General features: G+C 39.9%; 11 protein-coding genes across 21 annotated transcripts; 3 read left to right on the top strand and 8 right to left on the bottom strand.

Annotated features, from left to right (window-relative positions):
• The first annotated feature begins 16,062 nt into the window (after nt 1-16,062).
• LOC123744887 (uncharacterized) lies at nt 16,063-29,211 on the top strand. The gene is made up of 3 exons (XM_045725103.2): nt 16,063-16,349; nt 22,920-23,164; nt 25,587-29,211. The coding sequence occupies exons 1-3, from the start codon at nt 16,313-16,315 to the stop codon at nt 26,655-26,657; spliced, it is 1,353 nt and encodes a 450-aa protein (XP_045581059.2). The 5' UTR covers nt 16,063-16,312; the 3' UTR covers nt 26,658-29,211.
• Nucleotides 29,212-45,739: 16,528 nt separating this feature from the next.
• LOC123744886 (acid ceramidase) lies at nt 45,740-65,419 on the bottom strand. 2 transcript variants are annotated; one of them, XM_045725102.2, is made up of 10 exons: nt 65,275-65,419; nt 63,142-63,179; nt 61,336-61,420; nt 60,607-60,696; nt 58,290-58,483; nt 57,319-57,463; nt 56,858-56,952; nt 51,515-51,644; nt 50,147-50,380; nt 45,740-49,391 (listed from the first exon to the last, which is right to left on the bottom strand). In XM_045725102.2, exons 1-10 carry the CDS (start codon nt 65,338-65,340, stop codon nt 49,302-49,304), a joined length of 1,167 nt encoding a protein of 388 aa, XP_045581058.1. In that variant the 5' UTR covers nt 65,341-65,419; the 3' UTR covers nt 45,740-49,301. The 2 variants fall into 2 exon arrangements, with proteins under 2 accessions (XP_045581058.1, XP_069167788.1); XM_069311687.1 differs by lacking the exon at nt 65,275-65,419 and adding an exon at nt 64,760-64,859 and having other exon boundaries at nt 49,157-49,391.
• Nucleotides 65,420-72,508: 7,089 nt separating this feature from the next.
• On the bottom strand, nt 72,509-90,066 carry LOC123744885 (beta-galactosidase). 2 transcript variants are annotated; one of them, XM_045725101.2, is made up of 13 exons: nt 89,583-90,066; nt 86,130-86,302; nt 84,717-84,867; nt 84,490-84,553; nt 83,898-83,995; nt 83,353-83,533; nt 82,051-82,178; nt 81,525-81,618; nt 80,789-80,907; nt 78,908-79,108; nt 78,353-78,550; nt 73,970-74,212; nt 72,509-72,867 (listed from the first exon to the last, which is right to left on the bottom strand). In XM_045725101.2, exons 1-13 carry the CDS (start codon nt 89,661-89,663, stop codon nt 72,646-72,648), a joined length of 1,953 nt encoding a protein of 650 aa, XP_045581057.2. In that variant the 5' UTR covers nt 89,664-90,066; the 3' UTR covers nt 72,509-72,645. The 2 variants fall into 2 exon arrangements, with proteins under 2 accessions (XP_045581057.2, XP_045581056.2); XM_045725100.2 differs by having other exon boundaries at nt 86,130-86,305; nt 89,583-89,800.
• A 1,526-nt stretch (nt 90,067-91,592) lies between these two features.
• On the bottom strand, nt 91,593-113,121 carry LOC123744883 (uncharacterized). Of its 2 annotated transcripts, none has more exons than XM_045725096.2 (17): nt 112,994-113,121; nt 110,352-110,525; nt 109,845-109,996; nt 109,375-109,559; nt 109,087-109,215; nt 108,753-108,855; nt 107,933-108,027; nt 107,262-107,368; nt 106,650-106,752; nt 104,610-104,787; nt 103,800-103,897; nt 102,914-103,028; nt 101,736-101,854; nt 100,646-100,749; nt 99,251-99,476; nt 97,356-97,465; nt 91,593-97,224 (listed from the first exon to the last, which is right to left on the bottom strand). In XM_045725096.2, the coding sequence occupies exons 2-17, from the start codon at nt 110,516-110,518 to the stop codon at nt 97,179-97,181; spliced, it is 2,037 nt and encodes a 678-aa protein (XP_045581052.1). In that variant the 5' UTR covers nt 110,519-110,525; nt 112,994-113,121; the 3' UTR covers nt 91,593-97,178. The 2 variants fall into 2 exon arrangements, with proteins under 2 accessions (XP_045581052.1, XP_045581054.1); XM_045725098.2 differs by having other exon boundaries at nt 112,866-113,003.
• LOC123775254 (uncharacterized) lies at nt 113,031-114,302 on the bottom strand. Its single transcript, XM_045770237.1, has one exon. The coding sequence runs from the start codon at nt 114,300-114,302 to the stop codon at nt 113,031-113,033; it is 1,272 nt and encodes a 423-aa protein (XP_045626193.1).
• Nucleotides 114,303-115,525: 1,223 nt separating this feature from the next.
• Chpf (Chondroitin polymerizing factor) lies at nt 115,526-127,193 on the bottom strand. The gene is made up of 11 exons (XM_045725095.2): nt 126,274-127,193; nt 125,528-125,679; nt 124,897-125,052; nt 124,576-124,712; nt 122,423-122,528; nt 121,994-122,160; nt 121,689-121,820; nt 119,736-119,835; nt 118,951-119,181; nt 116,585-116,735; nt 115,526-116,324 (listed from the first exon to the last, which is right to left on the bottom strand). Exons 1-11 carry the CDS (start codon nt 126,962-126,964, stop codon nt 116,008-116,010), a joined length of 2,340 nt encoding a protein of 779 aa, XP_045581051.1. The 5' UTR covers nt 126,965-127,193; the 3' UTR covers nt 115,526-116,007.
• A 3,368-nt stretch (nt 127,194-130,561) lies between these two features.
• On the bottom strand, nt 130,562-146,531 carry LOC123744879 (uncharacterized). 2 transcript variants are annotated; one of them, XM_045725093.2, is made up of 8 exons: nt 144,483-146,531; nt 142,390-142,557; nt 140,870-140,977; nt 138,270-138,700; nt 137,201-137,441; nt 134,052-134,188; nt 133,420-133,534; nt 130,562-132,946 (listed from the first exon to the last, which is right to left on the bottom strand). In XM_045725093.2, the coding sequence occupies exons 2-8, from the start codon at nt 142,495-142,497 to the stop codon at nt 132,776-132,778; spliced, it is 1,311 nt and encodes a 436-aa protein (XP_045581049.1). In that variant the 5' UTR covers nt 142,498-142,557; nt 144,483-146,531; the 3' UTR covers nt 130,562-132,775. The 2 variants fall into 2 exon arrangements, with proteins under 2 accessions (XP_045581049.1, XP_045581047.1); XM_045725091.2 differs by having other exon boundaries at nt 144,278-146,531.
• Nucleotides 146,532-146,670: 139 nt separating this feature from the next.
• LOC123744881 (oligosaccharyltransferase complex subunit ostc-B) lies at nt 146,671-151,738 on the bottom strand. Its single transcript, XM_045725094.2, has 4 exons — nt 151,528-151,738; nt 149,639-149,712; nt 149,123-149,340; nt 146,671-146,981 (listed from the first exon to the last, which is right to left on the bottom strand). The coding sequence occupies exons 1-4, from the start codon at nt 151,667-151,669 to the stop codon at nt 146,963-146,965; spliced, it is 453 nt and encodes a 150-aa protein (XP_045581050.1). The 5' UTR covers nt 151,670-151,738; the 3' UTR covers nt 146,671-146,962.
• Nucleotides 151,739-152,742: 1,004 nt separating this feature from the next.
• CIA30 (complex I intermediate-associated protein 30) lies at nt 152,743-162,808 on the top strand. 4 transcript variants are annotated; one of them, XM_045725088.2, is made up of 7 exons: nt 152,743-152,841; nt 154,472-154,860; nt 155,455-155,575; nt 157,185-157,339; nt 158,131-158,193; nt 158,610-158,795; nt 161,050-162,808. In XM_045725088.2, exons 2-7 carry the CDS (start codon nt 154,492-154,494, stop codon nt 161,272-161,274), a joined length of 1,119 nt encoding a protein of 372 aa, XP_045581044.1. In that variant the 5' UTR covers nt 152,743-152,841; nt 154,472-154,491; the 3' UTR covers nt 161,275-162,808. The 4 variants fall into 4 exon arrangements, with proteins under 4 accessions (XP_045581044.1, XP_045581045.1, XP_069167790.1 ...); XM_045725089.2 differs by having other exon boundaries at nt 152,793-152,882; XM_069311689.1 differs by lacking the exon at nt 152,743-152,841 and adding an exon at nt 152,985-153,021.
• A 6,192-nt stretch (nt 162,809-169,000) lies between these two features.
• Nucleotides 169,001-175,341, top strand: LOC123744877 (putative histone H3.3-like type 3). Of its 3 annotated transcripts, none has more exons than XM_045725086.2 (4): nt 169,001-169,158; nt 170,612-170,729; nt 171,552-171,724; nt 174,141-175,341. In XM_045725086.2, the coding sequence occupies exons 1-4, from the start codon at nt 169,136-169,138 to the stop codon at nt 174,295-174,297; spliced, it is 471 nt and encodes a 156-aa protein (XP_045581042.1). In that variant the 5' UTR covers nt 169,001-169,135; the 3' UTR covers nt 174,298-175,341. The 3 variants fall into 3 exon arrangements, with proteins under 3 accessions (XP_045581042.1, XP_045581041.1, XP_045581040.1); XM_045725085.2 differs by lacking the exon at nt 169,001-169,158 and adding an exon at nt 169,212-169,276; XM_045725084.2 differs by lacking the exon at nt 169,001-169,158 and adding an exon at nt 169,286-169,449.
• Nucleotides 175,342-181,267: 5,926 nt separating this feature from the next.
• On the bottom strand, nt 181,268-203,951 carry LOC123744876 (E3 ubiquitin-protein ligase RNF170). Of its 2 annotated transcripts, none has more exons than XM_069311690.1 (7): nt 203,760-203,951; nt 197,700-197,824; nt 189,610-189,677; nt 188,411-188,518; nt 186,746-186,819; nt 185,950-186,081; nt 181,268-184,494 (listed from the first exon to the last, which is right to left on the bottom strand). In XM_069311690.1, exons 2-7 carry the CDS (start codon nt 197,792-197,794, stop codon nt 184,228-184,230), a joined length of 744 nt encoding a protein of 247 aa, XP_069167791.1. In that variant the 5' UTR covers nt 197,795-197,824; nt 203,760-203,951; the 3' UTR covers nt 181,268-184,227. The 2 variants fall into 2 exon arrangements, with proteins under 2 accessions (XP_069167791.1, XP_045581038.1); XM_045725082.2 differs by having other exon boundaries at nt 197,700-197,805; nt 203,760-203,948.
• Between the last annotated feature and the right edge of the window lie 23,549 nt (nt 203,952-227,500).

The raw sequence follows: 227,500 nt of genomic DNA on the forward strand, positions 1-227,500 counted from the left end.
TGGTTGTAAAGCCCTGGGATGGTTGGTTGAGTGGCTCGTGTTCCCCACACAACCTCTGGCCAGAAGATCAAACGCAACTTGGTTTAAAATTTCAAAAGGATCTCTCAAGTCTTGAAGAAAGTTCTCACTCCTCCTCTGATCTCTTTACAATTTCACTTTCCTCAATATATATTAAGAGAGAGGAACCGGAGCTGGTCTGGAAGCTCTTGCCTCTCCCAGACTTCGCCGCAAAGTAGATTATTTCAGAATCTTTTTCAGATTACTCCCTGCAATTTGTGTTTGTTCAGACTTTAAAGGAAAAGTCTCAGAATTAAACATGAACCCAAGTTGGGGTCTCAACACCTATTACATTCGCCTCAAAAGAAACTTCATAATATAATACACGAATTATGACGGGTAAATAAAATTGTTTATTTTTACACATAAATATATAAATATATTTATTAGCTTTGATCATAGTAAATAAGGACTTCAGGCGCCCCTGACCAGGCCAGGGATGCTCCCAAGACGAAGGGATCTTAATAGTACCTAAGTGGTATCCAACAGAGACTTTAATTCTTCTCTGGAGCACCGTTATGGTGTCTGGAGGTATCTCGCCCCTTCGTCCTTGTCATGTAGGATGCAATCCACAACAGCCTAGGTAATTACATATGTTTCATTTCCCTCAATAGAAAATCGAACACACACACACATAGTAGATATCAAATGTAGATATGATAGAGCCCAGTAGGCTCAGGAATCTGTACATCAGTTGTTTGACGATTGAGAGGCGGGACCAAGGAGCCAGAGCTCAACCCCCGCAAGCACAACTTGGTGAGTACACACACACGCTCTCTCATTCCCTAGAGTACCCTAACACCTTTCCAGATGCTTATATTTCAGTTTCACAAGGGGAAACTTAAGGGTTTAGCCCTGGAGGTACATAATGGCTATTCATTACAACAAAAACCTTCCGTAACGAGCGGTGGGATGGTTGGCGGGACCATAATGGGGTGAAGATGGCGCCGCCGGACGTGTTCTGGGCAAGGTTAACCTCCACACTCTTGCCCTTCCTCCCAGGGGGGCCTGCCTCAACCTTTTCTTATTACTGTCTTTAATGAAAATGAAGAGGCAGAGGTGGTGGTGGTGGTTGTGGTGGCGGAGATTGTGGTGGTGGAGGTTGTGGTGGTGGAGGTTGTGGTAGTTGAGGTGGCGGAGATTGTGGTGGTGGTGGTGGTGGTAGTTGTGGTGGCGGAGATTGTGGTGGTGGTGGTTGTGGTAACAACAGGGTGATAGTGGTGATAATTGTAGTAAATGAACAAAAAAATCCTCTATTCACAAAATAAAACTGGGCGACAATTAACGTTAATGACTGTGAGTGTTGGAAGCCAGACCTGCCCTTGAGCACACAGTCGCCCTCCACACCGTGGCTCCACTTACTGTAATGAACACGGTACGGTGTCATTAACCACACATTTACAAACTGCCTGAATTATTAAACTGCCTACGCTTCGGTAACAACCACAACGAGTTTAGTCATTCTTAATGGGGCATGATGACACGAGCGAGAATAGTGTTCTAACTATGCAATTGACCTCTATGTGCTCCTCACATACAGCACATATTGCTTAATGGTTTCTTCTACAAGTAGGCGTCGACTCTATATATCCTAATTAATAATAATAACCTTCACATACAGCACATATTGCTTAATGGTTTCTTCTACAAGGAGGCGTCAACTCTATATAACCTAATTAATAATAATAACTTATTATTATTAATAACATTATTATTATTATTATTATAAAATATATTGATGATAGACGTTAAATTAAAATTTGATTTTTTTTTAGATGCACAAGTGCGTATAACTTTTTTCCTGCTTGACAGGTGACAGCCCGGGCTGCCTGCTTGACAGTCAGGTGACAGCCCGAGCTGCCTGCTTGACAGTCAAGTGACAACCAAGGTTGCCTGCTTGACAGTCAAGTGGCAAGCGAGGCTGCCTTCTTGACAGTCAAGTGACAACCGAGGCTGCCTGCTTGACAGTCAAGTGGCAAGCGAGGCTGCCTGCTTGACAGTCAAGTGACAACCGAGGCTGCCTGCTTGACAGTCAAGTGGCAAGCGAGGCTGCCTGCTTGACAGTCAAGTGGCAAGCGAGGCTGCCTGCTTGACAGTCAAGTGGCAAGCGAGGCTGCCTGCTTGACAGTCAAGTGGCAAGCGAGGCTGCCTGCTTGACAGTCAAGTGACAACCGAGGCTGCCTGCTTGACAGTAAAGTGGCAAGCGAGGCTGCCTGCTTGACAGTCAAGTGGCAAGCGAGGCTGCCTGCTTGACAGTCAAGTGGCAAGCGAGGCTGCCTGCTTGACAGTCAAGTGGCAAGCGAGGCTGCCTGCTTGACAGTCAAGTGGCAACCGAGGCTGCCTGCTTGACAGTCAAGTGGCAACCGAGGCTGCCTGCTTGACAGTCAAGTGGCAACCGAGGCTGCCTGCTTGACAGTCAAGTGGCAACCGAGGCTGCCTGCTTGACAGTCAAGTGGCAACCGAGGCTGCCTGCTTGACAGTCAAGTGGCAAGCGAGGCTGCCTGCTTGACAGTCAAGTGGCAAGCGAGGCTGCCTGCTTGACAGTCAAGTGGCAAGCGAGGCTGCCTGCTTGACAGTCAAGTGGCAAGCGAGGCTGCCTGCTTGACAGTCAAGTGGCAAGCGAGGTTGCCTGCTTGACAGTCAAGTGGCAAGCGAGGTTGCCTGCTTGACAGTCAAGTGGCAAGCGAGGTTGCCACGTTGTTGTGTAACGACAAGCTTGTCTCAATGCGGGCAAATTTTTAATGCAAAATACACGAATATTGAAGGACTCAGAAATAGCGAACTCTCATCCCTGAACGCTGGGCCGGGAACCCGTCCCTGAACGCTGGGCCGGGAACCCGTCCCTGAACGCTGGGCCGGGAACCCGTCCCTGAACGCTGGGCCGGGCTTCAGTGAACCCGTCCCTGAACGCTGGGCCGGGCTTCAGTGAACCCGTCCCTGAACGCTGGGTCGGACCTCAGTGGAAATCGAAAGAGAGGTGCAAGGAGACATGTGGAATACTGATAGCAAACAGTGATACACCACCACTACCATAACCACCATCACCACTACCACCACCACCATCACTACCACCAGCTCCAACAGAGAAACAGAGGGATAAGGACAGTGAAGGAGTAACTGCTGTTGTCTAGAGCGGGTCACCAGTGTAACCCCTTGATTGATAACAGGCACAAAGTAAAATTTTCCCTTAGGACTGAAGAAATATACATATAAATTTTTATATATTAACAATATAATCAATATTATATAAAGCACAGATGGACCAATATTTCACTATTAAAGCAAAATCAAAATACTGTCTCTCCCAGAATATATATCTACTAATGACAACAGAATCTCAGACTTATCTCCCACAGCTGTTATCCCTCCTGGTCCTCTGAAGCTACTGACCTACATAAGCGACAGGACTAAAACTCGTAGCTTCTGCCCTGCGAGAAATTGCCAAAGTTACAAGTATTTATAAAACTTACATGGAGCAATATATTGTGACAAGAGTAATATTAAACTAACTTATTAATTGGTCAGAATAACATGTATAACAGAAATAAGGTAATTATTACTTCATGTAGTAATTAAAATAAAACAATAAAAGGAAATGTTGGCACGCCCCACCAGCAACTGACTCCCTTGAACAACTTGCCAACTAATGTTCAAACAATTATAATTCACCTACTGTTACCCACTTATGATCATTACAAATCATTACTATCCCAAGGGAAACTGAGCACACAAAGAAAAAAAACAATCATTCCCACGATACGTTGGGCCTAACTCCAACAAGCAACAATGTAATATATAAACATATAACTGCATAAATGTACATACATGAAATCATATATTACACAAAGCATATATAAATGTAAGCATATATAAATGTACAAATTAATTTATTGAATTACGTATCTTAGAGAGGTACGTAACATTTATGAAGTGTTAGAACGTTGTTGCAACTTGTTATATTGGTTGTTACAACGTGTTGTGTGTTAATACTTGGTGGAATGAAGTAGCTTCGTCGTGTAGCTTCTTGTAGAGTTCCTGTAGCTTTTTATAATGTTTGGTGGGTTCTGACTTTCGAACTCTGCCTAATCTGACCCCAAATTTGTGGATGGAGGTGGCTTCCACAACCTTCTTACATTTCTTCAATTCTTTTGTTTCTAAGCTTCTATGTGTGTCCTCTTGCCTCCCCTACGTTTTTTTTAATTTAGAGAGGCTACCCTTGTCCACGTTGTCTATTTCCTGTAGTATCTTGCATCTTGTGATCATATCCACCACAGTTTCTTCTATTCTCTAGAGGTTGTGAGATCTAATTCCATTTATCTATATTCTTTCCTCATAGCTTCACCCTCTTAACTCTGGCACCAGTCTTGTTGCAAAGCGGACCACAGACTCAAGTCAGGAGCCCGCGTAATATAATTGATTCTCATCTTCAAAGACCCTGAGAATGGTTCTTTGAAGATTAGCAGTGTTTGCCAAGCAGGAGAACCTGCGATTAGACTGCTGGCACACACTGCAACTGATAAGGTCTACACACTGCAACTGATAAGGTCTCAGTGAGAGTGTACTCACCTAGTGGTCCTGACCAAGTTGTGCTTGCGCGGGTCGAGCTTTGTCTCTTTGGTCCCGCCTCTCAACCGCCCAGCAATTGGTGTACAGGTTCCTGAGCCTACTGGGCTCTATCATATCTACATTTGAAACTGTGTATGGAGTCAGCCTCCACCACATCACTGCCTAATACATTCCATCTCTTAACAACTCTGACACTGAAAAAGTTCTTTCTAATGTCTCTGTGGCTCATTTGGGTACTCAGTTTCCACCTGTGTCCCCCTATTCACCTTGATGTGTGTGTGTGTGTGTGTGTGTGTGTGTGTGTGTGTGTGTGTGTGTGTGTGTGTGTGTGTGTGTGTGTGTGTGTGTGTGTGTGTATTCACCTAGTTGTGCTTGCGGGGGTTGGGCTCTGGCTCTTTCCGCCCGCCTCTCGACTGTCAATCAATCAATCAATTTGTTTTTCCACACACGCACACACACACACACACACACACACACACACACACACACACCCACACACACACACACACACACACACAGAAAGCAGCCCGTAACAGCTGTCTAACTCCCAGGTACCTATTTACTGCTAACATGAACAGGCTCATCAGGTGAAATAAATTGTGCCCATTTGTTCATGGCTCCATGAGCTGTGAGTGTGTGCTATGTGTCTTTGCGCATGTAAGCGTGTGTACTCACCTAATTGTGCTTGCGGGGGGTTGAGCTCAGGCTCTTTGGTCCCGCCTCTCAACCGTCAATCAACAGTTGATATACACTGTTGTGTATATGTATATGTGTTCGTGTGTGCATGCGCATTTCTCCCCTCCTCCTTTCCTCTCGGTGTTTCACCCCTCCCCTATCCTTTCCCTCATTCCCCTCCCCCTTCCTTCCCTCCCTCCCCTGCCCCCCTCGACCTACTGTCCGGCACTAATTGGCTTCCCTATCCTGGGAAGTTGGGGCCTGTTAGCCGGGGCATATTTAATCCTGCTTCTGCCTCTGCTGCTGCCGCTGCTGCTGTTGCTATTCCTGCTGCTGTTTTTGTTGATATTACCTGTTGCTGTTGCTATTGTTGCTGTTGTTACTGTTGGATATTACTGCTGCTGTTGTTGCATGTTCAAGTACGTTTATTGAGACAATAAAATACATCTCAAAGAGATAAAGTAGCTCAGGCTATTTCTACCCTCGTGAATTTTTTTTTTTATTTTTTTATTGTTTTTCTACGTGGGCGAGTGCTTGGGAATACCAGGTGTGTGCGGGTTCGAATCCTCCTCTTGGCTCCTACTGATTTTCACTAATATATATATATATATATATATATATATATATATATATATATATATATATATATATATATATATATACTATTAATTTGCATATATAGAGTGTATGTATTTAAGAGCAGACTTCGCTTTGGCTTTACAATATATCATCTTTCAAAATGCTTCCTAAATGTCACTCACTGAAGTTTAAATTAGGTCGTTATAGCCCTGTGAAGTCCATGATGGTTTGTGTAAGTTGTTACAATATAAGTTTCTGATAATAAGGGGTCTACTTATTCTTATGTTGTCCAACCACTTGCGTTGGACGGTACAGCGACGGTCTCGCTTCATGCAGGTCGACGTTCAATCCCCGACCGTCCAAGTGGTTGGGCACCATTCCCCCCCTCCCTCCGTCCCATCCCAAATCCTTATCCTGACCCCTTCCAAGTGTTATACAGTCATAATGGCTTGGTTCTTTCTCCTCATAGATCCCTTACTCTTATGTTATTTTGACTCTTATGAAGTTAATTAACAGTACTGTTTAAGTAAACTATCCCAATTATAAACGTACAAGCATTTATGAATAAAGTCCTTGATTTAAATTTAATTTTTTCGTAATTCAGAAAAACATTTGAAAAGGCAATTTTTAATCTTGTTTTTGTCCAATTCCCCAAAATGCTGAAATTTGAAAAAAAACAATCCTTAAAAAAATTTCAACTTGCTGATTTTTTTTTCAAATTTTACCAAACACGAAATTACTCAATGGTCTGGAAGTGATTGCTTTCCCCTGCATTGTTCTCTCTCTGGTGCAATTTATGCAAATTGCAAGCGCAGATGATCTGCAATAAGCTTGCGCAGATCATTTGCAATAAGCCTATGTATCTGTTTTACGCAATATTTTATACAACGAACGTCTGCCTCAGAGATAGTTACGCATCCTCAAAGCTAACAAGGTATTTCAGAGAACAATTCGCAATTTCGGTATATATTTTTTAATTTGGATTCATAATATTTTCTTGAGCAAACTTTATTTTTAATGTTAAATAAGTTAAAATATAAATGAGTTTCAAGAAATAACTTACTGTTAATTTCGTTGTTATTTTGTATATATTTCAAGGATCCTGCTGCAGGATCCAGTAAGTTCAGTAGAGCTTCGGTTTCAACTCCTTTCCCATGTCGTAGCTCAGTCGATTAAGGCAGCGTCTGGGATGCTCTCGGACGCAGGTTCGAATCTCGTCACGGCCCTTGTGGATTTGTTCATTTGATGCATCAAGCAATTGTGATTTCTGTGTGTAACGGGGAAATAGTGGAGCCAAACAAACAAAAGGCGAAAACATTGATGATCAACACAGCCGTAGTCATCGAGGATCAACACAGCTGGACTCATTGATGACCAGGACTACAACAGGCCTCGTGGCCCACTTGTGGAGGACACGGTCGGCTGGTGCCAGGTCTTAATACCTCGTAATCTTTCCACTTACCTCCCGGGAGCCGACAGTTGAGTGTGTGGCGCCTTGATGACACTCGCAATGCTCCCAGGAGATATAAATGATGAGGCTGTGTGTGTGTGTGTGTGTGTGTGTGTGTGTGTGTGTGTGTGTGTGTGTGTGTGTGTGTGTGTGTGTGTACTCACCTAATTGTGCTTGCGGGGGTTGAGCTCTGGCTCTTTGGTCCCGCCTCTCAACCGTCAATCAACTGGTGTACAGATTCCAGGTGTGTGTGTGTGTGTGTGTGTGTGTGTGTGTGTGTGTGTGTGTGTGTGTGTGTGTGTGTGTGTGTGTGTGTGTGTGTAGGTGTGTGTAGGTGTGTGTGTGTGTGTGTGTGTGTGTTTACTAGTTGTGTTTTTGCGGGGGTTGAGCTTTGCTCTTTCGGCCCGCCTCTCAACTGTCAATCAACTGTTTTACTAACTACTTTTTTTTCCCCCACACCACACACACACACACACCCCAGGAAGCAGCCCGTGACAGCTGACTAACTCCCAGGTACCTATTTACTGCTAGGTAACAGGGGCACTTAGGGTGAAAGAAACTTTGCCCATTTGTTTCTGCCTCGTGCGGGAATCGAACCCGCGCCACAGAATTACGAGTCCTGCGCGCTATCCACCAGGCTACGAGGCCCCCCTAGGTATGTGTGTGTGTGTGTGTGTGTGTGTGTGTGTGTGTGTGTGTGAGGGGGGGGGAGGGGACGTTAAAGAGCTTTTGGCTCTTTGGCCCCGCCTCTCATCCGTCAATCAACAGGTGTACAGGTTCCTGAGCCTACTGGGCTCTATCATATCTACACTTGAAACTGTGTATGGAGTCAGCCTCCACCACATCACTTCCTAATGAATTCTATTTATTAACTACTCTGATACTGAAAAAAATTCTTTCTAATGTCTCTGTGGCTCATTTGGGTACTCAGCTTCCACCTGTGTCCCCTTGTGCATGCACCACCCGTGTTAAATAATCCATCCTTGTCTACCCTGTCAATTCCTCTGAGAATTTTGTATGTGGTGATCATGTCTTCCTATCTGTGATAGACTGTGGTATGTAAAGTCTACATTTCTTCTCTTAGTTGCAAGTTTTGCAGCTTCGCCTGTAATGTCATTTCCTATTATTCCTACGTGACTTGGCACCCAGTTGATAAGTACCCGTTGGCCTTGACGTTCGAGTGTTTGCATTAATGATATGACACTTGTTATCAGATAGATGTTATCGCGTATGTGTTCTTGTTGCAAGGTTTCAATGGCAGTTCTCGAATCTGTATGTATGATAACATGTTGTCAGTGTTCAGCAAGAGCATGTTCCAAAGCCTTTTGAATGACTAGCATCTCTGTTTGTAAAGTCGAACACCCATTTGAGAGTCTCAATTTTCTTATTGAAGCAGTCACGTTACTGTGTTTACTCTCTCAGTACTAATGTAATTATTATTAGTAGTATTACTATTATCATTTAAGATCGTTCAGCTGGCATCTCAGATGAATCGGTCGTAAATGTAGTTAGCGGTGAACGATGGTTTGTGGTAGAGACTCCAGCACCATCCATCAGCCAGGCTGTTTAAATTACGGCCGATTAACGTGATGAAAACATCATGTGAGGTACGGCAGACGGCCATGTTAGTGGACTGGGGGGGGGAGGGAGGGAGGAGGGGAGAGAAGGAAACTGACAGAAGGAAGACAGAATGAAAGACAGAAGAATGAAACAGACAGAAGAGAGAATGAAACATAGAAGAAAAGAGGGGAGAGAGGGAGCGAGATGGTGCAAGGGAGAGACATAACAAAAACAAAGAGAATGAGAGGATACAATTACTTTATACAGCAATCCTTCATAGTCTTGACATCTCTACATGCTTACTTAAAAGCTTAATACTGTCAGAACCCTTGTTCACAGGTGTGTTTGTGGTGTGTATTTGCTATTTGTGCTCGCAGCAGCGAACTGTTAGCTCTTGGACCCCGCCTTTCTAACCTTCGGTTGTATAACGTACGACCTATTTTTTTTTTCTTTCTGATACTGTTATTTGCACCTATTAATAAGTTCCTCAGTCCTATGTTTTAATCACCCCTAATCACATAACAGTCCAGTGCAGAAAAACAGGAAGGTGAAAATAATACAATAAAAACTAAATCATTTATTTACAGAAAACTATAAACTAAGGGAACATGAATTTGGCTGTAATGGAAAAAACACAAGACCAATAAAGGAGAAAACACACAAGTTCAATAAAAAAAGACAAAATACAGGAGCAATAAAGCCTAGTCTTTAATTGCTCTGGCAATCCCAGCCATAACTATAGTACTAAAGTGCCCTAACCTTACCAACCTGAGGACCCATGAACAGAAAACGGCACATCACGTCAATTTCCGAGCAGCTACCATTTCTTGTACATTAGTTTTTGGCCTTAAGTATACGTTATTCTTCACTCACCATAGAAAACCTTCCACTGTGCCGTGGGAACTCGAGTCTACAGGGGGTACTTACCTATTATGAATCAAGATAATAATAATAATTAGTGATAATATCTAATAACCACTATATACATATTTCTTTCACACACACAATTCAGAATGAGAATATTGTGGACTCATTGTGGGGTCCAAGAGCTAGAGTTCAATCCTACAGTTGAGTCACAGTCTCCGTGGTGTAGTGGTAAGACACTCGCCTGGCGTTCCGCGAGCGCTATGTCATGGGTTCGTATCCTGGCCGGGGAGGATTTACTGGGCGCAATTCCTTAACTGTAGCCTCTGCTTAACGCAACAGTAAAATGTGTACTTGGATGAAAAAACGATTCTTCGCGGCGGGGATCGTATTCCAGGGACCTGCCCGAAACGCTACGCGTACTAGTGGCTGTACAATAATGTAACAACTCTTGTGTATATCTAAAAAAAAAAAAAAAAAAAAAAAAAAAAAAGTTCAATCACAACTAGGTGAGTACACACACACACCCAAAAAAAAAAAAAAAAAAAAAAAAAAAAAAAAAAGTTCAATCACAACTAGGTGAGCACACACACACACCCATGTGGTGGAGGCAGACTCCATACACAGTTTCAAATGTTGATTTTGATAGAGCCCAATAGGTTCAACCCAACCTTCTTTTTCCTGTCGTATTCTAGTAACCTTGTCATAGAAGTCGATCACGTTTGTCAGGCATGCATTTTTCCTTTGTGTGTGTATTCACCTAGTTGTGCTTGGGGCTTTCTTTCCTTGGAAAGGTTTCCTTGGGGCTTAAACTTCCTGGGGGCCTTTTTTATGAACGGGTTGCTGTTTATGATCACTTCTCGACACAAAGTGATTATATCGAGACACCAACCGCCCTCTTAGGCCGCCTGCATATTTATCTAAATATTTGTGATGGTCTCAAACCATATTACGGTTCCAATAATAGTCTACTGGTAAACAGGGGAAATGGATCAGTGTCCTAAACAAGGAATATTCTCAAGTCATAACTGCTTTATTATAACTTAAAATATAAAAAACTATATGGTAAACTCGTTTTCTGTATTAAGACCTAAGGCATACGTTTTCTTTATCAAATTCTTAGAAGATACGCAAACAGTTTTGAATTTCATATTTCACATGTTTGAGAATAATACACTGTTTTACTTAACCAAACGAAACCTAATAAAAACTTACCCTAACCTAGCCACAGAGAGGGAGTAGATCTACGCACTAAATGCGTAGTGGTTTTGAAATGATTACATCAAGGGGTACCTCCACCCTGAGGACAGGTTATATCTGCCATGGCCACAAAACTGGTTGTGTGTGTTGATCTCACTACTTGGGTCATGCTCTGCTCAAGTGGTGTGTAATCACAGAGTATCGAACTCTGTTACTGCTGCGTGCGTCGCATGGTCACATAGATTCAACGCCGGTGTCGGATTCAACGCAACTCTGTACTCTAAGATTTGTTCATTCGTCGATGTATAGCCCTCCAAACACGACGAAACTCCGACGTTGATGCAACGTTCTAACAAGTTTGTAACAACTTTCTAACACGTCATAAAAACTTTAAAACAAGATGTAACAACTTTGTAACAAGGTAACAATAGGGACCGTTATGTTGCGTGTTTGCAGATGTGGCGTGGCATAATGTCTTCTTCAGTAGAGGCGGACACGAGAGATGACGATCACGCTGGCACCCGGCACTGCCTGGCACCCGGCACTGCCTGGCACCCGCCACTGCCTGCCTCCAGGCAGTTAGCGAATCAGAATATGGAAACGAATTCATAGCTGTATGAACACGTTAGAATTTAAAGCAGCGAATTCGCACATTGGTATAAATGCTGAGCATTACGTCCGCTCTGTGTGCCACTCCATAAAAAATGCAACTGTTCTGCCTAATTACAGTAGAAATGTAGGAAGTCAAGCAACCCGCCTAAATTATAAAGACCTATGCATAAATAAATGGAAACCGTCAACATTAATGTACTTTTATTTTCTCTAATTCGTCGCATTTTTAACAGAATGGTCGAGTATGTAAAAATTACGACTCACTGGGTGAGAGGATACAGGCGCACGCGTGAGTAAAGGCTGAGGCTTCACATACTGACTCATCAATAAACCATTAGTTTAAGTCGGCTTATGAGGATTGACTGATACAACTCACAACTGATGACGTTCAAACTTTTCTCCAACACTGCCACTCATGAGTACTGCCTCGCTAAATGCTTCACCCACCAGCTGCAAATACAAATGTCAACTTAACCTAAATATCTAACCGACATCTAATTTTGCAGAAAATTGTAATAGATAAAAACATGCATTTACATTATAGAAAATGCCCAGTAATGTATATATTAACACGTTGTTCTGAACGGGGTGAGAATAGCTTGAGCTACCTCATCCCTTTGTGTGTATTTTACCTCAATAAACTTATTTCAATTTCAATTTCAATTTCAATCAATCAGTAGTCTCTGTTCCCAGTCCTGCCACACCGCCACCCGCCCTCAAGGATGTGGTTAAGGCCAGCACAAAAGTATTCGACAAAGTTCGTTTTCTATTTGTTAAAACCTAATATATTGTTATGCTAGAATGTGTTAGGCTCGGCTGGGTCTGGTTTGGGTTAGTTTCGTCGAGCTTGGGTTTGGTTTGGTTAGGTTAGGTTGGTTTTAATACCAGTTGGCGAACAGTCTTGTATATTATGTGACCTGTTATGAGAAGTATGAGGTACAGACTATAAGGACTGGGAATGAGGTACAGACTATAAGGACCGGGTATGAGGTACAGACTATAAGGACCGGGTATGAGGTACAGACTATAAGGACTGGGTATGAGGTACAGACTATAAGGACTGGGTATGAGGTACAGACTATAAGGACTGGGTATGAGGTACAGACTATAAGGACTGGGTATAAGGTACAGACTATAAGGACTGGGTATAAGGTACAGACTATAAGGACTGGGTATAAGGTACAGACTATAAGGACTGGGTATGAGGTACAGACTATAAGGACTGGGTATAAGGTACAGACTATAAGGACTGGGTATGAGGTACAGACTATAAGGACTGGGTATGAGGTACAGACTATAAGGACTGGGTATAAGGTACAGACTATAAGAACTGGGTATAAGGTACAGACTATAAGGACTGGGTATAAGGTACAGACTATAAGGACTGGGTATGAGGTACAGACTATAAGGACTGGGTATGAGGTACAGACTATAAGGACCGGGTATGAGGTACAGACTATAAGGACCGGGTATGAGGTACAGACTATAAGGACTGGGTATAAGGTACAGACTATAAGGACTGGGTATGAGGTACAGACTATAAGGACTGGGTATGAGGTACAGACTATAAGGACTGGGTATAAGGTACAGACTATAAGGACTGGGTATGAGGTACAGACTACAACATGTCAAAGATCAGTGATCATATTACACCCATTAAACAGTACAGATGAAAAGATAAAAACATTTTACTAAAATACATAAAGGTCGTTACAATAGTTAAAAATGCTTTTGTAACTCCACAAATGTCATGTCGCTAAAGTTAATTCAATAACTGATACAGTATTTATTTGACAGACAGTTACACCCACTTCTTGACCGTTGGTTCGCAGAGGACGTCAACTTTTTGTGACTAAAATTTCAATTACAAGTTCTCGTAAATGTTCCTTGTTCATCGTTCATGTAACAGTTGAACGTCTTGGCTGTGTGTTCTACACGGCTCTGTACCCCCTTAACTGTGAGGCGCCAACCGAGAAAACACTTAAGAGACCACGTGGGGGGTGTGGGGTGTTGCTACGTGTCTTGCGCACGTGCAGACGATTATTGCAAAGTGTCTGATTCACGTACTGATCTCATTTTTTTTTTTTGCGACGTGTCTCACTCGCCTGTATACTACTGTCGGTACATATCTTGCCTACACCTCCAATTACATTCTGTTTACGGGCTATTCATGCCCGTGCCACCTCTTGGGTGGCTTAATCTTTATCAATCAATCAATCCAATTACATGAAAGTCCTACAGCTCCAGTCGCAGCTGAGTCCTACACGTCCAGTCACAAGTGATTCATACACGTCCAGTCAATATATAATCTATTCTTTGACTCATTCACTCTGTACTCACCACTTAGATCACTGTTCACTCACTGCCGTACTCAGAGTACCACCTCCCTATCCTCTCGCCCAACCACTTGGACTGGACGGTAGAGCGACGGTCTCGCTTTATGTAGGTCAGCGTTCAATCCCCCGACTGTCCACCAAGTGGTTGGGCACCATTCCATTCCTCCATTCCATCCCAAATCCTTATTCTGACGCCTTCCAAGTGTTATATAGTCGTAATGCCTTCTCCTATAAGTTCTGCCTTCACCTAGGAGTTAGTGCCTTCTCCTGATAGTCACCTCATCTTTTACCCTTCCCCCCCCCTCCCTCATCCACCCTACCCCACTACCCCCCCACCCCCACCACCCACCACCCCCGACCTATGGCATGACTGACATTTATGTTTTATATTTCATGTTATTATTTTAATATAATCTTAATTCTTTTATATATGTATGTGAAGAGTAGAGAGTAGATGTATGTGAAGAGTAGAGAGAGTAGATGTATGTGAAGAGTAGAGAGTAGATGTGACGAAGAATGAACAGAGGGGGACCTACATCCTGCATTAATTACAGATATGTTTTCATACACGAGAGCGAGGCTACTGGCCTGTTCTCGGACTCAGCGCTACTTGGACATTGTAGGCTGCCTTTTTAACGTTAGCTACCATAACGTAAAAAAAAATGCAACGTGTTAGTGGAGAGGCCGGGTACTGCACCCAGAGTCACACCAGACCTGCAGGAGCCTCAGGATATCCTGTAGCCGCCTCGTACTGTGAAGACATTACCCAAGAATGACAGCATCCATCCTGAGCCAACGCACATAACGGTCACAACCAGGTTTCCCCCCCAGGCAAGTAACGCAGGGGTTACCCCAGGCAACGGTGACGCAGTGGGTCCCCCAGACAACGGTGACGCAAGGGCTTCGTCAGTGATGACACAAGATTGTCGCAGAGTTGACATGGGTCGATCAATCCGTGTACATGGGTTCATAAATCTGTATACTTTTGTTGATCAATCAGTGTGCACGTGTTGATCAATCCGCGTGCATGTGTTACTCAATCCATGTGCACGTGTTTGGGTAGGTCGTGCATGGCGCTGAGGTACAACCTGCTGACTCAGCCCGTGACCCGTCACTGTAAACACAAGTGCTCTCGCAAGCTCGCAGTATTCACTCCAGAGCCAATAGCCTCAAGTGCTGCCGCTCTCAGTAGAACTGGGTCTAGATTGTTTTTCTTGGTAATGGGCGTGTGGTACGTGTGTATTTGGGTGTATACAGTGTAGGGTGTCACTGGCAAGTGTGGCAGGGTGTATATAGTGTTGGGTATCACTAACAGGGAGGGCTGTGTCAGGGTGTTACTGATACTTGTATATTAGGATGTTTATAGTGCTGGGTGTTACGCTGACAGGTGTGTATAGGGTGTATATAGTTGAGGGGTGTTGCTGAGAGGTGTGTCAGGGTGTATATAGTTCTGGGTGTTACTAACAGGTGGAATTGTGTTCTTGAACAGTGTTCCGATGATAGGGTTATGCACCTAAGCTTCTTAATAAATCAAAATTGATGATGTTAATAATATTTTTACTCGTGGTGATTGTGTTAGCCACACTTCCTGGCCTACTGAAAACACACAGTAATATCCCTTCAAATAGTGCTAGAGTCATTGGTAATATAATAATTATAAAAGTCATTTAACTATTTCGTAAAACAGTGAATATTAACTGGATTTTTTTATATTTACTATACTTTAATGGTTATTGTTTTTTAATATGTAATTTCAGTTTATTTACATTGCTGATATTTCTCGTGGCTAAGTATGTCTAGAAACAATCGTTTCTTGTGTAATGTAAACAGGTTATCCCGTTCTCGAGAACATGTAAACAAAGATCCCATGAAGTCTTCCTGAAGGGGGAGGAGCTTCAGCTGACTCACCATAACGTCACGGAGGTATTGCCAGATGTTGCCAGTTCTCGAGATAATTAAACTTGTATTCATCTTTGAATATTAGCGTGCATGTATAACGAGTTACATTATAAAAGCAGTATATATAATTAAATGTAAATATAGTAAAATTATGTATATACAGATATTAAATAGATGTTGCTAGTGATGTAAGTAATGAACATTATCAGACATCCGTTCGTAGTAGTCAACCTACGTCACATCTGTCGTTTTCTTTCTCATTCACAATTCTACTCGCAGCCCAGTTGAGCTGAGAAGGGGCGAGTGGAAGGGTGTACCAGATATTTTCTTCAACCAATAACAAAAATTATTTTTTTAGTAAAATGAAAGTTGTGAACTCTCCACATAAGTGTGTAATGCCTTGCTGACCGTGCAGGCAGTTAACAGTGTATAATATAGTTAACATACGAGTCTTCGACAGAAAATATCCTGTACATCTCTGCCTGGGTTATCCGAGAACAAGAATTATTTCAACATGTCAGACGATGCAGAGTGGGTCGGAGTAGACTTTGGTAAGTAGAAAAGCGAGTTTATAACTTTCAGATAGATTTGGCTGTTGCTGATCAACTCAAGGGGGTGGGGGGGGGGGAATAGCATGCGATGTGTGATCTAAAGAAGGCACTAAGAGGGAAGGCGCCGCCATGTCTCGCCTGTGTTCTTTTTTGTGAGTGTTCTTGCGGTTGAATGGTCTTGGTTTAGTTGTGTGTGTGGGCGTTGGGTGGGTTGGGCCGGGGAGGGTTGAGGGGTTCGTGGGGGGGGAGGATGGGGTGACTCATGGCATCATTGTCATCAGAATATCTCCCTTGTCTAGGAAGGCCTACACGGTATATAGGCCTACAACAGCAATCGACTGGTATTACTATTCGTAAATACCAAGTAATTATGTTATAGAATATACCTACTGTATCAATTTACGAATTAGATAATCATGCATTGGCCTGAACGTAGGCTGTCATGATCTCACATTATTGAATGAGTTTCCGGTCACAAGATCCTCCAGGCCTGCCTGTAGAAGGTACCTGGCGCCTTGCAATATAGTCTATCCTCTCCCGGGTTCTTAAGAACATCCTCATAATGCATCCAAAGTTTGCAGGAGCAGGCTACTGATCGCCTGCCCCTGTATGACTAACCATCCTGTGTGAGATGAGGATTTTGTTGTTGTTGTATCACGTGACAGAAACCATGTAACCGTTCATGTAATCTATGGTAGCTGCGTAAATGGGGGTAAAGCTAAATATGTTAACAGAAAGGTTAACATTGCGTAGACCAGCTAAATGGACCTGATATATTCGCTTAGAGCTGATATATATTCGTCTGGAGCAGACATATCTGCCTGGAACTGATATATCAGTCTGGAGCTGATGTATCCGTTTGGACCAGATATATCCACTTGGATCCTATACATCGGCCTGGGCATGATACATCAGCCTGGACCTGATACACCAGCCTGGACCTGATCCATCAGCCTGGACCTGATACGTCCACCTAGACCCTAGTAGCGTGTAGTTTATGCACCCCATACCTATCCCAGTCTCCGTGGCCGTCCTGTTGGAGGTGGCATCCACCACTAATGATAGTACCTATAGCAACTCTTTGGTCAAACGTACAAAGATGACAAAAATACAAAAAGTTCACGTTTTGTATTTTTTTTTAATTAGCCCAAATAGAATATAAAGAAATGGAAAAGTAACTGAAGAGCCTAACCAAACCGGTCCACTGGATGAGTGTGACTGTAGCCCTTCCACCACCGCCCACTGGATGAGTGTGACTGTAGCCCTTCCACCACCGCCCACTGGATGAGTGTGACTGTAGCCCTTCCACCACCGCCCACTGGATGAGTGTGACTGTAGACCTTCCACCACCGCCCACTGGATGAGTGTGACTGTAGACCTTCCACCACCACCCACTGGATGAGTGTGACTGTAGACCTTCCACCACCACCCACTGGATGAGTGTGACTGTAGACCTTCCACCACCGCCCACTGGATGAGTGTGACTGTAGACCTTCCACCACCGCCCACTGGATGAGTGTGACTGTAGACCTTCCACCACCACCCACTGGATGAGTGTGACTGTAGACCTTCCACCACCGCCCACTGGATGAGTGTGACTGTAGCCCTTCCACCACCGCCCACTGGATGAGTGTGACTGTAGACCTTCCACCACCGCCCACTGGATGAGTGTGACTGTAGACCTTCCACCACCGCCCACTGGATGAGTGTGACTGTAGACCTTCCACCACCACCCACTGGATGAGTGTGACTGTAGACCTTCCACCACCGCCCACTGGATGAGTGTGACTGTAGACCTTCCACCACCGCCCACTGGATGAGTGTGACTGTAGACCTTCCACCACCACCCACTGGATGAGTGTGACTGTAGACCTTCCACCACCGCCCACTGGATGAGTGTGACTGTAGCCCTTCCACCACCGCCCACTGGATGAGTGTGACTGTAGACCTTCCACCACCGCCCACTGGATGAGTGTGACTGTAGACCTTCCACCACCGCCCACTGGATGAGTGTGACTGTAGACCTTCCACCACCGCCCACTGGATGAGTGTGACTGTAGACCTTCCACCACCGCCCACTGGATGAGTGTGACTGTAGACCTTCCACCACCACCCACTGGAAGGGCATGGTGGCTTTAACGAACTAATTAAACTAAACTAACTAAAACTGTAAATAGACTGTTGGTGCAATTAGTTCATCAGTGTTATAATTTGCTTTTCTAAACGATTATTGGAGTTCGTCCCAGAGTCCATTATGTGTCATCACGACCCTCCGACACCACCCATGGAGCGGTATGGGACATTTTGGGTATGGTACATTTATGGTATGGTACAATTTGGGTATGGGACCCAAAATGAATGAACTGTACGCATGATTTCCTTCATCTTGTATATCGACTACTGGTCGGCGTTCTTCATTCTCAATGGTTCTCGCCCAACTTCTTGGCAATTCCATACCAAAACGAATGTATATTGGAAAACCTCTACGCCTGTTGTATAAGATCTAGACCAGCATGAGTCTAATACAATAGATTATTTGTTTATAATATATACACAATTGTTATTATTTTTGTTTCGTGTATATTGTATGGGGTCAAATGGGGGGGGGGGGGGGGGTAACTTGTCTCAGTTGGATCAGGGTTGGACCTGGCCCAAGGCCAGGCTTGACTTGTGAGAGCTTGGTCCACCAGGCTGTTACTTTGAGTGGCCCGCAGGCCCATATACCCACCACAGCCCGGTTGGTCCGGCACTTTTTTTTAGAATCGAATCTAGTTTTCTCTTGAAGATGTCCACGGTTGTTCCGGCAATATTTCTTATAGTCGCTGGGAAGACGTTGAACAACCGCGAACCTCTGATGTTTATACAGTGTTCTCTGATTGTGCCTATGGCACCTCTGCTCTTCACTGGTTCTATTCTGCATTTTCTTCCATATCGTTCACTCCAGTACGTTGTTATTTTACTGTGTAGATTTGGGACTTGGCCCTCCAGTATCTTCCACGTGTATATTATTTGATATCTCTCGAATGTACTGACTCCCAACATATCTTTCCTCTATCATATCTACTACACATATTTCACACACACACACACACACACACACACACACAGTTGATTGACAGTTGAGAGGCGGGCCGAAAGAGCAAAGCTCATACCCAATTATGAACTACTTTGGCCGGAAATCGAACCCGGGCCCTAAGGACCGCGACCTCCGAGCAGTCAGCCGCGAGGCCCTCCGAGTGTGTGTACTCACCTAGTTGTGCTTGTGTGGGGGGGGGGTGAGCTTCGGCTCTTTGATTCCACTTCTCAACCATCAATCTTCTGGTGTACAGATTCCTGAACTTCTCGAACTTTATCATATCTACATTTGAGACTGTGTACGGAGTCAGCCTCCACCACATCACTTCCTACGTCACGTACGAGTGTGTGTGTGTGTGTGTGTGTGTGTGTGTGTGTGTGTGTGTGTGTGTGTGTGTGTGTGTGTGTGTGTGTGTGTGTGTACAGGCGTGCCTGCCTAGCCATGGTCTCCTCATGCTAGTCCTGCACACCACCTCACGCTATCCTTGGACGATCATCCCAAGGCTAGCTTGACCTCACCCCCGCTCCCCTCTACCCAACGAGTCGTGCTTGCAATGTTCATAAGACAGGGTTAGCCGCTTGACATTTTAATGGCGAGTTTTCTTAACGAGTGAACACGATAACAGCTGCAGTATGGCATTGTATTTTTTACAAATTTATTCATTAATGTCTTGTGTATCGCGTTTTCAACTTCCCTTTTTATTGTATCTTGTTCATTATCTTTCCAAAACTGTATAACAGTTGATTAATCATAATATTCACTTTAGTTATTTTGTTTCTACAGTCATCAATATTACTTTTTCCTTAATCACAGCCAATATCCCAGCTGAACCTGCTGTAACTAACTGATTACTTGCATAACACTGAGGTCCATTTCCTGTGCCCAACCGGTAACCCTCCCACCACCGCCCACAGGGTGGACACAGAGTACATTATAAACACGCTACCATCAAATCAGCCCAGTCCTTGACTCATATTGTTCTGGAGGGATGTCGCTCATGCGCCATCCCTCTAGAACTGTACCTGTACCACTTCTCTAGTGAGACAAAATATTCGTTAAATCTCCACGCATTATAATAATGTAGATTTGGTTGGTTTTGGGCTCAAAGTCTGCCTCTCCAAAGTGGAGAGTTAATAAAGCGACTATAATAGCTTCCTGACCAATCAGCAAGCATACTTTAGTTCTGAACATAATCTAGAACTAAAGTAAACTCTTAGTGTATATACACCGAGATACACCACTAGTTGTATGTTTTCCTGGAGTTAGATATACCTGGGTACAAACTACAAAGAAAACGGGAAGCGGACGCTAGCCTAGGCTAGTGACCATGAATCAGTCGTTGATGATTCTCCGAAGAGCTCGCTAGGCTAGTCTCCTCGACTTGTGATTCAGCCTTCACCTTCGTGACTCTCACACCACTCCCTTTCCAATTAAATTTCAGGATATGCAGTATGCACCGAATATCAATGGTTTGAATACAGTATAAAGATTATTGGGGTTGACAAACGGCTGCTTGTAGTATTTGTGTTAAAAGATGCAAAACAAAACTCGCATTGCATCATTCCCATTGCGACACCAAAGACATTAAAACAGGCCGACGTCCTTATGGTGTTTTCGAACCTAGTGTAATGTTGTGGACATAACTAGAATACTTTAAAAATAATAGCGGAACTACGATATGATCACACTAGGGTGTGGTGGAGGCTGACTCCATACACAGTTTCAAATGTAGACATGATAGAACCCAGTAGGCTCAGGAACCTGTACACCAGTTGAGAGGCGGGACCAAAGAGATAACGCTCAACCCCCGCAAGCACAATTAGGTGAGTACTAAAATGGTGTTCCTTAGAATGGAGACGAGAGATCAACCTGTTATCCCAAAATAATAGTTTATTTAGCAGCTATTAGTCGACCGTACAAAAATGGAGTGTTGCACCCAAAAAGTTCACATTTTGTTCTATTGATTTGTAAATGGCACGAGGAAGAAGGCAACAACCAAACCTAAAATGTGCTAGGTCTAGTATACCACATACATAAACTAAATTAGGTCTATGATAGCGTATATTAGGCCTAGGACAGTTCAATTTAGGCCTAAAACAGGTTGGGTTAGGTTGTAGTTAACATTTCTTGCCATGCCATTTGGTGTATTCCAGTAGTACAAACGTAAATTTTGGTGGTACAGCAGCCCAATTTTTTTTTACAAATTGTCGATATGAGTACGTTTGTAGAAGTGATTGCATAATATATACATGAAAAATACTTAAAGATCAGGTCCCAAACCTGTGGAATGAAATTTCTACATATCGGAAAGCTACTACATACTACAAAGAATCTACACAGGTACCAGATCAGCCTGATTGTGATGGCTATGTAACCTGTAGACCACGAAGACAACCTCATCGACAGTCACCAGGATATAAAAATAAAATCGAAAATCAACAACTTGCAAGGTGGTATATTCAGAAGTACAGTAAATGTCTTAAACACATAATAGGCTACGTATATTAAGCTCAGTTATAGCGCAATATATCCTGAGCCGGAGCAGGGAGCCAGACACGTTGGGAGGGGAGGACAACCATGTTAATGAACAACAGTCCATGAGTCATTACATGCACGAGGGGGACTGACCGAGTCCCCCCTGACTAACTGAGATGCAAGCAAGGCATTACTGCCTCAGTGTTATTCTGGCGCTGCCATGATTGGCTCAGATAATAGATTAATTAATTCAGTTAAGAATCTTCTGGGTTCAGATAAACAGATTAATTGGGGGGCGTATGTGGGAACTAAACTAGGCTATTAACTCTACATACAACGATGTTTCAAATATTGTCAATTGTTTGGAACAAATGAAGAAAAGCCAAGCATCATATAATAATATTTAATTTAATGATAGAAATAGTGTTTATATATTAACAACTAATATATAATATTAATCAGCAACTGATCTTCTATAACAAAAATTATAAGTCAATAATTATTATATATGGAATCTGTAGTAATTATAACAGTTGTCAGTAGCAAAAACATTAATATTAATAGTTGTGATAATAGCATAATTACTATTTACTGATAAGCTACTGTAAGTGTGGTTCCCTGAACGGACTCAATAGCTTTTAAGTGAACCATCGTCCAAGCGCTCTTGAGAAAATTAGCGGGAAACCATTGCCTTGTCATGGACTTAAACAAACTCGTCACGAGTACCTGGAATGATACGTGACTAAACAAAATATTCCTTGAGAGAACTTCCCTTGACCGGAAACCGAGCCTTCCCTTGGAGCTAGAGTTATCTAGCATTTCCCTGAATATTTCTCAAACCTCTTTACCATAGAACATTATATTATCCTTTCTCCTTTTACTGTATCCTTTTATTTACATTAATTGATTAAGTTGTTCACAACTTCTGCGGGTGCTTTTGTAAGATCTTATATAGTTTCATGGTCGGAAAGCTTAATACACGCCCTAAACTAACTCACTTTCCCCTCATGTCTCTACAGAGTTCGGGAGGCCCAACACGCCCACTACAGCCCGCCCAGCAATCAGACCCCGCCCACGGCCGCCTGCGCCGCCCTTGCCTGAACCCGCCACAGACCCGCCTCGCGAGCTTCCGGAAGTAACGGAAACTATCAACTCTGGGAGCAATAACGCCGCGGCGGTAGGCGGGTCTGTGGGCGGGGTTCTGGGCGTGGTGCTGGTGCTGCTGCTGGTGTATATGTTGGTGCTACGACGGAAGTTGAACAAGGTGAGGAAGAGCGGTGCAGCTGCCTGAGAGACAAGAGAGAGGGTTAGAGCAAAACAGAGAAATGTAGGAGTAGAAGAGGGTAAAGAGTTAAACTATGGAAGGAGACAGTACAGGAATTCAGACAAAGAAAGGTATAAAATTAAAGAAGACAGGTGATAAAGGAAAACGTTTAGGAGAGAAAGTGGGATTGGGACAGACATGATGATAAATAAATAAGAGGCTTAGCAGCAGCTAGGGTATACTGTTGACAGAAATCCAATACGAAGAATATATCGTGTATATCGTCACATGAAAACATCAACATGAATGTTGATGTTTTCAACCCTTGAGGTTCGTGTGCACGAGGAGTGAAGCACTTCCTTGTTGGTGATGTCTCACAGACGTGCTGCGTTGTACACAGTGGGTCTACAGGTCATACTGCCGCCTTGCTCATGGCATAAGACTTTTTGACTTGTTTGTGTGCTTGCTTAATGATTATACTTATGAAGAGCGGAGTCTAGCTCTTGGGCCCTGCCTCATAGCAGTTGTACCTGGTGTGTTTATATTGTTGTTTTAGATTCAGCTACACGGAACAAAATTTCCATGTAGCACGGGCTAATGGGGGAGTTCATACCTCCCGAAATTATTAATAGTGTCACGTGCTCTTGAGGCTGTGAATCTAATTAGCTTCACGACCTCTATTCGAAGCTTATTCATCTTGCTTACCGCTCGCTCTGTAAGGCAAATTATTACTTTTGTATATATATATATCTGAATCCTTTGTATTTCCAATGCCTGTCTGCTTCTCCTTTATATTTCTCATATGAACACAATTTTTTCCCCACCTTGTCTATTCTACGATTGCTTTTGTCATGTTTTGTGTTAGACACCGCTATATCCATTCATCCTGAGCATTGTGGGACGACTGGACAACGTCCATCCCACTCACCCTGAGCATTAGGACGACTGCCCCACAGTCCTATCCACTCACCCTGAGCAGGATACGACGACTGGACAGCATTTATTCACCGTTTATCCCTTTGTACACATCAGTTGATTGCTGAAGATTAAGCTACACAAGAGGTGGTACAGGCATGAGTAGCCCGTAAGTGCTAGATTTTTTTTGGAGTGAACTTACATGGATCCTGCAGCCTCTCCGAGACACAAACCAGGGTTTTACACAACTCCCCCATGCACTTGTTCATTTGTGGATTTGTTCATTTGATGCATTACGCTATTGTGATTTTTGTGTGTACTGGGAACCTGTTTATATAGCGACTAGGCTAACAGGTCGTGTTCTGGAGGAAAACAAGATGATAAGGTTAAACCTCCCACCTAGCTGTGGGAGGGCGAGGGCTCTTAGTCTGCAAACAGACAGAATACATCTACTCCCGTGCCCACTGATGGAAAAATATATCTTTGTTATGGTCATAATTCATGTGGCCCTCTCTTCTAGTGCTGTTAGACAGAGATCCCTGAGCAAGTAGTCATCGTTTAGTTTCTCAGCTGACACCAATATCGTAACAAATGGTATTTATTATACCATTTTGTTATAATGGTATAACGTAAAGAAGGTATTTATATCTTCTGAACCTTTTTCTTGTGCTTTATAAAAGTTTATTCAGTGCAGGTCCTCTCATTATGGCTACCTGTTTTACCAGGTAGTCCCTTACCCACTCTGATTCTCTCCCAGTTACTCCAGTCTCCTTTCTCCAACTTATGTTACAAGTCTTATATGTGGGACAACCGTCTAGGAAGAAGCGAGCTTCCCGCATTTGTGATACAGGTTTTAGATATATATCAGGTTCGCCATGCATGACTTGGCCTCATATAAAACTATGATGTCTCTGTTACATATGATATCCTATTAAGGTACTCTCACTATCCTCTTATCGATTGTTTTTGTTTGCAGTACACAGGGAATTCACAATCAGTGATGATAGTCTATAGTTTAGGGTGTTCTATATGTCCCTTGTCTTCATTATAAGCACAATGTAATCGTCCATATGTCCGGGATCTCCGCATTGAGCGACGGTCTCGCTTCTGCAGATCGGCGTTCAATCCCCGACCGCCCAAGTGGTTTGGCATCATTCCTTCCCCTCCCCCCCCCCCGGTCCCATCCCAAATCTTTATTCTGACCCCTTCCAAGTGCTATATAGTCTTAATGGTTGGCCCTTCCCCTAATAATTCCCTTCCCTTCCGCATTGTTTAATGTTGCATTATAGACTAGTTAGTGGGTTACACTATGCCTGCTGTCTCTTTCAGTAACCATGACAATATCTTATGGTCTGCCGTCGCCCATACAAAGTCTTCAATCTGGTTAGATCTTAAACAAACGTGTTACTTCGTTTATGCGGCATGCGTATGTGTATGCGTGCAAACGAGCGTGCGCATGTATAATTATAACCCATTGACTAACAACACCTTCCCCCTCTACCCCCAGGCCAAGCACTCGGGGAAGGAGTCCAAGTACCAGCTGCGAGTCGAGGACGTGGCGCACATCACCAACCTGGATGAGACCTCTAACACCTATGTCAACACCACTGACCTCCAGAAGCTCGTCGCCTCCGTCAGGGCCAAAGGCAAGTCCGCCGACAGGCTCCCGACGCCCCCGAGGCTCCTGCACCAGACACCTGCGCCCTACAGACCGCCTAACAAGCTAAACAATGGTGCCCTTCCCGGCGCACCGTCTGCTGCTAAGGTAGAAAACAACGGATTTCGGGGAGATGGAGACGTTGTGGTGATGAAAGCTCCTATGCCGATACCACACAGCTCCACCACCACACTACACACCACCACACCGGTGCAAGAACTATCAGAGTCTGATGCTATTTACTGCAATTTGCAGGACACACTGATTCCCGCCCGCCTCCCTCCCCCATCACGCGCCCTCACTTCCCCAGCACGTCCTAAGGTCGAGGCTCCCAGAATAGCGCCGCCGCCACCTCCAGCTAATCTGACGAACAGCTCCCCGTCAGCCGAGGACAAGGGCGACAAGGCAGGCACTGGGCCTGCGTCACCTACTGTCATCGCCAGACCTGCTCCTCCTCCGCCAACAGCACCCAAGACACAATTGGTTGACGTCACCCAAAGCCCTACCCAAGCCCCGTGGGCCGATGTCATCTCAAGCCCTCCCATAATCCAGAAACCCACACCACCACCAGTAGCTTTGAAACCCAGTAAAGGTCCACAAGCTGATGTTGTGGCTCCAACACTAACACCAACCAAGCCCACAACCGCCAAGCCCACACCTCCCACACTCCCCAAGCCTGGCGTTGTTAAAAAGGGCAAGGGCCTTCCGCCTCTGAAGATGGCTCTCCTACCCTCACGCGGTAGGGCATCACCTGACAACACTAGCACGCCAGACACCAGCATCATTGAACTGACACCAGACTCTACCCCTGCGGCTGACGAGAATGTGGGGGCGGTTTCTATTAGCGCCAAAATCGCCTTCTTGGAAGGAAAGATGAAGGCGTCTGGGACCCCCGCGAGAGGCCAGTTGCACAGGACGTGAGCATCGAGGGTCCTCCATACCATTCCTAGACAGAGATCTCCCTCGCATGTGCCAGTATTACGACATTTTGCCACACAGTGGATTAAAATGAAAAGCTGGACTTTCCCACTACAAAGGTGCCTACAAAGAACAAATCCAACGGAAAAGACGATGAGGTAATTTGAATTCACAGTATTAATTACGTGGTCAGTAAGGTTAAATGTGGTTGTCCTGGCTTCATAACAGGGGCGTACTGACTCACATGTTCAATTAGGGCCAAGGGTCAGTGACTTGCCGTCGCTACGAGGGCGCCCTGACTCACATGGTCACTGAGGTGCTCCTGTCTTGGCGTCACCAGGTGTAGCACCCCATCTCTCGACGCCCTGCACTGACCGACTTCCACCCTGACGCCAACAAACCTAAGAACGCTATAACAAACTCAGCACCTCCTGGCAGGTACGGCGGGGCGACAGTGCGTCAGTAGTACCATGCTTTTACGACACCAGCGCTGGTGTTCAATGGCCCCCCCCCCCTAGTGTTTTCTGTTGCTGGAGACACGAAGACAAACAGGACTCCGTGTGGTGGGAGCGGCGCTGCTGCTGCTCCAAGGGCGTGTTTAACTATAGACCATGTGCTACGAGTGGAGGAAATCCACTCATTAGCCCGTAGTATTATGCTAACTGTTGTATATAAATGTGTAAATGTGTCTATACTTGTACAGTTTTTCCACCGCTTTCAGTGTTATACCAGACTAAATGTGGGAATGAACCAGTGGGAATGAACTCCTAACAATCAAAACATATTCCCGTCGAGTCCCAGTTATGGAATGTGTCATTGTGTAAATATTAGTAGCAACTGTGATTCGTTTCTGTTTATTTATTGAAGACGCAAGTGTCGACGGCTGTGCATTGTACTGGTAAGACAATGTGTCTTTGCTCAGACTTGCGGACTCGCTTGAACAATGGGATGATTTAGCTATTAAACAAGCTCAAGGAGGTATTGCGTGCGGTATTGCCTACTGGTGCAGACATGAACGGCTGGTATTGCAAAACCTGCAAATACAAGGTCGTGACCGGAGTTATTAACGCTAGAGTTATGGACGGGCCAGGTGGGTCTCGGAGTCCAGTATTGGCCTTGGGGAAGCGACAAAAACCCACCAGCTGGACGACCTCTATTGGCTGCTCCCAGTGAGGCATTAAACAGGGTGCCAACTGTGCAGATTTATACACGGGTGCCAACTGTGCAGATTTATACACGGGTGCCAACTGTGCAGCGTTATACACGGATGCCAATGGTGTAGCATTATACATGGGTACCAACAGTGCATAACAGAGTATACATACGTGCCAACAGTGCATAACAGAGTATACATACGTGACAACAGTGCAGAACAGAGTATACATACGTGCCAACAGTGCAGAACAGAGTATACATACGTGACAACAGTGCATAACAGAGTATACATACGTGCCAACAGTGCAGAACAGAGTATACATACGTGCCAACAGTGCAGAACAGAGTATACATACGTGCCAACAGTGCAGAACAGAGTATACATACGTGCCAACAGTGCAGAACAGAGTATACATACATGCCAACAGTGCAGAACAGAGTATACATACGTGCCAACAGTGTGATACATTATACGGGTGTCAAAACCGCTACACATTGCAGGTGTGTCAACTCTACATAAGAGCACACGCATGCCAACTTAATATATTATGATGTTGCAAAACCTGCACATCTACGTACTACACAGGCTGCCAACACTACACCCAATCACACGGCTGCCAACACTACACCCAATCACACGGCTGCCAACACTACACCCAAACCGACGGTGGTGCCCCCTGGTTTCCGGTTAAAGAGTCCGGGGGAAAATGTCGTATGCCAAACAATTTTTCAGAAAATCATGCCCGGGTAAACCCAGCATCCGGACAACACTCAGTCATCAACAACAACATCCCCCCCTCCCCCCAACACAGTCATCACCCCTCCCCACGTGGTCATCACTACCCCCCCAACCAGTCAAGTAACGTTTCCTGTAAGGCCACTGTTCCCTGGATGTGGCTGCAACACGAAGGATGCTCCCGCGCTAAGCAAGTTAGGAATGCTGCCGAGCTAGAGCGTTATTGACTAAGGAAAATTCCATGGATTGTTTTTATATTTTTGTTAACAAGCTTAGGTACACACACACAGTGAGCTGCTGCTGCCCCTATTCTGTATGAGGGATTACGGAGTAATTGAAATTGAAATAAGTTTATTGAGGTAAAATACACACAAAGGGATGAGGTAGCTCAAGCTATTCTCACCCCGTTCAGTACATCGTGTTAATACATACATAGACACACATCACAAACAATAAACATATTGCCAAACATTCTGAGAGAACAAATTTTCATACATTCTGAGAGAAGAGAACAAATGTACTTATTACGGAGTAATAACGCAGCTGTGGGTTGGTCTAATATCCCGCCCGTGTCACAGGATGGTTACTCATACATGGAATCTGGGAAAAAAGATGAGATGCCACTCTAGTACCCTGCACTAGCAAACTCTGGGTACAGCACACAAATATCTAAAGTACTCTTGTGTATGAAGTAGTTACAGAGCTCCGGTAGTGTTGGCACCAGAGTATAATTAGTGTCTTCACCCGAAGACAATTTCACGTAACAAGGGGTAATCATTGCTGGCACGGACAAGTGTAAGACAATTAATCTTTGTAACAGGAGTTGTCTTAAGTATATTTTCTGATCATTGAAGACAGTGTAAAAAGGTATTAGCTGTATTGACTATACAGTTGTACCGAGTACACAGTTATGCATTACTGAAAGTTTGCATAATGTTGTAGCCTAAGTGAGAGTATTTTCCCTGCGTTACAAGAGTTACAGCTGTATTCTGGAACTTTTTTTCATTTATTACGGAGTTTGTCATCCGTTACGGAACCTCCCATCCATCCAGTCGGTGTTGCCAATCTGGGTTGTGACTGGGTCCGCTGGGATGACCTATCTGTACACACTTCACCCATGGGCTCCAGGATAAACCATTGCACAAAGCATTCTGGTTTAGTGTTCATAACAGGGCTGAGTCGGTGGTGAGAGAGTTGACTGGATGAATATGTTTAGCAAAATATGAGAAAACATTAATGGCGAAAGTTATTTGTGTATGTGTGTGTGTAAGCTTTTTTCCATGTGTGCCGTTGCATAAAAGTCAAATACATATCGTGATGCAATGGCATATATAGTGCATATTTTTCCCCAAGTTGCTGGGACATAATCGTGATGTATATACATGTGATAATTACCAAATATTCTTCCAGCTTCATGTTATTGGTAATATTAATTTTTTTTTTTACAATTCTGGTTGAAAATCTTCGTCTGTTACGTTTAAAGAAAGGTGTTGTTGTTATTTTTGTTATAGCCGTTAGGGAATTAATCTGTGATATATTGATATAAATGACTGCAATATTTGGGGGCAAATTTATCGATCCCTGTGTGGGATACGAACCTGGTGTTCATCGATCCCTCTGTGGGATACGAACCAGTGCTCCTCGGTCCGTGGGTGGGATGCGAACCTATAAGCGCCAAGTGTCTGTATATGTCCTTCATATAAATCCTTTGCATCACATTTAAAGATAGAATTTTTCTATTGTATACTTATATAAAAGAATTTTCTATTGTATACTTATATAATATAATAATGTAATTTGAACTATCGGATGATAGACATAAATTTTCGTATATAATTGGTAGTGTTTTCGTTTATATATATATATATATATATATATATATATATATATATATATATATATATATATATATATATATATATATATATATATATATATATATATTATATATATATATATATATATATATATATATATGCAATTGACGATCACAAAACACTGATCATTTTATGCGGAAAATCCACAGAGAAATATGAAATGAGGTGAACGTTTCGGCTTTGTTAAAGCCTTTGTCAACACCAGACTGACCAGATTGGTCAGTCTGGTGTTGACAAAGGCTTTAACAAAGCCGAACCGTTCACCTCATTTCATATTTCTCTGTGGATTTTCCGCATATATATATATATATATATATATATATATATATATATATATATATATATATATATATATATATATATATATATATATATATATATATATATATATATATATATATATATAATGAATCATAGAATAAAAGTATTTAGCTACAATTTATGAGACCTTTGTTAACAACAAATGTATACATAGAGGGATTTTATATAAATAAAATATTATAATAATATATTTTTCTTTGCCTTGCACTTTTAGAGGGTGGATGAGTGACCTACCCACTCATTCACAACACACAACAACAGGCTTACACAAGGAGTTATGATCCCACTGTTTAAAATTCACAAGATTGTTATATTTGGCTAAAAGGCTAAAATTTCTGGTAGCAGATCATTTTGAATGAAATATTTACAGATTGTTAGGAACACATTTTTGTGTTACAAAATGTGGATAAACTAATATAAATGATGTTAAGACCCATGGATAAACTAACGTGTGCCTTCAAGTTCAAGTATGTTTATTGAGACAAGAAAGAAATTCATGTCAAAGGGATAGAGTAGCTTAGGCTATTTCTACCCCCGTATGTGGCTTCTGGCCTGGTGCTTGAGAGAGTACTGGAGCACTGAAACAATCGTTGCTGTTGTTTGAGATTTAGCTACTCAGAACGAGATGTCCATGTAGTCCATGTCCATTTCAGTTACGGGCTATGGTGAGCCCGTAACTGAAATAGCCGGTTGAACACTATTACAACCGGCTTTAGTATTGTTCCGGGTGACCGTGGGGTAAGTCAGTGAGGAGGTGAAGGGCGTGGTGGCTGCCATGCCCGCTGGGCTCAACTCTAAACCTATGTCTACGACAGCTTAGTTGTTGTTGGTTAGTTGTATTGTTTTAAATGTTTAAACAATAGCCAGTGACTTATTACAAATGTTTAGTGTTAATAGTCTCATTATCTTTATGACTGTCAAACTATAGCTATGGTATTCGAGGCACTATAGATAAGTAGCAATAATTAAACTAGTAGCACCGTTACGTCACAATATTAACGGATTTGTAGAGTCCGTTAAAAATGCGACATATTAGGGACAGGACGGAGGGGTAACCCTGAGAAATAGACTTTCTGAAAGTAGTCACTGAGACTAACACCTCCAAGCCTAGCGACTCGCTCTGGTATACCGCAACACGTACGGTAGGAGTTGTTACTTGTCTTGAACTATTAATTGGTCAGTAAGCTTTTGTAGTATGGTGACCTTGATAACCCTCCAAGGTTGACGGCCTTTAAGACCAACACCACAACAAGTCTGCATTTGTGGTATGACAAACGCAATTTTTGTTTAGGGAACTCCGCATAAATTCTGTATTGCTGAGAACTTTTGGACTAGCACAGCTTTGTTACAAATTATATATATATAAAAATACATAAAGATGAGAGGGAAAAGAGCAATACGGTGTTTGAAGAGAACGGCTGAGCGTCGACTTCCTGAATCCGGCAGTGACGTGGTCATGGTCAGCCTGTGACGCCCCGGCCTCAGGCTAAGGGCGTCCAAGCTGTGTTTACTATTTGTGTCTGTAGAATCGAGCTATTAGTTCTTGGACCCCGCCTTTTATAATCGATCTATTTTTTCCTCTATCAGGTCTACTACATATATTTATCTAACACACGCACGCACACACACACACTCGCGTACACACACACACACACTCGCGCACACACACACATACATCTGTACACCAGTTGATTGACAGTTGAGAGGCGGGACCAAGGAGCCAAAGCTCAATCCCCGCAAGCACAAATAGGTGAGTACACACACACACACACACACACACACACACATCCTCAGGAAGCAGCCTGTGGTAAATATCTAACTCCCAGGTACCTATTTACTGCTAGGTGAACATGCACATCAGGTGAAAGTAACTGCCCATTTGGTCTGTTCTGGCCAACCAAATAGACGTATTCAATAATTTTAACGGACTATGTATTCAAAAGCTTCATTTTTTTTACTACAATTTTTTTTACTACAAAACCGCAAGGCAGCTGCCACGTACTTCTAGGACAAGTCACCGCCGCCAGAACCTAAACACCTAACCTAACCTACACTTAACGATACATAGAACTTAGATAATATTAATACATAAATGAGAACACAACTATTAATACACAGTCGTTGATGGACACTCTTTAAGTGTCACAACTTTAACGAGGTTTCCACAACCACCCATATAGGATGTGTATGGGGTGCACACATCCTGTTTATGACTTACTATATATACGGGCTCGCCATAGCCCGTGCTACTTGGAACTTTTTGTTTGGAGCACCGCTTCGGGCGTCTGACAGCTGGGTGGACAGCGCTTCGGATTCGTACTCCTGAGGTTGCGGGTTCGATCCCCGGTGGAGGCGGAGACAAATGGGCAAAATGTTTCTTTCACCTTGATGCCCCCTGTTACCTAGCATTAAATAGGTACCTGGGAGTTAGACAGCTGCTACGGGCTGCTTCCTAGGGGTGGAGGCCTGGTCGAGGACCGGGCCGCGGGGACACTAAGCCCCGAAATCATCTCAAGAGAACCTCAAGATAGCAGGAAAAGTACAAATTCAGAGGATAAGCTCGTCAAGAGCTGGAGCAGCAGGCAAAAATTGAATTATCACTTGCATGAGGCGGTGGTAGAGCCCACAGTGTCCTGGGCTATCTTATCTTGAGGTTATCTTGAGATGATTTCGGGGCTTAACGTCCCGGCGCCCCGGTCCTCGACCAGACCTCCTTTTCGTTACACATCCCCAGGAAGCAGCCCGTAACAGCTGTTTAACTCCCAGGTACCTATTTAATGCTAGGTGAACAGTGGCATCAGGGTGAAAGAAACTCTGCCCGTTTGTTTTCACCTCCACTGTGGATCGAACCCGGAACCTTAGGACTACGCATCCGAAGCGCTATCCACTCAGCTGTCAGGGCCACAGGCTCACGTGGGCTGACCACAGGCACAGCGAGGAGAGGCAATGTGCAAGAGCGAACATTGGAAGAACTTTGCAGAGTATCGGAAAAGAAAAGTACATTAAGGGAAGTTGTAGGGAAGTAAATATAGGAAGAGGCAAATCCCCGTCCTGATAAGAAAACTACAACGGGACACGATAGTGTGACGGACTATACTTTATTACATAAATGGCCTGGATTATATGTAATCCAGGCCATTTAAACTATATGAAAAGAGAGTGACGATGTTTCGGTCCGTTCTGAACTTATTTCGATCCATCAATTTCGTCCTTTCGATCCATCCTATAACTTGAGTCTTTCTGTTTTCACAATAATCTTTCCTGCCTTTACTCTCCACAGACGCCATATTGTTGCCCAACATGCAACATGCCCAACGTGAATCTTATTCCTGGCCTTGTTGCTGTTGACTTTTGCCTTTCTCAGCGCATAGTTAAATGCTCTAATGTTCTTAGCAAGCATGATCAGACTAGGCTATCTGCCCTTCCGTGTATTGCTGTCTGTTGCCTCTCTCTCTAATGTAGTTCTGTTTGATTACTCCTTTCCTTTACTCTTCTCTACCGACCAGTCGTAAGAGGATGGATATTAAGAATAGAAGAAATATTAAGAATATTAAGAAGAAATATACTAAATGAAATAGATGAAATTGCCTCAAATACTTAGCCAGGAGACATGTTTCCCGCAGCCTATGCTTCAGACATCAATGAGAGGATCAAACCGTTTTTTTTGTTTTTTGATAGTTTAATTTATTCATAATGAACCAAATTAAATTACACATATTTGTAAATGGTTGTACATATATAATTTGGGTAAGTTTACATAAAATTACAGTATAATAACAACATAGCTCGTACGCACAGGGGCATTAGAAAGAATTTTTTGAGTGTCAGAGTAGTTAACGGATGGAATACATTAGGCAGTGATGTGGTGGAGGCTGACTCCATACACAGTTTCAAATGTAGATATGATAGAGCCCAGTAGGCTCAGGAATCTGTACATCAGTTGATTGACGGTTGAGAGGTGGGACCAAAGAGCCAGAACTCAACCTCCGCAAGCACAACTAGGTGATTACTGCCCATACTGTGAGTGATAGTGGAAAAGATTAAGAGGCAAACAATGGTTATGGAACTGAATTCCAAAATTTGTTTAAAACAAAAACTAGTCTTGATAAATTAAGTTACATTGTTTAATGTAAAATATCGATTTTGTATAACATAATTGATTCCACAACAATCTCTAAGCTAAGCAATTTGCATTTGTGATGAGCTTGTTACATATAATTTTAATTTACTTATACTGTATGTTGATTTCCCTGCTTACCAGTTCTATGGTCATCCACTCCAAACGTGGAGGACTGGTTAGTTTAGTTCATTTATTATGCACCCCATACCCATCTTGTGGGCGGTAGTGGAAAGGGTTACAGAGGCACATAATGGGCTCTGGGACTGAACCCCACAATTCATTTAGCTAAGCAAGTTACAATCTGACTGGACTGGCAAGCTCTGGCACTCACTCAACCTGCTCAATTGGCAGTAATTTGTCCAGCCTGGGCTCGAGCTGACAGTGATGCCACCTATGTCCCAAATTATTATTACCTGTCCATTCTACATAGACAGTTACACACCTTTAACACTTTTGATTACCAAATATTATTGGATTTAAGGAAGTATTTATTGAAAATCTTCTTAATCTGCTGAAAACAGGGAAAAATATATATGTATATATAGAAAAGTGACAACAAGACGGTCAAGGTCCCGGATGGCCTAATATGAAGCGGCTGTCTGTCAGTTCTTTAACCCCCAAGGGTATTTATCACGTCTCATATTTCTCATGGCTGCTGCCAACGTGAATCATATCCACTACTTGATGCATTCTCCAAGAAAGTAGTAGAATGTGGCCTCATAATCTCTGTTGATAAAACAAGGGTTCTTATTCCCCATTCTCTTCATGCTAACTATACTATTAATGGAGTGCCCGTGGAGACTTGTGAGTCTTATAAATATCTTGGAGTCGAGGTTAATGATACAAATCTCATCAGCAACCTGCGTAAAAAACTTGTTGAGCGTCTTAAACCTCTCAGAACTCTTGTTGGCAAAGGATTTGGCATTAACATAAAATATGCTCGTAGTTTTTATATTGCCTTTATACGATCTGTTGTTGATTATTATGCCTTGCATCTTCTTAATTTTTCTCCTAAACAATTACAAGGCCTAGATGTAGTACAGAATGATGCCATGCGCATCATCCTGGGTTGTCCTAGAACTGTCAGAATTGTTAACATGAGAAAGGAACTAAACTTACCTTCCATTTACGAAAGAATAGTTCTACTTAGTACTATGTTTTGCGCCAAAACTTTGAAAAATAATGGTCCCCCCAGCTCTATTCAAATTAAATTGAGATCCATTCTAAACAATTCTGACTGTTCCCTCAATCCGCCGCAAAAAGCTCCCTACAGTGTGTGGCTCAGTTGTTGTGTCTATAATCTTCAGAAACTGAATGTATCTCTTAACCCTGATAAAACTGTTCACTATATTCCCCCTTGGAAAGATGTGGAGGTCTCTCTGCATTATACTCCCATCAGTGTAAAACAAATGTATAACACTGACATTTTGAGATGTATAACATTAGAAGCTATTGACAGTCATCTTCAAATTCTCAAACCGACTGAATCCTATGCCTTTACTGATGGCTCTGTGCAGTTAGGCACTGGTAGAACAGGTTGTGCATGTGCAGTGTATAAAGGGAATGAAATGATCATGACTAGTACACAGAGATTGAACAACTGGGCAAGCACGACACAGACCGAGCTATTGGGTATTTATCTAGCCACTGAATACCTTAAGCTCAATGGTGGTGGAGTTATTTTCTGTGACTCTAAAAGTGCTCTGCAGTCCTTAAATAACCCATCACAATGTATGTCGGAAGTAGCTTGTAATATTAAATGGAATGTAATTTTTGCCAATGATAATAATTCTTGTATAAAATTTGTGTGGATCCCATCCCATGTTGGAGTTGAAAAACATGACTTTGTAGATCAATTGGCCAATGAGGCTTGCAGGAAAGAAAACATTGATTATGATTTTGGACTATCTAATGCAGTTATTAGAAACATACAAATTAAAGAAATTAATTCAGATTTAGAAGAACTAAGAAATGCACAGAGACCTGAAAGCTGCAGTATTAAAAGTTATGACAAGTTCTGTAATAATAGGTATTTGTATGGTCAGCACAGTAACCGGACCAGGCAATGTGATGTAGTAATCGCGCGAATTCGCCTTGGCTATAGACACATCTGGCAGGTTAGTGAGGCTGAGCCACTACCAGAATATTCAGATTGTAAACTCTGTGATAAACCTTTAATGCATTCACTAGAACACTATATTGATGAATGTGAAACCGTAAAGGACTTTAGACCTCCTGGCCTATTGTACCACCAACTGTGTAACTATTTTATTGACTCAGGTGTTCTGGACGACATCCTAACAATTTACCCAAAATTTGCTTGTCCATTTTAAAGAATGAAGAACAATTTCTACTTATATTCTAAGCTGTATCACTTATGAACCCATCCCTGCACTTGTGTGGCAGTGCACAATAGAAAGTTGTTTTCACATATCCACACATTAAAACATTGATTGTAACCATGATATATATGTGCTTCAGCCTACAGTTTAGGCCTATTGTCTTATGTATGACCCTCTGTCCTGCGTGACAGTGAATACTAGCATTAACCTCAATTTAATAAGACTATCAAAATCCTCAGATTAGGCAAAATTGTAATTAATTTTGTCAATAAAGATGTTAATAATAATAATAACACGACGGACCAAAACGTCGTCGTCTCTTCACTTTCTAGTGTGTGGTCTGGTCAACATATTTTAGCCACGTTATTGTGACTCCTCGTCTGCTTGTGCATCCCCCATCCCCCACTGTGAGTTGGAATGTGTTGTGCACCCCATCCCCATCCTGTGAGTACTTACCTAGATCAGTAACTAAGATTCCGGAAGATGAGAGGAAATGTCAGCACTGTGGAGAAATACCCGACAGACCACTGGAGCATTATCTAACACAGTGCACAGTTACAAACCCATTAAGATTTCAACTTAGATTCAGCAGAACAGAAGCTGTTAAACACATATGGCAAAATCTTACTGAAGCGACCATACGAGTCATACTCATACTCCGCCCAAGTAAAACAGAAACAAGCAACACTTAGTAGGCCAGCCAGAGGCTTAGGGCCCGCGCAGGATTATCCCTGCAACAAAAAAAAAGTAACTAAGAGGAAGTGTAGTTTAGCTCGTTATGCCTCCTCTTGGTGTAGTGATAATGAAAATGTCACAGAGGTTCTGGAACTAAATCCCAATATTCGTTTAGCTAAGCAATTAAGTTACAACACTGATGAACTAATTAGAGTTTATTAAAATACACCTCACTAGTCTGTTGACAGCTTTAGTTAACTTATTAGAGCCCAACACCCATGACAGCCATGTACTCCGCACCTGCAGCAAGGTACAGGTTACAGAAACACATAATGGGCTACGGAGCCGAACAAACATGTGTTTAGCTGTAAGGAAGTTACATCATTAATAAACTAGTTAGTTTGTTAACTATACACTCACACAATGGCTTCTGACACTAAAACTGTAACATATGCTTTGAGTAATTTATCGGTTCTGTCATGCATTCGGAGGCCAATGCTGGATGGAATCTACAGGAAGTGATATCTAATTCCGTTATGTTATTATATCTGCCTTGATTCAGAGTTAAATATATTTTTTGGTTATGTCTTGAGTAGTTGAGTGCAGTTAGGGATCATATTATCACACTGTCAGTTTTAGATTCGTGTACATATTTGAGAGCAGGGACTATGACAAATAAATCGGTCAAAAAGAGTGAAGTATTTATACGGAACTCCCCACTCCACAAAGGGGCCGTCTCGCATTATCACAACTGCATTTCCGCTGGTTGTGGTGATGTAGACCTGAGAGAACCATCTGTGTAAATGGTTTGGGTGAGGGAGATCTGTGTGCATGTCTTATTCAGACCTTTTGTGTCCCTGTAATCCTATTTTTTTTTTGCACTACCGCTTACAGAATGAAAATGGGGTACACAATAAATTATATAGCTACCTCCGGCGGCAACAATCAAATTAATTGTCAACAAAGAAAGCATCAGTATTAAGGCTTTGATACTTTGCCTCACTTAAGTCGAAGCACATGAGTTGAACTTGAATCAATATATCTTTGGTGGTAAGGACGGTGTAGTAATTTGGAATAGGGATGATGTACAATGCAGATAAGTGCCGCTGTTTTATCTTGGTAGAGATAATGAACCTGATGCATTCTGAGTTCAGATTCAGTTTTAGTGACATCAGGTAAAGAAGGCTTGGAGGGCTTCTATACAAGGGGGGAGGGGAGGATTTATCTATGCATATTGATACCAATTAATATTGCAATATACGTAGTGCAACAGATCTCTATCAATGTCCGTAGATAACGAACAACAATGAATATTTTAGAAAGCACTGTAACAAAATTTGTAGCTTAAACTAATCACTCGAGAATTCCGTCCATGGATCAGCCATGGCCCAGTTTCGCCACGCTCTCAGCCCAGTGTGAATGACGTTCACATAGTAAATAGAATAACTAATTCTTGCGTATATCAACTCATGTTTTTGAAATGATAATATTTTTGTAACTATGTGATCGAAAGTAACAATATGTGGTAATGGAGCCCCAGTAAGCCACTTTTTGTACTTTTTGCTTAGGTCTTAGTAGTAACATAAAAACTAACGGTTTGTCCAAATTCAATAATACAGGTCAACTTTTTGGTGGTTCATCACAATATATTTTCACCATTTGGTCACCATTTGGTCCGGGAGACATCTCCCGTCACGCAGGGTGCAGTCGCGCCTCCACAGATCTCCAGTATCAGCTTTTGATACTGGTAATGGCTCAAAAGGGCCACCACTTACGGGCTATTCATGCCCGTGCCATCTCTTGGGTGGCTTAATCTTTATCAGTCTATCAATATATTTGTACTTTCAACCACATCATTACTTTAGGTACGTTCATTTTAAGAGGATGGGCTTGAATGTATAAATAATTCACCTGATGATATTAATACTTACCCATTTAAATTAATTGTCCTTACCTCATTACGAGGCAGCCTAGTTCAAGTTCAAGTATGTTTAATGAGACAAGTAAGAAATACATCTCAGAGGATAGAATAGCTTAGGCTACTTCTACCCCCCCCCCCCCCGGCAGCCTAGTCATGGGCTCTGATAATACAAATTTAAAACTCCCAAACGAGCATTCGCCAACACTCTCGTTGTAGGTAACTGGCGGTTTACTGGGTTATGGGTTGCACCAGATTGAGGCTTTATATTCAAACATTATGTTGTTTTTTTCAGGATTTGTAATACAATCCTCCAGCGAGGCTCGGTTCACACACTTTAATATCCTGTTTTGCTCATGCTTCAGAAACGTTATGGATTTGATTTTTCCTTTTTATGCGGTAAATACATAAATACAGCCATAACAGACAAAAACATCAACATCAGCATTAACATTAACAGGGCAAGAAACACATGAACAGAACTCAAGAACAGTATAACAAACAAAAGTCGTATAATACACAAAATGGAAACATAAACATAGGTAAACACCTAAACACAGTCATAAAAGAAAAACCACCAGAGCACTATAAACCAACAATAACAAGGCAAAAAACACAAGAACAGTATAACATCACTCAAAAACAAAAGCTGTACAGTACACAAAATGAAAACATTAACAAAGAATACTGGACCACAGGGAACCAGCAGACCACAAGAAAGAGCAAAAAAATAAATTACACATCATGCATATGCGAAAACTCAGCAATACAAATCAGGAACCACACACAGTTAATCATCATTTATCCGGATATAGACGACGAGGGTACTTCTTCCTGTAGGAATCCCACCGAGCCCACTCCTCCGCAGACGAGGAAACGTGACCACGCGATCGCCGCGGGCGATACGTATAGTAAGGTACATCCATCACAGCACCCTTAACCATGGGGGCGGATGTCACGGGAAGAGGCTGCACAGAGCTTGGCATGACAGGCGGTAGAACCACACGGGGCTGGAGCACAGGAGTCGGCCGTACAGAGGGCGGCAGCACCACGGGCAGAGTCGCAGTGGACAAAGTCGCAGAGAGCTATGACACAGGGGCCGGAGTAACAAAGGGTGGCTGAGCAGAGGGCAGCCGCGCAGCGGCCGACATCACTGAGGGTAGATGCACGAAGGGCACAGACATGAATGCCAGAGGCACGAGTATCGCCGGAACAGAATCTTTCTTAAAAATCATCCCCAAGTCCCCCCACCCCTATTTCCTCTCCCGCAACCTCGGCCGGTGCCACAACCTCCCAACCCGGGGAACCAGCAACCGGGAATGCAGAGGCAGCCGGAGAGGATACAGGACCAGGCGATAATCCCACCACAGGACCCATCACCGCCGCAACACGACCCACAGGCGCCCCCAACATCGTCGCCCACATCACCATCCACAGAAGACGAACTCCCGGAGATCCCAAAATCCCAGACGTCGGCGCAGGCCTCACCACGAGGCGGAGACAGACTGGAAGCTCGCTGCGTCCGCTTGGACACAGGACGCAGGTCGTCGGAACTATCACGTTGCAACCCCGCTAGGAGGCACCGCAGCAGAACCTTCGGTCGACCGTGCAACTCCACGCAACACACGATCACTCAACATCGCAGCCTCAACAACCCGGGGAACAGGACCACACACCGCAGAAGACACCGCGTGCATGTCGACACGAGCCGAAGACACAGCTTATCGAGACAGTTCAGTCCGGGGCGCTGCCTCGATGACTGGGGGCATTAGACCACACACCACAGGAAACATGACTGGAGATTTGACTGGAGACGAGGCGGGCAGGGGTGGATGAGGCAAGGGAGCTGGGGTCGCACTACCACCCCGACACCCACACCCACATTGAGGCTGGCATCAGAGACGGGGCACCAGACGACCGGGAAGCATCACGACAAGAACTCAACCACTCTCTTGGAACAGTGCAATTATAGTTCCCATTGCAAAACCTAAAGACCCAGGAAACCCAAGACCCATTTCATTAACAAGTTGTCTGGCCAAAACTGCAGAAAGAATGGCCCTTAATCGAATTGAATGGAAAGCCAATCCACTACACCAAAATATGTTTGCTTGCAGAAAAGGTATTGGAACCACAGGGAGCACCATGAACAGCCACATAGGTAGTCTCACTGCACCTGTCCAACACTTCCACCGGACCACCACCCTCAGGCAGAGTGAGGGTCCTCCCGTCATAGTCCACAAAGTCACGCTACACAGTCGTGGAGCTGAATTTCGCAACAGCTCGATGCCCGGACACAAGTTGAACCCCGCACACAGACGCCACATCAACCCGTAACACATTAATAATGACCACCTCAACTGCCGGGTAAGACGCTGGTCCAGTAAACTTCAGGTCAATGGTATCCCTCCGCATCATAGGGGGTAGGTGGGCCGCCATCCCTCCAGCCGGCACGGCCCCAAGGCCCCGCTTACCATGGATTTGATTGGTTGTGTAATGAATTTTATGGTGTGAGCTCTGCTTTCTTGAGCTCGGGGACATGGCTGCCAAAAGTAGTTTAATAAAAGCACCAAAATTACTACCTAAAAGTACTAAATTTGACAGAAAAGTACCAACTTTACAATTTAGCGTACAAATGCAATACACTTCTAATACCATTTAGATAGTAAAATATCATTAAATATATATTACTTACCTCATTTTAGAAGGTAGCAGCTTGTCCATTATCCTCCTTTTTTAACGTCAATGCTCCTGTTTGTGAAAAGTTAGTCTACAATTTCCAAGTTTGATGCACTAAATTCGTATTGTATGTTTTAGAGTGCCCTTGTCTATGTGTAAATACTTCCTTGTACTTCACATTTATAGTATTTACAAAATGCGTTATTTTGGCTTCTAACGACCCACTCACAAAATCGTTCATGAAGCAATATTTTGTCAGGCACTTTAATGTATTCACACTCGTCTTTTGCAACTTTTCTCTTCGTTGGAGTCACAACCGACCTGTTGTCACTGTCACCGGGAGGATGGGCTAGATTGCTTGGTAGTAAGTATGCCTGGCGGGGGCAGCAGTAGGTCTATCGGCTAGTAAAAGTCTTGCGCTTGCTCTTATGCGTATGTCACTTGCAATAGATATGAGTAAAGCAAATCAGTAGCAACCACGAGGAGGATTCGAACCCCGCACAGTTGGAACTAACTCCTCGTGCAGCCAGTCCTCCAAACAAAGATCCAAAAGTGATTCCATGCACCCGCCAAACCCCCTGTTTATGAATGAAAAGCGGTTTACACACGACTCACAATTGCTGACGTTCGAACATATCCGGAACAAGTGCTTCACTGACGAATTTTGTTCGAATCACAACGCTATAAATGCTTCACCCACGTACTACAAATACAAATAATCGCCAACAGAACCTAAACACCTAACCTAACCTAACCTATGCCTATATATGCACAATATGCTAATATATTATAATATTAATTTATACTTGAGAAAATTCCCGTTTTGAATGAACAGCATATTAAAATTTATGAATGCGTCTGTGGGGTCGACCGCTGGATGTAATGGACTTGAGTCGAGGACGGGTTGCCTCGTGGTCTATTGATTTCTCATGAGTGTTTGACTTCCAATATAAAGCTGATTTCGCTTTAATGGCTTTAGCATTTCAAGTCTTCCCCCATGAGCTAGTTTATATTACTGTCTCCACTCGATCATCCGGACTATATGGGAAGGACCCCCAGCCGGATTATCACATTTTTCGGATAATGGTACTTTTTCACCTATGAGTCCAAAAGTGACAATTTCCAATTACTTTTATACTACAAACAAGATAATTTGAATTGCCTTGCCACATATAATTATTAAATATTCAACTAGAAACCTCAACTTACCTTGTTGTTGTTCGTCTTCTTGATTGATGCCACACATCTTGAAGTTAAGAATTCTTAACAATTTACGTAACTTATACTAACACAACACTAAAATTAACACTTAAAATTACTGTACAGTTCATTAAGCAAAGTTAGTTTTGACTGCCAGCTGCTGAAGCCTCACTGGTTGAAGGCATTTGGGTTGCCTTTGAAGCCTCACTTGTTGAAGGCGCTTGGCTTGCCTGTGAAGCCTCACTTGTTGAATGCATTTGGCTTGCTTGTGACGCCTCACTTGTTGAAGGCGCTTGCTTGCTTGCGCATCACTTGTTAAAGGCGCTTGGCTTGCCTGTGGCGCCTCACTTGTTAAAGGCATTTGGCTGCCTGTGACGCCTCACTGGTTGAACAACACATAACTTGTCTTTAATTGCTAGGACAACCTTCTTCCTCTTAACACCTCCAGAATGATTGATGCTGCTACCAGACATAGTCTTGGCCAAAAATGTTCAAAGTTACTATGAAAATAAAAAAGTTATTTAAAAAAATATTTCACTAATGGCGCAGCACTGTGTATAACACGAGGGACGGACGCACATGGGTTGACCAGGGTTGGACAGGTCCACTTGGGGCAGCTATAGCACGTTACGTAGGCCGCCAGGAGGAAAAAACTCGCAATATTTTTTAAGGAAACTTCAGCCTGTGCACATTAATTTTAGGAAACTTATTTATTTGTTATTACATAATTACTAGTACTTATTTCATTTGTTTTTGGCTATGATTAAGTGTTCTAAAATTAATGGTAATTCCTGTACCTAGGTGGTCCCTTCCGACGCACCCCTCCCACCCTCCCGACACCACCCACCCACCCCACCCCTTCCTCCACCATACGACTAGAATAAATGTACAATACAAATAATTCACATCGATTTTTATTGATACCTTGATCCAACAGGCTGTTGCTAGGAGTGACTCGCAGGCCCACATATCTGCTATATCCCAGTTGGTCCGGCACTACTTGCAGGAAAGTGTCTTGTTTTCTCTAAAAGACTTCTACCTTTGTACCGGAAATATCTTTTATGATTGTCTGCCTAAACTGCATTTTACGCGGAAAATGCGGTGGTGATGGAGACGAGTTGGAACAGCGAGTCATAAGAAAAGTTGTGGTGGTAGCCCTGGAGTGACGTCACAAGTGGGAGGGATATACTGCCAAGACGTCACCAGTGAGTCAGGGGTTGTGACGTCACATCCCTTGATTAAATCAGTAAACTTTGCTTATGACACGCTGTTCTGTCTCCCCACCATTACTTGCTCATTGGGAGATGGTGGGTATCGTCTAGGACCCTCCCTCGCATAGCATAAGTAACTGTATTCTGATTACAATAATTGGTACTGCATAAATTATACAATCTTATTATTACTTCATGTATATAAAATTGTATTTTATATACATGAAGTAATAATAAGATTGTATAATTTATGCAGTACCAATTATGCAGGATATTGTATATCCTCCATCAAAATGTACTCACCCAGCCAAGTTCGGCTATGCAATAATTGCCGGGTCAAAACCAGTAACAAGCCTACGTGCTATTTTATTTCAGGATTGACAAGTTCTGCTCAACAGTCCTGATAAAATTTAAACTTCTTCTGCCCAATCATTTATACTCTGAAGTTGATTAGAAATTAAGATTTTACAATATCTTGCCTCTAAACATTATAAGCCTCTATAGATGTGTCTCTAAAGCAACCTAAGTTTAGTTTCAAGCTCCTCGAGTTGAAATCATTACCACCACATTGTGAGCCAGGGACATAATTTTTTTAGAAGATTCAACAGATCAGTTGAATTTGCTCTTAGTGGGCCAGCCAGAGGCTTAGGGCCTGCACAGGAATATCCCTGCAAAAAAAAAAAAAAAAAAAAAAAAAAACATAAATCATTAATATATTTAAATAATATTGCCTTACTTCCCTGTAATAGGGATTTTGTGAGCTGTTTAATATCTCTTGCACAATATTTTAAAAGCTAAATATTACTTGATTCCAAAGCTATACTGTATAAATTAGGAATAATAAAAATCTCATAAAAGCTAATAGATTTTATTTATTCATTTACAAAACTAACTAACACAATAGTCACTGTCAAATTTAAAGTAGCAATTAAGACCACATTACTGTATTTAACAGTCATAAGTGTGCAAAATAATTTCTGTATAAAAATCAAAGTGCTGTACTAAAAAGCAAATAATGAATCAAAACAATGAGGAATGTACGCCGTGTGATTACTCAATTCAAGACAGTGCAACAAATTATAAAGCAAGGAACATTGTCTTTAGATGCTTCTATCATTACACATAATTACTATCATATGAAACAATTCCACACAAGTCTGCAAGTATCATTTTACAAAACACTGCCCACATGGTAATCAGACTATTGTAAATTAAGCTTGAGCTTAAGGTACATTTCAGGCTAGTGATGAGAACCCTTTGTGTATATATATGAGCTATAGGTTCACATTTTATTCAGAACTGTGAACTATATGTACCAGTATGTCATGGATAGTTGAGGTATATAGCAAGCTATTCTGGGTCATAATTCTAATTACTATATTAGTTATCTACAATAACTATATTACAGCTACATAAACAAAATTACAATTGACTGAGCAATAGGAACAATACTGAAATGTATTTAAAAACAAAATTATAAGGAAGAGTAAAATGAAAACAATGCCTTCAAACCTCACATAGTCAAAAGTAAAATTTACTCAAAATTTTATTTACACGAACAATACTCTTAAATTCCTGCTTTAAATGGTAGTTAAACAAGATAACCCTCAACCTTTGAATTATGGAGAGCATCAGATGATGCATTGAATGCAAGCCCAACCACTTGGACTGGATAGCAGAGCGACGGTCTTGGCAGGTCAACGTTTAATCCTTGACTATCCAAGTGGTTGGGCTTGCAACCACTTGGTTGGTTGCTTGCCAATATTGAATTTCGACGACCACAGGATAGACAGGATTAAAGGACTCCAGAGTCATGAGGTCACTGCAAGAGTCCACTACAACAACAAAGGAAGAATTACAAGAAAGCAGTTGACAAAGAGCAAACAAAATTGCATAAAGTTCAGCTGAGAAGATGCTTATCTCTGGAGGCAGGCGACACATATAGGTGCAGTCAGGAAACACAATGGAGTACCTACACCGTCAGCAGACTTGGACCCATCTGTGAAGATGGAGATGGAGTGGGAGTGTGAAGAAAAGTGAGCAAGGAAAAGGCGTTTAAGAACTGTAGGAGGGGGTAAAAGCCTTAGTCATGCAGGTCAAGGTTCTACAAAACTTAAGAGGGACCCTCCATGGGGACAAAGACAGAATGACACAAAGAGAAACATTGGCAATACAAACTGAGAGAACCTTGCGAGCAAGACAACCATACAGAAAAGGGAAGATGGTGAAAGGGAACAGGGGGGCCCACAGGTGGGGTAATTGTTAAGGTACGACATAAGCGAGAGTGAGGGTGTTGTAGGAATCATGCAAAGTAGCAAAGACAGTAGTGATCATGGTGATCTTGTAGAGACGGGATGCCGGTCTCAACATACAAGCTCTGGGTAGGGATCGAATGAAAGGCACTAGAGCTAAGACGAAGCCCAGTATGGTGAAGAACATAAAAACGACGACTAAAACTGTGTAATGCCACAATAAACCGAGTACAGGACATTTATTCTTAAAATACAGTATATCATTATAATTATATTCATTATTATTCATGAAGGCTGTGGAACCCACAGGATTCATTATAATCCCAGGTTGTATAACCTGTACCATGTCGTTGTACAGGGGTAAGGTGCATGGCTGGGGGTGCCCTTATCAAAGGACTCGAATCAGTGCTCCATTACCGACTGATTTCAATGTGTGAAAACACAAATTAAATAAGTAAAATCCTCATACTGCATTTTCATTATAAAGATGTAAAAAAAGCAACCTGAAAAATCTTTCACCCCAATAAATTTGTTGGGTGTTACATCACCTCAAAACTTTACAATTTTCAGTCGATGCATTGTCGTACTCAGTGTGTGCATCATGCCATGGAGATGCACTCAGTTTACCATCAATACAAAAATCCTGTTAATGGAGATATTAACTTTTCTTCAGATTAATAATTACTTGCTAGTGCCAGCTTTTATACCAAACATAATATATTCTTTGAGCAATATTAAAACATTCATAGACATACAGTACTTATTCATAATCCTGCTGAAGCAGACCATATCAACTACTGTATTACTAATGCACTGTTAGTAGGTGGCATCTTCGCCTGAAGACTACTGAAATGCTCTGTTAAATAATAACTAACTCTTTTTAAATATTTTTAAGTTATTAATAAAAACAAAATTCTGCACACTATACACACAAATGCTGTATCACATTTCCTGGACTAGCATCTCCTAATTATACGACCTCACCGTCCAAGTGGTTGGGCACCATTCCTTCCCTCCGTCCCATCCCAAATCCTTATCCTGACCCCTTCCAACTGCTAAATAGTCGTAATAGCTTGGCACTTTTCCCTGATAAATACCTCCCTCCTGAATATTTGAAACATGACATATGCATATGAAATGTGACTAATATTATGTACTTCACAGTTAAAGATGTGTAGTGACTAGAGAAATTTTACTTAGCATTCTAATTCACTAATACAGTACAGTACATGCATTAACAAAATGTTTATTTGAATTGTTGACATTTTAGAGACAGTTCTGAACATATGTAACTCCTCCAAAATATTATCACAACTGGATTTCAATTTCTTAGAAACAAAAAAGTGAAGAACCGAGATAACTAGAAAATTGTAAATTTTTACATATGAAGTCTACTGTACAGGCATTTTTCTAATCAAATTTATCTCTTTAGTCATGCTTTCAAATTTCAAGCAGATAGGCTCAAGAGCTCTTTCAATATCTTCCGCAGATTAAGTCTATAATCACATTCATATACTGTACAAGTTTCCATTTCACATATCACAGCAAAGGAAATTAATGAACAGATTTCCAGAAATATCACAGATTTCTCAATAATATTCTTGCCTTTACTTATTTTAACAAATATTTGGTCAAACAGAATAGCTAAAAGTTAGACAAAGACAAAATATCCACTAATATAAATATTCTAAGGTTTCATTTCCAAAATATAGTGGAAATGAAGTTTCATTTGGGTCAATATCAAGCTTATAGATTACCACTTATTTCTTATATATAAATATATTACTGTATCTTTATATCTTTATATAAGAAAAATTAAAACTTCTTTAAGTTAAATGTGCTCTCCTTTACATTAAACTCAGAAGCAACACATTCTATCTTAAAATGAAGACACTATTCTGGTCTTAAAGGAAACATAATATTTGAAATAATTTTTTATCCTGGTTAAATTACATATAAAATATATGACAAAATTATTTCATATATTTCACCAAAAACTCTTTAATACTTATAGCACAGTACATTATCTTCAGTGCAAATTGCATCAATAATATCCAGGCTTTTAGATCCAATGTGTTGTATTCCACAAGTGCAAATACAAATCTTCACAAAATCTTGCAGAACTAGGCCAATACTGATTTTTTGCACATACGCAGGTGTAAAACTACCAAGGCCAACAGGGATCATCACATGTGCGAATCCAGGCGCCAATATAACCTTGCTTGACATCCATTATACTTGTGTAAGTTGTCAGCTGAAGCACACAAAAAATACATTAGTATACAATGGATTTATTACAAAAATGTAGTGCACTTGTATAAACAAAATATAAGTAATATTTTTTGTGGCACAAATACAAGATCAAAATCATAAAGGATACAAAAACAAAAGTTAACTAAAATTGTACAACTTACAAGAAAGAAACTGAAAGACAACTGTATTCTTTATAGGGAAGAAACTGAAGGTCAACACTATTCTTTTATAGGGAAGAAACTGAAGAACAACTGTATTCTTTATAGGGAAGAAACTGAAGGAAAATTGTTCATACAAAGAGTTCTTATTTATAAATACAGTACAGCACAAAATTCTAAAAATGGGGATAGCAAAAGTCAGGGAGTAAAATTAACAATTAAACAATCTAAAATTAATAACAGTATGATGTAAATAATAGAGCACAAATATAAACCGGGTGCCTTACCAATCAAGTTATAACCAAACAAGCCTGTACTTCCAGCTGAGCTATTAATGGTAGAAAACCTCTCATAACTGATTACAGGTAACCTCCATGACATGCACACTCATTACAGCATTACTCTCGATACACTATACTCATACAGCAAGTCTTCAAAACCTTAATGCAGACATGCATGCACTCTCAAGTGGACAATATTAATAAAGTTCTACAGTAATAGGTTTAAAACATAAAAATGCAAAGTAGTATTGGAAATACAATGTGTTAAAACCAAAAGCTCATAAAAGACAAATTTATCAAATATTCTGTGAACTTACTTTGTTTAATACTGGCTTGCTTGAAAGAACATTATAAAGCAACTTTGCTGAGGCATTTTTTTGCTCTCCTTTTCTCAAGCAATAAGTAGCCGGTGTCCTGCGGTCATCATAAAATGGTGGCGACGCCCAGTGGTCGTAATTTGTTTCAACAATAAACCATGAATCCAAGCCAAACACGTCGTCACCTAAGCTATCGACACGGTAGTTATCACGCCAACGAGTGATGATTGACCCCTGGAATTATTGAGGACTATTAGTTTGAATATAACAATGTAAAAGACAACAATTAAGAACAGCAGCAGCTACAAGCTCCACGAGCAACACACACACAGGATATTCTACAAATCTAAAGGTGAACTTTACACCTATGTAATTAATAATAAAATTACAAATAGACAAGACCATATATAAATATTGAATATGGAAAATAGAAAGATGATTAAAATAAAATCAGTGTTAAAGACAATTTTATTTTGCTAAAATATCTGCCAAAATTGGCAAATAAGATCATGTTTAGAGGATTATTCTTCTGCATGACAGCAAGTGAAATTTAATGGTGTTGGGCTAAGGTAAACTCTACATTATATCCTATACTCCCCCATTAAACAGTATCCTATACTTCGTGGCAAGACCATTTACAAACTTCCTTGTCATGGTACTTTTAAAGTTAATAACAGCCAGATAAGTGAACAGTGTTCTGGAAGGACCCTGGCCCTAACCCTGATTCAGGCCCCTAACACAGGCTCTGGTTCTCATTCCAACCCTGATTGTAGTACTGGCACTGGCATTTGCTAAGGAAACAATAGAGGCACCACACAAAAAACCTCCCTCTCCTATGGGGAGGAGAATAGCGCCAACGAGCAGAGGTGCTAGTCGCATGAAGAATTGCTTGTTTGGTCTCTTTCTAGGAGAGTTATTTTGATCTTTTGGGATGTAGCCTGCACAGGTTAACCAGATTTTCCTGGGGAGTCTGTCAGATTCTACCTTTCTGGGTCCTTCCCTGGTCGATGGCGATTATGACATTTTAAATGTAAAGTGATCATAGGCCATTGCTCTCTGCACCTCTCTGAGGGGACCAGGTTCTGGCTCATGATCCCTGGTAGGCTAAAGATCTCCTGTGACTGATGACCCCAAACTAATATACCATATACTGTATCAGTTCGGATAGCTTCAGGGAGCCGACGGGGCTTCCCACAGAAAAAAAAAGAGCGTTTCAATCCTCTTAATGCCATATTTATTATTTATTGAATTTTTATACATATTTATTTGTTTACTGTATGATTTACTTCAACAGGATATCACTTCCCATTATCATGAAGAAATTTTAATATGTGCACCTAAGTTCAACAAAATAAAATCCATACTTACTTCACCTGGCTTAGTTCCACCGAGGATAAAGTATACAGGAGCCAACAGTCTAGTCTTCGAAAGCATGAGTTTGGCTTCTTCATATGTTTTGGCTTCTTCCATGACTTCACGAGTAAGGAATGACACCCACCTAAAAACAGTGATGTAAGCATACTGATAACATTCAAAAGAATCCAACTATATAAAGCTAATTACTTTTAAGGTGAAGGAAAGACCCAATACATGTTTAAGTGTATTAAAACCAAATTTTTGGATGAAACATCCATCCTTTATCAAAGTGTTGTTAACAGTGCTCTTAACAAGATTCTAAGAGCTGGCATTTATATGCCTGGCAGAGCACCTCACGTGGCGTCCACCATTAGACATCGTTATGATTATGCTCCCCAGGGACTCACCAAGGGGTGCTGAAGCTTCAGAGGGATGCTTAATTATCCTGGTGCCAGATTCATGAAGCAGTTAAGCAAGTACTTACGAACGTGTACATCTTTCCTCGATCTTTGACGGCTTTGGTTACATTTATTAAACAGATTACAAGCATGAAACTTCCCAATCAACTGTCGTTATTGTCATAAACAGCCTCCTGGTGCTTCGGAGCTCATTAACTGTTTAATAATTATAAACAAAGCCGCCTAAGATTGAGGAAAGATGTACATATTCATAACTGCTTCATGAATCTGACCCTTGCTTTCTGGGAACTGTGGGTAGGATCAATTGAGAATTCATCCAAAGCTTCGGCATCCTTTGGCGAGTCCCTAGGAGCACGATCATAACGATGTCTAATGATGGATGCCATGTGACGCATTCTGCCAAGATGTACAAAAATATGTAATTATCAAAAGAAGGCACCAAGCTGGGGAGACTATGTAGAACAATCAAAGTTCCAGGATATTCAAAAGGCACTAAATATCATTAAGATGTTAATACAAGAGCAAACATGTATAAGGTGAACGATATCAAAGGCATTGGATTCACCAAGGATTTTATCAAGGGATAAATAACCACGAGGGACAGTCGGGAAGCATGACACATGAATGTCCTAAAAAATGAGGACATTTAATAAGGAAATGAACAACTGTAAGAGGGACAATGCAATTCAGACAATAAGGAGCAGGGTGGTGGTCCATTAAGTGCCTGGGAGTTAAACATGTATGGCCAATACGTAATTTCGCATGAGCCATTTCCCACTGCCGGTTATAGTGGGAGGAGGAAGGCCATGGGGGGACACGCTACCTTTAAGAGCATGCAGTTTGTTACCAGTAACAGAAGACCAACAACTCTGCCAACGGGCACAGATTGTTGAATGATTGGGTAGAAATAGGAATAAGGAATGCCTTTGCAAGAAATAGGACAAATGTGGATAGCCTCCTTAGCAGCAGTGTCCGCATGCTCATTTAAGGAAACACCAATAATGTTGGGAACCCAGCAAAACTCCACTGTCTTAAAGCTGTTGAAGGTATGAAACAGCTAATGTTGAATGCCAGACATATAAATGCAAGATTCTTGGATAAAACCTACTTGGACCTTTAAAAGCATGGAGGTTTTATCCAAGAATTTAGTTTTAATCACTTAAACATGTATCGGGTCTTTTCTTCACCTTCATTTAAGCACCACTGCACTGTAGTAAGTTTCTTGCTAATTACTGTACTAAATATAGAAGGTATTTAGCCATACAAAACATTTACAAAAATATCTTTCATTTATCTGCTTAGTGCAACACGAGGGCTATGTGAGAGGTGTCTGAGGATACATAACAGTATAGTGAAACTATAGTAAAAAAAAAAAAACACAAATCTATTGAATTTTAAGAATTTGATCCCAGTCAGTTTGTTTATGTGGCTTCAGAATGGTGGAGTTGATAAGAGTGTTATTGGCTTTATCACAGATAAAGTCATTGCTGGGTTATTAGCAGAGAAATAAATGATGAAAAGCAAAGTTTTAGGTGTAAAGTAGCAGCTGATAAGTTAACACTATCGGAATACTTTAGATGTTAAATTAACAATGCTGAAGCAGTCACTGAACAATTAAACTTTCATCAGGATACCAAAGAGCAAAGAAATAACTTGATAAACAAGTGCAAGAAGTTATGCAAGGTAAGGTAATTATCAAAAGAAGGCACCAAACCGGGAAGGCCTTGTAGCACCATCAAAGTGCGAAATAATCAGAGGGCGCTAAATATCACCAAGAAAGCCAATACGAGAACAAAAACGCATAAGGCGAACGATATCAAAAGTATCCGATTCACCTAGAATTCTATCGAGGGACAAGTGACTGCGAGGGACAGTCGGAAAGCAAGAGAAGTTATGCAAGAATTAAATGAAAATTCAAAATACAAGAGATTTTGTAGATGTTGCTTTAATGTTTATCCTAATTGTAAAGTGGTGTGTATAACTCAACCACCACCCCCTTAGTCTAGTCCAGAGCTCAGAAAGACAATAGCTTTTGAGCTTACAGCACGAGGCAAAGATTTTTGGACTGCTGGATACCTACTACACATTGGCTCATGAATTTGGGAAAAGCTGCACCATCTACAAGGCAATTAACACTTTCGCGCTCTCGGCGCTCAAAAAAAACAATACCCCAGATGCTTTTGGCACTTCGCGCGCCTACGCGGTAAGACCGAAAGAGTGTACACTCTTGACTGTCCTGACAACAATTGAAGGCGCACGTATTTAAGTTTGGTATCACTGTGTTCGCAATGAAATTGTCTATACGAGCATACCTATAAAATGCCGCCCAAGCATAAGGAGTATCAACACCAAATAAAAAACTATGCAGATCACTCGCCGAGAGCGCCAAACAGCAACAAAATGTTTCCACTCTCTTAATGGTTGCGAAGCCTACAGTTGTCCTACATCGCTAATTTTGGTGTCATTGGAATCGCAATAAAATTCTCTACACGGACATATGCATATGAATGTTTAATATAGGTAATTGCCCACCCGCAAGAGTGTGTGAAGTGGAGAGTAGTTAGCCGCGAGCGCACTGGCGAAAACACAGGGGGGGGAAATCATGCTTGGAAAGTTTATACGTTTCCTGACCCTACTTTTCTATGTACGTATTTCTTTTTTATACCAATGTGTTCGCAATAAAATTTTCTATAAGATGAACTGTATAACATTTGTACAAAGCATGTGTAAGAGAAGCGCCAAATATAGAACCACGTCGCTCAGTATGCGTTCGCGGCAGAAACGAACGCATTGTTTTCGTTCGTTTGATGTTTGTCATGTTTATACTTGTTGAAACATTTTATAATTTGTATGACAGTGATCACAGTAAAATTCCCTACACAGACATATACATAACACATACAAATATTTCCCACGTGTTGGATATATCAACGGCTAAAGGGAACCCACTGCCACACGCTCGCCACACCCCCAAACATACTTTGTGTATTTTTTTTTTTACTCATAGAAGTTTATGTGATATAATATTCATTCTGGTACCAAAAAAATCGCAAATAAATTCTCTACAAAACAAAAGTATCCCCATCCATTTCGGTTAAGAAATGGAATTTATAGAAATATTTTTTCGATTGACAAGAAAACTAGGCTGTTATGCGGAATCGTAAGAAAAAACAGCGACGAGTTATCTCTAATCTAAAGCGCGAAAGTGTTAACAACATTAAGGATGCATGGGGTGAAAGTGAAGACTACTACTGTGAATAGTATTTTGAAGAGATTGTGAAAGGAGTGTGTCCACAACTTCACAAGATTTGTGAAGATATCCTCTAAGGGCGGGAGTTGAGATTATGATGTTTGGCCAAAGAATGGGATGGAAAGGGTTCAGTGATTTTACAATAGGAGGATATCTTGGAGGTAATCAAGTCCCATCTTGAAGACTCAGAAGATTTTGTGTACTAGGACAGAGGACTAACACAAAGAGAAGCAAAGATAATGGAAGTTAATCGGAAGATCCTGTAGACACTGGATAACTTCAGAATAATGGACTAAGGGGGTCCAGGAAGTAATGACATAACCTCATTTATGAGTGAGGTCGAGTTTGTGAGCTGTTTAAAATTTAATTAGGTTTCCTACAAAGGCAGCAATATAAAGCAAAGCAGCCTACATAGAGAAATATATGATTCTCACTCCAACACCTACAGTCACCTCAACTCTCATGGTTGCCTCAACACCTGTGGTTGCTGCTCATCAGCTTGGACATCAAGTCACTCCAAAAATCCTGGTAGCTTCAAGTGATAGAACAGAATCATCCTTCACCTGTCACTGATCACCAAAGGAAGAGTCTAATCCTGATGATCCCAGAAGCAAGTTCAAGCACACTGCATCTACATAATTAACGTGTTAAATATTTTCTCATAGATACATCAATTTATTGATATTTCACTGTGCACTGATGGTGACGTAAGGTGGTGACCTTCACTACCTATGCCGAGCGTGAGTGGGCATCTCATGAAAAATTGTATTGCGGCTATCAGCTGGTTCCTCCCAAACCAGTTGCAATGCATACCTGTTAGTTTCGTGAATAAGATGTTACATGAATGGCTCATCAAAGCAAGTAATTATCAAAGGAAGGCACCAAGCCGGGAAGGCTTTGTAACACATGGCTTATCAAAATAAGCCATAAAATATTCACTTTCACTCATATCTTCACCTGTATATGGAAAAGTGAGTGCAACACCAAAATCAGCATCATCAAATTGTGGTTTGTGTGGTACAAAATCATAATACTCTGTTCATCTATGCTACATGTATCAGAAGCAGCATCACTGAACCCAGAAAATGATTCATCTATAGTACCACTTTATTAAAAAACTGGAGATGACACAGCTGGTCATGATAATGGTGAGGGCGATGGCCTGGGAGGATGCCTGGCAGTCACCCTCTTGATACAGTTAATACGTGCTGTATTACTAGTACTTGCATCTGACACATGTGTTATGTCTTTATCGTGCCTTGGTTCATCAATATCACTAAGTTTATCTTCTTCAAACAATAAGGTCTGAATTTCACCGTCAGAGAGTGATATTTCAACACTGTGTCCGACAGGGTATTGGGAACCAGAGGCGCATGAGCCACCCATGGTTGTTCACTCAGAACTGAGCCAACCCACAGCCCTGGGGCATGCTGGTTATTTTTTTCCAAGATGGCTGCCTCTCACTGGAGGTCTCGGGCGTAAATCTTGTTCCCAACCTACCGCGCACGCATTTTGAATCTTACGATATCATGACATCGTTTAAAAGTCGGGTGGCGCACAGCCATACCCTTTGTTTTCTCGGGTGATGCAGTGCAGTGGTTAATGAACCTGCATTATGAATTCAATAATTTACATAAACAAATTTATATTCTAGCAGTAGGTGTTAATAAAATCTAACATACTCACTTCTGCTTATAATCCTTAAACAGGATCCACTCCAGCAACCCAATGAAACCACCATTTAAAGAAAATCGTTCGTCCAAGCTGAAGGTAAAATGATCCTGAAACAGATGCATGTAAACAGTTATAGCCCACTTATCTACTCCAATTATATTTAATGATTAAAGAAATTATCTACCCTTACAAGCAGTTTAAGACAGTAAAGTTTTCCTACTACAGATTTAAGATGGGACATGTGTCCATGTACAGATATTTTAATTTCTCTCATTTATTTGGAAATATACTCTATACAGTACTTTAATGTAAACAAAAATATACTTGCAAAAATCTTAGAAGGCATATATATATATACATATATTTAACAAAAATTCCAGTCAATTTAACTGCAACATTTATGTTGCACTGTACAGTTGATGCAACAGGTTACATACTTTTTTTTTTGTTTTTACTAGCATAAAATGGCAAACCTTTTTGACACCAGTAATGACACCAATATATCCAACAAAGCTGATGGATTTATAAGCTATAGCTTTTTCCTTCTGCCACTCCAGCTGTACAACCAAATGCTTCAATAACTCGGCCACTTCCCATGTGTGTTCTTTAGGATCCCACCTGTAAAAAAAGACAATAACGTCATGAAATACAGTTGAAATTAAGCATTTGAGTTAATATGTAAAGTCACTTTTTGACCAGAATTATTTGGGTGCTCTCTAAAGTAAGTGTCCACCATGTCATAGGGGTCTTGTAGTGCAATGCTCACTAAAGTCAAGTTACAGCTGAAACACCAACGATTCAATTCCATCGGCTAGATAGAAGCACTTGAGCAGTGTTTCCATTACATGAAGCCTCTGTTCACCCAGCAGTCAATGGGTACCTGGATGTTCAGCAACTGTTGCAGGTTGCATCCTGGGTTGCAGGTTGCAACTAAAAAAATTATTTAGCGTGTTTTAAATTCAAGTTATGTTGGTTGTGGTACAAAAAATTGTGAATTTGGTCATTTCTAAACTTCTCCTTAAAAGAATTCTGCTGGCTTATCTTGTGAGGGGTCCTTCCCATATAGTCCTGATAAGTAATCTTAGAAAGTATTAAGAAACATTCCTTGTCAAGTTGGAATTGAGAAAATTGCACTGACCAAAGCTGCACTTTGCAATGTTCCTGTGAGTTGGATATTGCACAAAATAGTGACCGAATTATCTATGGTCAGAAAACCTATCAATATTACAACAAAAAATTGTTTTCAAGCACTATCACAAATGGAACATTCACATATGGCGATATGTAGATATGAAATTCCTTAAAAAAATAATGGGTTTTTGTTTTTGTATTTACTGTAAATACAATGCACATTTATACAGATAAACAGTTACAAACAAATGGGCAATGTTATGTATATAGCAATAGAGAAATACATGAATAAAAATCCAAAAGAAGACTTTACCCCATAAAGAGTCCAAAATCCAGGTTGCGACCATGGTAGATATTTCCTGATGTATCCTGAACAATGATAGAGGTACATAATGTAAAGATCTCATAAAAAATGTTGTACAGCGTAATTTCTGAGACAGGAAGGTCCACAGCTTTAGCAATGCCTATAACTTCCTCATTATAGGGATATGGAAGTGTAGTGGAAATCTGTAAAGGAACAAAAATAGGTAAAAATAGAATGACAAATATTTTTTGAGTCAACTCATTCTAATACTCCCTATGGATTTATCCACTGTGTTAAATGGATAGGACTGGAATATCAAGACAGGATTATATATTTCACCAGCTCAACAGTGAACTTTAAACCTATTCCTACAGGAAAACTGAAGGTGCAAGGACATTGGTTCCCAACCAGGATGCATTAGAAAACTGAGATGCAACAGACATCTGTCACATGTGCCATAGAAATATGAAGACATTTAATCCTTCAATTGCTAAGCAGATAGCTTAGCAATTGGTACAGATAAGGTAATTATGAAGAGAAAGCACCAAGCCCATCTTACTATACAGCACTTGGAAGGTATACGAGGACAAGGATCTGGGATAGGACAGAGGGAAGAAATGGAGCCCAACCACTTGAACCCATCAGGGATCAAACACAGGCATGCAAGAAGCACGAACATCACTGTACTGACTAGTTTAAGTGGTTGGGTAGGAATTGGAGCAGTGTGTTAAATATCAGCATTTAAATCAGTAAGCAAAAAAATATAAAGGAAAGAGAATAGTTCAGTTGAAACAAGCAGTCTTTGGTAGTTTTAGAAATATTAAACTTTTTCAGTAACTATAGCTAAAGTGATGAAATAAGTTCCTGAGGTATATACAAGTGAAATAGATCATACTGCAAAATATCACAAAACAGGAAATAACCAAGACTACAAACGAAGCTCACTTATTCAGGCATGCATAATGTACCGCTATTCCTGCATGAATTATATAACACACATACAACTGATATACGTGTAATATATAATTCCTTAGGGGTGTTGTAGTGCAGGGAGGCAGACCACCACCACCCCAAGGAAGCCAGTTTGTATACAACTTCACATTAGTAACTTTCATTTTTCAAGATATAAGAATAAATACTTAAATGGTGCCTTAAATGTTAAATATGACTAAGTTTATTAAAAGGAAATGCTGTACATGTTAAACGCATCTCCAAAAATGCAATTAATCTGAAAATTAAACCAAGGTTATTTCTCTCGTTACAAAGTGTGTATCTTTGGCTTATGATGGTTCCTAAATGAATTTGTTTAATTATTAAATAGTGGGGTAGCTTTTATTCTATAGAATATACAGTACCTGTACTATATAAACAATTTTGTCATCTGCCTCCTATAATTTATAACTATTTAATCATTATTCATTGACCATTTGTACTAAAATTATGGACAGGGAAGCATAATATGCTCATCACGATATTGAAAAATTAATGCTAAAATTTGTCAGAGAAAGTACATATATATATAGTATAAATATTATATTAAAATAGCTAAAAATTGTTGCAATCAGTCAATTCACACACACATTCACTCTTGGGAGTCTGCTCTCACACACATTCACTCTTGGCAGTCTGTTCTCGTACACATTCACTCTTGGCAGTCTGCTCTCGTACACATTCACTCTTGGCAGTCTGCTCTCGTACACATTCACTCTTGGCAGTCTGCTCTCGTACACATTCACTCTTGGCAGTCTGCTCTCGTACACATTCACTCTTGGCAGTCTGCTCTCGTACACATTCACTCTTGGCAGTCTGCTCTCGTACACATTCACTCTTGGCAGTCTGCTCTCGTACATATTCACTCTTGGCAGTCTGCTCTCGTACACATTCACTCTTGGCAGTCTGCTCTCGTACACATTCACTCTTGGCAGTCTGCTCTCGTACATATTCACTCTTGGCAGTCTGCTCTCGTACACATTCACTCTTGGCAGTCTGCTCTCGTACACATTCACTCTTGGCAGTCTGCTCTCGTACACATTCACTCTTGGTAGTCTGCTCTCGTACACATTCACTCTTGGCAGTCTGCTCTCGTACACATTCACTCTTGGCAGTCTGCTCTCGTACACATTCACTCTTGGCAGTCTGCTCTCTCACACATTAATAAAACTTTCAACTTGTCTGCCTGTTCTTTCTTTCTTTACCATTCAATGTCAGTATGTCTAATAAATAAAGCTTACTCTTAATTAAGCCCTACCTGTCAAAATCATGCTAACATTTTAATAGATAATTTGGGAATTCATCTTTAAAACTAAAAGATAAATGTATGCATTACCTTTTCCAGATTATTGTTGATGATATTAAAGACTTTCATCCCTAGAAGAGATATGGTCAAATTTTTAACATGGCCAATAAGAGCCAACATCTGAAAATATAATACAAATTAGAATAAATTTCTAGAGAGATAAAAAAAAAAAAAAAGAGCCATGTAATATCTCCTAGATTTGTCATTTGACACAACAAAAATGTAAGGCTGTAAACAAGATGCAGTTCATGATAAAGGACCAGTGACAAAAAAGTGAGCCAGCATTAGTCGAGTTTTTCCACAACTAACGAAACAAAAACAGGAGTACTGTAGTGTTACTACAAACATACAATTCATTTTGTGAACTTATCCTTAGGCCATAGAAAGCTATTTACATAATTTTACATACTGTATATGTGTATATGGTACTCTGTTTAAAAAAATGTACGAATAAAATATATTTTAGTAGATATTTAATAAACAAACTATATTTAGAATTATTACTAAAATAATCTTCTGCAAACTTTAAAGAATAAAATATCCTACTCTCATCATTTTATAGTTTTCTTAAGCAACATCTAAAACTATGATACGTTTTATCAACCTATGACAATGATATTTGAATTTGAATTTGAAATTTGATAGTAAAATACCTTATCCTGTCCTGAATATTAAAAAAAAATATCCATGTTTCAGTATCAAACAATTTAAGAATTCTACATAATGCAATAAAATGATTCACACACACAAACGTCTTACGGGTTCTTTTTTCTCTGCCAACAGCTTCGTCCATCTCTCTTGAGGAGGAAGGTCAAGATCAACGGTGTAAACAGGAGCAGCATCACTGGAAACAAAATATAGTACATTTAATTTATATCTTAAATCCTATCTTAAATCCGACATAGGTTATGTTTCCCCATTGTTGGGGGCAAAAAGCCTATTCGACTTATCGAGGTCCTTTCCCTTCCACCCACTCCATGGCAACCCACAACAGTTGTCTAACTCCCAAGTACAGTACCTCTTTACTGAAAGGTGATCAAGGGTTCTGGATGAAATCAAAAGTAATAAAACATATATGTCCTGCCACTGGAATGGAACCCAGGATGTTTCAGTTGCAAAGCAAGTGTGCTACAGGATAGAAAATCTCTCTCTCTTATTACAGTATTAGAAAGCATATATGTGCAAAAATATTAGCAGTATGTAGGAAAGAAGTTTCCATTAAAACGTGTCACATCACAGCACAATACAACAATATACAGTGCCACCCTTTCTTGTCACAACACAGTACAGTATTGTTCTGTATAATGATGCCACCCTATGAAAGTAATATTGTATGATCAAAAAATAAGCCAAACCAAATTAAACAGAGGCCAAGTTACAGCAGTACTGTACTGTAATATTTTCTGCAACTTTTGAGTTTATTGTGGAATTACTGATAGTTTAATTCTCGTGGTGTTATAATTATGTGGTCAAAACGAGATTATTCTCACCTATTTTGTTATACAAATAAATGATTTCATTCTCTAACCAAATCTAAAGGAAATGATACTTTTGGAGAAACCTCAAGTATGATATATATATATATTAGTTAAGAAGGTCACATTACCTGACTGCTTCATAACCACTGTATATATTTGTGTCGGTCTCAACCCTAATTTATTGTAGAGTACCAGAACTAGCTTGAAATACTTCAATATACTATATACAATCATGCACTGGAAACCCACATGTGAAAAAACCAAGCATAATATTGTATAGTATATATGCTGTACAGGATACAGTATAAATAGTTTCTTGTAACATATGGGTAGGAGGGCACACATTTACGACGGAGATTAGTTTAAAATTTTCCATTGCAAGTCAATCGAATGGTACTCGAAACACTTTTCCCACGGGTGCAAAGCTACAAATGTGAAATAGGTCTCTGAAGCATGGAAGAATTAACATACCTGAACCACTATTCAAATACAGTATTTGTAAAATATTATGTAGAATAAATACTGGCTTTATTTATCTCAAATTCTGGAGTTGCCTTGCTTGCAGGATTTAATTATTAGTGGAGGATAAGGAGGTAGAAGGTTACAATCCCTGCTTTCCCATGTCAGATATAACAACACTGCACTAATTGGTTATTAAGGTTGAATTCATTGTTATTGAATCCTTCATATGTTCTAAAATTCTAGCCTTGCAGGCGATGAGTCACAATAACGTGGCTGAATTATGTTGACCAGACCACACACTAGAAGGTGAAGGGACGACAACGTTTCGGTCCGTCCTGGACCATTCTCAAGTCGGTTCACTCTCAATCAACTTGAGAATGGTCCAGGACGGACCGAAACGTCGTCGTCCCTTCACCTTCTAGTGTGGGATCTGGTCAACAAATTCTAGCCTTGTCTAATACTGATGTCGATTGTTAGGTGGTTAAATGTCGATTGTTAGGTGGTTAAAGCCATAAACATGTGCAATCTTTATTAGGACCACCTATTACTTATCCTTGGCAGAACAGAACAGTTTCCTTGAGTATCTAATATAATATGCATGAAAGTTGAGAAATCTTACACTTACCTTTGATTGGGGGGGAAAGCATTGGTTTCACACACAAACTGCAAAACAAAATCATATTTATTATACTTTTTTTGCTTATGTACCAATTATATAATGTATTATTTAAAAAGAAAGGATCTAATATTTTAATATGAATCACAGCAATAGTTAATATAAAATGAAGACATTCACAAAGAATTATTACAATAGATGAATACATATGCCTATTTGGGATTAAACTGTATTGGATTTTATATGCTGTGCAATATGTATACTGTACACACAAAGCCTAATGTACATATAAAAAGTGAGTAAATCACAGATGTAATTAATGTGAAAAGTCCTTCTGAAGATGTGCCAATTTGCACAAAAGCACTTGAGTATAAAAGTTGTTTGATTTTCCTTATTGTTATGTTTTTACATATATGTATGTGTGATACATGTTTGTGGAGATATATATACCAAATTACAGTAATGATAAATATAATAGTTTCTGCCATATGAATCCATGGCAAGATGAAGCCTTGAATGAATATGTTGGTCAGTAAGACTGCATGGTGATCAACCAAAGTGTTGGCTCCAATAAGCAAACAAAACCTATGTGCAAACTACCATGTCCTAAGACTTGTCCGCGAGAAAGCACGATAATTTAGCGAGTATACATACATGCATATACAGTGGAACCTTGGTTTTTCCCGCTTTCAAATTGTTTGATTCTCGAGCTCAATTTCTTTGAAAAGTTTGACTTGGGGCTCACATTTGTTGACACACACATGGGCCAACCGAGCACGTGGCACACCACAGTTTACCAGTGTCTCCCACCTAGTAACAACAGTGCTTGAATTCTTTGTGAAGAATTTCATTGTTTTTGTGTTTTCTGGTTTCTGATCATAAACTTTCTTATTATATATCATGCCATGGGTTCCAAGAAAGTCAGTGGTAAAGTTCAACCCAAGAAAATAGTTGTGAGGATGATGATAGAGGAAAAATAAGAGATCATTCATAGTGAGACAATGTGATGTCTCACTACAGGCAAGTGTTAAAATGTAGGAAAAAACAAGTGTCTATAGACAGATTCTTAGTAAGTAACAAGCAAGCAGTGAGCCACAACCAGGCCCTAGTGGTATGTCTGCAAACGTAAGAGATAGAGTACCCCAGAAATGTCATCACTGCTGTTATAATGGGACTCCCCTTCCAAACACAACACCTCTCCTCACTGTCTTCCATATGCCAACAAGAGTCTTCAATAAAGATAAGGTACCTATGAGTATTATGCAGCACAAATAGGGACCTATAACAATTCCAATCTTATTTAAATATTAAACAATTTAATCCAGTGCCAAATTACTCCAATAATATTTGATTACTTCTTAACATATATCTAAGTACAGAGAAAAGAGAAACACTCTTACTAAACACCTATGGTGGTCTTACCCATGTTTACTCAATACGAAATGGACTTGCCCTTAGGGGGACCTATGATAAGCTGCCAGCTTCCTATCCTCGTCGGGGCCACTAGTGTTAGTGACCTACAGGTAAATTCAGGTAAATTTATCCAGCATCTGATGTGGACTCATTTGTTTACTCATGTTGAGTAAGCAAGCTTCACCCTTGCTTACTCAACATGAGGTGGACTCACCTTCCCTTGCCCATCATCCAAGGTGGAAATGTAGTTGCTTACTCCTCACTCAAGGTGGACTCGCCCTTGCTTACTCAATACCCAAAGTAAACTCGTCCTCTTTTGTCGAGCGAGAGTGAATTTCTTTACCTAAGGAATAAAAGGGGCCGAGTCCACCTCTCGTGCCTAGTAAGCAAGTACGAGTTACCTCACAATGCAACTAAGGTGAGTCATTCTCGCTTACTCATCACATGAGGCGATTCATACTCGCAAACTCAACCGGAGCCTTTGTCGTCCTCGACTAAGTTGTGTTCATAATTATTGTCAAACCATCAGTGTCATAATTACATAGTTCGTCTCCAGCACAATTATTTAAATTACAATAATTTGTACCCTCGTGCTGGAAGCATTTTGCACCATGACAACCCAACAAAGGCAAGTGCGCCTTATTGAAGCAGGTTCGCTGCTGGCTAGACCTTCATAATTACACTTGGATCTTAAACTTAAGAAATGAGAGACACTTTGTGGTCACTTACGAGCTCCTTGGTATCAAATAAGGCGTGCGTGGAGGCTGCACAAACCAGGATGATCAGGAGCTTCATGTTGCCCGCCCACCCAACTCTGTTTACTGTTATCAGCTGATCACCCGACCAGCCAGGGTTGCCAGATCCAAATTGCTGAAAGTAACGAGCTGACGGTCTAAAAGTAGCGAATTTGTAATAAGAGTAGCCCAATTTTTTTAGTGATTGATACGGCTTTCAAAGTATAATACTTTAATATATAGAATACACTACACGATGTTAATTGTTTTATATCAAAATATGTACACTAAAATCATTGTAATTAAGTAGATGCCCGAAACTCTGTGCGTATTAGTGACTTTTGGCATAGTATTTACTAGCTTTATCAAGAAGTCGAACATTCAGTGTGTAACTTTTTGAATGTATTTACTTTTACCTGAATAAACATTATTATTATTATTATTATTATTATTATTATTATTATATAGACACTAAATGTGGGCTAACGTGCTTAGCGCACTGCTTATACTGTTGTACGTATATCTTAATTATTAATCAGCAAGGGCTTTGTCTCTTATTACAGAACGAATAGAATCAAGCTAGTGCAAACAATACAACTGCAATAATCCATTAGATTTGCAATGTTTGCAGCTAGACCGTAGTTGCACACTTCACTGATTTTTTGCCGCCTGAGGTGGATATATAGTTCATTAAGCATTCACTATTCAACCAGCGAGTGGTGCTTATTTGTGCACCCTGAAACACGACCAGTTGTGTAACCGAAGCCCCGCCAGTTGTGTAACCAGACCGCAACCAGTTGTGTAACTGCAAGCCTAGCATGAACGAATCGAGCAAAACCTCTGAAGCACAACCATGCACGAACCGAAACCCAAATACCAACAACTCGAAGCCCAAGTGACACTCCCCGAAGCCTGACAAGTTGTGTAACTGGCCCCTGACCTGTAGTATAACCGCAAGCCTAGCATGAACTGAAACGACCTCTGGAGCACAACCATGCACAAACCGAAACCCGACTATGCACAACCCAAAGCCCAACTGACACCCCCGGAGCCCGACCAGTTATGTAACCGGAGCCCGACCAGTTATTTAACCGGAGCCCGACCAGTTATTTAACCGGAGCCCGACCAGTTATTTAACCGGAGCCCGACCAGTTATTTAACCGGAGCCCGACCAGTTATTTAACCGGAGCCCGACCAGTTATTTAACCGGAGCCCGACCAGTTATTTAACCGGAGCCCGACCAGTTATTTAACCGGAGCCCGACGAGTTGTGTAACCGGACCCCGACCAGTTGTGTAACCGAAGCCCCACCAGTTGTGTAACCTGACCCCGACCAGTTGTGTAACCGAAGCCCTGCCAGTTGTGTAAACGAAGCCCTGCCAGTTGTGTAAACGAAGCCCCGCCAGTTGTGTAAACGAAGCCCCGCCAGTTGTGTAAACGAAGCCCCGCCAGTTGTGTAACCAGACCCTGACCAGTTCTGTAACCGCAAGCCTAGCATGAACAAACTGAACAAACAACCTCTGGATCACAACCATGCACGAATCGAAGTCCGACCATGCACAACCCGAAGCTCAAGTGACATCCGGAGCCCGACCAGTTATTTAACCGGAGCCCGACCAGTTGTGTAACCGGAGCCCGACCAGTTGTGTAACCGAAGCCCGACCAGTTGTGTAACTGCAAGCCTAGCATGAACGAACCAAACAAACTTTGGATCACAACCATGCACGAACCGAAGCCCGACCATGCACAACCCGAAGCTCAAGTGACACATCCGGAGCCCGACCAGTTATTTAACCGGAGCCCGACCAGTTGTGTAACCGGAGCCCGACCAGTTGTGTAACCGAACCCCGACGAGTTGTGTAACCGCAAGCCTAGCAAGTATACATCACATCCAACCCCCACCAAGCTAAACAAACAGCCCCAGAGCCCAACCAAACTACATTCCTAGCTCAACTAAACAAACACTTCCTTAGCCCTACCTAAAACCCTCCACTTGCCCTAGAAACCAACTATTGATCCATAGCAAACCAAAATTGGGTTTTGTACGAAAAAAGAAACCCGGATTTCTAGCAAACATACAACCATGGAGGCCTAGCAAACAACCCTGGAGCACTAGTACACAATCAACCATTGGTGCACAACCATGTGTTGTTCGTGCACAACCATGTGTGTTCGTACACAACCATGCACGAACTGGGGCCCAACCATGAACAACTAGAAGCCCAACAAGTCACACCCCCAGAGCCCGACCAGTTGTGTAATCGCAAGCCTTGGAAGCAAATATCTCATCCAACCCCCCACCAGTGTGCTAAGTGGGGTGCCAAAAAGGTTCATTTTGAGGCCAACCCTTTATGTCATATACATCAATGACATAGATGAGAATATTACAAACCACATCAAATTTGCTGAAGACACTAAGATCTATGGTAAAGTGGAAAGTGAAAGCCATATTGAAACCTTACAAAGAGATCTACATGAACTCCACAAATGGTCAGATGACTTTTTAATGTCGATAAATGCAAGACCTTGCATGTGGGGCATGACAGTCCACATCACAACTACCAACCTGACAGCACTACATTTCAACAGATGTATGAAGAAAAGGACCTTGGAGTCAGAATCCATCACGTGAGGCATAACAATACACAACACAACTACCAAATCATCAACATTATCTTGGAGTCATAATCTACCAATCACTGATAGTTGTACAACAAGTGGGAGCGGCAGTAAAAAAGCAAACCAAACCCTGGGAATAATCATGTGTACCTTTACCTTCAAGGAAAAGAAAGTAGACCTTCAATTGTATAAGTTTCTGGTGCGCCCCCACATGAATTATTGCATCCAGGTTTGGAGACCTCATCTTCAGAAAGACAGAGCTGCTCTGGAGTCATGTATTACCAGAGCTATGGAGCTATGTCTTACGACAAAAATCATACCAGAGCTTAGTCATCTGTTGTATCAGGAACGGTTGAGGGCCACAGGGCTAACACCACCACAAACCAGGCATGACAGGGCGGACTTCATAGAAACCTTTAAAATACTAAACAATTTGGAGGATGTCGCTCAGGACAATGTCTTCAAAAGGTCAGATGTTACACGAACAAGGAGTAACGGGTTCAAACTCAACAAGCCAGAATGTTGGACAGGAAACAGGAGATGTTTTACCCATAGGGTTGGAACCCCGTGGAACTGCCTACCCGCCGAAGCCGTAAACGCCGAAACTCTTCTGGGTTTTAAAATACAGCTGGAAAAGATCATCAGGGCAATTGGGGGGACTTTTGGCAAGCCGCCGGCTTACTGTCCTCATCGAGGCCACTAGTGTTAGTGGCCCCCAGGTAAATTCAGTTCCTGGATGGGTGTCCCCACTCCTTCCCGTTATGAAGCTCCTTCCTCTTTATTCCAAAAAAAAAAAAATATTACAGTGTACACAGGATTGTCGCTTGTCACTAAACTTAGCTTTTAAACTATTAACTTGATGAAATAATATTATCTTATACGCGAGAATAAATCTGAATACGCAGTGTGAAAAATTGACGAATGCGACTTTGGGTCAGGCGGCGCCTGAGGGCAGGCCACTATAAATGCTTCACCCTCCACATACTTCAAGTGCAAATAATTGCCAACAGAACCTAAATACCGAACCTGCTATATGTCTAATTAAACATAGAATATACAATTAATTTACAAACGATAAAAACTATTTTTAACACACAGTACGTGAAAGTCTATAATAAATGCGTCTGGGGGGGGGCTCGACCGCCGTGTTAACGAGCCTAGCCTGACGACGGGGTGATTTAACACTCTGGGGATGTGTATTCTACATAACATCCTACCCATATAATGTTGGCAAATCATGATCCTCAAAATCTTCCACAATATCTGATAGAGGACAGACTATTTAGCATTAGTGGAATACAAACATTTGAATACTACAGAACCCGGATGAAAAAAATACGGAAATAATAACCCACGGAGACATTACAAATATTATAACATTACAAAAACTCAATGTTATAATAGCGAACAAATGTATAATGCATTAAGCATTGTAGGTGGAGGTAGACTATATATTCATGTGTACCTCCCAATTGCTCAGATAGCAAAAAAAAAATTATCAGCCTTACCGACACGGGAACAACGCTGTTCACGCCGCCGCTGCTTCCTGACGACTGGCGGGGTCGTCGTCGATGACCCGTAGCGACCAACCGACCCAGAGACCCCCTGCCTAAAATTATTTGAACGCCATATTGAAATTTCTAGCGTATAGCGCCAGGAGTGTGTAAATTAATATTTATAAATGCATTATAGGCCTTTCTAAAGTAATTAATAGATCTGAATATCATATATTGTCTAACAAACGAATTATTTAAGTTAATATTTTAATTATGCCAGATACGAGTCTCATCGCACACACGAAGATTCGTCAGCGGATTTTTTTTATTTTTTTATTTATAATAAAAATGGAAGTTCTTAAATTCTTGTAAAGCCACTAGCATGAATAGCGTTTCGAACAGGCCCTTAATCCTAATTTTTTCCCCGGAATACGACCCACCAAATAGGCCAAACAACCTATTCTCTGCTAGGGGGGGACAGTTAAGGATTGTCGTCCGGTCAGTCCTTCCCGGCCAGCAGGTCAAAGCACTGGCGAAAAGCCGGGCGCGTGTTTTAGAGGCCGACCAGTTGTGTACCCACGGGCCTAACAAACCAACACCTCCCCTAACCAGACATACATCCCCCTAACTCTACAAAGCACACCGAGAGCCCTACCAAAGTAGGGAGGGTCCACAGACGAGAACGTGGTTATAAGTATAGGTCCACAGGCATGGGTCCCACACCATTTGGTCTGGGAGACATCTCCCGTCACGCAGGGTGCAGTCGCGTCTCCACAAATCTCCAGTATCATCTCTTGATACTGGTAATGGCTCAAAAGGGCCACCACTGATAGGCTATTCATGCCCGTGCCACCTCTTGAGTGGCTTAATCTTCATCAATCAATCAATCATGGGCCCCAGTGCCCATCATCTGGGTTGGAGAGCAGCAGTGCACTGCTTTGCTCAGAGAGTATAATGCTGCTAACACAGCCCTGCCTTCAATAAACAAACTTTTCAGCATTATTTAATTAGCTAAGATTTACCTGAATTTACCAGAGAGGCACTATCTCTCATTGAGGATAGGAAGCCAGCGGCTTGTCAAATGTCCCCTATTTGCCCTGGTGATTTTATCGAGCAATGTTTTATCATTTACGACTTCGGCGGGTATGCGTTTCCACAACTTTATAATTCTATGGGTGAAAACAAATATTTTCCATCCTTCAGTGTAGCTTGTTGAGCTAGAAACCGTTGCTCCTTGTTCGTCTTACATCTAGCCTTTTGAAGAAGTGTTCTGGGTCAATATCTTCCGAATTGTTCAGTAATTTAAAAGTTTTGCTGAGAGCAGCCCTGTCATGTCTGGTCCCTGTGGCCCTCAACCGTCCCTGGTATGGAAGTCGACTTAGTTCGGGAAAGATTTTAGTCGCCCGGTGTTGAACTTTCTCCAAAGCAGATATGTCTTCTGAAGATGAGGTCTCAATGCGTGGATATAATAATCCAAGTGGAAGAACACCAGAGATTTATACAGTTGTATTAAAGTTTAAGCCACCTTTTCCTTCTTCAAAATTTCGTTTGACTATTCCAAAGGATTTGGTTTGCTTTTATAACTGCAGCTTCCACTTGTTGTACAACTATCAGTGAATGGTGGATTTTGACTCCAAGATAATATTGATGATTTGGTAGTTGTGCATTGTTATGCCCCACATGGGTAAAAAAAAATCTGTTTTCTGTCCTAAGTTGTGGCTTGTTGAACCTGAAATCGCTGTTCCTTGTTTGTGATTGATTGATGAAGATTAAGCCACCAATGAGGTGGCCTCACGGGCATAAACAGCCCGTAACATAGTTTGTGTTGTTGTTGTTTTAGATTCAGCTACACTGAACAAAAAGTTCCAAGCAGCACGAGCTATTGTGAGCCCGTAGTGAACTTGGCACAGGAAATATTGATATTAATATTAAGAAATATTGAAAAAATTCGTGTTAGAATTATTAATCTTACCTTTTTGGTCACGTTGAACAACATATATATATATTATAGGGAAGACGTCATAGAGAAAGGGGAGCAGGGTGGACAGATGCATCAGTGAAAGACGATGAGGGGGTATTAGATTTACTTGTGTTCATTTATTATGCACCCCATACCCATCACGTATGGAGTACAAGTAACAATCTTCAAAGTTATACACGTTTGAATATATATATATATATATATATATATATATATATATATATATATATATATATATATATATATATATATATATATATATATATATATATATATATATATATATATAAAGTCTTTTGTAGCACAATCGGTTCAAGAACGGGGCCAGATTCACGAAGCAGTTACACAAGCACTTGCGAACGTGTACAGCTTTCCTCAATCTTTGACGGCTTTGGTTACATTTATCAAACAGTTTACAAGCATGAAAACTTCCCAATCAACTGTTGTTATTGTTATAAAAAAAAACTCCCGGTGCTTCGGAGCTCATTATAACTGTCTAATAATTGTAAACAAAGCCGCCAAAGATTGAGAAAAGATGTGCTTGCGTAACTGCTTCGTGAATCTGGCCCCTCACACGTCTGTAGGCCGAGCAATTTACGTCTGCAGTGAGCCAGTTACACGCACCCATCCAATGGGCGGTAGTGGAGAGTTTACAATGTGCGCGCGTACTGCCTGCAGAACAGTAAGTCAACTCGAGATGTTTAGTTATTTATGGTAGTACACCAATTTGAATTAAACACCTACACATTTCTCGAACATCTATAATAGAAGTGTCTTTGAATTCTAAATATTTTTTGGGTCACATTTAATTACAGAGTGACGTAAGGCATGTGAATAGTTCCGCTGACAGTTTACATTTGGTCAGATCAACTTGAGCCAGCGGTGCACACTAGCGGTGCTTGTAGCCCCCCCAGCGGTGCACACTAGCGGTGCTTGTAGCCCACCACATCCCTAACACCAGAAACATTTACACGTCTGCTGAGCGTTAGCTAACACACAAAGGAGGGGATGGGAGGACATCAGGGAGAGAGGGGATGGGAGTACGTCAGGGAGAGAGGGGATGGGAGTACGTCAGGAAGAGAGAAGACAGAAAGGGATTAGGAAGAAGTGGGAACAAAGAAGGTAAATAATAAGGGGAAAGTCAATTATAAGGGTCGATGTAAGCGCTGTGACAATAAATTGATGTGACAGGGTCAAGGGAGGCGATGGAGGGAGCCGTCAGGAAGGGAGGAATTAAGGCAATGGAGGGAGTGAGATGATGGAGGGAGCCGTCAGGGAGGGGTGGGACCGTCCACCTGGTGAGTATCAACAAGGGAGACCGGGCAGGAGCACGGGGCGGGGCACGGGGCGTGGCAGGGGCTGGCCTCCAGTTCCAGCAGCAGCAGGGTGTTGGTGCCCTGGGTGAGGGCGCTCCGGGGCACGTAGAGAGTGACCTGGGGGCCCACCTCCGGCCAGTACCTCCCCAGGCACACATCATTCACCCACGCCACGCCCTGCAGGAGACACAGTACAAGAGTTTAGGAAACTATCCATGTTTCAGTGTGGCAGTTCGTGTGGAATCCACGAAGAATATTATTTACCCGCCAAATTCGTATATATAATTAGTAGACATAGTAGAATGATAGAAGAGCTGACCCTGTCAGGTGTCATACACCTGACAGGTGTCATATGACACCTAAGGTGTGTTAGGGGAGAGTTGTATGACACCTCTCAGCATATATGACTTCTCACTGTATTTCCCGTTGTCGGGGACACGAAACTTGTACTTAGGCCTTATCTGGGTCCTTTAGACCTATTACTGTGCCCAACCGTTTCTGTCCTGCCCAGGGATTGAACCCGGGTCCCTCGGTTGTGAACCGAGGACGTAGACTACTGTGATACAAAGAGTTTACTTCAGTTCTGGAATTATATGTTCATGATAAGTGCACAATTGTTGGTGAGTCAGAAAACTGTGGATGCGGTGGTCTTAACCCTCCCCCCTCTCGGCAGGTGATAGGTCTCGTGCCAAATACAGAACCATTGATTGATTGATGAAGATTAAGCCACCCAAGATGTGGCACGGGCATGAATAGCCCGTAAGTGGCTATTCATGCCACTTAAAAAAATTAGTGAGTGGAACCAATGGCATTTCAATAGAGGATACATATACTTTATATACACACGGAAAGGTATATCCAATGTGTCAGTGTGTATACATTGAGAGTTGACTTCAGTCGTGCACTGTGTACAGGACTGAGGTGTACACTCGCTGGCGGGTCAGTAAATGTGAGTGGGTTAATACTCCGCCAGAGGGTGACCCAACACTATAACTGGCAGAGGTCGTGTTAACCTGGCCTGGGTCCCAAGACACACCCACTGCAACACCTCCACCAGCGGGAGGAGTGTACACGGGAAGGCAGTACACTAACAACAAAGAACCTACATTCAAGACCTCAGGTATTGATGAATAATGGAGACTCTGAATTCTCAGTTATAATTTGAACTTTTACGTGCCTTATTTCATACTATTTTCTTATAGTACATCTGTGGTTGGGTCACGGAGCAACCGAAGGAGCTCAATGTGAATAGATGAAAAAATACATTGACAATAATAACCTTGGCCCAGCCATCAAGACGGAGGAAGGTATCCAGAGGGTGCGGCTCCTCCGCAGGAATGTTGAAGGTGCCCCTGTAGAAGGTCATGCCTCCCTGCGGTGTCCCTAGCTGAGGGGACGGCGACAGTGTCTGGTGGAGGCGCCAGAGAACGTGCCGGAGGCGGGTCAGGTCGGTGAGAGGCAGCGGTGTCATCGTCCATCCCTTCAGTACGTGGTTGTTGATGGTGACGTTGGCGGTGAGGCCCTGTGGAGCAGCCCAGGTTACAACTCCTTCCCCCTATATATATTATACTATATATATATATATATATATATATATATATATATAATATATATATATATATATATATATATATATATATATATATATATATTAGTATATTTTGGTAGCAGTCTTTCCTGTAGACATATATTATTAAATATGACCGAAAAAGTAAGATTAATAATTCTAACACGAATTTTCTCAATCTTTCGTACATTACGCTTCACTGTTGGAGGTAAATCAAAAATCACTTCTCCAAAATTCATTTTTATTTCTAGTCTGACGCGACACGGGCGCGTTTCGTAAAACTTATTACATTTTCAAAGACTTCACAAATACACAACTGATTAGAACGTATCTCTGATTTTATATCTACATTTGAGTGAGGTGGGAGGGGTGATGTGGCATTAACACAAGACAGAACAAGAGGGGATATTAATAGGGTATTAAAAGTATCAACACAAGACAGAACAGAAACAATGGGTATTGAATAGAAGTGTTTGTAGAAAGCCTATTGGTCCATATTTCTTGATGCTTCTATATTGGAGCGGAGTCTTGAGGTGGGTAGAATATAGTTGTGCAATAATTGGCTGTTGATTGCTGGTGTTGACTTCTTGATGTGTAGTGCCTCGCAAACGTCAAGCCGCCTGCTATCGCTGTATCTATCGATGATTTCTGTGTTGTTTACTAGGATTTCTCTGGCGATGGTTTGGTTATGGGAAGAGATTATATGTTCCTTAATGGAGCCCTGTTGCTTATGCATCGTTAAACGCCTAGAAAGAGATGTTGTTGTCTTGCCTATATACTGGGTTTTTTGGAGCTTACAGTCCCCAAGTGGGCATTTGAAGGCATAGACGACATTAGTTTCTTTTAAAGAGTTCTGTTTTGTGTCTGGAGAGTTTCTCATGAGTAGGCTGGCCGTTTTTCTGGTTTTATAGTAAATCGTCAGTTGTATCCTCTGATTTTTGTCTGTAGGGATAACGTTTCTATTAACAATATCTTTCAGGACCCTTTCCTCCGTTTTATGAGCTGTGGAAAAGAAGTTCCTGTAAAATAGTCTAATAGGGGGTATAGGTGTTGTGTTAGTTGTCTCTTCAGAGGTTGCATGGCTTTTCACTTTCCTTCTTATGATGTCTTCGATGAAACCATTGGAGAAGCCGTTATTGACTAGGACCTGCCTTACCCTACAGAGTTCTTCGTCGACTTGCTTCCATTCTGAGCTGTGGCTGAGAGCACGGTCGACGTATGCGTTAACACCACTCCTCTTGTACCTGTCAGGGCAGTCGCTGTTGGCATTTAGGCACATTCCTATGTTTGTTTCCTTAGTGTAGACTGCAGTGTGGAAACCTCCGCCCTTTTCCATGACTGTTACATCTAGAAAAGGCAGCTTCCCATCCTTTTCCGTCTCGTAAGTGAAACGCAGCACGGAACTCTGCTCAAATGCCTCTTTCAGCTCCTGCAGAAACCGGCCATATACTGGAGGTATGTTGACGACATTTTTACACAGGTACCTGATGTCAGACATCTGCAGGAGCTGAAGGAGGCATTTGAGCAGAGTTCCGTGCTGCGTTTCACTTACGAGACGGAAAAGGATGGGAAGCTGCCTTTTCTAGATGTAACAGTCATGGAAAAGGGCGGAGGTTTCCACACTGCAGTCTACACTAAGGAAACAAACATAGGAATGTGCCTAAATGCCAACAGCGACTGCCCTGACAGGTACAAGAGGAGTGTTGTTAACGCATACGTCGACCGTGCTCTCAGCCACAGCTCAGAATGGAAGCAAGTCGACGAAGAACTCTGTAGGGTAAGGCAGGTCCTAGTCAATAACGGCTTCTCCAATGGTTTCATCGAAGACATCATAAGAAGGAAAGTGAAAAGCCATGCAACCTCTGAAGAGACAACTAACACAACACCTATACCCCCTATTACAGGAACTTCTTTTCCACAGCTCATAAAACGGAGGAAAGGGTCCTGAAAGATATTGTTAATAGAAACGTTATCCCTACAGACAAAAATCAGAGGATACAACTGACGATTTACTATAAAACCAGAAAAACGGCCAGCCTACTCATGAGAAACTCTCCAGACACAAAACAGAACGCTTTAAAAGAGACTAATGTCGTCTATGCCTTCAAATGCCCACTTGGGGACTGTAAGCTCCAAAAAACCCAGTATATAGGCAAGACAACAACATCTCTTTCTAGGCGTTTAACGATGCATAAGCAACAGGGCTCCATTAAGGAACATATAATCTCTTCCCATAACCAAACCATCGCCAGAGAAATCCTAGTAAACAACACAGAAATCATCGATAGATACAGCGATAGCAGGCGGCTTGACGTTTGCGAGGCACTACACATCAAGAAGTCAACACCAGCAATCAACAGCCAATTATTGCACAACTATATTCTACCCACCTCAAGACTCCGCTCCAATATAGAAGCATCAAGAAATATGGACCAATAGGCTTTCTACAAACACTTCTATTCAATACCCATTGTTTCTGTTCTGTCTTGTGTTGATACTTTTAATACCCTATTAATATCCCCTCTTGTTCTGTCTTGTGTTAATGCCACATCACCCCTCCCACCTCACTCAAATGTAGATATAAAATCAGAGATACGTTCTAATCAGTTGTGTATTTGTGAAGTCTTTGAAAATGTAATAAGTTTTACGAAACGCGCCCGTGTCGCGTCAGACTAGAAATAAAAATGAATTTTGGAGAAGTGATTTTTGATTTACCTCCAACAGTGAAGCGTAATGTACGAAAGATTGAGAAAATTCGTGTTAGAATTATTAATCTTACTTTTTCGGTCATATTTAATAATATATATATATATATATATATATATATATATATATATATATATATATATATATATATATATATATATATATATATATATATATATATATATATATATTGTGACGATAATCTCCTTCAAGAGATTGAGCCTGCTCTTCCCTCCAAAGTTCGTCGATATAAACATCTATATAAAACAAGTATGGAAGAAAAATCCAACAACGACAACACCAGCAAGGTTTGCCAGAGCGTAAAACGTATGCAGCCAGGAACACCTGCTCCACCTCAAACCGCCAAACTACCTGTCTTGTCGCCTGCTCCTCGCTGATTGGCTGCGGGTCCAGCTGCAACTGCACTCTACCCACCATACTACTTGATGTCTGGGGCCGCCACGACCTCAGTCTTCAGAATATCCCGTGCTTTCGACAAGTTAACACGTCTCGTTGGTAGACTAAGCCCCAGGCTTACGTGTACTAAGAGAAGTGATAGCTTGAAGCCAATATTCCGGCACCTATTTACTTTGTTTACCATACTCTTGTTATTTGCACACTTGTCTTAACGTAACTTTTCATTTTGCCATTTGATTATTCTTATTACTTTGATTGATTTTATTATACGAATTTGTATGTCCATTTTATTCATGTTTTGCTTTCTTTAACGTAATTAAAATTTCATTGTTAAAATTTACTTGTGTTTTGTGTGTCTTCTCCTTACCTTACCACAGACGAAGTTCCAGATTTTCTATTTTTTTTTCTATATGTGACGAGGCCATACCCCTAGCTTTTGAACAGCCGAACACCAACGCGTTACCGTCACAATATATATATATATATATATATGTCGTACCTAATAGCCAGATCGCACTTCTCTGCCTACTATGCAAGGCCCGATTTGCCTAATAAGCCTAGTTTTCATGAATTAATGTTTTTTCGACTACCTAACCTACCTAACCTAACTTTTTCGGCTACCTAATCGAACCTAACCTATAAAGATAGGTTAGGTTAGGTTAGGTTCGGTCATATATCTACGTTAATTTTAACTCCAATAAAAAAAATTGACCTCATACATAATGAAATGGGTAGCTTTATCATTTCATAAGAAAAAAATTAGAGAAAATATATTAATTCAGGAAAACTTGGCTTATTAGGCAAATCGAGCCTTGCATAGTTGGCTGAGAAGTGCGTTCTGGCTACTAGGTACGACATATATATATATATATATATATATATATATATATATATATATATATATATATATATATATATATATATATATATATATATATATATCACACAAATCCAATGACTGGCGGAGCTGACCTTGAAGTCATTGAGCCTGGGGCCCACGGAGACCCGTCCCTGGCTCTCCACCATGATGACGAGGGTGTGTCCGGGGAGGGCCGTCACCGCCACGTCGTACAGCTCCTGCTCCCGGGACACCAACCCGACGTAGCGACCCTCCACGAACACGTACCCGCGGTCATGCACGTCGTTCACGCTCAGTCGTGCCGGGTCAGGCTGCCGGGTATGGGTGTGTGGGAGTACAGTCAGTAACCTTAGCTTGTTAAGAAAGCAAACTGGTTTACTAATCTGTTTTCTTAGCTTCCTATATAAATATTATCTAATTCTAGTAATTGTCTAATAACGACATATTGTCTTAGAACGACATATTGTCTAAGAAATTGAGAACGAATAATTTTGAGAGTCCTATAGGTTAAAAAAAACTCACAATCTCAAATGCGAGAATAACACTAACCTCACAATCGTAACTCACAATCGTCGGCTCACATTGTGAGCCGACTTCTCAAGAGCCCTGAAGCTGTGAACAAGGTTCCAGACTCGCAACTTTCCTCAACCACCCGACCCGGTACTCACGACCCTGAAGCGAAGGACGGTGTGGTAGACGACGATGCCGTTGGCGAGGTGCAGCTGCTCGAAGGTGAGAGGCCAGGGCTGGGTGACCCCCCGGAGGAGCGACAGGAGCTGCATCACCGACCCCAGGGGCTCCATCTTCACCTCCCCGTACCTTGCCTTGAGGGGCACTGGAGGCACCGGTCCAAGGGGCACCACCAGGTACTGAGAAGAACGTAGTCGATAAGAGTCAGGCACTTTACACTCTCTCTCTCTCTCGCACACGTTCACTCACCCGCCCTCACTCACCTACCTTTTTATTTTTTTCTCTCACTTGGGCTGGTCGGTAGAGCGACGGTCTCGCTTCATGCAGGTCGGCGTTCAATCCCCGACCGTCCAAGTGGTTGGGCACCATTCCCCCCCTCCCCCATCCCATTCCAAATCTTCATCCTGACCCTCTTCCCAGAGCTATACAGTCGAAATCTCTTGGTGATATCTGCAGATATTTCCTTTCCCTTCTCTCGATCACTCACACAAACTAAATAAAAGTTTTCCGGGAGTATTTATAGAGACAGACCACGAGAGGATCTGAAGGTACAGAGCCTAACCAGAAAGCGAATGTGTTTCACACAATCGCTCCTCACCGCCTAGGGGAGGGGGAACTGGACACGACAAAAGCTGAGGAATCTGACGAAATGTCACCACGGATCCTGAGAGAGGCACAGAGCCATCCCCTGTCTCTACATACTGCAAACGAATAAATTGCCAGAGATATACAAAACAAGTAATGTTTATCCTATATACAAGAAAGGAGAAAGACAGGAGCCCTTGAACTACAGCACTGGCCTGTAGCTGGCACTGACATTCCCGGCAAGGTCCTGGAGATTCTTGGAGCGCTTACTAAATGTGGGCTTTGTCTCTATGCACCAACACAGCTTCAGTGAAAGTAAATCATGTCTAAATATTCGATTAAAAGTTCTACAACCAAATGATAATGATCAAACTGGAGGGGGAAGGCACTGTACATTCCTTGATGTCCAGAAGGCCCCTACACAAACCAGAATAAAGCTGGAGCAGCTGGAAAAGTGCTGAGTAGTTGAGGGAATACCTCTCGGATAGGAAACAGAGAGAGAGAATATAAAACAGAGTGAGGGGAGGTCAAAATGGGGTGCCATGAGCTCAGTGCTACGGGCCATTTTCTTTCTGGTATATGTAAATGACCTGGCAGAGAAAACAATATCATTCATGCTCTTGTATACTGACGATACAAAGCCGACCAGGAGAGCTAGCAGCTAAGGCTGCAAAACACTACGAAGAGATTTGGATGCAATGCAGCCGACAGTATACGAGACGTACACTCAAGTGGACGAGTGAGCACGTCACACAAGGGTGCCAGAGACAAAGTGGACGAGTGAGCACGTCACGCAAGGGCCACAGAGACAAAGTGGACGAGAATAGACCTTAAATGCAAGTGACAAGTACATCTGAATCCGAGAGACACAATTAAGGAAGTGTTCCATCAGTGCAGGATTAGTAAACAAATTAAATGAACTAGAGGAGGAGGAGGAGGAGGTAGTGGAGGCTAACTCCGTACATGGAGGGAAAGGTAGTGGTAGGTATCCACGTACAGGAGATACGTGGATACCTACCACTGTACCCATGTACAGGAGGAGATAGGGGGAGCATTCGACCACAGAAGGTGACTGTAATACTTATACAATGGTAACCCGCATGCACATACACTCTCGCCTCTCTCGCATACACAGGGTTAATGGCGTGCTTCGTGTAGTGCTGTGTTGCTGACCACGTTGCTACAGGCGACTGAAGACCTGTCTTCTACACTACACTACACTACACTACACTACACTACACTACACTACACTACACTACACTACCCCACAGTACCTTGCTGATGACCTGCCTCAGGGCGTGGTACTTCTCAGTGGGGTCTCCCGCCTCCGACACGGGCGCGTCGTAGTCGTACGATGTTGGGCACGTCTGGAATGTGCGGCCCATGTTGGAGCCTGCAAGACGACAGCTGGTGTTAGTCGCCTGTGTTTGTTAGTCACGCGTGTGTTGTGTGTGCGTTTGCTAGTTACTTCACGCGTGTGTTTGTTAGGGGAACAACAAGGGAAGCAGGTAGCTGGGCCAGACTCACTGTTTGGGTTCATTTTATAATTTAAGATTTAAAGCTAGCTTATGGCTGCCTACGAGGGAGAGGCAGAGAAACGAAGAACACACAGTAGGCAAGTATGGAAGATGGAAAGAAGGGGAGACGGAGGTTTAGGAGAAAGGAAAAGAGAGAAACCATGTATGGAATAGTAAGGAGGGAGGGAGGGAGTTATCATGGGAAAGCGCCAAGCCAATGCGACTATATAGCACTTGGAAGGGGTCAGGAGAAGGATTGGGGATGGGACGGAGGGGAAAGGAATGGTGCCCAACCGCTAGGACGGTAAGGAGACGGAGGAAAGATAACATTAAAAGAAGACCAGCTGAGATACAAGAGAGACCAACGGTGAAGGAAAGAGTGTACTGGCCAACGGTGAAGGAAGAGTGTACTGGCCAACCGTGAAGGAAGAGTGTACTGGCCAACGGTGAAGGAAGAGTGTACTGGCCAACCGTGAAGGAAGAGTGTACTGGCCTGCGGTGAAGGCGAAGTTGGTGCCGCCGTGGAACATGTACATGTTGACGGAGGCGTTGAGGGCCAGGATGGCGTCCAGCGCCCCAGCCAGCTCCTGCCGGCGACAACACCACCACCACCATGTATCACGCTCACACACCATACATGCCAAGACGTATATACAGACGAGGAGTCACAATAACGTGGCTGAAAAAAGTTGACCAAACCACACACTAGAAAGTGAAGAGACGACGACGTTTCGGTCCGTCCTGGACCATTATCACAATTGACTTGATAGTGGTCCAGGACGGACCGAAACGTCGTCGTCTCTTCACTTTCTAGTGTGTGGTCTGGTCAACAAGACGTATATAAGCTGTGTAGCCTTAATTCGCTCCAAAACTTATATTATTCTCTACTACCTTATATTAACAATACAAAAATATTGCCTAGATAGTTGAGCTTGAGTGTGTAACATTATATTATCACAATAGCAGTAACTACCACTCACAGGACGAGTATAAGTAGTGCACAAGAAACTACCACTCACCTGGGCGTCGGTCTTGTGGTGAGGCTCCCCCCAGTGATCTATCCATCCCGGGTAGAACTCTGAGTTAACGAGCGGACCCCGAGGTTCAAACAGCCTCTGCTGGCCGAAGATCTCGTTGGGGTCAGTTCCTGGGTGGGAGAAGGTCAGGGTTGGTTAGTGATGTGCATCACCACAACCTGAAGGTCTACAAGCGTTTATTAGCCAGATGGTGAGGAGGTTCTCTATTGTGGTGGTGGATCAGAGTCATGAATGCTTCCAGGACCTCTGGTGTGCTCTTCTATCGTGTGGGCTTCCAGGTCTTATGGCAGATCAGAGTTATGCGAGCTTCCAGGACCCCTGGTGGATGTCATGTGCTCTTCCAGGACCCCTGATGGATGTCATGTGCTCTTCCGGGACCCCTGGTGGATGTCATGTGCTGTTCAATGACCCCTGGTGGATGTCTTGTGCTCTTCCAGGACTGCTGGTGGATCAGAGCCACGTACACGTCCAGGACCCCTGGTGGATGTCAAGGTACCGAATGTGGAACGGTAGATGTGAGCGCATTAAAGCAGTCATTAACATAACTTAAGACGCGCCAGAGCCACAACATACGTCTATGGAAACAGGTAAGAAAAAGCTAAGCATACTGACATTTCTTCTGTAACAGTAGTTTATTATTATTTGTCTATCTGTCAGATCCGTAAGTCAGAGTTGAGTTGGTTGTTGTCATCCAGGTGTACAAATTCCAGAAGAATCCTTATTTTATCTACTGTACCCAGGCATGGACATCTCACCTTCATAAAGACAATTAGACTGGAAAACGTTCAGCACAGAGCAAGAAAAAGTATCCCAGAACTAAGCCAACTCTCTTACCAGGAAGGTTGAGGACCTCAGTACTAATGACACTACTCACCGATCTCATCGTGACTTTGAAATTACTGAACATTTAAAATTAACAAGTTATTTGTTGATTTATTATTGTCTTGCTTTCTTGATACATAAATTTCAACAAAGCGACACGTTTTGCTTGTCTAGTTCACACGTCATATCACAGGGTTGTTGGTTAATGGAACAAATTAGACGGTGACACATTACAACAAAGTAATTTTACTGCAGGCGATGAGTCACAATAACGTGGCTGAAGAATGTTGACCAGACCACACACTAGAAGGTGAAGGGACGACGACGTTTCGGTCCGTCCTGGTCCATTCTCACAATCGACTTGAGAATGGTCCAGGACGGACCGAAACGTCGTCGTCCCTTCACCTTCTAGTGTGTGGTCTGGTCAACAAAGTAATTTTACTACCAGCGTTGCAAGCTCACCAAGACCAAAGTCGACCGTGGCGTAGACGTCCGGGATCTTGCCACACCTAAGGTTGGAGGAGCCGGTGGAGTCGACAGTGAAGAGGACGACAGAGGGCCCTAGGTGCTGACGGAACACCTCCCGAAGGTGGGCCGTGTACTGGAAGTCACAGTTGCTGCTCGACCCGTACTCGTTCTCCACCTGACACAGTCCAAGCAAGTCTGAATTTTTGCCACCAACTTCGTCTGATTTCGATTACAAACAAATGTGCACAGATTGCCTTAGTAAATTAATATGAAAATATTATATATTAATTTGAAATCGGAAGTTCGTTTGTAAATATCGAGAAATTTCAGCCTTTATTTATCTAAGTAACTCAGCCCATCATGGCAAAGATGAGACTTATAAATGTCTACCCTACGATATGTACTGACTAGATTGTTCAGCTTGAAATGTAGTAAGCTTGAAAGTCGGCTAGTCCTAGGAAAACACGCTTGGATAGCTCGTTAAGGGTTACAACGTTCTGGCATGAATACATTAATGCAAAACATGCAATTGGCGTCACCTGAACCATGATGATCGGCCCGCCGTTCTCGTAGAGGAGCGGCTTGACCTTCGGCAGCAGCACCTCGCCCAGCCACGCGTCTACGTGTCTCAAGAACGCTGACGAAACACAAGAACTCCAGTGTAATATCTATTATGGTAATTGATTTCTATAAACATTGATAAATATATACTATGTTTTCATTGAACACTTGCTTGATTATACCGTTTCAGAGGAGATAATCGTATATTAATGCTTTGTTCACTGCTCTAATAATTAGACAAAGAAAACATTTCTTTTGTGAGAGAGAGAAAATGGTTGAGTCAGCCACTCACGCATCGCACAACCTAACATAACTCAACTTTAATAAACCCAAACTTAACTTTGCTAATGAAGCCTAACTAAGCATAATCTAATCTAACATACCCAAAGTAAAATATCCGACTCCAGCACAATAAGTGCATGACCTCCATGTATGGCATACGGCGCGGTAGTCATAGTTTATCTACAGGAGGCCTGGTCAGAGACCGAGCCGCGGGGACCTTGAACCCCGGGACCACCACATGGTAACGGCGGCCTCGGTAGCAGTCAAGAATAATACAAGTGTTCTTACCGGGATCCGAACTTCTTAGGCGGATGTTTGGATGAAGCCGCAGCAGCCAGTATGGAAACCCTCCCTGAATAAATAAATAACATGTGAACTAATAAATAACACGAGCAAACCAATAAATAACGCATGTAAATCAATAAATAACAAATGTAAATCCATAGCGTCCTCCTCTGACCCCCCATGTTCCCGCCATATTCCTTCCTACTTTCCGGGTGACCCTTGCCCCTCACCATGTCCCGCTCGGCGCAGATGAAGGGTCCAACGCGAAGGATAACGAGGAGATCTTGGTCCTGGGCCGCGGTGATGAAGGCCTCCAGGTCGTGGTTGCCAGAGAAGTCCAACACTCCGGGCTCCGGCTCGTGGCTCGACCACTCCACCACCCTGATACACACAGCCTTCAGTTAGATCCACACCTTTGATTCGTCCTCTCAACACAAGATATAGACACGACACGGGTGCGTACGTTTCTGGTTAGGTTAGGAGGTTGTTTTTTTTAACGGAGTGGCAAATCAAGGATTTGTACACTGAGAGGTATACCTCTATTTTTTAGTGTATGTATATTCAAAGTTTTCTTTAACCCTGAATTATGTTCAGGACTCGAGTATTTACCTGATGGCCACTTATACTAGTGGCCTCGATGAGGACAGGAAGCCGGCGGCTTGTCACTAGTATACATGCTGGTTGATAAGTAAGCTATTGTGGCGACTAATTAATAACTCTCCTACGCTTGATAGGCTTTGATAGGCTTTAAGGCCTGCCCGAAACGCTTTGCGTAATAGTGGCTTTAGGCATTGTATGTACTAGCTCTATCTATTAATCCAACAAACTTTGTAAAATCTCTTTATGTATGTACCTTACCTAAATAAACATTTATTTATTTATTTATTTATTTATTTAAGCCCAATACCAAATCGAACCAACTAGTTGATAGTCTGTGAATACACTGTTGAAGTATATATATGTTAACAAAATGTGTGTGTGTCAACAATGATGCAATTACGTTACCATGGTAGCCTATGTAAACTCTGTTATATGACTTGTGTACGAGAGGAGAACTTTGTAGAGGGCGGGGATCAACCTCCATACTAAAATGGACAGTCATTCATCGGTAAAATAAGCCTGATCTAGTTCAGTCCTTGTGCAATAAGCTGCAATAGGAGATCACGTATTTTATACTCCAGGGATAAGCCATCCTTGTTAATCCCACAAAATTTGTTTTCTGTTGGAGAACTGAGCCGAGGTCTGTAAACCTAGCCCAAACGTTAGAAATTAACATAGTTTACACGTTGTTAATGACTTCATTTTGTTGATTCTGCGCCAGATAAAATGTGGATTAGTTATCAGTTGCTAGTGATAGTGGAAACAATAATAACAAGGGAAGGTAAAAAACAAAAAAGGGATCAAGCATCTCCAGAAAACAGATGCTTTTTCACCCATAGGGTTGTAAACCCGTGGAACCGCCTTCCCGCCAAAGCCGTAAACTCCAATACTCTGCAGGGTTTTAAAATACAGATAGAAAGGATCATCCGGGCAAATAGGGGAGGGGACCTTTGCGAAGCCACCGGCTTCCTGTCCTTGTCGAGGCCACTAGTATTAGTGGCCCTCAGGTAAATTCAGGTAAACAACACCGGAGGAAGACTCACGTCTGGACGGCGTTGAAGCCCGCCATCCGAAGCTTCCACAGTCGGTCGGCCCAGAGAGAGGCGGGCACCCGGAAGTAGTGGATGGAGCCAGACACGTAGCGAAATGGCAACCCATCCTTCAGGAACCTGTCATTGGCGTAGTCGATCTTGAAGGTCCGGCGTCTTCTGCCTTCCTGCTGGGGAAGATGGAAATAGGATAAACATGGCTACTTATAAAGGTTTAGTCAACCTATGAGCTCTAGGACTCAGGAAATTAATTTTTATTTGTTTTTATTTACAAATTACAAGGTACAAAAGTTGTCGAACACTTGTTTATAGGCTACGAGCTCTCTCTACCATAGGTCATAGTTTGCAACCCAAGAGTTCTCCCTACCATAGTGTAGTGTTTGCAAGCCAAGAGTTCTCCCTACCATAGTGTAGTGTTTGCAAACCAAGAGTTCTCCCTACCATAGTGTAGTGTTTGCAAGCCAAGAGTTCTCCCTACCATAGTGTAGTGTTTGCAAGCCAAGAGTTCTCCCTACCATAGTGTAGTGTTTGCAAGCCAAGAGTTCTCCCTACCATAGTGTAGTGTTTGCAAGCCAAGAGTTCTCCCTACCATAGTGTAGTGTTTGCAAGCCAAAAGTTCTCCCTACCATAGTGTAGTGTTTGCAAGCCAAAAGTTCTCCCTACCATAGTGTAGTGTTTGCAAGCCAAGAGTTCTCCCTACCATAGTGTAGTGTTTGCAAACCAAGAGTTCTCCCTACCATAGTGTAGTGTTTGCAAGCCAAAAGTTCTCCCTACCATAGTGTAGTGTTTGCAAGCCAAGAGTTCTCCCTACCATAGTGTAGTGTTTGCAAACCAAGAGTTCTCCCTACCATGGTGTAGTGTTTGCAAGCCAAGAGTTCTCCCTACCATAGTGTAGTGTTTGCAAACCAAGAGTTCTCCCTACCATGGTGTAGTGTTTGCAAGCCAAGAGTTCTCCCTACCATAGTGTAGTGTTTGCAAACCAAGAGTTCTCCCTACCATAGTGTAGTGTTTGCAAACCAAGAGTTCTCCCTACCATAGTGTAGTGTTTGCAAACCAAGAGTTCTCCCTACCATGGTGTAGTGTTTGTAAACCAAGAGTTCTCCCTACCATGGTGTAGTGTTTGTAAACCAAGAGTTCTCCCTACCATGGTGTAGTGTTTGCAAGCCAAGAGTTCTCCCTACCATAGTGTAGTGTTTGCAAACCAAGAGTTCTCCCTACCATAGTGTAGTGTTTGTAAGCCAAGAGTTCTCCCTATCATAGTGTAGTGTTTGCAAACCAAGAGTTCTCCCTACCATAGTGTAGTGTTTGCAAACCAAGAGTTCTCCCTACCATAGTGTAGTGTTTGCAAACCAAGAGTTCTCCCTACCATAGTGTAGTGTTTTGCAGGCTAAGAGTTCTATCACGGTTCATTTAAAAGATTTACCAAACTTTTTTTCCCCATAACATAAAGCAACAATTATTTCCCATCCAGGTCCCCAGTCACTGGTAAGCACACAAAGGTGATCAGTGAAAGAACAGTCAGTAATGAGGCCAACTGGAAACTATTTTTTGTCGAGAGCTCATCATTAAAAAAAGTCAAGTAAAGGTAGAGTGGGATCAATGGTGCTCTTCTGAGACCTTAACCCAAACTGGCTTGTAGCAACTATTTAGTCGAACGTGTAAAAATCGAGTGTTGTTGCCAATACTGGTCACATTTAACCTTGTAGAGAGCACGAAAAAAAGAAGCCAAAACCCAAATTTAACATTCCTTAGCCAAATATCCCCAGTTTGTAAACTGTAGGTAGTAACTAAGTGACTGTAACCTATCCACCGCTGCCCACTGGATGGGTTGGGGAGGGGGGGGGGGGCGGGGCAATACAAACATATAAATTGTGACACTAGCTCTCCACATATGTCAGTTCCTTAATTTAGAAACTATACTTGTGATCGATCTCGAACCCATTGATGATGTGACTACTTATACTGAATTTTGTAACTAGCTCATCAAGATTATAACTTGTTTAGCTAAATGAATTGTGTGGTTCAGTCCCTGAGCCCATTATGTGCCTCTGTAACCCTTTCCACTACCGCCCACAAGATAGGGTATGGGGTGCATAATAAATGAACTAAACTAACTAGGGTTATGACAAGACATATATATATGTACTAGATTAGGCCTAAGATAATGCATATTAGCCCTAGGATTGCATGGACAGGTTAGGTTCAATAGTTGCTTTTCCATTTTTAGTTCGCCATTTGGGTTAATTCAATAATAAAGGAGGTGAATTTTCTTGTGTTTAACAGTCCATTTGTGTACGTTTGACCAAATAGTTGCTATGCATACTATCAATAAAGAAGGACGGACTGGGGGGGGGGGGGCTATGTTAGTCCACATGTCAAAAAAAAATATCCTTTTTTTCAGGGATATTCCTGCGCGGGGTCTAAGCCTCTGGCTGGCCCACTAAGTGTTGCTTGTTTCTGTTTTACTTGGGCGGAGTATGAGTATTTATGACTCGTATGGTCGTTTCAGTTTCAGTAAAATTTTGCCATATGTGTTTAACAACTTCTGCTCAGTTGCATCTAGGTTGAAATCTTAATGGGTTTGTAACTGCACTGTGTTAGATAATGTTCCAGTGGTCTGTCGGGCATTTCTCCCACAGTGCTGACATTTCCTCTCATCATCCGGAACAGATGTAAGCCTATTTCCCATGCACATGGGTATCCAAGCCTGATGCGGTGTAAGTGTACTTCTGTTGCTCTACTGCTCCCTTTCATCTAACTAAGTGGTTCGTAGTTGGTTGAGTTCTTGTACCAACCCACAGATCCAGATGTTGCAACTGCTGTGTTGTGGTCACTGTACATCTTTTGCATTGCTCTATTTCTAATTAAAAAAAGTATACGTTTCCTCTCTCCTACCCAGCAATTTTAGGTATTTTTGTATTAACAATAAACCTTTCATTTTGTACATTATTCGAAGATAGCACTAAGTGTTATTTCGTGTTTCTCATTTTTTTTTCATCCATATGATTAAAAACCATTAAACTGTCTACTCACGGAAACATTAAATTCCATGACATTAAGTTCAAAATCCAGTTAGAAAAAATCTTCAGGAACAATAGGGAGAAACTTTGACAAGCCGCCGGCTACATGTCCCCATAGAGGCAACTAGATAGGCAATGGATTCACTTGGAAATTCAGGTAAATTAATTTTAAGACGTCCGAAATGCAATCTGTATCTTGCCAGAATAATGATATGCCAGCCTTATCACTTTATCCTCATTAAATAAATTGTAGCAACAATCTATATACAGTAGGCATACACACTCCAAAATTCTTACAAACCTAATTAATATTTTTGTGTATAAAATGTAAAATGCGAACACTGTACTAATGTTCGAATGTGTAGAGTATTTCACTTTTGTTTTTGTTAATTTGCAATTAGTTCCCGAGGTCCACTCTGTAACTTACATGTGTTCCTTGAGTGAAGTGGATGACTACTAGGCACAGGATGAAGAATGTCCATGTTTTCAGTTTTGCTGCCATTTCCATATTCTTGCTTGTATTGTATTGTATTCTATCTTGTGTTCACAAATTATATTCCACCCAATTTTTATAGCAGCACTTGTGCCAACGTCGTTATTAATAATGTCACCGTTTTACATTAACATATGGCTATATAACTCGCACAGTAATGTGATAATCCAAACTTTTACTATAATATTACAATGAAACTCGCTAACACCAAAGCCATATATATAAATTAAAACTTTTTCGATATACGCGCATGCTTTCAGGGTTTGTTTCGGATGACTGTCCATCAAAATAAAGCTGTAGCACTTAATGGACTAATGATCTAATTCTGTAGAAATAACAGTAAACTGCGATAATTGTATGGCGGACGGCCATCGTGTATGGCGCCAGAGGGTAAACTGCCACCCAAGCCTCGGTGCACGGGGACCCGGCCGACAGTAGCCTCGCTGATAACATTCATTTATTTTATTTTATTTTATTTTATTTATTTATTTATTTATTTATTATTTATTTATTTATTTATTTATTTTTATTTATTTATTTATTTATTTATTTATTTATTTATTTATTTATTTATATACAAGAAGGTACATTGGGTTTGTGAGAATACATTGGATAGTACAGTATTTACATTCTTGTAAAGCCACTAGTACGCGCAGCGTTTCGGGCAGGTCCTTAATCTAGCAGATAATTTTAAGTAGGTAATTTCAATCAGAATTGATAAATGATAAAGATACATTACAAGAGAAAAACTTACAATACTCACGTTCATACATCACTTACAATACTCACGCTCATACATCACTTACAATACTCACGCTCATACATCACTTACAATACTCACGTTCATACATCACTTACAATACTCACGCTCATACATCACTTACAATACTCACGCTCATACATCACTTACAATACTCACGCTCATACATCACTTACAATACTCACGCTCATACATCACTTACAATACTCACGCTCATACATCACTTACAATACTCACGCTCATACATCACTTACAATACTCACGCTCATACATCACTTACAATACTCACGCTCATACATCACTTACAATACTCACGCTCCGATACTCTTCACAGCACGACATTTAATATATCTTTACAAGCTGTTAAGTATTTAAAATATTTTTGTGCGTCGGTAATTGTGTAAAAAAATTGTACGTTAAATATTAATAATAATATATTTGCAACTGCAAGTTGCATGGAACTGTTGCAACTACAGTTGCTAGTAATTTTCAAATGAAACTGTAGGAAGTTTTTTGCAGCTTCGCGATTGCTAGTAAGTTGCAACCGCGAGTAGCAGCCTATGGTGTGCATGTGCAAGGATACATGTTAAGTGGCGTTAATAACTATCTTGTATTCCTATTCTACATAAGTAGGGACACATGCACCAGATCATAGAAGTACGTAAATAAAGTATAAAAGGTTAGAGAATTCGTCCCAGAATTATAAATGGTGCACTTAACAATAAATAACGAAAAATGCATATCGTTTATACACCATTAATCATAAATAAATGTGTCTAGCATTACATTACATGTATAAATGATGAGCCAAGCTATATGCATACACTGAAAGAGTCGCTCTCATAGCATTGTTTTGTGCTCCTTTAAGCTTTTTCCGCTGTTGTCTGATGAATGACAAACATGAATGACTGATCCTCAGTCATTCATGTTTGAGACCTGACTTAGTTCTAGCATGATTTTTGCCACAGGATTAACAAAGTTGTACTTATTTGTAAACATTCAGTTACAAAACTTAATTTTTAACACTGCTGTAGATGGAGTTACCATACCAAGCAGCTCAATAGCCTATTATTATGACACTAAAACATGGCCATGTTCAAGATGTTCATATAATTTTTGCAATAATATTCTTGGTGAAACAACCAATTTGAACTTCACCTTTGAAAGGAAAATAAACAAATTGCTTGTCAGATTATGTATTCAAAAATTAACATATACAGTATTATAACATTCAAGCATGAACTTAAAGGTAACTATGCACTTTTAAATAAATAACATCAATAATTTACACAAACTTTACAACATAAATGGCACTAAAGTGACTCAGATTGGATAATACAGTCTGTATACATTTTAGAAGCAAACTGTTTTAAAAATTCAACTTGGTAATTTCTTTGAAATGCATTTATCCCAAAAAGACAATATGCATTATAAATGTGATTATGAATTAATAAAACACAAATGGTATTTAATGTTAATATGCGTATTAACATCAAATACCATTTGGATAAATAGACGTTCGGCATCAACATTTGAGAAAATAATCAAAGGGCATTAAGCACTTTCTTCTTTATTAAATACCAGCATGGTGATAAGGCCAGTAATATAATGGCCAAACCACTCATCAGGAAATGAAGAAACGACAATATTTCGGTTCTTCCTGGACTGAAGCATCGTCAATTCTTAATTTTCTGTTATGTGATTTGGTCGTCATATCTTCAGCGCCATTAATGTGACTCATTGTGTACACGGCCAGTAATAGATGGTTAACCATTAGACATTTTAGCAAAGGAAATTAAAAAAAAAATGCTGATAGTTTTAATAAAATTTCATGCAATGCAGAAATACTGTACACTGAAAATATGGAAAATTCCCAAAGTGCTGTATTTATGGTCTGATAATAAGCAGATGATTGCTATATAATTATCAGAGCCTATTACAAAAAAAAAAATATTCATACAAAATTGTTCTCTTCAATTGGTTTGTTTTACAGACAGGTAAATGAAATGAGTTCCTTTTTGAGAATGATAGAATATAACACGGTAACAGAAACACACACACAACCTCAAATTACTCAGCATAATGTCAAAGTCATGAATTTACAAAATTTGGAGATAAAGAGTATGATAGAAATAAAACAAGTTTATATACAACTGTACACTGCAGTAGATATAAAATTTTAGTTAAAAAAATTCACATTTATTATGCAGCAACATAGGTTACAATGGTATCTGCTCTGGCATTGTAAAATCTAACAAAATTTTGGCCTTTTGGGCAAAATTGTATTTCCAAGGAGCCAAAGACTTTTGATATAACAAACATGAAACTACAGCATAAAAGAGGAAATATTTAATTTCTTTCAATGAAATTCATAGGGTCTTCATAGTAAGCTACTCTATATTCCTTAAATACAATGTGCTGTATTTATATGAGATACTCCAAATACATATTATTGAATTATTGTCACCTAACAATAAAACTCCTTATGGCAAGAGCTCTCATAATGATTCTGACTTTTTTGCAACAATGATGAGCAATTATCAAATGAAATTGGTAACACTTAGGAGGGTATTTATTTTTTAGCACAGTCTGTTACAGAATATTCACGAATTCCTAGATACCAGTCAAGATACCAATATGAACAAAAAGATAAACATAAGCAAAACCAAAGGAGTTGGATTCACTGAGAATTTTATTAAAAGTCATATGACTCCAAGAAACGGAGAGAAAGAAAACTTTCTAATCACCCTGAAAATCAGGATATTCTATGAGGTGAAACAACACAGTTCCGAGAGTTAGGCATAGGTCTCCAGTCCATCAAGTAGCCAAGAATTAATCTTGTATGGACAATACATAACCGAGCCATAGACTCTTTCCCACTTCCTGTTTCAGTGACAGGAGGAAGGCCATGAGGATATGTCATACTTGATAGTGTATAATGTGTTATACATAGCAACTCACCGGCTATCACTCAAGTGGTTGCAGATCACATTACAAATGAGTGGGTATTAATCTGCACAAAGAATTGGCTTATAGGACATGGCAGAGGTACAAACAGCGTCTTAACAGCTGCATCTGCTAGGTCACTGGAGGCAACATCAAGGCTGGGAACCCAGCAAAGCTCGACAATCTTTACCTACCAATGATACAACCAATGTTGAATTTCCATAGCTATGGGATAAGACTATGTAAATTGGCCTCGGACTATGGCCTTGGAACATTCAGTGCACATATCAAGATACTTTCACACTGCCTGATTGAGCAAACCTGAATATTGAAAACAAGGTATCTGTTAAACCATTTTTTTTTATCAAACTCTGTCCAACAGTAAATTAGTGTCATCCACTGGGTCATGGCAGTCTAGAGAGCACTTTGCTGATAACTGTAAAGACCAAAAAGACTGAATTTGCTTAACACTTGGGTATTTTTACATACTTGAATTGTTTTGATTAAGCACCATTACCAGAGTCGTACTCATAGGCATGCCTTACATGCATTTCAGTTCGCTTTAAAACAATCTTATGTCTATTCTTTGCATTTTGTGCAGTTTCTGCAGGGATTAGCTAGTACTATAATACTAGACTGCCTAGCCTCTAATAATCAGTTTAAAATAAGTTATTCATTAATGTAAATTTCAATCATGCCTTTAGATAGCTGCTCAAAACAACTGCAAACTAAATGCTTACACGATTCCAAGTAACTTAGATTATTATATATAGTAGCCAGATTTACAGGAATATTCTGAAACCATGGTTTCATGAAATAATACAATGAAAACATTATTTGTTCTCTATGCTATCTGAAAGTAAAATGCAACACAGAAGGGATAAAAGTGCTTTAACAATTAAATCAAAGGCAACTGACTTAATGTACATTTTGCGATCACACACAGTATAGGGAAGACACAGGGAAGGCTATGAGATGCAACTCGTGTGAGGATGTAAAGCATAGTGACACGTCAGACACTAACCACAAGGATACTAAATCATATGTAAGTTTTGTGTCAATTCTTGATAGAAAAAAAAAATCTATCTTGACAAATTTGCCTAATATAAATGGCAATATTTTTACTGTGCTGTAAAATGATACTTACCTTAAGACATTGCATTGACTGTTAGATTATATCTTGTACATGACAATAGTAACAGATCTTCCTTTTAATACAGAATCTGTTTTATAGAATAGAACAACAATAATGCAGGTTTGCCACAGCCACCAACATAAGCGCTACTCTTAGGCAAGTAAGTAATTGGTTTCTAAGCTACATTTATACTATTGTGCCACAGATATTGGTTCTAATTGTCTTCCCTTTCATATGGTCTTATCAGTAAATATTGTCTTCCCATTTAGGCAAAACTGCTGTGTACAAGGAGCCCCACAACAATCACTACCCTGTAAACATATGTAACTTATTTTTAACACACATACTTGGGTATGTACCTGCATAACCCCATTTCTGCAGCAAGGCTTTATCTTATATTTTTGTGCCTTTATATCTTGTTATGCTTCTTCCCGTCTACCTTCCTGCATATATATATGTGCTTGTTGACGGTATTACTCATCTTGTGGCATATTCTTGTTCCTCAGTTCAAGTGGGTATCCCACGATAGCCAAATCGGCATGTGAAATTACATGACAAATGTGTCAGGTGCTCCTTTAAAAGTTTTAAACTACCGAAAGCATTTGAAAAGTTTGAATGAGTTTTCTGTAGGAACATGGTGACAAAGATACAAGTAATTATTTCAAAATGCTAAGCCTGAAAAGCTATACCTACACAGCACTTTATATACTGTAACAGAATATCGTTCAGGATATCAATAGAAGAACAGGAAAACATAAATTATATGAGTGATGTTAAAGAAGGCCAGTTCACAAAGGATATTATTGAGACAACCAACTCAAAGAGTGGGAAAGCAAAATTTACAATCCTGAACATCAAAACATTCTAAGGGGAAGTAAGTGACAGCAGGCCAACAAAATTCTTACAGTAAGGTAGTCAGATATAAATTAGCAAGAAAGAAAGTTTCAAAACAAGTGCTGAAGTATGGTAACAGTAATATTCTTACAACCAATGGAGGAGTTTGAATTGAACTATTGGGAAACAAAGCTGAAAGTCAATGAAAATTACAGCTCTTTTGTTGACTCAGTACTAATGAGAAAGTGTAATGAAGTGGTGAATCAGTTCTACAGTATACTGTAGAACTGACTTTACAATAGAACTGATACTACAATAGAAGAACATTTTCATACTCTGTACTCTTTCTCAATATAAATTTAGGTGGAGGAAGCATAACAAAATACCTTCTTCAGAAAACCCTTATATGCTACAGCCTAAAATATTTGTTATAAAGTAATACCCAGTACTTAGGTGCATAGAATAAATACAGATAGCTTGGGGGGGGGGGGGGGGAATGTTCCTGTATTCTAATGAACATTAGCAATACAAGTACAACTTCTGGTTTCAGAAAAATGTTCTCTTACTAAAATGTTGTATTTGGTTTTATTTTGTAAATAAAAAATCTTGATAATCAGTTACAATATATATTTAAATACTAATCCACCCTATAATACCTTTTTATTTAGTATTGTAAATATATCATGATTATGCTAGACAAACATGGCATTTTTCAATGTATGAACACCAATTTTTATCCTGAGTCAAGCAGGCTTGGCTGACAATTCTAAATTTAGTTCAAAGGTTGAAAGATAATGTATCTCAACATTAAAAAAGAATAGTGTAAAAAAGAATAGCAAAGGTGTCCACCAAGCTATATTGGTTTCATAACAAAGGTGTCAACCGGGCTATATTGTTTCACAGCACAGGTGTCAGCCAAGCTATCTTAGTTTCACAGCAAAGGTGTTGGCCAAGCTAACTTGGCGTCATAAAAAAGGGGAGCCCGTCAAGCTGTGCCGTAAGCCGATACAAAAATTAACACTTCTTGCCTCTCGCTTATCATATTAATATTATAAAAATATTTGGGTACAATTTATTGACACAAAAGTGCTCTTTATGGCTGTCCAGTAATATACATCACAAATCATACAGATCTGTGCAGTTTGTTTTCCCATAACTGCTGCTTTGGTTTAGATGTTATGATCAAATATATTTCAAATATCAAGAGCCTTGGGTGATCTGTATACATGTATACACATTCCTGGTATTACCGTATAGCACCAATGAACACACAAAACAAGGAGAGATAGTTTTTTGCAAACTATATATATATTTCTTTTCACCGGGTAATTTTCTTCAAGCTCATTTTTATTGAAATATTATAACTTGAATATGAAGTATTTCAAACATTGTGTAATCTCCCATAACCATGTGGTCATTTTAAGAGATTATTGGACTACATATGAAGTTTCGAGTAACCTAGACCACAAGAATGCCAACTATTAGGTGATCACATATCTAAATATATCTAGTAGTAAAGTGGTTAACATACATTACACTTATTTTATGTATTATATATACTGTATATATATAAAATAATAATAATAAATACAATCTATGTTAATTGCTTTACTACTAGATATTGTATATACTCTACAATTGGAGTGTACCACAAAATGTTAAATGAAAAATCTTGCAGTTTACACCTGAAATTATTACCTATCACTACTGTTCCAACACTTCATACCAGTGCACCGATCTGATTACCACAGCTATCATGAAGGAAACTGATGAATCTCAATGACTTGGATATGGTGAGGATGGAGATCAACAACCAGTCAGCACTGCCAGTGAACAGTAACCCACTGTTCACCCATCACAGGGGAGCCGTGAAGCTGTTAGCATCCAGGGCCTTCAGATAGCTGTAACAAAATTATTAGTTAATAATAGGAATAATATATATTTTAGCATAAACATCAGCATCAGGAAAACAAAGTTGCAAGGACATCCACCAATGGTAACCACTTATGCAAGCATAATATGACTGCCTCACCTTGGATTGTGCTCCTCGACACGACCCCTAAGGATATTCGGACCAAGGAACTGCGAAAGTTGCGTCAAGCACTGGCTTGCTGCAGAAGATGTCAGAGCATTTTCACATTCCTGAAATTAAAAGTACAGTACATGTATACTGTATTTTCCCTTACCAAAAGATTTAAACCTGAATTTTGATACGATTTTATGAAAGCACGTGGGCAATGGCCAAGATGGGGTAGAGAGAGAGAGAGAGAGATACTTGTGCGATACATATTAAAGAACATGGGAATGATCAAAGTAGAATGTTGTTGTTGTTTAAGATTCGCTACTTGGAACTAAAAGTTCCAAGTAGCACGGGCTATGGTGAGCCCGTTGTGGACTTACCTGGCACAGGAGCCACAGGAGCGGGGCTGTTGTGTCAAAGCAGAAGCATCTGTGCAACAAATGGCTAGATAAGGGGTGTGTGTTTAGAGAAGTGTATTTACATTATGAAGTTAAAAATGCTCTAAACATCAATAGTCTTTATTGTTACATTTTTATTTGCATTAACTCTTTGCCAAGTATTCATAGTCATCCTATTTCCCATTTTTGAGGGGATGGTTAGGCATCACAGCAAAGATAAAAAAATGATGAGCAATGTAGTAAAAGAATGTTATAAAAATTAAATTAAAAAAGAAAATAATTACAGCACTCGGCCAACTCCATACATGCTCATTACTCCTCAAAGTCCTTCAATATTTCCATTATTATATACTTTTCCAAATAAAATTAAATGCAGAAATATACGAAGAGCAAGATGAAAGGGTCTAAGAAGTCTTCAAAAGTGGAGCTGGAACAACTTCCTGACATGGAGGAGGGGGGGGGGGGGGGGGGGAAGAGCTTATACAGAGATTGAACTGCTTACAATAGTAGCAACATAAGAAGAGGTAAAGAAATAGATGCGAAGACTGTGAAACAAACAATATCGAAACTGACAGGCAAGGTAATTATAAGGAGAAAGGAGAAAGCACTAAGCCATTACAAATATATAGCACTTGGAAAGGACGAGGATAAGGGTTTTTATGATAGGATGAATGGAAGGAATGCTGCCTAACCCCTTGCACAGACTGGGATTGAACAGTGACCTGCAGTAAGCGAGATCGTTGTCATGGATTCTAATGGACACTGCTAAAGTATTATACAAGCCACATGATATAATCTACAATGCATCACTGAAAACAGGCATGGTACAAGATAGCTGGAAGGAGGCATATGTTATACCAACATAAAAGGAAATAAACAGGAATCACTAGACTATAGATCCAAGAATTTAACAAGCATATCACACAAAGTTTCAGAGAGAAAAATAAAAAAATAGTAGAAAACCTAGAAATAGAATTTGCTTCATATCAAAATACCATTATTAGGTTACCAGAAAGCATTCAAATTTATCTCCACAGGATAACAGGAAGCAGAGAGTATTATTACCAAAATAATGAACTAGAATCCTTTGTGTCATTATTTGTTGATGCAAATATGAGGAAAATAAGGACAAGCAAGGACTATGCAAAGCTCCAAAAAGACTTGGATAAGGTGCAGACATGGCCAAACAAGTGGGTTATCTTGAGATCTTGAGGTTATCTTGAGATGATTTCGGGGCTTTTAGTGTCCCCGTGGCCCGGTCCTCGACCAGGTCTCCACCCCCAGGAAGCAGCCCGTGACAGCTGAATAACACCCAGGTACCTATTTTACTGCTAGGTAACAGACTGGACTGGACTTCATTCCAGATAAGTGCACCATCATGAGGATGGGCACACGAGTCAATATTATATAATGTTGCATGGAGGGTAAAATTTAACATGATTACCAAGGAACATAAACCAATCATTGCACAAACACACACACTGAAATATAAGAAAAATACAAAATTACCAGGGCATAAAATATAGCATCCAGAAATAGACGAAGGTGACTCTTGAAGACTCGCTTTCCTAAACCCTTGCCAAGTAGTGGGAGAGTCTTACAGAGCGTCTCTAGAAGAGTGACGTGGCCAGTGTAGTGTTTGTGTTGAACAGCTTCAGCCAAGAGGGGTAAACACTTAATGACTTCTTCAGTAGTACCAGACACTCCAGCTATCTCACTTATCAAGAACACACATCTGTAACATAAGGTAACGTTATATGGGTGTGTTCTACATGTTGAGCCGACATTTAAAGTCAGTGAGACTCGAACATTATCGTGAAGAATACAAATTCTCCAAATGGCTATAAACAGCATGTACAGTACAGCCTATCCCAATACAGCATTATAGTGGCCTAGTGCATAGCTACAGAATGTGAAGTAGTTTGACAAACTTTGTTTAGATAAGGTAAACACAAATGTCTCCATGAAAACTAGACATTAATTGCTAAAACTAAAAGATACTACAAAGACATTAAAAAATACCGTACTGTACAACGATGGTTTTCAAAGTGTGCAAACCAAATTTCAGTATTAAAATATCAACCAAGTACAGTAATTTTAGTGTTACTATGCAAAAACTTAACAAAACTGCCACAAAGGCATCACAGACCCATATGAAATTACCTATGTACATTACATTATACGCAGGAGTACCAAATTTTGAGCCGTTCTGATCTGGCTTCAATATTTATAAACAATTGCCAAAAACAAACCTCAACAAAAACTTGATAAATATTTCTGCAAGAAGGCTGGTTAATATTTTTATAGTAAATAATTAAATACATAACCACTGCACTGCTCACCTGGTTTTGGCAAAAACTTCATAGTGCAACTGTCAAGGACATATTTTTGTTGTTTTTATAAATGTTCAGGTAAAGTTAATGTCAAAATGTTTCCAAACTGAACCATTTTAATTTCAAAGAGTGATGAAAACATTAAAAAAAATGTTAAAATATAGCCTACAACTCTCAGAGCTCCTTAGGGCACTATGCACAGTACAGTGGATAATCTGATCTTTACTGTATATAGCCATAAAGCTCCAAACCAACATGGAATTGACAAGTCCTTGGAATAAAAATAATATAATTCATAAGATAATTCATTTCAATTTTAGGACACCCAACAAGTAACAAAAAAAAAGTTTTTACTTTAGAAAAATGACTTTAGACTCACACATTACCTGGTATTAAAGTACTTTATGTGAACCAAAAATCATGCAAAAAAAAATCAAATTCACAGTTGATATATCATTTAAAACAAAACCCTAATATATCCCCAAGTCAGGAATATTTAAAAAATGACTTCTTTCATACATTCAAGCAAGACTTCACGAGCATTGTTTACAGAAAATATTATCAACCCTACCCATCAGCTCTTTCCCAGAGTTGTGGTGGCCGCCTGAATTTGCATTCGGTGCACCCACCTCCTCCTCGCCCCATCTTAGGGGCTAGTGAACCACACGAATACATCTGGAAAATATAGTGCATCACATTTAATGAAACACTTTTCTTCAAAGCTCACTTAACCAGAGACAAGCTTTAGTCCATTACCAAAAAAAAATGAAACCAATTAATGTCTCTTCAAACAATATTTGGGAATGCTAGAATAGCTAATTATTGCTGTAATTAAAGCAATGTCTAGTTGGACTAAAGCTTGGAATGAAGTGAAGAACACCTCGCTAAAACATACATGGAATAAACTTGTGACATGTACAGAAATAGGTGGAGCTTCAGGTAAAAATGGTGACAATGACAGATTTGGTGTCGAGATCCATGGGGTGCTCCAAAAAGCCGGTGAGGATGTTTACTTGAAAAATGTGGGAGAACAGTTCGAAGGTGATGCCAATGATCAATGTAAGGGATAGTGATAGATGAGGAGATTGCATAGAGTATTTCTCCCCCACAATAGGAAGGTGATATGGTGTTACGAGCCAATTTTAAAATAGGGCTATTGTATAACCAGTATTGATGGTCTAGTACAGACATTCTCAACACAGGAAATGAGCACCCCAGGTCCACACTAGTGTATATATTTCTCAAGGTTGCTCTAGTCAATAGAATACATATACCTTTGATATATATATATATTGGTTAATAGAATATATATTTGGTCTTAAGGTTAGAAAATCAAGGCATTAAACATTTAGAACTTGGTTTTGTCAAAACTCTAAGTGGAGGGTTGACTCGTCAAGCATCCAGTGCAGAGAGCAGACAATAGTTTGACCATTGACAATTGATATTAACATTACTATTATTTGTGTTGAAAATATGTGGGCAAACAGGTGCTACTGTTGATCTTTAAAATGGATATAAAAAAAATGCCACTAGGGAGCTAGGTAGTCTAACAATAACAGGAATCTTCTGTACATCACCATACTCAGGAAATAAGAGTAAAACCTATACCATGTTCCTATAATAACTTGAAAATCTTTTTCCAAATCTCTAAAAGAACTTGCCTGTTTATTTGAATGGAGATCCATGTCATTGTCTCTCTTCCTCTTCACAACGCCATACATAGCCGGACCACTTTCCAAGTCGCCATACTTCTCAATTTCAGATGGCTGATCCTCAACGCCTAAAAAAAAAAAGTTTGTCATAGTACTGAAAGCAATGATTTGAAACTTAATGGGGAAATCACTGCATTGCAATTGAATACTCTTTGTGATATTCATACAACTAAATTGAACAGCTTACTTTCTTCATTTAATAAGGAGAAAAGTAATTTTTGTTTAATGTATTCATGCACTTTTTACCCCCTTTATTCAAGTTTGGCTTGTTAACAAGCCAATCTAACAACACTAACAGAAAGGTTATATGAGATATGATTATAACATACAAGATACTAAGGACTGGAATTTAGTAAGGACAATATGTTAGACACATAAGGAAACATAATGAAGGGGCACAGCTGGAAATCAGAAACACAAACAAGTTAAAGAGATGTAATAATATGAAAGGATCATATCCAGGTTGGTAAGCAAGTGGATGAATCAGTAGTGGATGCACTGGAAGCCACCTCCACTCACAGTTTAATAGTAGTGAGGAGAATTAACCATGCCAGTAATCACACAAATGCACTCATGCTTTTGAAGCACAAAAGAAAAACACTCGCCTGAAACACTACATAATGTGGTACTGATCCGACTCTCAAATTCATAAAATAAAACATCAACATTCAAGTATGTGAGTAAACATTCCACATTCAAACAACAGCTAAAATATTATACTTAAAAAAAGATTTTGCCATACACATAGCATTTCAAATTAAAATATAAAAGAAAAAAAAAGCTAGGCAATAAACATCTTTGCCCCATGGTGGATCACTGGAGTTAAGTATTGAAACAATATTATTACACCAGTGAGAGTTGTATTAAGAGCGACCGTGTCCAGCACACCAACTCTCACTGGCACAAACACAAATTTTCATGCATCCAAATTGTGCAGCAATGAGCCTTGCAGATGGAGATTTCTTAGCTGATCAGTGCTGGTATTATCAACTAAAAATAATACTGTACCTTAATTAATCCAAATAATGTTGATAATTTTTTTTATTTTCACACGTCAAACAATAATTTGTTTTATTAATTTGATTAGATTTCTCTCATTAACTATTTAGAACATCTGTGTACTATACCTTTTAGTCCTTCCTGCATCTTCTCGATAATCATGGGTAAAACATCCTTGCCATAAGCCCGAACAACGTTAGCAATAGCAATTGCTGCTCCTTGGCGTACTGAGGTAATGTTGTCCTGAAAAGAAGTGTTTTGTAATGAACTATAAAAAAAAAAAAGAGCATGAAATTAAGCTATTGCAACATGCAAGGAAATACGCTGCATAAAGATCAGCTTTTATTGAAGGCGATGTTTCTAGTTTAATGAAAGACATTCCTAAAACACTTTCATACAGACTCAATCGAAATGTTGGCTACATAAAAGACTTGCTCAAGTTCTGAGTTTTGCTTAAAAACTTTGTGAGCTGTCTGAGCCCTACATTCTGTATCATTTTTTTTTATTCAATGCAATAATATTAAACTTGAGTTTACAAAAAAACGAAACCTTTTAAATTTCAATAAGCAAAACATATTTGTTTCCGTAATTTAAACAGATATCCTGGGGCCTGACAGCTGAGTGGACAGCGCTTCGGATTCGTAGTCCTGAGGTTCCAGGTTCAATCCCGAGTTGAGGCAGAAACAAATGGGCAGAGTTTCACCCTGTTGCCCCTGTTACCTAGCAGTAAATAGGTACCTGGAAGTTAGACAGCTGCTACGGGCTGCTTCCTGGAGGGTGTGTAACAAAAAGGAGGCCTGGTCGAGGACCGGGCTGCGGGGACGCTAAGCCCCGAAATCATCTGAAGATAATCTCAAGAAGATCCTTAATATTATATAATTTACTGATACTTTATCACATGACAAAGAGGATTAAATCCAAATGAAAGAATGAATGCCATAATGATTTGAGTTTCTACCAATGTGAAATGCCAAAAAACAAAAAATACTGGCAGCACACATGACAGGTGTTTACCTGGAGGTTGTTGAAGAAGAGCGGGTAGAGGTCTGCCATGGTGCCCTGAGACTCTTCTGGGAAGCAAAGGATGAAGTTGCCACAAGCAACACATGCAGCTGAAAGAGTGTAATAAAGTTAGTGTATATAACAATCAACACAATAAATGGAAATGAGTTAACTAAAAAGAGTAAATATGATTTTGTTTATACTGTATAGCTATACCCCAGGTGCAGAAGTTTTCCTCAAAACTTGAGTGAGGGAGAGGATCATGAGAGAACAGCTTCCATGTAATTCTTGCAAAAATCTTTGAAGCCACCCTCAAGAGATCTTTCATATGATACTCTTTCAACTTTCTTTTCCCAGATGCTAGATGCCTACCTGTTATTTGGTACCTTCTTTCCAAAATCTAAAACAACACATAAATAAATCTGTTATTTAGTATTGTTTCAAAATATATATATATATATATAAACACACACACATACAAATGAAAACTCCACACCTCAGTATATACAGTATATTGTATATAAAATGTGTGTCCCATGATTGTAAGAGAGCTCAAATATTTTGTGGTAAACAGAAGAAAACAACAATAAGTTTCATTGTACATTAACATTGAAAGATTTTAATGATATAGTTCCCAACTAGTCCTAAGTATTATTGCTCCATTGTTCAGTCAAGTAAAAGTAAAATTATACACTCAACTGCAGCAGGAATTTATACACAATTACAAAATATATAATACTGATAAGAAAATGACAACATTCACTATATACCTTTACATAAAGGAACAAGCAAGCAAAAACATTTGACAAAACATTTCCTCACCATCTCTGACAGGCCACGAGTCATCATTGAAGCATATAGTTAAGGCATGTAACAAGTCTGGTACATGGGCACGCACAGCATCAACAGCAATTTTAAGAGCCAATTCTGCAATACACGCACATGCTGCTTCACGAACTGCATGATTATCTGCCCTTGTAGCGTCTATGTAGTAGCTTACCTGTGGAATGTGAAATTAGTAAATTATCTCTTATTGGGCAACGTAATTTAAATGACATTTTATATTAGATTTAGACACCTTATTTGTAAGTGATTTAAACAAATCATTACAGTTGTGGCTGTAGTGAACAGGTGTACAGCCATAAATAACTCGCAACCAATAAAATATTAAGCTTGGTATCAAAGTCTTCCTATTTACTGTAGAGATAAATGGAATAAGAGGTACACAAGCTTTTATCAATGTATAATGTGTATTCCATTCACCTGGGCTGTATGGGTCTCGAACTGTCGACCCCACTCATGTAAGACCGAAGCTCAATCGACTGAGCTATGAGCAGTCTTAAAAAGGAAAGTTTCCAGAAGCAGTATCCTGCTGCCAAACTGGAATTTTTAACTTTCCCTGAGTACTAATGAAGCCCAGAGGAGTTACTGACCCACGCCCACATCACATCAATTGTAATTTAGTAAATAATTGTGAGTAATAGCGTGGGTCAGTAATTCCTCTGGGCTTCGGTAGTAGTCGGGGAAAGTTAAAAATTCCAGTTTGGCAGCAGGATGCTGCTTCTGGAAACTTTCCTTTTTAAGCCTGCACATAGCCCTAATGCAGCGCTGTTAGGGCGCCTAACAGCTGGCTGGACAGTGCTTCGGATTTGTAGTCCTGAGGTTCTGGGTTCGATCCCCAGTGGAGGCGGAGACAAATGGGCAAAATGTTTCTTTCACCCTGATGGCCCTGTTACTTAGCAGTAAATAGTTACCTGGGAGTTAGACAGCTGCTACGGGCTGCTTCCTGGGAGGTGGGGGGGAGGCCTGGTCAAGGACCAGGCCGTGGAGAGACTAAGCCCTGAAATCATCTCAAGATAACCTCAAGATAGCCCAGTCGACTGAGCTTCGGTCTCACGTGAGTGGGGTCGACAGTGCGAGACCCATACAGCTCAGGTGAATGGCATGTTTATTTCCACGGAAGTGTGATGACAATTTTAAGATGTGTATCACAGATAAATTGATCATCAGTAATACTCTTTAGATACTCTATTAAACTTTAGAAACTCTCTAAACTTTTTCTCTCTCTCTTTCGTTAACTTTTAATTCAAAGCCTTAGGTCTTAATTTCAGGTCAAGAACTTGCTATAATAGAAGCTAAAGAGCAGTAATCAGCTTCCTTCAAACAAAAGCTGCAGCCTCTGACTTACTGACCCTAAACCCTATCCCAGCCTTTTCACAAGATATCTATGTAGACTGTCACATATTATTTCAGTGTGACTGATAAGATTAACAATGTAAGATATATTTCATACTTTTACTAGCAGTAGTCATGACTTGTGTGCTGGCCTCAAATACAATTCAAAGTTTTTTGTTATCTTTATATGGAAACCAAATTATTAATAACTATTCTGCACTTCACTTTTTACCTACCAATCTTCAACAATGCCAACCTTCATTTCCATATCAGTATCTTAAACTACTCATACCAGGATTCAGGTCAATATGCCCAAAAGACAGAGGGAACTAAATTAGTCAGCATATACTAATTTTCTATGTATATCAAATGTGCCCACTGACATTATATGTCTACTGTAAACCTAAACAAAATTAAAAATAAATGGATAAAGAAATTTAAGACAATTGATTGGAAAGTAAATATTTAAGACAGATAGATGAGCACTACTATAACCAAGAATGCTCTGAAATACTGTCAAAATAATAAACAAACGGATAGATGAACATTACTGCAACTCGGCATGCTCTTCATGCTCTTCTCCAAGAGTATTTTCAGCTCTATCTCAACTAAAACAACTTTAATCACCTTTGGAAACAAGATGATAAATCTTATTTAGAGCATGAACAAACAGCACAAAGTACTAACTACTGGGTCTATGTATTTTTCCACCAGAGCCTTCCCTTCTGAGCCAGCCACTTGTCTCCATGTCTCCTGTGCATATAATCTTACTCCTTCAGCAGCATAATACCTGAAAATAGGACAAAGTATAAAAGGATTTTCTAAAATTAAATCTTCCTTTCCAAATATCACCTGAAATAATCTCCCCCATATACCAGTGGTACATTCAATAACTGAGTTATCACAACAGATTACAGCTGATGTAATGAAACCAAATCCCTCTGCATCATCATGGAAAAGATGAATAAACAAAAATTGAATTACATTAATTCAATTTACATAGATATGTTGGCATTCTTGGGAGCTTACATTTTAAAACATCCAAGTCCAGGAACTAAAGACTCAAGACATTTTGAATGTAGTGGGAGACATGTAGAGAATCACTACTACTAAAGGCATGAACCAACCCCCACATAGAGAACATAACTTAACTATTAGCATGTAATATGTTATCTATTTTCCTCCTTACAGAAAAAAATTTCCACACAAAACTTTCTTTAAAAAGGTTTATCCTCCAGGCACTTTTCACCCAGTTTTGTTGATCCGACTAGTTCACCTGAATTGAACTTTTACACTTACCTATTAAGACAAAGCCTTGGCAGCAACACAGGAAAGAAGCGTTCTCTGGCTGTTGGTGGAAGGGACATCAGAAACTTACGAGTTGCCACTAGTGCTGCCAAGCGTACCTGAAATTATCCCTATATATTAGTGCTAGTTATGGCTCGGTGTTAATTATACGCTTAGCTATATCTACCTGCCGTACAATCTACTGTATCTATACCCAATACTCTATTTCCTGCAATCTGGGACAGAAGCCCAGAGCAGTCTTCTATTTCTATATCAAGAATAAACTCCACATACTTATCACACTAACAATGCTATATCTCAACATTAACTGTGAATCAAGCTACTCTGTAAATAGCCATCATTAACAATCCTACTCTCGTACTTCAATATGCATTATTTTACACTCTGAGCAAAATTTAGCCCGATGACTTTATCGGATGACTTTTTATTCAGACAAACCAAAAATGGGAACCAGGCATATCCAGATAATTGGTGTCTCCGTATAATTAAATAGGCTTTAAACTTAAAGCCTATTAATAGAGTACTGAACTGTAATAAAAAGTATAACTCAAATGTTCCTGTTAATGCCTTCAATTTACACAAGTATTTCACACAAATATTTTATGATTTACAATTCATGTTGTAAAAAGCAGTACAGATATGCAAGGAAAATATATATTCACCTGACTCCAATTATCAGCCAGACCTTGACCCAAGTGGCGAGACAACTGGTCACCATACAGAAATAATGGGTTCGTCTCCAGCAACTCTGCTCCTTCTAAGACAAGAATGAAAAAGTTATAAGAATTCAGAAGGGGTGACAAATTACTAGAACATTAATTAGATACGTGCTAAAAAAAGGTGTAGCCCACATTGTAAATGTGTAGCGCAGTGCCAAGTCAATAAAATGAGGGTTATTGCTATCAAATGTCACTTGTTATGTACATACAGCAGCATTTCTATGAATTAATAGCTCTTGGCTTTACAACGCATAAACATTTAAAAAAAATGCATTTTAAGGCATATACAGTAACTTGGTATACAGTATCCTCCCTATTTAGTAATCATCTGCTGTGGCAGACCCTAAATGCATGTGCAAGATGGCTTTCTAGGCACCAACTGATTTGAAAATATCATTTGAGTTTCTTCAATATTAAAATAGCTCCATTCTTTATTACTTATCTGCTGATATAAGCATTAGTGGTCTTACCTAAAAATTTTCATGAATATTACATGATACCAAGGTATGTGATTTAAGTATACTATGCAACAAGGAGAGATATAGTAGGGAGTTAAAAAAAAAAGTGACATTTTAAAACTGAGAAAACAAAAAGTTCAGCAAAGATATTCTCTTAACAGCATTCCACAATAAATTTGAATACATATACCGAGTGTAAATTCATACATATGGTAGTTCTTATATGGCATTTAGTAATTTACAAAGTGAAACCATCTACAGAAAAATTTATGAAGTCAAAAAATAACACCAGTTAATAGACTTACCATACGCCCCACACGACACCAGAGCAGCACACACACTGAAGCCAGTTTCCCTCACAAAACGGTTGGTGTGACTTAGAGCCTTAAAAATTAGGGTCAGCAGATCCTATATAAATAATAAGGCATTATAGAAATAAGTATGCAGATACACAAGAGTAATGATTCAAGTTAAAATGCCACATTAAATATATACAGCAATTAAATATAGAATTAAAATATAACAATTAAATTATAGAAATATAATACTGGATAACAACGTAAATACTGTACTATATTGAAATGTTATGAGTCTTGAGAATTTTTTGTAATACTGTACTGTATATCAATTTCAACTTACTTGGTCAATGTAAGGTATAAAGTTCTGTCCAGTACCAGCTATCATGTGTTCGAGACACTTCATGCTTGTTTCCAGGTTTCGCCACCCAGCAGTGTCGTGAAAAATTTGTGCCGCATCAGCACTGTTTCTCTGAGGAAAGGAAGTATGCTATGGAAAAACAGTAATGCAAGGACAAAAGAAAGTTACAATTCTGGCATGTTTTGGCTCGTCCAACTTAGTTTTCCAAAGGCTGCAAATCAGAATTCTCATCATAAAAATTAGCACACAAGAAAATCATTTAAATCTTACTCTCTCTCGTGTTCCTGCAGAAAGCTTCTCCATCAGTTGCCTTGTAGTTTCATGTTCATTTCTTGAGGCTTCATCATCAGTCATCTCTCTCTCTAGATTACAACGAACCAAATCCAGTACATGTGATCGGCACGAGGCGTAAGTGGCACCTTCATCGTTTTCACACAGTGAGCCTAATACTTCTCCTAAAAACATAATAGAGTTGTGATTCAGTGTCAGTCATGTCAGTTCAACGAAATACAAAACAGTTCCGATAAAAACAATAAAGTTTGTTTAAATACTAAATTTAACAATAAAAGTGTAGTAAAGAATTAAACTAGACATGAATTAAGTTAGAAGAACAAGATCATTTCATAGCACTGAAGCTTGCAATTGATTTGAGCTCCTCCCAAATTAATATGCACAAGTCCCATGTTTATTTAGAATCCCTGTATTGCAAGTTAATCATCTGTTAGAGAGATTTTATTCACCTGCTGCCTGTCTCACTCTTACTTCCTGGTCAGTGAGCAATTTAACAGATGCATGTCGAACATCCAATTGGAGTTGGCTCTCAACATCCAATTTGGCTGCCAAAACTAACACCCGCAGTCCCAAGAGGGAACCATGCTTGCTCTCCCATGGGCTGTAAATGTAAACAACAAAATAAATATCATACAATATAAGAAAACAACAGAGCTATACTTTGTTTCCACAAAATTAAACCCCAAGCTACAAAAAGAATTCAGTAACAATTCCAGCAAAATACTGTAATCATATCAAGTACAGTAATATCAAATACCAGTATTTAATTTTGGTACAAGAAACTGATGCAACACAATATACAATTTAGAATACTGATGCTAATTTATCAAACTTACATGAAACAATAAAAAATATATATACAGTAATGTGGTTAAAGTCTTAGAATATCTTACACATTTTGCAGCATACACCTTATCAGATACATTTAAGCTTAAACAATTGACAGTGAACGTCACCTGGAAGAATCCGAGACAATATTCAAAAGGGCCTTTTGTAAACTCTCGATCAACTCGGGTGAAAAGGACTTGATCTTCAAAGTCAGGTCAGCAACTGCCCGGTCTCGTTCCAACTTCTGACTTGCACAAAGCCTGGTAACAACATTCTCTACCTCTTGCCCAAACATAGTAACCCTGCAATAAAACAATCATGCTTAATCATAAAACAAATTTATGTAAAGAAAACTAGGGTTTCCAGTTCTGGGTAATACAAAATGCTCCTTTCCATGCAGTACTTCTGTTGCTCCCTAAGCCAACAGGACACTGCTCACAAGCTAGGCTCTAGTTGACTTTTGCTCCACCCCAACATGGGACTTTTTTTAATGTTTTTGTCATGTAAGTGTAAAGTAAAATAGTTATCTCAATTCAACAACAAAGCAACTGCATGCTATAAAACATTACAAATTGGTTTAGTTTGTAATGCAAACCAATACTGGCATGGTTTGCATTACAAACCATGCCAGTATTTCAAACTGGCATGATTTTACCCAGTTCCATGCTAGTTTGAAATACATGCCAGTTTGAAATGAAATACATCATGCCATATTGAAAATAAGCAATGCTTTCAAAGGAGTACTTTAATAATCGTCAAAATAATGAACTCTTTAAGTCATGGATTATCAATACTGATATTGGGCCTATAGGGTACTGCTCTATTTAATACTGTACAGTATATATATTATATAAATATACATAGCTAGATTTGTATGAGCTAGACAATATTATTTTATCTAATATACAAGCAGTGCAAGACTCCACAGGCCTGTATCCAACATACTGTATGTATATGCAATCCTTATATTATGTTAGGCATAATTTTTATGAAGATTCTCAAAACACTCCTGAGAAAGAGCTGCTCATTTTCTAATAGGCCTATGGTTCACTCTCCAAAACAGTGTTGAACAACCTCTTCATAATTTTGCTAATTAGACTACTAATAGCTAGTCCCCAACCATTTCTGTTCTGTCGGGTTTCGAACACTGGGTTCCCAATTGTGAGTCGAGAACAAACCCAACAAGGGGGTTCCGTTGCCCCCGAGCAGTATAGTGCCTGAAAGACTATGCGTGCTAGTGACTTTACAAGAATGTAAAACATCAATGCTATGTACTCTTATAAACGCAATGTACCTTTTTGCATATAAATCAATACATATATAAATAAACCACTGTACCAAGTTTCAGCCCCGCTACTGTGCAAGGTAAGTCCATCATGGGCTCACCACAGCCCGTGCTACTTGAAACTTTTAGTTCCCAGTAGCTGAATCTTAAAACAACAACAACTACCAAGGATGTCAGTCTTATTTTAACATTAATATAGCAGACAAAGAAGTCTACAATATACAAGAAATTTATCAAACTGTGAAAGAAAACCTTCAATGGGTAAGGTCAGGACCATTAAATAAGTCATTTTGTTGGGTGACAGGCAGCCTGAGTATACTTATTTATTTATTTATTTATTTATCTATATACAAGAAGGTACATTGGGTTTGTGAAGATACATAGCATGGTATTTACATTCTTGTAAAGCCACTAGTATGCGCAGTGTTTCGGGCAGAACACATACATTAGGCATGTATCAATGTCCCCTCTCTCAAAGGTCAACTACTGACCCTCCCCAGGATGCAACTCCACAAAAGTTGACTAACTCCTGGGTACCTCTTTACTGCTAGGTGAACAGATGCATCAAGTAAAGGAAACATGCCCAACCATTTCTGTGTCGCCCAGGTTTCGAACCCTGGGTTTCCCAATTGCGAGTTGAGATCAAACCCATAATGGGGGTTCCGTTGCCTCCGAGCAGTGTAGTGCCGAGGCTGCAAGAGACCTGGATTGTGGAACCCATTATACTATCAAGGCTCTTCACTCAGGGGTAGTATACATTATCATTATTAATTCCACTACAATATGTTGCCTCCCATCTTGTATAAATTGTTAGGTAACAAATGTTTTAGATTCAGATTTTTATGCTGCTTGCTCAAATTTAGAATATGTAGTCCTACTCCTCTTTATTAGAGCTCTGCACATTATAATCATACAAAATATTCTACCTAGAAATGTTGCACACTTAAAAATTATGTGTATTTGAATGATCAAGTTTAAAGATCATTTTTTATGTATAACGTAACAAGTCACTTGATACCCAAGATGGTTTGCCAACGCATTATAAAACCTAAAATAACCCAACCTAACCTAACGAGATATAATACAGCAGTGTTAACCATTAGCAAATAAATTGTCTTTAAACATCTGTAATTACCCAAGAGCAAGATATGACCCCTCTACCCTTCCCAGTCCTCTACCAAGATATTAAAAGTAAATATAGTCATTTACGCATCTATAAATGCCTTCATTCCTACCACAAGTATTACTCTAATGACTGTATATAACAGTCAACATTTGTTCATAAGTCAGAATCATTTACGCTATTAATGTGTCTACGCATCAGGTAAGTGGTTAGGGTTGTGAGAGCCATAGTTACAGGTGACGAGGCCGAGTGACAGTGTGCGGGGCTGGGCGAGGCCGCCACGGGTGATGCTGGGTATGATACTGGGCACGGAGGCTGGGTACGGTCGTACCTCAGATGTTGTGCCTGAGATGTCTGTATACCTGCTGCTGCTGCTGCTGCAGTGATGGTATACACACACTATGCTCGGAAACTTCGGCTGTTATTATGGTGTTCTTGTATAACGCCTTGGCCCTCTGGTGGTGAGGGGGCGAACCTTGGTCTTCTGGTGGTGAGGGGGCGAACCTTGGTCTTCTGGTGGTAAAGGGGCGAACCTTGGTCCTCTGGTGGTGAGGGGGCGAACCTTGGTCTTCTGGTGGTAAAGGGGCGAACCTTGGCCCCTCTGGTGGTGAGGGGGCGAACCTTGGTCCTCTGGTGGTGAGGGGGCGAACCTTGGTCTTCTGGTGGTGAGGGGGCGAACCTTGGCCCCTCTGGTGGTGAGGGGGGCGAACTTTGGCCCCTCTGGTGGTGAGGGGGCGAACCTTGGCCTTCTGGTGGTGAGGGGGCGAACTTTGGCCCCTCTGGTGGTGAGGGGGCGAACCTTGGCCCTCTGGTGGTGAGGGGGCGAACCTTGGCCCTCTGGTGGTGAGGGGGCGAAACTTGGCCCTCTGGTGGTGAGGGGGCGAAACTTGGTCCTCTGGTGGTGAGGGGGCGAAACTTGGCCCTCTGGTGGTGAGGGGGCGAAACTTGGCCCTTCTGGTGGTGAGGGGGCGAACCTTGGCCCCTCTGGTGGTGAGGGGGCGAACTTTGGCCCTCTGGTGGTGAGGGAGCGAACCTTGGCCCCTCTAGTGGTGAGGGGGCGAAACTTGGCCCTCTGGTGGTGAGGGGGCGAAACTTGGCCCCTCTGGTGGTGAGGGGGTGAACCTTGGCCCCTCTGGTGGTGAGGGGGCGAACTTTGGCCCTCTGGTGGTGAGGGAGCGAACCTTGGCCCTCTGGCGGTGAGGGGGCGAAACTTGGTCCTCTGGTGGTGAGGGAGCGAAACGTGGCCCTCTGGTGGTGAGGGGGCGAACCTTGGCCCTCTGGTGGTGAGGGGGCGAACCTTGGCCCTCTGGTGGTGAGGGGGCAAAAGTTGGCCCTCTGGTGGTGAGGGGGCGAACTTTGGCCCTCTGGTGGTGAGGGGGCAAAACTTGGCCCTCTGGTGGTGAGGGGCCGTACCTGGGCCCTCTGGTGGTGAGGGGGCGAAACTTGGTCCTCTGGTGGTGAGGGGGCGAAACTTGGTCCTCTGGTGGTGAGGGGGCGAAACTTGGCCCTCTGGTGGTGAGGGGCGAAACTTGGCCCTCTGGTGGTGAGGGGACGAACTTTGGCCCTCTGGTGGTGAGGGGCCATACCTGGGCCCTCTGGTAGTGAGGGGCCGTACCTGGGTCCTCTGGTGGTGATGGGGCGAACCTTGGCCCTCTGGTGGTGAGGGGCCATACCTGGGCCCTCTGGTAGTGAGGGGCCGTACCTGGGCCCTCTGGTGGTGAGGGGGCGAACCTTGGCCCTCTTTTCCGGAAGTATTTTAAAACCCAGCAGAGTTTTGGTGTTTACGGCTTCGGCGGGTAGGCGTTTCCATGGGTTTACAACCTACTATATATACTGTACTTGCATTGTGGTGCAAGAGAGTTGGATGTAATTGAAATTGAAATACATTTTATGAGGTATAAATACACACAAAGGGGTGATGTAGCTCAAGCTATTCTCACCCCATTCATATATATATATATATATATATATATATATATATATATATATATATATATATATATATATATATATATATATATATATGTCGTACCTAGTAGCCAGAACGCACTTCTCAGCCTACTATGCAAGGCCCGATTTGCCTAATAAGCCAAGTTTTCATGAATTAATGTTTTTTCGACTACCTAACCTAACCTAACCTAGCTTTTTCGGCTACCAAACCTAATCTAACCTATAAAGATAGGTTAGGTTAGGTTAGGTAGGGTTGGTTAGGTTCGGTCATATATCTACGTTAATTTTAACTACAATAACAAAAAATTGACCTCATACATAATGAAATAGGTAGCTTTATCATTTCATAAGAAAAAAATTAGAGAAAATATATTAATTCATGAAAACTTGGCTTATTAGGCAAATCGGGCCTTGCATAGTAGGCTGAGAAGTGCGTTCTGGCTACTAGGTACGACATATATATATATATATATATTGCATAGCTTAACTTACAAATCTTGGCCGTTACACAATAGCCAAAATTATTTGTAGTAACAGGCGGTGCTATATGGCCTTCTGGACTTAGATTTTTTTATAATTAATTATTTATTCCCCTTATTTTACCTCCACTGTTTCTTATCCTGTGAGTAAAAGCGAAGTGTCAGGGTTTGTCAATCTTGATCTATCTTCGTACTGGATATATATATAATTATATAATTAATTATTTATTCCCCTTATTTTACCTCCACTGTTTCTTATCCTGTGAGTAAAAGCAAAGTGTCAGGGTTTGTCAATCTTGATCTATCTTCGTACTGGATATATATATAATTATATAATTAATTATTTATTCCCCTTATTTTACCTCCACTGTTTCTTATCCTGTGAGTAAAAGCAAAGTGTCAGGGTTTGTCAATCTTGATCTAGCTTTGTACTGTATTATGATTAAGGTACACATAAAACACAAATTATACTTCAAAATTATTTAATTTAAAATTGTGTGCAGTATTGTATAGGTATTTTAAGCATTTTAGTGTAAATCAAACACTTGTAGGAAAAGATAAAATTAACTGCATAGAGTATTTTCTTGCACATTGTTCTGCTGATAAAGCATGACTAGAACCTACAGCAATATACAGTAATAATACATCAGGCAAGTCTTAAGTTAAAAATACTGCTGCTGCATACTGTATTGTTCTGTGTTGCTAATACATTTGCAATATACTTTGGATGATTTTGAACAAATTTGCATTAGGCATCCAAGAGCAAGTCACAGGATTTTGTTAAACAAGCCACATTTCTTAGGAAGATACAGTAATGTCTACACATGCACATTTATAAGAATATAGTATTTTTAAAAGAATAATGCATAGTAATACATTTGTGAGAGCAGTGGATGTATGGCAGTGTGGGTCAAGTTATATCAAGCAATGCAACTGAGACAACCAAATTATTCTTGTAGTTTTCCCTTTCCCTGTTCTACATAGTCAAGTACCAGTTTGCTCAACTGGGTTCTCAATCCAAATGAATATCCTTCTTGCAAAGAACAGAAATGGTTACATCGTCCACTTTGAGTCATGGTTTTCTCACCACATTCAATATTTTGATAAACTAATTTCAGACTTGGCTCTGCCGCGCGTAAAACATGGAGGTTGGAGGCACGAAGAAACAATCCGTAGATACCATAATCATACTCTTCTGGGTGGTCTCGCTTGAGATCCTTCTCATTTCTTATGAGAGGAATAGTTTCAGCTACTGACTTTCTTGCTGGAAGGAAATGAATTGAGTAGTAAATTTAATAATTAATATATTTTATAATATAAAAGGAAAGTTATAGTGACATGGAGTTGGCGCAAGTAATTAAAATAACTAACAAAATTAACTCGCGTATAATTGACCATATACTGTACTTCAAATTGACCTTACATTTTTACGAATCTTAAATAATAATAATAATAATATTTCAAATTACTATACCCTCCATCACATTTTAGGAAAAACAAAAGTCTATGCTAGGCTCCACTTACCTGCCATATAATCACCAACATAGAAACTAATATGGCCAAAATCGTAATTGTCAAAGTGACCAATGTTTCTGTTGACCTCCAGCTTGCGATATGCTTCCTGATCAGGCACAGTCTCAGGATGGTATTGCGTAAATGGTATTGCTGAGAACACCTGAGGATGTTACCAGTGTTATATTCATTTGTTGACAAATCTCCAATTACAAAGCTAACCTGTATATGCATAATATCCCATATGTACCGGTTCAGAGTACAGAAAACCTGTCTCACTAACAAACGTTCATCATAGAATGACAGAGACTGAGAAGGAAAGAGTCGTGTGGCAGACATATTCCAAAATTGGCAAAAGGGGTTTGATGTGGTGAATCTGAAATATGTAAATCTGGATGGTGCATCTGGGAGGTAATTGAGGACTAAAGCAGAATGTCAAAGAAACAAGATGTCGGGATGGTAGAATGCAATGACAGGAATACTGAAAGAATCGTTTCTTGGAAAAATGTCAGTCGTTTAAATACTAGTAAATGAACATCCTACTTAAAGAGAAATATTCTTTCATACTGATGCCTTCGACCTATGAAGGTAATGAAAAGAATCGAAATAGAAGCAGCTTGCAAAATGTAGCAAGAGGACTTTGACAATTTGAAATAATAATGTCTGGCAAGTAGTTGCAGTAATTCAACCATATCTTGAATTTCTCAAATATTACACACTAAAAGTATCTAAAACAGCACACAATTGAAAATACAACATTATGTTCCTCACTGCATTACTCACTTATCTATCCCTATCTCACTACCCATCATTACTCAATAAGGTCCCAGGTTCAATCCCTGCAGTAGGACGGAAGCATTTGGGCACCTTTTCCTTTCACCCAATGCCTCTCTTTGCCTAGCAGTAAATATAGGTACAGTACCTAGGCATTTGACAACTGTTGTGGATTTCATCTTGGGAAAGATTAAGAAGAAGAGAGTGGACCAAACTCCTACAAGTCAAGTCTGGCCTAGGGCCGGGCTTGGGGAGTAGAAGGACTCCCAGAACCCCATCAAGCAGGTATCTAGCACGTATTAGTTATTGCCTTATGGAAAACCATAATAAAATCTTTCCTCGTACAATAAACAGTATTATTGTTCAAATGTATAAGCAGGCTAAAAACAAATCTTTCAATCTCTTGTGCTCTTTATATTTACAAAATCCTATACTGCACTGCTAACTTAGGCTTAAAACTCTTCCTTGAAAGATGCAGTGGAATACATAAACATCACATAGGATATAAGTACAGTATTGTATTTCTTTGGCAATTCTAAAGTGCAACTCAATCTATGCAAATTTGTCATGCAAATAAAGGTATGTAAAAGATAGAATTTCCTCCTTAATGAAATACAGAATTTCATAATATTTACGTTTATCACATGTAATGTTAAAAAATTCCTAACTGCCTACTGCATACTCAGTACCAATCCCTCAATACATATCTCTAATTGCTTTCCCTTCTTATTCCAACTGTTACTCTCCTTATCATTCCATAATTATACAGTATTAAATTACATTTGCCTTGATCCATCATAAAGAGAGCTATGGTGATTATGTCTCATCTTCCCTAAAATCTTTACCATATGAAGTTTTGAAGTGTCCGATGATTTTAACATACATTAGCCTCTAATTCAATATATTCAATCTATCTACTACTATGTTTGCAAAATATATTGTGGACTTCAAAAATCTGTTACAGTTGGTAAGTGATGAGTCTGTCACCTTTGTTTCTTCTACTTGTTTTGGCATATTTAATACCTGCAGACTCTCCATATAGATTGTGTAATTTAGGTTCGGGAGCCATTTATTAGCATGTCTTTATGCTTTTTCTAGTGTGTTGATATGTTTATCGAGATATGGGCACCAAACAACTAGTGCATATTCTAATTTTGATCTTGCATATGTTGTGAATAGTATTTAATGCATTTCTCTAGCCATGGATTAAGAGGTGATTCTGAGATTGGCCAGAGTAGTGTAGGCTCCTCTTACTAGGCCCTTGACATGGTCCTCTGGTATACTATCTAGGACCACGCCTGAATTTCTTGCCTTTCCCTGAGTTCTTTGGCATCTTTTCACATACTGCAATTTGTAGGTTAAAAAAGATACAAAATAGGTGAAAAAGACACAAAACTTGGGATAGGACAGTAAATTGTGTGTGATTGCACTGAATGAATTAATTAAATAATCTGGATGTGTGTGTCAGTCAATCATGTGCATTTACAAAACATTGTAATTTATAGATTTCATTTCTCTGATTAAAACCAATTCTACAATAAATTTCTTTATCACTTTGAACTTGATTATTAGGCTAATCTTCAAGGATCTTTGTGAAAGCTTACCTGCCAATTTAAGATAGTGTTCATCCTGACACGATTCAAAAATTCATTGCTAATGTGAGAAGAATGTCTTGTCACGAGAAGTAAGGTGTCATCTTGTAACTTTTTCACCACCAAGTCAACTATAGCAAATTCAGAGGGCCGCTGGCCAAGGGTGTGGACTGGGAGCCAGCCAACTTTGGATCCAGCATCATGATGTTCTCTGGTGTACTTTAGTGCCAAGTCTTTCAAGGGCTGAAAAATATTGAGAAGATATACATGCAAGTAAAACTTATTCACCAATAAACTTCTAAACCTCAATAGCATAGGTTGGGTTACTAAGGAAATTAAATAAAGTCTGCATACTGGTATTGTTAATTAGCAATGTTAAATGTCAGTGATCCTTATAGGTTTTCAATAACAGTATTTTATTTTTTCATGTGCACCTGGATGTAGGAATTATAAATATGTGTGCAGTTGAGGGGTCAAAAACAACATAAGATATTTGATGATTCCAAACATGAACAATAATAACAGGGATCAATAAGAAAAGGAATGATTTTCAAGTGCCCATTAAGAATAGGAATTACATATAGTGAGCCTACTGAGAACAGGAACGTGATTAGTATGAGATAAATAAAAACATTAATTGTAATACAGTACAGTAATTATATAAGTTACATGTTCTTGTCTTATTTAAGAAAGCTACACTACGATACTGTACAGAACTTTATTTTATCTTTAATTATTATTAATATATGATTAATTTCACTTTGCAATGGTCTTAACTGAACATTTGTATTGATTACCTTGAATACATCTGCATCAGTAGAAGAGATTCCAGGGTGATAGAGCAGAACGAGGAGGAGGAATGTGTGCTCACCATTCACCATACATTCAACCTCATATCTGATACACAATTTGTAATATTACAAATTTTAGTACTGTACTATATGCTGTGTCAAAAGAAATATTATTCTTAACAAATTATTGAAAATGTATACAGTATTGTATTACAAATTATTGAATATTTTCAGTATTTGTATTAATTAAAAAAGATTGTACATGAAATTTATAGTGCTGCATACAATATGGCAAAAATTTTATCCATTTATCTATACAGTGTATTACGTGACAGTTTCTATTTATTAATGTGACAGCAATTACACTACTATTACAAAACTTGTGATAGTGCTTTTAATACAAACCAATTGATATATAATCTAAGGCAACACTCCACTCTTGCATATGACAAGAATTATATTACTCCTTATGAGTTGTCAAAAATCAAAACATTGAATATAATGTAATGCTTTTTTCTGGTGGACCATTCAGTAGCACCCCAAACTAGAGTACTGGGGCTCACAAGCTTTAAGGAATTATACCAGGCCTGCAAGACCCACATGAGCTTAATAGAAGCCAGGACCAGAATCTGGCTCATTCTTCATGATGAGTGGAGTTTGGGGACCAAAAACAACCCAAAACCAAGAAAAATACAAAAGAACATATAAACCCATCAAAAAACCACCTGCTTAAAATAGAATTAGTAACTCAGGAAAACAAGGCAAACAATCATTGCTGGCAGCTCAGGTCACCCAAGGTCCCCACTAGCCAGACACCTTATTCACTTGCCTGGTGCAGCCAGGACTACACCCCTCTGCTAAGCCCACATTCAACTTCATACTTTCAAATAGGCGGTGATGGCCATTCTTGGAACAATTTGCTCCATGTGGGGCCATTTTTGTTCCATTTCCTGCTTCACATTTGTTTTGTGCCACCTATCTGTATTTTCATTTTCTGCAGCTGTGTGCAATGGTTTAACTGGCTTAACTGGCCTTGGTAACTGGCTTGCCCAGCTATCTTCTCTACAGAGTTTGGGTTTCCTTCTCTGAGTTGACTACTCTGGAGTCCTCTTGCATCTAGGTAGTGTATGGGGTCTACTTCCCATGGTGAGGCTTGGTCACAGGGAGTGATAATAGCCATTTGTGTGGCTATCACACCTGGCTCTGTTTCCTGTCCTGGTCACTGAATACTAAGGAGACCCCTTTCAGTATAAAAACAAAGAATTATCTGCCAGGTAGGAATTGAGGAACAATATTGCCACACCCAGAAAAAGAGCAGAGGAATTGAATTCAGACAGATTAGGGATAATTTCAGATGCCCAGTCTCTCCCTAAGCAACAGGAAGTTCCATAGAGCCTGAAGAAGAGTGAGAGTTGCATGGTAAGCCCCTTCTGCGCCACAAAGAACCACACCTGAGCTGGACCAGAGGAAACCTCATAATCTGGGGTAGAGATAACACAACTCCCACATTCCATTCCCATGCTCATCTGTTGCAGCTTTGGGCTTCAGCTATTGCACTTCTCTAAGACCTTAGATATCTTGTTGCTCGAAACGCTATGCATTTTTGTGGCTTTAGGTATTGTATGTACTAGCTCTATCTATAAATCTAACATTATGTTTGTAACTCTTCATCTATGTTCTTTTACCTGAATACAAAATTTGAATTTGAATATAAGTGCATGAACAGAACTTGGAATTTTTCCCATGCACAGAACTAGGAATGTCCTTCATGCATAGAACAAGGAATGTTCCCTATTCACAGAACTAAGAATATTCCCATGCATAAAACTGTGAATGAAATATGCTTCTCACTCTTATGTGTCTTCAAAGTTATTGATAGATACAAACTAACTTATTAAGTTTATAAAGTAGTTTAAAGACAAAAAACACATTTACAGTATGTAGAGTTTTCATCCTTACCGCTTAACAAATTCAACTGCTTCTACCATCTCTGCTTGAGTAATGGCAAGCACCAAGGTGATGCGATTATTCTCTGTGACATATGGCATGGGTATAATTTCAGGTTCAGTGAGAGACCTAGTTGCTTCAACTCTGTAAAATAAAAATACATGGAATGATGCATATGTGCTATTACAACTAAAACACCTACTGTATGTAAATTTATACAGTATGTATGGTAAGAGGAAAGGTAAATATGTACAAAAGATTTTTTCTCTTTTGAATAATACAGAATACCATCTATGGAGATAATCCCCTATACTCACTTTCTTGTAACCGTCTGACCAGATGTATTATCACGGAAGATCAAAGACAAAATATAGTCCACACCTCGTGTGGGATCCAAACGTCGATGGCCATATTCTATACCTCGATATTCTAAATTGCCATTGGTTTTTGTATGCATGTGAGCTACACTTGCATTAACAACACTCTGCAAATATAACATATGCAAAAATCAACTTAAAAAAAGAATGACAAAGACAGAGAGAGGGAAGCTTACATTGATCAGTAACAATACACTTTAATTTCACTGAAAATATTTTGGAAAAATAAGAAATTATATTTTTACAAAACCATAAGTAATATCTACTAGAGAAACCAACTCTAAAATAAGACAAAATGCTAATAAATACGCTTTTTATATTACAGTGTGAAAGTTTATCTAAAAGTGAAAACATTTATGGCTTTCTTACCATAATATCTAATAAATCTGCACCAATAATTGGCTTTGTATTTTGGAAATCGTCAGGTAGAAATATATGTGTTGCATTGAATGTTTCCCATCGAATAACATCAAATCTGCAAACAAAAAGACATTATCTCTAGTTAATTCTATGCAGGTGTTGGCTTACATCTCAAGTACTGTATGTAGAATATGTAGAATAACAAAACTGACAAAGATGATAACTGATTTAACATTTTGTACAGTCACTAGCTTTCCTAGTCAAACTTTATCACCTTTTATTTTCATATTTAGTCTACAAACTTAATTTGTGTAAAATTAAAGAGATTTAAGTTTGTGTTTTTGAATAAGCCATTTCCTTGCTTCCTGAGGTAAGATTTAACTTAATTGGAACTATAACATGCAGTTGGACATAGAGGCACTCTAGTGCTGGAAACACAGGGAACTTTTCAAGTGGTCCCTGCAGGGTGATAAAGGCACATCCAGAAGGCTTGGCAAAGCAGTTAGCAAAAAGTATATACAATATGCTCCTTAGCAGACACATTTCACTTTGCCTTCAGATGCAAATAACTTTTCCTCAAAAAACGGTTGGGGTGATGTAGCTAAAGGCTGCATGCCCTACTGTAACTTGTCACTGACAGGCTGCATCACGACTATTTACACAGTTGTAACACTGACACTGCATCTATGTGCCATTCATATTCATAAACTAAATGAAAGTGAGCTTTCAAGATCAGTACTAGCAGAATTCTATAAGAGTGATAGATTTGTTGTTTTTGCCTAAGTTTATTCAAGAATTAAATGCAGCAAAACAACAAACAATGAATGAATTAATGAGTTACTCTAAACAGCTGACCGAGATATTTATTTTGTCATGCCTGAGCTGGCAAAGTCCCTAAGAACTGCTTGAAATGGGACTATGGGGCACAGGACATATAAAAAACTATACACAATATGAAAATAAAGTTTCCTATTTTCATAGAATAGGAGACCACAACCTGGAGTAAAATAGAACATTTTATTATATGAAACACTCCTTGCTGAGTGATAACTCGGCCTCTCTCCAAGATGAGGCCATGATCCATTCAGATTGCATGCATAGTTGTTTTCAATCTCTTATTTTAATAGTTCGGAACTTCTCCAAACCATTTTTATGAGATTTGATATGTCTTGTTGCCCCCCTTTCACTGACTTTTGGGTGGTTTATCTTATTGTTGATCTCTGATCCATATAAGCCCTCTGCCTTACATATGGGACCAAGGGAAAATTTAAAGGACCTTTGTTCCCAGTAGGCAATGATACTCTCACATACCTTGTATTGGCCAATCTAACCATTAATTGCCAGTGCATAAGCTCAGGGAAGGAAGCTACTGAGAGGACTCCCAGAAGAAAAATCAAAGGGATTTACTGATGGTTCCATTTATAAACACCTGTGACTGAAATGTAAGCTCAGGGAATTTACTGTAGCAGATTGTATGTACAGGACACCAAATCCATGAAAAATGTGGTTGAAATGCAAGCTCAGGTGTGGTTGTCATAAAGAATCACTAATGGAATTTCATAAGGAAATACTAGACCATCTATTTCTTACTGTTTAAAATGTATAAATGCCAACCAATGGTGGTACCACTTACAGAGGACATACGGCTGCAATATAGCCCCAGGTGAGAATTTAATTTACAATGCAGTATGACTAATGAAAATTTCTAAATAAAATAAGTATTTGTTGTCAAATGAGTACACAGTAAGTGGTTCTTCATATACTGTATACCCAATTCTCAGTCCCAGCAAGGTATCACTGCAAGTAAATTTCAGAAGTGCAGTATCTAACAATTCATGATTTATTATCTGAAAAAAATTTGGCACAAACCAGACAAATTAAACGTACAGAGAATCTGATATAGGCAACATTCCACATCTTCTTTCTTTTATTTGTGACTTAGATATAATGAACAATAATTCTATAAAGGCTACTATGCTTTAAAAATCTAATTCTGTGGAAATGTATCTCACTTATAAACACTTCATTAAACTGCATTTAAAGTACAATATACCCAAAACACTTTTAATTTTATAGAACTAGCAACCCAGGTTAGTACAGTACATATGAATGGGACACATACCCCTTACGAGGAACAACAAGCAAATATACTTGTTAATCACCTTGTCAGAGGGTAATGTACTGGTGCTGTTCCAACGGGCCATGTATCTTCTCTCTTTATTATTGGTGAAAATGGTTTGGCATATTGTATTTCTCTTCTAAACTCCTGAATGCTGCTGTTAACACGTCGCACGTCATCCTGGCAAGTAAAAACATTCTTATATTTTTGTGTACTGTAATTCATTATTTTATATTCAGGGGAAATTAATTATTGTCCCTTTATTTGTCAAGTTTTTTCTTGCATTATGTAAGTCAATTTTAGCTTGTGTACTGTTAGATTTGAGTTTATTTTGGTGAGTTTTGATTTGCCAATCATATCTTACTTGAAGATAAAACATGTGAAGGGTATACACATCGTTGGCTTCTGGGACATTGGAGACTGTCACAGCTTCACGAACCAATGAACTACCACCTATTAACTGCAGGTGAGAAACAACTTCTGCATCTTCTCTTAGTCGGTAGGAGGTGTATTCCTGACCCTAAAGAGAAATACAAAAATCTGTAAACATCAGAGGTAATACAAATGCTGTCCTCCTGCTAATCACCTTACTCTATTAAAAGCTTCAGAGGGAGGAAAATGTGTCATATCACAATGCATAAAATATATACATTTATTCTCTTTTAAGTCTCTTAAAAAACAAACATGAAAGGTTCTTCTTTAACCTTCAAACTACACAGGCTATTTTTATGCATTGATTGTCATGTGCAACAAAAATTTTCTGAATTTTGTTTTTTCTTTTACATTGTTAATTAGCATCTAGGATGAAAATCCAAGTTAAAAAAGTCTGCCTATCATGGTTTAGCTGTAGTAGCTCAAAGAAATTGTGTCTTTTCAGTAGTAATGAGGCAAGGTGCCACACTAGAATAACTCAGTCTATTTATTTTCAAATGTAACAATGGCTTAACAAGTATTGATTTAATGTTCAGCATACAAAAAACATATAAAAATAGTACCTGCAAATTAGACACACATGGTTTGTCAGTTGCATGAAGGATGCACCGGCCAAGATTATCCGTGTCAGCTTCAGAGTAAGTGTTGCGAGTACACCAACTCAACTTTGCACCCACGGCTTGTAGCACAGAATGGCTGAGAATGATACCAGCATCTGAAATATAGTAAAATTATAACAAAAATTAGTTAAAGCAAGTTTTAATTTAAAATCATGTAGAACAAAGAAAATATTGGCACAGTACTGTAAATATAAATAAAAATTATATGATAATTATTATGCAATGCAAAATATAATTAATTAACTTGAATAGGATGCATTCCAATCAATAACCAAATTTTTATTACATAAAACATGTTAAATAATGTACAATGCCATTATAGTAAGATAAACAGAACAAGTTACAAATTGATATTTAATTTGGAGCATATGTTTTGACCTCAGTAGCAGTATAGATACTAAATATAGTTACTGCCTTATTAAATGACCTTATTAAATTAAATTAAGTGAAGGTCACTCGTTGGCCTTGGGGGGACCTTGAGAAGAAATATGGGAAATCATTACCCGATTTTCACTTTCAGAGGTTTGGAGGAATCACTTTGGAGTAAAAAGGATGACGGGGAAGAGTGCACGCATAGTGTTTCGGGCTGCAAATAGAAAATTAACTGCAAAAACCAGCTGTTGTTTTCAGCTTATAAATCAACGTACTGTATTTATAATAGAGGATTATTGTACTTGACCAAAACTTACCAATAGAACAATAGAGTGACTCAGGATTATCCATCAGCATCCCCATATGAACATTTTTACTGATGCTGATCCTCTGTACCATCCTGTACAACTTTCTCCCATGAATGTACGTACGGTCCGAGACCACAAAAAAGTAATCAAATTCATTTAAATAGTTTTCATGCAAATAAGAAAGCACTCTGAAAACTTTAATGAGTGGCTTTTCATCTTTGAAACCCACAATTGGTATATTTAAACCCAATTTTTTGGAGCCAATGCCATCTATGAAAAAGATGACTTTGTCTACATGATGGTTCAATGTTTTATTTAGAGCAATTCCAAACGAGCCAATGCTATCTTTTGTAGATATAACTGCTACGAGGAGCTTATCGCGCATTCCTAGTTCTGTCGTATAGTATCGAGGCCTCAGCAACTTCTCAGACTTTGACGGCTTCAAAGCATCTTCCTTATTATAATTATCCAGTACGAGGCGAGGTTCATAATCTCTATCACTGGACATTCCATCACTCCGCAGGTCTCTCAGCTTCCCCAATCGTCCACCGCTAAACAGATCAGGTGACATGGATCTTGAGCAGCCATCATCTATGAACGGTGTCCGAATAAGGCTCAAGGCAATGCCAATGCACAGACCAATAATTACAGAAGAACTCTGCCGGCTGTGGACGAGGACAGATTTAAGCGAGGTACTCATCTTACGCTAATTTTCCAAAGCTGTGGCTTGCCTTGGTCAATACTGTACGTAAATAATGATATATATGTCACTTTATTCCTAATATATGTGTATTTTTCTGCTCTAAGAACTGTGAAAACTGTGAAGACAGGCGTAGCTTGGCCTGCTACGCCCTTTACAAAAAACTGGCCAAGTTAGCAATGGAAAGTAAACACCCGCATGTAAACAAACACCAAGTTACTTTCACCACAAGAATATAACGTACTACACACATATACTTTTTTAACGAGTGTCATGATCTTCCATACCTACATAAATACATTAACGTTAATATATCTGCAAGAGTTTATATAAATTTATAAGCTGATTTTTACAGTTGGTAGAAGTGTCTGTGAAAACAATGTATTTCTGGGGATGGGAACCACCATCGCGTCAAAGGCATAAATAAATTTAATAAATAAAATGTTTGTTGAATTTCTAGACAGAGCTAGTACATACTATGCCTAAAGTCATTAATAAGCACAGTGGTGCGGGCAACATGTGGGGAAAAACACTTAGACTAAAACTTAAAACTAATTGAGAATTAAATTCAATGTCTTTCTTTATTATGCACCCCATACCCATCCCGTGGGCGGTGGTGTAAAGGATTACAGAGGCATATGATCAGTTCAGGAACTGAACCTTCTAGTTCGTTTAGCTAAGCAAATAACAGTTTTTTGACGCTAGTTACAAAATTATTAATGTTATATATACATGTACACATTCTCGTACATGTACATATATAAATACACATACATTTGGTCATAAGTTTACAAAACGCTGTTCTTAAATGCAAACCATGCTCTGAAACTCTCCCTGGACAGATGTAATAGGACCCATTATCACCACACCAGAAATAAATATCTCTTTGATATCCCCAGGGTCAAACTTAATCTGTGTAAACACTCTATGCAAATTAAAGGACCTAGTCTATGGAACTCACTCCCTAGTGAATTGAAAAACTGTAAAACTTTTGCCTTATTTAAAAGCAAAAGCAAAAAGTACCTAACTTCATCTTCTTAGTTTCCTACACTGAGCTTTAAATTTGCTCTGTACCTAGTGTTACCCAATCTCCTAATTTTTATGTAATATCAAACAACCTTATCATTGTGTTCATTGCTGTCTTCTTTTATGTGCTAGCCATATGCTGTATTGTGACTACCAATTTTTGTCAACTACCATTCAAGCTGTCATTGCAATCAATCTTATATTGTTTCTGCTGTATTGTGCCTACCAATTTTTTGTCAACTACCATTCAAGCTGTCAATGCAATCAATCTTAGCTACCTATGTGCTTTAATATACTGTACCTACAATTTTCTCTCATCTTTTTTTTTTCATTTCATGTAATCTGTTATCATTTTTTTGTCTATAAATTTTGCAAGTATTTACCTCCTTAAAATTTTCTTAGATTAAGGACCTGCCCGAAACGCTGCGCGTGCTAGTGGCTTTACAAGACTGTAATTACCATATTTGTATCCTCACATTCCTTATGTACATTCTTGTATATGCATAAATAAATAAATAAATAAATAAATAAATAAATACATATTTAATCACCCACACAAATACACACATCAATAATCTTTGTGTCACAAGTGATCAACAAGAGGCTCACAACAGTCACTATACAAGGCACTTTACATCTATGGTGAGTCACACAGTTACTAGTCTTGCTGCACACCCACCCAACTGGGCGGCAGCTTTACAGTCAAAGCATAAATTGAATTGAAAAATGGGAACACAGATGATAATAATTACCTGATGGATGGAACAGCAGAAGTAATTTTAACTAAAAAAAAATCTTGAAGTTTATACATGGTGGATATCAGTAGTTAATCAAGTTGGTCAATAATCAATATTTTTGGGAAATAACAAGATATAGGTTGGCATTTAGGAGGTAATGAAGATTACATGGAATTTATTAGGTAGTACTTAGTTATTCTCTTAAACTGGTTAAGAGAGGTACAGCCGTTGACATGATTGAGAAGGTCATTCCATAGTCTTGGTACCATGATTTGTAGTGCATTTCTAGTTTGGTTAAGGCGCACTCTTGAAATATCAAATAGGTATTTGCTTCTGGTGTGGTGCCCATGGGTTCTGTTACAACCTTCTAGGAAGCGTTTAAGGTCAGGATTGGCATTACAGTTCAGAGTTTTATATATATAGAGTACACATGAGAGGATGTGCAGTGACTTAATATCAAACATATTCAAAGATTTAAGGGGGCCGAGTGTTGTCAGGGGCCAGAGTTTGTTATTGTTCTAATAGCAGATTTGTGTCGAGTAATTAGAGGACGTTGATGATTTTAGGTTAGAACACCAAGCACAAATACCATAAATGAGATAAGGATAGATGAGAGAGTAATAGAGCAGCAGGGCGGGGTACATAGTATCTGATTTTAGAAAGAATGCCAACTGTTTTAGAAACTGTTTTGCTATATTTAGATTATGGTCCTAGAAATTCAGCTTGTTATCAATGAGAACACAAAGGAATTTACCATCTAGTTTGTTACTAATTTGGATATTGTTAATTCTTAGATTAATTTGATCTGATGATTTATTATCAAACAAAATATAGACGGTTTTGTCAATGTTAAGGGTGAGTTTGTTAGCAGTTAGCCAAAGATGGACTTTATTTAGTTCAGTATTCACTGTGTCATTCAAAGTAAGATGGTTAGGACTGGAGAAAATGAAGGTTGTGTCATCAGCAAATAAGATTGGCTTGAGATGTTGAGAGGCATTTAGAAGGTCATTAATGTAGATGAGAAAGAGGAGAGGGCCAAGTATGCGGCCCTGTGGAACACCAATGTTGATGTTCAAGAGAGAACTGGATAAGCACCGCCAAAGGATACCTGATCAACCAGGCTGTGACTCATACGTCAGGCTGCGAACAGCCGCGTCCAACAGCCTGGTTGATCAGTCCAGCAACCAGGAGGCCTGGTCGACGACCGGGCCGCGGGGACGCAAAGCCCCGGAAGCACCTCAAGGTAACCTCAAGGTAAGGTATGGGTAGGGTGGGAGAAATGGAATTATTCACAGAAACATATTAGAGCCTGTCAGTAAAGTAAGACTGAAGGTATTGCAGGGAGTGACCTCTGACTCCACCTATATAATTCATATATATGGTAAAAGTACCGTATTAAATACGGGGTGTAACATAAAACTATAAACAAAAACTACTATTATATAAAGAAAATAAATGTTGAAAACTATAGTATCATTAGCAGAGTCCTACCTCTAATGTATAATAATATATTGTTAATACATATAGATTATAGAAATTGTAGTGTGAGAAGGTGTAGAGACTGATTGTAATAAAATATAGAACAATTTCCACTGGTCCGATTAAGACATTTTGCGCCCTCCATAATCCTTTCTTTGTGCTACGGCTCACAGGGTGAGTATGGGGAGCACAATGAACTACAACTCACAGGATGAGTATGGTTTTGCACAATAAACTACCACTCACAGGATGAGTAATGGGGTACTGTGGTCATCATGATATTTTGATAAACTGTGAATTAAGATACTGTTGATTTAGTTATATAACGGAAAAAAGGAGTAGGTATAAGTAAACATTTTATTTGTAAATCAACACTTTATTACAGAAACAAACAAAAAAATTACATTTAAGTAATAATGAAAAGAAAATTAGGAACATTGTTAATTTTTGCACTAGTTTATTTCTGAGCTTAAGCATAAAATGTCATAAAATAATAATTTAATACAAATTATTATTATAATAGTGAATATTCATCATATAACTGTATACTTTTCGAAGCATATACAATTTTCCCCAGTAATCTCTGATAAAAACCCCCCTGGAGAAGCTCCATGGGTTTAATGGGTGCATGAGATCCTCTTGGAGAGGATCCATGCACCCACTACACGATGGGTTACATATGCACTTCCTGGAGAGACTACATATATGCACCCCCTCCTTCGGGAGAGGCTAGATATGCATACCTTGGAGAAGCTCCATGCACCCCCAGAAGTGGCTATATATTCATACCTTGGAGGGGTTACATATGTACACCACAATGAGGCTACATATGCACCCCTTGGGCTATATATATATGTATATATATATGTATATTAGTATATTTTGGTTGTAGTCTTTCTTGTAAACATTTGTTGAATATGACCAAAAGGGTAAGATTAATGATTCTAACACGAATCTTCTCAATATTTCTTGTTTTTCTTCACTGTCGAGTGTAGTTGAAAAATTAACTCTCCAAAGTTCACTTTCACACTTTATTTATGGTCTGACGCCTACAAGCGTTTCGCAAGACACTCCTTACATTTTCAAAGACAATTTTACATACTCTGCCAATGCTTATATTCGTTTTGAGTGAGGTGATACAGGACATGATTGAGATGAACAAGTGAATCAATAGGTACACCATTGCGTGTTTTCATCTTCTTGCTTCTGTGCTGGTTCGGTGTCTTGAAGAGGGCAGAATGTAATTATGTGTTAATTGGCTGTTGATTGTTGATTTTGAGTTTTTGATGTGTAGGGCCTCGTTGATGTCGAGTCTCCTGTTGTCGTTGTATTTGTCGATAACTTCTGTGCTGCTTGTTAAGATTTCTCTGGTGGTGGTCTGGTTGGGGAGATTATATGCTCTTTGATGGAGCCCTGTTGCTTGTGCATTGTTAATCACCTAGAGAGAGAGAGAGAGACGTTGTTGTTTTGCCTATATACTGAGATCTTTTGGGCTGACAGTCCCCAAGTGAGCATGTGAAGGCATAAATGACGTTGGTTTCTTTCAAGGGGTTCTGTTTGGTGTCTGGAGAGTTCTTCATGAATAGGTTGGCCGTCTTCTTTGTTTTTGTAGTGTCATGGTAATCTCTCTAGGAAGAGATTCGGCCTACTCCATTATCACCTATTCTCATACCACATCTACTTATTCAAGACCTGCAGCCCCAAGAACAACAACTACTTCTCAGATGTCTAGACAGAGTACTACCAGTCTACCTTCCCCAGGGCCCTCCAGACCCTTGCACCTGGTGACGGCCTCAGGATCACGCCACCGCCGGAAACAAGGGCACCGCTAGTTAGCCGGTTCCCAGTTATCTACGACTCCAGCACCACCTGGATGGCCGTTATTCCATATATATAGAGGCTTGCCAGCTCCAGCAAGCCACGGGGAAGACATCTCCGGTCACACAGGGTGCAGTCGCACCTCCACAGATCTCCAGTATCAGCTAATGATAATGGTAATGGCTCAAAAGGGCCACCACTTACGGGCTATTCATGCCCGTGCCACCTCTTGGGTGGCTTAATCTTCATCAATCAATCTCCAGATTACTCCTGAGTGCTCTACTGACTAGGTCTGTTGGTATACCTCAGTGTGGTAACAGATTTATGCAGTCTTAGCTCACAGTATTCCCGCACCATTTTCTAGTATTTGCACATTAACGTAACGTAGCTTTGTTTGTTTGTCTTGTTTAATTTGCACTCTGTATCAAGCCAAGCTTGGATAATATTTTGTTGTAATTTGTTTAACGTCATTCTTGAGTATTTTTAAATTTTTGTTCTCTGTCTTATCCTACAGTTACCTCAAGGTGAAGATTCAACTTGCAGTCTAACTTTTTTGTTTCCTTTTTTTTTTTGCTTTTTTTGTTTGTTTTATATGCCTGGCATCCCATCTTCCCTAGAAAGACTGCACTAACATCCATTTTCTCGTCACAGTAGTTTTTGTAGTACGTTGTGTACACGCAAAAATAACAGAATGTCGGTACAATAGGAGAGGGAAGGGTTGCGTGGACAAGGTATAAGGGAGTCATCTTGACTAGATTTGTGGCTGACCCTGTCCCTCGCTGACGGTGATGATGATGGTTCTGTCTGGCTGACAGGTGGACAAATACAGCTTGTTGTTCTGACGATAGATGTACACTTCGCTGCTCTCCACCCCTATCTCCATGGCCCCCACGCGCTCATCCAGGGCGCGCACCTCTGATATCTGCACCAGAAAATACAAAATGATCTTTAACCTTATAATGAATAACACGTGCCTTCAGAAAGTTACTAATTGTGTAAAGGAACAGTTAAATTTCATGCAATTAGTGTTATTAGAATATTCTCAATACCTAACGTTATTAAACAAAACGGTTAGTATTGATACGATGAATGTGTGGTCGAATATCCTTAAAGTTTTGTAAAATTGTTGAGAAACAAAGCCGTGACACCCACAAACTTAACAGAACAAACAATTTCTGTATTATAATGGTTAACTTTAAATGTTGTCTACAGGAACTGCATTTGGTGGTAGAGAAATCTTTTTCCTAGTTTTAGTGATGCAGAGAGGTTCTGTTAGTTCCCATCTCGAACTCACAACCCCCCCATGTAGGGGGTGCTGTTTGTATGTGCTGGTGGTGTGAGCATGTATGTGCAGTATAATTTCGGTGAAGCAAGAGAGAGATGAAGGCCAGTGACCTTTGTGGAGAGTGCCAGAGCATGTTGTGTGGGGTCCTGGGTAGTCGGGCGCTGGGCCAGACCTCTCAGCTCGCCACGCACCTCCTGCACCAGCTGCCGGGATTTCCATAAGTGCCTATACGGAAGGAAATAACAATAACAAATATGCTCTTCGGTGTAAATAATGGACAATGATGTATTTAGTAAAGAGAGAGAGAGACCAATAAAATAATGAGATACAACTGGTATAAATTTTAAATTCAAAATAGTACAGAGAAGCAGTAGGTTCGAATACTGACGTATTAACTGATTTTTTTTTTAATTCAGAGTGAGATTATTACTTGATTTTTTGTAGAAGTATTGATGAGACTGAAACTCATATGGAGGCTTCGTTTCAGGCTTTGTAATTAAGCTGGAGACTTTCTTTTTAGCAGATAAAAGGTATTTTCGAGATTCGAACTTGCTTGATGACTTTGTTTCAGATTCTTAAATTCATTTACAGATTTGGCTGAGACTGGAACTCGCCTGAAGACCTTTAGCTTGAGGTCTGAAACTAAACTGTAAATGTTATTTGTAGCTCCAAAATTTACCTGGAAGCTTCCTTGCACATCTAAAAATTACCTAGAAATTTGATATGACTGTCTGGAACTCACTTGGTGGCCTTGCTGAGGCTTTGAAAGATGATTTTGACATCGGCGTCGGTTTGGTCGAGGTCGGTGGAATAGGCGTTGAGGTGCTGCTCTGCCCTCCGCTGCAGGTCGGCCAGCGAGGTCTCCAGAGTCCCAACCCACTGTAACAACACGTTCTCCAGTATTTATTTGTTTCTGGATGTGGTCCTTGTCCACCTTTCTGAACTGTTGTATGGTGGGGGAAGGGGAGGCTGTTCACCTACTTTCTTGCCTGCTGAAGGGGTGTTGAGGAGTTTACCTTTTTATATCACCTGTTGTCTGCAATATTCATCAACTTCATTACCTGATATAAATATTCGTCAACCCCTTAACCTTATGAGGGTGGAAATAGCCTAAGCTACGTTGTTGTTGTTTTAGATTCAGCTACTGGGAACAAAAGTTGGAAGTAGCACGGGCTATGGTGAGCCCGTAGTGGACTTACCTGGCACAGGAGCGGGGCTGTAACTTTGGGTGTACCGCCTAAGCTATTCTATCCTCTTGAGATGTATTGTTGGAAATTTCCAACACTAATACAATACAGTTGTATTATTATTAATTATTACTAAAATCTACTAATTGCTGTAGTAACTAAAATTAACCAACAGTAGAGTTCACATGAACTAATAATTGTATCTGTACAATAATGCTGGAATTCTTACGTAACCAAACACCAGTATTGCGTCAGATTCTACCAAAATAAACACATTTATATCCAGTGTGTCAGAGAATTGAGTTTGATTCTCTAAAAACAACAGTGTTCTGTGTGATAATTATTTACCGATAACCTGACTCCCAAATAATGCCAAATCGAGCGTTTCTAGTTACAACTGTTATCTGGTAATAAATTTAACGTCACACGTGAATGCCATGGAGAGAATTAATATCATTCTCCATTGCTCGTTTAACATCGTAAAACGAGCAAATAATAATATTTAGCTCCCTAGAATTATAAACCCGTCATTATCCAAGCATTTTAGCCGCAACTGCGAGAAATAATATTATTCGTAGTAAATAATTTGTGTAGCGAATGCGGGGACGCGGAGCGGGGCAGGGAGAGACGCCATTAACGAGAGAGCGTGTGGAGGCGTCGGTGAGAGAGGAAAGTCGCCAAAGTGCGGTGTGAAGACTAGTTGCAGAATTGAGCAACTCGTTTGGTGTCAGTGTCATAGGATACATTGTGGTGAATCGTCAACAAGAATTAACTTGACATTCAGCCCGGAACTTGTCAATTTGTTCCGTGTAATCCATCGTGACCGGCCAGAGAAGCGCGTCGACATCTAGGCCAAGCTAGCCACCACGTGTTCGCCATTGCGACGCTAGAGCCTGGGACGCGAGTTTCGGCAAGCTTCAACTTATACAGTGCCCTATTAGCTAAGTACACATATTCCCTTTTGATGCATCATTAGAGATTGTTTACAGCAGGGTAGCTTGTCATCACGCCGAGCGACATAAATAAAACACATGTTAGTATATTTTATCACTCTCCATTCCCAATTTCTTGAATATAGATATTTAGCATCCTAATATGTTGCTACGTAATATATTTTGATTTACAGCTTGCGTGTGAGGAACTCCCCGAGCTGTTACTTTCCTGTGTTATTCATCTCCCAGTGTTATTCATCTCCCAGTGTTCCATGATGAATTCCGGAGATTCCGAGGATGATTCATGACTGATGTCTTGGAAAACGTCTTCAAGCTAAGACCCTTTTCCCTATTCAATTATTCAAATTATCTGTACTGGATTATTACTATTGATCACTGTGCACTGGATTTAACACGTGTTTATTATAATCATTAATTTCTGATATTCATAATCTATGTTCTTATTGGTGACAAATTCTCTATTGATTCTCTAATTGGTCATAAGATTAGGTTATTACATAATGAACTGGTGTACGAACCACACTAGTTCCTAGACATACTGTATATGAAGTTCTAGCAATAAGCCCCCAATGTAGGTGTTTGAGGCTTTGATTCAATTAAATTATATATACAGCCCATTAATTATTCAAGTGATTATATTTTCTAGTATTTATCCATAGTTACTGGTTCCTCTAGGAATTTCAAATGATCACATTTTATTAGTTTCCCTCTTTACTATAAAAGAGGGTGCTCCTTCGTAATTGATTTCATTACTTTAATAATTAAATAAATAGAGTCAAGCCCCAAATGTCCCACATGTATTACATTACCTCAAGCTTACTTGAACCTTCACCTGATGTAAATGTTCATCAACTCATTTACCTGATGTAGATTTTCTTTAATTTGCCTGAGGGCCTCCAACACTTCAGTGGCCTCAACGAGGACACGAAGCCGGCGGCTTGTCACAGGTCCCCCATCTGTCCTGATGATTCAAGCTGGATTATAAAATTCAGCAGTATTTTGGCATTTACGGCTTCGGCAGGTAGGCAGTTCCATGGGTTTATAACCTTATCGGTGAAATCTCCTGTTTTCTGAGTTTACCTGAGAGCCACTAACACTATTGGCCTCGACGAGGACAGTAAGCCGGCGGCTTGTGTAAGGTCCCCCGTTTGCCTTAATCTTTTCCAGCTGTACTTTAAAGGTAAACAGAGTTTTGGCATTTACAGTTTCGACGGGTAGGCGGCTCCATGGGTTAATAACCCTGTGGGTAAAAAAGCATCTCCTATTCTCAGTCCTACTGTGGATTGCTGAGCTTGAAACCGTTGCTCCTTGTTTGTGTTACATCCGACCTTTTCAAGAAATTGTCCGGATCAACATCCTCCAAATTGTTCAGTATTTTAAGTCTCAATAAGATCCGCCCTGTCATACCTGGTTTGTAGTGTTGTTAGCCCTGTGGCACTCAACCGCTCTGTCCTATATTGTGACTTGTTGAGCTTGAAACAGTTGAACCTTGTCCGCGTTACATCTGACCTTTTGAAGAAGTTATCTGGATCAATATCCTCCATATTGTTCAAAGTCGTCTTCACCTAAGGTATATATTTACCAAACTCTTAATCATTTGTTACATGGTATGACCTAATGTCCCTTCACTTCATGTATGGAATGTTCCCCTGCACCGTCAACTGGTAAAGGAAATATCTATTCACCAACCCTGGATGAGGCGTTCGTTTGCTCCCTCACCTACTGGATAAGGCATTCACCTACTTGCTCACCTGCTTGATGGGTGACAGTTCGTGGCCGACACAGCCAACTTGGCATGGGGCATCACAGGAAATACACCAGAAGTCCTCCGCTATGAAGCTAGGTGCAGTGGGTAGCGTTTTCTGGCTAGGGGTGGGAAGTGGGGGATGGTTGGCGATGGGCGGCCGGGTAGGGTTGGTAGTGGGTCGTGGTGGTTGGGCAGTATGTAGAGCCTGAAGGCGTGCCAGATCCCGCAAGTGGGCCAGAACGTACCTGAAGAGTAGATAGAGAGAAAATGTGGATGGTAGATAGAGAGAGGCCACATGCTTGAAACAAAAAGGGAGCGCAAAATGGAGTTGGTTGGTATTAGGCTTTGTACCTACTGGAGGGTTATTAAGGCCGACACCTTTCTGGTACTTGTCCTTGCTTGTCCTATACTATACGTACTACATCATTTATTTTTGCTATTCTTATTTTTTAACATTATTTGTTGGTTCGGCAAATTGTTGCTTTAAATAGACTTCGCCATTCTTAATGGGCTTGTACATAGCCTTCTCTTTTCCGATAATGTTCATCTATGCAGATCACCTACATGTTTAAACTTCAGAAGTGCTTAACGTGAACTGCAGTTGGCAAGGTCAGGAGTTTGTATTACAGTACTTCTGTATCGCCCAAGAATGTTAATGTCTATCATGCTGTATCCTCTAAAAATGGTAATGTTTATCAAGTTGTATCCCCTAAGAATGGTAATGTTTATCAAGTTGTATCACCTAAGAATGGTAATGTTTAAGAAGCTGTATCACCTAAGAATGTTAATGTTTATCAAAATACATCACGTAAGAATGTTAATTTGTTTATCAAATCCCTCGATTTGATATCCAGTCCGATCCCTCAATCGTCGTCGTCCCTCAGTGAACAAAAAGATTTGTTTATCAAGCAGTATTACCGAAGGGGGCACCTAATGTGAGTCATGTTTAGATCAACACCCAAAGAACATGTTTGTATGAACCACTACAACGATGGTTCGAGTATTGGACAAAGAGTAAAAGTAATGCAGATAGAGCAAAAAGTACAAAATATAAAAATATAAAGGTATTCAACCTGTTAGTCTGGAGTTGTGAGGTGTTGACGAGGCTGCGACAAAGTGGACAGAGAACTTCCCTATTACGAGGTACCTCTGGCTCCTTGGCCACTGTGTAAGGCTTGGGCATTATCGGCGGGTTGCTGGCCCTCTTCTGGGGTCTCTCAGGGGCGGGAGGAGCTCCTAAGCCTGCCTTGCGTGCTGGGAGGGCGGGAGGGGATGTGGGTGATGGTAGGGTTTTGGGATCCGGAGGTGTGGTGGGAAGAGGGTCGCGGGGGTGTCGCGGGATGATGCTGGTAGAGGCTGTTTGGGTAGACAGACGCCGAAGGGCCGGGTGGGACCTGTTTGTCTGCATGATGTTGGCGAAGGCAGCGATGGCACGAACGTTCATGAGGTTCCCATTGATGACCGAGGGAGTCGACGCGACGGAGCTGGTGTGGCCTGAAGCACTCTGTTGCAGGAAGTATAAGGAAAGCAGTGTCAGACACGGACAAAATCTAATTTTTTTTAAATACTGTAGTTAGGGATTGAGAGTTGAAACCCCGTGTGCTTAATTAACTGTATTTACCTAGCCAACCGTGCCTCGATTATTGTACTTGCTCTTTAACAAAAGATCATAAAACGAATTATGTATAAAACTAATTATAATTTTTTTCGGGGCATGCCTGTACAATCTAGTGAAGGGACACTTATATCCATTATGGCAACACAGTAAAACTAGACAATAAGTATTACTTGATACGTTTTCCATGAAAATAGTAGAATGCGGTTTCATTAACTCTGTTGATAAAACAATTAGAATTCTCTTCACCGCGTTAACTAATATTGATGGAGTGCCCGTGGAGAAGTGTGAATCTTAGAAATATATAGGAATTGGTAGTAATTAGTGTTACTTCATTTCCTTAAAGTCAAAGGTACACTTTATTATTCCTAGGGTTTAATTAGCATTTTTACTGCCGCTTCCACTTGTGTCACTTTCAGTAAATGATGGATTCTGACTCCTTTTCTTCATAAGTCTGCTGCAAAGTAATGTTGTTAATTTGTTAGTAGTGATGTGGGTTCTTATGCCACACGCCAGGTCTTGCATTTTCCTATATTAAAAAGCATTTGCCAGCCTTCTGACCATTTGTGGAGTTCATGCAACCCATCCTCCTGTTTAGATAGTAATTTTTATAACTGTGTGCACCATAGTACAAACATTGACGTACTAAGGAATTAGATAGTAAAATTTTGCAGGCGATGAGTCACAATAACGTGGCTAAAGTATGTTGACCAGACCACACACTAGAAGGTGAAGGGACGACGACGTTTCGGTCCGTCCTGGACCATTCTCAAGTCGATTGACTTGAGAATGGTCCAGGACGGACCGAAATGTCGTCCTCCCTTCACCTTCTAGTGTGTGGTCTGGTCAGTAAAATTTTGTATTATTCACTTTACAGAGTCCGAAAAACTTAAGTTTAAAACAAACTTAAATATTCCTAGGCCTAGTATAGTACTACATTAGGTGTCAGATAGCGGCAGTAGGCCTATGAAGGTTAGGTTAGGTTAGTTCAGTTTGTCTTTGCAACATACATATAAAATTTTTATCCGGTTTGTCCAAATTCAATAAAACCGATTTCTGTCCCTGAGCCCATTATGTGCCTCTGTAACCCTTTCCACTACCGCCCACAAGATGGGTATGGGGTGCATAATAAATGAACTAAACTAAAAACTACTTTCAAATTGCATTGTAAGTCGGAAACTGTACTATGGTCCTCATCATTCCTATAAGTACTATCAAAACAGGAGGATGGGCTGAGTTCATATAGTTCTCTTTGTAAGCCTAACACTGGCTGTCTGTCCTCCAACGAAAATGAATTATTTATTTATTCATTTATTTATTTATATACAAGAAGGTACAGTGGGTTTATGAGAGTACAGAGCAATGATGATTTTACATTCTTGTAAAGCCACTAACACGCATAACGTTTCGGGCAGATCCTTAATCTAACAGATAGATTTAAGTAGGTAATTTGTAGCAAAATTTAAAAATGTTAACAGGTACAAAATTAGTAGGTACATTACAGTAAAATTTGAGAATTATCAACAGATACATTGTAGTATAATTTGAGAATTATTTCTAGGTACATTGTTGTAAAATTTGCATTCAACATACCAACCATGATATAAGATGACAGTGAATAGAGCGGTGAAGTTTTACAGCTGAGGCACATATTTTGGGGGAGTAGGTTGCACAAGATATAGTGTGTGTTTGAAGCACTAGGTAAGAAAGTATGATGATGAAATTTGGTACTTCTTGGCTTTACTTTTGAATAAAACGCAGGTTGGACAGCTTTTTAATTAGTTAGGGAGTGAGTTCCATACTCTAGATCCCTTTATTTGCAAAGAGTGTTTACACAGATTTAATTTGACTAGTCTATGACATTAAACTAATCGCCATTGATGGCAACAATCGGTCAGGAGACGAGGCTACCCGGGATGGAAGTATATAAAATACATTACTCTAGTTACAGCCCCGCTCCTGTGCCAGGTAAGTTCACTACGGGCTCACCATAGCCCGTCCTACTTGGAACTTTTTGTTCCCAATAGCTGAATCTTATACAACAACAACATACAGTACCTGCTGTAGAGGCTCGTCGTAGATGTGCTGGGTGCCGGCCTGGTGGTGCTGGGCTTCCACCCGCTGCCCGGCTTCCTCCTCCGACCTCCCTCTTTCATCACGGGATCTCTGTGGCGACAAAACAACTCACTCTTAACAAGATTCAGTACAATGATATACAATATAGTTTCCTATTGCCGTGACAGAAAGCTTGTTAGACTAACCAACGTCCCCCTAGCCAACATGCGACCACTCCCCAGCAGGATGATGGCCTTAGCAGTTGCCTAACTCACATTTGTTGTTTAAGATGCAGCTACTAGCAACAAAAAGTTCCAAGCAGCACGGGCTATGGTGAGCCCGTAGTGGACTTTCCTGGCACAGGAGCGGGGCTGTAACTTGGTTAATTGCCTTCAAGGAAATGAAGGCAATTATTAAACTGTATAAATCTCTGGTGCAACACTACTTGGATTATTGAATCCAAGCATGGAGACTTAATCTGTAGAAAGACATAACTTATAAAGAATTTTTTTCAGTTTTATTAAACAATAAAGATTTTATACAAAATTTGAAAATATCTTGAATTACTTTATAGTTTATTGAAAGCCTTTAGTTTTGTTTTATAAGTTTTATAAAATTATAATATCAGTATAGCTATAGGTTAAGTACTAATTGTAATTAAGAGGCAATAAATGCTATTTACTTGCTTGTCCTACACTCCCATAGTCGTGTGTGGTCGTGGTTTTCTATACAGCTTTTTAGGTAAACTCTAATGTTCACAATATTTTGGTGCGATGCTGGGGATTAAGTGTATTTATGTACTATGCCGATAGTCAGGAATGTACTTATTACATTTAGTATGAAAATATACTGTCTATTCGGAGGATGGGCTGGTGTTTGAGAAAGTTCAACACCGGGCGACAAAAAGGTGGATGGTATTCTGGAAGATGGAATTTCCCTTCAATTATGTCCTCTCGTCCCCAATATTCGCTTAGTCTAACATCAGCACATCTGTGCCAGGCTTGGATTTTTTTTTTTTGTTCCGATTAACTGAATCTAAAACAACAGCTTAGGCTCACTATAGCTCACCTCACTCATAGCACTGAAAAACTTGCACATTTCATCTTAAACCTAAGATAAAACACACACGCTTCGACGTAGGGAAAAAGGGGGGGGTAATATATCATATAGCTACTCCTATACATTAAAAGAGCCAAACCTTAAATTTTGTTTTATAATATAACAAAAATTGTTATACACATCATGAGGAAAGACAACCAGAAAGGTGCTTTCTTCCATACACAGAAAAATCAGAATATTTGTGGTCTGGGAGAGGAGTAAATTTCAGAATGTCTTCTCCTTTCCCCAATGGAAGGGAGAAGGGCATCCCCTTCCAATGGCTAGGCCACTGGAAGGGGTGGTTGATATCTCCAATGGTGTCAGTGACCATCCTGACCCTTAACCCTAACGACAAGAACTTGCCGAAATGTCATTAATTTAACCCCTATACCACCCTAATTACAGTCTTAGAAGCAAAAACTCACAACCACATAGATATGATCCGAGGTGAGGCCAGAGGTGGCAGTAGTGGCGGAGGAAGTGACCAGTTCGATGATGCAGGAGACGCAGACGGTGTGAAGACAGGGCATCATCTTGGGCGTCTTCTGACCTTCGTCGTATTCCTCCAGACACACCGGACAGTCCAGGCTCGTCTGCGGGGCGCCCATCATGCCAGGCAATGATGACCCGAATTTAATCCCAGGAAATTTAATACGAGGGATTAGGAATCAATGTATTACTTAATGTATATATTTACATTATTATATTTTCAATATACTGTACAGTACAATAATTTATGTAAGAGTGGGGAAATATTTTAGCATCACAGAGTGCACACAAACAAATTTTAATACGACTAGGAACGGCGGTTGCAAAATCAACTTCTGTGAATGACTTTGCAACTTGCCCGACCATCGCTCTGGCAAGGATTTTCGCATTGCTATTTTATCCAAATTATTTCTAGCCAATTATATTTTCGAAGCTGAAAGGTGGTATATATAATTATAGCCACAACTAGATGAGGGTACCCGATAATACCTAGGTTTGTCCGTCTGTCTCTCTCTCTCAATCTGTACAACAGACTTTTAAGAGGAACAGTGCCAAATGCTTTTTGACAGTCTAGGAAAATACGGTCTACCCAGCCTTCCTTTTCCTGTCTTATTTTAGTAACTTTGTCATAAAACTCAATCAAGTTTGTTAGGCACGATTTAACATTTCTAAATCCATGCTGATTTTGTCACTTGTTGTCTTAATAGAAGTCAACCCTACTTAAGGAGGGGCATGGGGGTCGATCTCAGTTTCCACTATGACACTCCCTATACAATCATAAATCACTATGGGAAGTTGCGTGAGGCTAACAACAAGTATCTGGCTTGCAACATCTTACAGACAAATATACACTCTTTTACGATATGAACTAGAGGGGATACCCAACTGCACCCTGGTGTCTCTTCACCCTTCCCCTCTCCCTCATATCTCTCCCTATTTTCCCCCCTCACTCTCTTCAAACATGCACTCCCTCTCCCATACCCCATATGCCCCTCCCCTATATGCGAGGTATGAGAGAGGGGGCTCTCCCATACCCCACATACTTCATGTGTAAAATTTGAGTGAGGCTAGCCCCAAGCATCTGATCTCCAACCTCAGACAAACAAAAAGACATTCTATTTTATATCAATAGACTGATACTGATATAAGCAAAAAGTTTTGGGAAAACCACATCATAAGTTAATACAAGGCAGAAAAAATTTATAGTTTACAGTACAGTATACGGGGAAAAACATATTCCTGGTACCTTCTGAAGACCACTTTTCTCTCAATAATACACTTGGCACTATTATTAAGGACTTTTGCTACTTCCCAGTCACAAATACACTGTATGAAGTAGATTTGCACGCTCACCAGTGACACAGAATGGAAACATTTCTTTTTGAGGTCTGAGGTGACGTAAATGTCGCAGAATGTTTGGAAGGTGCAATGATGCAAGAATATAATAAAAAAGCCTGCAAAGCAAATGAAAATACATGGCAATTGAAAGTTAGGAAAATTTATACTTATATTTAGCAAATTTTGATGTTAAATACCCTAATTATGTGCTGTAAATTTTGCAAACGGCAATTCCTTTAATGACGAGAAGTACTTTGCCTTTATAAAGTGGTAGGGCACTGCTGTGCAGGTTATACTAGAATGTCATATCCAGTTCTGTGATGGTATAGTGAATAAATGTGTGCACATCATACATGTGCTTATCTATTTCTTCAAGGCTGATGTGTTTCATCTCATTAGCGTGGTAAACAGCATAGTTATGATTAACATGTAAATGTCTCCCTCATGTTTCCACTATTTCTCTTGTGCACTACTAGTATCACTTACCTTCTCATCCGAATCCATCGTAACTGTCTATATGTATGAGTTACGCTGAAATATCAAACTGGACAAATTACGTTTATTTATACCCTTGTAATTTCATTCCTTTGCTGTTTTACAATATACAGGGACTGTATTGCTATTTATGGCACTTTCACTTTTCCATATAAATAGCACTGAACAAAAATCTTTATGCCTCTTATTTCCACACCTTACTCCACTGTAATTCCTCACTTTTCAAGTCAAATAGTTTCCTTTATTGTGTATATATATACAGTATTTCTGAAGTGCCTCTATTTCCTTTCTGTGAGCACTACATCTCTCAGCTGCTAGCTTACACCTTGCTTAATCAAGTCCAACTCAGTTAAACTGGTTTCCTTCATATCTATTACCTTATCAGAATTGTTATCTACTTATCATCCATTACTGATTACTGTACCTGAACTCTCTCCAAGATTATGGAAACTGCTTTTCACTACAAGTGATTATGAATGGAAGATATACACCTAGAAACTAACAAATGACTAATGCAAGATAACATAGATACCTTATTCATTTGATAGATATCTATATCATTATTCATTTGTTTACTGCCTAACAAGATAGGTAGTAAAATTTTAAAATTATTTGATTCATTATTTTGGACAATAATTAAATACAATTTTAATTAACGTGTCATCCAGGCTTTCCAAAAGTTTGTTAATGAAACTGATTTAGTAACACAATTTTCAGTCAATAAATATAAAGTAACATGATACTTTAAACGATTAACTCAAGTTCGTATATTCTCGAAAAGTCATAAGCTAAAAATTTAACTGATCAAAGCAGTGAAATACACTGAAACGTATTCTAGATCTAGAATACACAGCACTCATTAATTGGCTAGTCATGGTTTATCCATAAGCTCAAGATTAGTGATCACTGACAACATAACAAAGCTTTACTTGGTCCTGGTGAGGGGCAGTGTTCATTGTTGGGTTCTGAGTGATACTGTATACAGAAAGTTGTGGCTCTAAGCATAATCTTCAGTCTCTCCTAGGAAGTTTCAAGAGGCACGGTAACTAAGGCACTATGTTGAATTTTAGATGGTGCAAATCTCAAATTGTTTATGGTAGCTTGTTGCCCGTGTCATTAGGAAATAGCTCCCTCATAAGAGATGACAGATATAAATGAGCTCTTTGCTGTATTATTAGTCAGTCAATCTTTTCTCTAGGTCAGTGGAGCCCAACTAATAAGTCTGACTCCAACACAATTAGCGTGAAATGCTGTGTGAAACAAGTGACTGTCCGGTTAACCTACAAACGTTGCTTTTCCATCTGGGCATTAACTTGTTTTGATGGAATGAAGGAAATTTTGGGCCTAGACTGGTCAAAGCCTCATCTTTTTAATTTTGGGGGCTTCCATTGCATAGTACGGAATGGGCTTTGGATATTAGGTCTATAATGAATTGGGTTGTACAGTTACCATATGTTTGCCATTCTTCGGAAGTGCTCAATATTTGGCTGTAATTTCACTTGGTTAATTCAACATCTGCATACTGCAGTAGTATATCTATCTTTTTTGTCGATTCTATTCAGTCACTTGGAAGTACAGTACCTATCAGCTGCTTGGTGTTTGTGTTGCCTTCCAGTTGAACTTAAAGTGGTGGTACATCACCAACTCAGGGCCCAAGATTCATCGAAGCCCAGGGTTCTAGATTCATCAAGGCCCAGGGGCCCAGTTTTATTTTATATTCAACTTAATTCCACTTTTAACGCTAAAGCAGAAACCCTCATCCCCACTTTCCCATTACTACATGCATTGAAGTAGAAGCTCCACAAATACTTAGGCCTGTTTGTGTCTTATTGCTCAAGGCCAACCAGTGCATGGCATAGTGGGTGGGTCTGCAAAGTCACAAGGTGATTTCATTTAAATTTAACAATCTCCATTATTTTAATAATATATGGTCAACTGATATAAAGTTATCACCACAAATCAAGTGCACAGAAAGAAAACAGGTACAGTAAAATAATTTGACTGGAGAACAGAAACTCTTGAAAGTCCACGTTTCACAGCCTAAGCAAATGTGTACTCGGAATGATGTTAGTGATGAAGCGGGTGATATACTGTCACCGATGTTAAGATTAAGCAATCAATATCTGCATGCTCATCATTTAACACTTTCAGAAGGTAGTATCAATTTTGGCTGTGATATCTAGCCAATTAGAGAGATACTGTAATATACTGTACTCATTTGCGATATTAATTCAAAGCCTGCAGATAAGTCGTCATGTGTATTCCTGGTAATTTAACAATCTGAACTTTGCTCTTCATGTGTGCTTAATTAATTTTTGTTTATAAATAGAATGTCTATGATAATTGCAAGACAAAGGATATTATTTATTATCTAAAACAACATGTACGTGATAATTCAATTTATTGTATGTTTTTATGACAATTATTCCATACCCAAAAATAAGCTCTCAATGATACTATATTTATTTTTAAATTAACTAAACCTTTATTAAATTTAACAGAAGTGAAAATATTAAAATAAAAATATAAGACACAAAGAAAGCATGATGTGATGAAATCCACTTTGGTCACATCAAGATGTTTCATGATAATGTACAAGCCACTTTCTACAGGTAATAGTATCCAAAACCTATGGCAGGTACATTCATGGGTGTCTTGAATTAATCCAAGAGCTCTTCAGCTCATTAGATACCCTCTGAAAAGAAAGAGAACGTTAAATAGCTAATTCAGTATCGGTTCAACTTGTAAAAACCTTAATACTGTACAAAAAGTTTAGGATTAAATAAATTCTAATATGCAAGTACTGTATGATGAACAATAATCAGGTTTGTAGGTACAAATGAGTTTTCAGTTGGTAAAAACAAATGATTATTACTAGCATTTAATCGGAGTCCCGAGTTATTACATCTGGATGCTCTACTAGGCAAGATTACTTCAGATACAATATCTTATGATAGGATCCTTATTGCAAATGCAGGACAACTTTTTGCACAGTTTTAGGTACACTTAGATACATCTGCAGGAGAGCTGTTTTTGTGTCAAGGGCTACTGTTGTATTTACTATTTTAGTCACAGACCATCTTTTTCACCCCTTACTTCTCTCATAGTTAGACAGATAGAATTACCCCCAAAACTCACTCTTGGCTCCTAGGCATCTCCTACACCTGTTGTGGATGGGCTGTTGCTTAACCTCAGAGTCTCACTACATTTAAGCTCCCAGTTTTAAAAAATGCCTTTTCTTAATTGGAAATAGGGCATAATAAACAGTGGTTAGTATTAAACACAAGATGTGTACATTAATAGGTGTTTGCACTACTGTCAATAGGATGACAGTAATGCAAATACCTATTAAACAATCTCAATATAATGAGATTGGAAAGCTAAGTTCCAGACCAGCTACTTTAAGAGTGAATTTGCAACAAATCTCTCAGATACCTCAAATGTGTTGCAACCAAATCTTAACTTATCAGAGGAGCTTTGGAAAGCTTAACAAATCAGGTTACAACAGCTATATGTTGTTAACGAGGGTGCATTATGAGAAACAGGCATATGTCCTTTACTGATAAAACATTATTTTGAGTCTGGCAAGAGTTTGTAACAGGTTGCCATCATTGACTGGGTTATTACATTGATGGCCTTATTGCAAGTTATCAATACAGTATAATCCTGTGCAATTGGAGCTAGTATCAAAGCTGTCCAAAGATGTGTATACCTTTTATCACAATGCTATGAGCAGCAGCAATTTTCAACTTCTGGATTCGTAAAATCAAGGAAGTCTTAATCTATCAAGGGAATGACACTTGTCTCACAACACGGAAATAAATCACCAAGAGGAAATATTACAGGTGTCAAATCATTGGTTAGACTGTTGTAAATTCTGCAAGGCTGACCACTGATTCAGCGAGGCAACTGTGTAAGGGGAAAAAAGCAATCTTCGGGGGGTGGCAGACGACAAATTCAGTGCCACAACATGGTTCAATTTAAGAACAGTGGAACATTAAGTGAGCCGCCAACAAGCTCACTGTAGTGGGCTTGTTGGCCTATTCTGGGTGGTTCCCATCTAGCTCAAACTTCCCTTTTTCAATGAATTCATCAAGCCTACTTTTTAAAGCTTGGCTATACCATTTGTTTTCACGATTTTGGCTGGTAACCTATTCTACAAGTCTACTACCATAGTGCCAAATTAATATGTCCCCATACCTATTTTTAATCTAAACTCCATCTTATAACCATTGTTACACATTCTTACCTGGTCTGACAGTTTTAAGGCCTTTTTGATATCTTCCATTAATGCCCCTGCTCTACTTGAAAAGTCCTCAATTAATATCTGTCTTTGCAATGCACCTCTCCAGAGAATACAGGCTAATAAAGAATACAAGCTCTCTTAACCACTCCTCATATGGATTGTCCCAAATACCAAGGATCAGTCTACTCATCCAATATTGAAATTTCTGACGGAAATTGATGTTCACTCTGTAATACAGTGACCAGAACTGGATAGAGAATTCTAATCAATGCTTCACCAGAGCCAAACATAACTGAAGGATGATATTTATGCATTTATTGCCAACTCTTCTGGCAATAAACCCAAATGTTGTATTTGCTCATAATAAATTACAACATCTGGAAGCTTTGCCATAGGGACCATGTTATAATGACCCCAAAGAGTGGCAATTAAATTAGTGCTCACATTTCCAGGAAATTATCCACCACAGAAAATGAGGTATACTTTTGCTTGGCAAAGAGATGTCAAATTGCACGAGTATGTACAGCAATAGGAAAATGAAACATGACTAGTGTTGAATATAGGTTAGCAAAATAAGAGTAAAAACTTACGGAAGTTTGATCTTCATAAATGCATAGCAAGCAATAGCTGCAATGATGATACAGGCAAAGCCAATAATGATGAGAAGAATGCGATTAAGCTTGGGTGTCGAGGGAGAATGGGTTTGGTCAAGAACAATGAAACCAATACCGCCTAGGGCAAACATGAATGATGATGCCAACCCTTCCATAATGTACTGCCCATTTACTCGATATGCCATGAAAGCAACCTGAAAGTATAGAGGGAAAAAATAAAAATAAAATGAATTAATACATTTAACTATTTTTATCTAAATGCAGAAAGAGCCTTAATTTAATTAGGCTTTATTTACACTTTTCTAAGCAAACTCTAAATATAGATTTACTAAATTTGTTCTAATTTGGTACACAAGTTGTTAAAACAAATCTAGGTGGTGTGTTTTCCATCCACAAAGCTTTTAAATCTCTAAACATCTAAACAGGCTTGTATCTAAATTTTAAAGCATATCTAAACAAAAATTGTAATTCAGAACATGGAACAGTACTTACTGGCCGTGAATGACCATGCTCATCTGTGGTGGAGCCAACACTTGGTGGTTCAACAATCACATCATAAATTATACCTGAAAGTTTAAAAATTAATTTAATAATCTCTCCTAAATACTACACTAGCCAGCTGTCATCCAATACAGTATATATCAGCAAAAATGTCAATGGGAACAAAACATGTATAACAGAAAATACAATAATTGTAAATCCAGGCTGCCCTTTCTTTTTTCTCACAGGGTTTTTATTTCAAGGAAACATGTTAAGTTGTTATCAGCATTACTGATCTAATTCTTTTTTAATTTGTGGTCACCAACTACCTTATCTCCTCTACCCTGATTAATTAGAAATCTTTTGTACTAACAAAGATTAACTACCAAAAGAAAAAGGGGCAAAAGTCACCTTCATCCACATTTTTAAGGTGACATTTGACAAGGAATTTGAACATCAGGAAAGTTATATTTTAAAACTAGTGCAACAAGGTCAGTAGACTTGGAATAATCAGTATATAAAAAAAACATAGCCAAGGCACAATAATATAGTACTGGGTCAACCAAAAGTAGTCCATTGTCCTAACTATTGCACCATTAGTAGTTTACATTCACAGTAAATTACTTTAGAAAAAACTTTTTTGTTTAATCATAAATAGTAATGACAGAATAGCAAACATTTATACAAAATAATTCGTATCTTATAAAGCACAAAAAGACCAAGAAATTACAAGGGCTTGCAACAAGGCTGATGACAAAAAAAAAAGTTAAGATAGCTCAACATAACCATAGAGAACATGATCACAAAGTGCAAAAAACTGATGGAAACAGACAAAGGAGAACGAGACAACCTTTTCCCATGCAAAGCAAAACATTTGGACAGGTTTCCTTACTCCTGAGGCTTCACCTAACAGTAAGTATCTGGTTGTTTATGTCAACTGCTGTAGATTGCAGCAATTGGCAGTTGCAGCAATCATGGGAAAGGTCACTCATTGGCTACATGGATGTTAATAACCAACAGAATTCCTGTTCCCGTTAAGGAGAAACCAAATGATCGGATAATCAGACAAGAAAGCATGGATGAAAGAAACTTAAGACAAAGATACAAGAGATACTCAAATGTAGAAAGGGTGATAAGCAAGTGGTGTGCACTCAAAGTAGTTATGAATGCCACCTCCATCCAGTTTCAGTGTAGGGTCTAAGACAGTGTTTCTCAATTATTTCCCTTGAAATAATTCTGGGTCAGAGATACACACACAGATTTTATTGTTAACTGAAACGAAAAGAATTCTGTCTTTGCTCTTTATATTGGTCAAATGAAAAAAAAGAAATAGAAATGACTCAAAAATATACTTGCATATGATCAAGATTTGCCCAATTATCAACTGGTCTAAGACCTGAGAAAAATTTAACAAGACATCATCGCTACTCTATAAATCTAACCTAATCTAACAAAAATAATATGAAATGTGTTTCCCTCCCCCCCCCCCCCCCCTAAAGAGATTTGTGGTGCCACTATGATGTTATAATTTTTGTGCCAGCACAGGTTTTGGATCCTACTAGTTTGAAAAGCAAATATAACAATGAACTAGAAAGTTGGGAGATGTAAAAGCTCCAGGCACCACTACTAAAGCTATGAGTAAGGCTAAACAAAATAAATAATAAAAACTGCCAATATTTTCATGGTATGAATAAATATCACCTAAGCAAACCTTATCTACGCTCAACGAAGCTCAACCTCTAATATCGCACCAAAGAGGAGCAAAATTTACAAACACCGTGAAAATGGTCACAATGGATATTAAAACAAAACTCAGGTGATAAGAAAATGAATAAGGAGCGGTGGGAGGGTAGTGCCAGGGGGGGGGGGGGCGGCGGCCCTCGCCAGGCCATGGCACCCACCTCCAGTCACCAGGAAGTACGACAGGAGGATGAAGGCAAAGACGACCATGGGTGAGGGCATGGTGATCCATGATGGCTTCTTCAACTTGAGCTTGGGCAGCTCCAGTACGAAGAACGGGAGACTGTAGAGAGCATCCAGCATCTTGGTGACGTCCTCTCAACAACAACAACAACACGTGCCGGTCCAGGCGTCTATTGGCTTCGTCTCCTCCAATCACAACCTCACTGGCCAGCTGATGACCAATCACAACTCTCAACGCGTCTCCTCTCCTACGAGAGGTTAAGAGCGTAAATTTATTATTACAGTTGATTACAAAATTCACAAAAATATGCAATATGTCCATAATAAGGAGCAGATATATTGGTTTACAATTCTGCGAAAAACTGAATTCTTAGAGTTTGTAGGTTAATTGTGAGGAAGATCATCTCATTGTCCACAAAAGTACTACACATATGATATTAAACATAAATGTTAATTAATATAAATAAAATGCATTAGTATATTTTATATATTGGTTTACCTGAATTTACCTAGGAGGGCCACTACTTCTTTAATGACCTCGACGAGGACAGGAAGATGGCGGCTTGTCAAAGGTCCCCCCCATTTGTGCTGATGATTTTTGGCATTTATGTCTTCGGCAGGTAGGCAGTTCCATGGGTTTATAACCCTATACGGGTTGTTTTATATATGCTAATTGATTTAAACCAAAATATTTGTTGATGCAAAACAATTTTAAACTAATTTGAATATCCATTACTCTGTTTTAGATTGCATAATCCGGATAATAGAGAACTATTTAACCAGTATTTAACTATAAAAATAGTCTAATGGTTATACTGTAATTTATTATACAAGTTAGGCTTATTAGATTCAGTGTCACGCTGATAGTAACCCACACTTATGCTATACCCTTTTCATTCCTTCTCTCAGAATTGTAGAAGAGAATCACATAAAAAAGTGGCGATGCCACCATAGAGTGTAGCGTCTTCCTATGTATATAGCGTTTAGATGGATTTAAATTGTCAGTTAAGAAATGTATATGTTTATCTCTTAGAATGTTCGGTAATACGTTTATTGCTTGTGATGTGTGTTTATGTATGTATTAACACGATGTACTGAACGGGGTGAGAATAGCTTGAGCTACCTCATCCCTTTGTGTGTATTTTACCTCAATAAACTTATTTCAATTTCAATTTCAATTTTCAATTAAATTGTCAAGCAGTGAGGGTCTGCTATGAGGCCGATGGTGCTGCCAGGTAATCCACTAGGGTTACTAGTGGCCGCCTTGAGGGCGGGGGTGACTGGAGCTCCGGGTACATTTATCAACATCATGGGGGGCAATTTAATATTATTGGTGGATATATATGTGTTGGTTAATCAATTTAAAGTTGGTGTATGAATAACAGGAAAGCCTAATTGTGTGTAAATAGGGTGTTGATTTAGAGGGGGTTAGTTTGGGCACAAGCTCGACCTCAGGAGGATCTGCTCACGTTGTAAACATTAACCACCAAAGTTGGTTTTCTAAGTGTTACAACTAAATATATATCACCATGTTAGGGTAACGAACACTATAGGTCTCCATGGGTATATGTGTCAGTTCGTAGACCAGCGTTTTGTACAGTAGACAGGTCAAAGGCCTAGCCTGCCTAAGCCTACAGTGATGACCTCTTGGAAGTGCATCATAATAATAATAATAATAATTTTTATTTAGGCAAAGGTACATACATAAAGAGATTTTACAAAGTTTGTTGGCTTTATAGATAGAGCTAGTACATACAATGCCTAAAGCCACTATTATGCAAAGCGTTTCGGGCAGGAAAAAAACACTACTGACTAAAGCTTAAAACTAATGGGTAAAAAGAAAAAAATGCGTTGAGTACAAAATAAAAATAGAGGTAAAAGAGGGGGGAACATTGTTGAAAAAACAGCACAAATACAATTACAAATTATTACAGAAAATTACATTAAAACAGCGTTGATTTGAAAAAAAAAAAAAAAAAAACATGGGTTGACAATAGAGGGGTAAGGTAGGTTACAGGGAATTTATTAGGTATAGCTTCGTTTTTAACTTAAACTGGTTGAGAGAGGTACAGTCTTTAACATGGTTGGGAAGGTCATTCCACATTCTGGGCCCCTTGATTTGTAGAGCATTTCTGGTTTGATTAAGTCGTACTCTAGGAATATCAAAACTGTATTTATTTCTGGTGTGGTGCTCATGGGTTCTGTTACAACCTTCTATGAAGCTTTTGAGATCAGGATTGGCATTACAGTTTAGCGTTTTATATATGTATAATACACATGAGAGAATGTGCAGTGACTTAATGTCTAACATATTCAGGGATTTGAGTAGGGGTACCGAGTGATGTCTGGGGCCAGAGTTGGATATTGTCCTAATAGCAGCTTTGTGTTGAGTAATTAGAGGACGTAAATGATTTTGGGTAGTAGAGCCCCAAGCACAAATACCATAGTTGAGATATGGATAGATAAGGGAGTAATAGAGAGTCACCAGTCACTCCAGTAATCAGTCACCAGTCAGTCGCCAGTAATAGAGAGTCACCAGACTCCAGTTGTGGAGTCATCACTCCACAACTGAACACGGGGGAGCACCACTAGGTTCTTTTTTTTTTTTTTGAGATATATACAAGAGTTGTTACATTCTTGTACAGCCACTAGTACGCGTAGCGTTTCGGGCAGGTCTACACATTAAAATTCCATATACAGTATAATGGAATGTATGCGGTTGCTTAATAGTAGTGAGGGAGGAAATGATGAGGTGACAGCAAGTGAGGGTTTTATCTAGATAGTAGACCAGGAATAATTTCCTTGAATCGCCCTAATGTGATCAAATCTTTTGTAATTACCTATATCATACGTTCTTCTGTTGATATTATGAAAAACTGTACTCCTGATATTATTAATACCTTCATTTTTATTCTTTTCCAGAAACGGAGAACTAACTAAGGATGTTTCACTTTCGAGGGGTTCAGCTCCTGGGTGGTCCTCGAGGTGGAAATATATTTTCTCAGACCTTTCTATTGTGTTTTTCAAGAACTTGCGGTGTAAATATTTTTCAGGCTAAAGAACTTTGTAGTGTTTGTAAATATTTGTGTAAACACAATCATTTGAAGGCTATTCAAAGGACATGTAAATTTATTAGTAATGCTGATGAGGCAGCTTCCCATGCAAGAGGTGTTGGTTTCTGTCCTAGAAGTCGGGCACCTCTGCTGTCTCGCCCTGAGTGGAGTAGAGCAGTCATATCCAGAAGCATTTCAACTGCAGGAGCTCAGAAGCTTTTTTGGGAAAGGGAACCAAAAGGTGGATATGGAAGGAAGGTGAGCCTTTGTTATTGATTTTTTGTTTTTAAATTCCTGTAAAGCAGTGGGAAGATAGCCAAATTCCAGTGGTTGTCCATTCACTGGTTTGGTCTCTTGTCTCTTAGAGATAGTACTGTAGAAACCAAAGCATTTTGAAAACAGAAAAGTAAAATATGATTGGAAATATACTTTCAGAAAAGAGTCGGGGTTGGAGGCTTCTATTCCTGGTGCTCCTTCTCTTCCTTCTTGCTTGGTCTTAGGACTTTGGGTAGGAGGAAAGGATGTTGACTCTAGCTTTGGCTTCAACTTTTATTTTATTATTATTTTTATTATTGTTGTTATTATTATTATTATTATTATTATTATTATTATTATTATTATTGTGTTGTATGTAATAAAATGCTGTATTCTGGTTGGCCACTCAGTAGCTGCCTTAGCTAAAGCACTTAAAGTGCATATGAAACATGTCTTTTCAAAGGAAATTAAAATGAAACATGGCTTGAAATTCATGAAATTTCTCATTGAAATGTCAAATTATAACACAACATTTATAAACTAGAATCTTATTCATTTTAGGATGTTTTATATCATTTGTATTTTATCAATACACAGATAAAGTACAATCATAAAGAACTCATTCGTGATGGCCTGAGGGACATGCGATCTGAAATTACAAAATGGAAGGAAGAGTTGCAAGAACAAATTGAAAATGATCCCATTATAGTCAGACCAGGTTAGTTACAATATATGACTGGTGTTCTGTACAGTACATGTATGGTATTTGGTATTATATAGGTTATTTCTATCTTATGCTTTTCATATGCTTTTTAGTTATATAGTAATGAGACATTTAAAGCATAAGTAATAAATAAAGGCATGACAGAAGAAAAATATTTAAGGAATTACTATTTATGTTAAAAAAAAAAAAATTTTGAGATTTTATTATACTGTATTACAAAAAGTTTATTTTATATCATAAATGTGAGTGCACATGAAAAAGCATTGATGAGCAGACACACTGTGTTACCTCCTAAGGAAGGATTCTGTTGTCATTGTGAGAGCAAATATGATGCTGTCAGGCTGAGTGACATTTAATATTCTAGTGCCACAGGGGAATTTTTAAATTATCCCCTCAGGGTCATACTCGTACTAGAGAGCTCTTGAGGAAGTTACTCTGCTAAAGTGAGCAGTAGAAGGCTTGAATCATACACTATCAAAAAACTTAATGAGTCCTCCTTGACAACACTGAAATTGCCAAAGAGCACTTTAGTAAATTATTCGTTGACCTATTCATCTGTTCCATCTGTCTGGATGGCAAAATCTGAAATACATCATGCCTCACCTCACTACATATTCTCACAGTAGTCATGACAAGAAAATTGTGTGTACAGGGAAGGCATTACAGGCCCAAAGAAAAAAGTCATCCCCACTGCTGGGAGAGAGTTATCAGGTGAAGCCACATACCAATAACAGTGGTGAGGGAGCCTGGGTACACATCTGTCTATAAACATACAGTTAGAAATCCAGGAACCTCTGTCCTAAATCTCGGTACGAGTTATTCCCAAGAAAAAGGGCTTTGATAGTAACTAAGTTCTGAAGGTTATGTTCATGCTCTTAGAAATGGTGTTATTGAGTTTCATTAATGTGTATGAATTGGTGCACTCATACAATAGTGTACAGTACCCTTGTCCTAGGATAGACAGAGCATGTTGGACCTAACATGAGCAGAAGCATCAAGATAGTGTTGCAGGGCAGCAGGGAGACATTAGGTGGATGTGATATACCCTATGCCATTGCCTGTCTAGAGGCACCATCTTCAATTGGATGACAATCGGCTTTCTCTGGTGGGTGCTGGTCTGATTCTTGGCCAGTAATGACGGATTTGCTTGGAGTTATACCGTTCACTTACTCTGATGCCATAGTCAATAAAATTTTAAGTCTTGAGGGTGTTATTAAAAGCAGAAGTACCCATCCTAAAACAAGGCAGAAAGGAAATGTAGGAGAGTATCGAGGGACCAAGTGGTATAGAACAAGTATCAAAGCCTAGGTATGCAGTGACAATATCCTGCCCTGACTACCATTATGAGCCTACCAAGTGATCTTGTTTTTACAGAGATTTTACCTAAAGGAGCATTTCATATAACTCAAAGCCTGATTTAATTTGTTAAATTAAGTAGTTGACTATGATGCAAGTTATATGATTAATAATAGTCCATTTACTAATAACATGTTTTCTGATGCTATTGAATACCTCCTCAAACAAACAGAATATATAATTTATCTCTGTTTTTATAATGGCATTTATAGAATAGATTATGTATGAGCCTTCTCTCTTCCTGAAGGTGACATGGACAAGATCTTGGTTCTGGATAGTGAAGAGTCATTGAACCACTGGATAGTGACATGTGATTCAGATCATTGTGAGGGTTACAGTTCGGCTTCACTAAGTGTTTCTCCAACAGGACATGGCTTATTCTCAGGCCATATTAGCACTCAGGTCAGTCAAGGGGTGTGCATTTGTAATTTAAATATATTATTTAAATAATCATGTTATGAATAAGTTTTAAAAAACTTTGTGTTGATATAATGTGCTATAATCTGAACTGTTGTTAGTGGAAATTGGTAAAAGAAATTCATCTTATCACTATGTTGATGCTGATGTGTTAGATTTATAGGATTAGATAATACTAGAAAATGAAACCTTACTTTTAATAAGATGTAGCTGTGACTTGTTGAAGCAGAATACTGTATATAGAAGAGGAAAAGAACTGTTTTCTACCATTTGAAGTTTACCTTTGACATTGCCTGCTGTTCCATATACTAATGACTAGATCAGTTTCTCATGTATGTAGCTATTATATACATTTAATGAATTTAGTAAAGGAGCAACAAACTAAATATATTTTAAGAATGTTCATGACAGAAACAATGTGCCCTCACATTGCATGCCTCACAAGCAATATTGGCCAGAGTTTGAACCCTAGGTAGTTTGGGATGATTAGACACTACTCTTTAACTGTTCACTTTGCCCCTGTTCACCCAGCAGTAATTGAAGACCTGCTTGTAAACAGACTGGCTGATTGTGTTTCATTGAAAATTAATAGGGATAAGAATCTATGCATTGATCAACTGAAGGTTGTAGCGAACCCCATGCAACCACAACTAGATTGAGTAAAACTAGATGACTTGAGGGTATAGGGAGTATAAATCTGTGGTTTATGGTTTCATTCTTTGAAACCATAGCAAGCTGAGCTTAATGATTAAGCAAGTTTTTTATTATTTTTATAGGTCCCTAAAGATGGAAAAACAAAACGTGCAGGCTACTGCAATATGAGGACAATTAGACCAAGGGTGAGTTTTGTAAAATAAATAAATTCTGTTAAAAATAATATACTGTGTTATATACTGTAAAAATATCCCTTTGTTTTTTCTCTCTAAGGTTGAGGTTAGGCTCTCTTAACTTGTCCTCATAGCTGAGCCCTCCCAGCTGTGCTGCATACTTCAGTAATGGTCTCACATAGGCAGTGAGACACTATAAGGCATTATTCATTGATTTATTGGTACTTGTTTGCATTTCTCTTTCCTTTATAATTGAAATAAAACTAAAGTTTGTTATAAAGTAATTTTCTGTTTAAATTTATATGGTAAATAATTGTCATGTAAAATAATTAACGTGCAACCTGGGACTATTCCTATATTTGTCTTGAAACAAATACTGTACTTAAAAATTTTCTGCTAAATATTTTTTAATCCTGCATTATTTACAGAAGTCCTTTAGAAGAGAGATGTACTTGGACTGGTCATGTTACAACCACTTGGAGTTACGAGTACGAGGGGATGGCAGATCTTACCTCGTAAATATTTCCACTGCTGGATATTATGATATAACCTGGAATGACATGTTCTCATACGTATTATATACTCGAGGAGGGCCTCACTGGCAGATCACGAGGGTAAGTTTAAAAAGAATACCATTGTGTGGTGCAATCAGTCTTGCATCTCTTGCTTTTTAGGGGTGGTGCTGTATTGGTCTGAGGAACCCATCTTCATAACTAAACACTCAATTATCTTTTGTTCTCTGTCAATCACTGTTCTGCCATGCACTTTACCACAGCATTTTGTAGAATAATGCATCTCTAGTTGGCAAGTGAATTACTTAACTATCATGATCATTGTAGTTCTTACGCTATTCACATTATTTTGATATGAAAGTACTATTATGTGTCTTTTTCTGGAGGGAGCCCCTTGAAGCTATCACACTGATTCAAGGGAAAAGCTTTCATGGTGATACATGAGTAGTTGCAAATGTCCTTCCTTGGGTGATAACTGTCTGAAAAGTTAGTCGAGGAGATATACTACCAGAGTAATGTGCCTGTATATACTGTGTGTGTGTGTGTGTACTCACCTATTTGTGCTTGCAGGATCGAGCATTAACTCTTGGATCCCGCCTTTCCAGCTATCGGTTGTTTACAGCAATGACTCCTGTCCCATTTCCCTATCATACCTAGTTTTAAAAGTATGAATAGTATTTGCTTACACAACCTGTTCCCCAAGTGCATTCCATTTTTCCACTACTCTCACGCTAAAAGAAAACTTCCTAACATCTCTGTGACTCATCTGAGTTTCCAGTTTCCACCCATGTCCCCTCGTTCTGTTATTATTACGTGTGAACATTTCATCTATTTCCACTTTGTCAATTCCCCTGAGTATTTTATATGTCCCTATCATATCTCCTCTCTCCATTCTTTTCTCTAGTGTCGTAAGGTTCAGTTCCTTCAGACGCTCTTCATATCCCATCCCTCGTAACTCTGGGACAAGCCTCGTCGCAAACCTCTGAACCTTCTCCAGTTTCTTTGTGTTTCTTCAGGTGGGGGCTCCATGATGGCGCGGCATACTCTAAGACGGGTCTCACGTAGGCAGTGTAAAGCGCCCTAAAAGCCTCCTCATTTAGGTTTCTGAATGAAGTTCTAATTTTCGCCAGTGTTGAGTACGCTGCTGTCGTTATCTTATTTATATGTGCCTCAGGAGTTAGATTAGGTGTCACATCCACTCCCAGGTCTCTTTCTCGAATCGTTACAGGTAGGCTGTTCCCCTTCATTGTGTACTGTCCCTTTGGTCTCCTGTCACCTGATCCCATTTCCATAACTTTACATTTACTGGTGTTAAACTCCAGTAGCCATTTCCCTGACCATCTCTGCAACCTGTTTAAGTAGTCTTGGAGGATCCTACAATCCTCATCTGTCGCAACTCTTCTCATTAATTTTGCGTCATCCGCAAACATTGACATGTATGATTCCACTCCTGTAAACATATCATTTACGTAAATTAGAAAGAGGATTGGTCCCAGCACTGATCCTTGAGGTACTCCACTTGTTACTGTTCGCCAGTCCGACTTCTCGCCCCTTACCATTACCCTCTGGCTTTTTCCTGTTAGGTAGTTCTTCACCCATACTAGGGCCTTTCCACTTACTCCTGCCTGCCTCTCAAGTTTGTATAGCAGTCTCATGTGCGGTACTGTATCAAAGGCCTTTTGGCAGTCAAGAAATATGCAGTCTGCCCAGCCTTCTCTGTCCTGCCTTATCCTTGTTACTTTATCATAGAATTCTAAAAGGTTTGTTAGGCATGATTTCCCTGTCCAGAAACCATGTTGGTGCTTGTTTACAAACCCAATGCTCTCCAGGTGCTCAACAAGTCTTAGCCTAATTATTCTTTCAAGTATTTTGCTGGGGATGCTTGTCAGTGATACGGGTCTGTAGTTAAGTGCCTCCTCCCTATCACCTTTTTTGAAAATCGGTACGACATTTGCCTCCTTCCAGCAACTGGGCAATTCTCCCGACATAAGTGACTCATTAAAGATCATTGCCAGAGGCACGCTGAGAGCCTGCGCTGCCTCTTTAAGTATCCACGGTGATACTTTGTCTGGTCCAACAGCTTTATTTGCATCCAGTGTTGTCAACTGTTTCATTACATGTGTGTGTGTGTGTGTGTGTGTGTGTGTATACATATAATATATAATATATATCTATCATTTTAGAAATATTGTACTAGGATTACTTTATCACCCTCTCACATATTGAGAAATACTGTACTGTAGTACATACTATAGGCAGATATATATTTATAGATTGAAGTCTATACTGACTTATGATATCTTACAAAAGAAAAATATTCACAAAGGTTTATGCTCATCTTTATTTCTCTTTGCAGATCCCATTCTCTAAATTTTTTTTTAACAGTAAAGGTCGTGCACAAGATAAGCAAGTGCCAATCGTTCTTCATCGAGTAGTTTCTCTTGGAATATCAGCAGGAGATCGTGTTAATGCACCGTTTAGATTAGAAATAGACTACATAGGTCTTTATAATGATCCAGATCACACAGAGACATTTGCCTATGAGATGTATAGAGTTCCTAAATATACATCTGCACATTAAGTTAGGAAAACTACCTATGTTTTCAGTGTACTCTACTGTATATACAAAATTGCAGCATAAACATTAATAAATTTACTTTGTTTTTATTTTTTGTAGTTAATATGCTGAATTTTAATTCAGTTTCCAAAATTATTATTAAGAAAAGTAACAAATTTCTTGTTCTCATATTGTGACAATAAACTAGTGACCTGGAAATGTAAAAGCACATTTTTGGCATAGAAGAAACTGCATGGATTATTCTGTTGAATAGTGATAAGAGATATATTGATTATATGGTAAATACAGTACAGGTACATAGATTTATTTTGTACATAGTTCATTTTGTATAAAGAAATTAGATACAGTATTTCCTAAATTTTATTTAACTCTCTGGTAGCCCAGCCACTCTGCGTGTTCCTGACCGTAAGTGTTCTGGGCTTCCCGGGCCGCCCAGCAATCCAAAAATATTTTGCCATCATTTTGCATTTTAAAGGTTACATGTTGTCACTATAAACTATAAATTTGGTGTCAAAATGTTTGCAAATAAATTCTCTAGAGAATAGCTGCAAAAACAATAGTGTATTTATTACACAAAAGTGTAATAATTATGGACAACAGTGATGAATATACGAATGTTTATGAACAATTGTATGATGGGTTTTAATGTCGTCGTAATGTTTATTGTCGGAGTATGTATGGTGTATTTTAGCTTTGTCGAAACACAAAAATGTTAATATTTTAATTTAAAGCATCAGTAGTTATGTAAATAACAGTAAACAGTAATACTTTGATATTACTTATGTAAATATTGTACAGTAAATTCTGTACAGTCACCCTACATTGGTAATGTAATGTTTTTAAATATAATCAAAACAATAAGAACATTAATGATGGAGATAATCGAGCACTGGAATAAACTGAAAAGTACACAAGAAATATCACAACTGGGTGAAGCTAATGAACAAATTCACAAGGGCCGTGACGAGGATTCGAACCTGCGTCCGGGAGCATCCCAGACACTGCCTTAATCGACTGAGCTACGACAGGGTTAAAAGGCTACGGGATCCAGCAAGTTGAGTAGAACTTCGGTTTCAACCCTTTTAACCCTGTCGTAGCTCAGTCGATTAAGGCAGTGTCTGGGATGCTCCCGGACGCAGGTTCGAATCCTCGTCACGACCCTTGTGGATTTGCTCATTTGATGCATCACGTTATTGTGATATCTGTGTGTGGGTGAAGCTACCTCTTAAAGGAAAATACAAATATGTCCAGTACATTGTGATCGGCCTGAGATAAATATGAATATATCTTCTATCCTCTCAATATGCTAGGAGTTCATCCCTGTCTAAGGTCAGGTTCGAGCTATCGTGAAAGAGTGGCCTTCACTGGTCTGAAATTGTGATATTAAAATTTTGTCCTAGAAATAATAGTTTAATAACAAGATGCTTCTCTGTTATATATCTTACTGCTGTGACTGAATCATGCAGCATATGTTAGTATTAGTCCCGGGTTGCAGTAAATGAGATACTGTTTTATAATAAAAATACATCTCGATACATTATTTTTTCTGTAAACAATACGGTGGCCTGCTGTAGCTTCCTGAAGCATGTGAATATTGTCATTGTTCAGTACTAGGGTAATACTGTATAATTAATACCTTTGCCTTTTTGTTTATTTCCTGCATACCTATCTCTTCTACATTTTGATGCATAAGTTAAATGAATTTGCCAAATGAATAATGTAGCAAAGCTAGTCTCTGATGCATTAATTAGCATTTGTTTGTATTCTTATCGCTCATTAGTAATTAGTGTTTCTAAGTGTAGTTACAGGATGAGAGATACGCTCGTGGTGTCCCGTCTTCCCAGCACTCGTCATATAACGCTTTGAAATTACTGATGGTTTTGGCCTCTACCACCTTCTCACCTAACTTGTTCTAACCGTTTACCACTCTATGAAAGTGAATTTTCTTATTTCTTCGGCAGCTTTGTTTGGTTAGGTTAAATCTTTGCCCTCTTGTTCTTGAAGTTCCAGGTCTCAGGAATTCTTTCTTATCAATTTTATCGATTCCTGTTACTATTTTGTACATAGTGATCATATCGCCTCTTGTTCTCCTATCTTCTAGTTTTGGCATATTTGATGCCTTTAACCTCGACCTGGAAGCTCTTGTTCTTCAATTCTGGGAGCTACTTAGTGGCATGTCTTTGCACCTTTTCCAGTTTGTGATATTGGCAACTTCCTCATGCAAGTGTTAGCCTAAGTAGCATATAGGGGTCACCAGAATATGTATGATACTGCTTGTCACTATGTGACGTGTAGCTTGTGTTCTAACCAACTTAAGGAAGGTTTAACCATTTAGATGCTAGATAAAAAAGATTCAACAATTTAGCTGCTAGATAAAAAAAAGTTCAACCATTTAGCTGCCAGATCAGAAAAAGCTTTACCATTTAAGTGCTAGATCAAAAAATGTTCAACCATTTAGCTTACTGTGATAAGTTTTTTCTTTATTGCACATTGACTGGTTGTATAATACCCAGTCTGATTTTACTGGGTGGGTTATGAAATTTTATTTCTGTAGCTCCAATAACTACACACACAAAAAAATAATTCTTTGGTACGAATTTAAAGAAAATGAATAACTTTAAAAAATAAAAATAAAACTTGGTTTGCATTTTCAACGTGTAAACCTGTGTTATTTTTTTAGCAATAATGATTAAATATTTTCTAATTTTTTATAGCAAATACTTTTGATTTTCTGTATGGAATTATACTCGTATAAATAATGCCACAGCATATTTACAAATGCACTTACCAACACTGGTGGGCAGTGATGGCAAAATTGTCTTTTGAGCATGCATTTTTGTGACCTTTTTGGTACTAATTTAGAAATCTGACCTAACATAAATATTCAAGTTATTTCTCAATACTGCCTGACATAAATAAAACTGGGTTGACACAAGATTTGTATTGTCAATATATTGTATTATTAGGGGTGAACTATTCTGAAAAAAATATTTGGTAATATGCAAAATGGTTCTAGCTATTAGGTAAAATGAGTGAGAGAAAAAGAGAGATAGAGGGTGTGTGTGTGAGAGAAAGAATGAGAATGAATAATTGGAGTAATATCGTGTATAAAAGGGGAAGAAAAGTTTTTGTTTTTTGCAGGCCTCAACTGTCTTGTAGGTCCAGTTATTTTCCTCAAAACTTCAGTGTGTTATATAATTGCTTGTTATATAAACTGAATAACATATGGGGAAAGATATTACATTCTGAGATAAGACAAAATTGTATGAATAGCCCACATGCACTCGGGCATGGGTAATGGTGTTCTCCACCATATGCTTCCTTTAAATGCACACAAGGAAATCACAATGACATGATCAATGCTAAAAGCATTTTTTAACAATGCTGGGGCTAAACCAGTGACCTAGTTAACAATAGCTGTGGTCCATACCACTAGGCCATGACATGGTGCCCAAATCTCAAGAAGCACATAAACTGGAAAAGGTGCAATGGCATGCTACAAAATGACTTTCGGAACTGAAAAACAAAGAATTACGAGGAAAGACTGGTGGCGTTGAACATGCCAAAACTAGAAGATAGAAGAAAAATGGGAGATATGATCGACCCCGCCTGGGATGCAACCCAACAATGGGCTCAGCCCATCCTCCTGTTTTGGTAGTAGGACAAACCAGAACACGATTTTCTACTTACGTTGCAAAGACAAACTAAACTAACTTAACCTAATCTAACCTTCCTAGGCCTAATACACACTATCCGAGATGTAATGACGTAATATAGTACATATGTGTGCTATACTAGGCCTAGGAATACTTGTTTATTTTTTAGCTTAATTTTTTTCAGACTATAAAGTGAATAATACAAGCTTAGTACGTCAATGTTTGTACTGTACTATGGTGCACATAGTGACAAAAAGTTCTATCTAAACAGGAGGATGGGTTGACAAGCCTACTAACTCCAGAGTTCCTACTTACTTGCAGGTTGAACATGTGCATTAGGTGAAAGGAAATGTGTCTAATTATTTCAGTCCCGCCCTAGATTCGAACCCGGAATTCTTGATTGTCCGTCGAGAACCAACCCGACATTATTAAATAGTGTGGGTTTATGTATAGTTAGGTCTAGCTAGTTTAAGGTAGGTAAGGTGTTTTGGTTAAGTTTAGAGCATACGTTGTCACTATACGCTGAACGTGAACGAAACACGTTTCGAATCATAACCTCGAACATAACTCGGTGGCCTATAAGTCCAAATATTGACTTGTGTAGGTTGTATTTGACTTAAACGTTGCGAACCTAACAACCTTTTGTTTTGATGATAGGCTGAAGGGTCTTGGAGTAAGTACACCTGGCTCCGTTCTTGACTCTCAGTCCCACGAGCATTACTTAGTGGGCCTCTGGGCCAGCCAGAGGCTTAGGGCCCGCGCAGGAATTTCCCTCCTCCCCACCCCCCCCACACACACAAAAAATAAGTCCCACGAGTTACAGCCCCTTTCCCGTGCCAAGTAAATCCACTGCGGGCTCACCATAGCCCGTGCTACTTGCAACTTAGTTCCCAGTAGCTGAATCTAAAACAATAGCAACTCTCAGTCGGGGATCCCGGGCGGGACAGAAATTGTTTGGCACATGTCCTTTCATCTAATGCCGCTGTTCCCAGACTGAGTCTAAAACTGATATACATAGCCATTTTAACCTATCTTAAATGGTATCCATAGAGTTCTATAGTATCTACTTATAAATAAATAAATAAATGTTTATTTAGGTAAGGTACATACATAAAGAGATTTTACAAAGTTTGTTGGTAGAGCTAGTACATACAATGCCTAAAGCCACTGACTTTTCATGTTGAATTTTCAAGTGCTTGAGGAGTCGAGTTTGAATCACATACAATAATTCATCCTGAATTGTGGACTTTATTAGTGCTGGTTGTGGTGCTCAAGCGATCATTTTTTTCGCCAAAAGTTCCAACTTTTGGCTTTTTGTTTGGCAAAAGTTTGGCAACTTTTGGCTACTAAAACCTCTTAAATCTTTTGATAACATTTTTCCTAAGATAAAGGCAACCTGGGTGTGGTGGTATTATATGAAATTAGTATTTAGGAGATAGCAGGTGAAATAATAAAATGGATTCAGGCACCGCCCAGTCCATTTGATTTGATTCCGCGCCGACGCCAGTGCCGCGCCTTGAGAAGATTCCAACAAGAAATTATTGACCGGGAAATGCTAAAATAGCACTTACAAGTAATAACGAGTTGTTTATGCAGGTAATGATACTGAAGCATTATATTAAATTAGTTTTAGATGCAAGCTCTTTTACGAAGATTGACTATTAGTGTTTAATATAATACTAGTTAAAACAATAATAACAGATATATTCACTAATTGGTAACGAAGTGTATCCATGCACAGTGTACGATGTTTATCGAGCTAGCCCGTTAACTGGTATGACATAAATATATCTGAATTTTCCTGAGGACCACTAACACAACAACTAACACTAGAGGCCTCGACAAGGACAGGCTTGTCAAAGATCCCCCCATTTGTCCTGGTGATTTTTATAGTGATGGATTTAACAAATCGGCAGGGTTTTGGCATTACCTGCCTGGAACACGAAAAAGAGATCGAAATACCTATAGCATTCCTGAATTTACAAGAGAGCCACTAACAAATATTTTTAAATCAGTCTCATAATAGGGTTGGTTTCCGTTTCCAAATCTGTGATACAGGCTGCTTTGCTTTGTAGCTAAGCTTGTTAGAAAAAAATGTACAGTGCATGGCTACTTCTAGACTCAGAAATCGCAAGTGAGACTTGTGGTGTTGCATTGTGACCTTTCTCAGTATGCAACACCACAGAGTATATTATGCCAATAATATACCCGCTCGAAACTCTCAGTAGCTTACTGAGATGGGTATGTTAAGTCTACGTAATCCACTAATTACAATTAATACCTTTTCCCAATGTACAGTTCACACCTTTTCCCTAACCAGTAAGGCATTTAAGAACGAAAATCTTTTAAGACGCTGAATCTTCGACACAGAGCAGACAGCCAGACTACGACCGCATCGAGCTTTTCACGCTCTTGTTCCTGGCACCATCGAGCTCCCACGCTCTTGGCCCCCTCAAGCTCTTGGCCCTCCTTAAGCTCTCACGCTCTTGGCCCTCCTTAAGTTCTCATGCTCTTGGCCCCCTCGAGCTCCCACGCTCTTGGCCCCCTCGACTCCTCCTCTCTTGGGCTGGACGGTAGAGCGACGGTCTCGCTTCATGCAGGTTAGCGTTCAATCCCGGACCGTCCAAGTGGTTGGGCACCATTCCTTCCCCCTGTCCCATCCCAAATCCTTATCCTGACCCTTTCCCAGTGCTATATAATCGTAATGACTTGGCGCTTTTCTCTGAAAATTCTCTTCCCTTGCCCCCCCTATCGAGCTCCCAAGCTCTTGACCTCCTCGAGCTCCCACGCTCTCGTCTCGCATCGAGCTCCTCGACTCCAGCTGCATTTAGCTCTGCTCTGCTCCAGATTGATTGATTGATGAAGATTAAGCCACCCAAAAGGTGGCACGAGCATGAATAGCCCGTAAGTGGTGGCCCTTTTGAGCCATTACCAGTATCAAGAGCTGATACTGGAGATCTGTGGAGGTGCGACTGCGTCTCTCTGCTCCAGGCTTCGTCGCAACGTTTATGGTACTGCCAACAATCGACTACTGTAACCAAGCCTACTAAATAAATATGAAAACCCACTAAACACTGTGTCTCTAATCTACCCAACAACGTAACATAATCGTACGTTACAAACTTATAGTTAGTTGTTTGGACAGTGGGTTGGTTTTTGTATTGAGGCAGGTATTTTCTCCCCTGATTCCATGTATGACTAACCATCCTGTGAGATGGGAATATTAGATGAACTTATAACTAGTTTTTGATCTACACTGTGTAATTTTTCATATATAATAGGGTAGTAGCACATTGCTGTGTATACCTAAGTTTGTTAATTAAAAAAATCATATCGGGGATGTTGTACAGGCTGCTATCGCGGCGTGTTCACGGGGGTCTGGTAGCTGGGTGAACATCGCGCAGGACTCGTAATTCTGTGGCCCGGGTTTGATTCCCGGACCAGGCAGAAACACATGAGGCAAAGTTTCTTTCACCCTGAATGCCCCCTGTTACCTAGCAGTAAATAGGTACCTGGGAGTTAGACAGTTGTTACGGAGCTGCTGCCTGTGTGTGTGTGAAAAAAATAGTAACATTAGTAAAAGGCGGGCCGAAAGAGCAAAGCTCAACCCCCACAAGCACAACTAGATGAATACAACTAGGTGAATACAGGATGAGTGACGTTGCACAATAAACTAGTCCTCCGGGGTCAAAATTTAAGATAAATTGAAATTGAAATTGAAATAAGTTTATTGAAGTAAAATACACACAAAGGGATGAGGTAGCTCAAGCTATTCTCACCCCGTTCAGTACATCGTGTTAATACATACATAGATACACATCACAAGCAATAAACGTATTACCGAACATTCTGAGAGATAAACATATACATTTCCTCCTTTACACAAGTAGTATGGTATCAGACGTACACACAAATACTATTATGACCTAGGTATACTGTATAGACAATTTGCAAGAGACATGTAGATAATTCAAAAAAAGATTACAGTCTTGGTGCAAAATTCTTGTATCTCTCAAGAATATCATCAACCTTTCTGTTGATTTAAGATAAAAGTAATTAAGAGCTAGTGTGAAAGCGGGTCGGGTACGGTAGTCGTCGTCTAGGTACGAGGTTTAGGTCTCCTCGACCCGCTAAATTTTGGAACTATTCATAGCGTCGTTACCCGATTACTGACGTTAGTATCAGCTACCTTCCCAAATCCCGCCAAAATGGTTCGAGCTACGCAAAAGACGTGAGTTTGAAGCACTCTGTAAAATTAGCCTTTCACTAAAGACCAGTGTTGGCGGTTTGATTAGGTGGTTACCTGAGTTTGTGGCTGAAAAAATGAATTCGCCGCCCGAGCCACAGAGGTGTCGTCTTAAGTTCATGTTTGTTTACCTCGTTCATTTGCATATCCTCGAGTGTCTGGGATGCCTGGACGGCCAGCAGACCTGGAATTAGAAATGGAAAATGAGGACTTTGGGTTAACGGTCCTTGGAGAGGCTGGGGAAGGGTCCCTGGCCCAGACAACATGCATGACAAGGTTTGGTCCAACTGTCGTAATCATTCCCACTACCTCGCACGGGCTGGCTATGGCTGCATAGTTTGTTGTTATAGATTCAGCTACTCGGAACAAGTTCCAAGTAGCACGGGCTATGATGAGCCCGTAAATTACCTGGTACAGGAGCGGGGCAAGTAGCATGGGCTATGGTGAACCCGTAGTGGACTTACCTGGCACAGGAGCGGTGCTGAATGTGCTGTATGAGCTTCTGTAAATGATGCATAGTAAATGGACGGATAGTAAATGAACACAATTAAATATCATCTCATCTTGCAACATTTCTTCAACTTTTTGGAATATTTATCAGTTATACATGACAATTAATTTTAAGCACTTCAAAAAAATAAAAAAATATAGAGTATATTTCAAAATAATAATTTAAATTAAAGGTAACTGCCTGGTTGCCGGATCAGTCCGGCAACCAGGAGGCCTGGTCGACGACCGGGGCCACGGGGACGCTAAGCCCCGGAAGCACCTCAAGGTAACCTCAAGGTAAGGTACATACACATGCTTAAAACTTGTAGTTGTTAATTGTAAGGTTTTGTTTTAAAACATTTGTGTTTATTATTATTTTGTGCACTTACAGTAAACAGTACTACATTCTTCAAAAAATGTGTTGATTTTTATTATGAGTTAAGTTAGATTTTAAAATCTGTGTGGAAACTGTCTCCTTTACAAAGTGAGTTGTAGGTTATACCATTCTTGATGCACCACTACACAAATACTTGCCACTAGATACTAAGTCCCCTAGATACACAACTTTACGCAGTTCGATGCAAGAAGTTTCCAGAGCATGCTGTACTGAAGTAAATTTACAGTACGGTATAGAAATATCATGGGTCAACTGCGTCACATAACAATTAGGTTAGGCTAGAATTAGTTTACTTTTATTATACAGTACTGTATTAGGGTTGGTTAGGTTTAGTGACTTGCAAACAGGCGACTCTCCATTACCATTTTTCTCCCGGAAACGGAAAATAATGATTTAATCCATTTAATTAACCTAACAGTGGCCGAATCATTTAGCCTTTGACTTGCCAAATCAGTTACTGTTTTGGCAAGTTCAAACTTTGGCCCTGTTACTCATCCTGTAACTTAGGAAATTACAGTACAGGTATATAACGTATAAAATTTTTTTTTTTAGAAAGACGAAAATAATAACTTCTACACCAAAAAAAGGTGCGAGAGAACCAATATCAACACCAGCAGGCCTGACTCCATCTACAAAGCGCAGGAAGTCTAACAGCTTTTATCGTAAAAAAGTGAGTTAATTTTGGTTAATTTAATAATGGTTACTTTGCATTTGCTAATTTTGCATATGCATGTATGCTTCTTAAGCTGGTGGGTAGCTCCTGACACACCATCTGACTATTAAAATATATTTTCCAACAACCGTTTCAATACAAATATATGATTTGTGCAACATAATCTACCTCGAAATCCACCATATTTCTTAACAGTTACATAGGCATGCTATTGCTTCATTCACTACAGTACAGTATTATCCCCATTTCTTCCGACATACACTCCCTGCCTCTTCTCAACACCATTTCCTCATCTCCCTGATCACACGCACACTTATCCCTGTCTCCTCCATCCCTAACCACCCATGCCTTTTCCTCATCTCCTTCGTCACTGCTCAAACTCTTACCCCCGCCCACACACACCCTACCCTTGTCTCCTTCCTCCCTGCCCATATGATCATTTCTCCAGTCTCCTCCCTTCCTGGCCACACACACACATACACAGGGAATTGGTGGGGGAATTTTCCCCCATCTCTTCCCTTAATGGCCTTACACACCTTTCAACATGTCCTTCTCTCTTGCCCACACATGTCCTTCTCTCGTCTCCTTCCTCCTTGTCCCCACATAGTGTCTTTTTCCCTACCCTATCCACACACTTTCCCCCCCCCCCATCAATGTAACCGAAAGATTGTCCAGAATGCAAATCTCTCATCTAAACACATGTTTTGAAAATCAGTATGTACAGTATATGCTTAGAAATAGTTAAAAAAAAATTGACAAAGTAATATTATAAGCAGATAGTTACTGAAACAATTAATTCATATCTAATTTCTTACTCAGTCCAAGACCCCCAAGAGCCCTGTTGAGCAGAAGCGAAAGCACCGGTTTCGTCCTGGAACAGTTGCCTTGCAGGAAATCCGCCATTACCAGAAAGGAGCAGGACTCTTGGTCCCAAAATTGCCATTTTCTCGACTCATCCGGGAGGTCTTGAATGAGCAGGGCAAGGAATACAGGTTTGTTCTTAAATATTATTTCAATTTCACTCGAGGTGCTGTAACTCGTCAAAATACTGTACTGTAAAATAAATGTCTTATTTTGCACGTCATTACCACTGTACGGAAAAATATCTATACAGTACTATAATTCCCACATCTGTTTTCTGAAATGTAGGTACAGGTACAGTGTAACCTTGATTAGGTGAACTACTGGATTTGGAACCAGCCCCAATTTGTTGGAGTGAGGGATTTGTTGCAACCAGAGGCAATTATGTAATGCATTTTTATAGTATAAATTGAGAATAATTCATTGTTATATACAGTACTACTAAACTGTACAACAATAAATCATACTGTATCATTATATACCTTAGAAAAGGCATACTGTATACAGTACGTGTATTTTGCTAGACTCCTCTTGAGGCACCACTTGTAATTATAAACACCTTGTGTGTGACTGTTACAACGGATGTGTCAGTAACTGTAAACAAACATTGCTACCCCCCCCCCCTACCTTGCTGGATACCAATCTGAGGGAGGGAGGGGGGAGGCTTTAAGTGAGGGAGAGAGGCAGTGAAGGAGAAAGGCAGTGAGGGAAGGAGACAGTGAGGGAGGGTGATTTCAATGAGGAAAATTTTAATTTATATCTCAAATGAAGGAAATTTAACATTTTATCCTGTGGCATGATGTGAAATATTTCCACCAGTGTGTGAACCGTCCCAACATTATAAGCAAATGCGCACATCCCCCATTTCGGTGAACCAAAATTCGTCGAGTTGAGCGAATAAATCCGGCCTGAAAAGTGTGCGTCTTAACCGGAGATTTACTGAATCGAGGTTGTACTGTATTTGTGGAACACAGTCAGCATTATTGTCCTACAGGAGTTTGCCCACAGTGTTCACAACACCATGTATCCTACCAGCTACATAACAATGTTGGCCAGGAGAGTTATGTAGCCCTCTATGCACACACAGTTGAACATGATTACCATACCATTGGTAATCACAGTTGAACATGATGGTATTCATGTTCATGGCCAAGGGGGGGAGGGGAGAGGGTCTCCAGCAACACGCTGGCAGGGGGATGTCTCCAGCAACACGCTGGCAGGGGAAGTGGGGGGGGGGTTCCAGCAACACGCTGGCATGGGGAGTCTCCAGCAACACACTAGTAGGTTTCCACACACAGGCTTCAATTATAACAAGCCTTATCAGACGGATATTAATCCTATCTTGTAACTCAACTTGGCCATCCAGGGATACATCAGTTCAATCACCAGTACTTCACTAAGTATCACAGACAAATCACAGTCTACACAAACTCGCCCGCGTGTTCCCACTGGAACACGTCTTTAGTTCAGGACTGCCCTGGGTGAACTGATTCCTGTCGACCTAGGTACCACCCACATCTCTTCTGAGTAAAAGATGAATAGTAAGAAGGAAACTACACAAGGGTCAATAAGATGACAGCCTTCCACCAGGGCACAGAAAATGGGGTCGGGTGTGCTCAACAGGTGGTGTTGACATAATCATACCGCCCTTCCTAAAAGAATTGGGGTTGGGTGCTCTCAACAGACGACATCAACGTCGTCACACACTTAATGGACCAAATCTGTTACACTGCTGCTTGACCATTTTTTGCGCTCACTTGAGTTTGGCTATTGGCAGAGTATGTCCCATCAGTCCTTTCATTGTATGCCTTGGTACAGGTATAGTAGGGTGGTATCTTGAGTGCCTTCTGGTCTGCTGGGTTCTGGTTGTCTCTGTCTTATAGTCTTTACCCTCTGGTGTCTTGGTGGCCTACTACACCATCTCCTCTGCTCAGCAGTATTAGTCGAGGCCATACTTGCAGTGCCCTGTTCTTACAAAGGGTCTCTTAATTATTATGGTGAGTTCTGAAGCCTCACTTGAGTCTGGATAAGTTGCTTCTCCATGAGATCATTCCTTCTCCTGCATTCTGGTTAGATCAGTGTATCACAGTTTCTCCAGGTGGTTTCGAGCACCTGTATCTAGGTTTGTTTGCCTGGTTCTCTGGAATTGCCCATTGGCATACATTCCTTCCTGCATTGCCAGTTTGAAGCCTCTCGTGTACTACTATTAGGCTTTAAAGTTTGGTCAATTGGCCCTTGAATCTTTTCCCGTCTGATTTCTCTGATACAGTATTACAGGTACTTCTTCGTCTTCAAGTGATTTGCATTAACTCCTCAAGGAAAGACAAAAATGTGCAAATTTATAAATGGAAATAGTTTATGAAATACCCTGTACAGTATTTGAAGAATTAAAAGTTTGTGTAACAGTTACTTATTTAAGGTTAAAAAGTTCTATGTATTTGGCATGATTTTACCTTATTAATTTAAAGTGTATCTCTGGAATCTAATGTGAAATTCTTTGCCATTTTATTATAAAACGTGTATAAAAAGGTATCCTTTCCTTTACAGAATCCAGACCTTAGCACTAATGGCTCTTCAAGAAGCAGCCGAGTGTTATATTATTGGATTGTTGGAAATGGCTAACTTATGCTCCATTCATGCCAAAAGAGTAACCATATACCCTCAGGATATGAAGTTGGTTCGTCGTATTAGAGGAGATTGCTGAGGAAGGCTTGCCTGTCAGGCTTTGCATGCAACAGCAATTGTGTTTAATGTTTATAGTTTACATCTGCCAGATATGCAGGGCATGCTAATAAGTTAATCAAAGGTCAAATTCTCCATTAACATTGCAAAATTTTACAAAACTTTGCTGATGGCTGATGTATATTAGTGAGCGAGTTGCCTTTTATGATCAGAGATAAGGGCTTGTGTTCAAAAGGTAAGAAGAGTTATGTTATATTAAGTGTGAGTGAAAGAGAAATGTGAAATTTTTTATTTGAATAATTTTAGAACGTGTTAGTTATCACATGATGGGCTTATGTATGAGAGAGAGACACCCAGTGGTAGTACCCATTTTATTTTTTTCCTAGCCCCCATGATGCTTTCACAACTTTTTAGAACCTTGGTGGATACATCCGGTCATGAATTTGAGTCCACTTTTATTGTTAGCTCAAACTACCTATAATGTGTGATTGAAAATTTTGTGTAAATTAGTTTTCTTTGGACAGTCACTAGTCTATTATCATCTGGGCCTCAACTGGAAAAAATTGTCTATTGATTATCCTGTACTGTATCTGCAAAAATTGTGTGTTCGATTGTTATTTTTGCCGTTTTTTATTGTTTATTTTGGATTTTAGGTAATTTCCTGCCATTTTTAATTATCTATCACATTATCTCTATCTTTGTCATAATGGATATTTTAAAAAGATAGCCGATTCACAGATAATAGATCAGTGACTAATTGTAAATTGCATTCGGAATACAAATTAACATATACTATATATTGATTATTTTTGTGTTTACTTGTATGACTATGTATATGTATGGATATACAGGTAATTGCACATGTATGCAAGTGTATATGCAATTACCAATTTATGTTAATGTCTTTAAGGAAAATAGTTCTTGTGTGAGGAGGTGGGAGTGAAATTTTGTTGAAATTGTAAATTTTGTCTTAAGGCAGGAACAGTAGCAAACAGTTTTTTACTAACCACTTTTTTACTAAAGTACAAATTTATTTACATTTCTAATAAAGATTTAATCTGTAAAATACTTATATTTTTTATTCTTGAATGTCTTGGAGGGAAATAAGAAAATTCTATTTAAAATTATCACTTTGGAGGTGGTGGCTAGGTGCAGAAGTGCCTAAAGGATGCGCGTTTGTTTGGTTAACAAAAATGTTAGACAATTGGCAGTTACAGTACACCAAAAATAGCATGAAGACATACCGTATTTGCTGCAGTATAAAATCCACCCCATGTTACAAGGATATTTTGTGGGAGAAAAAACTATTTTAGTATGTTTCATTATACATTGAAAGATATTTTAAAGTTGATTTGGTACCATAAATCTTACTTCCTCAAAGATCAGCTGTGATGTAATTGTTTATATTTCGGGCAAGAGAATTTCTATACAGGATGTGAAACTTGTTTTTGTCCTGTCCAAATAGGCTGCCCGCCCACCAAAATCCACCTTGCCTACCTGCCAGTCAGCCACCAATCCATCCATCCAGCCAGCCTGCCTGCCCACCTGTCCACCCAGCCAGCCTGCCTGCCAACCTGTCCACCCAGCCAGCCAGCCTGCCCATGATTTATACCCACCCCATGCTGCCCACCCACCTGCTGAACCTGCCTGTCTGCCCACCCACCCACCCTGTTAGCAATCATGTCTGCCTGCCTGCCCATTCCACCCACCAGTCAGACACCAAATAATCCACCCCACCTGCTTGCCAGTCAGCAACCAATCCATCCACCCACCTACCCACCCTGCCTGCCCACAAGCCGACTAGCCCACTTGCTTGCCTGCCTGCCATCCATCCATCATACCTGAAGAGGGTTTAGTAACACGATTTACTTTAATAATTTTGCTTTTCAAAATTTTATTATTGGCAATGATTGTTTTTCCTAGCAAACTTGCCCAGTGTGCTTGTCCGGCCCCCCCTAGCCTACGCCGCTAGGTCTTGCATCCTTTATACGGCCGCAGTAGACGCAGGGCAATTTTTTTATACATTTAAAAATAAAGTATTTGCAGGGATTGTATACAGTACCTGCAAATATGGTAGTTGCTGTTTACCAGCATGTTCCTGTACAAAAGTAAATGGGAAGAAAAGTTCAGACAGAAAAGCACAAGAATTTGGAAAAAAAATAATTAATTAGGAAATCGGTATTTGGTAGAGCAACAGTGTGAAAGTTGAGAGGTTATAGCAAGTTAGCAAGGTGCCTTGCAGTGTAACAAGTAAATTCATAAGTTTTGATGTAGCTACTGGGACCACAAATATAATGTGGGGTGAGCACTGAGTAACTGCCGCAAGTAATAATTGCTTGTAGTGTATAAGCCTTCCACAGCAGAATTTAATTTGTTTAATTTTTACTAAATGCAGTTTCATGTTAGTGTCTCGTGTTATATATACTGTATAACTTTTTATCTACCGTTTCTGCATTACCGTATGTTGAGAATGCTTTTGCATATCGGCTTCAAACTTTCAGGAGTTATTGAAGATCTCACTTCTTGCATTGCTATGTAGCCTCCTAGTGGCAGATTTTACAAATCTATTTTTTTTTAATAATTTTCCAAGTTAGTGCCTTGTTAATAGCTGGGGTACTTTCATCCCCAAAATGTACCACTCTTTAACAACTTTGTAAATTAAAAATATACATATTAATTTTATAATTAAGTAATAAAATAGTAGGCAGGTGGATACAGATTAGCTAAGTATAATTACAAGAGGAGAGCTACACCAGTGGCTTGTTTGCTGACCCAAACAGGAATCCTGTCACACTGGGTGCCTTGTGCTCTGCTCCAGCAGGAAAGTGACAGGAAGCAAAAATCGCCTTAACCGTTCAGAAATAATATGGAAATGTACCTTGGCACATTAAGGCAGCACCCATGAATGGTATGTACAGTATCTACGATATTTTCAGTCTGAAGTTAGACTACTGTTATTTCCATACATCATGTACACTTATCATTCTAAGGGGCCCATCACCTATCACCCATAATAATTACCGTACAACGTTTTGGTATCTACCAATGTTACCAAAAATTATAAACTGTGTTCTTAAGCAACATTTCTCTATTAGGTACAAGCCGAATTTTCATTATCTTGAGGTTATCTTGAGATGATTTCGGGGCTTTAGTGTCCCCGCGGCCTGGTCTTTGACCAGGCCTCCATCCCCAGGAAGCAGCTTGTTGACAGCTGACTAACTCCCAGGTACCTATTTACTGCTAGGTAACAGGGGCATCAGGGTGAAAGAAACTTTCCCGCCGGCGCCTGGGATCAAACCCGGGACCACAGGATCACGCATCCAGTGTTCTGTCCACTCAGCCACAGGCTCCCATTAAATCGAGTTTTTTGTAACTTTTTTTTCTTATGGAATGATAAAGCTTTCCTTTACATTATATATGATTTTATTTTATTATTTTGAATTAACACTAACAAGTTGGTAATTCATGTTCTGAATATAATACTGTAGTATTAATTGGAATAAACCAATTTGAAAATAAATATTTAAAAATGAAAATCATTTTGCCTGTTAGGCACATTGGGACTTTCATACTAGGGCAAATAGTGTGTTCTAGCTGTTAGGTACAACAAATATATATATAAGGGTACCACCACTGGTGCAGTTATTGGGACCCATTTTTAGCTTCAGAGAAGCAAATAGGGAGCATTCAGAGAAAATTTTTCGCTTGTCCCTGATTTCTTGGGTATTTGCTTCTACCACCCATTTGATTGAAAACGTTATTGTACATGATTACAAATTTTGTGTGTGAATTTATTTTTCATTCACACTGCTATCACATGCAGCATTGGCAATATTAGCAGTAACAGTGATACATCATATGATGCAGTATGTCATTGCCTTGTGCCATTCTGCAGTCTTTGTTGGCATACTCCTCAAATTTTCCCTTGCTCCCATCCTAAAGATCTTTATGCCATTCCTGTCTGTCACTTTGACAACTGTCAATACATTCGGCTTGCCGACGACCTATACAGGGTACTAGTATTTCCAACATGTCATCATAACTGTATATCCAATTTCCCCCAATGTTTACCTATCCTACCTCTCATCTCAATTTAAATAGGCTATCCTTGTTAACCTTATTTTTTCCTTTCAATATCTTGCATGTAGTAATCATGTACTATTTCTTCTCAAACCCCCTAACTGCACATCCTAAATTAGGTAGATTTCCTGGTGTGCATTAGAAAAATAAAAAATATTTTTACCATTCTATATTGTAAAGCATAGCTTTCTGATGTTGGGGAAAATCTTAATAATTTTAGTTTGCCTGTAGTGAGGTGAATGTTAATGATATATTCTGATAAATAATTTTAAAGTTAACTGTTTGTAATCGATTTCCCATCACAAATATCTTCCACATCAATAAGTCCTTGAAATTTTGCAAGGCATCAATGGTTACTAGCATTGGCTTCAGTAGAGATGTTGATGCACCTGACATGGTGGTCATCTTTTTCACAATATCGCAAATGATTGCCAGAAGTCTGTTGCTGAATGATGTCCACGTAGAATCTTTAGGACTTTTGACTATTACAGGGAACATCTGGTCTCCCACAGACAATAGGCACACCATTGATCTATCGTTTGAGGAGACGGCAGCAGTTTAAGGAGCCAATAGATAGTTTTTTAAAAGTTGTTCAATGTCAACCAATATTTTTTGACTAGTTGTACAGTATATGAAAAGGGGTGCAATTGTTCCAAGTTTCAGTACTGCACCCTAAATAGAAAGGGAGATTTGATTTTTTTTTTCAACGAATTTTACACATTTTCAAATCCGTATAACAACCACAAGTTTCAAATGAAATCATTTTTCTGACACATTAGCATATAATAAAGAATCTGGGGCCGGGGATTTTCCAAAACATCTTTAGTTTTTTAATACAAATAGACAAAGTGCCCCCAAAAATTATGCAAATATATCATGTTTTATTTCTATTATAAAATCATTAAATGAACTAAGGAAAAAATGCTGGCTCCTGATTTTAGACATAAACTTTACATATAAGGTGTAAGTTTCATGTAAATTGAGTAAACAATGAAAGAGTTACACGAAGATTTATGTAACTTGAAAAAAAAAAAGAGTAAAAAATAGTCTAAAGTGCTGCCATCTGTGGCTGAGGTTGATATCAACCAATTTCCTCCAAAATTGGCACCCTTACAGATAGGCTTATGTGCAGTCAGGTGTATAAGTTTCATGCAAATCGTCCTATAAACAAATAAGAAAAAAAAGATTTAATACTAATTTATTTTTGGTCAGCTATCACAATATGCTATTGTGATAGCTGAGAGTCATAGATATGATTTTAGTTGACACTTGTTTGATAATCATTTTTGACCATTTTGGAAAAATTTTGAAACAATTCAATTTTTTTTTTCCCCCCCTTTTCTATGCTCTTCGTAGTCAATCTTCCTTTGTAGTTGTTGTTGATTCTCGTAGTGCCCTCGTGGCTCTCGGGTCCTTTAAGGCTGATGTTCGTTGACACCTGTATCGTGCTTCAATTTAATCGCCAGGAGATCACCCTCTCACTAGACTCGTCTGTAGGAAGTACAGTATAGTATGTCAAATTACCTTGGATCATAAATATTAATCCGGTTCATCCAGTGGTTGTCGAGATCCAGCATTGGCTGTTTCTTGTTCACAGTAAATTTAAGTCGGTTGAGTTTTGTTGGGTTCCCAGCCATATGGGTGTCTCATTAAATGAGCGTGCAGATGCTGCCACCAGGGAAGCTGTCCGCTCTTGTCCCATCTCTCGTAAAGGTATTCCTTATTCCGACTTTTACCCGGTTATCCATTCCTCCATCCTTACCCGTTGGCAGGCTTGTTGGTTGTCTGTTACTGGTAACAAACTACATACTCTTAAAAGTTGTGTGTCCTCGTGGCTCCTACCACCGTAACCGGTGATGGGAAACGGCTCTGGCGAGGTTGCGTATTGGCCATACTCGCTTAACTCATGGTCACTTAATGGAGCACTGTCCTGCTCCTTATTGTCCCTCTTACGGTCGTGCATATCCTTGTTGAATGTCCCGATTTCCGGGACGAACGTGTCTTGTTTTCCGACTGTCCCCCGTGGTCGATTGTCTCTCGATCGTATTCTTGGTGACTTGGATACTTTTGATATTGATATCGTTCGCCTTATGCATTTCTGTTCTCGCATTGGCATCCTTGGTGATATTTAGCGCCCTCTGATTATCCCGCACATTTTATGGTGCTACATAGCCTTTCCGGTTTGGTGCCTTCTTTTGATTACTTACGTCCCGGTTTGGTGTCTTCTTTTGATAATTACTTACTTCTCCCTTCCTATTTATGCTACGATGCTGAGACTTGGACCAGATGAAACCCTTTTCATATACAACTAGTCAAAAAAAAAAAATTGGTTGACATTGAACAACTTTCAAAAAGCTATTTATTGGCCCCTTAAGAGCGAGAGGTTAAACTCCCTTTATTTGTCCTCATAGCCAAGCCCTTTCAATCCTGCTATTACTGTAGTCTAGTTGTAAACATGTACTTTCTCATGTACAGTGTGATTGATTCACATTTAGTTTATATTACATTGTAACAAGTCGCTGACACTACGTAACTGTTCCTATGACTACCCCAGACATTTGAGACAGTTGGTGGTTCTCTTGATCTGCTTCTAAGAGTTTGTATATATAATAGGATATTGTTTAGTTAATGTCTTTAGTGAGGGACGACTAATAAAAGTAAATGCTTTATCTAGCAAATTGTCATTGGGGAGTGGGGAAGGGATGGGAACTATCAGGGAAAAGCACCAAACCACAAGGATTGTATAGTACTTGAAAGAGGTCAGGATAAGGATTTGGGACGGGACGGGGTAAAGGAATGGTGCCCAACCACTCGGACGGATGGGGATTGAACGCCGACCTGTATGAAATGTGGCCATCGCTCTACCGTCTAGTCCAAGTGCTTGGACATTGGGGAAAATAAATTTTTAAGGGGATTTTTAAATCATTTAATTTGACAAATATTTACAGTCCTGTAGTGTCGGATATTGCATTGTTCTATTGTACAAAACAAATTTAGAAAACAAGGAAAGGGCAGGATGCTCTTAACTCTAATATTTTTGTCTCTTGTCCTTTAACCCTACAGTACTGTACAAACAATAGGTTACAAATGATAATACTTTGCCAGGCATGCACAAAATTTGAAACATTTCAAGCGCATCTTTAAAAAGCAGTTTACACTTTACAGGCAGCAAAGATGTGTTGAAAAGTTTCTGCATAAGGGAGTATCGGTTCCACAACAGACATGGCATAAAGATAGAACAGAATTATTTATAAATTTCATGAAACAATTACTATATGAAGCCTGCTAAAAAAAAAAAAGTCACAAGAAGCCCAAAGTCTGGAGCAATTCAAAGTCCTGTAACATGTGACTAGCAATAAGTTGGGGACTTCCATCTGTTAGTGTTCCAGTTTCTCTTACACACAAACATTATATATAAAAAAAACTAATAAAGTAATGCATCTTAAAATATCAGTTACATGGCATAAAAAGTGGGGGAAGACAGATTAATATAAGTACTGTACTTTACAAAAGTGTTTGCAGATGGTTATGTAGTATATTTTACCTTAGTGAAGAATATAATACACAACATGTCTGGATTGTGTCCTTGTCCCACTCCATTCAAAAGCCCACCTTCACTCAACTTTGTGAGTCCTCCCAGTAGTATCTAATCATCTAACCAGTGTTCCCTCTGCCTTTTTAAAAGCTGCTGCTGTCTGCAGATTAATCCTATTCTTTAATTTTTGCAATAATGGTAAAATCTAAGCACTAATAACAGTAAGAAAAAGAAACAAACTTTGCTACTTAGGTATTATATATTGTTCAAGTACTTTAGTACACACACACACTGCTTTAACTCGATACAACCCTTTAAACTTCAAATGTACATCTCGCAAAAATTTGAATTTCTTGTTTAATCTTAGACAGTTACAGCACTTACACAACAAGCATATTTTTCATGATTTAATCGTATGTACCATTCACCGAATTCCTATAATAATATAACTGAGCTTACATTGTTACTTACATTATCCATGGATTCATTGCTATACATATCAAATAATACAAATTAGCTATTTCTGCATGATGCAAAACAGTCAAAAGCTTTATTACCATTCATGAATAACTAGATTTTGCAACCAATCTGGTGTTAGACTGCATTAAAATGAACTGTTTATACCTTTTATCATCTCTAACCTTCGGTGAATCACCATTTTAAGATGTTTAAAGTTATTTCCCTACAATGGTTCCAACATATGTCTGTCCAAAAATACCAAAAAGTACTGTAGTTGCATAACAATTTTCCCATTCCTGTACATATGTCTTTATGACAATTAGTTCATAGATCTTCTAGACAATGTTAATTCAAGGTTTTATTCAGCACTATATATTCCATATTGCTTACAATACAAGGCAGAAGGGCTTTAAATTATATATTACTGGAACTCTACAAACTTTATTGCATATTCCAAAAATCAGGTCAGTAGGTAGAGGTTAATTTGTTTTTTGTTTCAAGCAGAAACAAAAGTACGGTGATTAATTATCATAAGGAGCCAAGCTGGGAAGACTGTAGCAGTCTGTCACTGGATATTCAAAATGCACTAAATATCATCCAAGATGCCAGTATGAGAACAAAAAGATACAAGGGGGAGCGATATCAAAGGTACTGGATTCTACTGAGGGACAAATTTTTCTTTGGGATATTAGGAAAGCAAGAAACATGATCCCAAAAATCAGGATATTCTACAAGGAGATGCATGACTAAATGGGACAATGCAATTCAGACCAAAAGGAGCAGGATGTTCCATTAAATGACCATGGGTGAAACTTTAGCACAATCCATTTATTAGGGGTAAAAAAGAGCAATGTTAAAAAATTCAAGGTTTCTCAAACTGCACACATCTTTTTATATATCATTTTTTTTACAGTGAATACTACACTTTGAATGCAATGATTAGCAATTATTTTGTACAAGTCTGTGTTGACACCATTATGTTTGCTGTATTGCTTCATTCTGTGAATATCACAGTATCCAAGGAAACCAAGATACAAAGCTCCTGACTACATACAGTACTGTACTTTTCCATTTACTCTATACACATATGTAAACAAACTTTGAAAAAATATATGTTTAAACTATTTTTCAACAATATACTAAACCTAATCATTACCATTTACAGTGTACTTTATCTGCTAATAAAGAAGTATTTTGAGCCGTGTATATAAATTATGTAAAAAAAAAGTACATTAATTAATATTAAATTACATTCTGAAGTACAGTATAAATAAATAGTTTTAAATCTGCAGGACATTACTGCATGTATCCCCCAGAACATTTTTGTATGATAATACTAATCATCCAAAATCTACCTTCTTTGATAAATTTAACAGGCTGTGTGTAGCATTTATTTACTGGCTATGCTGTTCAATTTTTTGACCACATGATATGTAGCAGACATGCTATAGGTAAAAATATTTGGTCTCCCATTTGTGTTAATTTCCAAAGTTCTGACTGGATATTAAAATGCTGAGATTACTGTATATATATAGTAGTACAGTACTGTAACATAAAATATAGTCACCAGACTTTGTCATTTGATGTTACTACTGGGGTGAAATTTTCCAAGGTATAAAAACGGAATTGCCTAAAATTCAGTACAGTGCAGTATTTACAGTAAGCTCGAGTTAAGATCAGTGTACTTTTGAAGTAGTCAGGAAACTCATATTGTCTGTCGACAACAAAAATTTGCATAAAAACATGACAAGTTAATTATTACAATATTTATATATTGGATTTGTCTTATATGTTAATTTTTTCTCTATAAATTAAGGTACAGTACTGTTAAACTTTAATTCTCACCGTAAAATCAACAAAACGTAATTGTTTCCAACCCTACCAGTCTCTATTAGCAACAACTGTGCGGTAAACAACGCTAACTTGTATTAACAAGAAAGCAATGACCACAACATCATCAATAAGTCCAAGAAGACCCAAAAAGGCTTCGGGAATTAAGTCAATGGGTGTTATTGCATAAAGGATGGCAGTAGCAACACAAATGAGAAATCTAAATCTTGATAACATTTCAATACCACGCCAGGTGAACAGTTCTGCCCAGATGTGACGTAAAATAGTGGGCAGATCTTGTAGTTGGCCATAGAACTGGAAAAAGGGAAAATGTGTTCAAGATTTTCTTAAGAATTCAAGTTGTTCAAGAATTAAGATTTCATCTTAATCTCTCAATCTGTCTTCATTATTCTTACTTTATTTCCCCACAAAATACCCGAGTAGTAAAATACAAAGTGCTAAAAAAATGATGGTTTATGTACTATAGATACATACATATACAAGAGCATAATGCAGATAAAAAGTCTTATGGTCACTGATTTGTCATTCCAATTGCTCTCACCTTTTCAATTTTAATTATCAATTTTTATGTTTTATCTCAAGTTATGAAATTTACCCGCTGTTTATATCACTTTTCCAATTGCTTTGAGGTTTTTAAATACTGTACAGTATATTACTCTCGTGTCATAAAATGTTATGTTTTCTAATGTCAAAATTAACTTTTCAGAAGGCATCAATGTTCCCCATATGAAATAATTTAATCCACTTCAATAATCCAATAATTCTTCCACTTCTGCTTATGGGGAAGAATATGGCTACCAATATATTTATATTTAATGAGAACAGCATACTTATCAGCCCTGGATGGGCTCCAAATCATCATACACCTGCTCCCCAAACCTTTAGTCATTTTGAGTCCATTGATCTGTTCCATTATTATCCTCCACAACACATGCACTCTATTATCCCCCCACTCATTGATTCCTATTTCCCCAAATGCATTCACTCTCCAACCCACACCTATTCCCACCCAACAAAAAGAAAAAAAAACTGAAAATGTGCAAAGACACACTATTAATGACTTCCAGAACTGAAAAACTAGAGCTATGGAGAGGCTGGAGGTGTTAAATGTACCAAAGCTAGAAGATAAAACATAAAAATAAAAATTAGGCAATATGATCACTACTGTACATACAAAATAGTAACAGGAATCAACAAAACTGACTCGAGAGGAATTCTTGAAACCAGCACCCCTCAAGTACAAGAGGTCATAGGTTCAACCTAAGGAAACAAAGGTGCTGAAAAAATATTAAGTTTGCAAAAATATTTTGTTGCAAACAGTGATAGACAATTGGAAGAAGTTAGGCGAGAAGGCGTTGGACATCAAACCCATCAGTAGTGTCAAAGTGTCATATGACAGAGTACTGGGAGGATGAGCCTATCCTGCCAAAAATATACCACCAGTCTTGTTCAAATATTAATTGGAATGGGTGGGCAGACAAGTTCATTATACTGTACTAAGAATGTGAGAGTACAGTACCCACAGTACATATTTATAAAATCATGTTTCACCTGTATCATTACTCTAATAAACCTTTAATATATAAGTTTAGGTAAATAATTACAATGTCAGGAATGCACCTCCACAGGATTATACTAAAATAAAGTTTTAGGGTTGATTGTGATAATGCTCCTGTTTCCAGGAAAATATTCCCAGCAATAAATGAGATGTGTGTATCCCGTGTTAAACACTGCTCAAAATTCACTTACTGATCTAGGGTGTTCAGAGTACATGCGATTGTATTGCTGCACATCAACCATAATACGCTCCCTTTCTTCAACTTCTTGAAGTTCCGCTGTATTAGTTTCCCCTTCAGAAAAACATGGCAATAGTAGTGTTACCTGAAATAGATATGAATAATTGTAATATGGAATAAATGTTCTCATTAAATGGTAAGAGCAACAGTTGATTCTTCACTTAAAGCTATACAGTACAACCTCGATTCAACTACGTATCTTGGGACCGACCCCAATTCGTTACAAATTATTAAAATATATTGCTCTAGAAAGAAGAGAGATTTGTTAAATAATGCTCATTCAAATTTTTTAAAAGTTGTTTAATAACAATAAAACCATGGTCACCTGCCCCCCTACTATTTTCTATTCCACTACTATTCTATTCTATACTATTTCCCCTCTACTATTCATTTGGTGGTTTTTGAAAAAAACCACCAACTGTGTTCATGTAGCAGTTGGCAGAACATTACATATTCCCGCTCTCTCGTGAGGCATTGTATTGGAATTATTCTATATCAAAATGATCGAAAAAGAAGGGTTAAAATGATTAGCATAAAGATTTTTAGAAAATTTGAAATGGAATAAGGCTAAATTAGGTCTTTGAAATAGACAAAAAAGCAGCAAATTATGTTAATTAGCTGTATCTGAATTTGAGTGTTAAAAAGAATTAATAAAAATGAAGTTAAAATAACATTTTTAAATAGCAATTAGTTTCAAATTTCACATTTACAATTCTTTAAACAAGAAAACATGATGAAGCTAAACTTACCTCCTGACGACAAAACGGGCATGGCATGGGTGATGTGCTAAAATTAGTCCTCCAATTCTGGATTATGCAACTTGCTGAAAGAGGAAAACTCATGAATCTAAGAAGGACAATGGCAATGAGTAGAGTATACACTTAGAGTAAGCAAAGGAACATGAATTATGGGAACACATGCCAAATGATTAACTAATTCATCACATCTTAGTAGAAAGCTCTACTTGCTTTCTACCTTTCTGCTCAATTCTCTTTAGTTGATGGCTTAAGGATTTGCCCATGCTCTATTCTCCTACCAACATACATGCTTCTCTGATTATCCATTTATACTGATCTAACTCATAATTTTTCAATTACTCAAGGCCCACAATTATTAGTAGTCATAACAGAAAATCTGTTTTTCACAGGTTTAATCATTACTTCCCTGAAGTTAGTGTTTCTAAGGATGATTGAAGTACCTGGTTTATTACATAGTTTAACACTATGTTTAGCCAGGAATGTACATACAGCATAATGAATGGATGCCTAATGAGCAAAACTATGCCACGATGTCCAAACCACACATCACAAAATGAAGAAACAACACTTCGGTCCATCAAAGACCATTATCAATTCAATGTTATTTCTTCATTTTCTGATTTGTAGTTTTAGACATCCTACCTTCAGCCTCATGACTTATTGTGACTCATTGTCTGCAAAGCTATGTCATGACTTGATGAGGATCCAGGAAAGGCAAAAATATGTTGACCAGACCACACACTAGAAATTGAAGGGACGACGACGTTTCGGTCCGTCCTGGACCATTCTCAAGTCGATTGTGATGAGGACAGGTAGGGACAGGCATTAAATAGGCAAGAGAGAGCTGAGGAGGAAAGTCAGGTGTAGGGGATAGTAGTAATGAGAACTGCAGCAAGCCTATTGGCCCATACGAGGCAGCTCCTATTATAACCACCGAAGGAGATAGTAATAGGAATAAGAAGAGGATAGCAAGGGAACATCATCTCCCTTTTTCTGTTCATTGTCTTCTACGCTCCCTTGCTATCCTCTTCTTATTCCTATTACTATCTCCTTCGGTGGTTATAATAGGAGCTGCCTCGTATGGGCCAATAGGCCTGCTGCAGTTCTCATTACTACTATCCCCTACACCTGACTTTCCTCCTCAGCTCTCTCTTGCCTATTTAATGCCTGTCCCTATCTGTCCTCATCACAATCGACTTGAGAATGGTCCAGGACGGACCGAAACGTCGTCGTCCCTTCAATTTCTAGTGTGTGGTCTGGCCAACATACTTCAGCCACGTTATTGTGACTCATCGCCTGCATAAGGCAAAAATATGATCACTTTAATTTTTTTTTATATGTTTGGGTTGGGTTACAGTACTTGTTTCAGCCACGTTATGATGACATTCTGTGTAGCCAAGCTCAACATAAAGTTACGGTTGGGCAGACTCAAGGAAATTGTGTTTATAATTTATGTTCACTGTTACAATTAAAATTTCTAAGTATATAAAATCAAGTCATCAGTGACAATTCCCACTTCTATTCCTCCCAATGTAGTTAGTAACTTCTTACACTACCCATAAAGAAAAGTTGATCTATTTTTAGGGCCCAATTCCTAAAGCTGATTTGCTTATTAATACAGTACAGTAAATCTATAAGTGAAATTGATCTCCTCACCACAATACATATGGCCACAGTTTGTTTCCACAGCAAACTTTGCTGGATCCATGCAAATGGGACATTCATTTTCAGATGCTGATCTGCGTACACGCACCATATCTGAGTCTGAAAACATTATGGTTATTTATTGTTAAAAATGAGCAGTAGTAATTTCTTGTGGTATAAAGTGATCAATAGTTATATTTATTGAAATATGATTAGCTTTTTTAAAGATTTAACATATCTTTTTTTTCACCTCCTTATTCATTTTTACATATTTACTTAATTTGATTTTCATCTAAAATGTTGTACCATATTTGAAATAATATAATTTGTGTTCTTTACTCGCAATCCTTATTTTATGTATTTGGAACAAGAAGACATAATGAAATATTGTTGATTCTTCAGATTTAAAATATGCATGATTAAGCCACTATGAATTCATTTCAAATTTCAACTTGATATAAATGTTACTGCTAACCATATAATATAAATGCCAACTCCACTGCCTGGTAACTCCTGGTAACCATATAACAGAAATGGTAATGCTACTGCCCGGTACAGTAACTGCATTGCCTGGTAATAATGGCTGCTGGTTTGTCAATCACAAGTAAGATTTAGGAGAGATAATGCAAACATAAATCTGGCACTTAACTTTTCTGTACATGCAATGGATTCTTAAATACAATATAATAAAAACTTTGCCCCTTAACAAACCTTCAAATTAATGTATATCCTGCTTAGTAAGGGTAGAGCTGTATACAGTACGTGTATAGTAATTTTTTAAATATTTTGGGATATTACATTCATGAAAAGACAGTATTCATTTGGTCAGTGTTTGGCTCTAAGTGCATGATAAACTCTCTTATAATGATTAGTGACCAACTCATTTGCTCTTGTCTCACCTCCCATACCTCTGAGTTACCAACATCTATTTATCAATAAATTTAACAGGTCTAAAGCTTAAAACATAGGTTATTGTACAGTGTAATGAGAAGATCTAAATACAGCAGTGTGCCAAAAAAAAAAAAAAATAAATATTATCTAGTTCTAATAAACAACAACAGTAAATAAACTACCATACACAACTAAACTAATAAAAATTAACACCAGAAGATATGACAAAAACTAGAAATTAAAAGATTTCTGAATATTGCTTAGAAGGTATTTATCTGGTACGAGTTTTCAAAGCAAAAACCAAACTTTGTCCCACATACCTGTGCTTACTTCGTCCTCATGAATGTGTTGCTTCTGAACCGGAGGTTTTAGCTTTGCAAGGAGGAATCTGAGTCAATAATTGGGCATTATTAATAAATACTGTCTCTTCAAACAAATCTCTTTAAAGCAGAGGTTCCCAACCAGTGGGTTTACGACCTCCTTGGGGATCTTTTGAGCATTAGAAAATAGAGTCTTTACTAAAAAAGTTGGGAACCACTACTCTAAAGGGAATACAGTACAGTACTGCCTTTATCAACCTACATAAATAGTATCTGGCTGCAGAATACTATGATCTTCAGGAATTAAGCACATTGAATCACATTAACACGATTCATCTATGAGAAAATATTTGGTGCAGCTTCTGTCCCATTACACTGCCTCAATATTTTCTCATAATTAAGATTTTACGTGAATATAGAAATGGAATACACCTAATAATACATACAGAAATCACAACAGTGTGATGCATCAAATGAACAAATCCACAAGGGCCGTGATGAGGGTTTGAACCTACGCTCGGGATGATCCCAGATGCGCCTTAGTCAACTATGCCACGACATGGTTAAAAGAACTGCAACCTGGAGTGCTACTGCCCTCACGAGGCTTCCGCAGCTTCTCCGAAGCACAGTCCGGGGTTTTACACAATTCCCGCATGCACCCGAGTTCTGTCAACCAAATCTTCTACTTCTTCACCCTTACTTCAATACACATAGTACATTTTTTTTAACCATATCGTAGCACAGAGTTAATTCTTAGTTATAGTTAATTCATAGTTAATTGTTTTAATCATGTCGTGGCATAGTCAATTAAGGCGCTTCTGGGATCATCCCGGGCTTGGTCCGAACCCTCATCACGGCCCTTGTGGATTTGTTAACACCTAATAATGTCATACATTTTTGGAATACTGTATTACCAACATAACAAATTCCATGACATATAAACATAGAAGAAATAATTCAAAATTTAAAAGCAAGCAGTACAATGCTTTTAATAAAGCTAAGCATACACAAATATGAAAATTTAAAGTTTGGCAGGATTTCAAAGTTCTGTACTATACAATACAATACTGCATTACAATTAAATCACATATCTTCTGAAAAAGGAAAAATGGAGGATCTTTACCAAGTTGCCAGCTTCCTGCCCCCCATTGTGGCCACTAGAGCGAGAGCGTGGCCTTCAGGTAAGACAACAACAACAAAAATATCAGAGCACCTAATTAGCTCTTGGAGGAATGGTACCCTAAATGATAGGGTTTGGTTAATTCAGTACTGTATTTGTTTACTGAGTTTTTGCCATGTGATCCCAGAATATTTTATCTGAGTTTTGAGTGGATTTTTGTTGTCGTAAGATTTCTTATTGGGGATTGTTATTCAGTGATGCAAAGCAAAAGCATGTTTAATTTACAATAATACAAAAAGTTGAAAGTTAAAGAAAAATTGCAGGGCATAAATTTATGCCCCTAGAGCTAGAGCCGTGGAAGGTGTAGGATGTTGACTCCTTTGTTATTTAAAAAAAAAAAAGAGCTTATTTCAGTTATTTGAAAATTTTGGGATAGGAAAGATGCCCCAATCTTGAGTGCATTTTTTTTTTTTGTGATTATTGAAACCTTATTTGCTCCTGCCCTTTTCTGTGAGAGACTCAAATTTTCAGCATCTTATAGTCAGGGTAGACCACAAGGCTGTTTGCTGTGTTGTCGCTGTGCAGAATTTTGAGAGAGCTACCGAGGCTGAGCTACCGCAGTTCAACCCTTGAGCTGTGCTTGCAAGGGTTGAACTTCGGCTCTTTGGTCCCGCCCCTCAACTGTCAATCTACTGTACTGGTGTGCAGGTTCCTGAGTTTATTGAGCTGTTTCATATCTATACAGTGGCACCTCGACTTATGACTGCCCCTACTTATGAATTTTTCGAGTTACGACCCCAATTTTATAAAAAAATGTGACTCGACTTACGATCTTTGCCTTGACTAGCAACTTTGTTGATACAGGTATGGGTCAACCGAGCGCATGGTTCCTGGTGGCATGGGCAACTCCGCCTCAGTTTACCACAGCCGCCCACTAGTGACGATCGCGCTTGTAAAGAATTTAATTGTTTTTGTGCTTTTTTTGTTTTTGGAACATAAAAGTAATTATATACTGTATCCTGCCATGGGTCCCAAGAAAGTCAGTGGTAAGGTTCAACCTAAGAAAATTGTTGTGAGTAGAGGCAGTAGAGAATGTCCCTTCCTCATTAAGAAAATGTGTGAAGTATGCGAAGAACTGCAAAGTTTTGTTGAAAAAACTCGTCCAGATAAAGCTGTAGCAGGCCGTTGCATTGACCTTTTGAATGACAAATGTGATGCCTCACTACTGACATATGTTAAAATGTAGTGAAAAACAAGTGTCTTTAGACAGATTCTTAGCAAGACAAGCAAGCAGTGAGACACAACCAGGTCCTAGTGGTATGCCTGCAAAACGTAGGATAGAGAGAGTACCCCCCAGAAAAGTCATCATTGCCTGATGTTATCATGGAAAGGGACTCCCCTTCTAAACAGTAACACCTCTCCTCACCTTCCCTCCTCTCCTTACCAACAAAAGTCCTCAATAAAGGTAAGATGTACATACTGTATTGTAGCTAGTACAAAAAAAAAAAAAAAAGTGGTACAGTATTCAGTATAAAATGTATTTTTAAGATAGTATTTTTGTGGAACATAATTCGATTAACATTATTTCTTATGGAAAAATTTGTTTCGAGTTATGAATTTTCGAGTTACAACCTGTCTCTGGGAACAGAATAAATTCGTAAGTGGAGGTACTACTACATTTGAAACTGCATGGAATCAGCCTCCACCACATCACTTCCTAATGCATTCCATTTACTAACTATTCTGACACTGTGAATGCATCCAACTGTATTCTTGAACTCTGGTGGCTTTTTCCCCATGGGTTATTCACTCAAACTTTATCATTATAGTATTTCTGTTTCTTGCATCAAAGCTGGGTTTTTTTCCAAGAGGCACCGGTAGGAATATGCCCTGGGAAAGCTACTGACAGCAGCTCAGAAATCAAGCGTCAAACATAATGAAATACCCAATTTTTTAGGTGGCCTCAATAGCTCTCTGTAACCATCCCTTCTTTGTCCTCCTTTTCCACGAGGATCGGGTGTGTCGGATGGTGGTGCTCGAATGAGTGTGGGGGCTAGCTGGTCCCCTTGGGTGACCTGAGCTGCCACATGGTGGCACACTTAAGCACTAGTGCAAGGATAGTTGGCAATAGGTGACTTACCTCTTGCTTGTTTCATTCTTCACTAAGATCCCAGAGTTTCAAAGAAATGTACAGTATATCCTGTTTAGTAAAGGTTGTCTCTGATACCAGAGTGTGTTTGTTTGGTTGTTTATTTCTTTATTTATTTGTTTGTTTATTTTATACTAAAACTTGAGCCAACTTCTAAACACATCACTAACTCATATGAGATGAGCTATAAATAAATAAGCATAAGGAAAAAATTATTTTTATTAGCAAAACTTGCAAATATTTGACTTTCACATTTAAGGGTTTCATTTTACTGCAATATGGTTCACCCTGTGGTTTCCCATAGCTGGGGAAGGGATGGTTTAATGATGTTTGCTTAGTCCAACATTTGCATAACTCCCGGGTACTTACTTACCGCTAGGTAAATAGAGGTATCAGATGATAGTAAACACTGCCCAAATCCTTTAGTATTACTACAGGAATTAAACCCAAAACAGCTGTGACCCAACTGCACTTTATGCAACACCATAAATGGTTGTATTTAATATTTCACATGCAATGAGAGTCAATTCACAGGATATTGGCGGAACCAGGCTGTCGGCCCTTAGCATTTCAAAAGTCACACCTTTCGAGTGCTAATTGTGCACAGGTTGAGCAGAGGTCATATCGTGTCAGGTGACCTCGCTCTCTGCTAAGCTGATAATTACAGACGGGTTGCTGTGTTGTTTCCATCAAACAAGTCGCGGTCTAGGTGTGGTAGGAAGATAGCCAGAGGCTATCTCCTGGCAGGCGGAGTTTAGTTCCCGGTTCCCCCTTAAATAACCGACAAATTGTACATTTGACAGCGGAGCCTCGCTACACAAAAGAGGTTCCAGCAGCCCAGGCCAGGTCTATACAGGCCAGTCCTCAGGCTAGTGGGGACCAACTGTATAAACAGTTGGAACAAATTAAGTGAGAAGGCGGTGAAGGCCAAAACCATCAGTGGTTTCAAAGCGTTACATGACAAGAGTGCTGGGAAGACAGTACACCACGAGTATAGCTCTCATCCTGTAACTACACTTTGATAATTTCAACTTCTTCACAAACCCTCCCACCCACAATTGCACATCATACTATTTTAAATAAAGGTATGCCTATATTATGCAACTGTCATGTCTGGAAACATAAATAAATAAAATTGGAAAAATAGGGTTATTTATTTATATATACAGTATATTGTATTCTATACAAGGTAACATTGGGTTTATGCTACAGTATTTATATATACAGCATTGATGATTTTACATTCTTGTAAAACCGCTAACATGCACAGCATTTTGAGCAGGTCCTTAATATAGCAGACAATTTTAAGTAGGTAATTTCTAGCAAAATTGAGAAATGTTAACAGATACATTGTAAGAAAATTTGATGAAGATTAGTACTGTATAATGAAGTTATATGTATGTTATGTTATAGTTTATATATACAGTTTATATTCAATATGTTATTCAGTTTACATACAGCACGCCAGCAGTGGCACTGGTAAGGTCACAGCTTACGCTTCCCTCAAAACAACCTATGGGAAGAAAGTTGGCAGAAATGCTCCTCGTCTATTGACCAATTCATAGCTTATGCCTGTGGGCAAGGTAAGAGTGAAGTAGTCATTCTGTGTTGGGCAGCCACTAGCTCTGGTTGTGCATAATTTTTGCTTATCAGCCAGTTGGTAGAATTACTGCACAAGGTACTCAGTAATGTTAAGTTACTTATCATCCACTTACTAAACTTAAAAACCGAAATGCTAGAATAAAATTTGCCCATTATTTGTAGTTGAAATGAGGGAACTTTGATACAGAGATATTCTCAAAAGACTTATAATTAGGCATTGCCAATGTGATTTTGTGTTATCATAATCTTACAGACTGTGGGGACAGCTGTCAACCATTATTCATCACATGAACCAGCCAAGCTGTGTGCACCTGTCACCATCATGTGATGTGTATCCGAGAGTCATATCGCCACTGCCTAACCATTGTCCCAGCCCCCATCTTGTCTTTGACACCAGCACCACCCATGGTGTCTTGCCTATTAATCCTTGCACGTACCACATGCAGTGTGAAGGAAACCAACAGGTTCATATCACTTGCAGTGACTGCAGGAGAGTGAGAGTTGATGAGTGGGAATGTGACTGGTAAAAAAGCTAGTACAATAATATTCTGATATGAATCTTAGTAGCTCTGTTTTATTTGTCTCTCTGTGAGTTAATCTCTTGGATATTACCCAGTTGAATTCTCCCACTGAACACCTGCAACAGGCAAAAGATTAAGGTATGAAGACAGAAGGTCTGCCTGACGTGCCTGAGTGGAGGCAGCAGTCACACCTAATTTCACATGTCGCTCAGTATAGCGACAGGCGTGGAAAATTACATACGCAACACTTATACAGTAGTTGTTTTATTATATATATTTTTTATTTTTGAATACTGTATATACAAGAGTTCTTACATTCTTGTAAAGCCACTAGCGCATACAGCATTTCAGACAGGTTCCAAATCCCTATGTCCAGATTAGTTCTTGTATGACCCCAATTAGATAAAATATCCCAAGTGTATTGACAAATTATGTTTTATTAAAAAACTTATTAAACAATGTTTCAGTGAAACCTTCTCCCATAGAGATACTAAATCTCCCTTGCATATCTAGTAAATGATGCTAGCATTATTCATACTTAAATATTAAATGTTTTGTGGACCTTCAACATTTTTCCTGCCTAAGTGTTGGGCAGGAGATTTTCAGAAATACACCATATTCTCTGGAACACCTGTCTGAGGGAGGCCATCCACAGTAAGGCCATTCTTTGATAGGTTAGATCTAAGGGCATGTGTTGCTGCTCTGGCATCTATATACTGTACGTCCTGGATAACCTTTTAAAGTGGTCTGCCCTAGGCAATATTAGAAGCAGAGGTGATCAGAAAACAGTAGAAGCCTAAAATGTACATAAAGAGCACATGAAATTTTTCAGCCACAGATATACTGTTCAGTCACCAATGACATGGATAAGAGTAAACATTACTGTACATAGCATATGATGCGTTCAGTGTCATGTTCGTTCAAATTTGGTCATAAACCCTTTCAAATTAAGAACAACTTAAGAATACCGGTAACTGCAGAAGGTCTATTGACCCATACGAGGAAGCTCCTATTTATAACCACACAATCCCACTCATGATCCGATATTTGAAATTTCAGATATTTAAAACTGAAATTAAACCGATATTTTACAGATTCATAGCGATTAGCTAAGGTAAATTTTTACGAACCAAGTGTTTACTGTTTTGATGCACTGCTTATGTCCTGGAGTGAGGGCCACCATCTGGGGGCATTTTGTAACATCTTATTAAAGAACTTGTGTTTTGTTATAATTCAGTGCTGGCAAGCAATGGTTGGGAGGGATCCAGTGTGCAATGCATCTTGAAAACACAGGTCTCAAATTAATTCCATGCAGAAATCCTTGTTATGAAATGTAATGCGCTTTATGCATGCTGTTTAACCTTTCTTGAAAGGAAGTTCATTTTAAGCGTTCAAGATGTACCTCACAAAATTATTCCCTGCTCTGAAATCTATTTACACAGTGAAAGTATTAAGCATTGTATCTACTTCTGTAGGGTGATTCTTTATATATCCTGAACTCTCACATAGTAAGAGCTGACTCCAGCTAACCCCACATTGTACTCCATAACAATGTGGGTAAATATTACATTTAATAAATAGTATTGAATGTTAAATCATTTTTTTAATTCATTTTGTTGGGGACAGGCAGCCTGCATATGTATATATGTTAGGCCTATATCAAGGTTTCCCCTACGTCGCACTATTGACCCTCCCTAGGATGCAACTCTACAACAGTTGACAAACTTGGGTACCTATTTACTGCTAGGTGAATAGAGCCATTAGGTGAAAGGAAATGTGCCAAACTATTTCTGTTCTTCCCGAAATTCAAACCTGGGATTCCCAATTGTGAGTCAAGAAGAAACCCAACTGTACTGCCGAGACCTTTGTATATGAAAAAATCAACTGGAGCTCTTATGTGACGAACCCGCGACCGAGAGTATCCCAGCCACTGGACCACCCCGGGTTTGAGTCACCTCTGAGCTCCAGTTGATTTTCTCATTAATATTCAGTACATCACATTAGTGTGATTTCTCTGTGCACCCTTGTATATATTAACATTCACATCATAGTACTGTATAATTGTAAATGACTTGGGCAAAGCTGTATACAAGATATTAAAAAAGCGTCAGTGTTCACCACACATTTCAGTACTATACCCGACATTGTCCCTCTTACATAAAGCCATTTCAAGTGAGAACAGAATTTGGCACTCAAGATTCATTAATTGTTTCCATGTCAAATCAATGACAATTTTGTTCATGAATGTCTCAGGAGAGTATACACACAGCATCTTTGATATACAGTACTACACTGTTCTTTTGGGTCAGATAATGAATGATCCCTGATTTACCTGAGGGTCACTAACACTAGTGGCCTCAAAGAGGACAGGAAGCCAACGGCTTGTCGAAGGTCCCTCCATTTGCCTTTATGATCTTTTCCAGTTGAACTTTAAAATTAAACAATTTTGGCATTTACGGCTTAAGAGGGTACGCGGTTCCATGGGTTTATAACCCTGAGGGGGTGAAAAAACATCACCTGTTCCTAGTCCTACATTGTAGCTTGTTGAGCTCGATACAAAGACATCTCTCTCAGGAGACCCCTAACTTAAATACAGCAGGCATCATTTGTTTACACAAAAGTGTTTTGAAGCTACAAAAAAGCAGTTTGATTTTTGTCTTGCTTTAAATACTCCAGAGTGCACACTCTCTGTACTCACCCAGCCAACACAGCTCCAACAATTGCCGCTGGTGTTCCCAACGTGAGAAGCAGACCTGCTACAGGGCTTTTGCTCTCTTGTACCATTTCCTCCATCAAACTGAATTCTGCACCCAGTGTAAATTGCTGTTTATTGCATATTATGTAAAATATTATACTACCTTGCACCATCAAAGTGATCATTTTACTGTTCTGGTTAGTAACATACCGATCATAAATTGATTTTTTCACAATGAAATATTCTGCAACCTGAAACCAAAAAGCTACTTGCGAACAGAATTCTTTTAAGACAGGCTGGCAAATGAGTGTGCTCTGGACTACTCTTAATTAATATTTACAGTGATATCCTGATTATCTGCAAGGCATTTGAAAGCAGGTTCTGATACAACAAAATGTTTATCATTCATTTATTTGGGCTTTTATCTATATCAAGAGGATTAAATGTGCATTAAATGGATTAGGTGTCCAAATAAATGAGGAAATTTAGATAATTGGAATTTGTGATGTTAATAAACAAAAATCAGCAGGTATATTTATAATAAAAATTTACCGTCATGTAATTTTTGGCAAGGTATACAAAATATACCGAAATACACGTTTTTTTGTTTGTGCCAATTTTAAACAATTTAACTGTGGCACAAATTAACTCTTGGATGAACAAGAGGTTATCCCAGTACGTATAGCAAAAAGATAAAATGTTCCGTGGCAACAGAAGACGGTGAAAAAAACAAAAAAAAAACAGAATATCAAGATATCACTGCACAGTAGTTTGCACCAATACAAATATATACTGTGTTTAAAATGCTTCCAAAGCAGAGTTTAACTGAAAGTATGAATTAAAAAACTTAACACTTGAGGTTATTTAGATTAAGTGTTATCACAACAAGACTAAAATTATCACTACTCTATTGTGTATTGCTTCTGAATACTGCAATTCAAATTAGCTTCTATTGAATGCTTAAAAAAACAAAACAAAGGAGGTTAAACAAATAAAATCAAATGAAAAGGTTGTTCATGATTCAGTTACTGTACTTTTATGTAAACAAATAATTAAATAACTCAACCCACAAATTAAATGAAAGTGACAATGTCATCACTTTCACTTCATGTGTGGGTTGTTTGTTTCATGAACATTATTGCTACTTATTTTCTGCACACACAAAGCTCTGCACACACACACACACTATACTAGGGTATCTGTCTAGGATTGCCAGCACATATGTCCACATGCATATTTATATTTTAATTATGTCAGGGATTTTAGAATTTTCCTAAGGACAGATAGCTAATTCCTTTAAGGAGATGTATATTTATTATATTTTATTGGGATTATACATCACAATAGAGTTTTGGACTGGAACTGGACACATGAAAATATTTGTTAATCACTGACATTAATTAAGATAAGGAGAGCAATGAAGTACAGTAGTGGGAGAGGAGTAAGGTAAGGGGTAGGAATAAGATAAGGGGTAGGAATAAGATAAGGGGTAGGAAGAAGAAGGTAAAGGGATGAAGAAAGAGGTACAGGGTAAAAAAGGGAGGTACAATGAGGGAATAAGTAATGAGTGCAATGAAAAGTTTTTTTCTGGCGGGCCTATAATAGCTCCTTGAACCTATGCAATGGTGCCACCCAGCCTTAGCTCAACCAACTAGGCCTCTAACCATCTGTGTCCTACCAAAAGACAGGACCAGAATCTGGTGCACTCTACATTCATCAAGGAGAACTTGAAAATCAGATATCAACTCAAAACTGAAGAAAAAAAATCGAGCATAGGTGCAACAAAACGAGCAACAGTTTGAAGGAAACAAGGTAAACAATTATTGCCGCAAGGCAAATACCCAAACTGTGATGGACTCGATTGCCACCAAATGGCAGCCCAAGTCACCTGTGGTCCCAGTCAGCTCTTCCCTTCACTCTGGAGCCATCCATGCCCAACTCCCTAACTACACAGGAGAGAAGGGAACAGGGTGAGCCACTAGCAGTATACAAGTAATGGCCATTTCATTACATTCATTGCTTAAGTCTGGAAGAGGTCCCTCAGCAGCTCCCAGAGCTTACTAACAATACTACCTTGGTAGGGGGAGGCTGACCTTTCTGGAGGAAAATATTTAGTAAAACAGAAAGATCAATTGAATTTACTTGTGGAAGAAATGCAGAAGAGAAGGACCTGGGGCAGATGAACGTTGGTGCCATGCCAAACATCCAAATGCAACAAAGGTGATGCAAGGCCGAGGGATTTCCAACTAGTAAAGCTAAGCCAATAAGATGTTAGACTGCGAAAAGCCCTGAGCCTGGATATTATCAACCAAAACATTAGCAAAGAAAACTGTCAGAGCAGCAATCTTTTACACCAAGTGTGTGAGGATGTACAGCCATCTAGCTGAACTGAATTACCCTGTGGAAAACCTGAGAGGGGCAGGCCTTGGAACAAGAAATGTCAAAGTTAGGATTAACAAACACCTTTATCACTGCAAGACAAGTTTTGCACAAATAATGCTGAGCAAACCAAGTGTCAATGAGGACTCATCAGGAAAGTAGAAATGTCATTCTTAGCAAAGAATGAAGGAGAAAGCTGCAGGTCAAGAAAATGAAACCCTGGATCAAAACACACAACCCAAAACTACCGCTGTTAGGTAGGGAAGTCCCACAATCATTGACAGAAGCATGGGTTGTGTGAACAAATCCTCAAGGGCCGTGACGAGGATTCGAACCTGCATCCGAGAGCATCCCAGCCGCTGCCTTAATCGACTGAGCTACGACATGGTAATAAGAACTGCAACCAGAAATTCAACTGAATTTACTTGGATCCTGCAGCCTTCTCCGAGACACAAACCAGGATTTTACACAATTCCCCCCATGCACTCGAGCTATGTCAATAGGCTGTTCTACCTCTTCCCCCTTACTTCATTACACATTACATTCTGGTTGCAGTTCTTATTACCATGTCGTAGCTCAGTCGATTAAGGCAGCGTCTGGGATGCTCTCGGATGCAGGTTCGAATCATCGTCACGGCCCTTGTGGATTTGTTCACACAACCCATGCTTCTGTCAATGATTGTGGGACTTCCCTACCTAACAGCTAGATGCAAAGGTCAGGAGAAAATTTGCCTCAAAAAATTAATCCTGAAAGAAAGAAGCAGTAACTCATCAGGGCATCTCCATTTGAGTTGTCCTGAATGTGAATTGCATTGAAGATTAAATCCAAAGAAGCCAGAAGTGAGAATCATCAGAGTCCATTCCCACAGGAAATGAAGTGGGAAATGAATTCCCACAGGCAATAAGTCACTAGGGTGCTGGTATTCTGGAAGGCACTCAAACATCTCATCTGTATGACATCCCTAGGGCATACAACAAAAGAGTACTGCCAGACCTGGACGAGCACCAAAAGAACCAAAACTGCACGAGTATCAAAACATTGGTGCCTGCCGAAGGGTCAAAGATGGACCTGCATGCACTTGAGCAACCAACACCCAAGAACCCTTTGTCTAGGAGACCAAGAAAAGCAGGCACTTCATTTATCCAAAGATGGACCTATAGTTGCAAGCCGCAGCAAAAATACTTGACTTGGTAGCTAAAAGTATGCAGCCACTGCTGCCAAAACCTGTAATACATACACATCTTGAACAACCTGTCCTCTTACAAATTACGTCTGAATGTGGTCGTTTACCCGTATGGCATAAAATGGATGTACAGTACTGTAATTTGAAAATGGATTTTTTTTTAAATAAATTTGGGATTTTTTTTTCCAAAACAGTAAGTTAAGGGTCCTTTGGTAGGTTAGGAGGGCAGGAAATTCTCCTTAAGTTTCAAAAGGTAATGAAAAAATTAATTGAAAATGTCCTTTCCTAATCTAACAGACTAAGCTGGAGGACCCAAACAGAAAACGGGACAGTACATCACTTTCATGAGCCGATTTCATTTCAAGTTACATTCATTTTTGGCCATAGCGCACATACGAGCGAAAAGCAACGTTATTTTTAAGAGGATGGGTTGTCCAGAAAGGGGAGACAAAAGAACAGGTGGTGAACAGTAGGGAGTGTGTGACAAAACAGACACCTGGAGAGAATGTACTACTGCAGTCCAACAGGCATGATGAGCAAAATAAAAGTCAGCAACTGCATCCTTCAGGAACATAGTGAACAAGATGGGAATGCCATCTGCAGCAGTGGACAACAAGGCAGGTGGAGTGAAGCCCAAAAAGAGAATTAAAATTTGTTTAGAAAAGCTCAGAAAAAGCCTCTAGCAATGCACAAGAATGGAGAACTTCTGCTGAACAGAAGTGAACTCTGGTCTGCTGGAGGAATTCCCGAGACCTAGAACGTCAAGAACAACAGGTCATAGATTTAAATTAACTAAACAAGGCTGCCGAATAAATGTAAGAAAATTCACTTTCACAAGCTGAGTGGTAGACGGTTGGAACAAGTTAGGCGAGAAGGTGGTGGAAACCAAAACCATCAGAACTTACTTTCAAAGCGTTATATGACAAAGAGTGCTGGGAATACAGGATACCACGAGCGTAGCTCGCATCCTGTAACTACACTTAGGTAACTACACACACACATGCTTATTATACATATGGGTCTAAACTCTCTGATGCCAAATTGTGCAAATGAACATAACAGATTTAAACATTTTATTAAATTCCAGTTGCCACTCATGATTTGTTATATTATGAACAATCTATACTGGTTATACTTAAAACATGGGTGGTATAATTACCAATGTAATTGTTCAACAGACTTAAAATTTAATGCAAATTTTAGGGATTGTCATTATCATCATGATGAAATATTCATCTCAAGAATGATCCACTATTTGGAGACATCTTGTTAACCACGACACGTGACATGACTCAAAGTACTTTACAGATTACCGATGCTGTATTATAGACAAATATTAAAATATATTTAATGATAGTTCACTAAATTGATGTTGAAACTTGAATCTTCATTTAATATAAACATACTTTAGATTTTTATCCCACTGTAAATTTTTTGGAAATGGGTAAAATACCAATTTTAACCATTTCCTAATTGTCTGGAGAATAGCATCAGGGGTGTCAGAACATTTGTTGTGAATAACGAAACTCCAGTTACTGCTAGTTTTTTTTTCATGACTATCTCTGCCAGTATGTACAGAGCCCATATCAGTATTATTTTATTGAACAATATCTTGCCTTTCAATTCATATCATAACCTAAAAAAAATTTTTTTAGTTAAAGAACATCAATAACGTAGTTTGGAGACGAGCAACATTACCATGTTCAAGCTATGATATAAAGCTGTTGATTTTTGTTTTTTAATTTATTTATATACACAAGAGTTCTTACAATCTTGTATAGCCACTAGCACACATAGCATTTTGGGCAAGTCCTTAATCCTAACTTTCACACACATCCCCAGGAAGCAGCCTGTAGCAGCTGTCTAACTACCAGGTACCTATTTACCGTTAGGTGAACAGGCACATCAGGGTGAAAGAAACTCTATCCATTTGTTTCCGCCTCTACTAGGGTTCGAACCCGGACCCTTAGGACTACGAACCCCGAGCACTGTCCACTCAGCTGTCAGGCCCCCCCATAATACACTAGCGGCTTATTCTACTCATACACAGCACTTTTCCTAAACCAGAAGCTCCCTTTATGCCTGAAAATTATAAAATAAATTTTCACCAGCTTTTACTCATTACTGCGGGTTCTGCCTTGTTCCGACAGTCTCAGAACTATGCCACGTGATGCCTATTGAGAACACGAGGACAGTAGTTAAAGTGAATGTCTATGAGCAAAATAGGTTGTTGCCTACTGGAGCCACGTAGTGGTTAAGGAGATCAAGAAGAAATTCAAATATAACCAAGTTCTTATCCGCTGGCGTGGAGCCCCACACCTTTGACTAAACTCAAGAGCGTCACCCTTGGGTGGAGCCAGAGTACCTGAGCTGGCGTGGAACAAGAATACCTCACTCAAAGCTGGTGTGGTGCCAGAGTGCCTCACCCTGGCGAGTAAATCAAGCACCTGACAGCTGGGGTGGAGTCAGTGCCACACCTGAGGGAGGAAAAACTCCAGTACCTGACAGCTGGTGTGGAGTCAAAGTGCTTTTCCCTGGTGAGTAACTCAAGTGCCTCACAACTCGGGTGTTGTTGTTAGTTGAATGGCGACAGAACTAAGGTGCAGTTCGAGTGCCTCACAGCTGGCGAGAAGCACGTTCCTCCTCCCGTCAGCTGATGCAATGTAAACAATCCCAATCGGCCGCCTCTGATTGGTGGAGCGTCGTCCAACCCTGAGCACCCTAATCACTCCTTGTATTATTAGTGTTATGTTGTTTCCTACTTTTAAAACCTTTTTCTTTTATGTTTTCCAGGATGGAAGTGAAGTGACAATTACAGTTATTCTGATGCAAATGTAGATAAATTTCGGTATGGACTTGATATGTTATCTATTCACGTTTTGGGCACCCCCTATACCCATCTTGTGGGCGGTAGTGCACCCCATACCCATCCCGTGGGCGGTAGTGCACCCCATACCCATCCCGTGGGTGGCAGTGCACCCCCATACCCATCCCGTGGGCGGTAGTGCACCCCCATACCCATCCCGTGGGCGGTAGTGCACCTCATACCCATCCCGTGGGCGGTAGTGCACCCCATACCCATCCCGTGGGCCCAGAACATAATTACAAGGCGACAATTATCTCGCGAACAACTGAGTCACTCGGAACCGTTCAGCTCTTGAGGTATTTATATATTCTTCCCAAGATGTTGAGTTGCAGGCGTGACGAACTAGAGAACAGCAGAAGACAATCGTTAAGAGTGGAAGGTGGTCCATTCCCTGCAGTGATTACTAATAGCAGAGGAGGCAACTTGTCGAAGGGGCAAAACAGCTCGGTAAGATGTATCTATATGTTGTAGCTGTCCAGCTATTCACCCCGATGCACCTGTTCACCTAGCAGTAAATAGGTACCTGGGGATTAGACAGCTGCTACGGGCTGCTTCCTGGGGATGTGTAACAAAAAGAGGAGGCCTCGTCGAGGACCGGGCCGCGGGGACGCTGAGCCCCGAAATCATCTCAAGATAACCTCAAGATGTTCAACAACTCGTCCTCAGACTAAGTCCATTCCATCCAGCAGTCGACCCCAAAGATGAATTCATCAATTTTAACATTCTGTTCATTCAAAACGGGAATTTTCTCAAATATAAATGAATATTATTATATATTTGCATATTGTGCATAATTATGCATTGGTTAGGTTTTGTTGGCGATTATTTGTATTTGTAGTACGTAGGTAAAACATTTACTGCATTGTTGTTCGAACAAAAGTCACCAGCGAAGCACTTGTTCGAGAAGTGTTCGAACTTCGTCAGTTGTGAATCGTGTGCCAGCCCGTCCTCCAAACAAAGACCCAAAAGTGATTCCATGCACCCGCCAAACCCCCTGTTTATGAATGAAAAGCGGTTTACACACGACTCACAACTGTTGACGTTCGAACATATCCGGAACAAGTGCTTCGCTGACGAATTTTGTTCGAATCACAACGCTGTAAATGCTTCACCCACGTCAGCCCGTCCTCCAAACAAAGATCCAAAAGTGATTCCATGCACCCGCCAAACCCCCTGTTTATGAATGAAAAGCGGTTTACACACGACTCACAATTGCTGACGTTCGAACATATCCGGAACAAGTGCTTCACTGACGAATTTTGTTCGAATCACAACGCTGTAAATGCTTCACCCACGTACTACAAATACAAATAATCACCAACAGAACCTAAACACCTAACCTAACCTAACCTATGCCTATTTATACACAATATGCTAATATATTATAATATTAATTTATATTTGAGAAAATTCCCGTTTTGAATGAACAGCATGTTCAAATATATGAATGCGTCTGTGGGGTTGACCGCTGGATGTAATGGACTTGAGTCGAGGACGGGTTGCCCACGTACTACAAATACAAATAATCGGCAACAGAACCTAAACACCTAACCTAACTAGTGCATAAATATGCACAGTATGCTTATAACAATATTACTTTATATGTGAGAAAATTTCACATATAAAGTTCCCCACGAGTTCTCTCACATTAACAGTGGCTTGATGAAAAAACGTATAGTAACCTCTCACTTGTCTAGTGCCCTTGGGAGGTGGAGATATTTGAGGTGTATATATATCTCGAAGTCTCTACTTCTTTTGTAGGGTCTGATGGTGTAGTGGGTTAAGGCATACTAGTTATGGCAGCTACTGGAAGGTAGTTGTGCTTTCTGGGTTCGAGGCCCACTGCATGGTGGGTGTTGTCCAAAGATTGTTAATCTTCACTTGTGGTTTATGCAAGTATAGGCTTATAGCATGGACACGAGTTCTCTCACATTAACAGTGGCTTGATGAAAAAACGTATAGTAACCTCTCACTTGTCTAGTGCCCTCGGGAGGTGGAGATATTTGAGGTGTATATATATCTCGAAGTCTCTACTTCTTTTGTAGGGTCTGATGGTGTAGTGGGTTAAGGCGTACTAGTTATGGCAGCTACTGGAAGGTAGTTGTGCTTTCTGGGTTCGAGGCCCACTGGTGGGTGTTGTCTAAAGATTATATATATATATATATATATATATATATATATATATATATATATATATATATATATATATATATATATAATAATAATAATAATAATATATACTGTTCTCAAATACGGAAGTCTTGCATAATGTATATCTTTACGGGCTGTGAGAACTTCGACAATAGGTAGAAATGTTTTGTATTTATAAATTTCCTCGGAATTCTATAAAGTACTTTGCTAGGAAAATCATTTGAATCATAAAAACAATCATGAAAGAATTTAACTTCAATATCAAATAATTTATAATCCAAACAGAGATTAAATGCTTTATTCAGTAAAAACTTTAATTATATTCAGTTTTTGTTAGAACCTATATATACTTTAAATATAATCATGTGAATGTAGTTTTAATATAAACTGATGAAGAAAATTGACCTCCAATATTAGTAATTTTAAAGTTAATGGATATTTTAGAATTTTCTTTAACGTAAGTTAAAGTCAAACTTAAGTGTTTGGAATTCAAATACGAAGGACAGCATTCAGACTTTACTTCATGAAAATTGCAGGTGGTGGGGATGGAGGATGGAGGAGGGGGGTTGCTGAAGATCCCGATAACTCTTAAAGTGTGGCACTGGGGCCGACCTCGAGTGACCCCATACTCGCCCTGATTCATCTTGTAAAGCTGGGCGAGGCTAGTCTCAGCCTCTAGCATCGGACAGAAGCACAGATAGAAAGGTAAACAAACCTATTATCCTTTTTAGAGGCTGGGTGGCATGTACCTAGCAGTTTGTCCGTATTTTTCTGTATATCTCTTTCGACCCCTTCACCCCCTTATCGTCCCCCCCTCCAACTATCGTCCCCCTCCAACCTTATCGACCCCCTCTTCCCATCTTCTGCTTCTGTCGAATTATATAGTATGTTCATGGAAGTAACATTGGTACATTATCAATTGTCACTGTTTTCTTTTAACATGAGCCCCATAACATATAATATGAGAAATATTATATGTATAATATATATCTCACATATATATATCTTATATATATATCATGTCTGGTGATATATATCACAAGACATTTACCCCTCATTAACTGGGGTAAATACCCGAGTTACACTAGTCCATCTCTTACACTAACTGGGGAAGATGGAGAGCCCGTGCAATATAACTTGAAATATACCTTTTTAAGTGTCCATAATCTGCCTAATTTCGCCAATTAGATCCAGTTACAACCCCGCTCCTGTGCCAGGTAAGTCCACTACGGGCTCACCATAGCCCGTGCTACTTGGAACATTTTCTTCCAAGTAGCTGCATCTAAAACAACAACAACAACCCATTAGATTGCTATTTCAGTGGATTAGTCTGATGGAAAATGTATTGTGCTGTAAAATATCTTGAACACAACTAAGGTAAACAGGGAGACGGATTGACTATTTATTATATTAGTGGTAGTGATGGAGGGTGTGGTGGTGATGGAGGGAGTGGTGGTGATGGAGGGAGTGGTAGTGATGGAGTGGTGGTGGTGATGGAGGGAGTGGTGGTGGTGAAGGCAGGAGGGCTGAGGGAGAGAGTACTGGGAGGAGGAGGTGGTGGTGGTGGAGACGCGACCATGAAGACCTCTCAGGGCCCATAAAGCCGCCATCAGCCCTCAGGAACGCGCCTTTGTCGCAGCTCATGCAATTTGCCCGACCTACTCGAGTCTAAAATTCAATATTTTTCCCTTAGTGATTTTCCAGGACTCTAGGATGGCGAGGAAAGGGGGCGAGGGATTATCCTCGTACTCCTTATACCTTGCTTCTCGTCCTCATATAGTCCTGACCTCGCCCTTACTCATCCTGCTACTGCCTCGACCCCTCTACCTGACTTTTGCCACTCCGCACCCCGCTATATTCCTGCCCTTGTCTCCTGATTCTGCTACTTCTCCTTCTACCCATGTTTGGTCACCCATTGGTCATATAATGGTAGATAGTAGCTATGAAAGCAAGCAAGAGGGCAGGATGTTGACGGGGGACCTAGGGACCCAGACGCCCAGGTCACAGCTAGGTATAAGTACTACCTTTATGGTCACTGTTACTGGCCCATGGAGGCGAGCTCCACGATGCGTGTGACAGCAGCGGCTGGGTTTCTCGAGGTTACCAGAGGTTTTCTGGGGTTTGCTGGGGTTCCATGGAGCTTTCACGGAGTTCTCTGGGGAACCCTTGATGCCAGAGTCAAGGGCCTTAATCCTATTCTGCTTTATGGCTGTATGAGGAGATTGTTTCAAGATGCTTCTGTTTCAGTGTGAATTTACAGCCGGGAATACAGAGGTCTATTGTTTCAGCTGGTTTCGTTCGGCTGAAACTCCCCTGTACTCCCCTGCACACGCCCGAGACCACTACGCCACGACATGGCAAAAGCAATGCAAGCTGGGATTCAATTGAGTCCTCCAGGGGTCCTAAGGCCAACAATATCTCCACCTATATGGCAATTCCCCTGCCACTGTATACCATTATTTTCCTGCTTCAACTTCCCCTCTTCATACAACAGCATTTCCAATAGCAACAGTGTGTGTGTGTGTGTGTGTGTGTGTGTGTGTGTGTGTGTGTGTGTGTGTGTGTGTGTGTGTGTGTGTGTGTGTGTGTGTGTGTGTGTGTGTGCGCGTGCGCACGCAATACTCTCAACATTTCCCTATCAAAAGAATACAAATTTTCCCGCCAAATCCAAGCGTTTTCTTACCAGTCTCCAAAATTTTCCTCTCCATAGAACATTCCCCCCCCTCACCCCCCCCAACTTTCAGACCCAAACATTTTCTTCCGCCAGACATCAACATTTGGTCCTTCTGGTCCTAATAGTTCATCCAATAAACCCAACATTTCCCGGCAGACCGAAGCATTTTATCCCAGAAACTGAACATTTCATACAACAGACTTTGTAACTCCTCGAACCAGATCTCGGCATTTTCCACTCCAGGGCCAAAAATGTCCTCCACTAGATCACAACATTTTCTCCTCAACGTTCCAACATTTTGTCATCAACGTTCCCGGTCAGATCCCGACCATTTTCCAGTCAGAGTCCCAATCAGACGACAGCATTTCTTCCATCAGACGACAGCATTTCTTCCATCAGACGACAGCATTTCTTCCATCAGACGACAGCATTTCTTCCATCAGACGACAGCATTTCTTCCATCAGACGACAGCATTTCTTCCATCAGACGACAGCATTTCTTCCATCAGACGACAGCATTTCTTCCATCAGACGACAGCATTTCTTCCATCAGACGTCGGCATTTCCTAATGATTGCATGAATAACAAATGAGTAATTGTTCTGTTATCATAACACGAGGTTATCATTACAGTATAAACACGACATTTTCATAACCGTTGGGTTAGTATATATGTCAATAGTGACTCGGATCACAAACTGGAGTCAAACCGGAGGGGACAGGGCCATGTGGATCAACATGACCACATAATTCATCCATAGAGGATGGGAAACTCTTAAGCCACAAGAGAGTATTCACAAACCACACTCAACTGTCCTGCAGGTCGTCATGTCATACAATACCATCATTACGTGGGGTACTGTGACGCCTGGACTATAAAATAACCACAATATAGACTGGGCGCCATGTAGGGGGGGGGGGGGGGGGGTTTCCGCGCATATTCCAGCATCTCCACACACACATCCTAGCATTTTCACTGTAGTTCCGAACATTTCTACCTATAGATCTCAACATTGCCTATTCATGATCCTAGCATTTCCCATCTATATCTAAATATTTTCTCCGCAATCCCAATTTTTCCACAGTGGATCCCAGCAGTTTTGAACTCTCCAATATTTCCACCCGAAATAACCCCAAAATTTCCCTCCTCTGAATCCCAACGTTTATTTCCCCTTAAAACTCGGCATGTACGCTTGTAAATTTGTAAATAATAACATTTCTCCCCTCGAATCCAACACGCCTCCCTACAGAATTTTGTTTGGAGTCTTTGCACCTCGTGTTCTTTGCCAAGCCCCAGAATTCTCCCGCCAACCCCCGGCTGACCGCCATGTTTTAAAGGCGTCGGTGCAAGTTCGGTGTTTACAGTGAGGTTGTTTTCCCCCGATACTTTTCAGAGATTTCCCCCAGGTAAAGGCCAAAATTTCACTTCTTCTCTGGGGGAATATTCATCGAGAAATATAGATTTTTTCCTTGTTTTACGGGAGTTTCCTGTAATAAGAAATATTGCTCGTTCGTTCGGGACTTTGGTGGTAGTCAGAGAACGTCTTTCCCTCCCCTCTAGACCTAGCCCTAACCTTCACCTCTACTCTTCCCTACATGCTCAAAAATCCCGCCCCCTACTTCACACCCCCACCTGGCCATTACCCTCCCCACCTGCATCTCATTAGTGGAATGCGCCGGAGTCAGTCAGCTGTCGTTCATACTCCCTCGCTCCCCCACACATACACGGCATTTTATCGAGAACACGGAAGGTGTGATGGCCCAAATGGCTCCCCCCCTCCTCCCCCTTTGTCATACAGCCGGAGGGGTGTGGGTAGCTCCCCCCCTCTCTCTCTCTCTCCAGTGAGGGGTGTGGGTAGCCTCTCTCTCTCTCTCTTCAATGAGGGGTGTGAGTAGCCTCTCTCTCTCTCTTCAATGAGGGGTGTGGGTAGCCTCTCTCTCTCTCTCTTCAATGAGGGGTGTGGGTAGCCTCTCTCTCTCTCTCTTCAATGAGGGGTGTGGGTAGCCTCTCTCTCTCTCTCTTCAATGAGGGGTGTGGGTAGCCTCTCTCTCTCTCTCTTCAATGAGGGGTGTGGGTAGCCTCTCTCTCTCTCTCTTCAATGAGGGGTGTGGGTAGCCTCTCTCTCTCTCTCTTCAATGAGGGGTGTGGGTAGCCTCTCTCTCTCTCTCTTCAATGAGGGGTGTGGGTAGCCTCTCTCTCTCTCTCTTCAATGAGGGGTGTGGGTAGCCTCTCTCTCTCTCTCTCTTCAATGAGGGGTGTGGGTAGCCTCTCTCTCTCTCTCTTCAATGAGGGGTGTGGGTAGCCTCTCTCTCTCTCTCTTCAATGAGGGGTGTGGGTAGCCTCTCTCTCTCTCTCTTCAATGAGGGGTGTGGGTAGCCTCTCTCTCTCTCTCTTCAATGAGGGGTGTGGGTAGCCTCTCTCTCTCTCTCTCTCTCTCTCTCTCCCTCTCTCTCTCTCTCTCTCTCTCTCTCTCTCTCTCTCTCTCTCTCTCTCTCTCTCTCTCTCTCTCTCTCTCTCTCTCTCTCTCTCTCTCTCTCTCTCTCTCTCCAGTGAGGGGTGAGGGTAGCCCCTCACTAACAATCACCACTGCTGGGCTACAAGTACCCCCAGCTAGGAGTCTACACCACCTGCTGACGTAGAGCTGACTAAATGTAAACTCTGCCACCAGAACTATTCACATACTCTGCTTCATTATATAATCAAATGCGAGAAAAATCGCGGAATTCAGAGACAACACCATCAATGGTGTTAAGGAAATGAGTAAGTACTTTCTTCATTAGGATGTGTTACCTTAAGTCTTAGCCAAGTATCCATATATATATATATATATATATATATATATATATATATATATATATATATATATATATATATATATATATATATATATAATATATTTCTGCTCCACCCACGTCCTTGCCTCCCGCGCCCTCTATGGACACCGCCAACATTAGGCAGGCGGACATTTGACAGAATATAGATGATATAGATTTTCTGGGATCAAAGCGACGTGAAGGGGATTGATCAGGGTTCGTGTTGCTGGTGGTTTGTTTGGTCCTGTGAAAGGTGGTTCCTCTGGTTTTGTCTGTGTCATTCATGGGAGAGGGGGGGGGAGTTTAGTTATTATGCACCACATACCCATCTGGTGGGGGGGGGGGGTTAGGGTTACAGAGGCACATAATGGGTTCAGGAACTGAAGCCCCATAGTTCGTTTAGTGAGTACAAGTGATAAGATTTAGTAGGAAGGATGGTTACGCAAGTAATAATAATAATAATAATTTTTATTTACGCAAAGGTACTTACATAAAGAGATTTTACAAAGTTTGTTGGCTTTATAGATAGAGCTAGTACATACAATGCCTAAAGCCACTATTACGCAACGCGTTTCTGGCAGGTAATAATCCTATAGTGCTAGTTAGACAATTTTAGCGCGCACACACATACACACACACACACTACATAAAAAATCCTCAGGGGTATTGACAGGGTAGACAAGGATAAACTATTCAACACTTGTGGTACGCGAACAAGGGGACACAGGTGGAAACTGAGTACCCACATGAGCCACAGGGACGTTAGAAAGACCTTTTTCAGTGTCGGAGTAGTTAACAGGTGGAATGTATTAGGCAGTGATGTGGTGGAGGCTGACTCCATACACAGTTTTAAATGTAGATATGATAGAGCCCAGTAGGCTCAGGAATCTGTACACCAGTTGATTGACGGTTGAGAGGCGGGACCAAAGAGCTGAAGCTCAACCCCCCGCAAGCACAATTAGGTGAATATTAGGTGAGTATACACACACACACATACACATTTCATCCACTCGAGTCATAAGAGCCTCCAACCACAGACCACCAGAGCGGTAGCAGCTGTAACCACTGAGCTCCTGAACACACCACAGAGAGAGAGAGAGGATCTCAAACAGACACAACTGGTACCCCCTCCCCCCCTGGGCCTCTAGGCCTCCCCTGGGGTGGCACCTGAGCACCCCGGGTATCAGGTGATCCACGCCCCAGTCATATCAAGTGTTAAACAAGATAAATGTGGATTGTGTCCCTTCAGCCACTGGGTGTGCTGGGGGTGAATATAGCCTAAGCTACTCTATCCCTTTGAGATGTATTTTATTGTCTCAATAAACGTACTTGAAGTTGGTGTGCTCAGGAGCTCAGTGGCGAGGCGTGGGGTGAGGGCACGCCACCTCTGGCGAGGCGTGGGGTGAGGGTACGCTACCGCTGGTGAGGCGTGGGGTGAGGGCACGCCACCACTGGGGAGGCGTGGGGTGAGGGCACGCCACCACTGGAGAGGCGTGGGGTGACACCTGCAGGAAGACACGGGTCGCTCGTCACCCCATCACACTGGAGTGACAGGCCAGGAAGTCTCTCATTCCTGGCGGGAACTTTCGACTGAATTCTATACGATGTCTTTCAGTTTACCCGAGGGCCACCATCTCTCTAGTGGCCTCGACGAGGACAGGAAGCCGGTGGCTTGTCAGAGGTCCCTTCCACCTTCCCTTGAAGGATCTTGTACACGAGCCAGTGTTCCATACTCTACAAGTGCACAAGAGCCAGTGTTCCATACTCTACAAGTACACAAGAGCCAGTGTTCCATACTCTACAAGTGCACAAGAGCCAGTGTTCCATACTCTACAAGTACACAAGAGCCAGTGTTCCATACTCTACAAGTGCACAAGAGCCAGTGTTCCATACTCTACAAGTACACAAGAGCCAGTGTTCCATACTCTACAAGTACACAAGAGCCAGTGTTCCATACTCTACAAGTACACAAGAGCCAGTGTTCCATACTCTACAAGTACACAAGAGCCAGTGTTCCATACTCTACAAGTACACAAGAGCCAGTGTTCCATACTCTACAAGTACACAAGAGCCAGTGTTCCATACTCTACAAGTACACAAGAGCCAGTGTTCCATACTCTACAAGTACACAAGAGCCAGTGTTCCATACTCTACAAGTGCACAAGAGCCAGTGTTCCATACTCTACAAGTGCACAAGAGCCAGTGTTCCATACTCTACAAGTGCACAAGAGCCAGTGTTCCATACTCTACAAGTACACAAGAGCCAGTGTTCCATACTCTACAAGTACACAAGAGCCAGTGTTCCATACTCTACAAGTACACAAGAGCCAGTGTTCCATACTCTACAAGTGCACAAGAGCCAGTGTTCCATACTCCACAAGTGCACAAGAGCCAGTGTTCCATACTCCACAAGTACACAAGAGCCAGTGTTCCATACTCCACAAATGCACAAATACAAACATAATAGCTGCTATGAAAAACAAAACAAAACACACCCACCTCCCGTAAAACAACTCTAAACTCCGAAAAACTCAAGCGCTTCAAACACAGATAAACACCGCTTGCTAACACCAACAAACTACTCCAATAAAAGAACTTCAAAATCTCGCAAAAACACACAAATATAAATAACCCGCCGCTTGAAGGATTTAGTGGAGGACCGTTCCGAATAGGCTACCACAGACGTCCGGATGCGAAACTGAATTTGTCGGAAAACGGGGAAGTTTCCCGAGCATGTTGTGTTCACTTTGGAAAACTTGGGGTAAAGTTAATGGCTGAAGAGGAGCCGGGCAGTGAATTCTTCCTCCCTGGAGACTGTCGGGGAGTTTATTGTGTTTGTTCTTAAGTGGAGCTTCACCTAGTGTCCAGATATGGTAAGGATTTGTACCTTGTTTATCTGTTTGTTTTGGTTTAGCCCGTTATCCCAGGGCAAGGAAGGACGCCTGGGCACGAATCCTTAACTGTTATTCCAACAGTAACTGGGAACTTGGTTATAAATTCATTGGCGGATTGTATTCCAGGGAAAACTACTAGGGAAAAGACTTAATGTGAGCGGGTGGCCTTTAAGACCTCGAACAACACTGCGAAATCTGTTGTGTTCCAACCAGTGTGAAGACAAGAGGAGTAAGACAGGGTTCAACCAGCCGTGGGAACACTGGTCCCAGTGTGAGGGCGTGGAACAGGACCTGCAGTGTGAGGGCGTGGAACAGGACCAGCAGTGTGAGGGCGTGGAACAGGACCAGCAGTGTGAGGGCGTGGAACAGGACCAGCAGTGTGAGGGCGTGGAACAATACCAGCAGTGTGAGGGCGTGGAACAGGACCAGCAGTGTGAGGGCGTGGAACAGGACCAACAGTGTGAGGGCGTGGAACAGGACCAACAGTGTGAGGGCGTGGAACAGGACCAACAGTGTGAGGGCGTGGAACAATACCAGCAGTGTGAGGGCGTGGAACAGGACCAGCAGTGTGAGGGCGTGGAACAGGACCAGCAGTGTGAGGGCGTGGAACAGGACCAACAGTGTGAGGGCGTGGAACAGGACCAACAGTGTGAGGGCGTGGAACAGGACCAACAGTGTGAGGGCGTGGAACAGGACCAACAGTGTGAGGGCGTGGAACAGGACCAGCAGTGTGAGGGCATGGAACAGGACCAACAGTGTGAGGGCGTGGAACAATACCAGCAGTGTGAGGGCATGGAACAGGACCAGCAGTGCACGACACCTAGTATAAAAAGACCAAGAATGAGTACAGCTTCATGAGAACACAAACATAAGAAATTTGTAAATTAAATAAGGTGTAAGGGCAAGAACCGACGGAAGCTCCGCCACACCCAGACCAGAAGGCAAAAAACAGGAACGGAACAAGTTATGAAAGCATGGATAAGAGAGAAAGAGAAACATTCTCACTGGACGATAAGGGTTAGTGAGAGTGACATAAACGCGCGAGTCCAAGAGGTCTTTACAATAGAAAAAGGGAAGCGCCCTAAATTGAGAGGGAAATTGTCAAGTCAAGTACCAATGGAGAACTTTGAGAAATGAATGATGCATTTGCTGCAGTTGAACACAACAACATCCTAGGCTACGATCCCTCCAGAGAAGCTAAAAGAGTGAGCTAAAATTTTGTATTGATCCCTTATTGAGATGTAGAACATCACTAGAAAACGGATTAACTAACAGAAATCTGGAAAACTGGCAATGTTTAAAAATATAAACAGACAAAGCCTCTAAACATCAATGTATGTGAGAGAGAGAGAGAGAGAGAGAGAGAGAGAGAGAGAGAGAGAGAGAGAGAGAGAGAGAGAGAGAGAGAGAGAGAGAGAGAGAGAGAGAGAGAGAGAGAGAGAGAGAGAGTCTTTCTGTATAACATTCTGGCAGTGAATTAATAAAAATACGGAATCTGAAATTCTAGTTTTTATATTCTGGCGCCATCGTCAAGGTGATGAAGTGAGCGCAGATGATCCTGTGTATTGTTACTGCTGCTACTACTGTTTTCCTCACCGCTCCACGGCCGGCTTGGGAATAGGTAGGGTGGGGGCGGGTAGCCTGGGTAGGCAGTATAGCTAACCAGGGCGGATGAGGTGTAGACAGATGCTTGGAGTTAGTGGAAGACAGCAAGGGGATCCATACCAGGTATAGTTAGAATATTAATGACAGATGATAATAAGTGCAATATAGATACCTTATAAGATAGCTATAAGAGTTAGACAAGACTTAGCGATGATTAAATGAGGGATAGTTCTATAGTATGCTTCTATAGATGATTAGCGATGATTCTATATCATGCTTCTATATATGATTAGCATTTTTTTTTTTGCAGGGATATTCCTGCGCGGGCCCGAAGCCTCTGCTGACTGGCCCACTAAATGATTAGCGATGATTCTATAGTATATTTCTGTAGATGATTAGCGATGATTGTATAGCATGCTTCAGTAGATGATTAGCGATGATTCTATAGCATGCTTCTATAGATGATTAGCAATGATTCTATAACAAATGTTCAAGATAATTGTAAATAATTCATTCAACATTATCTGCTACTAGAAATAGCTAAATATCCCCAGTTTGCTAACCGTAGGTAGTCACTAAGTGATTGTAACCTATCCACCCCTGCCCAGTGGATGGGGAGCGGTGTGCAGGACAAACATATCAATTGTGACACTAGCTCTCCACATATGTCAGTTCTTTAATTTAAAAAAAACTGTACTTGTGGTCGGTCTCGAACTAATGGTTGATGTGACGATGTGCATTGAATTTTGTAACTAGCTAAATCAAGACTGTAACTTGCTTAGCTAACTGAATTGTGGGGTTCGAGTTCCTGAGCCTAGTATGAACTTCTGTAACGTCCACAGGATGGGTATGGGGTGCATAATAAATTAACTAAACGTAAATGAGGGGTAATATTTAGACACTATTAAATGTATTTTTAACCGGCAGCTTCAATAAGAGCTGCGTGACTGGGGGAGAAAGGTTCATAGAGTTGGCGTAGAACACCCCAGGAAGACAATGGCAGCTGCATCATAACTATGAATGGCAATGGAGGTGATTCCTTGAGGAGGGGGTGAGGGGAAGCGAGGGGGAGGTGAGGGGAAGCGAGGGGAGGAGGGGGAAGGTATGGCAATAAGAAGTGAATCACGGCTTTTATGAGAGCCTCTTGTGAGCCCACTTGTCTTGCCTTTCTCAGTTTATTTCCCGCCATTTTTGGCCTGGTTTTCGTATCCACCTTTCTTTTAGTTTCACTGTTTTGATCCTGCTGCTTCAGTGTGTGTTTGTTTCTTATATTTTCTTTTGCAAATACTCACAATTTTGTATAAATATTTGACCTAAAGAGAACAATAATCAATTACATTCATCAACTCAGACGAGAATACGGAACTTTCAGTTGCAAAACTCCATAAAGATTAGCTCTGATGCGAAAATTTTATTTTAATAATTGTTCTTTAAATCGTAAATTTTTGTGTTGGAAAGATTTTAGAGCCACAAGTTCATAAAAATAATATCAGCTGAACATTTTAATACTTAAGGATAGGCTTTAGAGATTGGACAGTGTAGCCACGAGCTCACCGTCCGACCCAACACTGTTGCCAACACATTTCTTTTGTGTTTATGAAAGAATATTGATGTATAACCGTCTAAATTTCAATTTAGCTCTTACTTAATTGTACCCATTTCAGATACTTGACGCTCTAAATAAGGGTAATGTATTTATATATTGTATGAGTTTACTACATTCCGTTAATACCTGTTAATAGAAAACCAAACTTCACAGGTCTTCTAGTGGAGTTTAGATTCCTTTAAATATATTTCACAATTTAGCTAGAACTTTCACTTAGAGAGCATATTATATATTTTCACTTAGGGAGCATGTTAAATAATTTCACTTAAGGAGCAAGTTATATACTTTCAACTAGAGAGCAAGTAATAAACTCTCGAATTATTTTGAATTGCAAATTAAAAAACGTGTTATTGGAAAATAATAGTTTAACATATTTTCAAATGCTTTTGTTGATGCATATGTTGGTAAATGCTTAATAATAATAATAATAATCCACAAATGTTAAAAAATCTATATATTTTATACAGTGTATTTTAGATCTTTGCTTTATAATTAAAGGTATCGTACTGAATAGTCTTATCAAGGATTTTTAATCAGAATTACAATAGAAAATCTCGTTAATTCACAATTTAATTTTTTTTAGTTTACAAATATACTTGTGATATATATGTGTGTTATGTCTTATATAAACATAAATATTTGTGTAAATGTATATTGTTACACGTAAGAATGACCAACTTAAGACATAAGAATGCCTTACTTAAGACCAACAAACTCGGCAAAACGGTATATATATATATATATATATATATATATATATATATATATATATATATATATATATATATATATATATATATATATATATATATATATATCTATATCTATATATCATTAGGTTCGGATATAAAAGCTTAGATTAGACTCAGGTAGGTTATAAAATCCAAATCCGGTAGCGAACCGTCTTGTGTACGATGCGACTTGTAACCACACTCTAAGTCTTGTTTACACGTCATCGGAGCCATCAAAGTATTATTATTAGTAGTTTCCTGTAGCACAGTGTTCCTTTCCCGGGCGAGACAAACGTTTGGGCACATTTCTATTCACCTGATGCTTCTCTTCACCTAGCAGCAAGTATGTACACGAGAGTTAGGCAATTGTTGTTGGGCTGCATCCCAGGAAAGGTCATTAGCTGACGGCTTAGTTGGACCTCAAGCCAGACTTGCCTGATATTGCCGGAGCCAGGCTTGCCGGAGCCAGGCTTGCCGGATATTGCCGGAGCCAGGCTTGCCGGATATTGCCGGAGCCAGGCTTGCCTGATATTGCCGGAGCCAGGCTTGCCGGATATTGCCGGAGCCAGGCTTGCCTGATATTGCCGGAGCCAGGCTTGGCGGATATTGCCGGAGCCAGGCTTGCCTAATATTGTCGGAGCCAGGCTTGCCTAATATTGCCGGAGTCAGGCTTGCCTAATATTGTTTGATATTTTGAGTCATTGACCTGCCAATATTGCTCCCATTTAGTGTAAAAGTATTGATCATGTGTGGTTTGTATATAGGCTGACACTGTTAATGAGTTAATATCATATTGTGTAGTTTAAATACTGATAAAGACTTGTATATTTGATGCGGAATTTGAATGATTTTTGTTGAGGCTAAAAGTTACAGAGTGTTTGCTTTATATTAGTGGTTGTTGTTGATTTACACCATTATTTATGTGCATATTGATGTTTCTATGCTAATAATAATTATTGCTATTGTTTGTACATCAATAATTTATTGCCGAGTCAGGGCGCTGAAAGACCATCAATTTTTTATGAGTGTTTTAATGGTTCGTCGTTCAGAGGGTACTGATGTATTGTTCTTATTGGCAGCCTATCGTAAAGCTCAAGATAATAAATTGTGCACCACCTATTTCCCTTTTAAGAGTTTATATGGGTAATTTAAAGTGACCTAACAAGTACAATAATATATATATATATATATATATATATATATATATATATATATATATATATATATATATATATATATATATATATATATATATATATATTATATATATAACTGAAAATTCACACCCCAGAAGTGACTCGAACCCAAACTGTCAGGAGCACTCGGCAACTGGTGTACAGGATCCTTTAACCACTCGACCATCACGACCGGACAAAAGATGATGGTAGCCGAGGCTAAGGTAGATGGCAGCTTAGTTGCAGAGTGCTCCTGGCAGTATGGGTTCGAGTCACTTATGGGGTGTGAGTTTTCAGTTGCATATATGCCTGGGGACCATTCAGGCTTGTACGCATAATATATATATATATATATATATATATATATATATATATATATATATATATATATATATATATATATATATATATATATATATATATAATATATAATTTCTCGTACTTGATAGGTTACTTTAAAGTACCCAGATAATATATGTAAATGGAAAAATAAACGGGCAGCCACTTCTACTCAACATGGCTTTGTGTAATGAGTTAAATTTTATATACGATTATTTTGGGAATGTGATTACAATCTATCAGAGAGAGAGAGAGACGTATATTGACGTACCAGTGACAGATCCTCACAATAGATGAATGGAACTTGAAGTATAATGCTGCTTCGCCAACCTACAATCATAATGAAAACTCGATGCGATCGCCATATCATGGGGGGGATGTTTGGTGTCAACTCAAGGTCAATTATGTCCATCAGCCGATAATGTGAATGATGTATGTGTCAATAATTATAGAGGAGCGAGGACCCATCCTATTTCTATGGGGGGTTTAGCAACACACACATTGATTAGCAAGACCGCGTAATATCCTAAGTGCAATTTGTTAAGTGTTATTGGATATTTTGTAAATGTAAGAGGCGGTAAGGGCCATATTTCAGTAATACAGTAGTTTATTAATATTGATCAATATTCTATCGGTAATATTGACTAGGCTTTACGATCAATACAACGTCTACACGGTTTGCCACTTCGTTAACAAATATAAATGTTTTTGCCTAATCAGGAACGTACCGTACCCATGCAACCCACTTAACCCTATCGAGGCCGATGTATTGAAAACGTTAGTATTATGGTGCGAAATTTGCACTAATACGTCACATTTGCAGCGCAATTGACAGATTCCGTTAAAAATGCGACGTTTATGGAATAAGTATACGTTATGACGTATGTGACACAATGTGACACCTTCCCACCCCCAGATAAGACACCATATGACACAACTCCACCCCCCCCCCCGCCCACATATTTCTACACCACACACATAATTCTGGAACTTGAAAAAAGTTGCAGAGGTAAGGGACATTTTTAATTCCCCCGAGGAAAATTATTGTCCGGACCAGATGTTGGCCATTTGCCAGTCAGCGACCCCCCCACCTTTTACCCCGCCCATCAGACCGTATCCTGCCCACCCCCGCCCATCGGAACCGCCCATCCGCCAGCTCATCCGCCCGCCAGCCCGTCCAGCTAAGGTCCCAACGCCAAGAAATTGCCGTACTAAATGCCGTGCATTCTTTGTGCTTATTCTTATAATAGTTGCATCATTTGCAGACGTTGATAAAGCGTTCCATGTGTTCCTTAATGCATGTCTCATAGTTCAGATTGTTTGCTGAAGGTTACATGTAATCCTTATAAGCTAAACGAATTACTTTTAGTGTATTTTGAAGTCAAATACAGATATACATTTATGACAATCAAATGGGTCCATTAATGTTGTTGGTGATAATGGTCTTCGATTGAGTGGTGTTTGTCTTCCTGTTTGTATGTTGACCTGTAATAGCCGTTTTCCAACACTAGAAACTTTATCTTTTCAACGGAGAAGTTAACTATTACAGCAAAGGGGAGTGCACAGTGTTTCCGCCGCCTTCTTTACTGTCTAAGGGGATATCTTGTCTAGTCTTATAGATTTGTCTCATCCACTTCCTGCAGTAGTGGTGTGTGTGTGTGTGTACTCACCTAGTTGTGGTTGCGGGGGTTGAGTTTTGGCTCTTTGGTCCCACCTCTCAACTGTCAATCAACTGGTGTACGGATTCCTGAGCCTACTGGGCTCTATCATATCTACATTTCAAACTGTGTATGGAGTCAGCTTCCACCACATCGCTGCCTAATGTATTCCATCCGTTAACTACTCTGACACTGAAAAAGTTCCTTCTAACGTCCCTGGTTGATACCTGGTTGATGGGGTTCTGGGAGTTCCTCTACTCCCCAAGCCCGGCCCGAGGACAGGCTCGACTTGTGAGAGTTTGGTCCACCAGGCTGTTGCTTGGAGCGGCCTGCAGGCCCACATACCCGCCACAGCCCGACTGATCCGGAACTTCTCTCTTAGAAAACAGTCCAGTTTTCTCTTGAAGATGTCCACAGTTGTTCCGGCAATATTTCTTATGCTCGCTGGGAGGGTGTTGAACAACCGCGGACCTCTGATGTTTATACAGTGTTCTCTGATTGTACCTATGGCACCTCTGCTCTTCACTGGTTCTATTCTGCATTTTCTTGTTCTCTGTATTCCCTCTATTTCAGCAGTCTCTCCTGCTCTGAAGGAGGAAGTGAGTACTGAGCAGTACTCAAGACGGGACAGCACAAGTGACTTGAAGAGTACAACCATTGTGATGGGATCCCTGGATTTGAAAGTTCTCGTAATCCATCCTATCATTTTCCTGGCTGACGCAATATTTGCTTGGTTAAACTCCCTAAACGTTAGGTCGTCGGACATCATTATTCCCAAATCCTTGACATGCTGTTTTTCTACTATGGGCAGATTCGATTGCGTTTTGTACCCTGTATTATGTTTAAGATCCTCATTTTTGCCGTACCTGAGTACCTGGAATTTATCACTGTTAAAAATCATGTTATTTTCTGCTGCCCAGTCGAAAACTTTGTTGATATCTGCTTGTAATGTTTCAATGTCAAGCAGATATCAACAAAGTTTTCGATTGGGCAGCAGTAAATAACCTGTGGCTCATGTGGGTACTCAGTTTCCACCTGTGTTCCCTTGTTCACGTACCACCAGTGTTGAATAGTTTATCTATTCTACCTCCTACCTATTCTATCTATTCCACCTCCACCACCATCTGCCACGGCCCTCCACCTGCTCCACCTGTGAGTGTGCGTGTACGTTTGCGTGTGCAAACCGCCGTGACCATTGCCGGCGTGTGTATGTGTTTCGCATGAGGCAATGCACGTGAAATAAGCGGTATATATATATATATATATATATATATATATATATATATATATATATATATATATATATATATATAGTATTACATTCACCGAGGATTCAGTTTCCGGTGGCTGTAGACTGCTCTAGTGCCCTAGCTCCCCTCCCCTGAAGCTCTCCCTCGCGTCACCCGCCACAAGAAAGACAAAAATAAGCTTAAAAACGGTATATATATATATCTATCTAACACCAAAAATCCATGCAGATAACGAAAGCTGGCGGAATATATATATATATTCAAAAGACTTCGCGGAATCCTAGAATAAAGGTGAGAATATTTCTTGGGTGAAACTGCGCGTTTTGAAAACTTTTTTTTTTTGGTGGGGGGAGGGGGGGGGAAGGGTTATTAAAAATGTTTTTGTATTTTTTGTATCTTTTTGTTTTTGTTTGTTTCCCCCTTCCTGGTGTCTCGTTTTATTTGTTGGTGGACACACGCAATTAAGCTTTAGATCCTGGGGTCCGCCTCTACCTTTGTTCAATTATTAGTGTACATGTTCCATGATGCCTTATGTTGTCTCGTGGCTGGTGACACAGGACAATGCCTGGAGACACAGGACAATGTCTGGAGACACAGGACTATGGCTGGAGACACAGGACAATGGCTGGAGACTGTGTCTCCAGCCATTGACTGTGTGGAGGCTGGAAATATTGAAAGTAGAAAAACATTGAGGCCGTGTAAAATACAAATAGTAAATGCACACGCGCCTAGTTGAGAGGCGGAACCAAAGAGCCAGAGCTCAACCCCCGCAAGCACAACTAGGTGAGTATATTTAGAAGTGAGTCCACGCTGTTAAAAATTGAAGTATTTGATTCTTTTGGCCAATTGTGTTTTGTGCCACAAGCGAACAATGCTTTTTTTTTTGCTTTATTTTAAAGAAAAACGGATATATAAAATATTTTAAAGTATTTTTAATGTTTATTTTTATTATGAGGAGAGCGCTCACAATGTCGGCAACACTGGTAAGTTGCCAGCTATTCTTTTTTGTTTAAAGAAAGCACATAATCAGATTAATTGAATTCAATTCATTGGAAAACAAATACATCGTTATTTACGTTGAGGACTTTTTAAGCGTTGCATTTTTGGCTGGAAAAAGAAAATCTTAAAATCATATATTTTTCTCTTAAATCCTATTATCTAGGTGCGTTTCTATCCGATTTTAATTAATTTTTCACACAATGCGCAACATAGCGGCCGGTGCGCAGTGTGTACCTCATTTGTCTTAATTTCAAATATTTGATGGTTTTCCGTTATTTCAGTTTGAAATTATTTAAAAATAAAACTCAAAAGATTTTCTTACTTCGCTGCCAAACAGGATAAAAAAAAGCTCCATTATTTAAGTTAATGAACTGTTTTATGTACAAAGTTTGGCAGCAAAAGGTAAAGATGTCGTGACGGTAGGCAAGTTGTTAACGAACCTGGTGGAGTTTGGTGGGAGGGGTAACGCCTCATCCAGCAGGAAAGGAAGGGATGGACAGACTGGGGTCTTGCCGGAGTGTGGGATGGCTCTTCGTAGTCTGGGACAGGAAGCCGCCTCATTTCACTCACAACCTAACCACAGCGTTGCCATGAAGCGTGTCTATTTACTACTAGATGAAAGAGACGCATCAGGTGAAAGGAAACGTGGCCAAGCGTCTCCGTCGTGAAAATGGGAATTGAACCCGGGTCACCAGAGCAGCAACCAGGAGGTCTGGTCAGAGACCGGGGCCGCGGTGAGGTTGAGAGCCCTAGCGTCGTCAACAGGGAGTCAGGTAGACTGGGAGCTCTCACGTACGTCAGTCATCATTGTCATGATGCAGGGGGCAACCAGGCCACTGTTTATACAAAATGTATAACGATAGTGCAAGCACATTTAGGTACACACATATATAGATACACATGTATACACACGCTCTCACACAACACATACACTCTTACACACACACCAACACATGATCGACAGTGTCACCCAAAAGTGTCAGGAGGCAGTAAATAGGTTCATCCCGGCCCAAAAGGAGAAATCCGAGAAGCAAAAGAAGAATCCATGGTATAATTGGACATGTATGGAAGCAAAGGGACTGAACAAAAGGGCGTGGAGGAACTTCAGGAATAACAGAACACCAGACAGTAGAGAAAGAGAGAGGTACTAGAGAACCAGGAACGAGTATGCTAGTGTGAGAAGAGAAGCAGAGAAGCAGAGAAAAAATATGAAAATGATATAGCAGGCAAAGCCAAGACTGAACCAAAGCTACTCCACAGTCACATCAGGAGGAAAACAACAGTGAAAGAACAGGTAATTAAATTTATAACAGGCGAGGACAGGTATACAGAGAATGACAAAGAGGTGTGTGAAGAACTCAACAGGAGGTTCCAGGAGGTCTTCACAATAGAACAAGGTGAGGTCACTGCACTAGGAGAGGGGGCAGTAAACCAGGCGGCCTTAGAAGGGTTCGAAATTACAAGAGATGAGGTCAAGAGGCACCTGTTGCATCTGGACGTGAGAAACGCTGTTGGCCCGGACGGAATCTCACCATGGGTATTGAAAGAGTGTGCAGAGGCACTTTGCTTGCCACTCTCCATAGTGTATAGTAGGTCACCGGAGACGGGAGACCTACCAGAAATATAGAAGACAGCTACGGACAGATAGGTGAACAGAAGACAGAAGACAGACAGATATGGAATGACTTAGACAATCTGTAAAATTAGTCCGTGAAATCGCTTCAGGATTTTAACACCAGCAAGTTTAAGGTGATTGGAATGGAAATAGGTGACATGAGAGCAGCAGGGAGTGGGCACAACACCACACCTAACTCCGAAGGCATATATAAAAAAAATAGGATACCATCGGCATCACAGGTACATCCATCTGGTCACCATTTGGTCCGGGAGACATCTCCCGTCACGCAGGGTGCAGTCGCACCTCCACAGATCTCCCGTATCATCTATTAATACTGGTAATGGCTCAAATGAGCCACCACTTACGGGCTATTCATGCCCGTGCCACCTTTTGGGTGGCTTAATCTTCATCAATCAATCAATCCATCGGCAGCATATTACGGGCTCACCATAGCCCGTGCTACATGGACATTTCGTTCTGAGTAGCTAAATCTAAAACAACAAACAACATCGGCAGCATAGTTTACGGGCTATTCATGCCCGTGCCACCTTTCCGGTGGCTTAATCTTCATCAATCAATCAGCAGCAAAATCTACCGAACGTTCAGAAACCTAAAGAAGGAGACATTTAGATCACTGTTCATCGCCTTTGTGAGATCAGTTTTAGACTGTGCTTCTCTATCGTGAAGACATCATCCAAAAAATAAATGCATAAGAAAACTGTAAAACATTCAGCGACTTACAATGAAGCTCGTCCTAGGTGTGCGAGAAATGGGGAATGAAGAAAGACGGAAAGAACGAGGCTTGACGTCGCAAGAAATGAGGGAGGGAGAGAGAGAGAGAGAGAGAGAGAGAGAGAGAAGACATGATAGAGTTGTAGAAGATACTCATGGGGATATACAGAGTGGGAAAAGAGCTGTTCACAATGAATATCAATTGAACAAGATAACAAGGGTGGAAGTCTAAGAAACAGATGAGCCATAGAAATCTTAGAAAGTTTACTTCTAAGGTAAGAGTAGTGAGAAAATGGATTGAACCAAATGAGCGGGTTACTTCATTCATAATTGCAAAAGTAGATATGAGAGAAAAATAAGTTGACATTGCATTAGACAACCGGAGGTTGGAAAGAAAAGGTCCAAGAGCTGAAGCTCGACCCTGCAAACACAAATATGAGTACAAATATATGAGTACTCATATATTTGTATACTCGTACACACACGCGCGCACACGCGAGCGCGCATTAAGATTGTCTCTGCGGAACTGAAATATAAATTTTACAGACGATTTTTCAACTCACGTTACCTGTTTTATTAAAATTCCGAGGCACTCCTCAGCCCGGCGTCGTGACCTATCTTCCTATCTTTTGAAATATTTCGCCTGTATAATAGATCCTTGATGCTTTACCCAGGGAATTTAATTTGTCTTGCTCCTGAATACAATTTAAAAGTGGTTTGAAAAAATTACAAGTCCAGCGCCGGCTAAAGTAAGTTCAGAGTCAAACTGCCGGAGGAGCCTTGGGTGTCCCTGGCCCCCGTGTGGTTGTGGTGACGTCCGGGCGCCTGTACGTCTCGGCTCAGTACCCGCCCTCGGCGTCGTGTGGTTGTGGTGGCGTCCGGGCGCCTGTACGTCTCGGCTCAGTACCCGCCCTCGGCGTCGTGTGGTTGTGGTGAGGTCCTGGCGTCTGTACGTCTCGGCTCAGTACCCGCCCTCGGCGTCGTGTGGTTGTGGTGAGGTCCTGGCGTCTGTACGTCTCGGCTCAGTACCCGCCCTCGGCGTCGTGTGGTTGTGGTGGCGTCCGGGCGTCTGTACGTCTCGGCTCAGTACCCGCCCTCGGCCCCCGTGTGGTTGTGGTGACGTCCTGACGT

This window comes from Procambarus clarkii, chromosome 70, assembly GCF_040958095.1.
Source record: "Procambarus clarkii isolate CNS0578487 chromosome 70, FALCON_Pclarkii_2.0, whole genome shotgun sequence".
NCBI lineage: Eukaryota > Metazoa > Arthropoda > Malacostraca > Decapoda > Cambaridae > Procambarus > Procambarus clarkii.

What these genes read in the sequence shown, in the direction of transcription:
- LOC123744881 (XM_045725094.2), bottom strand. Translation starts at nt 151,669, where the DNA reads ATGCTGGATGCTCTCTACAGTCTCCCGTTCTTCGTACTGGAGCTGCCC. An exon ending in GTACTTCCTGGTGACTGGAG is followed by an intron (nt 149,713 to 151,527) that starts GTGGGTGCCATG and finishes TTAAACTTTCAG; the next exon opens with GTATAATTTATGATGTGATT. An exon ending in AGCATGGTCATTCACGGCCA is followed by an intron (nt 149,341 to 149,638) that starts GTAAGTACTGTT and finishes CTATACTTTCAG; the next exon opens with GTTGCTTTCATGGCATATCG.
- LOC123744887 (XM_045725103.2), top strand. Translation starts at nt 16,313, where the DNA reads ATGTCAGACGATGCAGAGTGGGTCGGAGTAGACTTTG. An exon ending in GTGGGTCGGAGTAGACTTTG is followed by an intron (nt 16,350 to 22,919) that starts GTAAGTAGAAAA and finishes ATGTCTCTACAG; the next exon opens with AGTTCGGGAGGCCCAACACG. An exon ending in TACGACGGAAGTTGAACAAG is followed by an intron (nt 23,165 to 25,586) that starts GTGAGGAAGAGC and finishes CTCTACCCCCAG; the next exon opens with GCCAAGCACTCGGGGAAGGA.
- LOC123744886 (XM_045725102.2), bottom strand. Translation starts at nt 65,340, where the DNA reads ATGAAGCTCCTGATCATCCTGGTTTGTGCAGCCTCCACGCACGCCTTA. An exon ending in TCATTACTGGTGTCAAAAAG is followed by an intron (nt 56,953 to 57,318) that starts GTTTGCCATTTT and finishes CATCTGTTTCAG; the next exon opens with GATCATTTTACCTTCAGCTT. An exon ending in GCAAGCCAGTATTAAACAAA is followed by an intron (nt 49,392 to 50,146) that starts GTAAGTTCACAG and finishes TGTGTGCTTCAG; the next exon opens with CTGACAACTTACACAAGTAT.
- LOC123744876 (XM_069311690.1), bottom strand. Translation starts at nt 197,794, where the DNA reads ATGGAGGAAATGGTACAAGAGAGCAAAAGCCCTGTAGCAGGTCTGCTT. An exon ending in GTTGGAGCTGTGTTGGCTGG is followed by an intron (nt 189,678 to 197,699) that starts GTGAGTACAGAG and finishes TTATTGACTCAG; the next exon opens with ATTCCTCCTTGCAAAGCTAA. An exon ending in GCCCGTTTTGTCGTCAGGAG is followed by an intron (nt 186,082 to 186,745) that starts GTAAGTTTAGCT and finishes TATCTATTTCAG; the next exon opens with GTAACACTACTATTGCCATG.
- LOC123775254 (XM_045770237.1), bottom strand. Translation starts at nt 114,302, where the DNA reads ATGGCCCCTCACCACCAGAGGGCCAAGGTTCGCCCCATCACCACCAGA.
- Chpf (XM_045725095.2), bottom strand. Translation starts at nt 126,964, where the DNA reads ATGAGTACCTCGCTTAAATCTGTCCTCGTCCACAGCCGGCAGAGTTCT. An exon ending in GTCACTCTATTGTTCTATTG is followed by an intron (nt 125,680 to 126,273) that starts GTAAGTTTTGGT and finishes ACTATATTTCAG; the next exon opens with ATGCTGGTATCATTCTCAGC. An exon ending in GGTCAGACGGTTACAAGAAA is followed by an intron (nt 121,821 to 121,993) that starts GTGAGTATAGGG and finishes TTTATTTTACAG; the next exon opens with AGTTGAAGCAACTAGGTCTC.
- LOC123744883 (XM_045725096.2), bottom strand. Translation starts at nt 110,518, where the DNA reads ATGTTTGGGCAAGAGGTAGAGAATGTTGTTACCAGGCTTTGTGCAAGT. An exon ending in CTGCAGGAACACGAGAGAGA is followed by an intron (nt 109,216 to 109,374) that starts GTAAGATTTAAA and finishes TCCTTTCCTCAG; the next exon opens with AGAAACAGTGCTGATGCGGC. An exon ending in GTCGAGGAGCACAATCCAAG is followed by an intron (nt 97,225 to 97,355) that starts GTGAGGCAGTCA and finishes ATTTTGTTACAG; the next exon opens with CTATCTGAAGGCCCTGGATG.
- LOC123744877 (XM_045725084.2), top strand. Translation starts at nt 169,337, where the DNA reads ATGCCTGGACGGCCAGCAGACCTGGAATTAGAAATGGAAAATGAGGAC. An exon ending in CAGACAACATGCATGACAAG is followed by an intron (nt 169,450 to 170,611) that starts GTTTGGTCCAAC and finishes TTTTTTTTTTAG; the next exon opens with AAAGACGAAAATAATAACTT. An exon ending in GAGCAGGGCAAGGAATACAG is followed by an intron (nt 171,725 to 174,140) that starts GTTTGTTCTTAA and finishes TTTCCTTTACAG; the next exon opens with AATCCAGACCTTAGCACTAA.
- LOC123744885 (XM_045725100.2), bottom strand. Translation starts at nt 89,663, where the DNA reads ATGGAAATGGCAGCAAAACTGAAAACATGGACATTCTTCATCCTGTGC. An exon ending in GGCCGATCATCATGGTTCAG is followed by an intron (nt 83,534 to 83,897) that starts GTGACGCCAATT and finishes GGACTGTGTCAG; the next exon opens with GTGGAGAACGAGTACGGGTC. An exon ending in CCAGGCTCAATGACTTCAAG is followed by an intron (nt 74,213 to 78,352) that starts GTCAGCTCCGCC and finishes GCTGCTCCACAG; the next exon opens with GGCCTCACCGCCAACGTCAC.
- LOC123744879 (XM_045725091.2), bottom strand. An exon ending in ACGACGAGCCTCTACAGCAG is followed by an intron (nt 138,701 to 140,869) that starts GTACTGTATGTT and finishes TTCCTGCAACAG; the next exon opens with AGTGCTTCAGGCCACACCAG. An exon ending in TCACAACTCCAGACTAACAG is followed by an intron (nt 137,442 to 138,269) that starts GTTGAATACCTT and finishes TCTACTCTTCAG; the next exon opens with GTACGTTCTGGCCCACTTGC.
- CIA30 (XM_045725088.2), top strand. Translation starts at nt 154,492, where the DNA reads ATGTTTCACTTTCGAGGGGTTCAGCTCCTGGGTGGTCCTCGAGGTGGA. An exon ending in AAGGTGGATATGGAAGGAAG is followed by an intron (nt 154,861 to 155,454) that starts GTGAGCCTTTGT and finishes ATCAATACACAG; the next exon opens with ATAAAGTACAATCATAAAGA. An exon ending in TCCCATTATAGTCAGACCAG is followed by an intron (nt 155,576 to 157,184) that starts GTTAGTTACAAT and finishes CTCTTCCTGAAG; the next exon opens with GTGACATGGACAAGATCTTG.